Source organism: Stegodyphus dumicola, chromosome 2 (assembly GCF_044657685.1).
Source record: "Stegodyphus dumicola isolate Sdum_Otavi_A_Nest chromosome 2, ASM4465768v1".
Lineage (NCBI taxonomy): Eukaryota > Metazoa > Arthropoda > Arachnida > Araneae > Eresidae > Stegodyphus > Stegodyphus dumicola.
In genome coordinates, this window is record NC_140769.1 from 1,736,031 (window position 1) to 2,024,388 (window position 288,358).

At 34.8% G+C, this 288,358-nt stretch overlaps 3 protein-coding genes across 5 annotated transcripts; 1 reads left to right on the forward strand and 2 right to left on the reverse strand.

Annotated features, from left to right (window-relative positions):
- Positions 1-13,242: 13,242 nt before the first annotated feature.
- LOC118189920 (peroxiredoxin-2-like) lies at positions 13,243-24,377 on the reverse strand. Its single transcript, XM_085810387.1, is given in 6 exon segments — positions 13,243-14,522; positions 14,524-14,578; positions 20,570-20,692; positions 23,583-23,699; positions 23,829-23,961; positions 24,218-24,377. Coding segments are annotated over 5 exon segments (561 nt in total). The 5' UTR covers positions 23,960-23,961; positions 24,218-24,377; the 3' UTR covers positions 13,243-14,387.
- Positions 24,378-29,997: 5,620 nt separating this feature from the next.
- On the reverse strand, positions 29,998-85,208 carry LOC118189917 (uncharacterized). 3 transcript variants are annotated; one of them, XM_085810388.1, is made up of 11 exons: positions 85,075-85,208; positions 76,870-76,998; positions 74,977-75,180; positions 56,123-56,336; positions 49,671-49,905; positions 44,583-44,706; positions 41,544-41,714; positions 41,390-41,405; positions 39,338-39,538; positions 31,312-31,359; positions 29,998-30,495 (listed from the first exon to the last, which is right to left on the reverse strand). In XM_085810388.1, the coding sequence occupies exons 2-11, from the start codon at positions 76,981-76,983 to the stop codon at positions 30,182-30,184; spliced, it is 1,641 nt and encodes a 546-aa protein (XP_085666514.1). In that variant the 5' UTR covers positions 76,984-76,998; positions 85,075-85,208; the 3' UTR covers positions 29,998-30,181. The 3 variants fall into 3 exon arrangements, with proteins under 3 accessions (XP_085666514.1, XP_085666516.1, XP_085666515.1); XM_085810390.1 differs by lacking the exon at positions 74,977-75,180; XM_085810389.1 differs by lacking the exon at positions 31,312-31,359.
- A 14,484-nt stretch (positions 85,209-99,692) lies between these two features.
- LOC118185880 (uncharacterized) lies at positions 99,693-165,049 on the forward strand. Its single transcript, XM_035355804.2, has 7 exons — positions 99,693-99,886; positions 110,503-110,667; positions 132,984-133,140; positions 138,982-139,290; positions 143,952-144,141; positions 159,335-159,441; positions 164,745-165,049. Exons 1-7 carry the CDS (start codon positions 99,813-99,815, stop codon positions 164,937-164,939), a joined length of 1,197 nt encoding a protein of 398 aa, XP_035211695.1. The 5' UTR covers positions 99,693-99,812; the 3' UTR covers positions 164,940-165,049.
- The last annotated feature ends 123,309 nt before the right edge of the window (positions 165,050-288,358 follow it).

Consider the following 288,358-nt stretch of genomic DNA (forward strand, 5'->3'; position numbering starts at 1 on the left):
ACTTGGAAAACTTGGTGATCTTCAAATTGCTTTAAACAATGGTAAACCGGTTGAAGATGAACGACAGCTTGCTTTCGACAAATTCAAAAAGATGTTAAAAAATAAAGGTCTAGACCTCGTTCAGCTGACGGATACAGATAATAAGAAAATGGAAAGTTCTAATTCTTTGGAAAGTAACGCTACTGAAGTTTCTTCTTCCAGAAAAGGAAAGAAGCACAAGAAATCTCATAAGCCTGCAACCTCAGCGGTCACAAATTGCAATGATTCCAAAGATGAAAATAGTTGGGCTACTAAATGCGCTAAAAAGACTGTTTCTCACACTATTTCTGAGTCTAAGACGAGAGATGAATTCTATCTCTTCTCAGAGAAGAAATTCTGCTTCTTCGCCGAATAAATTCGAAGTTTTGAATTCTATTCCAGACACAGAAGATAATATGGATTGCCGTGAAGCTCCACCTCCGATGGATAACCACATTCCGGATTCTCCTTTGGATTCAGATGCTGACTGTAAAAAGAAACGACTGCTACCGACCATTTGGCCTAGAAAAACCGGAGGTTACCTGGAAAGCAGTTAAAGAAATGTTTTTTAGAAAGGTGTCAAATATTTTACTGGTACTCTCCCCAGAGATAAAATTATCATTACTTTTGATTCTGCTCACTATTACATCTGCACACCCTTTGATTAGCGACAGTTTTTTTTTTTAAATTTTGGCGATGAAACCTCACTTCTGGTTACCATGATAATTATAACTTTGTTTTAACTTCCTGATTTTATTTAAATGAAAATAGATTGATGTGTACATGGACAAATTTAAGGCAGTGCGCAATGGCTAGTTTGTGCAATTCTAGGATGTTTTTTTAAGTGAAAACAGATCGATATGTACATGGACACAGAGTTTTGCAATTCTTTGACTTCTTATTTTGGTTTTGCGTAGCGGCCATCTTGAAATTGTGCCTTCCTGGCGTCAAAAAAGAATTGCCAAAAAACAAGGGGCACCCAATTGTAAACTTTTACCAGTACTTCTCGCGCAAAAGCCGATACTCCAATCAAAGTGGTGATTAGAGGATTAACTGAAGATTCCAATATTGACGAAATAAAAACTGAACTGTGTGAAGCCGGATATCCTGTTTTGAAGGTTGCCCAATTCACTAAAAAATCTGATGGTGTTGTACGAAGCTACCTTTCTTTGAGCAGGTAAACCTAATCGATTAAATTGCATATAAATAATTTACGAATTTTATCAATTTAGAAGAAGTTATCTATATAAATGCGGTATTCTGTCAACTCTCTAGATAGAAGAAGGTGAATTTTGTTGTCACGAAACGGGTCTTTTATGGTCCCGTGACTATGAGCCTGCCGAATGATTCGTAAAAACAGAAATCGACAAATGGCTAATTGGATAAACCGCTAAAAACCAGCAGCTTGACGTGGATTTCAGTTTAGTGGAATGGGCTGCCTGTATGGATATTTTTGTAAGTTTTTTACATGTGTGTCACGTTAATGCCAGCCCATTTCCCTTAAAAGTCTTACACGCAGACATTCCTTCTTTGTCAGATAGCTGTCGTGATTTTTGCTCTATTTATGTCTATGAAACGACCCAAATATAGATATAATTTTTACAGGGCATTGCTACAATGCGTTGTGATTGATCGCTGGTTTGGAAACTTCAAATCATCTGGCACGTCGATCAAACCCGTTAACACAGCTTTATGCAGTCTGGGGAATAGGGCCCTTTCCTAAGATTTCCGCCTCCCAAATTAAAAAAAAAAAAAAAAAAAAAAAAAAAAAAAAAAAAAAAAAAAGGTGCTTAAGGATAAATAAAATTTTTATTTCATACTTCACTAAGTACTTGCATATGACAAAGACAAATTGTATTAAAAGTACTTTATATATGACAAGTATTTACAATGAATTTAATGCATTAAAAATATTTAGGCGTGGTATCGCGGGAGTCCGGCCGTGCCTGATTTTCGCCAGCGTAACGTTTACCGCTGCACCCCCGCTAAGAACGGCTCTGCTAGGGAATGTTATGGAACTGCCAACAGGACCTGACTTTATTTGCTGTTTATGAAGAAGTAAATTTTGAAGCGCTCTTATCATGTTAAGCGACCAGTTTGAAGAATCGCTCACTTGCTAATTTAAGTAATGAGATATAGTGGCATTACTTCGCAGGAAGGATATTAAATCATTGTAGTTCGCGGTGTTAAAATTGTTATTTCTTAAATATCAACTACTGATGTTAATTTAGAAATAAAATAAGCACCGCCTCTTTGATTTCAGGAGTACGTGTTGTTTGTCCCAGATTTATGCAATTTCTTCCGAAGGAATTTTTTTTATTCAATCTCTGACTCAGTTGTGCAAACATCCGATGATTCGGAATATGATTCATTAGGTAGCGGTAATGGTAACGGTACAGGGAGCAGAACGATTTACTCGTTACAGTCAGCGGCTCCACATGCTAAATCAGAGGTTACTATATAAGGTACTTCTTCCGCCTTCTTGGCATGCCTTCGTGGTGTAATGGTCTGCACGCTGGGCGCATATTCCAGATGCCCGCGGTTCGATTCCCAGCGAAGGCGTTGCTAATTTTTCATCTTGCCTGTTTTCAAAAAATACCTAATGTCTCTATAGTTGTCCCCGAACTAAAAGGGTGGTGGATTGTGAATCTCAAAACCCAAGATTTGGCGATTGGGTTCCCTAAAAACACCAGTCGCCCTTTAAAAGGGGGAGTATATAAGGTATTTCTCCCGCCTTCTTGGCATGCCTTCGTGGTGTGGTGGTCTGCACGCTGCGCGTATTCCAGAGGTCCGCGGTTCGATTCCCAACGAAGGCGTTGCTAATTTTTCATCTTGCCTGCTTCCAAAATATCTAATGTCTCTACGACTAACAGTGTCGGTACTGACCACCTAGAGCTCGATGGAATTTTAAAGTGATGAGTGATGGGTGATGATGAAGGGGTCGATAGCCGAATATGCATCGGTAACTGATTGGCATAATCAGCATTCCACTAATAACCCCCTCCAAAAAAATAATTTATTGATTAAAGCTGTATCATGTAGTAAGAAAGAAATCACATAAAATAAATATAAGCACTAAAATTATTTAATATATTTTTAAATCAATGCTATTTAAAAAAAAAAAAAAACATGTAAATTTTTTAGGCAGTAAGTGCAACTTAAAAAAGTAAAACCCAAGAATACAATTTAAAAAATAAGAAAAACGCAAAACTAAAATGGAAAACAAGAAACGGGTTGAATATTTTCGAAATAGGTTATTTAAAAATTAAATTTAGCAGTTTTATGCCACATAATAAAAAAATTACATCAATAAATCAAACGCAGCTAGAACATTAATTTAAATTCAACTTTTTTTCTATTAGGATCTGCGGTTTTGTTTTTAAAAAACTTGATAAATTTGCAAAGTTTTAAAATTATAATAATACATAAAATAATTAAACTGTAAGGTATATCCGAATTTTATAACAGTTATTTTAAGTTTATGAACCTTTCCTAACTCTCCTAACTTCAGTTTACAATTTTTTACCAGAATGAGTTTTAGAGTCGCGTTAAATGCAAGTGAGAAGTAGAAAGTATTTAAGTCAAAGTTCCACTGACTCCGAGAGAGAGAAAGAGTGTGTTAGGATTCCTAAATAGTGCGCATTTGCCTTTTAGCTACGTCTCTAACTATTACTGCGCTCGGCCGTATTACGTGCCTTTTGATAGCCTCTCTGCCTAGTTTAATATTGCGGGCCAACTAGGTTAGAATTTGTGTTAGCTTCGGCGAAATCTCTTTAGTTAGTCATTAATTCTCATTTCTTACATTTTAAGTACAGCCCAAGTGGAGGGTGGAGGCTTTGCTGTACGCCCTGAGAAAGAGGTCGTCTGTACGTCTTTATTTGGAGCAAATAAAGTAGAGAATAACCCTTTTGGAGTTTACGTTTCTGTTTTTGGACTTGAGCGATTATTCGCTTAGTAAGTAGTTCACTAGATTCCTCAGCTCTTAGTTTAGTAGAATAAAAGGGAGGAACACTACGAAACAAAAATCTAATTAACTAGTTTTAGAACATTTTTATTCATATTCTTAATTAATTATCTTTAAATTATTTACGTGGAATTATTTCCATTATGCTTATGTTGTATACTGTATATTATTGAGGAAATTGTAAGGGCATCAATGAAGAAAACCATTGTTTTAAAAGGGGTTGATGCAAGAAAAAGTCTTTGAATCCCTGTGCTAGATACATATTTGCTAATTCCGTCTTACTATTGCTGCGGGCGGTAGTCAAATGTCAAAGGGATGTCCACTTTCCTGGGCGGAAATTTTGCGGACCTGCGAAACGCGATACTTTAATTGTCTCCATTTAATCTGTCCAACGTGAGAATTACAATTATACGCGGTACGCTGCAGAACGTCGGCCGCATTGCTATAGTCCATTTTAATGACTGGTTTGAAAATTCATTCACTGAAATAGTTAAATATCACTTATTAAAGTGGCAACAATTTAGTAGTGTAAACATTACTTAGAGTGGCGCACTTTGCAAAATATGGGCACACATTAAATGTATGAGAGAAAACAATCTATCATTTGTTTGTGTTAACAGCAGTTTTGTCGAAGACTAACCGTTATATTGATTGATTAAATAATTTTATTTCTGTTTTACTATCAACCACTTGATATTATTCAGTGTCATTGTATCAAGTAACACCAAATGTTTTTTAAATGTTGTTGCTTTCATCGTTACTATTGCAACAGACGAATAGTTTTGGTGCGTATTTCATAATGGCAAAGCACTCGAGGGCTATCTGCCTAAGGGGACGGATACCTTCGTGGAGGACTTTCTTAGGGGAACTGGCTACACATGGGAAAAAACATGAAAACGCTTATGCAGCCAGTCTATTCGCGGGATTCGAACCTCGGACCGCGCTATCAGTGTTTAGCGACTTTACCGCTCGGCCTAATAGTTTAGGTAAAATACTTTTTGTACTAAAGTGAATAAAATTGCCGAATGTTTGTTGTTTTGAGAATATGATGAAGGGATAATTATGCTATAAAACACAGCAGTTATAATCAAGGAATCATAAATACATTTAAAATATTGATACTTTTTTAAAAAAATTGTTAAGACTAGCCTATAGCTTCCCTGCCGACTTTTTAGGCGGTAACAGAAATCCTTTCAATTAGCATTTGTTTCAATTTTCCCCTTTTAATTACAATAGCATTTAAGTTTGTATAAATTACACACACTTTCTAAAACTGAACTTTATCTAAGCTGTTTTTTTTTCATAGAAGGTTAAATTTCCAGAACTCGGCTTTGCCGTACGCGCAGTGTGTTAATGACGTAACCCACGTGTACGGCAAAGCTTTACAGTACATGCAAATTTTTGCAGTGAAAAAAAAAAGGGAAAGCTTTCAGATTTTACAATTACGCCCAAAGGGGCGGTTTTTTTTTTTTTTTTTTACGCTTTGTATGTTACCTTTTATTAAATATCATGTTCTTCGCACTTAAACCATAAAATTGAGTTCAACAGCAATATGGCAAAATAATTTTAAAATGTTAGCATTAGCATATGTTTAGAATTTCCGATCATCTCGCGCGCTGGAGATAAAAATATATTTTTTTCTCCCGTACAGTGTTGCCACTGCTTGCTTTGGAATTGCTGAGCTCGTCAATTAAAAATTCGTTAAAGTGTTATAAATTATGAAATAGATAATAAAAAAAATTCCAAATTAGGGCTTCTGGATGCCCATATTCGGTGGAGGATTACGTTATTAAAAATCTGATGGCTCTAGGTACCTTTTTTTTATCACAATGTGAGAAACATGTATACATTTATGCAGATTCTTCATTATTTAATTTCTTTAACAAAGGACGATAATATCTGGTGGCAACAATTTGTGAAACGGACATTTGAAGTTTTCTACGCAAAATACCAAAACGAAATTAATAGCTCTTATAGGCTAATATCCTTTGCACTAAAAAAGGTGGAGGCAAAAAGCTTCACCTACTTATTCTGATGGGCTGTGGTTCTAGTTAATTTGCGTATTTCGAATTTTACTGTACTGGTTAAATATTCATTCAAGGTTATTTATTTTAATCGTCGTGAAACTAAGGTTGAATTTCTGCCAGTTTAATCTTTACATCTACATGCTCCGCTTCCGTCTATAATAATAAAAGGTGTCGAAATTCAAGAAGGAAACTTAAATCTCATCTACACCCGCGATTGGTTTTATTGTTTTTCTAACTGCATTCAGAACGGAGAAATTACCCTCGATTTCGTGATGCAATCCTTGTGGAATCATTATCCTATCCAGCGGAAGGACATACTAAAAGCATAGAAAGCAGGAACCAGATTTTGAGGTGATGACATACGATGATGCAAGTGAAGTAGGAAATATGAGCTGTTTCAAGGAAATCTTTTCGATCCGAGGAACATGTTTTACGAAATAAATATGCAATGGTATATCATGCGGCTAGACACGGAGGGGGGGGGGGGAGGGAAGAGGCGATTCATTTTCCGGTTTCGAAATTCAGGTAGAAGACGAGAGAGATGTTGCCTACTTTCACATTTACCTTTCCCTAATCGAAATTCTGTTTTACATATGGATTATAACTGGCTCTTTCAAAAGATAATTACACATATTCTGTCCAGGTAGCTGCGTGTAATCCTATTAAATCTCCGTTTACATAACTATCAAATAAACAAAATCATATTTCATCACATAATTACCATATTGTTCAAATACAGGAAATGTTTTCCCTTTAGAAAGCCCTTCTGGTAACGCCTAATATAAATTAAATATAAAGGCAACGTCTAATATAAATTAAATAAATAGCACTTTCTACCTAGGAACGACTGAGGATGGTTATATCATATTATTATATTCCCAGCTGTTTTATTTTTTAATGGCAACACATATAAATTAAATATGAATTGCACTTTCTTTCTAAGGAAGACTGATGAAGGTTATACCACTTTACCGTTTTTTAAATTTTTTTTCTCTTTAACCAACTGACATTTTTAAGAAATTTTTTACAGAATTATTGGTGACTTTTCTTCATTTAATATAACATTTTTAATCAACAGTAAATAAATATGTTTTAATAAATTAGAAGTTTCAGTCTTAGAAAAAAGGATGCATTGCTAAATGAAGAAATACATTTCGGTCAAAAATTAAAAAGAAAAAAGTAAATATTTCTACTATAATAAACAATGATCATCACAGTTTTTGTTTCTTTGAAAAAAATGTATAAATATCTTCTTTACTTTAAAACTTAGCCTTCAAGATCTACATAAAATTATGAACAAAACTTTATAAATAATGTTAAAATTAAAATTATGCAAAATATAACATTTTATTTTTTTAAAATAAAAATAGAACAACAAAATTGGTTTAATAAAAATAATGATATTAACATGACACTATATGATGGATACTGAGCCCAAAATTCAACAAATCCAGCTAAATTACTTTGCAAAGCCCCAGGAGTACCTCACATAATTGAGTCTTGAATGTAGTTCCCAAGAGGAATGAAGGACAGCAAACAAAAGACAGATATTTTCAAAATATCAAACACATCCGCAGTAGATCTGAGGCTACAATAAGCTGGAATGCAAATAGTAATGTTTGAAGTTTGGGTGTGAGAATACTTGCCATACGAGAAATCTGCACAAAAATTTCAGCTCATAAATGGAAGGTAAAATAAAATGGATGAAATGCGAATACAAACTAAATATACTTAATAAAAATGATCAAGGGAACACAATTTACCACTATATTAACCCTCAGAGGGGTAAAGGTATGTACAATAGAAGATTGAGAAAGTTTGGCTAATACTTTGTAGAGATCCTCACTTTGAAATGCTGAATTACTGTTGAACGTGAAGAATCTTAAGAACTGATAAGCAAATAATCGCTTGAGTTCGTGTGATAGGAAACAAGATGGAAGGGTAAATAACCCTTTATTATTCCAATAAGATTTAACAGAACTCCATCTTGGAGTGTACAATAAAAGGCGACACTTGGGCTTGAACTTAAGAGACTAATCTAAACTAAAGAGATATAGCCAAAGCTATCAAGATTCTAACAGAGTTGGCCGCTTAACGCTAATTGACTGTGAAGCTATCGAGGGCCTAAAGTACGGCCGAGCGTAATAATAGCTTATGAGAGCTACTATTAGGCTAAAAAAAGCGGACACATTCAGACAGGATACCTGGTAACTCTCTCCCTAAGACCGAAGAACTTCGCGGTTAAATACCGCTCTTCCTCATTAAGTACTCAGACATGATTCTACGTTCTGGCCGGAAGTAGTAAGTTGAATTTAAAAATCGACAGGAACTTGAAATTTAGCTGTTAATAAAATTAACATAATCCTTAGAAGTTTAAAAATTTTCTTAACTTAGAGCTAAAAACTTGGGGGTTAAAAAGAAATAAGATATATAAAATTCATTTCATGTAAAATTTAATTTGTTAAAATATATATATAACAAAATAAAATAGTTCTAGCTTTGTAACATGGAACTTGAACCTTTTTAGATAATTCATACCCAGCACAAATTGGCCTTACAAGTGACCAAAGGTTAAAGTTCTGTCTCAGGTGAATGGGCTAGCTGCATATTGGTTTTCCTCAAAGTCCTCCATGAATGCATACTTTGCCTTGGGCAGCCGTCATGTGTTTTTCCATATTCAAAGAGCGAAACCTAACCAAAGCTGACTTAACATGAAAATTACGTATTAAAATAAAATTCTATATTTTAATATAATATAGAATGCAAATTTTTAAGTTGGAAAAAATAGAAAATTCTGCCATCGGTGAATTTAAAGAGAATTAAACTAGTTGTATTTGAAAAGTCATTTTCCATGTTAAGACAAGATTGCTAATAATGAATATGCGTTCTGATTTTTGCTAACAGAGACAGCATATGTTGTACTAAATTTCCAAATGATTAATTTTTATGAATTTTTTGCTCAATGATCAAATATCTTTTAATTGAGAAGTATTTTGCAGAAAATCTAAAAACTACTTCACACAAAATCACAATCATTTTTAATGTACATAATTGTGTCATATTTGATAGGCAGTAAAATATTAATGTTTTTTTTTTAAATGTATGGACATAGCAAAATCTATTAATAGTGACAGTAATTCAAGACTATATCTAAAAAAATGTTGGTGCTGCTGAATATCCAAATGATGAAAAACCCAATATTGAAATGAATTATTACTGGCAAGGAAAATAGATATGGGGATTCCAATGTTAATTTACAAAGATTTCATTTTTAATTGAGTACAATTAATAAAATATTTAATCATCTGCAAAAATGAAAACTACAACTGAGAAAAAACTATGAAAATCAGAAAATATATTGTTACATCTTGGCATGTACAAGACACATGGAAATTACACTGTAAAATATATAATGTTTATTTCATTAATTACAGTAAAGACTTTGAAGGCTACTGGCCTTTGTAGAGGATTTCCCGACAGAAATTGATTTTTCTTCCTGCTACACACGAGAGAAAACTCTAAATTGCCAAAGCCTATTTGCCCAGTGCCAAACTTCCCAACTTCAGTGGTCATATCCACTGCTAAGTAATATTAAAATACTCTGGTCCAACTTACTGATAGATATTGCTCTAAAAAAGGTGTCCACCACTGAAAAAAATTAGTATTAAATCCAGTATGGTTTAACCCTATCAGTTGCTAAAGACTGTCGACCGAGGTTGATTGCATGATTGGTTTTCTCATGTGTAATGTACACTGGTGTGCAAAAACTAAGGACGAAACGGTTTTTTCAATATAACTTTATACAAAAGCTATTCAAATCAACACATTTAATACTGTAAGATCCCCAATACGTAAGGACATGAGTAATGTAAGCAACACTTACTAAAAGAGAAATCAGAGGGATAAAAAGAAGTTTTATTGAAAAAGTAGCATGGAGCGCAATGAGACTGAAGGCCGAAACATCCCTGTGACGGGTGTCCAGCAAGAAACATCCGGTCTTTAATAGGGAATATGATCTCCCCTGACTGCTAGGCAGGTTTCACAGCATCTGCCTAGAAAATCCCATACATGCTCGATGGGATTGAGATCCGGAGATCGTGCCGGCCAATCCATACGTTCAATATCCTCACTCTCCAAGAGCTGTTCGGCAGCTACCGTGCGATGACATGGTGCATTGTCGTCCATGAAAAAGGAACTGTAGACCCATAGCACCTCTAAAAAGACGCACGTATGGAAGAAGAATCTCGTTACAATAACGGGTCCCGTTGACTGAACCTGCGTCGAAGATGTGAAGATCTGTACGACTGCCAAGCATGATGCCTCCGCAAACGAGAACACCGCCACCTCCATACCTATCCCTTTCAATGATGTTCGAGGGATGATTGCGGTTTCCCCGCTCTCTCCAGATGAGTATGCGATCAGAATCGCTACTCAGACTGAATCTGCTCTCATTTGTAAAGAGTACTCGTCCCCAGTCATTGTCTCTCCAATTCCGGTGTTCCCGGCACCACACAGAACGCCTTATACGATGGGCAGGCGTTAGAGGTACACACCGTACAGGGCATCGTGCAAACAGACCACCACCGTGCAGTCTTCTGGCCACGGTAATACGCGATATCGGTCGTCCAGTCGCCTGTTTCTTCTGGCCTGTAAGGCAATATACCGGTCATCTGCTGGTGTGGTTCCTCGTGGACGACCACTACTAAACCCCGGATAGCTGTTCCTGTAGTTTGAAATTGTCTCCAAAGTCGTGAAACGATGCTGTGAGCATTCCGAACTCTGCAGCCACACTTGTCACACTGCAGCCTTCCTCCAACTTCCCAATGATTCGACCTCGGGTAAAAGCATCCAGATGTCGTCTAACAGATTGATTATTCGCCATTTCTCGCTGAGGCAGCAACTTGGTGTGATTTTAACTGCTATACGGCGTGCAATCTCTTTGCCAGAAATACTGATCTTACACCGACAATATGCTTTATACTACTCAGACACTCCCCCATTACGTCTACTTGCATATCTGCGCATGTGCTACCGTACATCACCTTACTTAATCTCCTGTCTTTCTGTCCGCTCTGCCTCTTCGTTCAGCTGATATGCTAATTTTTCAACTTTGTCCTTAATTTTTGCACACCAGTGTAAATATGAGCCAGTTTTTCACAGACACATAGACTCTCAGGCAGACAGCCCTTGTGACTTTGCCATATTAGAATAGTCTAACCAATATGTTTCAACATACATTTATAATTACTATAAAAATAAAGATGAATTTATATTTAGAATGTTAATTCTCCAGATTTCATGGTAAATTCATTTAACTGATTACGGCGAAACACGAGATGCCTTCATGGAGGATTTTTTGAAGAAAACTTAACAGTGAAAGTAACCATGGAAATATCTATTCAGGTTAGCCCACTCGCAGAGATTCTATCCATTAGGATCCACCACTCATGGATTTCACAGTTGGTAACAATAGCATACAATAGATTAATAAAAACCCAAAACTTGCTATTCTCTAGATAACTTTCAAACGCACTCATGCAGAGAATGTTTTTCAACTTTCTTCCATCTGGATAAACCCTTTAAAACACAGACTCCCAACACTTTTATAAGAATGCTCCCCCTTCTTACATTTGTCTCTAGACTATACAGCATGCAAACACTATCATAGTACAAATAATTGCACATAAATAACAAAAGATAACAATTAGACTAAGGACATGAATAAAAGTTGATTTTAATAATGCCCAATGTTTTAATATTTGGCAGAAACTTGCAATTTGCTTTTGGTAATAAATAATTGACCTTCTGCTAGATAAGAAGAGGTAAAAATGATTGTTAGTTTGGTAACAACTTTTATTTCGGGATATTTCTCTTGGTTGATTTTTAAAACAGTGCACCCTTGTGTTTTGTTCGAGACCTGTGCTTCAACATTCTCCTTCAATGAAACAGACTCTTCTTAAATCATATCAAGTTGCGATAGATAAAAGATCAGCTGTTCTATGAAACCTTGGAAGCAAATATTAAAATCTTTCAATGGCTTTCACATTTAATTTATCAAGGAGTTTCTCAATACAAGTAAGCCATTTCTAGAATGGAAAATGAAAATCATCATTCCAGCTTCAATAAGACTTAAAGTGTCTTCCTTAAAGTCTCAGTAAAACAAATTGAAAACAAAACTTAAAAAAATTATGTATTTAATACACGAATGGCTGCAAGCAATTGCGGTACATTTTACTTTTTGTATTCTATTTATTACATAAATTTTATATATTTAAAAGAAATATGAAGTTAAAAAACATTAAATAAATTTTGTGAATATTTCATGCAATTTCTTTACTACTCTATATAATTTTGTATAAAAACAGCTAATTATCCATTTTATTAATAAAATTTTTTGGAATCGATGGGATCTTGATTACACCATTTGAATCCTTGAATTTTTGGGCTATCAACCCCTTGATCATATTATTTACCACCACAAACTCCCTGCTTTTTTAAATCTTAACTAAAAAAAGCATTATTACATAAATACCATAATCAAAATTAATGTAGTCAGTAAGTTGCATATATAATCATGTCATCTGGAAAGTTAGAGCCCAATTTCAATAATATCTTAATTACCGCAAAACCATTTATCATTTCTATGCAGGTGGTTAAGATACTAAATATATCTTAGAAAAAATCTAGGTTAGGTTTTTGGGCTAATTTACCCAAAGAGTAAACCCTATATCATTTGGAGAGCTCTGGAAAATAACATTAGAAGAATATGTTAGGTAATGCAGGATACTTTACTTAAAACCCCAGTAATTTATCATGTTTGCAAACAAACAGTTTTATTAAAACAATAATGACCATGGCTGGTCATTGAAATCAGCCAACTTGCTTTGCTGCAAAGAGAGTATATTGTCATGAACAGGAGTTCAAAGATGGATAAGGAAATAAAAAAAAAAAAAAAAAAAAAAAAAAAAAAAAAAAAAAAAAGAATTCTTCACTTGTTTCCGAAATATGGCACAATACTCTTATTTTACTGAAGCAGAAGTAAATTTTCCATAAAAAGGTATACTAGCAAAATGTTACCATAAGCTAACATTTTAGTATTTACAGTAAAACTAAATTTTTAAACAACAGCAATATATCAGTTTTCTTGTTAAGCTGCTGTGAATGTTTATTTTTGCAAATGCTGTTAAAGAGCCGTGGTTGAGACATCTTCATATTCATCAGTGACACACAAAATAAATGCAACAGATATTTTTATTGCATACAACTCAAAAAATTACAAATATCAGCTTCCTGGTAGATATGGCAGTTTCTTCCTTTACAAAAATTAAATCTAATGGAGCTAACAGTTAATCTTATAACCAAGTTATACAATATACATTCAAAATATGTTACTGCATTGTAATTTTTCTATTATATGCAAACAGCAAAAATTATTAAACATGTTATTAGTGACGTTTGAAGTATTCTTTGCTTCCCTCGGGATCAGGCTTCATTGTATCATCACCAGGTTTCCAACCAGCAGGGACAGACTATAATAAATTTAAGAATGTAAATATTCAGTATTTGTACTATAATAGAACTGCCGACTTTATTTGATAGAAAAAGACATAATACAGTACAAAGTCCGGACATCCATTATCCGGAACTCAAAGCCATAAACTTACGCATGTGTGTAATGCGTTTAATGCACGTCCGCTACGCATGCGCATGAAGCGTTTACTCATGCACGCTTCCGATAGTGAAGAGAGTGACAGAGAGGTTATTGAAAAAGGAAAAAATTTCGATTGACAAGTTAGTCTGTATTGAGACAGCAATTACAGGACTTGAACAATGGAACTTTGTAACTGAACAAGAAATTATGTCTGTTTACAGAATTAAAGAGAAAGTATTAGCACAAAAAACGAAACAACTTAAAGAACTTACATTGAAAGAAATGTTTAATAAAGTAAACAAATATTTAGCTTTTTTTGTAAATTTCGATACCCTTTAGATCATAATTGCTCTTTATTTCATAAATTACGGTTTCCTATTTTTACAATTTCTGCATGCCATCTTACCAGATTTAAATTGATGATCTATAATCCGGAAAAACCCCTAATCCGGAATCGCCGAAGTCCTGACGAGTCCAGATTACAGACTTTGTACTGGAGTACAATCTAATAGCTTTCAGTACTAAACTTTTAATTTTAGCAAATTATGCTTTATATTAGTTTTACTATTCTAAGAGGCTTAAAAAAGAAGTTACGAAAATAGAAAAATTATAATATTATATATCATAAAAATTATACATACTGCTTAACATTAAAAACTAAATTATAAATATAAACCTCTTAAAAATGGGGGTATAAAATTTGTAGTATTAATTAAAAGAAATTAATCTATAAAGAAATTAATCTATCACAAATAAATAAAAATAGAAAAGATCTTTCTAACAAACCTTCTCCATGTTTGTCTGTATATTGGAAAGCCTGTACAAGACGCAAAGTTTCATCTACTGATCTGCCAACAGGTAAAATCATTAATGGTTATCTGTCGTAATTTCCCTTCACCATCAATGATAAACAGCCCCCTAAAAATAAAAAAGTTAAGGCAATGCAATTTTTTAAGCCAAAGTACGAAAATATATACTTAACTTGGTTAGTGCAGCTTTAAGCTCCGAAATATTTTAGCAATAAAAATAATACAGCAAAAGTCGACATTTTTTTTTTATATAAAATATGTCATGAAATAAGTTTTAGAAAATTCCTACTGAAACTCAACTTTTAATTTCCTTGATTGTACAGAATCAACTAGTCAGATTAAATATCAGTAACTGAATTTACTACACAGGAAACAAACAAACAAACAAAAAAAAAAAAAAAAAAAAAAAAAAAAAAAACAATAAACCTTAAACCATTAAATAGAAATACCAAGTGCTCACACTTTGGACTAGAAGGAAGGACATTAATTCTCAACAAGAAATTTATAACAGTATCTCATTCATTACAAATACGAGGCACGTCCAGAAAGTAAATTCAGTTTCAATTTATTTCCGCTGCAGCTCTGCGATCACAGTTCAGCACATGCACAGTAGACACTCTATATCAAGGAGAAGAAATGGGCGCCATTTGAAGATCGCTGTCAGTCAGGTATGCTTTGTTGTGCTTGTTTACAATGTCGGTGTTGATTGAAAATCCCGCCGCTTGTGAAATCAGATATGTGATTCGTTTTCTGAATGCGAGGAAAGTGAAACCTAGTGAAATTTATCGGCAAATTTGCGATGTTTACAGACCAAAAGCGATGAGTGATTCAATGGTGAGAAGATGGGTCCGAAAGTTCAATGACGGATGTAGTGATGTGCACGATGAAGAACGAAGTGGGCGTACATCTTTGGTTACAGAAGAACTGGTTCACGTGATTGATGACAAGATCCATGAAAACCGAAGGTTTACAATTAGTGCTCTCGCTATGGAATTTCCCCAAATTTCACGACCACTAACGTATGAAATTGTTACCGAAAAACTGAAATTTCGTAAACTTTGCTCACGTTGGGTACCAAAGATTCTTACTGAGCAACACAAAACAAAACGGATGGGTAGTGCACTTCAGTTTTTGACCCGTTATGCTGAAAGCGGCGAAGAATTTCTGACACAGATAATCACAGGAGATGAAACTTGGGTTTCTTACGACACCCCTGAAAGTAAGCGGCAATCAATGAAATGGAGGCACAATTCATCCCCAGCAAAGGTTAAGCCAAAGCAAATCTTGACACCTCGAAAAATGATGTGCACAGCGTTATGGGACTGGAAAGGCATCTTACTCATTGATTTCTTACCGCGTGGTCAAACAATCAGAGCAGATGCTTATCGCGAGACACTTCGGAAATTGCGCCGCGCAATACAGAATAAGCGCCGAGGATTGCTGTCAAAAGGTGTTGTTTTTCTTCACGACAGCGCACGACCACCCACTGCAAATGTGACGAAAAACCTCCTACAGGGATTTGGCTGGGATGTGTTTGACCATCCTCCGTACAGTCCTGACCTCGCTCCTAGCAACTTTCATCTGTTCTTACATCTTAAGTCTTTCCTTGGCGGTCAACACTTCAACAATGACAAGTTGAAAGAAACTGTTTCCAACTGGTTGAAGACACAGGTGGCAAATTTCTATGAAGAAGGTTTACAAAAACTTGTGCCACGCTATGAGAAATGCCTGCAATATTTCGGCAGTTATGTGGAAAAGTAGTTTAAAAGTTGTTGAATTTTGTGCAATAAATAACTTTTCTGTAGCTGTACACAATTAACTTTTATTACCAAACAGAACTTACTTTCTGGACGTACATTGTATTATTCCTACGATATTTAAAATTTTTAAACTTCACTACTTCTGAATGACAATGACACTTAAAAGCACTACAAAACTGCATCTGTAAGTAAAACAGCGAATAGTTCACTAAAAAGAAAAACAGCTATTTTTTTAAAAACTTAATCCAAGGTTGGTAAAAACACTCCGAAAAATAACAAACATGCTAACCCTCTGCCTTAAAAGCAGCAATTTTTATTCATTTACTGTTACCTAAAATTTATTACTTGAGATAATTTGTACTTTACCATTTCCTTAACGCTTTAAGAAATAACTAAATGCTGAAATATAAATTAGCATCAAATAAAACCAATTTAATAATTTTTATTATATAAAATTAAGACTGTTGTTCTTTAATTTCCAGATTTAGTCATTTAACACCAAAGCGTAATGGAGATTTTACCATCCAATTAATAATAGATAATTATGCCACAATAACACGCCGAATAAATACTAATTCAGAAGTCAAACAACAAAAATCAGCGTTAATTTACAAAATTTTCACAGGACTAGTTTCGATGGTTTTACCGAACCATCATCTTCAGCTGCAAAACCGCAAATGAACAAGATAGGAAATAATGTTTAGATAAGATAAGAAAAAGCAAGTGGCGCCATCTGTTGGCGAAACCAAAACTAAAACATAATTTCTCTAAAAGCCAAAGGCAAATTTGGATTGGAATTAGGATCGTTAACTAGAACAGAAAGATTTTTATGAATGTGAAATGCCTCTAGAAAATCCAGTTCTCCAATGGAAGATGTTTTTTGAATAATTTTGGCAGCAGAAAAATTGAAAGTGTTATTTTCGGACCAACAATGTTGAGCAACAGAAGACTTCTGCGTTTCCTTTTTTCTAACATATGCCTCATGTTCTTTGACGCGAAATTTTAAGGCTCTCTTAGTTTGGCCAATGTAAATTAAACCGCACTGGCAAGGAATCCTATAAATACCCCAGGAATTCATATCCGGAATGGGGTCCTTGAGTATAGAAGTTGGAATTTTATTGATGGGAGAGTAAACAAACCGAAAGTTAAATTTCTGCAAAATGTGTGCAACTTTATAGCTAATTGATGGAAAGAAGGGAATGACAACAGAATTTTTATAATTTCCTAAAATAAGAGTGTGGCTTTTAATGTGTTGAGATGAGAATTTTTTAACTGCTTGATTAATAATGTTGGGTGAAAAGCCCCTGTCAATAGCTATTGCTTTTAAATAATTTAGTTCTTCATCAAGGGCTAGTTTGGAGGAGCAAACTTGAAGAGCACGGAAAACATAGGAATAAAATGAAGCTAACTTTTGTTTAGTCGGATGACATGATTTAAAGTGTGGTGGAAGGCAAACCGATGAAGGTTTACGGTAAACTGTAGTACTGAAGTTGGATGTGTTACGTGTGACCAGAATGTCGAGAAACGGAAGAGAATTGCAAGTCTCAAGTTCAAAAGTGAACTGAATAGCAGGATCAATAGAATTCATTGTTGAAAGAACTCTATTTAAATCATCTTTATTACCTTCAAACAGGGTAAAAGTATCGTCTATGTAGCGGAACCATGCCGGGAAGTTTAAAGTTTCAAACAATTTTGATTCATAATAATGCATGTAGATATCAGCCAGGATGGGACTGAGGGGGCTTCCCATGGCTAATCCCTCAGTTTGCTTGTAATATTTATTTTGGAAAACAAAATGTGTTTGTTTCAAACACAGTTGAGTGAGAGAAATTAGCTCATCAATTTCGATGCAAGAGAAATGAAATTCGCGAAGTCTGGTTTCTAGACATCTTAATGCACCCTCCACTGGGACATTGGTGAATAATGATTTTACATCAAAAGAAACCATGAGTAAATTACAAGGAGAAATGTTTTTAACCTTTTTTACAAAATCTATTGAATTTTTTATGGTGTAAATGTTATTGTCTAATAGAGTGGAAAATCTAGAAACTAAATATTTAGCTAATGGATACGAGGCAGTACCTAAATTTGATACAATAGGGCGGAAAGGAATACCACTTTTATGAATTTTGGGAAGAGCATATAATCTGGCACAATTCGCAACAGATGGGATAAGCGAATGTTTTAAGTTGCTTGAAATGATTTGCCGATCAAATCTTCGCAAATCATTTCAAGCAACTTCCCGGCATGGTTCCGCTACGTAGACGATACTTTTACCCTATTTGAAGGTAATAAAGATGATTTAAATAGAGTTCTTTCAACAATGAATTCTATTGATCCTGCTATTCAGTTCACTTTTGAACTTGAGACTTGCAATTCTCTTCCGTTTCTCGACATTCTGGTCACACGTAACACATCCAACTTCAGTACTACAGTTTACCGTAAACCTTCATCGGTTTGCCTTCCACCACACTTTAAATCATGTCATCCGACTAAACAAAAGTTAGCTTCATTTTATTCCTATGTTTTCCGTGCTCTTCAAGTTTGCTCCTCCAAACTAGCCCTTGATGAAGAACTAAATTATTTAAAAGCAATAGCTATTGACAGGGGCTTTTCACCCAACATTATTAATCAAGCAGTTAAAAAATTCTCATCTCAACACACTAAAAGCCACACTCTTATTTTAGGAAATTATAAAAATTCTGTTGTCATTCCCTTCTTTCCATCAATTAGCTATAAAGTTGCACACATTTTGCAGAAATTTAACTTTCGGGTTGTTTACTCTCCCATCAATAAAATTCCAACTTCTATACTCAAGGACCCCATTCCGGATATGAATTCCTGGGGTATTTATAGGATTCCTTGCCAGTGCGGTTTAATTTACATTGGCCAAACTAAGACAGCCTTAAAATTTCGCGTCAAAGAACATGAGGCATATGTTAGAAAAAAGGAAACACAGAAGTCTTCTGTTGCTCAACATTGTTGGTCCAAAAATCACAATTTCAATTTTTCTGCTGCCAAAATTATTCAAAAAACATCTTCCATTGGAGAACTGGATTTTCTAGAGGCATTTCACATTCATAAAAATCTTTGTTCTAGTTAACGATCCTAATTCCAATCCAAATTTGCCTTCGGCTTTTAGAGAAATTATGTTTTAGTTCTGGTTTTGCCAACAGATGGCGCCACTTGCTTTTTCTTATCTTATCTAGACATTATTTCCTATCTTGTTCATTTGCGGTTTTGCAGCTGAAGATGATGGTTCGGTAAAACCATCGAAACTAGTCCTGTGAAAATTTTGTAAATTAATGCTAATTTTTGTTGTTTGACTTCTGAATTAGATAATTATGCATATACTAATTATTCAGACAATACAGAAATTTACCCGTCTTCTCTTAATAGTTACAGCACAAGAATTTTTAGTTCTTCAAAATTAATGGTACATTGCACAGCCATTTATTTATTATGAATTTAACATTTATTTTGAGGTTTTATTATTCAAACCACTGGTTTCAACTAAAGTACCCTATTTTTGAGGATACATGACAAATACACACACACATTTCGGTACATGCAAATTTATACTTTATTTAACTGTCATTTTATTAAACAGCAACCAACAACAGTAAAAATGTTAATGTAAATTATTTTGCCATAAAATGCTTTTATTATTTATAAACAGAACAAACAGTACTTAAAAGAAGTAAAGATAATCAGGCCAATTCAGTTACAAATGAACTTTTCAAGGGGTGGGGACAACTGGAAAGTAGTCCCCCATATTCAACATATATATTTAAATTAGCAATTGGAAATAAGCATAAATTAACAGCTTTCTGCCTAAGAGAAAGGATGCACCTCTAGATGATTAAGAAACACTGGCTCATATTTACATTGTATGGAAATAAAAACGATATTTTCTGCCTTCAACCAGGTTTGCCCCAACTGAAAATTGAGGGCAAAATACCATATTATTGGCCTTACCCACCAACAGACCAAACTTTATCCATAATATGCAAAAGTATAATAAAGTATAGCAAAAGTTCCTAACTAGGCAATCATAAACACTGGGAGAAACAGACAAATTCTATACCTCTAGTTTTATGAACTATTTATTTTTTAAATTTAGGGTACTTTGTAGCCATATTATGTGTATCTATAAATACAAACTGAATTATTTAAATCCCTGCAGTAGTTTATTATTCAATTTTAATGAAAACACGGATGTATTATACATGAAAATACCAAACTATTCAATTGCATGATCAAAAATTTAAGGTGAACTACTTCCAAAATTTTATATAAATAAGAACTTCAAATTAAAAGAGTATTTCAAAAAATTTTACCTGAATGACAATCCGGCATCTTCTTTGTAAACACCATAATCCTTTGATATCTTAGCATTTTTATCAGCTAAGAGAGGAATGTTCATTTTGCCAAGACCACCGTCTTTACGAGGGGTGTTTATCCTACACAAAATAAATACTCTTATCAACTATTTCACATACTTTTTTTTTTTTTTTTTTTTCTTTTTGACACAATGTGCAGGAATTTAGGGAGGGAGAAAACCTTTCAGATCTTAGATAATGAAAATATTTTTATGTATTTTAAATTGGTGTTACTTATTAAACACTTAACTGGTACTACTTTATGAATACAACTGTATAAAAAACTGTTCATTTTAGTGAAGAATAAAATGTTAATTTGACAAAATACATAAAGGAATTTTTCTTGATTTTTATCTTGAAGCATGCCGCTGGCATATAGCAAAAACATTTTGTTTTTATTTTGCATTTTAAAATTTAAATTCTCCTTTTCCCCCAAAAAAGAATAAGTTGTACTGATTACATTATTACGACATCAAGGAGTATTCAATTTTTTTACCTTTTTCCCTCCGATTACTTTCATTTTACTTATGATAAATAAACAAACATTCAGAAAAACTGTAAAACTGCACTGAAACTTTTGTAAGTATGAAGGCAAAATGATTACAAGGTTTGGCAAGTTGGGGGAAAAAAAAGCCAATTCTTAACTGAGATTAAAGATTAGGTTTCATTTGAATTACTACAATCTTAAAACCCAATAACATAGTAGCATTTTCTTTTAAAAGATTTGCATGTCTCAGAAGATTATAGAATATTTTTTTCTGCCAAGTCTTATTTCGAGAAGTCAGCTTCACATTCTATATTTATGGACGATTTGAGAATTAAGGTGCAACACAGACCTCAATAAGATTAAGTTACAAGCAAGAAGAAAGAGAGAAGGTTATCTTGGATATTGCAATATTACTATGCATTCTTACTGGAAAGTACTTTTAAAGAAATAATATTACGAGTTACCTGTAGTTTATGCTCAAACTTTTATTTTATAACAGTCATGTTTTTCAGAAACCATAATTTTCCTCTATCGAATTTCAAATAAAATTAGGGGGTAGAAAAGTGAGGAATTAATACTGTATTTTTTTTGTTAACAGAAAAAAATATATTACTTTTACCTGTTGGACAGAAAGAATGCCTTTTACAAAGGACATTCTAAAAAAACTGGTCTGTGCCATTACACTTAACAAATATGCCTTCAAAACAGCCAACACTAGGTTTATTATTATCCAGTGCAAATTCCAAATTCTGCTACCTAGTTTATTCCTCAATTTTGCTGTTCCTAAATTCTAATATTCGGTGCAACTGCACCCATTGCATTGGCTTCTGTAAAAACCAAAGGCCCTGGGAAACAGCTTTTACCAATGTTTACTTGTCTCATCACTTTGGTTACTATTGAATGAATAAATTTAATACAGCAAATATTAAGCTTTAAATGCTCTGAAAACTGAATTTAACAATGTAATTTTATTGTGGGATAAGAAACAAGCTAGTTTTCACACTCAAAGAAAGGGGCTTAAATTACATTATTTCCCAATATGGATTCACAGGATAAAAAATTATAAATTATGCACTGACTCATGAGCTGTATTATCTTTCTGAAATTTGTTTAGGTTTGGGTATTTGAAAATAAGGAAATATACAAGGGTATAAGGAAATGGATGCCTTTCCCTTATGCCCTTGTATATTTCCTTATAACTTTCTGAAGAAAATTGCCTCATATCGACATCATATGTAGAAAACTATATATATATATATAAATCTCCACAGATAGCCCATTTATCCAAGTTGAACTGTTAATATTCAGTAATAGGACATTACCTCGAGTTAAAAAGTACCAAGTAATTTTCAAACTTGCCAATTAGATATTAATTTTTTCTAGGAATATAACTGATCATGTTATTATTCGAGAGGCTTAATTAACATTTGAGAAAAAAAAAAAAAAAAAAAAAAAAAAAAAAAAAAATCAAATCTGATTTTATTCAATGTTATTTTTTTATATTTAATTTTACATATTAGAATTTTCAAGTTAACTTATGGCATGACTTCTTCCTACATAATAAAATTAGAAATATGCAAAATTATTCTGTGCTAAGAACAATTCTAAAGTTACTATAACAATTTCGAGGGAAGAATAAACTGTATTAAAATTTAAATAAAGAGCTACTGTTGTAAAGAACTTTCAGTAACAAAATTCAAAATCCCTGAGATAATATTAGCAATCCCCAGAAAATCAAAAAAAGTTACAAAGAGCAGATCTACATTAACAAATTTTGAAGAGAAACAGTTTTACAATCAGACCTACTTCCCAAATTTCCTTTAGAGAAATTAATACATTAAACTAATTAGACAAAATATTAACTCATCAGAAATTCAAAAAGATAGTTAAATACTAAATTTGATATTTATAGCTTTAAAATTTAAATGAACACAGTTAAATATACACATATATATTTTTATAATTACTTAACCAGCCAATTTCTCATAGTTCCTTAAAGAACGACTTCAGAAAAAAAAGTTAATGCCCAACTAATTCATGAACTTAAATTACCCATTTTGTAAAAGTGAGGTACACATAAAAAAATAATGTAAATTCTATTACTATAATCTTCGCAACAAAACTTGCATAATTACAGGATCTCTTAACTTTTGATGAGCAGAATTCCCCTCTCCCTGCACTAACCAGACTTGTAGAAAGTTAAATACACAGATATATTAATAAATAACCATTATATAGTTTTTAGACTAATATGAAATATATTTCGACTTTATCAGAACTAACATACAGTGTATCTAACCATATGATTTATTTTACTGTCACGATTTTTTTTCCCTTAAAATTTATATTAACTTGTGACTTTACATGCATTTCATTTACATTGCCATAACTGGTAAATCAGCAGCACTCAAAACTTTTAAGACAACTTCTCACTACACCTAAAAGAAAAAACAACATTAATTTTCATTAACGATGTACACTTACCAGGCTAAATGTGAAAAGTGGCTATCAGTTGAACATGCAATAACTTCACAATTTATTTTACGGAATTCATCTGCTCGGTCTGAAAATGCGATGATCTCAGTGGGGCAGACAAATGTGCTAGAAAAAGACAAAAGTTGGAATTATGTTAAACAACTAATTAAAACAAAGCATAAAACAAAAGTTGGAATTATGTTAAATAACTAATTAAGACAAAGCCTAAAATGAAATTTCATTCTTGATACTTACAAATCCAAAGGATAGAAAAATAAAACAACATATTTGCCCTTGTAATCTTGCAATTTTAAGGTTTTAAAAGCTCCGTTGACGACAGCAGTTCCTTCGAAATTTGGTGCAGGTTTAGTCAGATCGGGAGCCATAGCTAGTAAAAAAAAAATTATTTTACTGCAATACAGTATTAAAAAGATTCAATACACAAATTAAAGAATTATTTAAACAAAAGCAATTCGTTGCATTCTAATGGTAAATTTCGCTATACTACTTCCAGCAGGTTAAAAATTCCTAGTCGCCGGCCGGTCTTCCACAAGAAAGCAATTCACTTAACATTTAAATTCTAACTAAATATATATGTTGCAAAATTAAAATAGTAGTACAGCAAAGTATTAAGAAAAACTTACTTATTCAGATGAAATATTTGATGATATAAGTAACTACTTTTAACGAGTACGCGAAGCTAACTGGAACGCACGCAACAAAGGAATGAGAAGTAGTAACACCGGTTTTTCCGCCGGATATTATATAAAACCGACAAACAACTGGTTGACACGTGACTTCTAGGTAATTGGTTGAATTACCTAGAAGAATGGTATATAAAATAAATGATTTTAGGCTTTTTAGCCCTATTAGAATATTTAACACAAGCAAATTACGAATTCGAAGAATTATGGTAAAACAATTGATGAAATGAAAACTTTGCCTTATAGGGATATGTTCAGAAATATTTGCAATGAAAGAATTTTCACATGTTATATACAGTACTGACGATCTCTCAACTGAACAAGTTACAAAAAAGAATTTCCAACTTTAAGAACGTGCGAAAGCAATCTGAGAAAATTGGTCGAATGTTTGCGGAATTATAGATACATTATAAATACAGGTTTTTAGCTAATATCATAATGAAACCAAACCACCAACAAATAATAATGAAAGAATTACCAAGAAAGTTTTTTTTTTTATTATTATTTAAGAATATTTGCTCTTATTTGATTAAAACAAACCACTGCTGCTTTTACCCTCCTTTTTCATTGTTGTTATCCCTACTTTAACGAAAACAGTATAATATTGTTCTGCGCATTCTGATTAAGACATTTTAAGACGTAGAGAAAGCAGGAAAAACTGAAATGTTTCTGTATTGCTATTTTAAGTTACTTCCGTACGCAGATTTCACATTTTTGTGTCAGCAAAGATAAACAAACAACTTTGCTTCAACTAATCCTTACTTTTTGTCGTAATATCTTTGAGAATCGTATTACTGCTTTGAGATTCTAGGATTTAGAAAGATAGACATTATTTTAAATGTAGAAACTAATTCTTTGAAGAAGTGGTTTAATTTCAGCTCAGTTCTAGAAGACGCCGCATAAATTAAGCTGCTGTTTACTTGTCTTAAATTGACTCGCCTTTTTATGACGTAATATTGGGTAGGCCTCCTTGTAGAAACAAAAGATAGTTATGTTTCTGATTTGAAGAAAATTAAAATTATATTTTAACTGAGTTGAAATGTCAGGTTTATAACATTACTGCGCGAGATTTTTTTTATTATAAATCTACTTTATTGTGTGTTTTATGTTATTGTTAACATTTAGTATGTGGGGCTACCTTCCTCCCCCCACATTTCTTCAATGCCTCCAGTTCTCCTCCTCGCGTATGCGCGATAAGAATCTCATCTCTACGTGACTGCAAAAAGAGAACTTTTGCCTTCTGTTTTTACGAGTCCGTGTACACTATCCATCGCTGAGATTTATGTTATCCTAGCGCTATGTATATACAAGGTGTGGCTATTAATTTCCAGGACTGCTCTAAAAACATCAGAAGAGATAATGTGAAAAACATAATCTTTTAATATGTTTCGAAGTAATCCTCATCTGCAGTAATACAGTTCTGTTCTCGGCTGTATAAGTTGTGGAAACAACGTTTAAAGTCCTCTTTCGAAAGGCTCTTTAATGTCAACGTCACGTTCTTCTTGATGTCTTCGACATCCACGAAGCGTGTTCCTTTGATCACAGTTTTGAGTTTGGAAAACGAAAAAAAGTATGGCGGATGATGCAGCTCCAGGGACCTCCAGGTTACGCTCACAGAGGCTTTTAAGACTTTTGCCTTTGACCCCACAACATCGGCGGAGTAGTTTAGAGTGGTGTCGCAGCCGATCATCATGGCTGCCGTCCGACTGGTATCGTACAGTGTTCAGCGATGAATCCCGCTTCACTCTTGAAGCAGATGACCACCGCATTCGTGTCTGGAGAGGACGGGGCCAGCCTTTGTTTTACAAAGATTTACAGTCATAACCCCAGGTGTGCTGGTCTGGCGCGTTATTTCTTATGACAGCAGGTCATCTTTTGTCATCTTCAACAGCTCAACGATATGTTGATATCACCCTGCGGCCGGTTGCATTACCCTTCATGGTACGTCCCCCTGGGTCCATTTTCCAACAACATAATGCCAGGCCACATACCACTCGCATATCTCTGGACTGTCTCCTTGCAGTTAATACTCTTCCTTGGCCAGCAAGGCCACCAGACCTTTCACCAATCGAGCATGTTTGGGACATGGTAGGCTGCCAGATTCGGGAACCACAAAATATCGCAGACCTGGAGCGATAACTGATGATGCCTTTGAAGGCTGGAAAGGACCAAAGAAAGGCAGCAGAGGCAAGCTGCAACTTTAAAATGTACGTGCAAATTTTGAACGTGTCGCCTTTCACATCTTGGGACCTCTGCCACGAATAGGTGATGGCAACAATTACATCCTTGTTGTCATTGATTACTTCACAAAGTTGCCTGAAGCGTATCCTATTTCTGATCAAGAAACTGTCACAGTAGCAGAGGTCCCCCGGCATTGAATTTTCAAGTTCGGAGTGCCTCTTCAGTTACATTCCGATCAAGGGAGAAATTTTACCTCGTATTTAATAAAAGAACTCTGCAAGTTACCCGGCATTGACAATATCCAAACGGCGCTTTTAAGTCATCAATCAGACTACATGGTAGGGAGGTTTATCGAATTATTGTTAATAACCTATCGTTAGTGGTTTCCAGAAACCAACAGGGCTAGGACAAGAAGTTACCTCTATTTTTCTGGGTTATCGTAGTGCTGTTTACGATATCATATTTTTTACGATATCTGTTTACGATATGTTTACGATATATTCCTCATCTCAGATGCTCTTCAGTCGTGATCTTCGTCTGCCTTGCTATCGCCCTCTAGATGCAACTTGATCGTCTGAGAAGTATATCTAAGATCTTTAGGCCCCGTTTGAAGTGATGCACAATTTTGCACGAGAGCTAGTGAACTTGGCGAAGGAGAAGATGAAGACACGATACGACACGAGAGCTACTGGACATCGATTCAACGAAGGAGACAAGGTGTGGTTGTAGAATCCTACTCGACAGGAAAGAGTCTGTCTTAAACTGCAGTCACCTTGGAATGGTCCTTACATAGTCCTAAGCAGGCTGAACACCATCGTGGTTCGGATCCGTAAGTCATCGAATTCTAAGACCAAAGTCGTTCATTACGACAGACTAGCTCCTTACCATGGCCTTAGTACGTTGCATATATTATGTAAATAGTATAAGACCATGGTGCTTTTTGTTTCTAAATTTGTAAATTTATGCCCTCATTTATTGATTTTTATTTGATTTATTTTAAGTTATTTATTGCAACTATTGTTTATGTTGTTAGTTATTGTATTGTAATGTTAATTATTGCATTGATGCTTTAGTTATAAGTATACCTTCCTGTCAAGGGATTGTACTACCTGGGAGGTACAGTTCTTGGGGAGGGAATAAGAATGTTACGAATTTTGTGTTTAGATATTTTTAGTAGAATTGTAATTAAAGTTGTTTTATTTTTCCCGCCCAATGCAACAGAGACATATTTTAAAAGAAAGCTACGGCGGAAAATTAAAAATACCGGAGCACGTACATTTATAAATAGATATCTTGTAATTTTTATTTAAATTAAATAAATGTAATTGACTAATATGTTAACTGTAACCATAGTTCTACTCTTTTGCTTTCCAGAAATCTCGAGTAGTTGAAATTACTAGAATTTCATGCTACCGATTGAAAGATATTGTTACGGATTTCGTATTTAAATAGCCAATGTTAGTTGAATTATAAATTAAATTGTTTTATTCCCCGTGCAGTGCAGCGCGTGACGAATATTATGAAAAAGCTAAGCCGGAAAAATTAAACATGCAAGAAAACGTGCATTTAACCTTTAATAAATAAATAAATATCTCTTTTTGATTTCGAGAAAGTGCTAGAAAATTCTCAGGCATTTAAAAAGGTTATATAAGCGGCATGAAAACCTCTCAATTCGTAGTTGTTATTTAGTTAGTTTGTTGTTGTTTTAAGAGTTTGTTTAGAAAACTGCTCTTGTTCACTGTAGCGAATTCTCGGATTAGCTTTCTTTAGCTGTTTTGAATTAAGTTCTGTTGAACGTTTGAGTAGTTAAAAGATAACTACTGTGAGATATTGTAATACTGTACGAATATCTGAGAAAATTTCAGTATTTTGTTTTATTTATTTGTGATAATAATAAATCTTACTCATTTTTCATCGGACTTGTGCATTCAATTCCTAACGAACCCGTACGCACGCAACAGTATATAAGCAATTTTGTGTAGGTATGAAATCATTTGTGAAAACGGTAAAATTGAAGAGTCTATGATGTAAATTTAAATTAAAAAAAAAAACCCTCTGCAGCTATCTCAGAGAAAGGCAACTACTAGAATTCACAAACAGTGGAATAATTACTAAGCCAGAGGTCCGATGATGCCTACAAGGTCACGCTCGTGCCCTGACCTGGGGAGTCTTGCTTTCAATTCTATTCTGTTTCATTTTCAGATCCCGCTGTATTTATCATTATGAAGAGCACGCGGGCTGAACTTGAGGCTAGCGGCAAAGAGATCTGCAATATCTTCGCAAAAAAGTGCAGCACTATCAGACTCATCTCAAACTCCGAGTCGAAAGCTCCGCTGATCCTCAAGAAGAGCACAAATCCAAAGAGGAAGCCATGCTCCTCGCTAAATGGCCAAGAATGTCAAATCATAGAACAGGTGAAGCACCTCGGTTTCATTTGGGACAGAGGTCTCACCTGGCACCCTCACGTAGCGTAGGTACCTTATAGTCGTAGGTGTAGCGTATGTGGATTTGTAATTCTATTGATCTTTTTTTTATATATTGTATTTTTTTGTATTTATGAAATCATGTTCTATCACAAGTCACATTGTCTCTATGACCCTGTCTGGTCACGTAGTCAGTGTTGTTAAATTTACAAGAAACTCCTCAGGTAGTTTTCTTCGACTTCAGAGAATTGGTACTTTTGGATAAGTGGAAGGCGAAAGGAGAATATCTGTTTTACCTACGGTAGTCACCAGGTGTCCCCACCCTCCGTCTCTACTTGTCTTAGTATTGGTATTGTTTCTCACCTAAAATTCGAAACGAACAGTGGATTTCTAATTCAATCCCAGTGATATATTGTTGCCGGCATTGGACTTCATTTACGTATTAATTTCGTAGTGACATTTATATTTGGCAATTGTAACCAATTTTTGCAGGAGAATGCTGTTTTGGATTTATTATAGCAATGTTAGCCGATAGATAGCACCAATAAAGATCTGCTAGTGCCTTTGTAGATCCGCTAGTGCCAAGACCCGAAGTGAAAACTTATTGAACCGAGGCTTGATGACTGAAATAAGCAGGACAAAAGTGCATTTTGGTCTCAAACATTAAGAAGCCATCTCTTTTGTACGGGGCGAATGAATCCACCACATCACTTAATTAATAACTAAATGGTAATAAAAAGCAGCAGACGTTAAGATTAAGCTATTCATGATTGCATTTTGAATTGAATTCTGGACACTGGAATGGAATATCTGTGCATATTGATTTTACCACTATATATTGCTAAGCCAACATAGTTTTCTTTGATCTGCTCTAAGTTAGTTGATTTTGCTTCAGCTCTTAATATCTAGCATTATTTGACGGTGTTTGTTTTCATCCTGGGTAATAAATGCGATGCTCGCAATTCACTTTTAAGTCAATGTGTAAGTGGATATTTTTACACTATTATTTTATGCATCTATCATCATGAAGCCCTTGCAAATCTTTACTAATATCCCCTTATATATTTTAGGGGGAAAAGTTGCACATATCACATTAAACAGAAACGAAGCTTTAAGTATGTTTTATAAACGAATTTAATACTTGCAAAATATGCATTTCACTAAACAGAATCTAACAATTCAGTTTCAATAACGAGGAATTTCAGCAAGTAAAAAAAGGATGCTCTTACAACAGAAATATAATTTTGTTGATCTGAAATACAAAGGTGGTAATTTCTAAAATTCTTCAACATCTTTTTTCTCATTTAGTGCAAACCACGCAAGAGAATAGCAGTTTCTTTTTGGCTTGATCATCTGTGCTCGTTGCCCAGTCTGGAACTAACGGACTGGAGGACGTTGTATCCCTGTCGATGACAGGATCCTTGTCTAAGCAAATAAAAATTGTCGAGATGCTGTCCTGAGATCCACTCATAAGTATTCCTTCGTATATCAGTTCCCAGTCATTGGGACACACAGATGTTCCAACGAATGTCTGCACTGTTCCTCTTGCTCCCAGTCGACAAGTGGAACAATAGAAGCGAGATCTCTGCTCCTTGGGAAACTCAAAAGAAGTATCTGGGGATGAAACGGATTCTTAAGTTTCATTTTTTTAAAAAAAATCTTTTACAATAGTGATAAATATGCCCGTAAAATATAGATTAAGATTTCATAAGGTTTAATAAAAAATTATGGCCAAGAAGCCATCTTCGGAGGAACGTTTCATGCAACCTTACAATTAAGTACAAGAAATACTATTTAAAATTCATTTCTTACCTCAGCTGTTTGCTGTTTGATCTGTTTGAGAGAGTGAGATGTAATGCTTTATGTAGACATATACGATATAGTTTGAAATTTCTATTCAGATAGTGGAAAGCGAATGATCCCTGACTCAGCATAAATTTGAAATTTTCATGCTTTTAAAACATGACAGAATGTAAAGAAAGGTCCCTTTTCTCTTGAAATCGCAATGCCAGACTTAGCGTAGTTGCGCTGTAGGAGGGAATATTTTTTGCCTTAGTAGCTGATCATTGAGTTTTTGCATTTTTATAAGATATTCCCGGGTGAATACTTTTCTGCTATTCCTTTGAGGGGAAAAACAGTCATGTGGAGATATGCGCCAAAATTAAGGAGCCGAAACTTGATTGCGCCACGAGCTATGATGTATGGAACTGGAACGAGACAAGGAAAAAGGTTACGTACTACTGAGCAGAGTTAAAAATACAACTGAAAAGAACAAAATGTAAAGGGTCATTAATGACCAAACCAAGCCTGGTACGCTTTTTGTGAAATGTATTGAAGCCCTCTGGCTGGGATGGGGTACTTCAGTTTGGCGTGATTTTGAATACAGAGACTTATTTAGAATGTAAATAAAAATGCTATGGTGAATATTACCTGTCAAAATGGAAAGAAATGGCAACTGATACAGCGTATAGTCTTCAGCTGAAAGAGAAAAACGATAGTAGACAAATAAACACACCAAAGCAATTTACAATAAACACGTTGCAGAGGAAAGGATTCAGTCACCCGCACGCTCAACGACTGAAGCTTGAATGTGCTGCATGCAGGCAACGTCCTCGTTAGGGGCTAAATGACATATGTTTTCGATCATTCCTGAACAATTCCTAACAAGTATACGGTCAATGAGTGTATATGTAAGGGGAGATTATATCATTTGGTAAAACTGTGGCAGTTGTGAAGAATGAATTAAACTACTTACATCTGTGCATTCTGTAAGAATGCCATCAAAAACGTTAGGATAAAAAGAAATATATTCATAGCAAGAATTAAAGTAAAGATAAAAAATAAAAATAAATTCACGGAGAAAATAAACTAATCCCAAAAAGTGTTTTCTAGTGTACTGAGCAAATTTGATTTTTCAGCGCAAGGATCTCTGCATTCGGCGCCTTATGCTTTACTTCGGCTCCTTAAGCCAATAGTGCTTAATCGGTTACCAAAATTACAGAAACACGTGCTACAAAATTACAGAGCTTTATTAACTGATGAAATTCTGGAAGAAGATTCTTTGGACAACGAACAGTTTGTATCTATTTTTAAACGCCTGGTAAAAAGGTAAACATCTTGAGCACAGCATGTTTGCATAAAATACACTACTCAATATTTAAATGGCAACCACCAAGAAGGAAAGATCGTAGAAATTTGAAATTTACAAGATATATAAATATGTCAAACATATGCAGATTGAAAATTGGAAACACAATATACGGATCATCATTTCGATTTATTCAGCATGGAATATGACCAATAGGTGTGGAACTATATGCACTTAGACGTCTTCGTATGCTATTAAAGACGTCATTAACACTTATCTGAAAAAATGTTTTCCCCGCTGAAAACACTTAGGCACGTAAAATGGCTTCCCGACCAATCAGCATAACACTGACCAATCAGTATAACACTGACCAATCAGCATAACACTAAGTACTGAATGTACCAGGAACGAAGACTAGAAGAGTCCACCTACCATGCATTATGCCTCCCACAGCATTATTTCACAAGCAGACCGGTACAATGTTGTTCCACGAAAACGTAGTAACTGTTTTTGTTTAGTTCTTTTTAGATTAATTCTCTATTACTGCTTTACAGTCAGAAGGTAAGCTTATCGTTAAAGAGGAATGTAAGATATATTTTAATTTTCAAATAGTTATTTTAATTTAGTTAATTTTTCCTATCACTCCTTCCTTAACTTAAAACTCGCTACCAGAATGAATTTTTAGAATCGCGTTGAATTCACATGAATAAGAGATAGTAATTATAGGCAAGTTCAACTTACTTCGAGAGAGAGACAGACAGCTAGGAATCCCGACTACCGCGCGTTTGCCTTTGGGCTAAGTCTCTCGAACTGCTATTACGTTCGGCCATATATTACGTGCCTTTTGATAGTTCGCCGGCTAGTTTAGATTACGGGCCAACTACGTTAGAATTGTTAGCTTTGACTAAATCTCTTAGTTAGATATATCTAGTTCTTATTTCTTATTTTTGAGTTAAAGCCCGAGTGGAGGTTTGTTGTAAGCCCGAAGAAAGGGACCGACTGTTCATCTTATTTTGATTGAAATAAAGGGTAAGTAATCCTTCTTGAGTTTATGATTCCTGTTATTTTGAACTAAGCGCTAATTCGCTTAACACTTAATTAGGTTCCTCAATATTTAATTTAGCAGAATAAAAGTGAGTAACTCTACAAGGATAATCATCCATTTAAGCTTTGACTGTCGCCTCGATGTACAGCATGATACCTTTGAAATAGTGGTTCAATGAAATCGCTGTCGCCGACAGTGGTAATTAATTAATAATTAGCAATGTCTTTGGTAATTCTTAATTAATTGTACCTCAATATCCTGCAATAGTCTTCGATTACTCAGCCTCCTGAATTTAGTATGCGATACCTAAATTCATCCAATCTTTATTTGCCATTTTGTAATCCAATAATTAGCCTGGGAAGAAGTTCATTTCAAGCTACCACTCGCTCTTATCCGACTTTGTTGTTTTCTCGCAAACACTGGGTTATACAACAATTGAACAATGGTGACATTTCAACCTAGACACGTAGCGATCTACCGGAATGATGAACCAACAACTCTGGATTAAAGAATTCTGCCTTTCTCCGTTTACATTAGGAAATGATAAAATGGCATACCGTCATTATTTGAGGGTTTTATTTCACAAAATAGTAACTTTGCGCAACAATGAATAAACGAACAATATAAATGAACTCATGAAATTAAGGAAAAACTTCACTGCACACAATGTTTAGGGTAAAAGCCATTGTTGAACATCGTTAAGCTTTGATCAGCTAAGTGCGTCTACTCCACATAGCACATACTATTTTTTTTTTCTTTTGCCTCTTTCGGTATACGATGGTGTAGCTAACAAGAATCCACATCGTCCAAAGTTAGGTAAAATATATTGATTTAACTTGAAAATTTAACATAAATGTAGAAATTATTAATGACTTTAAATGGTACTCACAATAATGGATTTTTTTCACATTGCTGTAAAGTAAACAGTGTGCACCATATATATATATATATAATTAACAGATTTCCGTTGACAACAAGCAGTTAATTTTATTTACATTTCAAGCTTTAAATAAAGCCCTTTTCCTCTTGGCTTGCTAATGCAAAGAGAAGCGTTCATGAGACAATTGTAATTTCCTCTTTGCAAAGTCCTTTATTCTAGAGCTTTTATCTAATACATAACTAAAATTAAGTAGATCGAGGGCTATTATTAAAATTTTTGCATTGCTGTGACTGCACAGTTGATGGCAAAGTGTACTAATAATATCGATGGCCTGCGCCAAAATTTAGCAACTTTAAGTACTATGAAAATATCAGTGAATGTTTCAGTATCAGCAAGCTAAATAAACAAATAAAATTAGATTTTCTTTTCTAAAACAAATGAATTTAAGACAGTGGTCTCAAACTGGCAGTTTTATGCGGCCCTCAAATACATTTCAATTATGCATTTTTTGCAAATAACATGCTGCAAAGATTTCAAGATTTTAATTTTTTGAAGTTCGAGTTTGCATTCTTTTCATTCCCATTAAAGAGGAACATGAATAACGCATCAGAAAATCTCTGAATGGAACTAATTAATTTGTAATGCAATATCAATTTTATTAAGAGATGGGAGATATAGGTTTTGTTAACAAAAGTTAAAAAAATCTATATCTACCGGTCCCTCAATAAGACTTATATCACAAGTACGAATAAAAATTCTTACTTGACAAAAAATAAACAAGCTCAGTTACGAATTTTTTTACTAAGAATAATCCCTTTGTTTAAAAATACATTTATATGCAGAGAGTTTTTTTAACAGTTGCAAATTAGTAAGAAAATAACACTATTTATTGACCGATGAGCATTTGCGATCCGCGATGAATATAATTTCTAGCAAACGTTCTCTCAAACAATCAGAACAGAAACGCCCCTCATGTGGCAAGCTATAGTAAAAAATAAAGAAACATATAAATGACGAGCATTTATATGTAAATAATGTTACAATTTTATTTACAGGACTTCCTTATACCAAGTAAAGGAAGTACTGTACTTACAGAAAATTCCGGGTACCGTGTTTCAAAGGAAATATCTATTTTGACCCCTATCGAATGCTATTTAACGACGTTTTTGCCTGATATCTGTACGTACGGACAGAATAAAGGCCTCCTTTTTCGCAAACAAATTAAAAAACTGATTTAAAATGGATTCAGATGAGATATATAGGACTGCTATAATATGTAGTTGTGCACCTCCCGTTTTGGTTGCAATCTACCGCACCAAAAGTATATGTATAATATATATATATATACACCTACTCTGTTATTCTGCTTCGTGAGCTCATTTTTTTATTCTTAAGTGTTGGTAAATTTGCGCATTCTTTTTGCTTTAAGAATGACTGAATTACGTTGTTCTTATCTTTCGGTTAAGGTATTTATGCCTTTTGTTAATCTGCATACAATAGTTGTAGAATTATCAATAATTTAAAAGCTGTTTAAGTGCGGCTAAGCTTAAGTTTTGTTTACCATAGCAACATATTTGTTTACATTTGAAAGTTATTTGAATAGTGAATTCAGTTTCTGCACCTTCAGTGTCTTTTTACCGAGTGGGACCAAAATTAAACTTTCATTTTTGTGCACCAAAAAATCTGCCTTGTTGCCTGCTGGCCGAATTCTTTGTTTTTGTGTAAAAACTCTAAATTTAATTGCTAAAAAATTTTTGTTATTGTTTTAATTGTATTTGGCGTTTTATTTTTACTTCCTTGTACGAAGTAAAAAGGAAGTATTGTAATCTCGAAAAGTTTCAGGCAGCATATTTCAACGAAAATATCTGTTTTGACCGCTATCGAATGCAATTTAACGATGTTTTTGCTCGAAATCTGTACGTAAGTACAGAATAAAAGACTCTTTTCCTCCAAAAGAATTATAAAACTGCTTTAAAATGAATTCTGAAGAGAATTTTTCGTCTTGTCTGTACGTACTTACGTATGTATCTCGCATAACTCCAAAACGAATAGCCTCAGAACGTTGAAATTTTGTATATAGGACTGCTATCATGTAGATGTGCAGCTCGTATTTTGGTTGCAATCGGCCGCAACAAACGTATATAAATTTATTCATATACAGTAGCTCCCAAAAGTGTTCGTACACTTATGATTTTCATTGAAATAGGGCTCTATCCATTAATTAAAAGTAAACTTTCTGAATGAGATTTTAATAACAAGATCTATAATCTATTGTAACAAAATTACACGAAACATTTTTAAATATAGCGAAACTTTATTTTTAAGAAATTAATAATAAAAAAAATGACAAACATTTTATCTGAGAAAAGTCTTCGTACACTTCAGAAAAAATCTTGACATATTAGTAAATATTTTCATTTTTTTTGTTTAAATTAATATTAGTAGGATATACTTTAGCATCCACAACAGCTTTTTAAACGTCTGGGAATAGATTTTACTAGTTTTTTTTTTTTTTTTTTTTTTTTTTTTTTTTTGTAATTTCTGTATCAATGTTCATCCATTCTTCCATCATGGCTGATTTGAATTCGCTTTTCGTTTTGATGTCGTGTTTTCGTACTCTAACCCTCAGCTCTTTCCAAATGTGTTCTATGGCGTTTAAATCTGGCGACTGAGGTAGTATTTTCAAAACCTGTGGACAATTATAGACACTACAGGCGAACGTTGAGAGCCGTATACTTAGGATCGTTATTATGATTAGAGTTCTTTCCAATACCCAAATTTTGGTCTGATAATTTTAAATTGTTTCTTAAAATATTTAAATAAAGAGAATGGTTCATTATGCCATTAATAAATACCAAATTACCTAGTCCTGATGCTGTCATATCCCCCCCCCCACACACACAAGAACACCTCCACCGCCATGCTTAACTGTTCCAACTAAGTTCTTAGAATGAAGTTCCTCATTTTTTCTTCTCCATACAGTTATTCGACAATCGGAACCAAAAATTTTAAATTTGCTTTCGTCAGCAAATAGGACATTATTCCAGTACTTTTCGGGTGTATTTATCATTGATTTTGCGAATGAAAGAATAAGTTTTCTCTTTTTCTCACTAACAAAAATTTTTTTACGGGCAGAACGCCCATGAAATCCAGCTTCTCTGAGAACTCGTCGAACTGTTTATGGCGAAATTGAAGTAGAAAACTTTGCATTAAATTCTGCAGAAACTTTTACAGCACTACGTGGGTTTTTCACAAATTTTCTAATAATAAATCTCTCATCACGTTTAGTTAACTTTCTCGGTCGACCTTTTCTTACCTTGTTTTCAATCCGATTTTCTTCTTTAACGCGTTTTATCACATACTGCACTGTAAAATGGGATAAATTAACTAATTTATCGATATTTCAAATTGATTTACCACTACTATTGGTGTAAAGTTATCAATTTTCGAATGCTGGTTTTAATTTCTTTACGACTGCGACGCATTTTTCAATAATAAATAGAATATTATGAAGTAAACAATAAAAAATTAAAGCACACGATTTTTTAAAAGCCACTACAACGCAAAAATTAAAAAAAAAAAAAAAAAGCGGCAAACGATAATTCTAATTTTGATTTTATCAAAAATTATTTCAGTGTACGAAGACTTTTGTGAAATAAAATGTTTATCATTTTTTGATTATTAATTTCTTAAAAATAAAGTTTCTCTGTATTTAAAAAATATTTCATGTAATTTTATAACGAATAGATTATAGATCTTATTATTAAAATCTCATTCAGAAAGTTTACTTTTAATTAATGGATACAGCCTACACTGTATATACATCCACTCTATTATCCGGCTCAGTGATCTCAGTTTCTTTACTCATGTGTTTGTAAATTGTGAAATTTTCACTTTAAAAATGATTGAATTATGTTGCTCTTATCTTCCGGTTAAGGTTTTTATGCTTTTAGGAAATCTGCAAGCAATATTTGTAGAATTATCAACAATTTAAAAGCTGTTTAAGTGCGGTTAAGCCTAATTTTTAAATAACATGAGGGACATATTTGTTTACATTTGAAACAGCAGAATAGCTAATTTATTACCAATCTAGAGAGACTAAGATTCGCAACAACAAAGATAATACCTTCATTTATTATTGCGAATTAAATCATGTTTAATCCTTTCTGGAAATTTTTTGAGGAAATAAGTGTTTAAGATTTACTTCGTAATTTTTAATACAGATATTTTGAGTTTTTATGTATTTTTGCCTTGACGCGAAGTGAGAACTGAATTAATTGAATGAGAAATACAGAATAGTCTGTGAAAAACTGTTTCTTTTTTTGTTTTGTTTGCTTAATTTCTTTTATACATCGTTCTAGATTTATTATAGTATTTGAATAGAACATGTGGCAACGATTAGATAATTCTTGAAATGATATAAATGTTGTGCATTCTGAGTTATAATATTTTTCACAATGACTTAGAAATTAAACCCACGGATTCTAAAATTCTAAAAGCTTCTCATAACTTTTTTTATGAAATGTGACAGGGACTCTAAGAATATCATAAAAAAACTAGGAAATTATGACTTCGCAAATGAACAACGCCACAAGAGGCCCCGCACTATTCACCATAATAGTCGGTGGTAATGTATATATTTTCGTTTTTTTTTCTTATTTAACCAAGCTTTTACCTCATTTTCTTTACTTATAGTTTTACTTATCAAATTACAAAGCGCTATGGACTTTGCTAAAGGAGGTAGACTTTGTGTGTAAATAGTTTTTACTCTTGTGAAACGTTTCAATGTACTGCAAATTGTGCTTTTCATCATTTTACTTACCAATTACTGCTTATCAAAAGAATAATTTTTATGAAATTTTAAAAATGCCTTGCAATGGTGTAACTAAATATAGTGAATTTTAAAGAGTGCATTTATTCTATTGGGGTTTATGTCTTACCGACGAAGTAGTGTTAATTCAACACGGGAAAAGAGCGTATAATTTAATATTCTGTATTAGGAAGTCCTGTGGTGTACACATCAGATTTTTTTAGTTGTAAAGTAGTTTACACCTTAATTAATAAAGTAATTTATTTAATGATTAATTAAACATGTTAGAATTATTTGGAATAAATGCCACTCTGAATTTAACTGCCAATATATTTGAAGTGCAAAGAGTAACCAACAAACAACCCTGTCTTTCAGTTACCAAAGTTTAGGTTTTAGTCTAAAAATAAATATAAATTTGACTTTTTTTTTCGTGTGTGTTTTTATTATTGTTTATGCATGTTTTAAAAAATACTTAGAGCGACATTTATGTTTATTCGAAATATTTTGTTATTAGTATAATATTTTGTCTGGTGAAACGGTATATCATGCATGCTCGCAATTTGAGTTTGAGACCACTCACGTATGTATGGTATGTAATATCAGTTAAATGCATGGATAAAATTACAAAATTACTTTGAAGGATGGCAGCATTATTCTGGTCAGGTGACGAAGTCCCAGTCTTGGGAAGTTTCGACAAGCATATAAAATTAGAGCCTCCTCCATTCTTCTGTGGGCCTACAACTATGCCGTCTGACATCTTATCTGCTACTTCAATGCAATTCTGTTTACCCCAATGGATGTAAGTTGCACCACGCCCACGGTTCCTAGTCCATTCTGGAAGACAGTATTTTTATTTAAAGGTTTCACTTTGGACAAGGGAGATAAATATTTCAGTATCCCTATTTAGTGGATAATTAAATAAATTTTGGATCATAATGGATACTAAGATAATAGTTTATTAAAACCAAATTAAAAATCAACTAAAGAAGAACTTTAGTTTAAAAATAACTTATTGAACTTTCTTAAGGATTCTTAAGATAATTCCATAAGATCTTTGTTATTCCAATATTTTTAAAATTTTTTATTTTGACAATGATAGAAAAATATAAAAATACTAAAACAATATTTCACATTTTGAATAAAATAAAATCAAAAACTCTGCCTTAAAACGGTGATCGAACTTTCTCTCGCACTCTTCCAGAAAAAGTTTCGCTGTTTTTTTTCTTTCGAATCGGGCGTTCGCTCGCTCAGTAAAGTAAACGAATAGCACATACTTATTTCGGGATACGCTTCCAAAAGAAGCTGTCCGTGAACTGAAAAGGGCTATTCACACTGGGGTTTATCTGAGCCAGCCAATGTTGACATCTGGCACACCCGTTATTGCTCCATGGCGTCGAAAAAACAAGCTTTCCTCAGCTGAAAAATCTGTATTTCATGCATAGCGGAGCTAGTCGACACATGGAACAGACTCCTTAGGTCTGATAAACCCCAATGCAAACGGCTCTTAAAAGAGCCACCACTTGGTTTTCCGGAATCAACTGTTCATTCATTCAGTATCGATTCTTTGAACCAATTCCAAATCATATCGTGCAGTTCTAGTTCGAATCTCAGTATACGAGTTGTCTGCATTAAAGTTTTCGTGTAAAGTATATGCGTAAGAGCCAATTTCCCTTAAAATGTCTCTCTCGAAGGTATTTCCTTTAATCAGGTAGTCCTGGAATGCTTCTTCAGAATCTAAATCATCCTAATCCTGAACATTTCAGATTACAGCCAAAGAAGAGTTTACCATTAAAAATGCTCAAAATTTTGAAAGATATAGAAAAAATTAAAAAATACAAAATTTTCATGCATATTTCGCTTTTCTTCTTAAAAATTGATGTTTGATGTTGCCAATTCAGAAAACTAAATCTTTACTCTTAAATAAATTCAAAAGCCTTAGTTACTAATGTTTCAAAATCTCTAGCGTTTTGTTTCGATACTTTTTTTGGTTACAAAACGTATAATAAAAAATAATATTTTACAAAATTATGTAGAGTTTGAACAAAATTAATAAAATAAATGTATACAGAAACTAGCAATCTGTACTTTGTGACAAAACTATATCACAAATATTAGATTTTGCTTTAGAAAAATTGGATTATTTGACGATGGTAAAGCACACTTGGATTTTCTACATAAAGGAAGGGATGCCTTCGTAGAGGACTTTCTACAGAACATTGTCCAGTAATTAGAGGATGGCGATCCGCTTCGGCAAAATTTTTTGGGCGGCATTTCTTACAATAAACTTAATTTTTATAACTTGCTAATTAGGTGGATCGTTGAGACATGTTCAGAATAATCAATTTCTAAATAGCCATATGAAATTAAATTAAGAAAAAAAAAAAAAAAAAAAAACCTTTTATTCTAGACTAGTGGTCATTAACCTTTTTTCGGCATATGCACCTCCACCACTTCTCGAAGATCATTAGTCCCCTCCTTTCCAAAAGTATCAAAATAAATATAAATAAATATATATATATAGTCTGATAATCGTGGGTCAAATGTTTTGAATTATTTAAATTTAAGTGGAAAAGTGTTTAACTAAAAAATAAATTACTGAAAAAAATTAAATAGAATTTTAAAATTCCTCTTATATTTTATATTACTAGATAAGATTGGACAGCTTAAATGTGAATAAAAACTTACCCCCTTGATCTTTAGCCTAAAAATAAATAAATACATTTATTAGAATAATAATTTTGTAGTACAAAATCTAATGAAAAATCATTCAAGAATCTTAAGAAGAATTTTTATTGCAAAAAAAGATTCAAAACATTTTGAAATGCATGAAGGATCTTACCACAGCTTGCCGTAACAATAAGTATTTCTTGTAGTACATTCCTGGAACGCCACTTCCGTAAGCATCATTGGCAGGTTTCAGCTGTTCACTTCCCTTAGACATGTCAAGATCTCCAATCACCTTGTAAAATGGCTGGATAGTTTTCTGGATTTCTGAGTAAAAATTCCCGATCTGAAAGTCATTTCGGAAACTTTACTTCTTTCTTCAAAAAGAATGACCGAAGCGTACATTTGTATAAATCACTTTTAGGTTAGATAACTGTAATTACATGGTGGTCCTTGAAAAATGAAATTTTAATATTCGTGTCACGAACCTTGGACGAGGTCGTAACCTCTCACTCTCTCTTTACTGACTATTCATCTACTTGGCAACTTGGTGTCACCAAATGAAGTAACATTCAAGCTTTATGTTGCTTTTATACAGTGCCGGGTATAGACTTGATAAGGCCCTAAGCGTTTCGAGATATGAGGCCCATTAAAAGTCGTCCAGATATTATATGTCAGCGCGAAATATGATTTTAGGATATCTAAAGGGTTTTTTGGGAGGCCCTCAAGAAAGCGGGGGCACTGAGCTATAACTTTTCCAGCTTATACGTAAATCTTACACTGCCTTTATATTAGCATCTTCTGCCCACATCACGCCAGAAATAAGGCTGCCAATCTTTTCATATTATGTTTGAAATAGGTACTTTATAGCGGACCGCCTTGCATAAACTAAGCAAAGAGAATTAAAAAATATTGTTACGAAATGTACAGGCGCGGTGAGATAGTTTCCCCGCAAAGAAGGTTTAGGTTTGTCATAAATGGCAAGGGAAGGCAAGGTTGCAACATTTGGCGACATTTGGTGACAAAATTGGCGGTATGCCTTGGACGGACGGAGAATCTTCTGGAACGAATTCTTACCGGTTTAGCTCAGAATGTTCTCGAACACAAGCCGAATGCTATATAAACCCTGCTGGTCCGCAGTCAGAGCGTGTGTGCCTCGTAGAGAGCGAGATAGTTAATCAGTCCGTGAGGAGTCGATCGAGTTGACAGCCGGGCAGCGAGTGCCGAGTGGGTCGTCGAGTGCATCGAAGAGTCTCTTAGTGTATCGCGGTTAGTGCATCGTCGACAGAATGTGTTAAGCTCCGGGAACGACTGAACCGAAGAATCGGGAGCTGTGCTCTGGGTGTCGTCGAGTGCATCGCGAGTTGTAGCGTGGAGAGTCTCGAGAGTATGTGGAGTTCCGAGAACGACCGAGCCGAGTCGGGAGCTGTACTCTGGTGCTTTGCAGTGAAGCTGTCTCCACCGTTATAGCGTGATAGTGTGTAGGCTGTGTCGCTGATTGTGTCAGAGTGTTTATAGTAGATCTTTGACGACTTTGACGACTTTCGAGCTGTCCTGATTAATATTGGCTAAATAAAGTGTGTTTCGATATTTCATCAAGTAGCATCGTCATTATACATTCCAAATCCAAACGAATCCCGTACGAACGTGAAGGAAGAAGATAATGTAACAACTGGTGTCAGGAAAAAAGAGAAACGCAACAATATCTTACCCTAGCTCCATCATTCATATAGCTTCTACAAAACATACAAGATCCTATATAGAAGCTTAAAGTGGTGTCAGACTGTGCTAAAAAGAACTGATCTGTGCTTACTAGAAAAATTAGTCTAGTTCTAACATTTCCTATAGTGAGACTGAACTTACAAGGGCAACCTGTGTTATCATGTTGTCTTTACATGTACACAACTGATCAAGGAGCATACACGTGCCAAATGTGTTGTCATAGTGTCATTACATATACACATACACATGTTACCATTACATATACGCCAATAAATATAGTGTTCTACCGAAATTCAATCTGGATATATCTTTTATTTAAGATATCCGGTAATAAAGTAACCAGCCAAAATATATAGCGCATTAAATCATTGCATCCATAAAAACTGCATCTCAGATTTGAAGCTTAATGGAGCCGAGTAGTTATACATTATTATTCTCATGATTTTACAAATGTGTAACTCACACATGAATCAAATTTCCCTTGAAGGCAGTCACTGCACAGACAGACCGTTCTCATACCCTTAGCATTAATCAATTACCGATTTATCTAGCAAAGGCTTTGCTTGCCTTGCTTACACCTTTTTTGCAAGCTTTAGTTTCATCTTAACAGAATAGCTTCCTGGTCAATAGGATAAGACCGCTGAGCATTCGAATTTAAATCTCGTCAAACGAGCTTCGTTATTTTCCCGCGGGAAGTAAATATGAGACACTTTTTCTTAGAAGTGACTTATTGGTTTATTCAGATTACTGCAACGAGCAATAGGCTTATCTGCATAAGGGAAGGAATGCCTTCGTGGAGGGTTTTCTAAGTGGACTGGCTCGTATAAACGTTATACATAGGAAAACCACGAAAGCGCCCATGAAGCCAACCCGTTCACAGGATTCGAACCTCGAACCGAACTACCAGTGCTTAGCGACTTTACCGCTCGGGCCCCTTTTCCTTAGAAAGAACTCTGAAAGAATCCCTATTTTCAGACAAATCTCTTGTGATTCACCTCTATCAGTTAAACCAGAACAGAGTTTTTCCTAACAGAATTTCGATTTATTAGATTATAATAAAGCAAATTACGGATATCTGGCCAAGGGTAGCGATGCCTCCGTGAAGAACTTTGTAAAGGAAAAAAAGCTTATATTCACATAAAACATGGAGAAAACCCCGGAAACTCTCAACACATTCAACAGAATTCAAACTACCAGCGTTCAGCAGAAAAGAGTGTGAAGAAGATGGAATCTCAAAATGCATAGAATTTTCTGTAAAACTGGCGTAAGTTTGAATTTTCTTGAATCTGAAGTTCAAATATGCACCTTCTTGGGAAACCTTAATTTTTTAAGTCGTACAGAATTTTCTTTAATTAGGTACTGAACTTTGAAATTCTGTCACGGCAGGATCATTTGGATGTTTTGTAAATTAAACTGCATTCTTAAATTTTGTTCGCACATGATAGGCTAAATTGCATTACAAATATTTTATGTGGAACTCTGCTATAATTACCTTCTTCTCCTGCTCTTCACTGAGAGGCTGAGTCATAACTTTCATCCATTCAGAAATGGCTTGCTTCGTATTCAATAGGTCGTCAAATTTTTGTTCGAAGAAATCTAAGTTCGCTTCCAGGGCCCTGTAAAAAGGTTAATTTTAAATTAAATTAAGAACGTCCGGTCCAAGAGATCCTGTATTCATTATTACTGAATAATGTTGAATGACAAGAGGGGGGAATGCGCTTTGCTATCCTTTCAGAGAACTGGAATTAAAATAAATCCCCATGTTGAACTCTGAGTATTAAAAAATAAAAAACAACAATTGATTGTTTTAGATTTTATTTTAACAGCGGTTCAACAGCTTTCATAAATTCAACAATACCGGCTTTCTCAGCTGAAACATGAGTCTAATTGCCTTCGAATTATTGTCAAACCGTAAAATCTGTATCAATCAAAGTTACACTTTCTTACACTCAGTTTTATTTGGCGTGTCGTTCATTCCCATTTCACACAGTAAGATGCCGTTTAATGTGATCACGCTTAATTTTATCATTCTGATATTGTTATCGAATTACCGAAGTCCGTCCCGTTATTTACGATATAAGGTATTTTCTCCCTTCTTCCAGCATGTGTTCGTAGTGTAACAAGAGTACACTCGGCGCGTATTCAAGAGGTCGAGGTTCGAGTCCCGGCGAGGTCATAGCGCATTTTTACATCTCCTGCTTCAAAATAACCTGATGACTCTACAACTGGCGCCCGAACTAAAAGGGTGGTAGACAATAATCCTTCACAGTGATGTGGCGACTAGGTCTTCCTAATCCCCAGTCACTCTTTAAAAGGAGGATTATATAAGGTATTTTCTTCCTCCTTCGAGCATGCCTTCGTTGTGTAATGGTAGCACGCTTGTTCGAGAGGTCCAGTTTCAAGTACCGGGGAGGCATTGCGCATTTTTCACATCGCTTGCTTCAAAATAACCTAACGTGACTCTACTACAAGAACAGGAAAATGCATCGCTTAATGTGATCAACAATTCGGTTAATATGATTAAACTATCAGAAAACGAATCTTTGAAACTATTATATAAATAAAAGATAAATTCATTAGAAACGCAAAAAATAGATTATAAAATTTGCCAGGGGAGGAGAAATGTTGCCAAATAAGAGATTTTGTCGTCAAAAAGCTTGTTTTCAGTTTCAGCCAACTATTTAAAATTACCTAAATTTTAGCCAGTTTTAGCTAGCAGTGATGAAAGAAGAGCATGTGGCAAAAAAGTTTGAGAATTCCTGCTTTAGGGCAGCGATCTTGGTTCCAAATGATTTTGGTCTTCTGTGTAGATGAACATCTCAAGGATATGATGTCCTATACTTATGTTTATGTTTTTAGAAATGGCGGCCACTTACAGACATAATCATCTTAGGTGTAAGCTGTGAGAATTCACTTCATCCCTAAGCTTTTAGAGGTCAATCAGTTTGAGATAATTATGTTTGATTTAAAAGAAATATTTAGACAAATATTTATGCACAGTATAAAGAAGAAATATACCCTTCGTTATTTATCCTTTGTGAAATAAGCTTTTAAGGAATCGATGAACAAGGAATATATACTTTTAACTTTGCTGATTTATTATTGGTTCCTTATACGAAGGAACTACTGTAATCGTGAAAATTTTCGGGTATCATATTTCAAAGAAAATATCCATTTTGACCTCTATCGAATGAAAATCAACAATGTTTTTTGCGTCACATCTGTACGTAAGCACAGAATAAAGTCTCGTGTTTCCCAAACCGGGTTGAAAAAAGGTTTTAAAATGGATTCAGATGAGATTTTTTTCGTAATGTCTGTACATACGTATGCATGTATGTATGTATCTCGCATAACTCAAAAACAAATAGCCTCAAAACATTAAAATATTGTATATAGTAGTGCTACTATAACATGTAGTTGCGCACCTCCCTTTTTAGTTGGAATCGGCCGCACTAAAAGTATTATATATATATATATATATATATATATATATATATACCCACTCTGCTACTCGGCTCCATACGCTCAGTTTTATTAAATTTCATATGGTGGTAAATTGTGCATTTTTGGCTTTAAAAATGATTGAATTATGTTGTTCTTATCTTCCGGTTAAGGTTTTGAGTTAATCTGCCAGCAATAGTTGTAGAATTATCAACAATTTAAAAGCTGTTGCACTGCGGCTAAGTCTAATTTTAATTCATTTTAGGAAGTAAAAAGGAAGTATTGTAATCGCGAAAAATTTCGGATATCTTATTTGAACGAAAATATCCATTCTGACCGCTATCGAATGCAATTTGAGGATATTTTTGCGTGACAACTGTACTTAAGGACAAAATAAAAGACTCTTACCCCCCAAAAAATATAAAACTGATTTAAAATTAATTCTAAAGAGCTTTTTTCGTGGCGTCTGTATGTATGTGCGTATGTACGTATGCACCTCGCTTAACTCAAAAACGAGTAGCTTCAGAAAGTTGAAATTTTGCATATAGGACTTTTATAACATGTGGATGAGCGCCTCCCATTTTGGTTGTAATCGGACGCACCAGAAGTATATAAATATATGCATACATATATATATCCACTCTGTTACTTGACCTAGTAATCTCAGTTTCTTTATTCTTATATGCTTGTAAATTGTGCCCTTTTTGCTTTAAAAATGATTGTATTATGTTGTTCTTACCTTCCGGTTAAGGTTTTTATGCCTTTAGTCAAGGTGCATTCAATAATTGTGTAATTGTCAACAATTTAAAAGTTTTTTTAAGTGCGGCTAAGCCTAATTTTTGTTTAGCATGGCAGCCATATTTGTTTACATTTGAAAATTAGCAGAAATGTGGATTTGTTTCCAATCTAGAGAAACTAAGCTTTGCGACAACAAAGTTATGTCTCCTTTTTTATTGCGAATTAAATTATGCTTAATTTATTCTGGAATTATCATTTAAGTTATTGGCTTCTTTTTGCGTAGAAACTGTAATTTTAATTGTACATATTGTTTTTTTAAAATTCTTTTAACTGTACTTGGTGTTTTATGTTCTTCTATATCTTTCAATTTTTAATGAAAATATTTTGAATTTTTATGTATTTTTGCCTTACCGCGAAGTGAGAACTGAATTAATTGAATGAGAAATATATATAATGAAAATTCGAGGATATTCTGTACAAGGAAGTCATGTGGTGTCGTCGTTAGGTTTTTTGTACTGCTATCCGATTGAAAAACATTTTAAAGAAAACTTAGTTTTAATGCAATCTTTTAAATATGCCTTATACAGTAAAATGCGTACAGACAGTCTTTAATATTTTTTTTCAATGACTTGCCTTTTTCGCCTTTCCCTGGGTCTTTACATAAGGGCAAGATGAATTATGGAAACTAATGATGATGACTACATACGGCGTGTTATCAGTCATCATTTAGTTACAGTGCAGTATCGTCTTGTCGAATCTCTTCTCTGCCCGCTTGTGGAGAAGAAGAGGAAACACCTATTCACTTCCTGGGATGATGTCCGGTGTTTTCTGTCCATAGAAACAAATTCCTTGGGTTTTCCTACATCAGCTTCGATCAGGCCCTTCTATACAAATGGCTGTCTGGCATAATAGGGTTTCTAATGTATACTAAACACCTACAGGTAAGATGGATTTGAAACCACAAGAAACAAGCAAAGAGACGCCCTGTGAGTCCTCCTTTTTGGAGGGGGGTAAAAGTAACTATGCAGGGAATTCCCTCTCACAGCTGTGTTTTGGAATATAAATATAGATATCAAATCTATATACACCACCTGGCCACTTGGCTTAAGAAAGTACCTCTGTCCTCCTCAGTTTAATTTATTTTTCAGACTCACCATCGTACCCTTGTTTGGTCAAGAGCTTGCGTTTGGTGTTTTGGGAAGGATTGAATCGGCTTTTCATACAATTGGGATGCTTTAACGATTTAACCGACCCCCTGAATTTAGAGATCTTTACTAATGCTATATATTTGGTGGCCGTTTGGGATCTTGACTACTTATTTACTATTTACCTTGCACGGGAATAACCATTTAAAATCTTTGTTTTAAATGTTCAAATGGCGGAAGAGCAATGGGCAACATTGCCAAAGCTCTTTTCCTTCTTTTTATAAGAAGGAATCGCCAACATTGTTAATGTTAAATGTACAGTGCAGTCACACTGGGAAGCAAGTCACGGATAGCTGAATAACACGGATAATCCAAACTATCAATTTTCATACATATTCTATGCGTTTATTTCTTAAAAAGTCAGCAATTTAAAACCTTTTTATTTTGAGAAATTTTAATTAGTTGACGAATTTCACTGTGTACTTTTCGAACTGCTGTTTTCTCAACGTATTCTCCTGTTTGGTTAATGAAGTCCAACGGAATTTCAACGGAAGTCACTGCTGTGGCGAGATTAATGAAATTTACAGCATCTTTTTCACTTGTACGATCAGTGCCACTATTTGCCTATTTTATTCTTCCGACATTTGAAAAGATATCCGCATCACACTAGCATTAAAAGCCCAGCTCAGGCGAATCGCCTTCGAAACATTCCTTGATATTATCCCGATCGACATTATGTGCAAATGCGACAGATACGTACGAAACAATAACAACAACAACAAGAAACCCAGAGATTAACCGAAAGGATGCTTTCGACTATGGCAAAATGCAAATGAATAAGAAGAAATTGTTGAAACTAAAACTAAATACGCAATTCAGCCAATTTTTGGAGCATGATTAGACTTGCGCGTTGTTTGTTTTTTTTACACACTTTCACGCGAATTATTTATTCAGTGTGCTGGAGTCTGCCCAGCCATGCACGAATAATTCAAACCGGATAATCTGCACCCTGATAATTGAAGGTATATTTTATTCTTCAAGAAAATATGCAGCAGTATTGCACATTAATATTCCGGACACAAGTACACAAGTCTCCCATTTAATACCCATAGACATATCTGACAGAAGACTTGTTGACTCAAACATCATTCAAGTAATTTTAGCGCAATGAATTTCATTTAGATTTTTAACAAAGAAGCCTCCAAGACAGCAAGTTTTATTACAGTAATTTAATGCTAGAATACACTTGCAAGTACCTGTTTTTGATATAAGCAGGCCTAGTAGAGTCTAAGAAATCGAGAGGCCAAAGCTCTATCTTTAAAGGAATTCCGTTGCCACCATTGAACTTTTTCAAATCTTCCGGGAAATTGTTGAGTGCTGCTTTAAGAGATTTCATGTCGTTAGGAGCTTGGCTCAGAGGTATAGAGCTGAATACTTTAATCTGAGTCTTTTCCACAGATTTCGAAACTTCTTTCAAATATTCTCCTTCAGCTGCAATTGATTATGTTCAGAAAGTAAGAAAGATATATCGAGTTTAATACTCGGTATATCTTGTTTAATATATTAATATTTATTGTTAATTATATATCTTGTTTAATAATATTTTGTTAATATATTACTTGTTTAATAATAGTTAAACACACACCACAGACACACACACACACATATATATATAGATATATACATAAATTAATTTAAATAAACATTTTTTTAATACACAGTTTTAATTAAATGCATTTAAAATTAAAAAAAAAATAAAGCTTAAGCTATCGAACGAATTCTTCCTATCTATCCGATGACGTTATTTACACTGGTGTGCAAAAATTAAGGACGAGACGGTTTTTTCAATATAACTTTGTACAAAAGCTTTCCAAATCAACACATTTAATACCGTAAGATCCCCAATACGTAAGGACACGTGTAATGTAAGCAACACTTACTAAAAGAGAAATCAGAGGGATAAAAAGAAGTTTTATTGAAAAAAGTAGCATGGAGCGCAATGCGACTGAAGGCCGAAACATCCCTGTGATGGGTGTCCAGCAAGAAACATCCGGTCTTTAATAGGGAATATGATCTCCCCTGACTGCTAGGCAGGTTTCACAGCGTCTGCCCATGCTAAGAATGAGGGTGTCAATGTGTTGTTGAGGTATTGCTGCTCATTCGTCTTGCAGCGCCAAACGAAGCTCCGGAATCGTTACTGGTGGTAAGGTACGAGCTGTCAAGCGTCTTCCTAGAAAATCCCATACATGCTCGATGGGATTGAGATCCGGAGATCGTGCCGGCCAATCCATACGTTCAATATCCTCACTCTCTAAGAGCTGTTCGGCAGCTACCGTGCGATGACATGGTGCATTGTCGTCCATGAAAAGGAACTGTGGACCCATAGCGCCTCTAAAAAGACGCACATAAGGAAGAAGAATCTCGTTACAATAACGGGTCCCGTTGACTGAACCTGCGTCGAAGATGTGAAGATCTGTACGACTACCAAGCATGATACCAAGCATGATGCCAAACGAGAACACCGCCACCTCCATACCTGTCCCTTTCAATGATGTTCGAGGAATGATTGAGGCTTTCCCGCTCTCTCCAGATGAGTATGCGATTCTCATCTGTAAAGAGTACTCGTCCCCATTCATTGTCTCTCCAATTCCGGTGTTCCCGGCACAACAGAGAACGCCTTCTCCGATGGGCAGGCGTTAGAGGTACACACCGTACAGGGCGTCGTGCAAACAGACCACCACCGTGCAGTCTTCTGGCCACCGTAAAACGCGATATCGATCGTCCAGTCGCCTGTGTCGTGTGTCTAGCGATTTCTCCCGCTGTCTGCAGCCTGTTTCTTCTGGCCTGTAAGGCAATATACCGGTCATCTGCGGGTGTGGTTTCTCGTGGACGACCACTAATAAACCCCCCAGATAGCTGTTCCTGTAGTTTGAAATTGTCTCCAAAGTCGTGAAACGATGCTGTGAGCAATTCCGAACTCTGCAGCCACACTTGTCACACTGCGGCCTTCCTCCAACTTCCCAATGATTCGACCTCGGGTAAAAGCATCCAGATGTCGTCTAACAGATTGATTATTCGCCATTTCTCGCTGAGGCAGCAACTCGGTGTGATTTTAACTGCTATACGGCGTGCAATCTCTTTGCCAGAACTACTGATCTTACACCGACAACATGCTTTATACTACTCAGACACTCCCCCATTATGTCTACCTGCATATCTGCGCATGTGCTACCGTACATCACCTTACTTAATCTCCTGATTGGTCTTTCTGTCCGCTCTGCCTCTTCGTTCCGCTGATATGCTAATTTTTCAACTTCGTCTTTAATTTTTGCACACCAGTGTACATTTAAACATTTGTTGATTTGTAAATCCAACTTCATCATCGCTTTAAATCATGAAGCTGCACAAAATGAAGGGTTGAATATTCTGATTTCCAAATCCATCATTTCGATCATTATCAAAACGATATTTGAAAAATCAAACAACTTTTGTCTGACCACCTAACTGCGCTAAGATGTTCGAAAAAAATTGAGGAATTTTTTTAAAAAATATATACGACGATATAAAAATAAAATTCCTACTGTGTTAATTTAGTTAGAACAAAGATATGTGAGAAATATTCAACTTCTAAAACTTCTGTTATACCAAATTTGGACAAAATTCGCATAAAATGTTGCATTGTTAACGCAATATATTATTGAATTACTGTAATGCTGCGTGAATTATTATACTTTCATCGCAAATATATGTATCTATACAAAAATAGAATTCGACTTAGAGGAAGAAATTCAAATATTTCTTTTCAAGTTCTGACCCAATCAAATAACGAGTTACATAAAATTCGAAATCGTGTAATTTCTAAAACCGATTTCTTTATAGGTGAATGACATAATAAGATATTATGTATCTTCTCGAAAGTTCAAGTTGTAAAACATAATTAAAGGGGTGATTTTTTGAGTTTTTCATGAAATTTATCCTATGTACATGGTAAAAGAGACGAGGGAAGATGTAAGAATAAATTGGCAATATTCCAAATTATGCGAAGATAAAACGTTATTTAATTTCGATCTAAATATTGTGTGTAAGTATGTAGTAGATTTCGTAATGTTGAATTAGATGAAAATTAGATGTGGATATCAGGCATAAATTATATTTGGACCCATAAATATAAGATGAAGAATAATGTAACAACGTCTGCCAATTTGATTATTTATTGCACATAAATTGCTAACTTTATGTACACTACTATTTATTTTCTATAATCATCAATAAAATGAAAATGCATTGCATAGAACTTGAAGTGTTTGTGCATTATCACAATTACAATTTCGCGTTTTCTTTAAATATGGTTTAATATTTGTGTGTGTGTGTGACTTATCTCATTTGTCGGCTCAGGCAAACTCGATGAGGTTCGCAGAAATGGGTACCTGTGTGAAGTCGCTATCCCGGCGTAATGCTTCCGAATTTCGAATCTTCGTAGTTTCGAACAGTTTATAATACATGTCTATGCAAATGAAAGTTCAGAGCAGTAATAAAAGTCTGGGAAAGTACGTAAATGAGTCCGACAGAAACACCCCTGAGGTGTAGGCCATGACGAAGGTAAGTGCGCATGATAAGCAATTGGCAGGGAGAGAAGAAAAACAGGAAAGTGCCTAAAGCTCACTGAATATGAGAGTTCTCGTGTGTGAAGTTAACATAATAGTAGTAAGTAACATAAAGTAACATTGAATATAAAGCATAGTGAAAAAAATAAAAAATATACAATATATACAGGTCAAATATTTACAACATAAACAGCAACACCAAAAAACAATCAGTATGAGGTAACGTATAGATATATTTAAGTTGTGACAATTAGGTGAATGCGTAATTTAAAAAGACAGTTACTGATCGAGGTACCTGAGGACCGCAAGCGGTCGTTTTATATTTCTTTCAGTGTTATAGTCGTGATTTAGCACTGGAATAGTGCTGTTGTTAATATTTGGAATATTTTTATAGAATTTTTCAGCAAGGTTAGCAAAATGAGACATATGACGTTGGAATCTCAAGCTCTTGGTGAACTACCGAGTTTCTGATGAACCATCGACAGTTCGCCGCTTGTCTGAGTAATATATTTTGTACTATTTGAAGTTTCTTGACATTAGTAATACTAGCATATCCCCAGACAGGATAGGCATATGAGAGTATGGGACGCAAAAGGGTCTTGTAAATGAGCAATTTGTTGTCAATAGAGAGAACTGAGTTCCGGCCAATTAAGGGGGTAAGTGTTCGTTTACGGGCACGGAATTTGGCAATAATCTGTGTAATGTGTGGGGTCCAGGTGAGTCGCCTATCCAAAGTAATTCCAAGGTATCGGGCATGCTTAGTCCACTGAATAGGGGTGTCATACATGTGGATGTAGTCTTCGTTTTCGACGGAAGTCGTTTTGGTGAACCAAATGGCCTCAGATTTGTCGACGTTGATCTTAACTTTCCAGGCGTTGAGCCAGGACTCAAGTGTATGGATGTGTGTTTGGAGTGCTTGTATAACTGGGCCAGGAGATGCATTTTTTGAGAGAATTGCCGTGGTGGTGCATTGCCAGGGTGGTGTGTGGTGATTGTGAGATATCGTTCGTGTAGATATTATAGTAAATGTGCCCAAGGAGGTTCCCTTGCGGGACGTCAGCCTTGATAGCCCGTGGGGTAGAGTGTGAATTGTTTACACAAACGATAAAGTGTCTATCCTTAAGATAGGAGTAGGTGATGGCTGTGATGTACTCTGGGAAACCTAGAGTGATGATTTTGTACATGAGGCCCTCAAGCCAAACCCGATCGAAGGCTTTTAGCTACATCGAGGAAGATGGCACCTGTAGTTTGACGGTCTTGGAGTCCTTGTGATATCATCTCAGTGACTCTGTAGAGCTGGTGAACAGTAGAGTGCTTCTTACGAAACCTATGCTACTGTGGGATGATGATGTTGTTCATATCAGTATAAGCAAGGGTTCTCTGAAGGATGATGTATTCTGCTACCTTGCTTAGCGAGGATAGAAGGCTGATGGGTCTGTAAGAAGTTGGCTTTCCAGGCTTTGAGACTGGGGTAATGATGGCTGTCTTCCATGGCGTAGGATAGTGGCCCAGACGAAGCATGGCGTTGATAATAGCAACAAGTTTTAATAGCATGAGAGTCTCTATGCTTTTGATCATTTTGTTTGAAATTTTGTCCAGTCCAGAACTCTTGTTGACATGAAGTTTCTCGATATAGCCGTGACCTCTGATGCTTTGACAGGAGTAATGTTGTTCGTGCTTGACTTTGAGAGGAATTCTGTTAGTGTACTGTTAACCAAGTGTTCTGTTGGAGGGTGGGAGATGTTGCTTGCGCAGAATTGAGAAGCATAGTGATCAGCTAGTGACTCAGCTTTCTTAATTTCCGTGGTGGCAATTTGTTGTTGACTGTTTAAGGGCGGAATGTTGGTGTAGCATCTCTTTAATTTTGCAGTCGCCTTCCAGACGGAGCTTTTCTCCGCTGGAAGGGAAGAGAGATAGTTGGCCTAGTTGCGTTGTGCGTGTTGGCGTGTAAGAGTCCCGACCTGGTGGTTTAGTCGATTTAATGCAGTCTTATCCTCAGGATATCTGTATCTTTGCCGTTCCTTGCGGGCAGCATTTCTTTTTTGAATGAGCTTTTTAAGTTCAGGGTCTGTGGCTTTTTTCCTGTGAGAGACAGGAGTGCTGTTGGCATCAAGAGCATTTATCAGATCAGTAGTGAAGCTGGTGACCAATGCATCTAACTCATCACCTGTGTGTGCTGTTGGAATGTGTAATGTGGTGTTGTTTAAGGCTTTGGCATATCCTGCCCAATTTGCAATAAAGGCCTTTTTGTGTGGTGACCCCACTTTGATCCCCACTTTGATCATGACCGGGTTGTGGTCAGAGGATAACTCATTACCTTCTTTTTAGTTTTAAACGTTTCAGTTACATAAACGAGGCTTCCCAATTTTTACTTTAAGTGAAAAACGTTCAATTAGGTAAAGGAAATTCCATTCTAACCTCGGCATTCAGATTTTAGTGCAACAGCTCAAAGAATTTTAAGTAGTTGCAATAAGCGTACAAATTTAAGAATTAGTCTCCCCTAATTAATGATATGGAACATAAATTCTTATATTTAAAGGGAGCTACACAAAATGGCAATATCTAATGGTAGAAAAAAAATACTGCGTTATTATTTCATCGCAAATCAATGCCATGGGGAAGCTTGTTCACTTATTGTTAATTATTGAAGTCATAGCTGCGCATTCGTTTAGCGGACTGTTTGCGCACGAAGCTTGCAGACAATATTTTTTGCAAGTGGCAATATTTCTCGTTTCGCCAGAATACGAAATTCGCTTACTGAAGACAATAAATAACGTTTTTAAGTATGTACAAGTAAATAATACAAAATTAAGAAAGTATATCCCAATAAATAAAGAAGTAAAAATGAAAAACTGTTAAAATTAAGGGAACTAAAACAATAAAAAGAATAACAGATGCACAGCTGCTATAGTGTGTGTGTGTGTGGGGTGGTGGTGAAGGAGAATCAATTTAATGAGAAAAATAAAGAAAAAATACCAGTCAAAAATTAGTAAATATGTTTAACTAATAATCATGTAAAAAAACAAAGTGACAGGAACATTCTAAAGACATGCAAATTTGGTACGATTGGTTTTTTAAATGTTACTTTAAGCTTACACACTGACCTTCTACGCCAATGTCAAATATTTCTAATTTCCCTCCTATATCGAAGGCACCTTTTATTCTCTGCTTATCGCGAGTGCTGTTGCATTCCATCCGAACCGAGGCTAGAAGTTCACCTCCGTATGTGATGCTACGGACGAAGTGAGTCCCCAGAGCGCCTCCCAAGGATTTCCATGTGTCGAAGGGTTTTGCATTTGCCGGAAGCTGTTCCGTCACCTATAAGGCAGAGAAATATTTCCTTTGATATCTACGAGAATTTATTGATATTGATTTAGAGTTTGAATAAATTTTCAAATAGAATGACATTTCGGTTCAAGAATTTATTTCCCTCCTAAAGACCGTTCATCAACCGAAATAATTTTCCCCGTAAGAATGAGCGTAAAATGGATTAATTTGTTCCTGGACAACAAACGATTTTTTATTTAAACTTTGCAACAATACTTTTTGCACAAGTTGATAACCCAACAGCAATGGACATCCATAAGTATGAAACGAAAAAAGATGAACACAAACGGTAGCAGTTTTTAACTTATCAATTATTTAACTTATAAAACAGAAGAAAAAATAGTTTAATTTTACGGTACCATGTGCAAAAGAAAGTAGGTGGCATAAGTGGAAAATGATGGGGAAGATAAGATAAAAAATAGATAGGCAATTCTTTTGAATTTTTCTCTTCTTTGGATAGGAGATTCTTTTGCATAAAAGACCTAATAACTGTCTTTAAGAAATACCTTTAATTTAATTTAATTTAATTTTTAATTAAGCTCCGATCGATTCTGCTTGAGACTCAACTGGCCTTTGCTTCACTTTAAATATGTGCAATATGATTTGCTGTTTGCTTACCTTTTAAAATGCTTCTATTATAAGATACTGCATTCTCACTGGAAATGTTTAGGCTGTAATTTGCTACCGTTTTTGATAACACCCTGATGGCGATATAGTGACAAGAAAACTTTGCATTTTACACCCTTTAGTTCAAATTTTGCGGATTTGATTTCTGAAGTTGTAGTTCTTTCTTGCTGAACTCATTTGTATAGCCTTCAAGTAACTTCTGACATCTTCATTGTAGAGACATTAGTTATTTTTTTTTGAAGCAGGAGAAGTAAAAAATGTGCAATGCATTCGCCGGGACTCGAACCTCCGACCTCTCGAATACGTGCCGTGTGTGCTGGCCATTACAGTAGGAAGGTTGGATGGCGGGAGAAATTTCTTATATACTCCCCTTTTATAAAGGGCCTTTGGGATTAGGGGACCCACTCGCCAAATCCTGGTGGTGGAGAATCATCATCCATCACCTTTTTTAGTTCGGGCGCTACTGTAGAGACGTTAGGTTATTTCGAAGCAGGACACATGAAAAATGAGTAATGCCCTCTTCGGGACTCTAACATCGGACCTCTCGAATATGCACTGAGCGTGATGACCACAAAGGCATGCTAAGAAGGCGGGAGAAATACCTTATATACTCCCCCTTTTAAAGGGCGACTGGGGATTAGGGGACCCAATCGTCAAATCATGGTGGTGGAGAATCTTCACCCACCATCTCTTTTAGTTCGGGCGCGCCACTGTAGATATATTAGGTATTTTTGAAGCAGGAGTTTTGAAAAATGAGCAATGCCCTCGCCGGCGCTTGAACCACAACCCTCTCGAATACGTGCCGAGAGTGCTGACCATTACATCACGAAGGCATGCTAAGAAGGAGTTAGAAATGCCTTATATCATTATTAAATTCCCATAAATTAGCCTAGAGAAACAGTATCTTACATAATAATAAAGTCTTAGACTCAAAGGTCTGAAAATATCTGCCTGCACCCTATTCTGGCAGTAATTTCTTCTAAACCGAATTCATAGTCCTGTAAGTCGCTTACTGCAAGGCTTTGGTAATGAGAGCTAAGCAAGAAAAATGTTAAAATGATGTTTTTAGAAGATCCGAGTTTAAATTATGTGGTATACAGTATCTCAAAACGTCTTTGGAAAATCATGTTACGCACTTGAGGTTTCGTAATTCGAGATATCATTTGTCATCAGAGGCTTTTTTTGTTCAGATAATTTGTTCCGGATTGAAGGTTCCGCTTTGCACACAATGCATTTACAGAGTTATAGAAATGTTGACAGATAACTGATCGATATATGTTAGATATCAATGTTTACTAACAAATCTCGAATTGTTCTCTTTCAGATATTATACGTCTACTGAGAGAGCTTTTCATTTGATTTTACGCAGATTAAAGGGAAGATAATTTGAGCTGAATTACCCTGAAGAATATTTTCTGTTCCTAAAATGAAATCTCAGGTTTGAAGGTCATCGTTCTGAAACAAGAATTATAAAGCAGAAAAGAAAAATGTAAAAGAAAATGTTAAAAATTTATTAAAGTTGCGCAACTTATTGCTGAATGAATGAATATAAATAAAATATAAGAGTAAATTGTAAAGGAATTTTTGCGAGAGATTTTTGAATAAATGTAAAAGAATCAGTGGCGCACACAAGGATGCGGGTCCAGGGTTCCGCCCCCCAGTCGCCCTTGATTTTTTTCTGATTGATTATATCCCTACGTACATAGTATTTAAAATAATTCCAAGCAAAGGCAACAAACAATATTTTCATTTCTAATAAATGAGAAAATAAAATTTTTCTCTTTTCTTCCTCTTCAAAACTGAACTACATGTGAACAGAAAACACGGCATGTGACTATTTGTAATCCTATAGAAGTAGGCTGTAAATGAAAACACTGTTATCATCATGTTTTTAGTTTTGTAATTACAGATTAAAGTAAGATTTCTTCTTCTGTGACTTAACGCTTACATAATAATGAATTCGCTTTGTTCTTTTTATTTTTGAATTATGAGAAAAAGTAAATACAAAAATTCTTGCGCTTTTTGCTAATTTATTTAAGTATTCGTTATTAATAATTTATTTTATTAATTAATGCTAATTATTTATTCAATAGCTTATTTTTTACTGTTTTTTTTCCCTCGACAAATGATAAAATTAAAAAAACTATGTTTGGCGGTGTATTGGCGTAAAATACGACAATGGTATACTTTCGACCCTCGGCTCACCCCCCTCCCTCTTGAACCCCTTGAAAAATTCCTGTGTGCGCCACTGAAAAGAGTAAAGTACATATGAATCGTCTGCCAAAAGATAAAAAATTCACTTGACATCCCTCTGGATAACTGTACATGTATCTAGATACAACCTGATATATATATATATATATATATATATAGAGAGAGAGAGAGAGAGAGACAGACGAATATTTGAAAAATATTTTGCAGAGACATTAGGTTATTTTGAACCAGGAGATGTGAAAAAGGAATCTCCCCGGGACTCGAACCTTGACCTTTCGAATACGTGCCGATTGTGCTACCAGTTACACCACGAAGGCATGCTAGAAGGAGGGAGAAAATACCTTATATATTCCCCCTTTTAAAGGGCGACTGGGGATTAGGCGACCCAGTCGCCAAATCCTGATGGTGAAGAATCATCATTCACCACATTTTCGTTCGGGAGCCACCGTAGAGTCATTAGTTTTTTTTTTTTAATAACCTTTACCTCTCAAATACACGCCGTATGTGCTAACCGTCATACCGCGAAGGCATCGTAGAAGGAGGGAGAAAAATACCTTATAATTTAATTAAAAACTATGAACATCACTGAAAATTAACGGTAATAAAAGATAATATATAATGCTTCTAAAAATGGCCAGCTACTTAACAGGAAGAAAATAAAAATGAAACAACTTGAAACATAAACTGGAAATCATTTCTGAAACAGAATGGAAATTGTAACAAAAACATAATTCTTTAATCTTTATCAAGAGGTAAACAAGAGTATTAGACAGAACACGTTCATGAATTACTCATGAGTTGCAACAAAGGACTAGTTAATAAATACAATTAAATTAAAAATTAATTAAATTTTCTTAAACTTAAAAATTAGTGAAAATTTAAAGACATTGTTTAAAGCATTCGATGTAATACGGGCTTTACATTTTATAATTCACTGCAATTTTTAATTACCCTGGTAAGAGGAATAAATATGCGGAGAGAGTCGATTATTCTTAATTCCGAAACAAAGTTAAGCTTTTTTTATAATCTTTTTTTAAAAGTTTTTATAGAATATCTTATATTTTTGCGACTTAAGTGTTTGTCGCCGATAGTTTATTGGTTGCTTGCGTAACTGTAAATCGTTTTATTACCCGTGCAGTGCAGCGCGTGACGAATATTATGAGAAAGCTAAGTCGGAAAAATTAAAAATACAAGAGCACGTGCATTTAACATTTAATAAATAAATTTAACATCTATATATAAAATAGAATTCAGAAATATGCAACCGGCAACGATGAAGAAACAAATAAAATGATATAAATAAATATCTTCAATTATATGCGGCTCAAGTGTCTGTTTGTTTCTACTATGACCATCAATAAGTCTCAGGGACAAACGCTTAAGCGTTTTGGCATTTTTTTACCTGCATTTGGACAGGGTCAACTTAATGCTGCCTGTTCAAGAGTTCGTAAAAGAACGGACGTAAAGTTAAAAATAATGGATGGTCCTCTGCAAGGCGACCTTAAAAATGATGGAAAGATCTACACAAGAAATGTTGTGCACAAAGAGATCTTTGACATGTGTGTGTGTGTGATTATGACAAAGCCTCGAGGGCTATCTGCCTAAGGGAAGGAATGTCTTCGTGGAGGACTTTCTAAGGGAAACCAGCTCGTATACACGTTACACATGGAGAAAAGCACGAAAGCGCCCATGCAGCCGGCCCGTTCGCGGGATTCGAACCTCTGACCGGACTACCAGTATTCAGCAACTTTACCGCTCGGCCGCTGGCGGGCCCCTCTTTGACATGTGAATTAACATTTTATTATTTAAATCCCCTTTACTTATTGAACTAGCGGTGGCTCTTAAGAAATGTACCGAAAGTGGTTTCCTTCATTGCACTCTACTTTAAGCAATTAAGCAAGTATAAGGGGGAAACCCCGTGGAGCAGTAAGCAAAGGGGAGTCCTCGCCGCCTGCCCTGGGTAATTCAGTTGTATTTTATAGAATATAGTTTTATATGTGAATTTACTAAGTCTGATTTGCACACCCCAGGACTTCCTTGGATGGCTCTTAAATTATACACATTTCTTTGCTGCACTTCATTTAATTTTATTTCTTCGAATTATTCTACCTTAATTAACCGAACCCTCAAAAGAAGTTGAAAATCTACATAAAAATTGCAAATAGGAACCGGGAGCCCTCACTCAAGTTAGATTTCATTATTTGTACAAAATGATTTTTTTTTTTTTTTTTTAAATTTTGAGATTGCCAAAACATGAGTGTTTTTGTCATATAAAACACCACTGTAGTTACAGTATACGTCTACGACCAATAATTGCGAAAACAAAGGCCGAGTAAGGTGTGTAGGTGTTTGCATATACACACATAACGTACAGACGTGACGAAAAAAATCTATTGTGAAGCTATTTTACAATCTGTTTTGGACTTCATTCTGTCCGTACGTACACACTGCGCCTGGGAAAAAAAAGGACATTTTTATATCTCGAGTTCTACTGGGCCGATTGACGAAATTCAACTCGCATTTTTCATGTCTCGAAAGCGCGACTTAGGCATGCATTACATTTATATATAACTTTGTGTTAATGCAGGTATTTTGACACAAAAATCGGACCTTTTCTGAAAATGACATGCGAACTGTTTTTCATATTTCGATTCTACGACTCAAATTATGCCAAATTGCTAAGTTTTGTAAAAATCGCACGAAGAGTTTTTAAAAAATTAGCTCTCAAAATTTCAGCCTCTCGATATTAATTGAATTTGATATACAGGGTGGTTATAATTAAAGTTCCACTTTGAAATGGTCATAAAAGAAAACTACAGGATCAAATGTTATCAAATTTGGTAATCGTGTAAAGGAGGTCACGGGAATTTATTTTTTGCGAAAAGAAAGAAGTTAAAAAACTCTCCACCGGGGGAGGGGGGAAGGAACAGCGCTGTGCGCAATGTTGTTAAAGCAAATAAGGGTCAGAATCTAACTTTACCTTTTATTACACGAGTTTAGCATGTTGGATACACTTAAGAAACATCGACCTAAACAAACCTACCGTTTAAAGTCGAGTGCGCCATCCGAGTAACGGAGAAATCTGTCCGTGAAAACCACAAATTAAAGATTAAAAAATGTAAGATCGCAAATCACTCGCAAAAGTGTGCGCATTCCGGCAATCGTTTTCTTACAAATCGCTCATGTTATCTACGTAGTTCCATTGTATTCTAACAAAGATATCATTTGGTGTGGTATGACAGCTAGTTTCATAACTGGACCTTATTTTTCTTTTGAAAAGCAGTCTACAGCTGGGCCTGTTACATGCACTGTAACTGCAGCTCGCTTAACGTCAATGTTAAGACATTTCATGATACCTGAACTGTAATAACGTGGCATCTTAGACACCACAATTTTTATGCACAACAGGACACCACCGCACATTGGTACATGTGTCACAGAGCTATTTAGGCAACATTTCACGAATCAACGGATTATAGGCCCACATCTCCCAACATCTTGGTCTCCTCGGTCACTAGACCTCGTCCAGTTGTTTGATCCTTTCAAAGTGGAACTTTAACTATAACGATTTTGTATATTTATTAATATCTCCTTTTTTTTTATTAAACTTACATGATTTCTTCTTCCAGAATTTGAAAGTTAGGCTTAATCCAAATATAATTCGGCCATTTTTTTGTGATTTCTTTTTAAAATTTATATTTTTAAATATTTTTTATAAATTTTTCGAAAACATTTTTATTTTACAACCGATAAAAATTTTTAAAGATTTTTTTAAAGATTTTTTAACATCGTCTTAAAGTAGATGTATTTCTAAGTATATAGAGAAAAATTAGAGTTTTTTATTTAAAATTTCGTAAGATATACGTGAATATATATTTTGGCGCGTTTTGAAATTTGTCGTATTTAATATAAGCGTTAACAGCGAAAATGTGGTTTACGCACTTTGTTATATTTGAAAGAATGAACAATGGAACTTTTTTGTTCTCTCGTGCATCAATGGGAAAAAAAAGAAAAGTAAATAGGTTACTAGAAATTAAGAACTCCGCCAAGTGAATTATTCTCGGCGTAAATTGAAAAAAGTGCGCCAAGATAAATTTTTAAATTTCTTCATAAATTTCTCAACCAATATTACAAAAATTAATTTCTAGGCATAATTTGAGTCATAGAATGAAAATATGGAATAAAATTGATATGATATTTCAGGAAAAGTACGATTTTTTGTCAAAATACCTAAGTAATGCTATATATAAATCTAATATATATCCAAAGTCGCACTTTCGAGACATGGAAAACGCAATTTGAATTTCGTCAATCGGCCCAGTAGAACGGGATGTATAAAACTGTCTCTTTTTTTTTCGCAATGTATCTTCGTGCAAATAAATAGTTATAATAGATTCGGGAACGGTAAAAATAGATAATTCCGTTGAAATCGGAAACTTGAAAATTTTCGCTGTTACAATATCTCCTTTACTTCGTGCAAGGAAGTAAAAATAGAACATGGAACACCAACAACATTCTAGGGAATTAGGAATTAATTAACAACATTCTAGGGAATTAGGAATTAATTAACAACATTCTAGGGAAGAGACAACATTCTAGGAAATTAAGCATGTAGTTAAGAAGAAAGCCAGTTGTATACATAAAAAGCTTCCGGAAAAGTGCCAAAAATAGTGCCAAAAAAGTGCCAAAACATTACTAATATACAAAAAATTGCTATAGAACAAGATAAACTAATGTAAGAAATTTTTTGTGGCAAATAGTAAGTTATTATATTATTCGTCAGTCTATATACAGTGGAGAAAAACTGAAGTAAAACGCAAAAAAAAAACGAAATGTGTAAAAAGTAACCAGGTACCTGTGAAACATTAAATTTTTGTAGGAAAATGCTGATGGCCTATTCCTAGTGACCTGATGCACTAAATTAAAAAATAATTGCGCATTTTAAACAACAGGATATATAAAAACGGGCAGCAGGGAACTCTATAGAATAAATAGATTCATAAAAGCATCCAAAACCGGTTATAAAACTGAAAGTGGAAACAGAACGAAAAGAATCAGTAGAAAAAGAAATGACTTTTACCGATTCATCCAGACATAATTCAGAAACATGGCTTTGCTGATAATTATCTTGGCTGCTCCCTGGTAAAAAAACCAAAGAGTTATCGACCGTTGTTGTTCAATCATTTTGGATTTATTTTAATTTACCTTCTGCTTCAGGGTTGATTTCCAGGTTTGTTCATGTTGTTTGCTTTTTCTGATTTCTATATTGTTAGGTAGTTTACCACTTTTAGCATAACAATCTATTTAATGCCACGCTCTATGCAGAGAGAAAGACAGTATTCGTCTCTTATTAAAATCACTTCCTTTCTAAATATAATTTGAGTTTTTTAAGCAGCTGAGTTTAATATATGGCGGTTTGTGCATTACAAATAATGATACCAGTTTTAATTTTCCAAGCAAAATAATAGCTAACTAAACTAATTCAATAATTAATTCTAAAATACTAATAAAAAGTTAATTCTAAAACTCAACAATTTACGCATGGAAAATGTGTTTAAAGCAATCTTTTTTATTCTAATATTTTTAACTATTATTTCTTTTCCCTTTAATTTAATTTAATTATTTGTAAAAAAGTTTCATGGTTTGAAAATTAACGGACTAACCATTTATTAATTGTGTCATTTAAAGGTATTTTTTAAAAATTTATACATCAATTTATAAGGTATTTCTTTTCTCCTTCCATCATGCCTTCGTGGTGTAACGGTAGAACACTCGGCGCGTAGTTTCAGGTTCGAGTTCCGACGAAGGCATTGCTCATTTTTCACGTCTTCTGCTTCAAAATAAACTATGGCTGTACAGTGGCTTCCGAACTAAAAGGGGGTGGACGATAATTCGTCACCTGCGGGATTTGGCGATTGAGTCCCCTTATCTCCAGTCGCTCATTAAAAGGGGGCATATGAGGTATTTTCTCCCGCCTTTCCAGCATGCCTTCTATTGTAATGGTAGCACACTCGCTGCGTACTAGAGAGGTTCAGGTTCGAATTTCGGCGAAGGCACTGCTCATTTTTCACATTTCTTGTATTAAAAAAAACCTAATGACTCAACAGATTTTTAGTGGAAGCTTTAAAGATTTAAAAAACATTTCCGTTATATATAAACTACAAAATACGTAAAAAAAATTATAACTTAAATTAGCAACGCCCCGTAATTCTTCATTTTAATTTGCGCATCTCCTCTCTCTATTTTAAGCAAGTAGAAATTGTTTATAATAATTCCATTGTCTAAAGATGTGATGAGCTACACAATGTTGTGGTGCGCATATATCACTATATCATCATTATATCCATATATCTACGCGAAAAGCCTCTCCAATTCTATTACAGCCAATCATCAAGATATTTACATAGATAATACACACACACACACATATATATATGTCAGTATTTTTACGTAATAATATAAATTTTTGCATTTATGAAATAAAGAAATTTACATAAAAATATTGTAGAGTCATTAGGTTATTTTAAGCAGGAGTGATGGAAAATGAGCAATACTTTCACCGGAACTCAAACCTCTACCTCTCGAATACGCGCCGAGTGTGCTAACCATTACACCACGAAGGCATGCAGAAAGGAGGGAGAAAATACCTTTATAATATAATCAGTGATAAATTTGTTACATTCACTTCTCGCCATTTTATGAATTCAGTCTAAAACTTAGAGGATACACAGCATATATATATAATGTTTATTTTAAACTTGCATGTGATTTTTATGGGAATTTTTCATTATCTTTTAGTTACTTGGTTAGCCATTAGAATGCAAATTAGTTTTAGTAATATAAAGAGTGAGCGAAAATAGTTAGCTTTTGTAAAATTAAAGTTGTAATAGAACATGTTATGTAATAACTGATTTTATGTAAATCCTTGAGGCCTTTTGAAATTTCTTTTAAGCAGTAGTCAATATTTCCTAATAATATAGTAAATAGATCGATGATTACCAGATTTTCTCGCGTATTTCCCTCCTTTTTTTTTAACTAATTTTATCGTCCGAAAATCGACAGGGAAAAATATGCGAATCATTTTATTTCCAAAGAATGCGGTTACAGTAAAAACATAACAAACGAAAAGTAGTCGGTATAAACTACTGGTAAAACTATCATAATGTTAGTTCTTTAAAACAAACAGACATTCTAACGGTAATACACAATGATATTAAAATTACAACATCTGACTGATATTGAGGCAATATCCGACAGTAACTGATCCGGACACTTCACATGTAAAGTTTCTTAAGAAAATAAAATGGATGATATGCTAATACAAAAATGGAAATATAGATTCAATACACCGAATAAAGATACTACAAAAGTACAGTTTCCTTCCGGAAAATATATGTGCAATAGAGGAAGTGGAAAATGATGAGAATATTTTAAAAATTTTCAGAACCTAGCGCTAAAAAGCTAGGGGAAAATATACGAGGAAGTACGTTGCATCAGGATGTAAAATAACGCAGGTAGTTTCATTTCCTGCCTTACCATAATTCTTTTAGTATAATTTCTTCAGAATTTCATTCTACTTAAACGAGATTTATTTTTTATGTATTTGTCATATTTCAAGCTTATTTACCCTCAGGTCAATATAGAATTGTGGGTAATAGAAAGAGATACCTCTAACGGTAGTCATAAACCTTGGGAACCGGTTGTAATAGTAATTAACACTTCGTCGGGCGCAATATGTTTCTGAAGAGGTTCGGGCACATTGAGCCGGAGAGGCACTTCTTGATTTATTAAACTTTTTTGATACGCAAAAAGTTTTTTTTTCTTGCGAAAATCAAATTGTATCCGTTATTATTAAACTTCCTCACATTATAAAACAATTCAAGGGACAATAAAACAATATTTATATTTATAAAAGGAAACTATTTATATAAAACAAATTTTGCAAAATAACTTTTATAAAGTTGTTGTACAAAACTAATTACAGATTTAAGTTTAATTAAAATTATACCATAAGTATAATCTCTCATTCATCTCATTCATTAGGAGATATCTGTCCTTCTCTTTTATAGCACGAAGGACACATGAAAACAACATATGAGAGGCAAGTTGCTGTGTGACATTATTTGCACTCGTATTAGCTTAATCTTCTTTTACGTGACTCCAAATAACATGTTTCACATTTGCGTTTTTTGGGGGGTATCTGTGGCTCATGTAGTTTTGAGCTTGTTGTTCGTGGCTGGGAGCGTATCTCTTTAATTTTTGTTGAAAATGTACTGGCATCCCAATAGATTTCAGACTTCGTTGAGCAAGTTGTCTAACCACAAGTTCATTAGAGAGTTGTTTTATGAACAACCTTCTTTTAAGAGCTTTACTTCCATGTATGTTCAGAGAATTGATTGAAGTGTTTAAAATTGTAAAAAAAAGATTACCATGGGCCACCGTTTTACATTTCGAGACACATTATACGAACCGCAATGTTTGTCTGCAATATTTACTCCTAACTTGGTTTCATTGTATAAACAGATCATTTATGATTTCTGTCTTTCGCAGTAGAAAGATCAATAGCTTGGTCATCATGCACTGATGATACAAGAAGGATATTTCTGTTTTTTCTTGGAACGTAGGAGACCAAAACATTACATCAATACTGAAGCTAAAATTACTGGGGTGTTGTGGTCTGGCTTTATCCCAAATAAAAGTCAGTATTTTCTTCAATGTCGTCTTCTTCCTTTCCCTCTTGTTCTGTCTCTAATTCCTGTTCATATTCTTCTACACCATCTTTATAATCAATAAAGCTTTCGACATCAAAATCTTCATCTTTGATATCCTTATTTTCTTTATCTGATTCAATAAACAGTTAATTTCTTCAAGGTCTTGAGGGTTTCTCAAATCGAAAACTTTTTTGGGGACATTTTGAAGCCTGAATCAAACAAATATTTATAGTGTCGTTAGGTAAATGTCTTTGTCAAATTTTGCAATAAGCAATATTTAAAATTTTTAAAACATTTTACAATTCCTGACATGATCAGGCGCAATATGGCTGAAAAGCCAGAGACCAAAAACATACTCAGTTTTATAGATAATCATAAAATACAGTATTAAAAAATCACAGGAAACTTACTTGTCGGATTACAACGTAATCGGGCGCAATGAATTTATTAAATTATTTCATCTGTCAACTGGAAATGAAATATATTCATTGACTGACCTTATGACTGCCAGCGCCACTAGAAGATGAGAAGGTAACTTGAAGGAGTGACGACATTTGAAGGAGGCAGAGCAAGTGAAAGTGCTCGAGGTGTGCCTAGCAGATCAAATGCTCCCGACGGAGTGTTAAAAAGAGTTGGTCTTGGACAAAATAAGTCTCGCACTCTGGCCCTGATGGATTTTGCATTGAGTATTAAAATTTCGATTTGAAAAATGCTGCCCTTTAGATAATCTGCAGTTATCCTGATGAGTGAAGAGTGATAGCCAGCATCTACAACTTAATGATTCAATTCCAGATACCAGACTTAGTCAAACTTTCTGCAACCTTTTCGTCTATCGTTTCACCATCAGCAGCGGTCTGAAATGAAGGTCCGCGGGCAGAATGCAGCTTTCGGAGGAATTTTATGTTAACCTGCGAACACATTTCAATTGTGTATTCAATAAAAATATGGTGTTACAAAGATTTCAGAATTTTCGTTATTTGGAGTTTTTCCATGAAAAACGAACATGAAAAACGCACCAGAAAATGTAAATGGAGTTAACTAATTTGCGATGTCATATAAATCTTACTCAAAGATTTGAAGATTTATAAATTTTTGCATTAAGAATTAGTGCTTTGATTTCTTTGATTGTTTGAGAATACATTTATATACGAACAGCTTTTTTTATCCAGGTGGAAATTAATAAGAAAAGACCCCGATTCATCGATGAACGTCTACAACCCGTGATGAAGGTAATTTCAAGTAATTTCTTTATAAGGATGCAAACTTTATCAGAATCGGAATGTCCTAAATTGTCCAGCTCTAGTAAGAAGTAATGAAGTTTATAATATTAACATACAAAAATATGATTTTTATCGACGCACCGAAGAAAAATTTAATAATAAGAGGAGATTCGGTTGCCATTATTTATTCTCAAGATTTGTTCCACTTGGGTAGTCTTCTCTAGGAATTTTTAAAAGTTTCTCAATTTGTTTATTTTTTGATTAAATTAAATTGATTTTTTAAAATAATTGATTAAAACAAATGAGATTTTTTTAAAGTAAATATCATTCGGAAAATACAATATTTAGTTATCAGTATGCTTGAATCACAAAGTATAACGAAAAAAAAAATATCATACAAGTACCGAACTATAGATTTCAAAAAGAAAGTAAATATAAATTTGAATTTTTTTAAATACTATTACTATTGTTTATGTATATTTTGATAATTGCTTACTAAACACATTACGGTTTTAGGACATTGTTACTTTCGACAAAGTCATTAAATAAGAAGAATTACAACTCCTTCGGAAACTTTGTTTACGTTTGTCGATAAGATTATTAATCAATCATGTCCCGCTTCAGCCTTTCCCATTTGAAGCTGTTTTAAAATTCGTCAGCCTCTAATGACGGTATTTTCATTCACTGCCAACGTTAATTACGAAAGCGGGAGAGAAGGTAACGTGCATAAAAAAAAGATGTTTTTAAAATTTGATTACAATTCATTATTATTATCATCTTGAAGCATCGATTTCCGAAGACTAATTGATTTCCTCTACTTGGGAGGGGGGAGCTTTTCTAAAAGTTTATAAAAGTTTCTTCACCCTTTGTATCTTTTGATAAGGTTAAAAATAATAATAAAAGAAAGGATTAAAAAAATAAAATCTGAAAAGATTCAGATTTTAAATTACGACCAAAAGGACGTTTTTTAACATTTTGTGTGTTACCTTTATGTATTAAATATTACGTTCTTCGCACTTAAACCACAAATTCAGTTCAAGAGCCATACCGCAAAATAGTTTTCAATTGAGTATATCTTTAAAATTTCCGATACACAGTCTCGCGCGCAGGAGATAAAAAATATTTTTTCTTTACAACGTTGCCATTGCTCACTTTGAAATTCTTGAGTTTGTTAATTAAAAATTGGTTAAAGTTTTACAAAATATCAAATCGAAAATAAAACAAATTCCAAATTTCAAATTCGGGCTTTCAGATGCCTTGCATTCGCAGTAGGATTACGTCATTCAAAACTGGATGGCTCTAGGTACCGTTGTTTTATCACAATGCGAGAAACATATATACATTTATGAAGATTCTTTATTATTTAATTTCTTAAAATATAATACAGAGCTGTTGTATTATACTTTTCAAACTCTTGCCATATTTGGGTGGCAACGGTTTGAAAAGTGAAACGAACATTTAGAGTCTCAAAACGAAAACAGTAGTCCCTCAGGGTCAAAGCTCCTTAGGACTAAAACCCTGAAAGCTTTCAGAATTTATAATCAAAGAGGCGTTCAAACGCTCAAAGCGGCGTTTTCTCAACATTTTGTGTGTTATCTTTATTTATTAAATACCATGTTCTTCGCGCTTAAACCATAAAATTCAATTCAACAGCAATATCACAAAAGATTTAAAATAGTATATTTTTAGAGTTTCCGATACACAGTCTCGCGAGTAGGAGATAAAAAATTTTTTTATTCCCCTGTACGATTTTACCTTTGAAACCGTTGAGTTTCTAAATCGAAAAACTCATAAATGCTTTACGAAATAGGAAACAGATAATAAAACAAATTCAAAATTCAAAATTTGGGCTTCCAGATACCCATATTCGGGTGGAGTCGTACGTTATTCAAAGTTGGATGGCTGTAGATAAAGTTTTTTTTATCACAATGCGAGAAACATACATATATTTATGCAGATACTTCATTATTTAATTTCTTTAAATATAATACAGGGCTCTAATATTTGGTGGCACCAATTTAAAAAGTGATTCGCCGTTGATAGTGAATCAACGCAATACGCCAAAACGAAATTAATAGCCCTTCTGGGCTAACACCCGTGGGGCTAAAAAAAAAAAAATCAGGACTCATGGCTCAACCATTAAAATGCCTCCTTTCTTCGGCTTTCTTTGTTTCGCTTACATTATACTTGGGAGCAATTTAAAATTCGCGAACTTTACCTTAGAATTTTACTCCTGCAAAGTCTTTTCCTAACTATAATGAAAGATTAAAAATTGAAAGACTAAAAATGTGCAATTTTTGAAGAAGGCGAAGAATAAGCCTAAAATGACACAATTATACTTGCCATCTCCAGAAAGCCTGAAATGGGACAGCCTGAAATGACACTTATTAGTCACGTATTAGTCAATTAATGACACGTATTAGTCAGTAGCAACTCTGATAGAATACGATCAACTATTTAATATTTTTCCTCATAATCAGAATCGATTTGCTAAGAAATATCATAATAATATCATAATCGTTGCTTTTCATTCTTTGGGGCAGTAGTTTCAGTCTTAGACAATCACTAAATACTATTTAGCAGTGGATTGTATGATGCATTTAAGTGGCAGATAAGTATTTGCTGAATACTTTGATATATTATTTAATTACATGAATGGACACTTAAAATATAAAGCCGTAATTAAAACAATAGCAGATGAATCTAAATTTTGAATCTCACGTGCGCAGTTTTAAAGTGAAGAATCTCAGAGAAGAAAGGCACAGTTGTAGCAGTTATGTTTGAGTTTCAGTAACCAAATGTTACACAAGGCCATTTATACATTTTTAGGCCGATTTTGGAGCAGTTTAATTCATGTTTAAAATGTAAAGAGGATTTTTTTTTAAATGTTCGATCTGATAGTCATTTTTTCTGGATTATAAGTTTTTTTACGTTTTCGGTTTTTTTACGACTGAGAGGCTTTTCGTAAAATTTTTAAGAGCACTGATTCTTCTTCCACTACTTTCTAGAGGCCATGCGTCGTGGCGGGTTTGCGCTTAGAAGGAGTTTTTTTCAAGAGACTAGTGGCACAATAATCCATAGATGGAACTTCAGACTTCACAGAAATAATTGAAAAGGCATATATACAATACTTGTATCAGTCTTCCTTTTTTCAAGGAATGCAGTGATACTTTTCGAAGTATGACTTGTTGCTTTGTCTTGACTCTCTGAAGTTTCACTCTCTGAAAATCACTGGGATAAAGAAATGGAATTTTTCTCTAAATTTCAGACATAAGACTTTCAGTTTATTTAAAATTTTTTCTCACGCTTCCATTTTAATTTCTCGTTTAAGCGAACCCTGCAATAATCATAAATCCCTTACTGAAACGTTTGCATTGACAGAACCAGATTTTTGTATTTTTTCTATTTGTTTTATATTTTTATTTATATCCCGCTAAATAGTTTCCATATAGAGTTCTACAAACTGTTCTGCGTTGAATCACTTACCTCGGCGAAAGCTGGTGAGCTTTACGTTTTCCCTTTTTTAACTTGTAAATCTTGGTTTATTATTTTATTCATTGTTGCTACAGATGTGTTTACAGACTTTGCAACTGATTTCTACGTCTGCGGATTTTCTCTCGTTACCAATGATTTAACTTTAGAAACAATATAAACAGTACATACATTTTTCGAGTATTCGTTTGGAATCTGCTTTCTATGTAGAAGTGATAACTGACAGTTTTCCCCTCTCCGGTGAATACCGTTGCTTATTTTGAACCTAGAAATTTTAATACCATGCCCTTCAGAACGTTTCTGAATTCTGGAACAGGGATATTCATCTTTGGAAAGCCCAATGACATATTCTTCAATCCACAGCTTTCTCTCCCATGCGGCATTTTGAAAGTAGAGCAAATTTAAAAGAAGTGGATGATATTTCTGATTTCAAGTAATAAACTGTTGGCAGAAATTTTTATTCTAAAACATTTCCTTTAAAAAAAAAATTGTATCGAAATCATTCTAAAATGCGTAAAAACCCTTTAATTAAATCTTCCTATTTGCCCCGTTTCGCAAAGAGGTTTGCTCACACTAGTAGCCCTTAATGCACCTATAAAAATTCTAATGTTGGTCTTTTTTCAGCCAATTTTCTTTTTCTTTACCTCAATCTCTTTTAACCTCTTTGTTTAACATAACTCAAGACTATAGTGGGTACATTATATTGTACTGATATCTGTTTATTTATTCATTTTTTTTGGTAAATTCTTGAACGGTACTTACGTATTATACTGTCGACAAAAATCTGTCGCATGGCAGCACGATTTATTGCCAGTTATGGCTAAGCACGAAGAAACAACGCACTCATAATATCTAGGTTTCATTCAAAGTAACACCGAGTGATTCTCGATAAGCCACCTTTCGTTTTTATGAACAAGCATATAAATTATTATTGCTTTGTAGGGATTTACATTTATTTTGAATGACGAATTAAATTTAATTTTGCGTTCTTTCCTATAAGCCTTCATTCCTCTAATTGTCAATGCCAGAATATTTAAATTTGGCAGCGCGAGGAAAGGAATCCAATTTCTTTGATAAGAAAGCCCACCAGGGGCCGAGCTGTAAAAGTCGCTGAACACTGGTAGTTCGGTCCGAGTTTCGAATTCTGCGAACGGGCTGGCTGCATGGGCGTTTTCGCGGTTTTCCCCATGTGTAACGTGTATACGAGCCAGTTCCCCTTAGAAAGTCCTCCACGAAGGCATCCCTTCCCTTAGGCAGATAGCCCTAGTGTGCTTTGCCATAATTAAATAAGCAAAATTTTGATGAAAAAAGGTTAAAATACTGAATTCTAGAAGGGAAAGTTAGAAACGTTGTACCTTTGTAGCATGAGCCACATTGCCACTAGCTACTTCGACGCGGTTTGAGGTAAGAGGATTATTCAAAGCCCTGTACAGTAATTCTACTATTTGTTAACATCTTTGAATGTTTAGTTTAATTCTTGTTATTTGAGTTGCCGCGTGTGGGCCGTGTGTTAGCGTCAAGCCGATGCATTGTGAATTTTAAAGAGTTTTAATAAAGGGTTCTTTTAACTTTTCTTCTGTCAGGTTCCTGCACGTACTTTAGCTGTCATACCAGAAGCTATACTCGTAGACATTACAGCTTTACTTTTTTCTTCATTTTCAAAATGAACAGATTTTGGGACCTTTATTCTACAGAACTACAAGCAGTGGGTTATTTTCAAAGTTATGGTGTCCTACCATCAAAGAAATGTATATTAATGGACACAATAAGGCCATTTGAGAATGGTCGACAAAGCAGTAATAGATTGAAAACAATTACTTGCGAGAAGTTGTATTGATAGCTTTGCATTGTAGCAGAGCTTCCCGAAAAATCGGAGGACCTAACAAAATAGTCGGAATTTACGATAGCTTTTTTACCAAGCACAAAAACGAAGTGGATGGAATGCCGATTGTTTATTGAATAAACAGACGTCAATCCCTTCAGAATTCCGTAGGAATGATTGCCACAGCTTTCGTTTCATCCCTGCCAGCTTTCAGATGCGTGACGTGTTTCCCTTAGAAAGACCTGCACGAAGGCATCCCTCTCCTTAGATAAATAGCCCTCGAGTACTTTGCAGTAATCAAATAAAGTAAAGCAAACCAAACCGCCAGCGCTCATGGTTCGATGGTCTACGCCATCTTTCACGGTCGACGGGATAATACGTAAGTACCTCTTTAACATATTTACTCGGGTACTTAGAAGTAATTGTGTTATGTGTAACCATAGTTAACTCGATTGAGTGTATTAAGAGGTTCATCAGTGAGGTGAAATGAATAAAATACCAACCGAAGCAATCAAAATTGCTAAAATAGAAAACGAAAGACATACCACTTCATAGCTAGCTTTGATGGCCACATCTACAGTGTTCTCTCGATTGTAAGTGTCCGCAAGATAAGCACCTGAAGCACCGGCTTTGCAGACCCCCGCTTTGACTTTGAGCGAAAAAGAACCTTCTACATCTAGTAGATCGCGAGCTTCTACGGAGTTGTCTATAATTTTGTAATGCGTTTCTGTGATGGGTTTCTGGATAAGCTGAAATTAAGAAACATTTCATGTTTCTACATCAGATAGAGTAATCAGCGATGACAAGAAATTTCAAAAATGTAAAATTACACTTCAGTTGCAGGTTTGTTTCACAAATGGTACAAGGATCAAAATATGCTACAGATTTTAAGAAGTGGAAATATCTTTAGAAATGAGGTTTTGTATCATTAATTAAAAATATTCGTATTATTCGTATTTGAGAGATTTTTGCTTTAGCGACCCAAAGGAATCTTATTCTAAGTGTCTATTTCAAGGACAAAATATGAAATACGCAGGAAGGAGTCTTCCCTATATGAAGTTAAAACTTAAAAATCTGCTAACTTTATTTTGAAGGCGTGGCCCATAATTAGATTTGAGTATTTCCTGTTTATACTTTTATTTTGTCTGTTTCAAAAATTTGCTTTATTTGAGTAATTCTTCCTCTTTCTAGAAGCTAATAATGCGTACAAGCTGGATTAAGAAAAGCATTAATTTTCTGTTATAAATTGCTTTTGACTTTATTTCCTTGCCCAAGTACATTAAAATATTTTGAATTTTAATATTAATGAATTGTAATATATAAGAATATGTATTTTCTTATCAGACTGGAAACAGTTTACTTTAAAATTACCATAGAAACAAAGAACGTAAAAACAAAAGAAAATTTCTTGAAATTAATCTTTTTTTTTTGGTTTATCATAAGAATACACCACTGGCCTAATCATTAAGACAGCTGCATGCTGGTATTTCGGGGCTCTTGAAGCCAAGAGAACGGGCTAGTTAAAAGGTTAGTTCTTGTGGTATTTCCAATGTGTGACATGAGTCAGTTCCCTCAGAAAGTCTCCTACGAAGGTTTCCCTTCCTTTATTCAGATAACACTGATATGCTTTGCCATATTCAAATAAACTAAAATAAACTTGTTTATCATTAATTTTAGAATAATAATCTATGTTTTACTGACTTTCTTAAGCTTAAAAGGCTTAATTACGTTTGGTAAATAATTTGGAAAACGTTATTTCTTTCAATGCATTTCTCATTAAATTCTAGAAAGAGATTTAGCGGATTCTCAAATTTTTTTTCATTCCCCTCTCGACAAAATCCCAGAAATATATTCTATGGATTTTGAATTATTATTATAAGAAGACTTTGAATAAACTCTGAAGTTCTACAAAATCTCAGCTGAATGGAGAGAAGAGAAAGAAATCAGAAATTTAAGATTTAAGGTGACTAAATGCTTCTTTTCTTATGAACCTTTTTCCCCCAATGGCAGATTGTGAACAGTTACAAGTGTAATCTATGCAAGGCCAGATGTGGTAGTCTCTTTATTATGAAGGCACCTAATAGGTGGGCCACCATCGCCTCCTATGAAGGTACGCACAGTTACAACCATGTCTTCTCCGGGATTCGAACCCTGACTGCAAACTCTTCGGCATCGCAGTCAGGCTTTCCTAACCACTATACCAAAAGCGCGGCATTTTCTTTTGAACTAAACTTTTATGTTTAAATATTAAATGAAATGTTATTTACTAGCAGAACTATTTTACTTGGAATGAGGAAAACGATCATTCGGTAGCTATAAAAATTCGAAAATAATATCTTTTTCATGTTAGTCACAAAGAAACATGTCAGTTTTATGCGTAGACAAAATAGTTTTATACATTAGCATTTTCAAAAAGGAAAATTGAGTTTCATGCTTACCACAGGCTTCGAAATTACTTCCTTAGGAAATATATCGACACCAACTTGCATTTTGTCTAAATCAAACGTTCTACCCAACAGCAAGGGTAGAATATATGGTATCATCTGTACCATGTCTGGATGGGAATTCTAAAAATAAATAAATTAGTTAAAATGCATTAATTATTAAAAAGGACATGCAAGCGTTTTAAAACAATTTAACAAAATTTGTTCTGAGATGACAATAATAATCTAGAATACAAACAAAGAAATACGTCTACAAACTAAAACATTTATCCTCCATGCTTAGTATAAAGCTGGATAAAGATGTGTAAAACACAATATAAAGTTGCAGCTGCGTTGAGTTAAAATAGAATACAACATTATGGTTACGATAAATTTAATCAAAAACTGCAAATGTATTTTTACAAAACAAATATTACTTCATGAATTTATTGCAGTAAAAGGATTTGAAAAAATGTGTGTCATGCATACCTTTAATTTTTCTTATTATCTATAACGATATTCAATTATCTACAGAGGGATGCATACTAATATAAATAAAGAATTAGATATTACGTTATACACAAGCAAATTTGAAGCGAATCACACATGCTAACTGATAAATTAGCATGCCTTAAAATTAGCATGTTAGCCACACATGCTAATTGATAAATTAGCATCTACATATGATAAATTAGCATAAGTAAGCTTATCGAAGTAGGAATTTAAATAGATAATTTGCAAAATGCCGGTATTACAGACTTTGGTAAAGAGTGACCTAGGTGTATTTTGATGGAATTCTTTAAGTTGGAGCTGAGGCTCTTGCTTTTAGAACAATATTGTTGTGTTTTTCTTTTCTTCTGACACCAGTTGTTACGTTATTTTCTTCCTTCACGTTCCTACGGGGTTCGTGTGGATTTGGAGTGAATAACGACGACACTTGATGAAGTATCGAAACACACTTTTTTAGCCAGTATTGTCAGGACAGCTCCAAAACACGTTTTACAGTCGTCGATGAACTATTATAAACACGCTGACACGATCAGTGACACAACCTTCAGGTTATCAGGCTATCACGGTGGAGAGAGCTTCCTGCAAAGCACCCGACTCTGCTTTCCGGAGTAGAGCTCCCGACTCTGCTTGGTCGTTCTCGAAACTCCACGTACTCTCGAGACTCTCCAGGCTACAACTCGCGATGTACTCGACGACACACGAGCACAGCTCCCTACTCTTCGGTTCAGTCGTTCCCGGAGCTCAACACGCTCTCTCGACGATGCAGTAACCGCGATGCACTAACAGATCCCTTCGGTGCACTCGACAACCCACTCGGCACTCGCTGCCCGGCTGTCAACTCGATCGACTCCGCAGGGATTGACTCGCTAGACGAGACACACTCGATACTAAAGGCCAGTTTACATCTGTCAAAGCTGCTCGTAGCGAGCCGCTCGTCCGGGCGTTTCGAACCGAGAGTACGGACCTGTACTCTGATAGATGGTTTACACCAATCAGAGTGGACTGACAACTCGCCTCCGTTTGTTTACGAAATGGATACCGACGTCGCAGCTGCAGGAAAGAATATGCATTGAACATACATAGATGTTCTTAGGCTGCAGTGCTTGAAGTCTGCGAAGCAGTTTCAAACGAATTAATTTCTGCTCTTGGGAGGGGAGGAAAAAAAAAAAAAAATGGGTAGCTTGCCGCGATGAATTAGGAGTATCAAATGAACTATTAAATGAATTTCGGACGAGAATGTCCAAAGTTACAAAAACGTTATTGCATATCAGATACAAGAATTTAAAAGAAACTCAGTTTGAGAGAAGTTATTTAGTCAACTGTGGTTACTGAAAGTCAAATTAACAAAGTTCTTCTACTATATACAACTGTTTATTTACACCTAATTAATCATTTACAAAATAATGTAAAAGTGATAATGTGTTTTATTATTTATTAATAGAAAGAATATATTTATTCATCCAGAATCGACAGAATCAGTAGCTCTTTGTGCATGAATTAATTATGCAGAGTTCTGACTGGAACTGTGTGTTATTTCTAGAGAAGAATGCAAAATTAACACATTGAATATTTATTCAAAGCTACCATTAACACGACAGAAGTAAACTGTATGATATCTACCTAATTATTCAGAAAATCTTAAATAAATAAGAAGTAGCAAAAACTTGGGAGCATTACATATATTACCACAGGTAAAAGAATATATATATTATGACATAGTTCCAAGAGGAAGTTATTTATCGCAAATTGTTACTTTTGGATCCTACTGAAACTGTGTTTCTGAACAACACACAAAGTGATATCAACAAGATTAATAATGCGTAAATATAGTGATTATACTTTTAAAATGCTAAAACGGATAGTTTAAGGAGATTAGAATTCATCTAGTATAATTTGTATAAACCTTAATACACCTTCAGTGCTTGCACTCACACATCCAAGCTGAATTGTAACGAATTATAGCCCAGAATGTTTTTATACAAAGCAAGAAATTTAAATATCCCCAATAAAACAGATCTACATATCTTTTTCATAATTTTTTTATATTTTTTATTTTTATAGTTTATCATATATTTATTGCATCCTCATGTAGGGATGCTTGTAGAAAAATGAATGTAAGCTCACATAATTATAGAAGTAAAACACTTCATAAGATGCGTATGCATTAAAAAATGCCATGGTTTGGCTATCGTTTAATCTCGGATTATAGAACTCGCTGTCACGACGTCCCTGCGAACGCTGCTCGGAGTAACTGCCCGGAGAGATTTTTCAACAGGTTCAAAGTAGAAACGGAAGCGCTGACTCATCTCCCCTACGTTTGTACTCCGTCGAAGTGAGCGTTTACATTGTCAAAGTAATCGTAAGGAGCGACTCGCTCCGAGCCGCTCTGACAGGTGTAAACTGACCTTAACTAACTCGCACTCTAGACGAGGCACACACACACTCACTGACTGCGAACTAGCAGGGTTTATATAGCTTTTGGCTTGTGTTCGAGAACATTCTGGCTAAAGCGGTAAGAATTCGTTCCAGAAGGTTCTCCATCCGTCCATGGTAAATCGCCAATTTTTGTCTCCAAATATCGCCAAATGGGTGATTTCTCGCCAAATGTGGCAACTCTGCCTTCCCTTGCCATTTTATGGCAACCCTAAAACTGCTTTGCGAGGAAGCTATCTTACCGCGCCTGTACATTTCGTAACAATATTTTTTGGGGAACTACTACTTCCTTTTTTTTAACCACAGCTATATTTAACGCCCCGCTAACTTTTTGTTTCGTGTCTTTACACGAAAACGATAGCGAAGGAGATTTATAGGAACGCAGCTACTCATCTTTGATTTATTACTATGGCAGTATAGTAATATAAACTCTTTGTCCAGAGGCAACGCCTCCTTTCTTTCCATCGATTCCAACATAGATTTTTGTCGTCAGGATTGGAATCTTCAGATTAGGCCATTGTTATCATGTCTTATTCTCTAGTTTGGTAACTTTTTCTAAAGCTTTGCATTAAAAAAATTGCGTTAAGTAATATTTAAAATAAAAAAATAATTCTGGTCAGGTCAGGTTAAAATACAGTAGACTCACAATGCTCAACCATAGATAAGTGGGTATAATCGTCACCACCGGAAGAATTATAAGGTATTTCTCCCACTTTCTTGGCATGTGGGGGTCTGCAGGCTGGGCGCGGATTCCAGAGGTCCGCGGTTCGATGGTTCGATTCCCGGCGAAGGCGTTGCATATTTTTCACCTTTCCTGCTTCTAAAATACCTAATATTTCTACAGAATAAGACCCCGCTTCTGCTGCGAGTGACATCACTAGCAGGAGAATTAGTAGGCATAACAAATCTACTTCGTGATTCCACGTGCTTGTAGTTAGCTTGTAGTTATATTGTGATATTTTTTTTTATAATGCATGCATATTTATTAAAGACTGATAAGTATTTTATTTATTCTACAGGACATTGTTGGAAAATGGTTTATACTTGTTGCGTACCTAATTGCGCTGAATTACCAAAATTCTGAAAAAGTGAATTTATTTTCTTTCCAAAATAGGCTTTTATATACAAGTAATGATTATTTATTATTCACCACCAGAATTTCAGTCCCTCAAAACATTGTAAGATATGTAAGACATTTTTATAAAAATCTCAGTTTTTTATACTTTATAAACGTTTAATTGAAAAAGATACTAGAATAGATACTGTAATTTGTGTATTTTGAAATATTATATATTTCTCGATAATTCAAAAATTAGGTCTTATTTCACGTTTTATACAGTTAAGCTTCTATAACATTTGGAATTCAATATACTCTGAAATTAATTGTGTGCTAACAAACAACATTGCAGTTAGTCGTCACTGTAAAAACATTTAATTAAATCTGTAATTATATATGTTATTAATTAAAATATCACATTTTGAATAATAACATACTGTAAGAAGGAACATACAAATCTTCCTCGAATACTCGCAGGCTTTTCGGAATATCAGGATGATAAGTATATTTCCTGGAATTCAGCTATATAGAATTTTCCTTAAATTTATACCTTAATGGAAACCCAAGGTCTTGCTTGAAAATTCATTTTTCTTTTATGCAATCTATTTATGAGCTTTCCTAGTGAAGCTGGGCCCACCAGCAGCCGAGCGGTAAAGTCGCTGAACACTGGTATTTCGGTCCGAGGTTCGAATCCCGCGAACGGGCTGGCTGCATGGGTGTTTTCGTGGTTTTCCCTATGTGTAACGTGTATACGAGCCAGTTTCCCTTAGAGCGTCCTCCACAAAAGCATCCCTCCCTTAGGCAGATAGCCCTCGAGGCTTTGCCACAATCATACACACACCTAGTGAAGCTACAGTGGTAGTCGATAACAAATTTGTTTTCAGTCTTAATTTGGTAAAAATATTGCCTTCAACCAGATATTCAAAGAGTAATCGAGAATTTTGATGAGAATAAAAGGAACTTCTATAAAAACAAATTTGTTTCGTCCGAGGTTTTAAAAGGATGCTTTATCTTCACATTTGCCTTACTGTAAAAATATTTATCGTTTAAATCTTCAACTTCTAAAGAAAGTGCTGATATGAGCAAAGACAGAATTGATAGAAACAATTTACAGTTTCCACTTGTCTTACCGGTAAAACTATTTATGATAACAAAAAGTGTTTTTACATGTTTTCAATTTCTATTACGCATACAAATCTGAGAAATTTCCTAACACATGGGCAATTATTTTTAAAGAAGGGTGTACTATGATTCTTAACTAATGAATGGACTGTATAGCAAAAGAACTAACTAATTTATTGACAGTAATTAACTCCATTCAGATCTATTACATGTTCTGGCATGTTGCTTAGTCGAATCCAGATGGCCAAGTGCCAGTTTTCTTTTCATATCTAATAAGTGGCTCTGTATTTTAACTTAACAAAGGGTAAAGTCCTATTTTCATTTTTGATACTCCCGCTCCGTTGATTGCCAAAGCTTCTGTAGTGTTGTAACATAAAATAATAGTATTATAAAATCTAAAGTGTAGTGTTCTTATTCGCAACTTAGGATTAAAAATAATATATAAGCAATTGGCCTAAAGCAATAAAGAATGTAAATAGTTTTTATAAAATTTTTGATGTTTTACTAAATGTTTCTAAGCCACAAAACGAAGATTTGTTTTTAAATGTTATATACTAAAAGCAATTATTTCTGTATTCAAATATGTTAATAATGATAACATAGATGAGCAGAAAACTGTAGCATTCGTTTATATACTATCTATCGATAAGTATTTGGACATCATTGTGAATGCCAGTATGTGCAGTCCTGATATACGTCACACCCTTCACCATTGAATACCGTTCAGGAAACAACATTGCAAGAGTGGTGCAGAGATATTTGATTTTGAGAAATCGTGCAATCGGCAGGTATCACAAGAAAGGCCGATCGTTAAGGGGAATATCTAGTGAGCGGAATCACCCCAATTCGACAGTAACTTATGTGATTCAGACTCTGGTTAACAGTCTCTGGTTAACAGTGAAAGGTGAGCGGTTATTATCGGAATATGTTTCGAGTCGGCAGACCCACGAAACGGGGAGATAGGGACCCACGGGTGCTGTCCAGAGAAATTAGGAAGAATCGCATCCAACCGATGTCACACATACTTCAGGAGTTTCAACAGGCAATCGGAAGTATTTTTCGATGAATACCATCCTTAAAAAAGCACATCTGCTTGGTTTTCGTGGTCGCGTTGCTGCCCATAAGACTTTAATCACAAAGTTCAGCGCGCTTCTCGGTTAATCTGGTATAAAGCACGCCATCATTGGAAACGAGTTCTCTAGACCAGCGAATCAAGATTCACCCTATACCATAGGGATGGCAGGGTCTGGGTCTAGTGTCTGTCTGGAGAACGCCTCCTACCAGAAAGCATTGGGACCACAGTAAAGTTCGGCGGAGATGGAATTATGATCTGGGGATGTTTCTCCTGGTATGGACAGAGCCCTTGGTCCAAATTCATGGTCAACTGAACACCGACACCTACTGCACTATTTTGGATAGCAGTGTGCTTCCTACGTTGTGGCAGTTTTACGAGTTGGACCCATGTTACTTTCAAAATGACATCGCCAGCTGTCATGTTGCGAGGTACACCGTGGAATGGTATGATGAAAACGGGGTTAAGCGAATAGACTGGCCAAATTAAAGGGTTCAACAACCGTCCAATATCAGTGCAGGAATGACATGTCTTCTCCAAGCCAAGTGGAAGAAAACTCCAATAGCCGTCATACAAGGACTTGTGGAAAGCATGTCCAGGAGGATTGAGGCTGTAATTGCCGCTCGTGGAGGCTCTACCAACCATTCAATTTGGATAAATTTTGTTTTTCTTTTCTCTCACAGTTGTCCAAATATTTATTGGTAGATAGTGTAGAATAAATATGAAACCTTATTTGTGAAAAGGAAATTTTTTTTTGTTTTTCATCACATAATTATATTTTCTCGCCATTTTATATTCTATTTTCCCCTATGTATTTTTCCTTATGTAATTTAAAAGTAAAACAGGTTGCGAATGATTCTGAAACACCTAAAAATTTGGAAAGTAATTTTGCAGTACTTTTTATAGTGTATGATCAGGTATTATTCTTGACAAGCAAAACTGTTGCTTGTTGCAATGCAAGCTTCATTTAACATGCCAGATCATCGCATGTGGTTCTCGAACGATATTTTGGCTATGCCTGGGTTAAAACGCTGACAAATCGGGACAAAGAGAGCTAGCTGTAATATAAAATTCAGGTATTTTTTATTTGAGAAAGCTTTTTAAAATTCCCTTCTGAGGCTTGTAGGGTTTATTTTAATTTTGTGATAGTTATTTTTATTTTGGAACAAGCCTTTCCTTTAACTTTTAATTTTCCACCTACGCCTTCCTGCCTGAATGAGCTTTCAGGATTATATATTTTTTACTAATGGCTAGCTAATATTAATTACATATGTATGTAATTGAAAATAATGATATAAACCAACAATATATTTATTCTTTTAAACCTCTTGAGTATTTAATAATTATAATTAGAATTTGAAAGTTAAAGATATTATGGAACATCGAATGGCACCACTCTGAGAATAGGTTATTTTGCCAGATAGCATAACTGATGAACTGAAGTAATACATACCAGGTCGTATTAATTAGGAATACCTGATAGTAGAAAGTAACGCAACCAAACGTGGCACGACCAAAAGTAAAAATTACCAGCAGGAGTAAAAAGCCGTATGAAAAACTGACCTCTTTCTGTCAAATTGTCTTAACTAAAATTTGCCACTGAAACTTTTTCAATAGTAATTCGCAGGACACGGACTTCAAACACCGGACAAATTGAACGTGTGAAAACACAGATTAAACACAAATTAACACGGATTAACTTCAGATTAAAAAAAAAAGTTAGTGCAAAAAAATAAAAGAAAATTTAGATATATGAAATAAAAGTAAAAAAATGTAAATAAAATACACATTTCAAGTCTAAAATTTTGAACAATTACAATTTAGTATGAGCGGTAGTATATTTCAAAAAGGAACGGATTAATAAACTCGTAGAGCATATTAAAAAATCATTTTCTAGACATTCATAATTGTTTAAAAGACAGAAATAGCTGCGAAAATATTTTGGTAATGACAAGTATTTACAAAGCATTTAATATAAGACTCTCAAAATTGGTGCTAAAAAGTAATATGCAATGCAAATACTCACTCAAAACTCGTTTAAAAATGTTCCAGTTTACAATATGTATCCATAAATATGTTTAACATGTTTTTACTAGATGATTCAAAATGTCAATGTGTCTTCTACTATGAGTGGTGCTAGATTATTTCTATGTATCACAAAATACACTGATAAGACGAGATGTTAAAGTAGACCTATCGGGGGAAAAATCGCTTTTCTTAACAGATGTTACTTTCTCATAGAGAAATAGTTGACAAGCGGTTATCTATGTTTCATTATTCTCATAAGAAAATACAAAGGCAAGGACTGAAGAAAATAATCTTGATTACAAAAGTATAACATTTGAATACAATGACAACATTTATAACTAGAGTCTGCAGGTACGGTTAGAAGCTAAGCCAGAACCTCCGTAGTACCACAGGTGAATGAAATATTGCTGAACACAACTAACTTTTAAGCTTCCTCCCCAATGTTGAGGGAGAGAACACCGGGGGGAGGCGAGAGTCTCATACCCCTCTTTCCCTACCCTGAACCTTTCGAGAGGATGTACGGCTCGCCATGCATTTTGAGTGCCCCTTAGCCGCATGGATATTATACGCTTACAAACATCCCTGCCTTATTAGGGATTCGAACCCGGGCCCACTGGTACAGCGGACAGTGTCACTGACCTCTATACCAGCTGCGCGACTAATGCTCATTCAACATCCGATTATCCTGAAGCGAATTATTCGAGTTTTACGTTAACTGTACCCTGTCTAAGAAAACTCTTTACATTTGTCGTTTGATAAGGTTGAAAAATTGCAACCCAAAACCAACAGCGTAAAACAAAACTGCACCTGAAAAGTGTTAAAAAAAGAAGTGCGAATGCGCCAGCTAATACCATTGATAGGGAATGCTGTCACAGTATTATTTGTTTTTATCCGCGGCAGTATTTAATTGTATGTATTCTAGAATACATGATTCCTATCGAAACATAAGAGTGACGTGAGAAGAAACAAACAGCATGTGCATCGTGGAATGAGGACGAAACAGAGAGAGAGAAAAAGGGTGCGTGCTTGCTCTGTCGAGATAACTTTGAACGCTGTTTTATCTTATGGAACAAAATGAATACTGTATTCGTAATTTTATGGTCCGAAAATGGAAAGGGGAAAAATATGCGAGTCATTTAATTTCCGAAGGACACGGTTACGGTAAGAATATAATAAATGAAAAGTAGTCATGGATAAACTACTGGCAACTATCACAGTATTGAGAAACATATATTCCAATAAGAATACAATACCAGCGGCTAATAAAATGCCTTCATTTCTGCTTCCCTGTCACTCGAATCCCGCCCGTTCTTATCGTTCTCTCCGCTACTCCTTAGGCCTGAAAACATCCATAGATTATTAGAGAAGGGGAATATGTACGCTACTTGCGAAATTGGTGGATTGACTGCACCTCATGTTTTCTTCGTTTTTTTGTACGAGGCTGTCTAAAGTTCGGCAGTTAGAAGGGGAGCTAAAGTTCGGCGTGACCTTCGTGGGTAGTTCGCAAGGGTTTATCTTTGTTAGTAAGACGAAAACAATGACTACGTGGGCGAATTTTTTTTATAATTTAGAGGAGCTCATTCTCTGAAAGCATTGACGAAGGGGACAATAATGAGACTATGTTTAATATTTTCACAGCCTGGTACTTAATGCTAGGCGGAAACTACGCGAGGAAGTACAGTAAGAAGTTGTCATAAATTTAAAGTGTTAGTTAGCCACCGCTATCTTCACGCTAGCCTCCATAAAGAACAGGACTTTGTATATACAAAAGTAAAGTTAAATAATGTACCTCTTACTTTCTTCCACTAATGCCATTGAGCAAGTAAGACCACAGAAAGGTGTTATTTCGATTCAGGCTCATTTCTGTGCTAAATGGCTGTCTACTAAAAGTATTTTTATTGAAGAAGGATCTCAAACTTTTTTTTTCTTTCTAACAAATTTGAAGCTTTTATGGTTTTATTTTAAGAACAGTTTGGAATTGTAGAATTACGATATAGTATTATAAATACATATTTGCATATTGCGCCAGAAATAAAAACTGCTTTAAGATGCGAATGAAGGGTTCAGTTTTCTTTTGAGTAAGCTTCAATGCATTGAGTGGTAACATGCTATGTAACATGATATGTAACATGCTATGTAAGTAAGAATAAACTTTACTTTGACAAGTACTCTAAAACTAGATTCGTATGTACTATATTTATTTCTGTAAGAAATGATTTTAAAAGAATATTGAAAACGAATGCTCGTTTGGGAAGACAAGATCTGCAATGAATCTGCAAATAACTTCTTCTCGATTCGTGTGCTGAAAACCGTTCTTGTATCACTTTAAAATTTCGAGGCTTTGATGCAGTTAGTGCAGGAAATGTGATAAATTATGATTTAGTTAGAGTTGGAATCAATCCAGGGTATCAGTGAAGGAAAATATAAAACAACTCTACAACGAACATGTACATTAAAGAGAGATAAAAGGTCAAAAACCATTATAATGCATTGACGTAACGGATTTAGTTTCAGTGTAAGAGAATAGCCGTTACATGTAAGGAATTCTGTACCGAGAGATCTGGCTTAAAGTGTCATATAAATGCCAAAACAGCAGCTGAAGACATATAATGAGGATGAGATAAACATAATCTTGGACATAAACGTAATTACATTAAATGATTATTCATAAATTTTTCATAATATAAAGACAATTAATATTTATATTCCTCTTTTATGTTTGTTATCTATTGAAAGAATCGCTTAAAATTTTTATAATATATTTGCTTCACAACGCTGAGCATTTTAACCTAGAGATCTGATGATTCACCGATAAATGTTTATTTTGGAATTATTAAATATTGGGAAAAATTCGAGCTAACGTAACTCTCAGTTAAAAGAATGATTTAATTAAGCTTTTATTTAAAAAAGAAAAATAAGCTGCGTAATAGTTTTAAAATATTACTACTTACATTATTACATGAATGTATTACTACAATTGTCGAGAATTATTAAGGTAGGTTGCTGGAATACGGCAAAGCATGCGAAAGTTATCTTCTTGAAAGAAGGGATGCTTTCGTGGAATCCTTTCTAAGGAAAAACGGCTGGTATTCACATTGTAGATGGGGGAAAAACACGAAATCAATCATACAGGCAATCCATTCGTCTGGATTCCAACCTGGATCGAATTACCAGCATTTAGCGGTCTTAATCACTAGGCTACTGGTGGAAATATTTTCCAAGGAAAAAGTACATAAAAATTTGAAATTTAATGTTGATAAAAAGTGATTTCCCTTTTCTTTTTAAATACACGTTACAATTCTACACCAATAAAGCTTAAAGTCATTATCGCGAGAGACTCGGGGGATTCTAGCCCACCAGCGGCCAAACGGTTAAGTTGCTTAACACTGGTAGTTCGGTCCGAGTACGAATCCTGAGAACGAGCTTGGCTTGTATGGGCGTTTTCTTGTTTTTCCTCATGTGTAACGAGTCAGTTTTCCTTAGAATGTCCTCCACGACGGCATTCCTCCCCTTAGGCAGAGAGCCCTCGAGTGCTTTGTCATAATCAAATGAAATGGAAAGAGTCCCAAGTTCTTAATTAATTAAAAAAAATAGTAAATATATTCCGCATATTAAGATAAGGGTGCGCAAAACTGCAGATGAAAGAGGTTTCTCATTTCGTAAATCAGGCGCTGGTTAAGACATCTAATTCGACAATGTCATAGGCAACCTCAACATTTTCCATAAAACGTGCTTTTGCTAGAAACCAATGTGAAAGATAGGTTCTCACCCGCAAAGTTTCTACTCGAAGACCGTACATGTTGCTTCAAATTGCGTACTTTGACTAGTTCGAACAATAGAAAGAAATACGAAAAATCGTACGAAACGATGCCAACGATAATGGATTTTTACCTCGTGTTCCAGTCAAGCTACCCTTTGAAGACAGTAAACTAGCTACGTAAGCAAACTTTTTGGAAATGTTGAGATGCTGTAAATTTGCGAATTTTTTTCTAAATTTCGCAGTGTAAATGAATAACTAATATTGAATGTCTTGAAAAATAATAGAAATCATAGAAAATGGTACGATACATGAATAGTTTAAAAAAAAAAAAAAAAAGAAAAAAAAGAAAAAATAGATCTTACGAAAGGGTGGTTTATTTATCGGGTATAAACAACAGTATCTCAGCAGAACTCAAAATGATAAATTGTTTCCAGTGATAAATTCAAAGCAATAAATTATTTCTAACGTTTGAAGTATTATTCCCAGAACTTTATTTCTAATACAATCGTAAAAATAATTGAATTTGGTTATTTTAGTAATTGTTCTGCTAGCACTCTTAGTCAAACTGTCGGAAATTTATTTAATAGTGTTAAATCGAATGAAGAATGCTGCTGTGGTCGTGTTTCTGCACGGTAATAGATTGGGTGAGAAAATATCTTATATAAGGTATTTCTCCCGCCTTCTTGGCATGCCTTCGTGGTATTGCGGTGTGCACGCCCAGCGCGTAATTGCGAGATCCGCGGTTCGATTCCGAGGGAAGGTGTTGCTAATTTTTCATCTTGCCTGCTTCCAAAAATACCCAATGTCTCTACAATTTATCAAGATAAACAGGTAGTTTCAATAAGAACAATCAACTGATTTTTTTTTCAATACACATATATGAATTAGAAGTACACTGCGCACGGGAAAAAAAGTGACAGTTTTATATCTTCCGTTCTATCGGGCCGATTGACGAAATTCAAATTGCGTTTTTCATGTCTCGAAAGCGCGACTTAGGATATGTAGTAGCGCTGTTTCGTCCACTGCCTTGCCTCACCGATTCTCTTCCCCGTTTCATCAGCTTTTCGAAAAGTCACTTTGCGATAAAATGAACATCTGTTCTCGTCAATTAAAACGATTTCAACGAGATGACCCTTACTTCTTTACCCTGAGTTAGCTTTTAATATTCAATATTTATTAAATGTTTCCTTCAGATAAATTATTCCGAAAAGAATAATGAATTTGAGGCATGTTCACAAGATGTTTATCAGAATCTAGTTATGTTTTTGTTATATAGCGTCCATTTTTTTTTTAAAATGTCATGTACTTCTAAAGTAAGAGATCCACGATTCGACTGCTTTGAAAGGAAATAAAAATTAACAATCGTGCAATAAAGATTTGGCGAACTAAGACTAGCAAAGGAGGGTACTTCCATGACTCAGGTTTATGCTGAACATCTGACCTTGAATGTACTCGAGAATAAAGGCTTTAATTAACAATTCTTGGATACTCATGGTATCGTGGTAAAGATTATAAAACTGCTATTGCTTTCAAGGATAACAGGGAGGACGAAACGGTTCTGGGTCGATTGACTTCAGGACATTTAAGGACCCTCAGATATTTCCTTGGTGCTAAAACTTTTCCCACCATCGCCAAATGTTAAAACTATGAAGCCATCGCGCATCATCTAATTGGCTGCGTTGCCCTGGTGCGCGAAGATCTGCTGAAGGGACGCAATTTCGTATTGACAGTTATGAAGACGAATGAACTTACGGATCTGATCTGATATAGATCTGAGGGATTAGTAAGAAGAAGGAGGTTATTAAGATTAATGTATATGCTTTATTAAAAGTACACGAAATCTCTTTAAACGTGACCATTCACGATTTTAGAAGATTTTGGAGCTCTGCTGATGGGGTGATCTTAGAAAGGTGACGTTCATTGCCAGTGTTTGTTTTTACTCTCAAACATACAGCTCTTAGAGAAGTCGAAACTCTTAGAGCTCTTAGAGACCTCTTAGAGACGTCGCAAACAGAGGTTTCAATGAAATTATTTTTTAATAGGTAATAGAGTTAATTTAATCTAATGCCAACTAATTTTATACCAAGTGATATTTTTATACCAAGTGATATTTGAGAGCAATATAACTGAAATTTTTCTTCCTCATTCAGTTTTTATATAAACCTAACGATTTTCTGTATATTTTTCATTGTATTGTTGCGTGCGTACGGGTTCATAATAAATTGAATGCACAAGTCCGATGAAAAGTGAATAAAATGTATTCTTATCACAGCAAATAAAAGCAAAATGCTTAAATTTCCTTAAAGATATTCGTACAATATCCCAATATCTCACAGTAATTATATTGTAAACTACTAAAACGTTCAACAGAACTTAATTCAAAACAAAGAAAGCTAACCCGATTTCACCTCGAATTTGCTACAAATAGAGTAACAAATAGAGTTTTCTAGATAACTCATAAAACAACTACTGAATTGAGATGTTTTGATCCAGCTTTTATAATCTTTTTAAATGCACGAGAAGCTTCTCTTAATTTCTCGAGCTTTCTGGAAAACAAAAGAATACAATTACACGGTATCTATTTATTAAATGCGCGTGCTCCTGTATCGTTAATTTTTCGGTGTAGATTTCTCTTTAAATAAGTCTCCTGCTGCATTGCACAAGAATGTAAAACAATTTTAATAACAATTCTATTAAAAATAGCAAACTAAATAAATGCAAAAACTAAATAAAACTAAATAAATGCAAAAACGCATTTATTTATTTTGTATTTAGTAAAAAATAGCAAAACTAAATAAATGCAAAAACGTAACAGTATGATTCCTTTTATGATGTATGTTTATGCATATTCGAAAAATACACAGCAAATGCAAGCCAAATTATTAAAAAGTTAAAATTTCGCCATTAACAATAATTTTTTTTATTATTGTATATAATACTATTAATAAATTATGGATTTATATAATATTATATATGTTTAGAATCTAAAAAAAGATGAACTTTGAAATTTATAACTCATATAATTGTAAATATATATTAATACAGTTACCCAATTTTAGTCAAAATTGTAGTTATTTGTAATCTTTAAAGACTGCATTAACATGATGTATATTTATTACTGTATTCCATTGTGGACCAAGAAAATATATTTTATATTCTTACAAATATATATAATAGGTTTTATTGTTTCTTAGTGCATAAATTTAAGTTTTTAAAAGACAAGAAAGCAATTTAAGGAGATTTCGTCGCATTACGAAAGAAGTCGTAGAAGCAGTTTCTTTTGTTACTCACTTCTTCCGTTTTTGAAGCGCTGAGAATCAAAATGTTTCAATGACTACCAAGCCGTAGTGCAAATTTTCCATTTCCTGTAAGTGTCTTACAGGAACAGTGCCATTTCCTGTAAGACAAAATAAATAAATAGAAAAGATTCCTTAGTTTCTTTATCTGACTTGGAGCCATAAATTCTTCTCTGTTAGCTCTTGTCACATAATTTGTTGTTTTGTTACATTCTAGAAAATTTGCTTTTCAAAATAGTAGAATTAATTCATTCTATTCAGAACAGAAATTAGACGCTTCAAATGTTACATCTAATATATTGTTACGGATTTTTGTATTTAAATAGATAATTTTAGTAGAATTATAATTAAAATTGTTTTATTTCCCCGTGCAACGCAGCGCGTGATAAATTTTAAGAGAAAGCTACGCCAAAAAAGTAAAATTCTAATATCATGTGCATTTTAATATTGAATAAATTATCTCTTTAATTTGTATTGAAATTGAAGAAATGTAATTGACTACTGTGTTAGCTGTAACCTTAATTCCATCGTCTTGTTGGTTTCCAGAAATCTAGAGGGGCAAAGAAATTACCAGAAATATCCCGCGACAGATTAAAAGCCATAAAAAGCCAGAGAACTATCTGAACATATCTGAACTAGCTTTCTCTTTCTCTTTGAACTACGTTTTATTTTAACGTTTTTATTACTTTAATGTATAGCTACTGGTTGTATTGCATTCTATTAAACGTATTTGTGTTCTACTGGCTACTAGTGCCTGATACTGTGAACATTTGTAAGAATATCTAAAATGTTAAATAGAATTTAGTTCAAAACACAGAAGGCTAATCCGATCTCACCACGAATTTGCTGCAATCAATAACAGCACTAAGAAAACAATTCATAAACAACTGAATTGAGATGTTTTGATCCGGCTTTTATAAGCTTTTTAATCATGCGCGTAAACATTCTGGTAATTTTTATTTCTCGAGTTTTCTGGAAAACAAATGCAATTACGAGATATCTATTTATTATATGCTCGTGCTCCTGTATTTTAACTTTTCCGGAGTGGCTTTCACCTTAAATAAGTCTCGTGCTGCACTGCAGGGGGATATAAAACAATCTTAATTAATTCTACTAAAATAGCTTAATAAATACAAAATCCGTAACACTACCCCCTTCCAAAGGAGTGCACGTCCCGGGCAGTATAATCCCCGGACAGGAAGCCAAACCTACAACTAAGGCAAAACTGCAATAATAAACATTACATTACAAACAACATAAACAATAATTGCAATAAGTAACAAATCAAATTCTATCAGATACTAAATGAAAATCAAATCAAATACAAATCAAATACAAATCAAATGAGTACATAAATTTTACAAAGTTAGAAACAAAGAAGACCATGGTCTTTTATTACTTACAATTATATACATTACATACTATGGCCATAGTATGATCTATGTAATCTCTGGTATAGTATATCTCTATCTCTGGTATAGTATCTGGTATATATTGTATAGTATATCTCTGGTAATGAACGACTTTAGGGTTGGAGTTCGATGACTTACGGATTCGAACCACGACGTCGTTCAGTCTGTTTAGGACTGTGTACGGGCCATTCCAAGGTGACTCTAGTTTCGGACAGAGTCCTTTTCGTCGAGTCGGATTCCACAACCACTCCTTCGTGGAATTGATGTTCAGTAGCTCTTGAGTCGTATCGGGTCTTCATCTTCTCCGTCGCCAAGTTGACTCACTTTCGTGCGGAACGGTGCATCACTTGGCCTGGACATCTTGGATGTATTCCTCAGGCGATGAAGGCGTGTTATGTTAAAAGAAAGTTTCGCCATCTTGTATCAGAATGTTATGAAGAAAAAGTTTCGTGACAATGGTTAAATAGTTTTACTTCTAGGTACCATGTTATATCTGAAATTCCTATATTGTTAAATGTTAAATATGAAACTACTTGCCGTTAAAGGGAGTGATCGTATAGTGAAACGTGTACAGCATTTTTGCGTTGTGAAAAAAATGCATTCCGGGACCGCGCCGTGAGAGGATCGAAAACATAAAACATATACAAGATATAAAGGAAAAGTTCATATTAAATATATAAAGAAAACATACTGCAAGAGGTTCCAGATTAAATATCAGTTTATTCAATTACAACACAATAAGAAAAATCTTAACCTCATCTGAGAGTCTGTTCATTTAAATTCATAAAAAAAACTTAAGGTTTGACTGGTGATTTAAAAGAAAGGGAAGGGAAACAATTTATGGCCTGAGAGTTAAATTTTAGATTCGACGTTGTTTTTACTGCTAAGGACGTTTTTGGAAAAACTTGCCTAAAGTTCCAACACACCAAAAAAAAAAATAATACTTATCTTGAGTGGACATCTTGAAGTGGAGGAGAGCTCATATCTTAGCTCTATCCTTACGTCACTTGGCAAATCCGCAAGACAGAGACTCGAACGGCACGACAATAAATTACATCAGCTATACCGTCAAATCTTACGCCTGCTACTGTTTTCCATAGAAGAAAATTATTCCCACTGGAAGCAAGAGAACAGCTTACACCGCACGGCTGTCTGCCTAGACTCTCAGCTCCACCAAGGAAAACGTAGACAATTAAGCTAGGCATTTTAGAGAAAGGCTAACGCAGGCTTCCAGTTGACTAAGGTGACATAATTCCTTCTGTTTTCAAGTCGGAGTTCAGAGGACATCGTCCTGACTTTTGCCGATACAGATAGAGACCCAAGTCTCTGTTAATTTTTTTGTTATTCGCTCAACAGTTTTTTTTTCTTCACATTTTTGAGAAAACCCGCGGCCAGGGAGCATAATTGCCGCTCCCCGCCGAAAACACAGCTCGATGCCGACTAAATCTTTTCCTTTCTCCTTCGCAACACCCACAAGTTTTTTCTCAGTCTCCGTCAACAAGTCCATCAAGCCCGAAAGTCAGCGAATCCAAGCAGTGAGTGCCTAAGCGAGTCAAGAGTAAGTGTGTCTCGCCTCTTAACCAAACGCGGCCGGGGAGCATATTTGCCGCTCCCCGCCGGAAAACATCCCGCTTCGTAATTACATTTTGTCCAGCAAGCCCGAAAATCAGCGAGTCAGTCAGAGAGTGCCTAAGCGAGTCCAGAGTAAGTCAGTCTCGCCTCTTAACCAAACGCGGCCGGGGAGCATATTTGCCGCTCCCCGCCGGAAAACATCCCGCTTCGTAATTACATTTTGTCCAGCAAGCCCGAAAATCAGCGAGTCAGTCAGACAGTGCCTAAGCGAGTCCAGAGTAAGTGTGTCTCGCCTCTTAACCAAACGCGGCCGGGGAGCATATTTGCCGCTCCCCGCCGGAAAACATTTCTCGTCGTAATTACATTTTGTCCAGCAAGCCCGAAAATCAGCGAGTCAGTCAGAGAGTGCCTAAGCGAGTCCAGAGTAAGTGTGTAAGAGAGTCTCGCCTCTTAACCAAAACGCGGCCGGGGAGCATATTTGCCGCTCCCCGCCGGAAAACACCTCTCGGAGTCACTTACATTTTGTCCAGCAAGCCCAAAAATCAGCAAGTCAGTCCGAGAGTCAGCCAAAAGTAAGTGTGTATCCAACTCGAATTTCCTTCGTCTCCTTCACAAAAACGGGCTCCCACTATGGCTTCACTTATCGCCCCCTTAATTATGGCAAAATCTTCGTTTTCAACTCCAGAATGCGGAAATAAGGGTGATCGCGCATGCGCGCCCTTCTTCACTTAGCCAACAACCGGACCCTCAATCGCCAAAACCTGAATGACTTACATTGAAAGACAACCTTTGACCTTTCCGTCACGTACTTTCCTCTCTTAAGGTCAACTAACAATGAAAATTCTTTCTCGAACATTCTAAAGCGCGCGAAATCATGACTTGGCGAAAATTGCCTCCCTTTCCCTGCTTCTTTCACAATGAATAAAAGTTTGTACAAGATTTACAAATAGAGGAAAATAAATAATACTCTTTTAAACTAAATAATATTCCCAGAAGCATCTGTCTTTCCCCAAAATTAAAGCCTTAAAATAAATAATTCATAATCAAATAAAAATTAAGATTTCCATAAATCATAAAATCATTCACCTAATTTTTATAACGCTATCAGATAATTTCTCTACATAACAGGCGCATCTAGATGGAGATCAAACAGGCAGTCACAAGGCAGACGAAGGTCTCGACCGAAGAGCATCTGAGATGGAGAATAGCTGGTAGTCTGGTGTTTCTCTCCGACCCTAGTATAATTTCGGCAGCTTTCTGAGTAGGGTCTTTCACATGAGACGTGGGCATTTCCAGGCGATGAACCCTTTTGAAGATGGATCGTCCTGTCTTCAGATGCTGAAAACAGCTTATTGTTTTTGAAGTCCAAAGAAAAATTGCATTTCCTTAAAAAGTCCAATTTGAATATGCAAGGATCTGTAATCTCTGCCACATATGCCGTGGGATGGCAGGCGGCTCCAAACGTGATGCTCCCGTTTAACTTCCCATCTACGTCCATTTTATCACCAAACACAGTGTGGAGGGTAACACAAGATAGCGTCCAAATGAGTTTATCCTTCAGTTGTTGAGCTAAAGTTTTCCGAATGATGGTAACATTAGCTCCTGCGTCAATGATCATATTGCAAGGAACTCCATCGATATTCCTATTAATGGGCAAACCGTTACTGTTGCCACTCACTGTAAAAATCTTGAGCGTTTAAAACAGGGTCTTTCATTATCTGGTAACGTTCGCTCCTCGATATGGTCATTAATTTGTTTCCTGCGTCTTTGCTTGGAAATGGTCTTATTTTCCATGCCCTGGAGTTTTTACGGTTCCTTCGTACGTGGCCTTCATCTCCACAGTTCCAATATTTTGTTTTCTGGTCACTCCTTTTCCGTGTCATGGCATTTAATTGTCTGTTTAAATCTTCTGTCTCATTATCCGTGCTCTGGGGTGTTCTGAATTTCCCTCGTATGTTGCCTTCTACAATGAGTTCTAGCACTTTAGAATTGGTTTCATTTCTCTCCTGTTCCGTCTCAAAGCATTGACTTGTCTGACGACGTCATTTGTTTTATTTTCCTTGGCTTGGGATGATCTGCAATGCCGTCGTATATGGTCTTCAGCACCAAATCACCAACACTTTAGAGCTAGTCCGCTCTGACTCCTACTTCGTATCAAAGCATGTGTGACATGTGTGACATTCATGATATTCGTGTGACAGCATGTATGTTTTTCACAAATATCATTATAAAGCAATATAGAATGATTGTTATATTATATGCATTTTAAATACATAAGAAATTCTCCCAGATTCAGATTATTATCACTTATCATCTTAAGTCGGATATGTTATCTTCAGAAAATAGTCTGAATTACAAGATTCCAATTATTAAACTTGGGTTTACTTTGTAAATCGCCTTCATTGTATTATTTCGAATATCAAATTTGTGTTTATTGCTTGAAAACACAGTTAATTTATTATGTTTGTTGTGTTTTCAAGTATAGAATTAAAATTTGAATTTGTGCATTAATACAATTTAAATTAATTTCAGAAATTACATTTATTTGGCTGCCTGTATCAATTATGACGGGTAAATTTTGGTGGCGACATTGCAGATTTCCTTTAAAATACTTTCACTTTTTAGGTACAGCTTTTCGAGAAGATTCGTGATAATAAATGAAAGAAGAAAAAGTCTGATTGGGATATAGAATTAGTTGTGGCCGGATAATCCTCCAGGCCAGATTTTCCATACTGCCTAGGGTAGAATTTAAGAAAAGGAATGATGTAATTGCTCGGGAAGCAATATGCAGCTAAGCTGCGATTGGTTAATTTTAGGTGTTCGTTCTCTTTGCAAGCAGCGTTATGTAACAGTCATATGATCTTGGAAAGATCTCGAATTTGGGAGAAACGATGAACTAAGAGGGGAACATCAAATTTAGAACAGTCAATTTTGAGATCGCCAATTATTTCTTAGCGTAACCATCGTATTTTATTACATCTTACATATCTCGAAAAGAGCTCTTTCTAAGCGCAAACCCACCACGATTGATGATCTCTGGAAAGTAGTGAAGAGGAATAAAAATCAATACCTTGAAAATTTCACGAGAAGCTCTTCTTGTGATGGAAATCACGATGAGGACATAGTCCAGAAAAAATGATATCAGACTGAACATTTAAAAAATGCTCTTTACAATTTAAATGTTAATTAAACGGCCACGATATCGTACTAAAAATGTGTAACCACCTTCCGTATTAGTGCCGTAAACCTCGAGTTCGGCTATGGTTTATTTTAATTTCATAGCTATCTCAAATCCAGTTGTGAACTGATTAGCTTGCCCCAACGAAAGCCACTCACATTTAAATTCTCATTGCAGTTATAAGAACACAGGATGGTAAACCTGCCAAAAGAGAACTGGAGCTAATATCATTCGTTTCAACTTTATCACTTTGCCGCTATTTATTCAATAATATATCACCGTCGGTTTCCCCTCTCCCAACAAACATGCTTGATGGCGGCAAACTTTTACGAACTCCATAAATTATCCAATATCGAAGTAACATTGTAATGGATGATGGAAGCTTTCGTTAATTGTTCCTGTGGCGCTCATAAAATAAATTTCTCATTAGGAACGTTTTCTTCTTCCCCTCTTGGAGGAAAGGTTCACTTTTCTTGTTGCCGAAAGACGCACCGTCTGCAAAGAAGGTGATAAAACTCGTTCGATTGTCGCTTTATTGCTTAGAGAACTATCTTTATTACCAAGATTTGAAAACAATTGAAGCTCAAGATTATCATTCGCAGAACTGGTAGTAATTCTGGCCATTATGTGCTATATTCGTGTTAGGAACGTTTTTTTATTGGAGGTTTTTAGGGTTTAATTTATGACAGTTTGCTTAAATGTAACCAATCACATAAGAGCAGTAAAATTCCAAAGCTTAGTGTTGATTAGCTTTATTATTATTATTAACTTTACAGGACATAACTTATTATTAACTTTACATATATTCATATATTATTATTAACTTTACATATATTCATTCACTAGTGCCACTGAAAACACACTTCAAGGAAGAGATACCAACCTCACAGATGCTTCTTCTGTTTTCGTTTTAAAATTTCCTTGTTTGTGTAGACGCTGAATCTGTGGTGTAGCTAGAAATTTTGCCACGCATGGCAATTCTGAATTTGTCACCAAGGGTAACCAATGAATTGGCCGCCCCTCTTGATATAAAGACAAATAACTACGTCATTTTAATGCTAGTTTTAAAATTTTATTAAAAAAAATCCCGAATTTCTACAACTTTATTTGAAATGAAGGACATTTAAAAAGTTATTTCAAATAAAATGATACCTTTTAAAATTTTTTTGAAAGTTAATAATAAATGTTGTAATAATAGTTTAATGCGTCAGTTCAAGATAAATTTTCTTCTTACTTTTATTAGCCTCACAGAAAATTAATCTCAGAAGCATATATTCATACAGCAAAAATTAGTTTTCGCTTTTTAAGAAGATAGCATGAGAAGCACCATATGGCATTTGCACAGATACGAGAATCGGAATGCTTTACTGTTGTCTTAACGCATTTTCCTGCGTTATCTGACATGAAATGTAATGTAGATGTCAGAGAACACAAACGCGGTAACTACATTTTTGAAGGATAAACTTTCATGCGAAATTTTCTGACCCAATACAGAAGAAAACGGTATTCACCGCCAAAATGTCAGCGGTTGGGATAGCAGCAGTTTTTACTTTGGCCAGTCTTCTGTCAGTAATGGCTGAAAATTTCAAATCGTAAGTTAACCTGTTTACTTATTGTTTAATTGCCTGTTTTTTAGATTACCTTAAAAGAAAAATAAGCTGTCACTATCACGTAGTGGAGTAGCTGACCACCCCGGGAGGCACATTTTTAGGAGCGGCAATTTTTGCATGAGACGTTATTTTATAAAGGTTAGTCAGGTGGATCGTCGAGGCAGGTGAAGAATAATTAGATTCAAAATTACTATATGGTATTAAATTGAGAAGAAAAAGATAAGGTATTCAAAGAAATTACAGGGTGATTTCAATTAGCTACACGCTTTTCTTAGACCTCTTTTTATTCCATTGAAATATGTTCTGTACTAGTGTCATGGCACCAAAAAAAAATGTTATGGTTTCCTAAAGGTCTGGTACCTAAAAGGTTTCCTACTCTGTTGACATAACACTTAAAATTTTTCTAACAACAGTAATATACTAATATCAATAAGCCCTGTACATTTGCGTTGTGTTTTCGGATTAACCCTGAAATCAATTTGAGAATGAGACGGGTGAAAATCATGAGCATACACACAAAAAGAAATAAATAAACATTGATTGATCTCGAAAAGTGAGCCTATTTATTAAATTCTTCAAGAATTACTTAATCCATAATTTGTAGGCCATTTATATTCAATCAGAACTGTAACATATTGATGATTACACAATGCAGAATTAACTTAGTAAGCAATTATATTCAAGCTGAACTGTAAAATATTGCTTTCTACAAATGCATACCCCTACAGAGTAATACTACTTCTATCTTAGACTCAATAATATCAAACTATTATTTCTATTACATTCAGGTAAACATGATCAGATAAATCTTTGGATAAATTAACAATACCCTCCCCGGGGAGAAAAAAAATAATTAACAAGTTATACTTTTTTAAAAAACATTTCACACAGAGTAATCAATACCAATGAAATTCAGGTTATTGCACATAGTAACTTTCTATTTTCAAAAGAATGATTTAACCGGGTGATATGTTAATTTAAATCAGGCTATTACATCCTACAAGCAATTTAACACAGAATAATCAATACCAATGTAATTCAGGTTATTGCACATAGTAACTTTCTATTTTCAAAAGAATGATTTAACCGGGTAATATGTTAATTAAATTCAGGCTATTATATCCTACAAGCAATTTAGTCCCTAAGAGGAGCATAGAAGCTCAAATAATGACACCTTTACCAATCAATCTTCACCATGAAAGAAATTCACAAGTTCAATTAAATAATTTAATGAAGAATATATTTCCTTAACCAATCTAACTAAGTCACATTCACTGTTTCAATTAAATAATTTAATTAAGGATATATTTCCTTAGCCAATCTAATAATTTACTTTATGGACAAACAAAATGATTTCATTAGATTTAGGTTAATTTACTCAACTACAATATTTTAATTCAACTAATTAAGTTATTTCAATCACTATTAACTATTTTAGTTATTAGAATTACTATTAGAAATTACTATTATAATTTACTATTAGAATTTACTATTATATATTTTTTTTTTAACATCAGACCAACAAATAAAAGAAAACAAATAAAAAAAACTTATCTGCGGAATCACAGGCTGCAAGTGAACAGGAGGAGGACAAATGTCCTCATATTTAAAAAAATTATCAAGATGCCAAGGAGGACGGCTGCTGAGCGTAGTAGAAAATGAGAAGAGTTCATAGGTAGATGAATTTTCAATAGAGTCCAGAAGTTACTTATTGATTTAGGATGCACTAAGGAGGTTCTCGTTACTCTGATAGTTGATTTCCAATCCAATATTGAAGTTAGCCGTGGTTTCAGTTAAGTGAAGCATTATGTAGTAGCGACCCCGGAGCTAGAGATGCCGGAGACTCTTGCAGGGCGGAAAATAATTCTTAAAGACGTGAAACATCGAGGCAGATGAAAACTTTATTCATGGAGGAGAGACTAAAATTTCTTCTTAACGGCACCAGTACTAGGCATCACCCTTCGTTGCATTTTTCTATTTTAATTATCTTTGAGTAACTTACATATTAAAGAACTAAAATGATGAGACTATAATTTAGTCGAGGTCATGATGCGTATAACTAAGCCCCTCGTTCAAAACTCAAGGGCAAGAAGCCCGTAGATCCAAAGGCGGAAAAATGCATTTTCCAAAATAAAATTCAGCTGCCAGCGAGTACAGCGTCCGATGGTAAGTCAAAAGTGCAAAAAAGTGACCTTGTCCCTCAAAACACCCCGTTAAAAGGGAGGACGCCGGACTGCCTAGTTGGCAAAACCCACTCTTCGCCGAAAGTCAAAATAGTTGCAACAACAGCATACCCTCATGTTATCAAACTCGCCAAATCCTCTACTTTGAAACCTCAACGGAAAATCTATGTCGCCAAACCCTTGCCAAAAAAAAAAAAAAAACCCACCTGTGACAGGGGAAATTAGGAATTTCAACAACCCTGCAAGGGTCCCAACGAAAGAACGCTGAAAACTCGCAGAAAGTGACTTTTCAACCGGAAAGAAGGCATTTCATCCCCCTTTAACTAAATCACAAGCAAACGAGGAAAAAACTACTAATTAAAGCTCATAACTGAAATGCAATTAAAGTTAGAAAAACGAAAGTTATGCCAAATTAAAGAGCTAATTTTTCTGCAACTAATGATATTAAATACTAAGAAATCAAATTAATTTTTGACATGAAAAACTGAGTTTATTATGTAGAAAGAAATACTTATCCATTGTTTGCATGTACAAGATTGAAAACGCAGTTCGCGTAAACTCGGAAAGCCAAAATATATTACACTAGAATTAATAGGCCCAAAAAGAGTATAACCAAACTTGTATAGCTCAAATTTTGAATAATTACAAATTAAAATTTTGATTTTTATGAATCACTTAATTAAATTAAATTCGCTACACAACAAATATTTGAATGCAAATGACGAATATCAGCTAAATTCTGATCGCGCTAACACCAATGAGGAAGAAGTATTTCTTATTTCCATTATTGCTACGGAATCAAAACATGGAAGGGGCAGTCATTTTTGAATAATAAATTTTTGTAGTATTTATATTATTTTAGAATATACTGCAAAATTTTGAATTTTTGCACTATACTATAGTAAAATACAATCTCTAGAACAAAATTTTAAGTATTGTAATGTTAGTGCAAGCTTCAGTTTTTATTACTGGTTCAACAACGGTTGAGCGGTCAAGTCACTGAACGCTAGTAGTTCGTTCCGGGTTTCGCACCCCGCCGATGGGGTTGATTGCATGAGCGTTTTCGTGTTTTTCCACATGTTTAATGTGAATGAGAGCCAATTTACCTTTAGAAAAACCTCCACGAAGGCACCCTCCACTTAAATAAAATAGCCTAGAGCACATAAAATAGCCCTAGAGTGTTTTGCCTTAATGAAATAAAACGCAGCCGAAACAAAACTTTACTATCACCCTTTCCGTTTCCTTTTATTCGTTTTTCTGCCAGAAGGCAAATTATTATATCTTGTGTATTCAGGTGACTAGAAAGATATAAAAGATACTATATTATAGGTATAATTTATATTAGTCTTTTAGCGTCAGTTAATTATTTTATTAGTGGATATTATGGATAAGTACGCGCTACTTATATATGACACGACTGAGCAAAAATGTAAAAATTAATTAAAGCAAAATTCCTGTAATATTAAAGGAAAATATAGTAAAAGAAAAATGTAAATATAATAATGCAATACTAAAATTTTTTTAAATGGTTGATTAGGCTTAACGTAATGTTATGGATAGGTTTTGAAACAAAATTAGAAAAATTTCAGCTCTTTCTCTCTATATATATTTAACATAAAAGATACTGTTTTATTAATATATAGAAAAATGCAGTAATTTTTAAGTCCCTTTTACAAATGTGCGTGTGTGTGTGTATGTATGCTTTTATGTATGTAGTATATATATTACGGTGAAACACCGAAATCTGGAGAATGTCGACTTTCACCAGCGAATGTCAACATTCAAATAGTCGCTTGGTGTATATCCGAAATATTTTCCAAATACTCTTATTTCTGACTTACACCGGTAAATGTCGACATTTACCATGTACTAATGGTGAATGTTGAACATATAAAAATATTATATTTTCTTCTCCGTAATTCAGTCGCGAATAAACGCACTTGAAACTAAAAATAAGAACTTAAGAACATAGGAACTTAAAACACACAGTACATTCAAAATGAGAAAGGAAAATAGTAGGAGTTAAAAACTTATTTTATTATACAGTACGTTCTAAATGAGAGAACAAAATAATAGTAACAAAAAACTTACTAAATTATGTGATTCAGATCTTATTTATTGCAACAACTTAAACTATTATGGCACTTTGAATTGCGCAAGAGGCCTTTGCTTTTACAACTGCATTTATTTGTGGAACACTTCCTTTTGTAATGACAGAGTGTATAGCCTTGCCCACCGCTTCTCGAATCAGCTGCAGCTGCCTCTCTCAGCGACATTTCTTGAAAATAAATCTCATCTATGGAAAGTAACTTTTCTTTATAAATTATAAACTGATTACGTGTGTAAACCTGCTTGAGGGTACCATTTTCGTTTGCAAGTTTATAGAAGTCGGAGTCTTCTATTCCAACAACAACCGCTAACACATTTCGGTTATCTGTACGACCACGGTCGACATTAGGGACTTGTATTCGTACAGTATCACCAATTTGAGTCAATCTTTTCGACCTACACCGGAGCATATAGTAAAGAGTATAAAATATTCTATAAAAGTTCTTAAAATCCTAGATTTTTAAAAGCTTTACTATTTCTTAAAGGAATCTCAGTGCTGATTCCATTTCCAAGACATTTCTGCATCTTATTTTTCCAGAACTGAATTATATTATAGCCTTATTTCACATTACTACAGTTGAATGATGAATGAAGAATTTAAGAGAAAAAGAGATTTCCACATTTTTCTAATTGTTCTCGAAGCATTTAAATTAATGCAGATCACTGAACGAAGGTGGATGCAGGACAGATTAATTAGCTAATAAATTTTTATCTTCATTGAGTAAAAAGGGATTCATATATATTCTACAAGAAAGAAAATATTGCAATAAAATCTTTTGAGACTTTCGCATTAATAATTTTTTTCTTTAACAGATTAATGACATTTTATAATAATTAAATAACTTTTTGGTTATTTCTCATGACTATGAGCTAGTTAATTTATTGATTCTGTTACGTGATAGAGAAAATTCAGTTATACTTATCAAATCAAAAGTCAACATACAAATCATACTTAACATACTTAACAAACCATAAATTCTTCTCAGGCTTAAGTGAAATAAGATTCCTGTATTGTGAGCACTTCGCGGCAAGCCAAAAATACATAAAAACTCAAAATACCCTTATTAAAAATTGGAAAATATAGAAAAATATAAAACACTTAATACAGTTAAAATAGTTAAAAAAAATTTTTGCAATTAAAATTACACTCTCTACGCAAAAGTAAACAATTCGGCCAGCAGGCTAGAAGGCAGAATTTTCGGTGTAAAAACTGAAAGTTTACTTTTCGTCCCATTCGGCAAAAAGACACTGAAGGTGCAGAAACTGACTTAATTTACTATTCTGCTAAGTTTCAAAAGTAAACAAATATGGTTGGGTATGGTAAAAATTTACGCTTAGTCGCCCTTGAACGACTTTTAAATTGTTGATAATTCTACAACTGCAGATTGCATACAGATTAACTAAAGGCATAAAACCCTAAACCTGAAGATAAGAACAACATAATTCAATTTTTTTTAAAGCAAAAAATTCACAATTTACCAACATATAAGAATAAAGAAAACTGAGCTCACGGAGCCGAGTAACAGAGTGGGTATATGCATATATATATTTATTTACTTTTGGTGCGGTCGATTACCACCAAAAGGGGAGGTGCACAACTACATCCTATAGCTTTCCTATATATACAAAATTTCAACGTTCTGAGGCTACTCGTTTTTGAGTTATGCGAGATACATACATACATACGTGAAGACGCCCCCCCCCCCAAAAAAAACTCTTCTGAATCCATTTAAAATTTCTTTTTGCAACTCGTTGTTCAATAAAAGAGGAATGAAATATGAAACATAACTTTCTCATTTATACTTTGCCGAATTATAACACTTTGCGAATATGTTATGAGCACTGGCGCTGTGAACATAATTAATTAGACAGCTTTTTTTTTTTTCACGCAATGCCAACACACTGCTTAACTCATTCGTTTTTACTGATTAGTATCAGACTGGATAAATATGAAGCATAGATATAAAGACCTTATACTTACCAAACGGTAATACCATGAAAATCAGTTTGACAATGATGTCTTACGTTTAGCGCAATGGTAATATTTGCTTCAAGATTTTTCAATTTATATTTGCAAGATGTTGATCTTGCTTGGAAATTCGAAATATTACATGAGTGGTCTCCCGAAGTAATTTTGTGTGGCTCAAGAATATATTTGAATTATGAATTCGTTGCAAAGATTCCAAAAACTTAATTGTTTGAAGTCCAGTTTAAGCGTGAATAACGCACAAGAAAATGCACATTTAGTTAATTACAATTTTTAATATATTTAATAAATCTTATTCAAAGATCTGAAGACATAGATTTTATTAAAAGTTAATTTTATTCGCACTTTTCAAAAAAAAAATACGCTCAGTGCGAATTTTCGCACTAAGAACAGTACCTTTAATTTGGAATACATATAGTATGTCTTCCATATCTTTTTCTTTGCATTGTTATTTTTACTGTTTACGTATGTTTGGCAAATATTTAGTAAGGGAGATTTAAAAATTTAGTTAATTTTTTTTTTATTTCGTATTTTAATGGTAAAAAAATTCATTTGCTTTAAAAAAAAGAAAAGGAAAGACAAAAAGGACAAGTTCTGACATTCGAGTTCTTGGGATTAACTACATTACACTACCCTCCAGGAGTAAATAAAGCGAATATAGCTTTGGTGATGGTTGGGGAAATTCAGATGTCTTTGGAAAATAAGAAAACAGAGGTAGCAGAAAAAGCGGAAGTTTTCTTTGGATTCCAAATTTTTAACTATGATGTAATTATGAAGTAAAACCGTGTACGTGTAGTTTGTCAAATTTGCTAGATATTAATAAAAGACCACAGTTCCTATAAAATGTTTTTACTTTCGAAGTTGAAATGAAAAAAATATTTAGATTTGTGTTCGATAAATATCGGAAATCGTTTGCTTCAATTATTTAAAGTTACTGAGTTTTGAAATAAACGAATAAAACTCCTTTCTTGTCACTGGAAAACTTCAAACCTTTATTAACAGATGGCAGCACTTACCACAGAGCATTCTCATTAAATTTTGAATACCGTGCTTTGAAGCAAGTTGTTTTTAAATTGCGTTATACCCGGTGTTCTGCGAGTGAAAATATAAACTGGAAAAGGAATTATAAAGGCCTCGCATTAGTTTACTAATGTTTATTAATTTAAAATATGACAATACATTTAGCTGAGATGAGTTTTAAAAACAGCACGTGGTCATCATCAGTCAAAGACAATGATGTGCAATGTTTTGCGGAGCTTAAATAATTTTCTAATGGAAAACTAATTTAAACGACAGTATTAAAAATTATATAACGGAGCCTTTTTTTTTTCAGTCAAAGAAAATATAGATGAATATTTACCATAATAAAAAACTAAGTCTGACTGGATAAAAATCCGTTCGAGTACTACGATAAATCAGAAAACCTGCTAGTGAAGGAACAACCTATCTACATATATATGTACAATTTCGACGTTAAAATCTAACTTTAAGTAAGAGCAGCTCCTAAATGTTTGGATGTAGGTTCATGCAGAATACCTAGAAGTTTATCACACAGCCAGGGGCGTAGCTAGGGTGGGGCAAGGGGGACACCTGTCCTCGGGCGCAGCATCCAAGGGGCGCCAAATTGATGCTACGAAATTTTTTAATGAAATGTTTACCATTCTTAACACACAGAAAGGGGCGCAAATTCTTTAGTTGTCCCCGGGCGTTGGAAACTCTAGCTACGCCCCTGCACACAGCTGTAAACATTTTAATGCCATTCGGAACAACGTACTTCAGTGAAAAATCTCTTTCAACGTATGTGACAACCAAAAACAATTTATACGGGTATATATATATAAAAACAAATTAAATGCAGAATATGAAATGCGATTGCAGATAACATCAGTAGAGATAGTCTTCGACAGCTTGTGCTAAAAAAATGCAAGGAATCCCTCTATCACTGAATATAAGGCAAAAGTAGAGTGACACATGTGGAGCACGAGTTAATGTTATTAATGGGTAAATTACATTAATTTTATGTTAAAATTTGTAAATCCAATGCTTTTCTTTAACTTTTTTTACATAAAGTACCTATAACATATTGATGTACTTTAAAATTTATTTTAAGGTATATTTGTTTGAACCAATTTTCGAAACACTTTTTCCATTCCGATTGAGGTAACTCCAAAACATTTCGAATGCATCAACCGCTTCTTCGGGTGTCGCAGATAGCTGACACGTAATTTATTTTTGATGTGCGGGAATGAGAAAAAGTCACTGGGTGTCAAATCAGGGCTGTACGGCGGATGACGCATCAATTTGATGTTTTGGCCCGACACAAATTCCTTCATTTGCGCCGGTGTGTGAGAGCTTGCATTGTCCATGATGAAGAATGATTCGCCTCTTCTACTTTTTTCGAATTTCTGCGATGACTTCTGGTAAACAACGGTCGTGTACCATTCGGAATTGACCGTCCTGCGCTGCTGTAACGCCACTATAGCCACATGACCGGTATTGCCGAAGAAACAGGCAATCATTTGCTTCGATGTGCTTCTTCCGCGAACAACTTTTGTTGCATTTGGCACGTCTTGGAACCATACAGTCGACTGCTGTTTTGGTTCGGTCTCATGTGAATAGATCCATAATTCGTCACCCGTGTAGATGTTATACACAGCCTTTGATGCACCTTGAACGTATTTTTCCAACATTTCCTTGCGCCCATCGACACGAGCCTTCTTTTCAGCTTTTGTCAGATAATGCGGGATGCAACGCGAACAAATCTTTTTGACGGCCAAATGTTCATACTAATGCCCAGGATGCCTAAATCTCACGGTATTTCACATGCCAATTCTGTTTTATCAGTTCACGCACACCATCGATATTTTCTGTAACATCAACGGATTTGGGACGACCTTCGCGGCATTCGTCCTGGAGCGAACGTCGACCACGACTGAACTCGTTATAACAGTATTTTTACAGTGCTGTAGATGGTGCTTTATCGGTGTATAAAGACAGCGATGAATTGTTATGACGTAGGGTAAATATGGGCAATATTTTAATTCAAGTGTACCGTTTGATGCGGTGTTATGGCCAATAGAGTTACCGGCTCATACTTCTTCGAGAATGAGGATGGAACACCGGAAACGATTTCCGGAGCTTCTTACAGAACAATGATTCAAAACTTTTTGCGGCCAATGGCAGAGCAGAATCCTCTTTTTATGAGGATATTTAAAAGACAAAATGTATGTTAATAATTGTGTTAATGTATTTCGTACTGCTCTCTGTATTAGTAATTCTATATTAACAATTTAATTCCGTATATTTTAAAAATATTATTATATTTCTATATATATAGCAACGCTAAAATACTCCTGTACATTTGCTGAAATAGTATTAGCGCTAATTCTTGATAATTAAATTTATTAATATTTTAACAAATTTAAAATGCGTATACTGCAACTAGTAATGGGGCCTTCAGCAGGCGGAACACACTCTGATTAAACAATCTGAAAACTTTCCTTTAAATACTATCTTTTTCTAACTCATTTGAATAAGCGAGAACTAAAAATTAGCATTCCGGCAGAATAACGGAAAAAGAGAATGACAGTAAAGATACAATAACACGCCGAACAAATATTAATTTAGAAGTCAAACAACAAAAATCAGCGTTATATTTTCAAGTATAGTTATTTAACATAAAAGTGTGTGTGTGTGATTATGGCTAAGCCTCGAGGTCTATCTGCCTAAGGGGAGGGATGCCTTCGTGGAGGACTTTCTAAGGGAAATTGGCTCTATACACGTTACACATGGGGAAAACCGCGAAAACGCACATGCAGCCAAACCGTTCGCGAGATTCGAACCTCGGATCGAACTACCAGTGTTCAGCGACTTTATCGCTCGGCCGCTGGTGAGCTGTTTAACATAAAAAAAAATAGTTAGATAAAAACTTGCAGTTTTCAAATCCTTGCAGCCCACCAGTGGCCGAACGGTAACGTCGCTGAACACTGGTATTTCGGTCCGAGGTTCGAATCCCGCGAACGGGCTGGCTGCATCGGTGTTTTCGTGGTTTTCCCCATGTGTATACGAGCCAGTTTCCCTTAAAAAGTCCTCCACGAAGGCAAATAGCCCTCGAGTGCTTTGCCGCAATCTAATAAACCAAAACCAAACCAAATCCTTGCAATTTTCAAAGCTTTTAATTAATTTATTTAGTACACATCTTTCCTCACCTTATTTTAAGCAAAAAAAGAAAAAAAAAAGTTTCAATTTATAACTGGACTTGTGCAAAAGGATATAAAGTTTTGCTGATAATTATATTATTCAATTATTTCATTTTGTAGCCGGAATGAGACGTACGAAATGTTTCCTAAAATGGAATCCCAGCCTGCAACTGTGGTTGGACGGATCGTCTCTCTGCCAGGCAAAACTTACAGGCAAGCATTTAAGGCTTCCATAAAACTCGGACAGTGCCCACTGGTTATGGAAAGTGGATCTATAAAGACCTGGTAAGCACATGAATGGAGATAAATTTTCTCTTACTACATATCTTTCATACATTTCAACATTAAGCCGCCGTGATCGGTACCACCATAATAGCACTAGTAGGCGTCGTATTATTGGGCGCAGGTTCGAATCTCGGAGAAAACTTGGATGTTTGTAAGTGTTGTGAGGTTTATCCTAAGTTTTTAATAAGTTATTTTTAGTTAAAGCTACTTACCTGTCTATCCTAATTTCAGCTTACAATTTCCTATCAAAAAGTGTTTTTAGAATCGCTTTTAATGCAAATGTATTTAAATCGAAGTTTCACTGAGAGAGAGCTTCAGAGTTTCTGACTAGTGCGCGCTTGTCTTTTGGCCACGACTCTCTAAGCCGGGGGTTCTCAACCGGTGGTACGCGTACTACTGGTGGTCCGCAAGAGAAAAATAGGTGGTACGCAAAGAAGCAAAGTATTTTGAACTATTCAATTCAAAACTTAAAACCCCAACATCCTGATTGAGTTTTTCCTCTAACACTCGTAAATTTATGCGATTTGAGCTTTGTTCAAGTGTGATGGTGGTAGTAGTACTTTGTAGTTGTGGTACTAAAGGTTTTCATTTTTTGTTTAGATGGTACATATTAGTCAAAAGATTGAGAACCGCTGCTCTAAGCTGTTACTACGCTCGGCTGTACAGGCCCTTGACAGCTTCGCTAGCTTATAAGGGATTTGTCCTGTCTTTTTAGCATGCCTTTGTGGTGTAGTGGTCAGCATGCTCGAGGCATATTTGAGAGGTCAGTGGTTCGAGTTCCGGGGAGAACATTGCTCATTATTCAAATCTCCCGCATCAAAATAACACCTAATAACAAGCTAATTCGATATTTAGGGGCCAACTACTTAGAATTTTGATAGCTTCGGGTATATCTTTTTAGTTAAGCTTTAGTTAAGTCTTATTTCTTATTTTGATTTCAAGCCCAAGTGGAGGCTTTGTTGTATGCCCTGAGAAAGGGGCCATCTGTTAACTTTTATTTTGAGCAATAAAGGGTAATTAACCCTTCTCGAGTTTACGTTTCAGTTCTTGAACTAAAGCGATTATTCGCTTTGATGTTCACTAGGTTCCTCCACGTTTAGTTGCTAGATAAAAGGCTGAACGCCACAGTGTTATAGTATCTATGCCGAATGGAAATACTTCTAATACTGGGTAACTGAAAGTTCGCTTGAGAGGCTTAGTGATAGTGGAAAAGAAGTGGCAAGATCTTGGTTGCACTTATTGGTGGGACTTTAAACTGGGACTCAACCGCTGCGGGTACCAAAACATATTTAGTCACATTAAAGCTCTCGCGTAGAATGTCTGCCCGGAATGGGGGGGGGGCTTAATATACTAGCGAGTCGAAAGTGTTTTCGAGAGGACTGATTCTTCAAAAATGCTTGGATATTTAGAAGTCTGCAGTGTCTATGTGGAATGGACGTACATTTGAACTACTGGCGAGTCAAAAATCTTCTCGAGAGACCCTGTGGTAGGGAAAGAGTTATCGGAAATTTTCTCAGATTCGTACCCTAGGGAGTTCTTTATAAAATTGGGATACGAAATGCACCAGGTTAGATGTACTCACTAGAGGGCAAATGTCAGCAGGTCAGGTCACTGAGATTTTGTCATTCAAACATCTTGCATCAGTAGAAATTATCCAACCCGGTATGATTTAGTGAGTAAAATTAACTGAACCATGTGAATGAGCGCATGAAGAATGCGAATCCTCGAAATGTTCATGTCTCAGTTAAAGATGAACCCAATGGAAGAGAAACACCATAGTGTAAGGCAAAAAGGCACCTTTAATCTGGCTTAGATTTTGATTACCATTTCATCGAATTTAGTTAAGGCAATTCCAGTTAGTCTAAAACCTGCAGCCATCTGCCGGTTTAACTAGCTATAAACAGATCGCATTGTCAAGTACGAATCACTCGAGTTTCATTGTGAAACCAAATTTGGGAACCAAAGTTGAGTAACCAAAGTTGGGAGAAGAGAACATAATGGCTTCAAGCTGAAAATTTGCAAGAGATTCAGTTTTATACTTCTGTCAGTTCATGTGGTACAAATGGATTTCTTGTACAGTTTGAGGAAAATTATTGATACAGGAGTCTCCTGTCAGGACTTTTATTCCACACTGCGTTAAGTAAAAGTTATTAAGTCTTTGTCCTCTAGAGTCATTAGGTTATTTTTTGAAGCAGGAGATAAGTGAATAATGTGCAATGCCTTAGCGGGGACCTCGAATCTGGACTTCTCGAGTACGCGCAGAGTATGCCACCGTTGCACTGCGATGGCATGCAGAAAGGAGGGAGAAAATATCTTATATATTTCCCGTTTAAAGGCGACTGGGGATTAGGGGACTCAATCGGCAAATCCTGGTGGTGAAGAATCATCATCCACCACCTTTTAATTCGGGTGCCAATGTAGAGCAATTAGGATTTTTTAATGCAAGAAACACGAAAAATGTGCAATTGTTTTCTCCGGAAATCGAATCTGGACCTCTCGAATACGCGCCCCATGTGCCACCGTTATACCACGAAGGCGTGCGGAAAGGAGGGAAAAATACCTTAGAGTTCAAATTGAAATATATCTTTTAGGAGAAATATTTTACTTTGGTCTTGCTAGATTTACTTATAGTGGAGGCTTTGTGAGTATTTGTGGACCATTAGGTTACGCTATCTGAAATGCACACGACTTGTTAAGTGTTTTTCATTTCAAGAGATGATTTAATATCTCGAGATCTAGTAGGTGGTTCTCAGAGTGTCATCCTTCTTCTTTGTAGCGTAAGATCTTTAATTTATTTGTCAAATTGCTGATTAATATACTGGGAAGTTAAAAAAATAAATGTATGCTTCTTATTAATTTATAATCATTATTTTTTAATGCTACACTTAACATATATAATTTAAAATGCATTAATAAAGTTAAATATTGTAAGCAATTTTCTTAGTCCTTACTACGCACTTCGCGGTGTGGCTGGAAACACGTTCTATTGGTGACGAACTCCAGTGAAGCCCTCGCTGTTTGTTCATATTTCGTACTTCAGCAAACCTAATGTCTCTACAAGTGGCGCCCGAACTAAAATGTGGTGGATGATCATTCGTCACCACCTGGATTTGGCGACAGGATCCACTCCTTACCAATCGTCCTTTAGGTGGTGGTGGTGGTGGGAGATTGTAAAGAATTTCCCTCCTACTTACCGCAAACCTTTCCAGTGTCATTATGAGCACGTTCGGCTAGCAATCCAGTGATCTGTTGTTCGAATCCCGGCGAATACATCCTTGATTTTTTTCATGTTTCATGCTCCGAAATCAAACCGATAATTTCTATGGGCATTTTACCCATTATTACTATTAATATACGATATTTCTAATTTTGTATATAACGTCCTAATGACAGAATAATAATTTGATTTAACTTTTACACGTAATCCAAACCGGTAATCATTTGCGAAGGTAAGCAAAATTTGTTTTGCTTTGAGATACTTGCAGTAAAGACAGTATTGATGATTTTTTATTCTGGTTTTTCACTGCATTAGATATTCCTCAAAGTTACTTTTAGTAATACGTGAAAGAATACTTTGATCTTTTATTTTTAGTTTCTTAAAATTAATTTTACTAATACATGTGTAGAGAGATTAGCTACTTTTTTGGAAGCAGGCAAGATGAAAAATATCCAACACCTTCGCCGGGAATCGAACCACGGACCTCTTGAATACGTGCCCAGCGGGTAGACAACCACACCACGAAGGCATGCTAAGAAGGCGGGAGAAATACCTTATATACTCCTCCTTTTAAAGGGCGACTGGGGTTTTAAGGAAGCCAATCACCATGTCCTGGGTGTGGAGAATCATCATCTAACACCCTTTTAGTTAGGGCGCCACTGTAGAGACATCAGAATTTTTTGGAGCAGGCAAGATGAAAAATGAGCAACGCCTTCGCCGGGAATCGAACCACGGACGTCTGGAATACGCGCCCAGAGGGCAGATCACCACACCCCGAAGGCATGCCAAGAAGGCGAGAGAAATACCTTATACATGAAAGAATGTTTGTAGCTTTTAACTTTTCTTTTAGAATATTTTTTACATTTTTATGAAAGAATATTTTCATTTTTTTACTTTTATTTTTAGAATACTTTTTACTTTCTTAACTTCAAATTAATTTCACTAATACAGGAAAGAATCTTTTTTCTTTTATTTTTAGAACTTTTTTGTACTATTTTATCTCTTTTATCTGAAAATTAATTTTGCTAATACATGAAACGATTTTTTTATCTTTTTCCTTCGCTTTTAGAATACTTTTTACATTTTTATACATGAAAGATAAATTGATGAAATACGTACACGAAAGAATATTTTTAACTTATATTTTTTAAGATGTTCAAATCTTGGAAAACGTCATAAGCCTATGAATAAAAAATGAATTGCAAATACAGTCATGTCCATAAATTAAGGATAATTCGGAGTCACGCGGAAATCGAACTCTAAAATAAATATATCACCTGTAAAATCACTACACACATCTTCAAGAATCATATGCACATTTCAGGAAGTAACCAGATGACACCGATGGTACGTCACAATGACGAGAGTATAAGAGAGTGATATATAAGGAATACAGGCAAAGAAGTAAAATTGTTCGAAGGCGCTTTATAAGCATTTCAGTACAATAACCGAATAGTTATGACACAAAGGACGCATTTGGATAATTTTTTACGTGGTAGAATTATCGGCCGTCTGGAATGTGTGTGTACCCAACTGGAAGTATCAGACGAACTTGGAACTGCCCAGAGTGTCATCTCCAGGCTTTGGCAACGATTCCAAGATGTTGTAGTAATGTGAGTAGACGTTACAGCACAGGTCGCCCCAGAGTTACTACGCCGAATGAGGACCGGTATTTCGCAGTTACTTCCAAAAGAAACAGGCGGAGCACAGCCTCCGACCTGTCTCGTCAGCTCTCTTCAGCCACTGGTACGACAATTTCAAGGCAGACCGTGTACAGAGCTTAGGGGAGATTGGTCTATATGCTCGTAGACCTGTCAGATGCGTTCCACTTACTGCAACTCACTGTCGCCTGTGGTTAGCCTGGAGTAGAGAGCATGCATTGTGGATACCGCAAAAATGGACTTGTGTGATGTTTTCCGATGAGCCCAGGTTTGGTTTGCAGTCTGATTCTCGCAGGACTTTCATATGGAGAGCTCCAGGTACCCGTTACCATCGAGAAAACATCATTGAACGACACCGTTACGGTGGTGCAGGAGTGCTCGTTTGGGATGGAATTATTCTGGGTTCCAGAACTGACCTGCGTGTTCAAATTGGAGCCATGACAAGCCAAATCTATCGGGACGTCATTCTGGAACAACATGTACGTTTGTTTCGGGGCGCCATGGGCACACAATTTGTGTTTATGGATGACAACGTCCATCCTCACCGTGCAAACATCGTAAGCGAATGCCTTCAATCGGAGGATATCACCCGTATGGACTGGCCAGCATTCTCACCGGACCTGAATCCAGTAGAGCACGTGTGGGACATGCTTGGCCGACGAGTTGCAGCCCGTCAACCTCCTCCTACATGTCTACCGGAACTTAGGAGAGCATTGCTTTTGAGTGGTGTAATATCCCCCAAGATCAGATCGATAATTTGATACTCAGCATTCCTAGGCGTTGTACGGACTGTATTGCATCGTCTGGGAGACATACAATGTATTAAAAATCATACCAACCATGTAATATTGGTTTTTTGTAAATAGTTTTTTTTTTGTAATTTGCTCCAGGGAGAAAAAATCGCTAATTTTTTAATAATATCAAACATATAGCATCTTTTTTTGCTCTTTACCTTTTGTTTAATAAATAAGCTTTACAAATAAGTCAAATTTGTTTTGCTTCTAACTCTTCCTTTGCCTGATTTTGCATTATCCTTAATTTATGGACATGAGTGTAATTTCCTGATATAGATGCCTTCTTTTTATATGCGGGCAGAATGAGAAGATTTGATTTATTTGGCAGAAATATAAAAGCAGCATCTTTCAAGATTGCCATCTCAGGTTTCTTTTTGCAAGGGGTGGGACGTATGAGCATATTCTCATTCGGAATATCCAAGCATGAGGAAAGAAGGCGTCTATATCAGTAAATTACACTCATGTCCATAAATTAAGGATAATGCAAAATCAGGCAAAGGAAGAGTTAGAAGCAAAACAAATTTGACTTATTTGTAAAGCTTATTTATTAAACAAAAGGTAAAGAGCAAAAAAAGATGCTATATGTTTGATATTATTAAAAAATTAGCGATTTTTCTCCCTGGAGCAAATTACAAAAAAAAAAAAAAAAAAAAAACTATTTACAAAAAACCAATATTACATGGTTGGTATGATTGTTAATACATTGTATGTCTCCCAGACGATGCTTGATATTAAAAGGACCGTAGTTGTATTCGAGAGACCACTGGATACGAAAGCACTTCCACTTCCCACAAAAGCCACTAGGGTAGATAGACAATCTGTCAACAACATCTTAGATTTCTCGGCATTGTCATTTCCGGCGAATATCGCAAAGCGATTTTCTGCGAAGATGTCTGTTTATTCTTGTCATGGGTACGTTACTAGTAAGACATTTTATGTGGGGTGCCTTACTTGGCTTGGAGTAGATCTTATTTTAGTAACTTTTGCATACTTAAAATTTGATTCCTGGAAATTGAACGGGAAAAGCCTGTGAGATCAAGAAGTTTATAATGAACGTATTCTGTGGCAATTGGATCCGAAGCAAAGTTTGCTCGATTTTGTTTCAAGGTTTATAATGTGTCTTTTCAAGCATTTTTGCTTTTCGTCTAATACAGAAGATAAGATAAATGAAGAAACTTTAAAAACCATGTGTTAAGCTAAGATAGAAAGAGAGAGCTTTGGCAGTCTAGACTCGAAATGTTTTTCCTTCTGCTGATGTTCGTGAAGGTACGTTTGGCTTATTTGCATATGGCACACACGAAGGTACCTTCTTTCGTGGGGGGATTTTCAAAGGAAAACTGGCTCGTTTTTATCTTTCACATGGAAAAAACACGAAAATTAACCATGCAGCGAGGCCGTTCTTCTGGGTTCGAACTCGAATCGAACTACCAGTCTTCAGCATTTTTAACCACTCAACTTGTGAAGCGGCATGTCGGTGGGTGAATTTGGTACTCATAACTAAGAGAAAAGTCGCGCACACTACCTACCGCCAATTTCATGTTTTAGATAGCAATGAGCTTGAAGTAAAATATCACTTCTGGTTGATCGTTTATAAACAATATAACGTTCCTCAATACTTTGTAATAGAATGTCGAGGAACCTAATGAACTAAGTAGCGAGTTGTCGATGAGTTTAAGTAGACAGCGTAGACACGACAAGAGTTAAAATACCCTTACTCACAAAAATGATAACAGATGGCCCCTTTTCGGGCTCACAGGAAAGCCTCCTAGGGCTTTTAAATCAGGATAAGAAAATAAGAAACTAAACTAATATGACTTAGACGAAGCTAGACACAAATATATAACGCAGTTGGCCGTTAGGCTGTGTTCAGACGGCGGCGTAAAGGGCATGAGGCGTAGTCATAAGGGCATAAAATACGGGGATTCCGTTCACACTTGCGAGAACGGGGTGTAAGCCGTGGCCAATCGGATAAGCTAAATTTGCGCATGCGTGGATGTGTCTACAACTTTCCCGCGCTGTTCTCCTGCTCGATTGATTTCCAGCGTTCGCTCTGCTTGTCTTGTGACAGCGAAATCTTCTGTAGAACGCCGCTTCGTTTTAGCTTCGCTCTGATTGGTCGACGCTTATCCCAAACTCGGCGTAAAGTTGAAAACTTTGAACCCTATGCCACGAGCCCTAAACCAGATTTTGTGACGTTGTACAGACTTGCCTTGGCAACGGAGCTCGGCTTTAACCACTTATGCCCTTTACGCCCCCGTCTGAACGAAGCTTTAATTAAGACTAGCCGGCGATGATCAACTGGCATGTACAATGCGGCCAAGCGTAATATATTCAAGAATTTAATAGCCAAAAGGCAAATACGCACCACTGAGAGACTTATAAACACTCTCTGTTTTCGAAGTAAGTAGAATTTCCTATAACTCCTCCTCCTCCTCATTTTCATTCATCGCGATTCTAAAATCCTATTCTGGTAGGGAAACAAGAATTGAAAGGAAAGGGTTTCAAAATTAAAATAACTGTTATAAAATTAAAATACACCTTACACAAAACTTAATTTGTTTTTCCAATAAATAGAAAGGTCTGTAATACAAAATTTCGGATTATACTACAGTGTACAAATTAATTGGGACAAGCGGTTTTTTTTTCTTCTTTTTCTGAGTTGGCTTTTAGATGGCGTCAGCAGGTCCCTCAGAGCAGTTTTATCTGCCTCAATGTCAATTGGTTGTCTTCTTTTGACTGCTTAGAATTGCTTCAAAATTAGCTTAGAACGGGACCATAAATTAAGATTATAGTACGATTTTTAAGCTTGTTTCTGTGAGAAGAAGAGTTAGTTACTTTTGCATACGTTTTTAAGTACGTTTTGCATTCGTTCATTTTAGCATACTAAAATGGATATAAGGACTAGAATGACCGCAAAAATTATCGCAATTAATAATCCCACATCTGTGACTGTAATAACTATTACTTTTGAGGCTGGTGTTGGAAAATCATGCTTTCTCGAATTCTGAGGAGACACAACGAAACTGGATCATTTCCTCCAGAAAAGAATGTTAAATGTGGAGGAAAAGGGAAAACAATTCCAAAATCTGACCCATTCCTGCTCCCAAATGGCATTATTAATACAATAAAAACTAGCAAAGACATCGAAAGGGATTTATTATCTACTGGTATTGATATTCATCTTTCAAATGTACAACTTGCCATATCATTGCTAGTCGGAAGGCGAGGAAGCTTGTTAAAAGACAAATGCTGACAAGTGAAATGCAGCAAAGCGATTACAGTGGAAAGAAAAAAGTACAAATCTTGGACAACAAATGACTGAAAAAAAGGTCATTTTGAGCGATGAGACTCATTTGTTCATCTGCAATTTCACACCTAACGTTGTTAGACGGATTGGATTATTCAATTATGGAAAAGCACACGAGGGCTCTCTGCCTAAAGAGAGGGATGTCTTCGTGGAGGACTTTCTAAGGGAAACTGGCTCGTAAACACGTTACACGTGGGGAAATCCACGAAAACGCCCATGCAGCCAGCCCGATCGTGGGATTCGAACCTCAAACCGAACTACCAGTGTTCAGTGTCTTTACCGCTCGGCCGCTGGTGGGCCTTTCGTTGTTAGACAAAACAAGAGTCAATCGATAAGACCTCAACATATACCACAAACCGTAAAATACTCTCAAAACAAATATTTTGGCGTCTTTTTTTGCGGATGGCACTGGAAATCCAGTTCATTTTGATGGGAGGATGAATTCGTCAAATTATACAGAAATTTTAAAGCATAGGATTGTGCCATTCTCGAAAACCTTTGCAGGGACATGACCTAATTCCATGCCACAGATAACAAATCTGTCAGAAATTTCAGGCTGGAAAATAAAATTATTGGCCTGACAAATTCAATCGGAAATTTTAGCGCATTCTCAAGGGACATCTTAGCAAAATGGATTGTACTACAAAAGCGCGCATGATAAAGAATGTTCTAAAAGTGTGGTTCCATAATAAAGAACTAAAAAATATGTACCAAGACTAGTACAGCCAATGCCTAAGCGTATTTAGAGGTCATGTGTGCTAAAGAAGAACATATTTCCTATAAATTTTATTATTATTGCTATACATGAAGGTATGCACACTGCAGGGGGAAAAAATGAAAATCTGAAAGCTTTCAGATTTTACGTTACGTCCAAAGGGGTGTTTTTTAACTCTTTATGTGCAACCTTTATTTATTAAATATCATGTTCTTCGCCCTTAAATCATAAAATACAATTCAACAGCAATATCGCAAAATAATTTTAAAATGGGCATATCTTTAGAATTTCAGTCTCGTACACCTGGAAATATATATATATTTTGTCCAGTATTGCCATTGCTGGCTTTGAAATCGTTGAGTTTGTAATCAAGAGTTCGTTAAAGTGTTTCAAAATATGAAATCGTTAATAAAACAAATTTCAAATTCCGAATTTGGGCTTCTAGATGCCCATATTCAGTGGAAGATTACATTATTCAAAATTGAACGTTGTTTTATCACAATGGGAGAAAAATGCCTACATTTATGCATATTCTCCATTGTTTAATTTCTTTAAATATAACACAGGGCTCTAATATTAATCGGACCTTTTTCTGAAATGACATTTCAATTTGTTTCCATATTTCGATTCCACGACTCAAATTATGCCTAAATATTAAATTTTGAGAATTTTGCTGCTAAATTTACGGAGAAATTCAAAAATTTATCTTCACGCATTTTTTTCAGTTTTCGCCAAGAATAATTTACTTAGCGAAATTCAATTTACTTAGCGAAATTCTTAACTTATGGGAACCTATTTTTGTTTCCTTTTTTTTCTTTATACAAGAGAGAAAACAGTTATCGTTCATACTTTCAAATAAATTTAGGGCCCACCAGCGGCCGAGCGGTAACGTCGCTGAACACTGGTAGTTCGGTCCGAGGTTCGAATCCCGCGAACGAGCTGGCTGCATGGGCGTTTTTGTGGTTTTCCCCATGTGTAACGTGTATACAAGCCAGTTTCCCTTAGAAAGTCCTTCACGAAGGCATCCCTCTCTTAAGGCAGATAGCCCTCGAGTGTTTTGCCGTAATCTAATAAAACCAAAACCAATCAAATACGTCTAACAAAGTGTTTAAATCACATTTGGCATTATTATTGCTGATAAAAAGTATGCCAAATTTCAAAACGCGCAGTATGTAAATTCATGTATATCTTAGAAAATTTTGAATAAAAAACTCTAATTTTTTGCATGTGTGCCTAGGAATACATGTACTTTAAGATGTTAAAAAAATATATGTTACTGTAGAAAAATTTATAAAAAATATTTAAACATACAAATTTTAAAAATAAATCATAAAAGAAATGTGTGAATTATATTTGGATTAAGCCGAAATTTCGAATTCTGGAAGAAAGAATCAAGTAAGTTTAGTAAAGAAAGATATATTAATAAATATATATCAAATTCAATTAACATTGAGGAGCTAAAGTTTTGAGATAATTATTTACAAACTACCCTGCGATTTTTACAAAACTTGGCATTTTGGCATTATTTGAGTCGTAGAATCGAAATATGGAAAAAGAATTGGCATGTCATTTCAGAAAAAGTCCAATTTTGTGTCAAACTACAGTGGAACAATGCTATATATAACTATAATACACATCATAAGTCGTGCTTTGGAGACATGAAAAAAAGCAAGTTGAATTTAGTCAATCGGCCGAATAGAACGAGAGATATAGAACTGTCCCCCTCTTTTTTTTTTGGCGCAGTGTACATAAAGTACCAAAAAAAATCGCTTTATCCCAATTAACTTGCACGCTATAGTATTTTATTAGATAATACTGGCCATGTGTAGAATTGGCGTTTCTTTTTTTCAACATAATCAAATGTTTGCTCCTTCATTTCGTTTTACTAAAATTTGTATTTTATTGGGCAGTTGAATAACATGTAATTTAACATGTTTTTAATTAAAGAAAATTAAGATTGATATTATATTTAAAATAAACACTTTGAAATGAATACAATAATTTAATTTTCTTCTACGTTATTTCTATAATATCAGCCAATCTAAATTCATTTGGATATGTGTATGTATCCCTCGATATTTAGGTATCAGTCGACAAAGCATTTTGGACAATGCAGTCGACAAAAGCATTTGGAGTGACAGCTGAATAGTGATTACGTGCGTTGCAGCAGGATTAATAAAAAAGAAAGTAGAAGGTTTTTTTCGAATTTGCTGTTTTATTACTTGTGCTTGGCCATCATCAACTGTGCAAAAATTTTGAAGCTCTTCAAATGAAACATTGTTGTAAAGTCATTCTCTTCTACAGTATTATATAGATAAATATCGTGTCTAGATTAACAGAAAAAAGGTTTCTTTCGAAATTTGCTGCTTAATTACTTGTGCTTCGCCATCGTCAACAGTGCAAAAATTTTGAAGCTCTTCAAATGAAACATTGTTGTAAAGTCATTCTCTTCTACAGTATTATATAGATAAATATCGTATCTAGATTAACAGAAAAAAGTTTTTTTTTTTCGAAATTTGCTGCTTTCTTACTTGTGCTTCGCCATCGTCAACAGTGCAAAATTTTGAAGCTCTTCAAATGAAACATTGTTATAAAGTCATTCTCTTCTGCAGTATTACTATATAGATAAATATCGTGTCTAGATTAACAGAAATAGCCGCGATGTGCTCAAACCAACATGAATTACAAACCAAATTTCGATTATTAAATAATGCAGAAACTACGTATATGTACATTCTTCCCATCAAATTCTGAACACACGTGGTTCCCAAATGTATCTCGAAGCTGGGATTTTGAATTTAGTGTTTGTTTTTTTAATTATTTCACATTTTGCTTAAAAACATTAAGAAACTTTTGATTAAAACCTCAGGGACTTAAAAGTGATGTGTTGCCAGTCAGCAATCAACAAATCGAACGATTTAAAGGAGATGTGTTGCCACAGCCAGAAATAAAATATTTTGGTCTTTCACGAGGCTGTATTGTGTGATTCGATAAAGCGCAAGATATTAAGCGTAACATATGTCATTCGATAAAGCGTAAGAGATTTACATTTTCTTTTAAATTTATTCTGTTATTTACAAATCCTGATTTCTATTGTTAATAATTATCAGCTGGACCCATCAGATTACTTTAGTAGATTCATTAAAATCATTATTTATTTATTTTCATATTTATTAGTTTAAAAGGGCTATTAATCACAAAACGGGATTTTGAGTTGCTTCACTTTTAATTGGTTCAGTTTCCATTCAAGTTTGTTGCCTTCGAAATGTAAGTTCCTAATCTGTAAGACAATTTGTCTGTTATAGATTAACAAATTAAACTATTTAAAAGAAATAGATGCAGTTCGGAAGAATATTATTATTATATTTTTTTTTTACTTTTGAATGGATTGAGTTAAATAAAAATGCATTTACTTCACGACATATCTAATTAAAAATATTCCATATCTTTACAGAATTACGTTATATACATACGCTCTTCTGCAAAAAAATGGAAGCACTAAGAAGGACTTTTGCGATCGTGACGAAATTTGGTCTGCAAAATCATCTTGATCGAACATGCAAATGAACAGGAATTGCGATCATAGCACGCATTTCTAGTGCGCAATTCTTAAGGTATAAAACCAGTAAAAGAGACGGAAAATTTCACAGTTCGGCCAAAGCAGTAACAGAGGCGGAAAATTTAACTTTTTTTTTTTGTTGTTGCCATTGTAATTCCGTAAAGAAGCAATGAAAGATGCCATTACGATGATATCGAAAACCTTACAGGTAATTAAATGACTTCAATCGTGGTCCCATTGTAGGGGTGCGTGAAGCTGGGTGGTCATACCGAGCAATAGGCCGCCGCCTGCAGCGTACAGACACTGCTGTGCAAAGATGTTGGCAGGCTGTGCCAACATCTTTTTGCCGACGAAATTTTTTGCCGATTTTTGAAATTGCCGACGAAATGAAGGCTCTAGAAGGTTAATGATCACAAATGCGAGGCAAGATAGGATGATTGTTCGCCAGGCCCGAACCGCCTCAACGGTATCACTACAGCCACGTCTATACCTCCCGTGGCACCGTCCACCATCTCACGGCGCTTATCCGAGGCGGGGTTTACGCTCACAGAGGCCTTAAGACGTTTGCCTTTGACCCCACAACATCGGCGGAGTCGTCTGGAAAGGTGTCGCAGCCGATCATCATGGCTGCCATCAGACTGGCATCGTATAGTGTTCAGCGATGAATCCCGCTTCACTCTTGAAGCAGATGACCATCGTGTTCGTGTCTGGTTCGAATCAGCCTTTGTTTTACAAAGGCATACAACCTGGTGTGATGGTGTGGGGCGCTATTTCCTATGACAGCAGGTCATCTTTAATCATCCTCCTTACATTTGTAACAGCTGAACGATATATTGATAGCATCCTGGGGCCGGTTGCATTACCCTTCATGGCACGTTATCCTGGAGCCATTTTCCAACAAGATAATGCCAGGCTACATAACGCTGGCATATCTCTGGACTGTCTCCGTGCAGTTCATACTCTTCCTTGGCCAGCACGATCACCAGACCTTTCACCCATTGAGCATGTCTGGGACATGGTAGGCCGCCAAATTCGGGCATTACAAAATATCGCAGATCAGGAGCGACAACTGATGAATGCCTGGCAGAATGTGTCGCAGGATGGCATTAGGAACCTCCACCACTCCTTGCCTCGACAAGCATGCATTGCCGCCAGGGGCGGTTCGACCAACTACTAATTTGAACACTCAATGGATGATTGTGAGCCGTGAACAGGTACAATGACCTTGCTTTTTTAATAATTTTATTATCTGTGTGTGAGTCATACACATATTCAATTTCATCAAAAACAACTACTTCCTTCATGGTGCTTCTATTTTTTTGCAAAAGAGTGTATTTTTTCACTTTTCAGGTGTACTCAAGATACATAACGTTCTCATGTTAATATAATTTGTATATTAATCTAATATACTTGATTTATAATAATATCTAATATAATACTAATATATTTACTTGGGCCATCTCTGCCAATAATTTATGCTAATAAATCATACTAAATTTTAAACTAGTTCTTTTGAGCGATTGTAAAACTCTGAAACATTTTTTTTTAAACCGCTAAAGCTATTGGTCACAGAACACGATTTTACGTTTAATTACCTTAAATATCCCCATTATAAATTCGTTTTTCTTTCTTATTTTCAATTCGAGTCTGTTGACATTCGACAAAATGTAAGGTTCCAAATAATCTGCCTGTTATTGAATAACAAACTAAACTATTTAAAAGTAATACCAAAAAAAAAAAAAAAAAAAAAAAAAAAAAATGAAGATAATCAATTGCAGTTCAAAACTATTTGAAATGCGTTTGTATTTTCTTCTGAAATCATCAACCGTATTTCTGTATTTTTAATTTAGCAACTAATGGCAACAGATGTAAAGGAACATAGATATTCTTCCGATAACATTATTCATTAAAAAGCTTTCTTAAGGCAAAGCAAGCACATTCCATTGTATATACTTTCCTATATTGATTACGAACACTTTGTATGACGGGAAAAAATCTTTTATTTCTTGCTTCGAGCAAAGTTTAATGCAACACTTGAGAAATAATTTTATTTTTACGCGTGTTGTTTCTCAGTTGTACCGAAAGCTTCGGAAACTTGATGTCACAAAATCTTCACGAACGCCAGTAAATTGAATTATTTTTAGGAGGCAGAGAAACAAATTTTTATGAAAAAGCTAACACCTTAAGCATGTCATTTTGACCTACGTGAATCATTTGTGTGAAGTGAGATAAAAATCTAAAAAAATTGTTAAAAGGCATACACAAATTTATCGCACTGATAAAAATGGAAATTCGTTTCGAATGTGAAAATATTCCAATAAGAATTTCCATTTCTTAATGCCTTAGGAGAGAATGGTTTAGAATTGTATCGAAAAGTAGAGGGAAAAAACAGAGAATTTCAATTTTAACAGCTGTAGTTTAGTTTATGTTAGGAAAGAAAATAGTAAGAAAAACGGATTTTGGATTTATTTGAATGAATAAGGGATGCAGAAATAATTCTGGCAGTTTTCGAAGTCTCTAAGCACATTTTTGAATTTTTATTCAATTTTAGTTTGAAAAGGTGTTTCTTCTTCTTAAAAAAATGAAAATTTTATGCTGATTATTAGAATTTATTATGCGTTACTACCACAATATTGTTTCTTGTATGAAGTCTCAGTTGAACTGAAAATTTAAAAACCTGCTATAAGTTTCGTACAAAAATTTCCAAAGTTTGAATAATAAATAAAAACTATAATGCTGTATCTCAAACTGGTATTTTAACAAGATTGAACAGTTAAAAGAAAAAGATAGTCTTTACGCTTAGAAAGAGGTATATTATTTTTGGTTTACAGAGTGCATTCATGCATTTTTAGAACGATTTCGGTAAAGAATTAAAGAAAATAAAATGTTTTGCAATTTTGAGATAAAAATTTCTGGCAACAGCTTACTATTTGAAATGAGAAATATTCTCTGCTACTTTAAAGTTTATCGTTCTTTCAAAATGTCGCACGTAAACAAGCTGTGAATTGAAAGACAGGTTTCTGTACTTTCCAAAGAGAAATATTCCTGTTCCGTACTTCAAAAACATTGTGAAATGCCTGTCTTAAAATTTCGAAGTGCAAAATAAATAACATTATTAAACGGAAAAAGAAAATCATAACTTTTACAGGGAAAGAAAACCCCAGACGAACACCCGAAAATCGTACGGACAATAAATCGTAGCAACAATAAATAATAAACCAACGTTTACTACTTAAAAGGGATAAAAAAATAGTTGCTTTATGCCGAAACATATGGCTCAATGCAGAACAATTCGCAGAACCCTGTATGAAAACTTTTTAGCAGGAGATAAATGGAAATACACTGTGACTTTTGATGAAGCATGGGTTCACCTTGTAGAGACATTAGGTTATTTCGAAGCAGGAAAAATGAGCAATGTCCTTGCCGGGATTCGAACCACGAACCTCTCGGATACGCGCCGAGCGTGCTGACTACTACACTACGAAGGCATGCTAAGAAGGCGGGAGAAATACATTATTACCTAAATGAGTGCACCAAAATAAACATCTATTTATAATCGAAAACAAAGAGAAAAAAATTCACATACTTCGTTCCGCCAAATGCAAAGAACAGTAAGAAATTTATGATTGTCTCAGGATTTTTTTCCAGTGGGAAATTAAAAATAAGAAGAGTGGAAAAAATATGAAAATCATCTAAACGTACTGTGAGGCTTTTGCGCCTGATATTTACAAAAGAAATTCTAATTCTTTATACCGATGACTTTCAAAAAATGAAACTTCATTAATACAAAGAAGCAACAAGTATTACTTCGGGAAAAAAAAAAAAATCTACTGCATTTTTTGAAAAAATGAAGCCTGACACAGGTATTGCATATACATCTTTTCAATGTATTTCTGCAAAGTCATTTAACGTTTCACGTATGGACATATAGGTGATCAATTAACACTTTCTCATAGTATTATGATACTTGATATGTCTAATTAACACTCCAAACATTGTCGCAGAGCTATTACCCACCTTGGAAAGAACCTCTTTGGCAAGATGAACTTATAGCTTCACATTATCAGTACCTCCTATTAGTGTTTGTAAGAAATATCAGATCAAACAACTTTGCTCTACTTTATGGAGGTTCAGTTTTGCTGTTTACAGAATCAAGCAAACTGCATTGTTCAGTACGCACAAGTCAATAAGGACACCGCATTAGAATGACGGTTTCTGTACTTAAGGTCTGTAGTATGAGCCATTCTGTAGCTAGCTGGCATGCCTTAGGATACTGATATTCAGTCCGAGTGTTATCTTTCTGAGGTGTATATTATTTTCACAAATAGCTATTTTTATTTTTTAGCCTTTTCTGACATCTCTTGTTTCTCTCACATTTCCTCGCCAAGATGAAAATGAGTTAGGGTGAATGAGAGTACATTCAAACTGAAGTAGCAATAAATGTCATAAGTTAGTCAATAAGTGTTTTGCTACTGAGTGCACATGTTGTTTCTACCAGCTGTTTGAAATCTGAATCTCGGCTTTGCATTCTTACTGCCAAACTTTAATACTGTGCCACCAGTGTAGGTTTCTGAGTCAACTTGCTACACTATTAATCCAAAGGAGCAATTTTTCTTGAAGGACTATCAATTCCGTTTTGGCATCTTGCATTGGTTCACTATAAATGTCTATTCATTTTTCAGATTGTTTCCATCAAATATTATAGACCTGCATATTTAAAGAAATTAAATAATGAAGAATCTGCATAAATATATGTATGTTTCTGGCATTGGGATAAAACTTTACCTAGAGCCATCAAATTTTGAGTAGTGAAATCTTCCATCAAATTCGGAATTTGAAATTTCTTTTATTATCGATTTTATATTTTGTAACACTTTAACGAATTTTTCATTAAAAAACTCAATGATTTTAAAGCGAGCAACGGCAACACTTTAGGGGGTCAAAACATTTTTATATCTCCAGTGTGCGAGACTGTGTATCGTGGAAATTCTAAAGCTTTGCTCATTTAAAAATTACTTTGCGATACTGCTGTTGAATTGAATTTTATGGTTTAAGTGCAAAGAACGTGATATTTAATAAATAAAGGTAACACACAAAACATTAAAAAACTCCCGTTTGGGTGTAATGTAAAATCTGAAAGCTTTCAGAATTTTTTAAAAATTAATTTTTGTAGTTTTGAACTACTAGCTCATCTTTTAATTTAGTTTAGTTTACTTTTATCTTTAGTTTATTGCCACAAGTGGGTGGTGGATTTATAAGCATAAAGAGTGTACCGTTTATAAATAACTGAGTTCAATTAAAGGGTATTTTACATCCTTCCCAACTGCATTCATCTATGCCCGTTGGGAGCAGCCGGGTCGCTGGCCGCCGTCGTTTGTGGTTTGATGGAGGAAGTTCCATAGCCATAGGACAGTAATGTCAGGTGGGCGGGCTTCTTCTCATTTTGTACCCTGTTACTCGGCTTCATGAGATCAGTTTTTTTTTATGCTTTTATGTTGGTATTGTGCATTTTCTGCTTTACAAATGACTGAACTATGTTGTTCCTATCTTCTGGTCAAGTTATTTATATTTAGAATGGTTAAGGTAAAACTGCGTATTTTTACTTAATCTGTATGCAATAGTTTTAGAATTATCAACAATTTAAAAGTTTTTTAAGTGCGGCTGAGCCTAATTTTTTTTACCGTAGCAGCTATATTTGTTTACATTCAAAACTTAGCAGAATAATGAGTTAAGTCAGTTTCTGCACCTTCAGTGTCTTTTTGCTGAGTGGGACCAAAAGTAAACTTTCAGTTTTGTGCATCGGGAAATCTGCTTTTTTTGCCCGCTGGTGCTTGGCTTTGCGTAGGAACTTTAATTTAATAGTATATATTTTTTAAAAAATTTTTTAACTGCATTTGATTTTTTTATATTTTTTTATATTTTTCTATATTTTTAATAAAGATATTTTAAGGTTTTATGTATTTTTGCCTTGCCGCGAAGAACTGAACTGAATTAATTGAATGAGAAATATATCTAATGAAATTCGAGGGAATAAGTTTAAATGAAATGCAGCAAAAACTGCGTATAATTTTATATCCTGTATAAGGATGACATGTGTCCACATCAGGTATTTTAAAATTCTTTCTCGAAATCGTTCTGACAATGTTAATCGAAATGTGTAGTACTATTTAGTGGCTATATAAGTAGTTATTGTAGGTTATCACATGAAATGTCATATACTTTTATGCGCTTGTATGTTAGAATACAATTTCTTCTGAGCAAGTCTAGGGTTTTCCTTATTTTGCATAACAAATTATTTTAAGTTTGATACCTTTCCTGAACTTCTCATTTTCCTCTCGCATTTCGTCGACAGAATGCAAATTTAAAGAAAAGTGAAGTAAGTATTTAAACGGGTGAATGTTGTAGCTTATTCAGTGCGGTTTTCGCTAGCTAACGCACGTTACGAGTCCGTTCTTGCTGTTACGCAGAGCTGCTGATAGTTCTTTTCGGCCATTTAAGTAATTAATTTAATTATCACGCTGAGTAGATTGTCGAGTCAGCCTAGTTAGTCGTAACTTGAATTGTTAGTCCAGCCCTACGCTTTGAATTTATTGTGTAACGATTCTTACGTTGCACCGCAAGGTGTCGGCGTTATTATAAGCACAAAGTAGGTGCCTTTTTCTGTTCAGAGTTTCACGAATAATAACGGATTATTTTTACTCATCTTCGGTGCTGGTATTCTTTACGCCTGTGCGAGAAATCGCCATGTTCCTTAGTGGGATCTAGTAGAATTTATGTTACCAAAGAAAGTACGATCCTACACTGGGATACTCTCGAATTTGTGAAAACTTGTTACAAAAAGCTTCTATTAATCCCTGGAGGAAGGCCTGAATGGCATCTATTGCATTTGCTGGCATGTTGGGGAGGGGAGTAGCTGTGACTGCGTGGCTGCTACGTCTAGGAACGGATATTACAGGGGTGGCCAAGCTCCTTGATAGTCCGAGCCATTTTTCAAAATTTGAATTTTTTCGCGAGCCGCAATTAAATGCGTATTTAAAATGTATGCAAAAAAGGTATTAAAAAATTTTTTTTTACAGAAATTACATTTATCGAAAACATATAAATAAAAGTACAAAATATGTGTATTAAATTTAAATGTTAAAAATTAAGCACATTTATTTTACTTTTCTTGATAATTCTTTAAAATTCGGTGAATAATTGGTGACAGCACTTCTCAGTAATTCCTTGAGATGCTGGTTAGTTAATATTGGTCGGTGTTTGGATTTCACGATATTTTTAAAGAGGAATAAAAGGATTCAAATAAGTATGTTGTTCCGAATATTGAAATAATTCGACAAGCAGCCTTTCATGATACTTCAATTCTGGCACAAATTTTCGAAATTCAGTCATCGGCGTCGATTTATATTTTAATTGTAGAGCTTGATTCTTCTTGCATCTCTATTAATTCTAATTCACCAGATGCTTTTTGGGTCATAATTAAATTGGAAATGGAGAACTTACCTTGAATTATGTTAATTTCAAATGGATTCAGGAAAAAATCAAGAGACGATGGACGGAAATGAAATTTGTTACAACGTTGCACTTAGGCTTTCACATTTGTTGTCTGTAATTTAAAAGACATTTTGAAGCACATAAGGAACGATAGCAATTTTTTTAAATATAATAACACAAAAATGAAAAGGGAACTGGGGTACGTTTATCGAGAGCCACAAGTAATCCTTCAAAGAGCCGCATGTGGCTCGCGAGCCTCAGGTTGGCCACCCCTGGGATATTACATGGACTCCAAAATGTTTTTAAAGAAAATCGAGATATCCGTGTGATGTCCGTTGAATGTCAGAGCAGACGTTTAATTTCCAGTGAGTTAGTAAAAAATTCTGAATTTCCAACATGAACGTTCATAAAACTGAAGCTCTCCTGAGGATAATTATGACAATGATGTTATGCCATCAAAGTGGACAGATTCAATGCATCTTCATGCTTGCAATCGTGCACATTTCAATGAATATTTAAATATGCAATTTCCTGTAATATTCTGTATATTAAAATTTTCAGTACATGACATTGCGGGAGCAGTCTTGTTAGTTTTGCATCTGTTGAGTTTTACATTTCTATTTATTCTCTGAAATTTTACCTCGAGATAGACCTCGCCAATGACCAGAACTTTAGAATAGGACTGAATCATTTGGGAGTAATTCGTTACAATTTTAAGACATTACTTCAATTATGGAGGAAGAAGCATGGAAAATTAGGAATACCCCGGCTGGGATTCGAATTTCGCACCCTCCGACTGGCTAGCCGGACATGCTACCAATTACACGCCGAAAGCCCGCAGTGGTAAAGGAGAATAAAATTTCTTGCACAGTAAATGTACAGAAAACGCTTTCAGTTATTTTGTGTTTCGGTACGGGCTGGAACATTTTGCTGACAGTTGCTTCTGTTAACAATCCTCTGTCTGATTTTTTTTTAGATTACTACGAGACTGAAGCAATACAACAAAACTAAGATATAGTATGTCACGTGGATTTGTTACCTTTACCTTTCCGTAATATCCATCTGTAGAAATAACTGGTGACGATACAGAATTTTAAAACGCATCGGAAGAGAATGTCGAAGTGAATGTAACATCAAATAAAAGTCTGAAAGCTTTCAGATTTTACAGTACGCCCAAAGGGACGTTTATTTTAACTTATCACAATGCGAGAAACATAAATGCATTTATGCAGATTATTCATTATTTAACTTCTTGAAATAAAATACAGGGCACTAATATTTGGTGGCAACAATTTGAAAAGTGAACCGACATGTATAGAGAACCAACGCAAAATGCCAAAACGAAATGAATAGCCCTTCTGGGCTAAAGACCTTTGGGCGAAAAATATTCACGCGTGTTTTGCCGATTGCTAAAACACCCAAACAAATGATCAACGTAAAAAATATGTAGATTTTTAAATGAGTTCCTCTACCTTTAATAGCTTTCTCAGTTCAGTTGTTTTTCTCAATTGTAATAGTACATGAGATGATACAAATTTGTAAATTTGTTATAGCAGCAATTTCCTTTTTCAGCTCTTATCAATTCACCGGGGAAGAAATTTTCATTCCTAAAGCCTCGATGACTGTGGACGTGAGTCGAGTTCAGAGTTCTGAAGACATTCTACTACATACTATGGGAGGCGCAGGAGTGAGCATTGGCGTCCTTGGATTGATTAGCGTCACACCCAAAGTAAATCTTTAATTTGAATTGAAATTTCTTAAAAATTAAAAATAAAATAACGAAATTATTGGCATTGCAGGAAACCAGGGAGATGGAAAAGTGGATCTAGTAAAATTATTTCTTTTAAGCAAACCAAAAAGAATTTTTCTTTTAGACGTACCTAGAATCATTTTCTGCAAAAAGCCTGAGCTCTGTGAGAGTTTTTTGCGGAAGTGTTAATATGATAGAATAACTATGGCAACTGGAATAAGAAGAGTTTCGTTGCTAGACTGCAGGATTTTGTTACAGCAACTAAAGTTATGTGAGGTGTTTCTTTTTAACGTTCCAAGGCCTTTATGCCAAGACTAATCTAGAGAAATCAGCTAAACGCAGAAAACATAAATGATGTCATTTTCAACTTCCGCGAAGCATCGTTCGATATCTATCTATGTTAGACTCACCAAATATATTTGACAGATAAATTTGAAGACATTTGCAGTCCTAGCCAATCGTTGGAAGACAATCGGAATGGCCACTTGCAGTTTTAGTGCATCTGTTGTCATTTACCAAGAACAGTCAGAGTGATTAATACTGGAGCTCAGTGGCAGTAACGCTGAACCTCTCTGAAAGCATTCTGGAACCATCTAAAGACCTCGCTGTGATCGCAGTGCATTAATGTATCGTGCCACTGATAATGGAGAGCGAACATGGAAAAGCGGAAGTTTCGAATTAGCCAAACATTTGAGTGAGATTAAATATGTGTAGGGTTAGCCTTACACGATATCTACGGCTTGACCCGAACTGCCTGAAGTTTTGCAGATGAGAACACAGTTACGATGCTTTGGATTTTTGACAATGATAAATGGGATGTTTAAGTCCGGATATATTTATTTTTTCATAAGGATTTCGGGACTTTTACGCCGGTCAGCCATTGTTCAAAAACAGCGAAGTCTAGTTTAGTTCATGTTCGGATATAAAGTTTACATTCGGATACATATCTTCATATATGAATATAAAGGTGTCGACAGCGTAATGAAGATCGGTTTCTAACTTGAAACAGAAACCACGAAAAGTAGAGTACGTTTGTGCTGTGCCATCATAGCAAGCAGAATTTGTTTTGCAAGTAGAAGTTTTTTAGATATTTGTGGTGGTTCCAAAATTCATCTAACAGCTAAGTGTGTAGGAATCCCGTGAATATAAGCGAATATTCGTTTTAGTTCAGGTACAGATACTTAAAACTCAAGAAGGGTTAATTACCCTTTATTTCTCAAAATAAGAATTGGACAGAGGGCTCCTTACTCAGAGCGTACAGCAAAGCCTATACTTGGGCGTTAACTCAGGAGTAATAAGAAATAAAATGTAACTAATGCTTAACTAAAAAGATATACCAGAAGCTATCAAAATTCTAAGGAGTTGGCTCGTAAATATCACCTAGACTGGCGAAGCTATCAAGGGCCTGAAATACGGCCGAGCGTAGTAATAGCTTAGAAAGAGTGTAGGCACAAGGCAAACTCGCGCTAGTCAGAATCTCTGGCTCTCTGACGAAGTCAGTGGAACTTCGACTTAAGTACCGCTGAATCGTAAGCTGAAATTAGGAGGGATAGGAAAGTAGCTCTAACTAAAGATAACTGTTAAAAACTTAGGATAAACCTCACAGGTTTATATTGGTCCTCCAATATATCCTTACAGGTTTATATAGCACTCTTTTTTAGGGCACTAAATTTCAACATCCAATAATGCAGGGTGTCCAAGAATGTTTACTGTTGTAAGGTTCTTGCGTCAACTAACCAGTTATTATGATTTCGATTTTTACTATAACTTCTTCTTTCCGTGTTAGTCAGCAGAATGCAAATTAACCTGTATATAATCTGAGGGTTTTGAATCTGAGAGAGTATCTGGCATTCGCGTTTATTGTTAATTCCACCAGCATTGTTTAAAAGTGATATTCCAACTTTGGCATTCTCGCTAGCAGATGCTTTAAACTTACGCTCCAGTAAAATAACTAAGCCAACTTAACTATTTCTTATTTCGCGTCAAGGAACATGAGGCATATGTTAGAAAAAAGGAAACAGAGAAGTCTTCTGTTGCTCAACATTGTTGGTCCGAAAATCCCACTTTCCCTTTTTCTGCTGTCAAAATTATTCAAAAAACATCTTCCATTGGAGAACTGGATTTTCTAGAGGCATTTCACATTAAAAAAAATCTTTCTGTTCTAGTTAACGATCCTAATTCCAATCCATCTTTGTCTTCGGCCTTTAAAGAAATTACGTTTTAGTTCTGGTTTCATCGACAGATGGCGCCACTTTCTTATTCTTGTCCAGGCTTTATCTTATCTAATCATTATATCCTATCTCGTTCATTTTCGGTTTTGCAGCTGAGGATGCTGGTTCGGTAAAACCATCGAAACTAGCCCTGTGAAAATTTTGAAAATATAACGCTGATTTTTGTTGTTTGACTTCTGAATTAGTATTTCTTATTCTGTTGAATGTGTAGTCTTAGACCACGTTACCTTCGTCAGAATTTAATTGTCTCTTATTGCTTGTGTTACGGAGCAATACCTGTGTGAGCATATGCGAAGTTCTCGCGCTCCGTCCACTTTTCTATGTCCTGTCTCTTAATGCTTAATTTGAATAGCCACGCGTGGCGGTTTTTCTGTGGCACAAGTTTGTGCCGTTACATTTAATTTTTGACTAAAATAAAAGTTAATTTAAACCTTCTCCTGTGTCTAGTCTAGTAGGATTTGCAGGATTTTAATCTTTAATTCCACTTATCAATAGTAAACCTACACCTTGATTACAAAATATGAAACGCTCAAGATAATGTACAGCTGAAGAATTTGTACTTAGGCAGCTGAAGAGGATTGCTCTCTATTTATATCATCTAAACTAGTCCTGCAAAATTTGCAAACATTATGCTGATTCTTGTTGTTTAACTTGTTGTAAACCTTGTGTACTTGTGTAACTTGTAGTAAATCGTTATTCGGCCTGTTATTTTAATCTAAATCATAGTGAAGATATTTAACCAACTTTCACATGTGCACCCCTGGTAGCACGCAAAATATCCAATGAATAGTCAATTTCGCGCCTCACATTCTTAAACATTTCTGGTGTGATCGCGTGAACGACGTCTGTAATTCGTTTTCGCAAGACCAAGACATCAGGAACTGTTGTGTGTTATATGATGTTCTTAACGTACTCCCAAAGAAATAAATCTGAGAGGGAGGGGGTTATGTCAGGAGAAATATGTGGCGGTAAACTGAATACTCGTTGGATATTCTGCGTACTACTTAGAATGTACACGTGGAAGTTTATTAAATATTTTCAATATGAATATAAACTTTGAAAGTTTGAGGCCATTTGAGGTCAAATATAAGTTTTGTTATGAGCGAGGTTATGAGTTATCATATTTTGTACTCAGAGTAAATATTTATGGATACCCCGTGAGTTTGTAACAGAGTTTGGAAATGTTCACAGGTTACAAAACAAACTCTTAGCCAGCTTTTGAAGCAAAAATAAAGAAAGACTATTAATTAGGCGATTTTTTAGAATTTTCTCTTTAAATAACCGCTTGGGCGACCGCACTGATTCTAAATGGATAAAAATCAACTTATAGGCAACAAAATAGAAACAGCTATTAACAATGAGCAAAAAATATTTTTGTAAACAATCATATTGAAGTCTGGAGTCAAGTAGCAGATTCGGACCTACAATTTTTTAGAGAATGAATATCCTGAAACATGTCATAAGAAGGTGAAAAACAAAACAAGACGATAGCCTTTTTTCCCCCAATGGCGGGCACTTGACTTTAACGGCATTGCCCACTTCTGAAGTCAGAAGGGCTGCTTATTTTATTGTGGATGCACCTAATAGACGACCACCCTAACCTCCTAAGAAGGGACAGACAATTTTACGTCCAAATGCCTTCTCCGGGATTCGAGCCCGTGCCTTTCGGTATCGCAGTCAGGCTTCCCTAGCCACTATACCGTCTGGGCGGCTGCAAGACGATGTCTGAAACAGTTCATCAAATGTCATACAGGCAGAATTTTCAGACCCGGGAAAAATGTATTTTAAACACCTCGATTGTCATCATATAGCTGAGATGCAATGCAGAAATATAACTCAAATAAAATTTTTACACTTAAGCAAATTTCAGATGTTGGGTTGGATTACTTGATCATTAAAAATCATACGAGAGCAATTTGTCCAAGAGAAGGGATGTTTCTTTAGATGTCTTCCTTAGAGAAGATGGCTCATATGCAGTTATACGCAGGGTTGTAGGATCGTGTTCTCTTTAGTAACATAAACTTTACTCGATCCTACTAAGGAACCTGGCGACTTCTCGCACAGGCGTAAAGAAAAGCAACACAGAAGAAGGGTAAAAATAATCCTTTATTATTATTCAAACTCTGAACCGAAATGGCACGTACTTTGTGCTTAGAATAACCCGATAACTTGCGGTGGAACTTCAAAATCGTTACACAATTAATTCAAAGCTAAAAGTAGGGGTAGACTAACACTTTAAGTTGAGGCTAACTAGGTTGACCCGACAATATACCCGGCTTGATATTTATTTAAATGGCCGAACAGGCGTGTTAGTTACTCCACGTAACAGAAAGGACAGACTCGTAACGTGTGCTGGCTAGCAAACACACGCTTTGAATTAAACTCGCAGATTCATTCATTTAAATACTCACTTCACTTTAAATTAGCATCCTGGCGAGGAAATACGAGGGGAAATTGAGAAGTTTAGAGAAGGTAACGAAAATTTGAATACTTGGTTAATTAAACTAAGGGGAACCCTACAGGGTAAACTAAGAAAATGCTCATGAGCTAGCTCGTCCACCAATATACAGCAGATTTACTTCTCAAACACTGATGACGACCACTGATGGGCATTTTTTATAAAGTTGTATCTTTCGCAACCATATGGAGTCACACCAGATGCAGAGATATTATTTCGAATTTGTAGCTATTGAAAATTTACAATTGTAGAGTTATTTATAAAATTATTACAGGTGAAAATACTTCTATCAATCAAAAGGACATAATTTCCAAAATCAGTTCCGCTTATAATAAGCATGGTTAATTTTTCTAGGAGATTTTAAAATCGAACAGGGTTTCGGCATAATGGTCAACTTGGAACCAAACTGAAAATTAGTTCAGCCTATTTTCCAGTTAATGTCTAAAATAGTTCGTTTTGATATCCCCACCTTTCATGACAATGGTCAAAGAAAATGTATGGGTTCATCATTGTAAGGATCGTCAGTTATAAATAAAAGAAAGTTGTGCTTTTCCAGAATGGCAACATCAGAAGAGAAAATGACGGTGATTTAAAAAATAGAGAGACAGTACTGTCAATAATTTACGGAAGCAGAAATGAACGCTGCTTACCGTATTTGTAGTCAATCTCCTTCCATCTTTATAACTCTTTGTAAATAGTAAAAATTGTTGTGCTAAAGGTGTTTGTTAAATTAAAAGCCAAACGACTGGATTTATAAGTTCATGTGACGGAATCCTTCCGTCAGGCGTCCACCGCGAAGAAAGTTCTACTATCATGTCACGACCCGCACTGCAACATCTCAGTCAAGGGTACGGCTGTGTAGAAAATTATAAAGAGAAAAGAATGCAGATGTTTTTCAATTTTAGTTACATTGATGTTAAATCTCCTGTGGAGCCACCGATTTTTATGTTTTGCTTTGTATTTTTTTTAATGTTTTTTTTTTTTGGTTGAATAAATTTGCAATGTTCAAGAAGATGAATGATTTTTAACGTGATTCTTGATGAATGTTCCTTGAGGTATTTCATGAATGCTTAAATCTTGCTTTCTAAATCACACATAATGCAGAATATTTAATCCTTGATAACTTTACAGGTTAAAGTAGCCGTTACTACGAATACTAATCGAAAGACGCTTAATCTCATCAGCAGCTACGAGATGACAAAGGGAGTCATAACTCTGCAGAATGCCAAACCGAAGACTGTGGTAAGCGACGACAGCGCCCTTTTCCTCAGCGAAATCGAAATAGGTGGCAACGAGCTTCTTCTTGTCTCACTCGAGTTCGAAAGTGAGAAGAAGAAAGTAGAAGTGGAAGTATCGGTCACCTTCAAGATCCTGTTCATAACCATATCGGCTAAACTGAAGCACGTGCATCAAAATTTTAAATCCAAGGCCAAAGTCAGGGTAAGTATCTACATCTAAGTAATAATAAAATAGAAAAGTAATAATATTCTAGAATTTTACGAAGTATATTTTACGCATTTTCAGACGCTGTTTCGAAAGGTACGAGACGACGATGCATAATAAGAAAAAATTTGTATTGTTAGATGAACGATTTATATTACCACATTGAAATACAACTTAAGCGTCATTGCTTAGCAGTGGGACCTGTTGAGATCTAGGGCACCTTTATTTGTCCTTCAGCACTGAAAAGAAGATGGACAACAAGTACACAGCAAGAAAATTTGGTTGCTTTAACACTTTTGAAACAAACATTCATTTGACTGAGCGAATATTACAACCATGCACCTCTACAAGAATTATATCAAATCATCGAAGAATTAAAGTGAATCCAAATTTAACGAACGTTACTCCAAGTTTCATTTTTCTGTTCCGAGGGATCGGAAACTACGAGTATAATTCGAATATGCTATAAACAGGACACCAAATTTATACTTTCAGTGTTATTGGAAACGACCAAGTAGGATGTTTTTTCAGTATATATCAAAATTTGATCCCACTGTGACAGGAGCTGCATGTTCTGCAGGTTGATTTGTATTTAATGTTTTGAAAAATCTCTAATAGTTACTATGCTGTTTATGTACTGTGTGTCGGGTTTTCAATTAATCACTTGATTCAGTACAAGTGCAACAACTACAACTTTTGATGTTTTCAACCGATGCCTGCAGACTACATTCAGAGGAAATCTTAAGCATCATTGTTGAGAGGATAAGAGGTCGTAAGCAAACTCCAAATAACTTCTGAGTAAAATAAAACTCGAAACGGGAGCAGAGAATTAAGAACGCTTGGGAAAGGATGATGCTTGGTTGCAAACTACAGTACTTGGCTGTATGGGAACTACAGTGGCTGCGTGGGGTTGGGAAACTTGAGGCTTCAATTAAACCAATATGCTGAATATGTTGCTTATATTAATTTAGAAGACATACTATTCCAAATCTATTTGCGAATTTGACAGAGCGTCAAGCAAGGTGTTTGACGACGCGGTATATTTGCAATGCAGTTCATCAAAAGTGTCGTGCAAAGATGCTACATAACATTTGATTCTTTGGAAAGCAATCAAGAGGTATAAAGCTTTCATTTTATCTTTTAAGTGCTTTAATATTGTACTTCAATCAAGTTATACTATTTAAATAGTAAGAGGTTTCGTTACATTATGATAGTCACTCTTTTTTAGCGTTTTTCGAGTAGTTCTGAGTTCTTCTTGGATTGTTTTACACCAGCTTTTGAAACATTGTTATAGAGCTAGTCAGAAAGAGTTTTACACCAGCTTTTGAAACACTGTTATAGAGATAATCAGAACCAGTTTTACACCAGCTTTTGAAACACTGTTGTAGAGTGATTAGGATTTTTTTTTAGGAGAGGTGAAAAGTGAGCAATGTCCTCGTCTGGACTCGAACCTGGATCTCTAGAATATGCGCCGAGTGTGCTACCGTTACACCACGAAGGCATGCAGAAAGGAGGGAGAAAATACATTATACTGCTAAAAAGAAAGCCTAGATATTATACAATTTATCAACCATAAACTATCTTTTTCAACGTATAACTTTTCAAAGCTGTTTCGTCACTTCCCAGTGATGATGATCGCAGAGTTCCGTAAAATATTATGAATGCAGAATTTCTTGAAGTTTGGCAATGATAAATGCAATTGAGAATTTCGCCTGATAAATAATAAAAATGATCTAAAGAGGTGACTTCGTTTACAAAACTTCTGTAAAAAATAGTAAAAAATGATACTATGGCAATACGAAAAAAGATGAGAACATTTTTCCTTTTTAGGGAATACTGCAAATCTTCTGCTATTTTATTTGATGAGGCGAAACGGAATCTAAAAATTTCAGAGGGCGGGAAATTCCAAATTTCTGCGAAGTTGAAATCTTACTCCTTAAATGAAAATTGTATATTAAGGAAATAAGAAATAAAATGTACTTATGACGCTATAAAAATTTTTATAATATTCCTCTTTGTTCTGTAGTAAGCATTATATAGAATGAGCAGTGTAATAAAACAAAAATCAGAAATAATAGAAGAGTCTAATCCAATTAGATCTGAAGAAAAGTGTGAAAGAATTTGTTAATGCTATTTATGATAGAAGTTTAAATTTTAACTTAGATCAGAAAAAAGAAAAAAGAATTGCCGTTAATTAATTAACAGAAATTCTTTGCGAGACTACAGGTTTTAACTAGACTTTAATGCAATTAATTATCTTCTTAAAATGAGTTTTATTCTTAACGCTAAAGTACGTTAAAGAAGGTAATTTATACAAGAAACAAAGCTGAAAAATCAGCAAAGTGAAGAACTCATTTCGCAAATAACTGAAAAAAAAGCAATTCGAGCTAAAGTGTATTGCAAACGTAATCATCCTAAAAGGCGAAAAAAGAAGAATGTTTTAAACTATTACTAATTAGTTTAATATATTTTTAATTAATAGTTCTTTATAAATGCAATATTAAATAAAAATTTTTCTGAATAAAGAAATGTTTTTCGTTTAGTGAAAAGAAATAAAAGTAAACACATTAATGTGGTAGCAGAAAATAAGAAAATTATATTGAAATATAGGAAAATTGCATGTGCGGGGAATAACATTGTTATATCGACTATTAATTAAACATTATATAAGTTAAGCCAGAAGTATTAATTTAGAATTCAAACAACAAAAATCAGCGTTATATTTGCAAATTTTCACAGTAACGCTGATTTTTGTAGTTTGAATTCTAAATTAATCTTTGTTCGACGTGTTCTTTTATCTTAAGCCAGAAGTGTTTGGCTTGTGTAAACCTAAGTTGGGCAGTTGTTACTTTTTGTGTTCAGATAAAAGGGTCTTATACACCCTTCTTCTGACTCTTATTTTATTTCACAAGACTACAGGGTGTTCGGGATAAATTTGACATATTTATAATTGATTATATTTTTCCATAGGTTGGAGGTTTTGACACACACTACTCGTCATTTAAAAGTTTGGACTCTTCTTCATTCATATACAAGATGTCAGAAAGGATGGATGACTGGAACCCACCTGAATCATGGAAGAGAATAACTTGCATCATGATGATTCGTGCCGGCCATCAAAATAAGGATATTATGACTGCTGCCCAATGCTCCCTGAACACAGTAAAAACAATCAGGCATGAACTACAGACTTGCAATGGTGACTACGGGGATGTAGCAAGAAGAAACTTCCCTAGCAGACGATCTGATTGCGTTCGTACAGCAGAATTTCTCGCAAATCTGCAGGAACAGGTGTTGAAGAAGCCCGGCATCAGAATTCGGGCTTTGTCACGTGAAATGAATGTTGCAGCCTCTACTATGAAGCTTGCACTCAATGAAGACCTTCGCTACTACTCATACAAGCGGATTTTCTTTTTCCTTACGAAACTTTCAAATTTATCCCGAACACCCTGTAATTCTTTCAGAGTCTTTTTATAGTCGATATTGTATGCTTCCTAAGAATACAGGACTTTACAAAGCTATCATCGGTTCTTCGTGCATTCAATCTATTTTGAACCTGTAAGAATTGGAGGCTCCCTTCAGCCCACCTGGACACGAGTGTCCCCATAGCTCAAAAGAAGGGGCCCCGTATCTCCACAAACGAGGGCAGCCAGTAACCCAGCCACCCCCGAACAACAAACAAAAATACCAAATCAAAAATAAGTAAGCACATCTAACACAAAATCACAGACCAACAAACAAACAAACAAAAAAAAAAAAATCCATAAACACAAATTCACAACATAGAACACCACAGATATCCAAAATCCATACAAACACAAAATTCAATTTTAACAGAAGATTCCTACCAGGGCCCTATTTTCATTCATAAACTTCATTAGAGCAATAGAATATGATTTAAAAACTTTAAAATTAATGACACTTACATTAAAATCAGTAATGTTAAAAATCTGTTTAATGGGGGCTGTTAAACTAAAATCAACCACGAAATGCCTAGCATCACCATCAACCTGAAAACTATTACTTAATTTATTTTCTTGCAGATTAAATCGGTTGAAATAGAACGAAAACCTACCATGTCCAGTTATCTCGAACCTGTATGCATATCACACCACGATAAAATTCGTGGCCTTATTCTGATTACGTCAGACAAATGAGATTTCATGTCAACAACACTGTAAGTCACGAGTCACATTATAAGTCATTTCAAGGTTTTAAATGAACAGATTCTGAGGTTTTTGATTTGAAATTCCATTTCTAGCGATGTCTCCTAAGATTTTTAGCCTATTCATGTATCCATGTGGATCATTTGTTACTCATATGCCCATGATCCACATATATGCACAGCATATTACTAAGTCTTCTGTGCTTCGAAACGTTTTTTCAGCAGAGTATCGCATAATGGAACTATTAATAAAGTGCACAATTTTTATAACAGCCTAAAATATAAAGCTCTGGCATTTTTAAATAATTCTTTTAATAATGAGTGAATTTGATTACAACTTAATAAAAGCAATCATAATTATACGAGATTTCATTATTGTCTATAAATTACAATCGCTGATATAATGACACTTGCTGGAATAAATATGTTACGTATTCTTCTCATAATCTATACACATCAATTAATCTTATATTTGAATTTTTTTATTGTTTAGGTTCAATTCAAATCGTCATGGCGCAAGGAGTTGGATGAAACATTCTCCAGGCTAGAGGATGCCATACCAAGAGTTGAGCAGATCGAAGCTATGTATATGAAAGGACCTGAAGAACTGAGGAAGCTGAGTAATGAAGATGAAAACGCTCACAACATGTACTACTTTTCTTCCTGGAAGCAAAGTCCTTATGGTAAATCACATTTATAGCTGTAGTCATAGAAAAATATTTTTCCCGGTCGCAGTGCATTTTTATTCATTGTTTGTATCTTTACTAGCCTGAAAATTCCATGTGATAAGAATAGGAAATAACCGTATAGCTGCTCTTCTATTCACAGACTTTCTGTGCGACGGTCTGGAGGAAAAGAGGGTTTGGTTTATGTGATTACGGCAAAGCAATCAAGGGCTATCTGCCTCAGGAAAGGGATGTCTTCGCGGAGGAATTTCTGAGGAAAACTGATTTTTATACACATTACACATGGAGAAAACCATTAAAACGTCCATGCAGCTAGCCCGTTCGCGGGATTCGAACTATCCGTGTTCAACGACTTATTGATTAGTCGCTGTTCAGCGGTAGCCGCTCGGTTGTTGGATGCCACCCGAGGAAAGAAGGGAGAAAGTACTTTATGAAGTAGTTTACAAGGTGTTACATTAGAAGTTCTTGGTGGCCAACATGCCACAGTCATGCTTTAGTCTGTTAAATTGCTAATCCAACGCAGAGGAAGATTTTTACCCAGGCCAAGTTCTGAAGCGACTCTGTATAACAGTAATAAAATTTGGTTTTGTACGCCTGAGTGCACAAAAAACAGTTTTTACCTCATTGGCGACTATATTGTTCGATTGAGGTTGAAATGTTCACGTGGTGTTGACGTTACGAAAACAAACGAAAGTAGAAGGTCGTTTTACAAAGGAACACCATTTTAAAAAGGAAGTTGAAGACTTCTTTTGTAAAATGGTGTGTTAAAGAGACATAAGTAATAATTGAATCTCGTAATTCTTTGTGTCGAAATAAAATAACACATTCTAAATTCTTTGAATAATGAGTAATTTACGAATTCTTACCTTTTTAATAAAATTATGGGGAAAGTTTGTGAAACGATTTCAAGAAACTCATTCAGATTTTTTCTTCATTGCATCATTTCTTTTTAATCTTTTTTTTTATTAAGAAAACTTTGAATTCCCTCGACAGTTCAGTTATTTTATGTTGATGACCGAAGCTTTCTTCATTTTCTCTTGACGATGAAGATGCCTTTTTACCTTAAGTCATTTTTCCCCCTTTCTTTATGGATGTCTGAGACCTTTTATTTTCTTTTCATTGACTGCATTATCTTTTCATCTTCTTTAGTCTTAGATACGAATTTTTTCCCTTATTTTAGGTATAATAGCTTTTTTTCATCTCCTTTGGTATTTCAGCTTGAAATAATATTTTTCATTGGTTTCTTTTTCTGAAGATATCTCAAGGATCAACGAATTAAAGTGAAAGAAAAAATTTTAGTGAAAATAATAAATATGTCTTGATGATTTAACTTTCTTTAATTCAGTGAAGCTGATTGACTGTGATGATGATGAACAAATATTAAATAATGGGATGGAAAAATACAGAGATCTATAAAAAGTACTGGACCCTCCAGTGGCCTAGCGATAAAGTCGCTGAAAATGTTAGTTAGACCCGGGTTCAAATCCCAGCGGCTGCCCAACAGGTACAGTGGTTAGCGTCGCTGACTGCCTTGCCGAAGTGCTCAGATTCGAATACACGAGAAGGCACATGGATGTCTATAAATGCATAGTGTCCCTGCAGCATGGGGGCACTCTCAATATGCGGCGAGCCGAAAGTTCTCTCGAGAGGTTGCGGTAGGGAAAGAGGGATGGGAAACCCTCAGACCCGTCCCTCCGCGGTGTTTATCCATCAAAATTGGGGGCGGAATTGAACTAAATCGCACTGTCATCTGTAAGGTGCTCCAGGTTGTTGCCAACGGAAGGCAAGTTCTTTGCCACGAAGGCAAGGTCCTTGCCCTTTTCACCGGCTTGGGCTGGCTATAGGTCAGACAAGTGAGCATTAGTCAACAACAACAACAACAAATCAAATCCCAGCAAGAGAATCCTTCATAACGGCGCCCTTGCTTTTAAGCTGATAGCTTTCGCGTGCTTTGGCATAATCAATGAAACCAAAGCAAACATCAGAAAAAAATTTTGCTTACTTTGTATTTTGATACTTGCTAATATGTAAATTTATTTGTATTTCAGGAAGCAGCTGCTAGAATTATTAGCTTTCGCTAAATGGTAACTTTTCGTTCTGAATCGGCGTTCGCACCCAAATCATATAAATTTAGTATACGCAGTTTGTACGCTTGGAGAACTGCCAGTTTGGCTTGGAAGTGCGTCACTGATATTTTGTTTGCTTTCATATATGTAAAAAGGTACATTGTTAATTATTATTTTTATTTCCCGATTTTCTGATCAGTATTTAGTTAATTAAAAGCACATTTAACAAGATCCTAATGAAAATTCAGTACGGAACTTATTAACTGATTCAAAGCATTCTTCTATCTACACCTGATAGTGACAAATTTAGCCATAACAACATCTTTTGATTTCTAGTATTTATTACATAAATTACATAATACGCATTTACAAAATTTGCATGCAAAGATCTTCAACAAGTCTTTCGTTGCATTATATTACGTCTGATGTTACTTAACTTCAGCTCTTCGTCTCATAGATTTTATTTTTTCACCACTAGAGTGCGGTACGTACTTTAATAGTTCTACCTATTAAAGTACGTACCGCACTCTAGTGGTACGTACTATTTTATTAAACTAGTCGGCAATGCATGAAACGAATCATATTTCGCACATTTCCTAGGCATTCTATAGAATTCCAAATGACAAACCAACAAAGTGTGAAATACATTTCCGACTCGTTTCGAAGAACCGAAACTACTTACCAGAAGTTAATAAATGATGTAAGAAAGCCAAAATGACTACTGAGAAGGGACCACGGGAGTACTGGGCTGCTGAATCGCTAGGATAGGATATTTGTATTAATTTTTTTATTTGTCGAATGCCAGTTACATTGGCCGTTAGGCCATTAAACTCTTTGCTTGTCAATAGCGCTGAAATCTACAAGAAAAATTTGTCAGTGCTTCACACTCGTCCAAATGTTCCACCGTCATTAACCGCTCACTATTACATAAAACACACAACGGCGAATCAGCTAGTCCAATGCGAAATAAATGATTCTGAAGGCAGTCAAAAGATGCAACCGCAACTGTTCGCGGGTGATGAGAAACAAAAGCTGGGTTTGTTGAGAGAATACTTCAAGGCTTGCCCTCACAAGCCCGAGTGGTAAAACCTTGGTGAAAATTTTCAGGTTTCTCGGGAAAGATCTTTACGTGTTGTATGAAAACGCTTTAACACTTTGCGGCACAGTAACACGATGCGGACACACCTAAAAGTTTCCTTCTGTACGCACAGAAAAATTCAATGAAAAAGAATTGATAGGTTACTATAGTTACTCTGAACCTTCTTTATTTATAGTAGATGGCAGCTCAACACAAACCAGTGCATTATTTTAGCCATGTTTAGTTTTTTAAGACACTCATTTTCCAAAGAAATCTTCCAGATCTTTTTTTAGTGTATAAAATGAATTGTTTGAAATGAAATTTCTGTGTTATTTTTTTGGCTGTATGCTAATCGCCTTATTCTATATTAGTTTCAAATTTTTACCTTGAAATCTTGCCTAAAATTAAACGGCGAACCCTACGTGTGCCCAGACCGTGCTCACCGATCATCTAGGACAACTGAGAGTCTGTATTCTTTGTTTCTCCGCATCTCATCGGTCAGTTCATTGACAACAATGCTCGTTTCAGCACTCTTTTCGAAGCTCTATTCAATCAGTGTGCCACTTTGGGCACACCCACAGAATTAAAACGATCAGTGCTATCTTCACAAAATTTTACTTGTGTACTCCTCTAGGCGTAATTAGACTGCCTACCTTTTTCTAAAGTCTTTTGATATGTTAGCGATGGCAGAAGCTTAATAGAGGCTTTTTAGAGCCTTTTAGGCTTTAATAGAGGATAACCGTAACCCCCTTTTTTGCAAGCATATCAGCCATCTCATTCCCATAAATACTGCAGAGTGAAGGTACCCATTGAAAAGATATCTTGTGAGAAAGTTCTTTTATGACTTTTATGATATTTGAATTAAACAAAAGTACATTCATTTATCTCGTTAGAGAAAGGGTCAGTACTATACAGTATTACGTCACTGACCCTGAGGTATTTCCCGCACTTCATGAAAACTCATTTGAGTAATGCGGATATGAACGACGTGACAGAATATAGAAAGAACACTCATCCAAACACAAAATATTATGCGTAATGATATTGATCTGTACAAACACCTTCGAGAGCTAGGCCAGGAAAAGCAAATGGTATTCAAAAGGGCATTGTTGTGAAACTTATGATTGTTTCTGAAGTTAATTTCCGTTGTGAGGTAGATCTTACTGATTCCCAGTCTCAGACATATAGAAAATACAAATTTATTATGTTTTATCAAGATCAACTCACTATTTTTATATATATTTCGAATAACAGTTTTTTAATGGCACTTTTTCATTCATTTTTCAAAATAACATTTGTATTTTTGAGGAATTATCATCTTTTAAATAATAGCCTTATCATAACATCATTATCAAATTAACAGGATAACTGAATATTTGTCTATTAATAACATAAATGATCAGTCTGATGAGAGAAGCAGTTTTCTGCTGTGCAATCGCTAATGCAAAACATAATGCCTCGTCAGTTATGCGTGCGTGGAAGCAGTGGGTTTAAGAAAACGTCACAACTCGCATACCTGACAATCGACCACGAGATGTTGCATCAGCAGTGGTTACAGGCATGTCATCCGCATAACAGTGACAGACCATGCATTTTCATCTTTGCAGTTATCACAACGTCGGAACACTTCTATGGGTGCATCATTATCAAATTCAACAGCTCGGCAACGTGTGGCTGCTCTGCGGATTACGTGTATGCATGCGTTCCTTTCCGCAGGATTTCTCTGAGTCAAAGCCATTAGCATGTACGACAGCTAGTGCGAGTAGGCGCTAAGCTACTGTTTCAATTCTAAAAGTGATAAAAAACTGTGTTTATATCTAACAAGCCCAAGAAGGCGCAACAGCACTTGTATTTAATTCAGTGGGTACCTTTTCTGTTATTTTTATTAAATATTCTGTGGTGTGGAAAACGTTAGACTTATTATTGACCCTAGGCTATTCATCTTCAACTCTCCTATCACATATATTTATTTAGATTATTTTTAATGCGTTTTATAAATGAAACAAAAAAAGTCTAGAAAATATTGATAAATGCCAAATCTTGAATAAAATTATTTTTTATAATCATAAACTAAAGTCAAATACTTAATAAGCAAATAAAAAAAACTAACCACATTCCCCCTTGCTGAAATTATGTGATTCCACCCCTTCCACGGTTGAGAATCGCTGCTCAGAAATAATCTTTAGAGAGCTCTATCATCCTTTATAACAGTGGTTTTAAAGCTCCATTACCTCTCTCCATTATTAGAAGATCATCTCACCCTCTCCCACCAAAACTCGAAGAATACATGAATACATTTATTAAATTATGTTTAACGTGCTTTGTAAATTAAACAAAAAAAAGTATAGGATGTGTTGATACATATCAAACCTTGAATAAAAGTAGTTTATTATATTCAAAGACGTAACAGCTAAAAGGCTGATCTCATTGTCTACGAAATTCCCCCCTTGTTGAGAACCCCTGTTTTATAACAAAAAACATGTAAGGAAAGTACAAACAACGTATTTCACGTTGGCAAATAGACAATGACTATCGTATGTATCTTTTTATAGCAAATAGTTTGTAACGTGTTGTTCTATAACAAAAATTATTCAACAGTTTTCATATCTACAACTAGCACAGAAAACATCACTTACAACTTTTGTACACAATTACAGACGTGTACTCTACTTCAGTAGAATAACTTTAATCAAGCATCAAACGTTATTCATACGTTAAACGAAAACGCGTTATTTAACTCAAATCTTTCGCTGCTTTTCTATGCCTATAAACTGATTCCTATTTAATACAGATTGTTTAGAAATTCCTTTTAAATAAAATGCTAAAATCGAGTTCATTCGTTGGCGTACAATGGTCCCGGACGCACCAAATACACTGGATTCTCGTTTCAAGCGGTTCCTTTGTATTAGAATGCCTTTGACGGTAAGTGGTATGCCTCGATGCATATGTATCAACATGTATCATCCGGCTTATTTCCAATACCATTAACAAACTATAAAGGAATCTTGAATGTGTACCTGTTTGATGGTTTTGCAAACATCATTTTAAATTCTTATTCCAAGGATCAAGAATTTAAAATGGATTGGAGGAAATACTTTTCAGTAAATTTTTAGAGTAAAATAGGGGTTTATTCAGTTGAAAAATCGTCGTGTATACTTTGAAATAAAGAGGATATATTTCTCAAACATAAAAGGAGAAAGATTAGTAACTAATTGTAATACTAAAATATTTGTCCTGACTACTTCCTAAATCATTGCTCTGCAAATGGAGACTTTCGCACTTGAGGATGAAGGAGGAAAATATATTCCGATTACTAAAATTGATTGCGTTAATAACCCTTAAATGGATTTTATATTGAGGAATAAATTCATTTGTCTTGGTGGCATTAGTAACCGTTAAGTGGAATTTACATTAGGAATAAACGAATAATCTTTATTGATATTTCAAAACATGTAATTAACCTATTTTCCGTATTTGAAACATTTTGGTCAACTTTCATCACGTAGTAAAACTCTGGCCGCCATAAACATTGATTTTATTTTCGTAAAGGCACATGTGTGTGTTGTGGACGTAGTCAGCTGTTCAAAGTCAAACGGATTCTCTTTTCACTACTTTCCTCCGACAATGTAATCACGTGAATGAATTTTTACCTGCCTGAAGAAAAATGCGAGTACTCGTTGTTTAACCCTTTGCGGCACAGTGTGTCCGATGTGGACACACCTAAAAATTTCCTTCTATACGCACAGAAAAATTGAATGAAAAAGGATTTATAGCTTACTATAGGTTACTCTGAACCTTCCTTATTTATAGTAGATGGCAGCTCAACACAAACCGTCCATATATTTTAGCCATGATTAGTTTTTTTAAGAGCCTGATTTTTCAAAGAAATCTTCCAGATTTTTTTAGTGTATAAAATGAACTGTTTGAAATGAAATTTCTATGTTATTTTTTTGGCTGTATGCTAATCTCTCTATTCTATATTAGATTCAAATTTTTACCTCGAAATCTTGCCTAAAATCAAACGGCGAACCCTACGTGTGTCCAGACTGTGCTCACCGATCATCTAGGAGAACTGAGAGTCTGTCTTCTTTGTTTCTCCGCATCTCATCGGTCAGTTCATTGACAACAATGCTCGTTTCAGCACTCTTTTGAAGCTCTATTCAATCAGTGTGCCACTTTGGGCATATGCTGTGTAATGTCCCTGTGCGACGGGCAGCCCGAGCGACTGGCAGGTAGCAAATCAGTCAACGACCGGGTGTCGCTAAAAGGTGATGCGTCCTTCTCTCGAAGGTGCGAGGGCGGAGGTTGAACCTCCGTGCCGTGTTCTTAGGCTGCGTTCAGACGGCTGCGTAAGGGCACCGAGGCATAGTCATAAGGGCATAAAATACGGGAGTTCCGTTCACACCTGCGAGAACGGTGTGTAAGCCGTGGACAATGAGAGAAGCTAAATTTGCGCATGCATGGATGTGTCTACAACTTTCCCGCGCTGTTCTCCTGCTCGATTGATTTCTCGCGTTTGCTCTGCTTGTTTTGAAACAGCGAAATCTTCTGCAGAACGCCGCTTCGTTTTAGCTTCGCTCTGATTGGTCGACGCTTATCCCAAACTCGGCGTAAAGTGGAAAACTTTGAACCCTATGCCACGAGCCCTAAACCAGATTTTGTGACGTAGCACAGACTGGCTGCCTTGGCTACGGAGCTCGGCTTTAACCACTTATGCCCTTTACGCCCCCGTCTAAACGTAGCTTTAAGGGACGAAGGATCTCATAATGCGGTTCAGTCTCGCGAGGTGAGGAATTCCAAATTCATAGTTACCTTGTCTATGACCGATAGCTTGATATGTATCCCGTATTTGACTACTTGAATCAACAGTGAATGTCAAAGGTTCCTTTGGGGAAGCAAATGTTACACTTTGACTAGATTTTTAAACATATCCCTGTAATTGTGTTGTTCCACACTTGGGAGATTGTTGGATCGTCATCAGGGCTGATACACAATTGCTTTGCGTTTTCCCTATCGTTTGTAGAAATAGTATTAGATATAATTATATATTAGAAAGGATTCACGGAAGGCTTGATAATATTTAACAAACATCTTTGTACTGCTTGCTTTTAACAAAGAGATCATTAGTGTGAAGTGGAATGGATGCATTTGTTGCTTCGATTAAGAAACGCATCGTATCTTTTTAAACAAAGTTAGTATTATCGATTATGATGATGAAAGATTTAGTTTGGAAACAATAAAATTCTATTCATTCTGGGAATTATTTTAAAATGCTCAAAGGAAGTATACCGAAGATACATCGATGTCGTCAGTGTGTGCGCTTTCTTTAAAGAATATGAAACTGTTAGAAATGTTCATCGATATTGGAAAATTCTTTCTTGCTACACAATCTTACAAACCTGAGTCAAATAAACTCCAATAAAAGAAATCTGGAGTGCGTTACGAAAATGAGTAAAATTTTATTCCCCGATATTCAATACCTATATGAACGTCTTGCATTGGATTCTGAAATTGTTGTTATTATTGTATATCCAGAGCCATTTGGTGAAGACAAAAAGAATGCATATAATAAATGCTTTAAAAAATGCTCCCATAATTTTTCTACGCTTTGGCGTTGACTGCATTATTGTGCCTTGAAAATTCATTTAAGTACAAGTTTTTCCAATGTTTGTTGGACGATCGGATTATCTTATATCATGGTGAAACGTAAATAGTAATTTTCACTATTTTCTTTCGCTCAAGAAAGTAAAAATTCAAACCTTTTCAACCAACTAATAGTCTTCCCGCTGCCTGTGAAGAATATTTGGAATAAAGAATAGACGAAGAGCTTATTTAAAGGCATTAAGAACTTTGCTTTAATATTTTGGTCTGTTATCGATTATTTTCAACAGTCTGATAAGCAGCTGATGGTGAAGAGATAAAAACATCTTAAAAGAAGAATATTGTCTTGTCCTTCCTGAAGATAGGACTGACATCTTCATTTCTATCCAAAGCTTATTTTAGAGCACCTAGTTTTCCTCCATCATTCTTCATTATGGTGTGACAAAGAGTTGACGAATTTATTGTTTTTCTAAGTTTGCATAGTTTATCGTTCCATCATTTTATTCTGGAAATATTTTGTGAATTCCTCCTTCATATTCCATTGGTAATCAAAAAGAATTTCTTAGAATATATATTTTGTATTATTACTTTTCTAGATTGATTAAAATTTAGTAAATTTTTCTTTTATTAGTTGTTAAAATCTAAATTAGTTCTTTATTTAAAATTAAACAGCATCCATTCTTAAACTGACGTTTTGTTTAGAGAAAATGAGCTTAAGAAAATTTTGTCTTTTTAACAGTACTGAAATTTAATGAAACATTATAAAGAAAATTTTATGAATTTTGAGGAAATTATTCTAATGTAGTTTGCAAACGCTATTAAACTAAGTAATGTATTTAAAATTATTATCAAACTATTCAATTGAGATTAATATTTTACTTTTTATATTTACTTTAAAGTATGGATTAATATAACATTTGGCATTACTCTATAGCTCAAAGGAGTTGTTATCGCTGGATCACTCCGGGAGAGATATTTGGCAGGGGAGACGTAAAGTATATTTATAGCCTATACTGCGAACTCTTTTTACCCTTTTCCTAGTATCATGTTTTATCCAAAATATCCATTTTGACCGCTATCGAATGCAATTTAACGATGTTTTTGCGTGACATCTGTACGTAACGACAGAGTAAAGGTATCTTTTTCTCTCAAACGGATTATGAAATTGATTTAAAATTGATTCAGAAGAGATTTTTTCGTGACGTCTGCACGTACATACGTGTGTATGTACATACAAACTCAAAAACGAGTAGCATAACTCAAAAAAGAGTAGCCCCAGAACGCTGAAATTTTGTATGCAGGATTGCTATAACATGCAGTTGTGCACCTCGCTTTTTGGCTGCAATCAGCCGTACCAAAAGTATGTAACTATATATACATACCTATTCTGTTACTAGGCTCGGTGAACTCAATTGATTTTATTCTTATATGTTGGTAAATTGTGCTTTTTTGCTTAAAATATGAAATTCTCATCTTCCGGTTAAGGTTTTTATGCCTTTAGTTAACCTACATGAAATAGTTGTAGAATTATAAACAGTTTAAAAGTTGTTTAAGTGACGCTAACTTAATTCTTGTTTACCATAGCATCCATATTAGTTTACTTTTTTTAACTTAACATAAGAGTGAATTAAGTCAGTTTCTGCACATTCAGAGTCTTTTTGCCGAGTGGGACCAGAAGTTAAACCCACGGAAAAATCTTCCTTCTCGCCTGCTGGACGAATTGCTTGTTTTTGCGTAGAAACTCCAATTTTAATTGTAAAAATTATTTTTTAATTGTTTTAACTGCACTTGGTGTTTTATATTTTTCTATATTTTTAATTTTTTAATAAGATATTTTGAGATTTTATGCATTTTTGTCTTGTTACGAAGTGAACTGAATTAACTGAATGAGAAATATATCTCTAATGAAATTCGAAGTTTTAATGAAATGGAGATAAAAATGCGTATGGTGTAATATTCCGTACAAGGAAGTCATGTGGTGTACACATCAGATTTTTTAGTTTTGTTGTTCTCATTCGTCTGTTCTTGGTCTGTCTACAGTTGTCCTTGTAATCTGCTATTACAAATAAAAAAAAAAAAAAAAAAAAAAAAAAAACATTATGAATGAAGAAATTTTCGTTCTTCAAATTTTGTAAACATTAGTATATTATCAATATTTTTTACATATTTTTTCTTATCTCACAAGAGAACAAACATAGTGTTATAATTTTTAACACTTAGTTCATAAAAATTGAAATGAAGCTCTGCTCTGAGAGAAGCTCCTAGAAAAACATCTGCTTATGAATATGAAAAAAATGGCTCCGATCTCTACTTATTTGTATGATTTTCTCTAAAGAATTTCCCTCGCGTAACAAGCGATTGAAAACTAAAACGGCTCATTCATTCAAAAGCCATCGAACCTCTTGCACTAATGGAATGTTGGCTCTTCAAATGATTGACTAATATTCTGTGACAAAACCTCTATCGAAACACTACTTACTACCAAAACATTCAAAAAATGGTAATCAAAGTTGTTCTTTTAATTCCTCTTCGACACGTGTTCCTCCTTTTTCAAAAATCAAGTTTATGCTTTAAAGATGAATGTCATACTTCTTAAAATAACGTGTCTTTTTTCTTTTCTTTCCAAGCCATTCATTTCTTTCAACTGTCTTTTCTTTTCCTTCAAAGGATGATGTTCTCCAGGGATCTTTCAGGTCGTTAAAAGTTTTCTCAAGCTCCTAGATGTGACGCTTAATGTAGCGAAGCGATAATGAAGCGCATCGAAGACTCAGGCTTCGATTTATTTTTTTGCAAGGCGTTCGAGTGCCCATTAAAATGCTAATTTAAGGACAAAGTGTACGCCGTAAGGCTTTGTTGATAATGACGTGTGACGGGAAACATCTACCCTTGAAAGCTCTTCTCAGCTAAATGGCTTAATACTTACAAAAATGTCTCTGATTTTTAATTCTACGAGCACCGCATGTGGTGCTAGGCGAGTTAGATATAATAAGCATCTGCAACAAAGCTGCAAAGGAAAGGATAACAAGCAACGAAAGTACGAAGGTCTGTTAGTTTATATAGAGAAAAACCTATCTGCTCGTCAAAGAAATCTTAGACAAAAGCGTTTCATTTAGTATTATTTAGGATGGAAAATTAAGGAAGGGCAGAATTTTGAGATTATTGATTACAAGCGTTCTAATATACGTATTTCTCTTAAGTGCAAAAAATTAATCAATCTAAATTGAAATGATATAATTCCAACTAAGTTTCCTCTTGCTCAAACTTTTCAGGTTTCTCGGGAAAGATCTTTACGTGTCGTATGGAAACGCTTTAATCATAACTGCGGCTAATCACATATTATTGTAGAATGACAACGAACTGGCTTGCATGATATCGTAAAGTCGCTTGTAGAAGTGGCCACTTTCATAGATCACATTTGAAATCGATTAGTATGTCTTAGGGTATTAATCACTTTAGACCAGTGATAGTTTCAGTACAAGACAAAAGCACCTGGATTGGAGTAGTTACTTGAATTATGGTAAAATGCTCTATTGCTATTTGCCTAAGGCAATGGATGTCTTCGTGGAGAACGTTTTAACCCTTTGTGGCACAGTGCGTCCGGTCTGGACACACCTAAAAATTTCCTTCTGTACGCACAGAAAAATTGAATAAAAAGGGATTTATAGGTTACTCTGAACCTTCTTTATTTATAGTAGATGGCAGCTCAACACGAACGAGTCCATATATTTTAGCCATATTTAGTTTTTTAAGACCCTCAGTTTTCAAAGAAATCTTCCAGATTTTTTTAGTGTATAAAAGGAATTGTTTGAAAATAAATTTCTATGTTATTTTTTGGCTGTATGCTGATCTTCTTATTCTATATTAGTTTTAAATTTTTGCCTTGAAATATTGCCTAAAATCAAGCGGCGAACCCTAGGTGGGCCCAGACCGGGCTCACCGATCATCCAGGACAACTGAGAGTCTGTCTTCTTTGTTTCTCCTCATCTCATCGGTCAGTTCATTAACAACAATGCTCGTTTCAATACTCTTTTCGAAGCTCTATTCAATCAGTGTGCCCACTTTGGGCACACTGATTAACCCACAGAATTAAACGATAAGAGCTACGTTCACAAAATTTTACTTCTGTACTCCTCTAGGCCTAATTAGACTGCCTACGTTTTTTTTTTTTTTTTTTTTTTTTTTTTTTTTTTTTTTAATCAAAACTCCAACTTTAAAAGTTAGCGTGCCGGAAAGGGTTAAGGGAAACTGGCTCATATTAATGTTACACAGAGAGAAAATCATGAAAACAATCAGGCAGCCAACCCGATCTCCGGTATTTGAACTCAAATCGAACTACCGTGTTCAGCAATCTGTACTACTCGGCCGTTGGTGCGCAAAGCAACACCTGGAGTTGTGGGTGGTCAGTGTCGGAAACGTTTGCTGTATTTATAAATGCTTCTGATGTCACATGCCTCCGGTTATTGTTTTCATTTACATTTTTTTGTCACAAGAATTGATAGGTGTTTGTGTTTCGAAGACGTACAGGAAATTATGTACGCAAGAAAACTACGAAATGAAATTATTTACTTTACGATGAACGGAATGTTATCCGAAACCCAGTGGTTAGCTAATCTGAACTCATAGATGTGGATTCGAACTTTAGCTTAAGATTTGGTTGTTTGCGTATCCTTCTCTTCCTGTCGTAAATGCAGTAACCGTCTACCTCCTGTGGTGCACATGAAAAACGTTCTCGATAATAAAGCTAATATCAATTAAGTTTGACTATTGCCAACGAAGACAAGTATCTGGCCAGTGGATTCAAAAAGGTTTGGAATCATTTCCTGAAAATCCAAAGTCGCGACTCCATGGCTGCATACACCACGGAGTATTCTGGATATTCTGAGTTGCTGAATGAATGATTCGATAGTAAGAAAGCTTTAAACCAACAAAGTTCTCACTGAAGTGTGGTGTACAGTTTACAGAGGACTAAATGATTTGAGAAAGCCTTCGTAATTCCTGTCTTCCCTGGGCAAAGGTTTCGACCACTCACAATTCCTTTCTTACTCGATACTTCTATTACTCGCCGCTGAGCAGGCTCTCGACCAGGGTGTTCACCATACGGGATTATCACCTGCTCGTCGGACTGAATCTTCCTCCGGTCAAGCCGGGAAGACAGTAGGATGCTCCTTGCAGAACTCCAAATACGTAGCTGGACAATCCTCTCATGTGTGCTTCCCTGACCGGCATGGTGGTTTAGGCTGTCGGTTGCCGTCTTGCTTAGAGTGTTCTTGAAATCAGAATATAAGGCAGAAAATTTTGTATTAGGTCTTTGCGTATGGTGTCGCTACCATGCCACTAAGTCGCCCAGCACGTATATTCGTTACCTACGCTGACATTCGCATCGGTGGGCCCGAGATCGAAAACCCGAATGTTTGTAAGTGGGCATGGACGTTTGCAAGTGGACGTAGTGTGTACGCGGTAATGGGGCACTTAAAACAGAAGGCGAGCCGAAAGTCCTCTCGAGAGGTTGATGGTAGGAGAAAAAGGGGTAGGATATTCTCATACTGCTACCTAGGGCGTTCCTTTTCGAAAGTAGAACAAAACTGCATAGTTAGTGCGGCGGGACTATAGCTGTGCGACCAATGGGAAAATTCTGGGGTTCCTCTCACTTCTAGCTGTGCCATGTCTCTACCGTTGAATCGAAAATCTCATCCAGAGGTTGGTGGTAGGGGGAAAGGCGTAATGTATTTCTGATCATTATCTAACAGCAAAATTTCCGCAACAATGAGCTTTTATAATAATGATGTTCCATCAAAAGAAATGTGAAGTGTATTGTGTCCTGAGATCTGTTTTCTACTTTATGAAACACGTGCAGAATAATCTTATACTTTGCCTTTGTATGACTTTGCCTTATGAATGCCTTGATTTTGGAGTGTAGCTTTAGATAGCTGCGGGATCCGGACGAAACCCGATTAGTCAATGCTAGCCGCCCGGATTTTCGGACCTGCTCTTACCTGTCATCTGTACATCCAGTTTTGAGCTTTTTAGGTGATAGACTGAGGGCGAATCCACATTCTAAACTAAAAATCATCGATAAAATGCGTTCGATAAATTTAGGAGAGTTCGCGAACTTTGTTAGCGGAATTAAGGAAAACACATAGTTTTAAAACAAGAGCATCCAGATGGCAATCTCCATCCAATTGCTTTTCATCCCAGAAAATTAAGATCTTATGAACAAAATTAAGATTGTATGAACCGCCCGGCAAGATTTATATATTTCTTAGCATCTGACTAAATGTCAGTGAAAAACGAAACTTGATTAAAAAATAATGTGTTTTGTAAAGAAATGAAAAAATGTATTAATACTGAAGAAAACTATAAATTTGAAAAGTCACTATTCACTTATAATCTATGTAAATGTTCTCCAAAATAAAATTTAATGAAAAAACATTTTTTTTGTTGCCAGGTTTGAAGTTTAATCAGGCTTTAGTTAACCACGACTTGGATTTTTTAACAGAACAAAACACAGAAATGAAATCTGTCATTAATCGCATCAACAATATCAGAAATCAGGTAAATGATTTTTTTTTACATTACACTTTGCATAATTATAAGATTTTCGTGTCTCTTTTAGGCCCGCCTGATTTTTTACGGTATGTTTGGAGTAAAAATGTATCCAAGCTGAAATGAAATTCATGCTAATTTAAAATTGCTTTAATATAGTAAGGGGTAATTTTTATAGTAGTATTTCATGCACAATGCAATATGTTACACAATGCAATATATTACACATATATTTATGTTGAACTGATATGTCACATTGCTGTGAGATAGGGGCTTGATTGGAAAGATGTCTCTTCCATAGTTATGTCAGATGAGTAGGAAGAAACTGGAAATTTATTATAACAAATAACAACACACAGCAAAGTAAGCAGTTATAAATAGCTCAAGCAGAGTATAGAGATATGTAAAAGTCTCCTTAGCTCAGTAGAAATGTAACAAATAAAACAATATCGCTCATGGAGTAAGAAATTTCTGGCTTCCCTGCCTGGCTAGACGTAACCGCATATGCAGGTCCGCCCCCCTTCAGAACAACTCACAGAGGTTTAATCTCCGCTATTGCCTCTCGGAGAAAGCGAAGCACCGCCTGGCATTCACCAGACGGCACCAGTCGTTAATTTGCTACCTACCAGTCGCTCGGGCTACCTATCGCAGCAGGACATTACCCAGCGAACCCGGGGACGCTAACCCCGGGCTAGGACGTGCCAGATACTCATGCGACGTCACTCATGGAGTAGACTTTAAAGCACAGTTTACAATTAATTCAGATAGCTCCTTGTGTCTAACTCTGAAGTAATCAATTCCCACGACTGAAATACAGCCGTTAAATCATTGCTTCGCATATTGTTTTCTGGAAACTTCTAGAGTATCGCCAAACTGGCTATAAATCCTAAATGTCGTTAACTTCCTGTCGGGGTGAGTTTCTGTGTATATATCGACTTCTGAAGGAGTTATTTTCACAACTGCTCGCATTCATCCATTCAGAATCAAAAGTTCTAGAATTCTATGAGAACGAACAAAATAAACCCCAGAATTCCTACATAAAAGGCAATAAATTAACAAGTAATCAAATAGAAACAATACGTAATAATAAAATATTCATTATTATTTTTTTTTCATACCCAGTCAACAATAACGTTTCTTACCCTTTTATCATAGGGAAAAAGAAACGAGTACTTAAATTAACAGAGACACTTTGTGGTAGTGTCGGAACAGTCATCCAATAAGAACAAACCACAACCACCTAACGAAAATCAACGGTCAATTAACGGCGGTTAAAGTTAAAAAAATACTCCCACACATAACCATTAAAAGAGACCTCCGTTATATACAAGCAGGCCTCGTTTGGCGTGCACTATATTTACTTATAACCTAAGCCTCGACAGCTAAACTAAGAAGATCCTATCAAATTAAACTCAAATAAATTAAATTTAAGAAAACCATAGGTCCCGTGATAAAAAATGGTTGCTGTCACATTGGCGAGATAGCGCTGATTCATGGTTGCCAGAAAACCGGTACCAGGGCCGATATTTGGCACCAGACCATCTCTAGAACCTATTTTTCCCCAAGATGTCAATTCCAGATTCATAACTTTATTTAGCAAATGATTGAAAACAATCTCAGATTCATTAACCGATTCTTATTGAATTTACAAACATAAAATGTTTCATATTTATGAAACATCGTTGCATTACTTGATGACGATATTTTATTGTGAAAGACGTAAATTACGATGTTTTAATGGTATAAAGAGAGAAAAAAAAACCTAGAGAAGATTTTCATTTTTATATACAAAGGAGATTTATCAGATAACTGCAGCATGCGAAAAATTATTCAAAAATTTGTTCAAAAGTGATGCTGGGTTTGTTTCATCTAGCGACACAATAAACGGATGATTTTTGCTCGCGGTTGCTTTGTGCAAGTAATACAAAGGCACACTTATATTGAAGAAAAAATTCAAATTCAACCTACTGGTCATGATAAAGTTGCAAACACTAATACAAACAAAGGTATTTAAATATTAACACAACCAACGTAGTAGAAATCGCGAAGTTTTCAGAAAGTGGCAAACTCTACCAATCATGCGCAAAACCATTCCTCGGACACTTATGCTCATAACAATCCCTCAATCAAGCAACTTTGCCAATTTCGTATGCGTTCTTTTTCTTGGAATCCAAATTTATACGGTTTTTATGGATTGTAGAGTTTTTATAGATTTTGAAGCAGAAGTACACAAAAAATGAACAATGCCATCTCCGGGACTTGAACTTGGCCCTCTCGAATACGCACCGAATGTACCACCTTTACACCACGAAGGCATACTGGAAGGAGGGCGAAAATACCTTATATACCATGATGTGTTTTGAATTAAGGTCCATTTTAAAACATGTGCTTGTGGAATTTATCTGAAGGAAGTCTTCTGGAGTGGTTTGGCTATAAAAGAAGAGAGGTGGAAGGCTATTGGAGCCATCCCTTAGGATTTCCTCCATTTAAAACTTGGGCGAAGCTATACGGTTAGTGAGGTGAGAATGTAGAGATTATAAAGCATTTTATTTACAAGCAGAAGACGTGAAAAATATGCAGTGCCATCACCCGGGATTCGAACTCTGGGGCTCCCGACTGCTAGCCGTACTTGCTCCCAATTACACGTTCAAAAGTTAGGAGGGGGGAATATCTTACTCTCCGGCACTTAAAGGGCGACGGAAGAGGTGGGGAGACAACTACCAAATTCTAGTGGTGACGAATTGTTGCCCAAGCTCTTTTAGTACAGGCGTTACTATAGGTATTAAGTTTATCATAGCAGAAAAAAATGAAAAATGCGCAATGCCCTCCCTGGGATTTCAGTTTCCGACTTCCCGATAGCTAGCCTGAGGCGTTTTCCAATTATACCCCAAAGATACGCTGTAAGGAGGGAGGAAATACCTCACAAGACTTGGGTCAAGAGGCACCTAATTCTACAGTTGGACTTAATCTTCAATGAAAAAATGCCCAAAAAAATCTTAAAAAGAAAATACCTCTCTTACAATAAATAATAATATTCCTAATATTAATCCTCTCAATACCAATCTTGATACTTATATGGTACAATTCTGGCGCCATGCCCCCTTTTACTTCTGCCTGTATCTGATGGACTGCATTCTTAAAGTTATGTCAGGTTGTACTTATTGCTCTGAACAACCGGTGTGTCATCCTACATCTACTGCAATAAAGAAAATTGTTAATGTCACATTCCGCACCTTGTATTAGTGAATATGGAAATTTGAAAACCTAAATTGTTTATAACAAATTTAGTTTTAAAGTATCAGGAAAGGACGAAATGAATCATTTTGTAATGATTTACTTCAAAGCCTCGCATTCAGGACTATTCAAACCAGAAACCGGTTCCTAACTAAGGTCTGCGAAACAACTTTCCTTTCAACCTACATGGCAATCTACAGTAAAAGGCACGCGTACATTGCCAGAGCCATAATGAATAGATATAATTTTAAGAAAAGCTTAGATAAACGAAAAGAAATATACAGCGAGATCAGCGAATAAGCCCTGATTTCAAAATTAAATATCTCTACAACAAAGATCGATAGAATTATGCGGTAAACTTTACGTTTATTAGCAAAGCTGTAAAAATGGTGTACAAAAGTTTATAAAATTTAGTTATGAAAATCGTTAACAGATGGCTCTCTAATCGAAATGGCCTATCAATAGCCTTTAAAATGTGCTTCGAAGTCGAAAGTGATCAGTACAACTGTTGGCTAGTGAAAAGAGGCTAGCGTAGAAAGTGAAATAATGTATTCCACTGAACAATGTGTATTTTGGTTCTGGAATTTCACTTACGGCAACACGTACAGTTTTCAAAACCGATTCAATGTTCCAGTTGGACCCGATGCAAACACCATTCGCATGCTCTTCGCGAAATTCGAATGGACTAGCAGCGTGGCTGATGATCGAAAGGGAAATGTTGGGCCTAAGCAAACTATAGTCACCCCTGAAAATGCAGCCAAAGTTTCTGAATTTGTTCAGCAAAGTCCTGTGAAAAACATCCTTCGGATTGCATCAGAGACAGGTTTGAAGTACACGAGCACACAAAAAAATATTTAAATATAGCCTACGGCTGTTTCCATACTGTTCCCTTGAAAGCTGTGCAACAAAGGGTTGACTTTGAGAATCAGATTCTAACAATGATAGACAACGACAGATTTGATGTGAGCTGCATCTGGTTCACAGATGATGCACATTTTCATTTGAATGGAATCGTTAATAAACAAAACTGGAGATTTTGGGGTACCGAAAATCCTCATTTGTGTGAAGGAAAAGCACTGCATTCGCCTAAAGTTATGGCATGGGCTTCGGTATGCGCCAGAGGCAATATCGGACCCTTTTTTACGAGAAACGATAACTACAGAATGTTACGTTACAATTTTGGAACAATTTGTCAGCACTCAACTAGCGTTGGAGGATCGACTGGTTCCTGCAAGATCTGGCTCGACCACATCGAACAAATAAAGTTTTTCCCTTTCTTCATGAATAATTTGGGAATAGAGCAATTGCGTTAGATTATCCTCAATTTACTGACACAGGAATAGCTTGGCCTCCATATTCTCCCGATCTGAGTCCTTGTGACTTCTTTCTGTAGGGCGCACTGAAAAACGCTGTCTATCGAAACAATCCTGCTACTCTAGATGAGCTTGAATCGTTGATTGGTGTTGCATGTGATTCCATTTTCGTCGAGACATTGCAAGACGTGATGTCAAATTTCATTGTTCGTTTACGCCACCTCATTGTTTCGAACGGTGAACATTTTGAAAAAATTGTATTTTGATTGCAAAGGATGCTTCACTTAATTTTTTTAATTAATTTTTTTACTCCTTTTAGAGAGAGTTTTCAGTGCAGAGCGCCATCTGTTAACGATTTTCGTAACTAAATTTTCTAAACTTTTGTGCACCATTTTTACAGTTTTGCTAATAAATGTACAGTTTACCGCATAATTCTATCTATTTTTGTTGTAGAGATATTTAATTTTGAAATCAGGGCTTATTCGCTGATCACCCTGTAGATTACTATGCTTTATAGAAAGTATAAGAATAAGATAAAACTTTTATGTCACTTACTCTGTCTGTACAGTAAAACTTGTAGAGCGTGAAAAGTATTTTTAAACCAAATTACTGGGCCGATTTGTGTAGTTTAGACTCATAGCTCTAGAATGAGATCTTCCCATCTCTTCTCTTGAGAAGCATAGTTTTTTTACCTATGCTACTGACAACGCAGTTAAAACTTATTATTTAGAATGATATTTTTTGTTTCTTTTTCTTTAATAATAGTTGTGGGATTCCGAAACGCGGAAGAAGATGGTTCAACTTAATGAAACTCTTACTGATAAAACAGAGAAACTGACAACAGGATTGGATGAGTACCACAAACTGTCCCTTGATGAGAGACAGAAGTTGCGAAATATCTACGGCAGTAACAACGCACCTTTGTACTACCAGAGAATGCTAGAAAAGATCATTGCTTGATTTCCTTTTATTTGCCTGTCTTATTTAAGCACTACAGACTGTTTGTCGATGTTTACGATTTGAGGTTCGTGTATGCAAGTTCATGATGAATAAAAAACATTTTGACTCGATTGGATAACAGTCAGAATAAATTTCGATATTACGTATTTTCATTTTAAATTATGCCTTCTACTGTCTAAACCAGGGATACTCAGCCTTTTTCTTGCATCGACCCCTTTTAAAAAATGGTTTACAGCATGCAATATAATCATAATCATAGTAAATAATAAATAATACGAGCGTTTTTCTGTAACGCTTTTTTTAATTTAATGTCTTGATTTCTAATGGTTTTTGTTCTTCAGTCTGTTCTTTTTGCTTTGTAAACTTACTTAATCCGTGCAGTCAAATGAGTTTTGTCTATCTTAAACTGCTTGAATATTACTAATTTTCTTACTAATTTTGTTTAATTTAATATCATTATTGATTAAATTTTATAATTTAATCAATAATTAATTAAATATTATAAACAATAAATATTATCAAATATAATAATTGATTAAATATTATAAACGAATATTATTTAGATGCTTTTATTACAAAGTGTTCTTTGTGTTTTCAAATTCATTTCGTTTAGATAAGCAAATGAATTTATTCTCGAGTTTAAAGCTACTCGAAAATAAATACTCTTTAATTTATTTACAACTTGCAAATTTTGTTATTCAATGCAATTGTAACTATGTAAATAAGCTAAGTAAACTATATAAATACGAGTAATATTCTTTAATTCCACTTGTAACTTAATATCTTGATTTATAACGATGCTTATTCTTCCGTTATTTACTATGTTTTCGTTTTGACCGATTTAATACGTAATCAGATCAATGTGTTTTCCATATTAAAGTGCTTGAAAATATAGATAAGCTGTTTTCTGTGGGTAACTATAATATGAATAACTCCTCTTCATTGTATTTTTAACTGCTATCGGTTTAATCCTGATTTTGAATTAACCACGAACGTCGTCCCTGATATTACCTCGGTTAATTGGGAATTAACTGCATTTAATGTCCTGGTAAATTTTTAATCAAAATTTTAAATGCGAAGACATGGGTATAATTTCATAAATCATTTCTAGAACGAAAATTTTAATTAAATCTAGAGAGATTTGACACTTATTACAAAGTGAAGACTACGTTATACACAAGAATAAAATGCGTCTCTATCATTGTGGCCTGCATCGTTTCTTTTGATACGATAGATGTCAATTTGGCTACAGATTGGGAACTTCAAAATGAGGAAAATATGAGCTGAATAGTGACATTCTCCAGATTTTTCTTGAATTTAATATTAAAACCTACATGCTATGTGATCATTAATCACTTCTTTCTTTGGTAAGCAGGGTGAAAAGTATCTATTTGACCATCAACTCTTATAAAAAATGTTATTTTATACATTTCTCATAAACTGTAACCCTTCTTCTTAAATTTATTCATGAAAGGAAAAACAGGTTTATTAAAAATATTCTATACTTCGGGGGTTTTTTTCCCGGGCGTTTTCTAGCAAGAATATGCGAAAATGCTAGCGCAATTTCATCTTTCATTTTACCAATATTAAATATAGAAAAATAGATATATTTCGTTAAATACGCGCCGTTAACTAATTGAACCAGTTTGAATTTAACCAGTTTAAATATTTTAATTTCAGCGTATGTTATTTTTAATACCTGCAAATGGAAGGTTATTTTAACCTTCCTAGTACTTTGTTGTCTAAATTCAGACGAGAGGGGTAACTCACTTGTCAGCCTACAAGGGTCCAAAAGGTATTCATTTCAATTTCTATATATGTAAACACTACAATATCTGAAACTGTAATCATCTTTTGAAATGAATTCAGAACAGATTATAAGAGAAACATTCGCGGGTATAATTTAAATCTAGGCAAGAAGACAGCTTTAATATTAATTTGTAAAAGCTTGCGTTTAAGTCTTTCAGCCTCTTCTTAGGTCAGGATTTGTTTTCATAGCGTTTGAAACTTTACGTAGCGAGCATTATCTTTCCATCCAGGTATAAAACATATCAACATAATAATAATAGAAATAAAAGATCAAAATAAATTTGTCTGATAGTTAAATGAACTTTAATATTATTTTTACAGTTTTGACTGTCTTTCTTGGTTACTCCTTTATGTACACAAAGATTGTTTTTTCGTAAAATCTGACAACGACAAGCCGTAATTTTCATCTATATTTGTGTTTGTTAGTTAAAAGACAACTAAGACTAACTAAATCCAATTATATTAACATATTCGCATTTAATCAATTAGTCTCTATTAGTTTGCAATTACCACACAATAATTACAATTATTTTACTTCGTTACTACTCGACCTTTACAGAACAGATGGATCCACCAGCGACCGAGTGATAAAGTCTCTGAACACTGGTACTTCCGACTTGGTTTCCATTCCAGACAAACGGACTAGCTGCATGGGCGCTTTCGTGCTTTTCCAATGTGTAACGTGTATGCGAGCCAGTTTCCCTTAGAAAATCCACCACGGAAGCATCCCTTCTCTTATTGCCATAATTAAATAACCAAACTAAACCGTAACAGACGGTAAAGACAATGTGTTGTCAGGACGTCAATGATCGCAGTTGAACATGAGATAACACTAACAAAGTTACGAAACAAAAAGGCATGATTACAAGGAATTCCAGTAAAGGATATAGATATTCCGAAAAGAAATATACATTAAAATACACTTTGAAATATGCACAAAAAACAAAATACAAGATATGCAAGTAATAATATTAAATGAAATACTAATTGAAATATCTAACGATACGAATGCATGTTATAATAAAATAGAAGTAATGAAAAGTTAATGAAACAAGAATTTAGATAATTATCAAATATATGCAAAAAACGTTAACTGTAAATCTTCACGTACTATAACTATTCAATTTTATTGCAGTGAGCAGTCTTTTTGTAAACTGAACAGGACGTCCACTGCGAGTAGTTACTGATTTTAGAACAATTTTTGAGTCTTCATAGACTTTAAAAGGTATAAAACTGAGGAATTATTGGTGTAACTATACGTCCCGACAGCATATACGCTGGTTTTAAGCGATCAAGTGAAACCGAATTATTAACCTCTATAATAAAATATGTGTGCGGTTTTTTTAATACCAGCTTAAGGTCCAGTGTAAGGTGGAGTTAGAGGAGTGGAGAAGCGATCCTTAATGCACAAGAACAGGTTTGGAGTGATGGTTGTTCATAAATTGATGGATGAACATGTTTAGAAGTTGGGATTGGTCTACGTGAATGCATGTCTGATCGAAACTGTGAAACATAGGATTGAGAAGAAAATACGGAATTCGTAACATTCAACACATCTGAGGATAATTCGAATGAGGTATCGTAAACAAGTTCGGCACATGTAGTGTTTGTATCGTTTTTAATGGCCGACCTTATAGCCAATAAACTATAGGCAGAATTTCAGTATATTTTGCATTGTGATGAATCTTTCGATCAGTCCATTGGATTGAGGATGGTAAGCAGCGGTTCGAATGCAGTGTGTACCCAAATCCTTAAATAAGTCGTTATTGATACGAGGCAGCTAGATTTAGCTATCCATTTGTGGCCTAAGGCTGATTTGTGGCCTGATCTGAGCAGACATGACTAATAACTTCTGGCCATCTAATAAAGCGGTCAATAATTGTCATGCAATAAGGGTTACCTTCAGACGCTCGAAGAGGATCTAAAAATGAATGGATACCTGAAAAGTTTGTATCAGGCAAGGAAAAAAGTATTCAAAGACGATTTTGAAGCCGCCCAGCCGGTATGGTGATCAGGGAAGCTGACTGCGATGCCAAAGGGCCTGGGTTCGAATCCCGGAGAAGGCATGGTCGTAGCTGTCCGTCCCTTCATAGGAAAGGCGATAGTGGCCCACCTATTAGGTGCCTCCGTAAAAAAGAGACCACCACATCCGGCCTTGTATAGATTAATGGACTGGGTTATTTGTAATTGTTCACAATCTGCCATTGGATGGAAAAAAAAAAAAAAAAAAAAAAAAAAAAAAAAAAGGACGATTTTGATTGTCTATGAATCTTAGAAGCTTGGCATTGTAGGTAAGACTGAACAGCATTTTAAACAAATTTCTTCATGTTAGGTCAAAAGTATCGCTTAGTGATTAGTTTTGTTGAGGCTGAAAAGCCGGAAAGAGAAAGAAATGAACCTGCTGAAAAGCCTTAGAGCAAAAAGATTCAGGAATGAATGGATGAAGTGTATGCGTATCCATACTGAATTAAAGGAGTAACATCTTCTAAAGGAAAATAATGCGCTTAAAAACTACCGAAGATTGAGAAAGAGGATTTTAAATTTCGGAGTCCTGAAGTGCTTCGGATAATTTCTTATGATCTGTATGCTGATTATCAGAAAGTGCATCTATTTCTACCCTGGATAAGGAGTCAACAATGATGTTGTCACTACCTTTGATACATTAGTGGATAATTGGCCAGTAAAATCAAGATGGCAAAGTTGTTGTGTAGAACTCGGGCTTTTGCTTAAAAGCTTCTATTAGGAGCTTTTGATCTGTGTAGATTGTAAATATCTGTAATGATTGTGTAGATCTACCTTTGACCGTGTGCTAAAATTTCTTGGTTGACAAATATATAGCCATCTCTATCCTACGTCGACCATTTCCATTGACTTTTGTTGAATTTAGCGGATAGATACGCAATGGGTTTCGATACTGAATTACGCAATTACATTAATGAGCTACAAAGGCAGCGTCCGATGCATCAGCAGAGTTCCAAAGTAGCATCAAAAACTGGGTGTCTGAGAAGAGTACCCTCGGCGATTTGCATTGGTGAATGCTTTCTCAGCTTCGTCATCCCATTCGAGAGGGAGTTCTTGTATTTTACTCGGATGTGAAAGGTTTCATTGATTAATGCGGCCTTTCAATAACCTATTTAAGGGAGCTAAAACATATGAAGCTGTTGGGAAGAATTTTCTTAACTGCGTTAAACAGTTCGTCTTACAGAAACTTTGAATGTCTTCTATTCTGTGGGGGTAAAGGTTCCAAAGTAAAGGTTCAAATACGTGGAAACATAAAAAAATGCAAATATGTTACAACAAAGATGCATTTAGATATATTAATTGTTAACCCATGACTACTCCAAATGAGCTTCCAATAGTGCCAAATGTTCAGTTGTGTTCTTTTAAGCAATAAATATATTGTCAACAAACTACCCCTGGAATCTCAGGAGTTACTTCACCAATAAACTGTTAAAAGGTTGCAGCACCGTAGCGCAGCCCATACTGTCTGCTTATGCTCTCAAAAAGGCAGAAAAGAATGGCAAAAGCCTTTTTGTGAGTGTCAAAGGAATTAACTCAAATTTGGCCAAATTGGTTAAAGGCTTTTACCAAGTCTATACGAGAAAATACATTTACTCCATGAAACTCCGTTGCAGTATCACAAATGTTGGGAGTAGGGTACTTATATCTCACTATCGGAGCCTCCTTCGAAAATCTCTCACAGACCTCCATTCGTTTGTGTCTTTCTTTGACACCATGTGTAGAGGACAGGAGCAATTACGTTTGGAGGGTCTCATGTGGCTTAAGCTGATCTTTTTTTAAATTTCATCTGTAACAGTCTTTAATATATTCAGAGCTAATTTCCTAGGCTTAAATTATGCTAGAGGACCTACAGTTTCCTCGAAATACAGAGCATTATGAAATCGGTATATCATTTCAGAAAAGTCCGAATTTTGTCAAAATACCTATGTTAAAACAATGCTGTATATAAATCTAATATATACCCTGAATCGCGCATTTGAGATGTAAAATACGCAAGTCAAATTTCGTCAGTCGGCCCAGTAGAACGAAGACATAGAACTGTACCTTTCTTGTGTGTGTGCAGAGTATACTTTTGTAATCACCATTTTGCACTTAATTGTGAAACAATGGCTTTTGAGCTAGCCCCAGCTGCACTAACGACATTTTGCTTATATAGTTAGTTCCCTTGGTACTATATATCTCGAAAATAGGCTGTGTTGATACATATTAAGGTCAGCAGTTGTCTTTTTTCTCTAGGTTTTCGTTTTCCTTTTTAGCTGTTGTCTTTTATCTCTTTAACGCCGTTCTATTTCCGTGAGTGAGTTTCGTCCTACAGTTGTGTTTCACATATTACGCTTTACCAAAAACCTTTCGGGAGAACCAAATCCATGATAACACAATGTTTCCATTATTTCGGCAGGCTTTGTATATGAACATTAATGTGTATGCCTTTTCTAGTACCACTGTGTTATAAAAATCTCTCATAAATTTAAAATCTGGTATAATTTACAGAGTTTATGTGTTTTTCTTATACATTATTAATGTTATAGTCAACAAAACTAGGTATTGAAACACATTGTCGTGAAAACATTAAGTTATATATCACTAAAATTACACCGAAATTTATTATGACGACTAATACCTCTAAACGCCATTTTAAATATCGACATCAAGAAAGCATTGTATATAAGATTGATGATGAATTACTTATTCTGTAATCTCTTTCTTAATCCTTTGCGGCATAGTATGTTCGCTCTGGACACACCTAAAAATTTCCTTCTGTACACAAAAATTGAATGAAAAAGGATTTATAAGTTACTATAGGTTACTCTGAACCTTCTTTATTTATAGTAGATGGCAGCTCAACACAAACCAGTCCATATATTTTACCCATATTTATTTTTTTAATACCCTCATTTCTCAAAAACATCTTCCAGATTTTTTTAGGGTATAAAAGGAATTGTTTGAAAAATAATTCTATGTTCTTTTTTTGGCTGTATGCTAATCTCCTTATTCTATATTAGTTTTAAATTTTTACCTGAAAATCTTGCCTAAAATCAAACGGCGAACCCTAGGTGTGCCCAGACCGGGCTCACCGATCATCTAGGACAACTGAGAGTCTGTATTCTTTGTTTCTCCGCATGTCATCGGTCAGTTCATTGACGACAATGCTCGTTTCAGAACTCTTTTCGAAGCTCTATTCAATCACTTTGGACACACCCACAGAATTAAACGGTAAGTGCTATCTTCACAAAACTTTACTTGTGTACTCCTCTAGGCCTAATTAGACTGCCTACCTTTTTTTTTTTTTTTTTTTTAATCAAAACTCCGAATTTAAAAGGTAGTGTGCCGGAAAGGTTAAAACTGTCAAAAGATTAAAATAACTGTCTTAGAAAATCGTATTTCAAAGAAGATTGTTCAGCATCTTTAATAACATCTATATTAACTTATTCAACGCTACATGAAAGCTGTTGATGTTCAAGGTGGTCTATAAATTTTTCTTTCCGTTTCTCTCTCCTTTCGTTTCTTTATGGTGTAATTAATGGTGCACCCGGCTAGGAATCGGAAGACCTAGAATTTCAATCCTAGTGAAACCATACCAGATTTCTGCTTTGAAATGCCTAATAGACTCTGTGTGGTATACCAAAATCTGCAGAAACTGATTACAGTGTATTTCGGCGTATAACACGTAGGATCCAAATTAGACTGGCAACTGTTTAGGTCGAGGATTTTGAAACTTAAGCTTTTGCCAGTGACGCCGGCCGTTTACGTTTTATCGCCCAGTGACTAGTGAATATTCCGGTTTAAGCCATTTAAAATATTGAGAAATTATTGAGGCCAATTCCTGTAGTCTTCGGCTATTAAAGCTTGGATCTGTAATATCAACTTACGTTATTTGATGGTAGTGTTTGATTGTAAGCACAGTTTGTCCCTTCCGTTTAAATTCAAGATTTATCAAGAAGGTTATTTGAAAGCTTATTATGACTTTTGTCGTAATACTGCAGACGGAACGATATTTCGCTTGCGAGTATAATAGGATTTGAAGAGCTTGAGTTACTACTGTGGAACTAGGGCGCTATAAATTTCCCTATTGAAAACTCCCATACGTAAATTTTACCCTAATAGTATTGTTACGAATTTTCTGTAATGTACTAATATGAAAAATCTGAAGAGATGAAGTTTTGTCGGAAAAATAAGGTTACAAGGGAAAGTCTATTTAACACTGAAGTAAATAGCTTGGCAAGGATTTTGGCTACTAATTTTTGTCGCCAAATTTAGCAAGATATTGCCAAAGGTTTCCAAATTTGGCTAACATTTGGCAACACATGGGTCAGGTCCCTGTATAACTGTAATTGATACTGTAATCGAATAACTAATTGATTCGTACCTGTAACCGTCACAAAATCTATCTTCACAAAATTTTACTTGTGTACTCCTCTAGGCCTAATTAGACGGCCTACCTTTTTTTTTTTTACTTTTTTTTTCTTTTAAATCAAAACTTCAAATTTAAAAGGTAGCGTGCCGAAAAGGATATGATAGCAAAGCATATGATAGACATCTAAAGTGAGGGATACAGTCTTGAAGAAAGTTTAAAAAAAAACAACTGTTATGATCATCTGAGTGGGGGAAAAGCATAAAATCTCTTTGCAGCCATACCGATTGCTGTTATTATAATCCTGTGTTACTTGTATGCATCGATCTAAACCGACTACCACTGTTTTTTTACAATTCAAAGCGAACTTTCAGTGTTCATTGGAGGCAAATAGGTATAAGTTTGTTTTACTTTATTACCGGCAAAGCACTCTAGGGCTTTCTACCTAAGCAGAAGGATGCCTTCGTGGAGGACTCTCTAAGGTAAACTCACTCGCATACACATTATACATGCCACTGGTGCGCCAAAACAGGTACAGTTTGTAAAGTTTTATCTCCCGCTATTAAGCTGCAACATTGTTTAGATCAGGGATTCCCAACGAGGTCAGTATTGACCCCTTCGGGGTCGATGAAAGTTTAAAGGGGGTCAGTGACGATCAAGGCGTCTACTGGGGGTCGATAGCCGAATATGCACGGTAACGTATCAGCAAAATGAATATACACATGAACACAAAAAATACTAATCAAATTGATAATTAATTGTTTAATGATATCACATAGCAAGGAAGAAAACATATAAAGGCAAATATAAGGAAAAAATAAAATGTAGATTTATTTTTTTTTAGCCCAAAGAAGCGTTAACTCAGATGGGCTATTAATTTCCTTTTGGCATTTTGCATCAATTCACTGTAAATGACCGTATCACTTTTCAAACTGTTGCCACCAAATATTATTGCCCTGTATTATATTCAAAGAAATTGAATAATGAAGAATCCGCATAAATGTATGCATGTTTCTCGCATTGTGATAAAACGACGGTACTCAGAGCCATCCAATTTTTAATAGCGTAATTTTCCTCCGAATATTGGGCATCTGGAAGCCCAAATTTGGAATTTGTTTCATTACCTATTTCATATTCTGTAACACTTAAACGAGCTTCTGATTAAGAAACTCAACGATTTAAAGCGAGCAATGGCAACACTGTACAGAAAAAAATCTTTTATCTCCAATGCGTGAGACTGTGTGTATCGGAAATTCTAAAGACATGCTCATTTTAAAATTATTTTGCGACATTGCTGTTGAATTGAATTTTATGGTTTAAATACGAATAAAATTATACTTAATAAATAAAGCTAACACAGAAAACGTTCAAAAAACGCTCTTTGAGCGTAATGTTAAATATGAAAGCTTTCAGATTATTTTTTTAAACAGGAGACCTGAAAAATGTACAGTTTATTTACATAGTTTTAATTACATTAGAGAAATATTTTTGAAAATTATAAATGGCATTAAAGAACATATATTTTCAAGTAATTTAATATGTAAAATAAAATTCTTGGCTACGTAATTTAAATCAATCTTCAAAACAAAAGAATGACATGTAAATAACGGAACACAGTTTACGACACGGAACACAGTTATTTACATAGTTATAAATGCCTAAAGAAAAGTTTTAACATCTTATAACTGGATTGAAGAATGCAAATTTTAAGGTTCATAAATATGCAAAATTAATTTACTGGGTTAGATAAATTAAACCAGTCTTGAAACTAAAAAGAACATACTGTAGATAAGGAAAGAATAAACATAATTAGAAATGGAAATACTAAGTTATAAATGAAACTAAAAATAATGTTTCTATAGTTTACGTAGTTTATTTACATAATTGTTTTAATAACAATAAAGAAAATTAAAGTAAATAAATTTTGGAAGTTGTAAAATGCATTAGAGGGCATAAACTTTCAAGCAGTGTAATGTGCAGAATATATGCATTGGGCTACATAAATTAAGTCAGGCTGAAAAACAAAAAAGTAAAAGAAAAAGAATGCACTGTAAATAACCGAAGAATAAATATGTATAATTAAAAATCAGAAGCTAAGTGACACTAAAGAACAATATTTACATACTTATGTAGCTTATTTACATAGTTATAAATGTATTTAAGGACAATATTTACAGATCATGAAGTGGCATTAAGGACAACATTTAAAAGTCATAAAATGCCATTAAAGAACAATACAAATCATAAAATAACAGTAAAGAACAATATTTAAAAGTCATAAAATAGTATTAAAGAGAAATATTGTGTCATAAAATGACATTTAAGAACAATATTTACAGAACATAAAATGATATTAAAGAATAATATTTAAAAGACATGAAATGGCATTAAAGAACAGTACTTAAAAGTAAAAGTTATAAAATGGTATCAAGGAAAATATTTACAAGTTATAAAAATTCATTAAAAATTAATACATAAACGTCATAAAATGGCATCCAAGAACAATACTTATAGGTCATATGATATTAGAGAATAGTATTTATAGGTCACAAAATGGCATCAAAGAAAAATTGCAACAGAAATTACGCAGTTATTCATTGCCGGTTTGGCACAGCGCGAGCATGCGCATCGTACATACTTTGCAATTGGGTATTGAGTTTGGACTGGATGCCAAGCTTCAATAATAATAATAATAATAATAATAATAATAATAATAATAATAATAGTAATAATAATAATAATAATAATAATAATAATAATAATAACAATAATAATAATAATAACAATAATAATAATAATAACAATAATAATAAACATAATAATAATAATAATAATAATAATAATAATAATAATAATAATAATAATAAAACTAACAACAACAACAACAACAAACAATAATAATAATAATAATAATAATAATAATAATAATAATAATAACAATAATAATAATAATAATAATAATAATAACAACAACAACAACAACAACAACAACAACAACAATAATAATAATAATAATAATAATAATAATAATAATAACAATAATAATATTAATAATAAGAAAAAGATTAAGAAGAAGAAGAAGAAGAAGTGGAAGAAAAAGAACAAGAAGAACAATAATCATCATAATAATAATAATTTGGACTATGAGTTCTATGTGCTGAGGGAGCTACCGTGATGTTTAAGCTGAAATAAACTTTATCCTACTGTCTATGTTTCCATCGTCAAGTGGACGATGCATGTAAAGAAGGAGAAAGTTCACCTGAAATAAAGAAGTAGTCGGGAGTCGTTTATCTGGAGTCAGATAACATGAGAAAACATTTACTGCAGCGTTGGTGACCAGATGAAAGTGATCTGCGACATGGGAAGCAGTAGCAGTGAAAACTGAAAAGTGGGTGAGTAGACAGCTCTTTATTTTTTTACCAGTAGTAAGACACTGGATTGAATTAGCAGTCTTCGTACATAAATTAAAAGGTGATGTTATTTTAAAATTTACCGTAAGACAGACCTTTATATTTAAACTTTCCTGTATATTTACATTCTCTTTCGTATATATTGCTGCAGTATGATTATCGAGAAATACAATATGTTAAGCTTTTGAAAAATCAGAGAACCCATTGTAAAGATTAAAAGACAAAGAAACGCTAACCAGTTTGCATTTATGTAAATACATGTTCACAGTTCTCCCAAAAATCTGTATCGAGGGTTTGAAAACTGAAAGATAGTCATGAGTCTGCTTTTTTAAATCTCGGTTTTGGCCAATTGTTCGAATAAGCACAGATGTGGTTCAGTTTTCACTGTGTACTATCGTCTGTAGGTTTCAATAAAAATGGAAGGTACTTGATTTCGATTTTTTTTCCTCGAAGATTTAAGCAGTGCTTCAATTAATGCTGAAAAGACATAAATTATAGTTTATAAGTTTGATAAATTTGGTAAGTATTTTTATAAGTTTGATATAGAATTTTATAAGTTAGATGTAGAATTAATTTATTGAGAACCGTGTATATTTTAATTTCAAATTTTTGATCGGAAAACATTACAGATTATTTACAAATTTAATTTTTTATATCAAAGAACATGTACGAAAACACTATTGCTATGCAAAATTTCAAATCTCAACTATCTCTTTAATAGTTAATACAGAATCAGGTCTCTAAGGAAGTTAGTTGACACCACAGCCATAGCGCTTCGAATAATCCGTTGCGATGGCATTTTAATAGAAACGTTCATATAAAAGCTCGAACATGATAGTTGCACGATTTGCGTAAACCAATCGTTATTAATATAACAAACCTTGGATGGCGTTTTGTGAGATCATAATCCTTGAATGAAAGGAGTGAACTCAATTACCTGTCTGTACCACTGAGATGACACATTTCTCTCCACAACCACAGGTCACATAACCCCAAACGAGAACAATGCAAACCACATAGATTCACGTTTCGTATATGCAGTTGCTGCATGGGATTTATTGATATCCCTATCAGGCATTTCTGCCGGATCACAAACCATCCATCATTCTAGGGAGTGCAAAAATGTGCCTACGGAACTCTGGGTCTGGACTTTGCTGGAAAAAAAGGAAGATCCGCCTTTAAAATATGTTCCACAGTGCTATGTGCAGTCTCCACCAGGAATCAAAATTCAGGAATCATTTCTTGAGAGTGTAAATTTACACCCCCCAAAAAACCTGTGTACTTTTCCATTTTGCCGGCGCCAGCGATAAAGTCGCCAAAAATGGTACAACCGAAGCCAAACGGAAGATCCTCGCTGGTAACCTTTTACGCCTCATTTTCAAAACAAGTCGCAGCCATTTCTTATCAGATTAATTGTTTCTTTTAATACTGGCATACAGTTACATAGAATTTTTACCCAGATAGTTCAATTTTATGCCCTAAGGCCATTCGCGGTAATTAGCCAATTAGTATGCAATCACATTGCATATCCGAAGACGAAAATATAGAAAATGCAAAGTCGAGGTTTAAGTTCATCAGTTCTAATGAGAATGCACTAGCCAAGTAAAGCACTGCGATTTTACATAATTTCTGAGTAAGCTATTCGTACAAATTGAAATAATTCTTGCATTTAAATTTGTATTCCAAATTAAGATTTAACTTGAAATTAATGTAGATAATTACTGAGAGAATTAGATTTTTGTAGCGTTAGTTTGTGGGGTAGATGAGATCACTTGGAATCACATGATATGAAATGGCGAATCAGGATGTTGTACCATGAAAGCATCTAGTAAATTCTTAAATTAATGTCTTTTTACAAATTTATCGGCTTTATTTATTGTCTTTTTACAAAATTTTAAACGATATTAAAATGTTTATGCCTTCAAAATAAAAATTTCTTAGAACTAACATTTATTAACATTTTTTATGTGTATACTGTGTGTTGTCGCCAATAAAGTCTGCTTGGCGAGATTTGCACCGGCGAAACGGAAAAGCACCAAAATGGGAAAATTTTGAGATTTTACATTATGCCCAAAGGGGCATTTTTTTAAATATTTTGTGGAGTTATCTTTATTTATCAACTATCATGTTGTTCGCACTTAAGTTATAAAATTCAATTCAACAGCAATATTTCAAATAAATTTTAAAATGACCATATCTTTAGAATTTTCGATACAGTCTCGCGCGCTGGAGATAAAAATGTTTCTTTTTCCCTACAGTTTTGAAACTCCTCGCTTTGAAATCATTGAGTTTGTTAATCAGAAATTCGTTGAAGTGTTACGAAATATGAAATCGATAATGAAACAAATTTCAAATTCCAAATTAGGGCTTCCAGATGCCCATATTCGGTGGAAGATTACTTTATTCAAAATTGGATGACTCTAGCTACCGTCGTTTTATCACAATGCGAGAAACATGTATACATTTGTGTAGATTCTCCGTTATTTAATTTCTTTAAATATAACTCATGGCGATAATATTTGGTGGTAACAATTTGAAAAATGAACCGCCATTTAAAGTTTCCGACGCAAAATGCCAAAACGAAATTAATACCTTTTCTGAGCTGATGCCCTTTGGGCTAATAATCAATGAAACAATCGAAAAATTTTACATTTACTATAAACAGTGCGATAATTTTTTTTTCTTTCTATTAGTTTTTGAAGTCGATCTCAATACTTATATTTGTACATCGTATTCGATGTTGCGGATTTTCGTCAGTTAAGGCCCCTCGTGGTTTGTTCCTTGAACATTGGTAATTTCATTTTCGAAAAAAAAAAAAAAAACGATTAGCAGAAGTACGTTGATCCAAAAGCACACGAAAAGCGCTTGAAATGAGAATGCTTTCAGATAAATCTACTTTTGTGAATCTTTTTCGAAAATAAAATTACCAATATTCAACGGTGCCGCATTTCACAAACTTCGTGATTCCCCTATGTGCCGCGGACTGGACATTGCTGGTGTAAACACAGAGAAAAAAGTCATTAGACGGGGAAAATGGTCCCCTTTGAAATGTGGGATATTCAAGCCAAACAACATTTTTTTTAAAATCTTTCATTTCTAACATAAGCTCATATGCGTATAGGCATTAATCTGCTGTCAACTAAAATTAATGCAATTCCCAAACGAGCAACTTTCTGAATCGTAACTTCCCTATATTTTTTTTAAGTTAAAAGAATAGTATTTAGTATCCACCATTAACTATAGCTATAACGAGAGTTTGGCGAGATTTCGACTCCGTTATGAGTCCTAAAAAAGGAGTAAATCGGAATTCGAATGTTTCAATTTAAAATCTGTATTTTTTCACGCGCAATGTTTGCAAGCCGAAACTGACCATGAACTCTCTTTTATGGCTGAAGAAGAGTATTTACTTCTTCATAGCACATTTCCTCTCTTAATCTACGATAATATACTGAATAACAAATTTTACTGCCTATAAAGCTAAGCTTTTAAAAATATATCTCTAGCGGATACATGCAATGTAAAAAGTTTAAGAATGCAGTAAAAAGAGCGCTGTAAAATTTCGAGGCAACCTTAGCCGAATTCTAGCGAGCTGAATGATAGTCAGAGATTGCATTTTTAAAGCTCTTCCCAAAGAAATGCGAGAAAATGTTCAGAGTTATATATTTTAACGGAAAGGAGGCATTTTTTGGAAAATATTTGTTAGAGAATTATAATAGAAAACTCGTTTCTAACAAAAATTCGAATAATGTATTCATTTTCAGTTTCTTCCTAGAATAATTTGTAAAAAACGTTTCTGTTAATAATCTACCTACCACATGACTTTCATGGTATGGCGTATTAAATTATGCACATTTTCTTGCTGCATTTCATTTAAGCTTATTTCCTCGAATTATTTTAACTTAATTAACGATCCTTCTAGAAAAGTTCAAAATGGCATAAAAAATTACAAATTTTGAAATTAAATATCCGGATCAAATTCTGCCGTTGCGGGGAGTCAAACTTTTGACAATTTTATTTTTTCCCAACGAGTATAAAACTTCCCCAAAATAAATATAGAAAACCGAATTTCATTAAAAGTTAGATTTCCTTATTTATGGAAAATTAATTTCTTTCTTAAGTTTGCCATTTTCAAAACATGTATATTTTTAACATTACTGTAATTGGAAGTACATGATTACGAACAACAATTCTGAATTAATTTTAAGCCTGATAAGGTGTGTGTGTGTGTATGTGTGTATATAACATATGCATGTGTGTATATGTATATAATATATACATACACACATATAATTAGCATTGCCGAAAGGAATAAAAAGGGTAGTTGCACAACTAGATGTCCTAGCAGTCCCGTATGTATTCTCATATGATACACAAAATTTCAACGTTCTACCGCTAGTTGTTTTTGAGTTATGCAGATTATAAAAAATCGCCCAAATAGATTCTGGCAAGGTTAGAATGTTTTTTTTTTCGTTGAAATATTATACCTGAAATTTTTCACTATTACAATACTTTCTTTATTTAGTACAAGAAAGTAAAAATTTAACAATTATGAAATCTAATTAAATATGTAACGTGAATACAAGTCAGTTTCGTTTAAAATTCTCCGACAAAGACGTCCTCGTATTAGGTAAAATCCCTAGAGTTCCATTGCAATAATCTAAACAATCCATTCCAGTTCGAATTAAAAGGTTTTGAAACTTAGTTTATTATTCATAACTAATAGAAGTATAGTCTTTGTTTTGATCTTTTATCAATAGAAAATTTTTAGTAATTTTGAGATGCATAAGCAGAGAGCTTTCTTCTTGAAAGGTTTAATTCTGAATGGCCCAGGGCTGTCCTGTCTTCACTCTAACTCTGAATGACTAACATATTTTCAGTAAAATAAGGATTGCAACAAAACTCTCGATAACTTGCCGAAGGTAAGAAATGCTTTCGTGGATGAGATTTAAAGGCAAACTTGCTCGTATTTTCATTACATTTGGCATAAACCTTCATGCAACTCCCCATTCGCCTTAGTTTAAAACCGAGTCGAGATAACAGTTGCTCGGCAATCTTACCGCTCGACCGCTGGTGGTCTGAGTAAAATAAGAGAAATAGGAAAAGGAAGAGAAATATAAGTAAACTGTTGAAATGTTAGAGAAACTAATTTGCTCGAAATTTCTGCTAGCAATGCCTTGCAAAATTTGACGTCAGTGAAGAGTATGGACAACTGTCTCTCTCTTAAAACGCAGTAAGGGGCTTTTTTTATTCACAACAAAACCACAGCTGGGAAGATTTTAAAAGGCATAATGTATAAGGCATTTATATCTCTCCTTTCAACATAATTAACTGTAACTGGAAGCATGCTCTAAGCGTATTCGGTAGATCCGGAGTTTGAATCCCGGCGAGGGCAATGCACATTTTTTCACGTTTCTACATCCATGTGACCTAATGACTCTACAAATAGCTTATGTCTGAGAAAATTAAAAACATATAGATAGAAAAAAAATGCAAACATTCGACAGTACTATAAATCAGTTACTGATTAAGGCAAATCAGTTTGAGGATTATAAGGAGAAATGCCTTCGCGGAGGAACTTTTAACGGAAACTACCTTGTAATAATACGAAGACATAATAAAACGAGGACAATTTCCATGTAGACAATCCATTCGCCATGATCTGAACCCATGTCAATCTCCCACTGATCAGCGATCTTACCACTCGGCCTCTGGTGGCTTTACTAGGATTCGAACCGATATTGAATCGTCTGGTTCTAAGCATTTTAACCATTAGGACACTGGTGGTCCTCAAAAATGTGAGGACTATATATATTAATGTTACAAAGACTTTAGGTCCAATGAGATTTTAAACTAAGATCTTCTCGCCAGCCATCAAGCGTTAATACAACCGAATTACCGGTAGTTCCACCCGGATCTTTATTTAAGGCAAAACTCTCTTCCTTTCTGTTTGGGGCTGACATACTATATGGGCTCGTATTTGTAACATAAATACAAGCAAATGTTTTCTTAAAAATCCTTCCCTTAGGTAGAAAGCTCTCGAGTGTTTTGCGATAATTTATGTAATACTAATTCTAAACCAGGACCTTTTATTTGAGGAGAACCTGTTCTCTTATTCTGTTTGGGATTTAGGATCCTTATCTCACCAAGAATTCTACTTTAATAAGATAAAAATATTGGCTTTGAATCTTTGATTTTTCTGTTATCGTAGATATGTTGTTCTTATCCCCTGAGCTATCTAGAGTTAATAACTGTTTTAGATATTTTGCATTCAAAGAAGTACTCTTAGCTATGATCCTAACAATGACCGATTTTCATAAGTTTTTTAAAGTCATACTATAGGAAGTTTATGGAGTTAATAAGATTAGGAGTTGCTAGAAAGCCCCGATTCTCTAATGAATCGAAAACCAAACGCGCGAGACTCGCTGCGACACGAAATGCACGGTAATGAGAATCGAAGAATTCAAAAGTAGGGAATAAATCCAAATTTAATATGATATGATTTTTTGCTACTGATATATACTTTTGTATATGATTTTTGCTACTTGGCGATAACATTGAACTAACATTAAATGCAATTAAAGAATAAATAAGTAATATTAAATAAAGATTAAACGGTGGATGAATTGAAATATAACTCAAACTTTGTGCAACAACGAACAGGGAAGTTAACAAAACAAATCAGCTCATGAAATTAATCAAAACCTTTACTGTGTGCAATGTTTCGGGAAATGAAGCAATCAGTGTTAACCCTTTCCGGCACGCTACCTTTAAAAGTTGGAATTTTGATTAAAAAAAGGTAGGCAGTCTAATTAGGCCTAAAGGAATACAAAGTAAAATTTTCTGAAGATAGCACTTATCGTTTTAATTCTGTGGGTGTCCCCAAAGTGACACACTGATTGAATAGAGCTTCGAAAAGAGTGCTGAAACGAGCATTGTTGTCAATGAACTGATCGATGAGATGTGGAGAAACAAAGAATACAGACTCTCAGTTGTCCTAGATGATCGGTGAGCACGGTCTGGGCACACCTAGGGTTCGCCGTTTGATTTTAGGCAAGATTTCAAAGTAAAAATTTGAAACTAATATAGAATAAGGAGAATAGCATACAGCCAAAACAATAACATAGAAACTTCATTTTAAACAATTTATGTTATGCACTAAAAAGAATCTGGAAGACTTCTTTGAAAAAGGAGGGTCTTAATAAACTAAACATGGCTAAAATATATGGACGGTTTGTGTTGAGCTGCCATCTACTATAAATAAGGAAGGTTCAGAGTAACCTATAAATCCTTTTTCATTCAATTTTTCTGTGCGTACAGAAGGAAATTTTTAGGTGTGTCCAGACTGTGCCGCAAAGGGTTAAACAACGAGTACTCGCACTTTTCTTCAGGCTGGGAAAAATTATTTCTCGTGATTACATTGTCGGAGGAAAGTAGTGAAAAGAGAATCCGTTTGACTTTGAAAAGCTGACTGCGTCCACAACACACACATATATGCCTTTTCGAAACTAAAATGAATATTTATGGCGGCCAGAGTTTTACTACTTTAAGTGATGAAAGGTGACCAAAATGTTTCAAATACGGAAAATGGGTTAATTACATGTTTTGAAATATCAATAAAGATTATTCGTTTATTCCTAATGTAAAGTCCACTTAACGGTTACTAATGCCACCAAGACAAATGAATTTATACCTCAATATAAAATCCATTTAAGGGTTATTAACGCAATCAATTTGAGTAATCGGAATATATTTTCCTCCTTCATCCTCAAGTGCGAGAGTCTCCATTTGCAGAGCAATGATTTAGGAAGTCATCAGAACACATATTTTAGTATAACAATTAGTTACTAATCTTTCTCCTTTTATGTTTGACAAATATATCCACTTTATTTCAAAGTATACACGACGATTTTTCAACTGAATAAACCCCTATTTTACTCTAAAAATTTACCGAAAAGTATTTCCTCCAGTCTATTTTAAATTCTTGATCCTTGGAATAAGAATTTAAAATGATGTTTGCAAAACCATCAAACATGTACACATTCAAGATTCCTTTATGGTCTGTTAATGGTATTGGAAATAAGCCGGTTGATACATGTTGATACATATGCATCGAGGCATGCCACTTACGTCAAAGGCATTCTAATTCAAAGGAACCGCTTGAAACGAGAATCCAGTGTATTTGGTGCGTCCGGGACCATTGTACGCCAATGAATGAACTTGATTTTAGCATTTTATTTAAAAGGAATTTCTAAATAATCTGTATTAAATAGAAAAGCAGCGAAAGATTTGAGTTAAATAACGCGTTTTCGTTTAACGTATGAATAACGTTTGATGCTTGATTAAAGTTATTCTACTGAAGTAGAGTACACGTCTGTAATTGTGTATAAAAGTTATAAGTGATGTTTTTTGTGCTAGTTGTAGATATGAAAACTGTTGAATAATTTCTGTTATAGAACAACACCTTACAAACTATTTGCTATAAAAAGATACATGCGACAGTCATTGTCTGTTTGCCAACGTGAAATACGTTGTTTATACTTTCCTTACATGTTTTTTCTTATAAAACAGGGGTTCTCAACAAGGGGGGGATTTCGTAGACCATGAGATCAGCCTTTTAGCTGTTACGTCTTTGAATATAATAAACTACTTTTATTCAAGGTTTGATATGTATCAACACATCCTATACTTTTTCTTGTTTAATTTACAAAGCACGTTAAAAATAATTTAATAAATGTATTCATGTATTCTTCGAGTTTTGGTGGGAGAGTGTGAGATAATATTCTAATAATGGAGAGAGGTAATGGAGCTTTAAAACCACTGTTATAAAGGATGATAGAGCTCTCTAAAGATTATTACTGAGCAGCGATTCTCAACCGTGGAAGGGGTGGAATCACATAATTTCAGCAGGGGGGGATGTGGTTAGTTTTTTTTTTTATTTACTTATTAAGTATTTGACTTAAGTTTATGATTATAAAAAATAATTTTATTCAAGTTTTGGCATTTATAAATATTTTTTTTGTTTCATTTATAAAATGCATTAAAAATAATCTAAATAAATATATGTGGTAGGGGAGTTGAAGATGAATAGCCTAGGGTCAATAATAAGTCCAACGTTTCCCACACCACAGAATATTTAATAAAAATAACAGAAAAGGTACCCACTGAATTAAATACAAGTGCTGTTGCGCCTTCTTGCGCTTGTTAGATATAAAGACAGTTCTTTATAACTTTTAGAATTTAAATAGTATAGCGCCTACTCGCACTAGCTGTCGTATATGCTAATGGCTTTGACTCAGAGAAATCCTGCGGAAAGGAACGCATGCATACACGTAATCCACAGAGCAGCCACACGTTGCCGAACTGTTGAATTTGATAATTATGCACCCATAGAAGTGTTCCGACGTTGTGATAACTGCAGAGATGAAAATGCATGGTCTGTCACTGTTATGCGGATGACATGCCTGTAACCACTGCTGATGCAACATCTCGTGGTCGATTGTCAGGTATGCGAGTTGTGACGTTTTTCTTAAACCCACTGCTTCCACGCACGCATAACTGAAGAGGCATTATGTTTTGCATTAGCGATTGCGCAGCAGAAAACTCCTTCTCTCATCAGGCTGATCATTTATGTTATTAATTGACAAAAATTCAGTTATCGTGTTAATTTGTCCTGTTAAATCTCTCATATTAGGTCTTTTGTTGTTGACAAGGCATAGTGACTTCTGGTAAAACATTTACTAATGGCAGATAACGAAACACTGTTTTATATTTCACTACAGCCTGTACTTAACCCTTTAATGCATGGTGATGCATATATGAATCATACCAATTTTTTCTGAATTTAGCATTAAAAAATTACATAACGAAGTGTTTAGCTGATGAAAGCATTCTTTGTTTGCGAACTGTGAGTAGGAACAGAATTCTAGGTTGCAAGCTTCTTGCAGAAGAGCAACTGAAAAGAGTCGAGGAGAACAAGCGTTGGATACTTTGCAGACTGCGGTGGAACTGAAATATGTAATTTAGTGTGAAAGGACAATAAGAATGTGCTCCTGTTGTCTACATTTGCTAGGAAACACCGCATTGAATAGATATCTAAAAACATATTGGGGGCGGCTATTTATTTGCTGGATAGCAACATAAGGAGATACAGTGATTACACAGAAGTAGAACTGAAGTAGATTGCACAAATACAGAAGTAGAACTGATTCTTATTCAAAGTCCAAGGTCGAAGAGAAGTATCCAGGAATGCATAAACATGCATTGTTCATGTCTTATCTACGGCAATATATGTAAACAATTGTTTATTAAAACGAAGAACATAAAATTAAAAACAAGAACGTGGCTGACATATCAACATTGTTCTATGAATCGAAACAACACAGATTCTATCGAATATAGAAGCTTTAATAAAGAATATAGAAGTTTTTTAATAAAAACAATCCCAAGTTACTCATTAAGACTGAAGTGTCTTCCATCCCTCGAGTAATATGAGTTTTTTAGTCAATAGATTTTGTAACATCGTTATATACTACATATCATGTTTTTCATACTTTAAAAAACTAGAAAGTGTAGCGGTTCGATTTCGACTGAAATAGTTTTTGAACAAAGAGATAAAATATTGGATACTATATAAAAATCGGTAGTCCCATCTGTCTTCTTAAAATTAATTATTAGTCTTGTAAACCTGCCTCTTTTATAAATTTTCTGCCTACGCTGCTTATCTGACAATCGTGTGGCTCACGGATCTCTATGAATTTATTTATGTGCCTCTCGAGCATGAAAGATGAAGATCCCTATCATACTATCCTAGATGTTGCCAATATACGGGCAAGAAAATATAGAAAATAGAAATTTCTGTCGGGTCGTATCTAAACCTATTTGTGTATGACAACCGCGATGGAAGAAAATTCGCATTGCAATTAACAAGGTGGCGATATTTAATTTAATTTCGATTTAATAAAGGCGGCGCATAATTTTATATTTCAGCTGCGAAATTCTCATTGCTGTCTTTTACTAATGGTATCTGAAATATACTAGATGGCCATGCCAGATTCATGCCCTACATTACGTATTTGAGCCTCGAAATTTCTCCTTGCCATCATTCGCATTTGCGAGTAACTAGTTGGCCCGTACCTGGTACATACTTATATATTTTACAAAGGTGGCACACATTTTCTATTTCAGGTGCGGAATTTGTTTCTCTTGCATCTACTACCATTGACATTTTGTACACATACGCAACCATTAGCATCAAAATTATAATCTAACTTTAGCAACGTCTGTAGAACTACATAGATTACAATGATGTATGTGCTTCTTAATTGTTTAATATTTCTTACTATCATTAATTTTATTAAAACGAAGTTGTCTTGAATATACACATCGCAATAATATGTTAACAAATTTTGTTCAAAAGGATTAATTATCTAAATGTGACTTCTTTTTCGCATTAGTTGAGTGAAAATTTGATTCTGGGAGACTGGAATCTGATTCTTTCTTAATGGATATGAATCTCTATGGAATTTTTATCTTGTCTTGCCAGTTCAAATTTGGTTCCCACTTAATAGGTCGATGCGTTTTCCGCTGCTTCGCTCGATGCAACCATAACGTATTCTAGTACTTGTTTGCTATCCGGGTGCAAATGATTCATGCCCTCCTGTTTATTGATATATGTGGCAGATTAAAAAAAATAAAACATTAAAAAATATGTAAAAATATTTTTTTTCCAATGGCAGATTGGGAACAGTTACACAGTCCATTAATCTATACTAGGCCAAATGTTTTTTTTTATTTTTTTTTATTTTTTTTTTTTTTTATGGAAGCACCTAAATAGGTGGGCCACCACTATACCATCTGAGCGGCGATTTTCTAAATATAACAGTGTGAAAAAGTGACAAGATAAAAGGCTTTTATACCATATAAAAAACTGATTACTTACAAAATTTTAAATAAATGTCAATTAAAAGCTTTATATATGGGCAATGGTTCTGACATCGAGCCAAGGGGATAAAGAATAATTTTGAAAATTGAACATTTTTGTGTAGATTCCATGCTTCTCGTCAGTATGGGAAAGAGTTCGAGAGTTTGAAACTTATGGTTCTTTAATGGGTTATTGAAATCAAATTATTTTGAAAAATCATTACTGGTTATTGAAATCAAAGCAGGGTTTAAAGACTACTTTTAAATATAGCAAATGGCACACTGAAAACCTGAAAATAATAAACCGTAATTTAACCGGCACACTAATTGAAAAAGGTCTGAAACTAATCGCAATCCCTGCTCTAGGTCAAGTTACGGAATGAACTTCTAAGATATGAATATTATGCTATTTATCAATTCCCATGTTCAGTATTAGAAGATTATCGACTGGAGGTACCACTGGGCCAGGGTAGAATTGATTGCATTTGATTGAATCCATTGCATATGTATTACTTAAAAAATATCACCAGAACTGTCTAGGACTACCAAATAACCTTTTTAAATTTCGTTTCGGGCCCTCAAAGGTGATCGTCCAGTACGATGTTTCTATCAAAGTGACGAAGAGGGTTTGGGAACCTACGGTTAAATGGGGAGGAACATTGTTCACCACGCTCCATAACCTGCCACCCCCCATTGACTGCTGTAACTGTCGCAATATTTCTCAGAATCGCATCTACGCTTCCTCAGTCTTCCTCTTTCTTTCCCGTGGTCTGTGTTTGATGTATGAGATAATCGGAAATGAAATGACCAGATTTGATCCTGGCCTGTTTGATTTTTAATACAATTGCAATTTTTATATGCCTAATAATTGTTTCTTAAGTATAAGTACAGTCATATTATTTACCGAAATGCTGTATGGAACTAAATACAGAACAGCTTCGAATAAAAGACTACCCTGAGTATTTGAGTGGGTTCTGTAAAAGAAAAGTTTGCATATGGGGTTGTAGAGAGATTAGGTTAATTTGAAGCAGGAGTACATTAAAAATGAGCAACTCCCTCACCGGGACTCGAACCTGCACCTCTCGAATACGCTCCAAGTGTGTTAACCATTAGACCACGAAGACATGCTAAATGAAGGGAGAAATACTTTATATACTCCCCCTTTTAAAGGACGACTGGGGATTAGGGGGAACATGTCGTCACATTCCGGTGGTGAAGAATCATCATCCACCACCTGTTTTTGTTCGGCCGCCACTGTAGATTTATTAGATTTTTTTCAGTGTCATGAAACTGAAGATATCTGCATTTCCTTCATTGAGAATCGAACCCTGGATCTCTCGATTAAGCGCCGAGTGTGCTACCGTTAGACCACGAAGGCATGCAGGAAGGAGGGAGAAAATACATTATAAGGTGTTCTTATTTAAATAAGCTCGGTATTTTGAAGATATTCAACTAAAAACCTGAACGACAGGAATTAAATTTTCTTTCGTTTTAAGAAAACAATATCCTTGTGAGTTCTTTTGTAAATATAAATGATGAAAAGGGAAGAAGCAATTACTGTTACAAGTAAAATTCTTTAATGCTCTTTGCTTTTCAAAAACCTCGTCAAATCTTTCAGAATGGTATAAAATGCACCGTTCAGTATGAAAATCCAACTTTAGGAAAAAAAAGGTCGTAAAAATTTGAAGTTGTAGAATTGATAGACTTGCTCACCATAATAAGGTATCAAAAGATTTCTATTCATTGTGCAAAATATGAGAAGTAAATGTGGAAATAACATCTTTCACGCTCTTCTGTATGCTGTCTTATGAAGTCATTGTCCGAGAAGGGCTTTGTAAGTTGCACTTTAACATGTTTTAAGAGTGGCAGTTGGAAATTCCTCATATAACACATATCTCATTAAGTTGATTCTCCTCTCCCACACACTATACCAGCTGTGCATCTGTTATTCTTTTTATTGTTTTATTTCCCTTAATTTTAACAGTTTCCTTCATTTTTAGTCCAAAGGGGATTTGTCCCTGAAGGGCTATTGTTTTCGTTTTGCGATTTTGCGTTTGAATCACTATAAATGTCTGTTTCATTTTTCAAACTGTTGCCACCCAATGTTACAGTCCTGCATTATATTTGAAGAAAATAAATAATGAAAAATCTGCATCGATATATGTATACTTCTCACATTGTGATAAAACAACGGTACATAGAGCCATCGAATTTTGAATGACATAATTCTACTGAGAATTTGGGTATGTGGAAGCCCACATTCGAAATTTGGAATTTGTCTTATTATCGAGTTTATATTTTGTAAAACTTTAACGAATTTTTGATTAACAAACTCAAGGAATTCAAAGCGAGCCATAGCAACGTTGTGTTACGGATTTGGTATTTAAAAAGCTAATGTTAGTTGAATTGTAAATTAAATGGTTTTATTTCCCGCGCAGCGCAGCGCGTGACGAATATTAAAAGAAAGCTAAGCCGAAAAATTGAAAATACAAGAGCGCGTGCATTTAACATTTAATAAATATCTCTTTTTGATTTCGAGAAAGTTCCAGAAAGTTCTCGCGCGCGGTTTAAAAATCTTATAAAAAGGAGGAAAACCTCTCAATTCAGTTACCTGTGAATTTAAATATAAAAATTAATGATAAAGCCCTAGCAATTGTTTCAAGTACCAAGTATCTAGGAGTGGTCTTCGACACAGCTGTTATTCAAAGAACACACGGAGTATGCCTTGTGCAAAGCCACCGCTGTTAAAATGTCTCTTTACCCTTTGATAAGAAGAAATGCTAAATCAAATATCAGTCTCAAGAAGAAGATCTATACCAGCTTAATAAGACCCACCCTACTTTATGCAGTGCCTATCTGGGCCACTGTGTACAAGACTTATAGACACAAACTACAGGTCTTTCAGAACAAAATACTCAGACAAATTGTTGACTCCCCACGGTTCGTACGTAACCTGCAGATACATAAAGAACTAAAAATAAGACCCATAGCTGATCAAATTCTCACCACGAGCCACAATTTCTATGCTAAAAAAGAATTTTCTCAATATGAACATATCCGTGATCTGATAAATTATGATCCTACTATAGAAATTGCAGCAAAGTGCCCAAGAGGTATCTTCCATAACAGCAAATGGTGAAATGTGTATATATTGTACATAGTACTATTATCTTTATTTTATCTTCATTGTGTCATTTTACCAGTGTTTTTGAAACTTTATAGACTTATGGACATGATCCGTGTACCTGGATCTTCAAAGCACTGATCTTATATTTGTCATTTTCGTAATCTTCTTATTGTTATATCAGAGACTTTGTAATATTGTGGACTTATGGACATAATCAGTGTACCTGGATCTTCAAAGCTCTGATTATTTATTGCTAGTGTAAAATGTTTTTCACCATTTGCTACTTCGCTCAAATACCGCCGTCCCTATATGTACATAGTGTATAGTTTCAGTAACTCATGTGCCTCAGTGGTTGTACAAGAACTTTAGTGTTTAATTTTTCAGACCAAGACTTCACTGAATTGTGATATCTACTATTTCAAGATGCATTGGCTGTGGACAGTTCACGGGAGGGTGACTCCCACGTGACTACCACTGTCCAATCTGTGTTTTACAGCAAGGAGGAATTTGAATATTTTGTTTAGCTAATCTGTTGCACTTAGTTGTGCCATTTGTCTTCATTTAGATCGCGATATTAGTTTAATTATTCCAATCTGGATAACCTGTTTCAAAACTTGATAATTATTAATATATCCAATATTTCTCATTGCACGCGTAAGCAGAGTCTGAACTTGGGTGGGTGACCACCCACGTGACAGGCTCCTGCCAATCATCTCCCTCCACTCCACCTACATTTCACAAAATTTGACAAGTTTCGCCTAGTTGGCGCGGCGTAAATCGCCTTAATTAAAAACTTAAGTACCAACGCCTTAGGGCAATTTACCAACAGAGACGGTTAAAGTAGGTTGGGTACTAATTGCCGCCTAACCATTGACTCGATTTCGATTTCAATTCAGTTAGTTGTTATTTTAGTTAGCTTGTTGTTGTTTTAAGAGTTTGTTTAGAAAACTGCTCTTGTTGATTGTAGCGAACTCGTGGATTAGCTTTCTTTAGCTGTTTTGAATTAACTTCTGTTGAACGTTTTAGTAGTTAAGATAACTACTGTGAGATATTGTAATACTGAAAGAATATCTGAGGAATTTTTTTTTGTTTTGTTGTGATAATAATAAATTTTGTCCATTTTTCACCAGATTTGTGCATTCATTTCATAACGAACCCTTACGCACGCAACAGTTGCATAGAAATTTATCTCCAACTCGGAAGACTCTGTATCGGAAATTCTAAAGACATGCTCAATTTAAAACTATTTTGCGATATTGCTCTTGAACTGAATTTTATAGTTTAAGTGCGAAGAACGTGATATTTAATAAATAAAGGTAACAGACAAAATGTGAAAAAAGGTCCCTTTGGACGTAATTTAAAATCTGAAATCTTTCAGATTTTTATTTTAAATTTTTTAAAAAATATTGTTATTATTTTTTTACGAATAAGTTTAACGGTTAAAACTTTTGCAGAACTATTGTTTGCAATTCTTTTCATTACCCAATGTATTCAATAATGCGTAAAAACCATTTAACGGAGTTATTCAAGTTTAATCCAGCAGTCCCGGCATCCCTCAAATCCTGATCGTGCCAGATTATCGGACTTTTGCTGCAAGCTCCGTTTTGCATTTGTGTGTTGACTGAAGGATCAGTACCTATCTTTAGTTAGATTTCAAAACTGCTTCGACAAAAGTAACATTAGGTAGTGTAAGGGAAGCTAATTAAGTAAGAAACTAATTTAAGTTATTGCTTCAAAGGATAAAGTTTAGTTAGATGTATTCCAAGGCGTTTAGTGCTAGTCTGTTTATAATCTCATGGGTTCCCTGTCTATACCATGTCCATCTGTGACGTATCACGATGCTTCAACGAAACATCCACGACAACGAAGATTTTTTTTTTGGATTAACATCAAGAAAGCTTATGACCTCTAAATGCGGTCTTATTTGTTGTAAAAGGTCCCTCGTTCCTGGAGAAACTAAATTTCTAAGTGCCAGGAAGTAAAAGCACAAGATTTTTCAGCCTCGCTGGTCTGTTCCCTCTCTGAGTGCACTTTAATGATTGACAAACGCTTCGCCTATCCATTTAAACCTCTTCTTCTTCTTTCAGCCGCTTGTTTTTTGTTCCTTCTAATTTTACCTCTAAGCGATATCTTTAAAAGATACTGATAATGGCAACAATCATGCGTCGCAGCCGTTCTTCGTTTGGAACTTTTATGAATGTTCGCACAGAGCGTCGATAACTATTGAAAAAGGCCTGGAATTTGAGTGCTTTGCTATTATGTGAATAGGAAATTATAAAAAAAAAGCAGGGAAAAAAATTATAAGACATTTTAAAATGGAAGTTGAAAATAAAGAAATGCATTCTTATGTTTCTACGCGAGTCGAATTGATTCATGATTGCGGGCTCGTTGAACCATTCCACGTTGTTAAAAAGGAAAAAAAAAAAAAAAGGCTCAACATGAATGCATATCCTTCTTTAACCATTCTAATATCTATACATACATTTATTTATTTTAAGAATACGTTTGTATTTATTAGATCGGTATTTATTTTGCCAGAGGCAATGGCCGGGATATGACTGTGAAGAAAAACACAATGCTATTTGAGATTAGCGTTTTGAATTCTTTCCAAATTAAAGGAAAAAACAATTAATCACGGATGAGTATTAGATTGTTAATTTGAATATAAATACTTTTTAATGGGCTAATATTCTCATAAACACATCGTAAGCCGAAATTGTTGCAAAAATCGGAAATGCATCTAATGCACCTTATCTGCTGAGCATCGTAACTTAATTTAGGCTAAAATAACACTTGGAAAAAATATTAATTTAGAAGTGAAATATATTGGTTCTTGATCGAGAACTAAATTATTTAAAAGCAGTAGCTATTGACAGGGGCTTTTCGCCCAACATTATTAACCAAGCAGTTAAAAAATTCCTATCTCAGCACACCAAAAGACACACTCTTGTTTTAGGAGATTATAAGAATTCTGTTGTCATTCCTTTCTTTCCATCAATTAGCTATAAAATTACACTTATTTTACATAAATTTAACTTTCGGGTAGGTTATTCTCCTATCAATAAAATTCCGAGTTTCATACATAAGGACCTCATTCCGGATATGAATTCCTGGGGTATTTATAGGATTCCTTGCCAGTGTGGTTTAATTTACATTGGCCAAACTAAGAGAGCCTTAAAATTTCGCTTTGAAGAACATGACGCATATGTTAGGAAAAAGAAAGTACAGAAGTCCTCTGGTGGCCAGCATTGTTGATCCGAAAATAACACTTTCCGTTTTTCTGCAGCTAAAATTTTTCAAAAAATTAGTGAATTAGAAAAATTAGTGAATTATTACTGCCATTGGTGAATTAGATTTTCTAGAGTTTCACATTCAAAAGAATTTTCGTTTTACATTAAAAAAAATCTTTCTGTTCTAGTTAACCACCCTAATTCAAATCCACCTTTACCTTCAGCCTTAAGTAAATTATGTTTTAGTTTTCCTGTTTCATCAATGGAAGGCGCCAGTATCTTAACTCTTGCCCAGCCATTCGTATCTTATCTTTTTACTATATCTTATCTCGTTCATTTACAGTTTGACAGTTGAGGGTAATGGTTCGGTAAAACTATCGAAACTAGTCCTGTGAAAATATGCAAATACAACGTAATTCTGATTTTTGTTGTTTGACTTGTAAATTAACATCATAAAGTAGTTTAGTTGAGTACAATAGACTAACTAAACTAAAAACATTAAGCTTGCTGAGCCGTGTAACAAAGTAGGTAGTTGTGTGCATATATATATATTGGTGCAGCCGATTGCAAGCAAAAAGGGAGATGCAAAACTACATGTTATAGCAGTATCATACACATAATTTCAACGCTGTACGTCTACTTGGCTTTGAGTTATGCGAGATACATACATACATACGCACGTTCGTAAGTGCGTAGAAGATTTAAGAAAAAAGTTCTTCTGAATCCGTTTTAGAATCCTCTTTGGCGAAAAGTAGCTTATTTTGCTCTTATGTACAGATGTCACGCAAAAACATTGTTCAAATAGATTCGAGAGAGGTCGAAATGGCTATTGTCGTTGAAATATGCTACCAGAAGTTTTTCGCGAGTACAATACATCCTTTACTTCGTACAAGAAAGTAAAAAAATCTGTTACGGACACCGCATGACTTCCTTGAGCGGAATATTAAATTATACGCGTTACTTGCTGCATTTCATTTAATCTTATTTCCTCGAAATCCATTAGAGATATATTTCTCATTCAATTAATTCAATTCTCACTTCGCGGGAAGGCAAAAATACATAAAACGTCAAAATGTTCATGTGATGCAAGCGTTTTTATATAAACAATTAAGTGTACTGTACTAATTAATATTTTATTTTACAACCGTAATCACATGCGTGCCATCTTTTAAGCTATGACTTACTACTAACAAAAACAGCAATAAAAAACTAAGCGAGCGTTTACAAGGGTTACTGTAATGAACATTTGCGCCATGCAAGGAGCTAAGAAGAGAAAAATGATGTAATTTTAAAACTAAACTGTCCTAATGACTGAACAATCTTCATTAAAAATTGAAGACTATAGAAAAATATAAAACACGAAATACAGTTGAAACAATTAAAAAACAATTTTTGCAATTAAAATTAAAGTTTCTACGCAAAAGCAAGCAATTCCACCCGCAGGCAGGAAGGCAGATTTTTCGGAACACAAAACTGGAAGTTTACTTTTGGACCCACTCGGCAAAAAGACACTGAAGGTGCCGAAACTGACTTAATTCAGTGTTCTACTAAGTTTCAAATGTGCACAAATATGTCTGCTATGGTAAAAAAAATTAGGCTTAGGCGCACTTGAACAAATTAAAACTGTTGATAATTCTACAACTATTGCATGCAGATTTATTAAAAGGCATGAAAACCTTAACCAAAGATAAGATCAACATAATTCAGACATTGCTTAGGCAAGAAATGAACAATTTGACAACACAATGAAAAACGCTGTGGTGGGTATTTTATATTTATATACTTTTGGTGCGGTCAATGTCAACCAAAAAGATAGGTGCACAATTACATGTTATATAGTCCTATATGCAAAATTTCAACGTTCTGAGACAAGGCTATTCGTTTTTGAGTTACGCGAGATACATACGTACGTACAGATGTCACCAAAAAATCTCTTCTGAATCCATTTTCAATCAATTTTACAATCCGTTTGGGGATCATTCTGCGCGTACGTATAGGTGTCATGCAAAAACATCGTTAAATTGCGTTCGATGGCTGTAAAAATGGATATTTTCGTTGAAATATGATACTCGGAATTTGTCGTGATTACAGTATTTCCTTTACTTCGACAAGGAAGTAAAAACAATCAATTCTTTATTAGACTTAAATAACAACCGTAAGATAGTTTTGAGCGTAAAAGAATTATAAAAAGACTAAGTTGAAATGCTAGTATACTTATAAACTGTTACAAGCAATATAATTGTTTTATAAGCTTAACAATATCTTTAGTATTTATTCTCTGGATGCAAAACGCATGTGAATTACGACAGCTTTGAAGAGTACAAACTTGGAAGAAACTAAAAAGATATTGACCGTCTTAACTTGCCGGAAAGCCATCAAAAATGCAATAAAGTATTCAGTGGGGACATTTTTACTGCAGGTCCTTTACGGCTTCTATAGAGAAGCCCATTGCTAAGAGCACCTCTAAAACACAATTTAATGAAAGCCTAAAAAACTAAAGCGTTAAAACTTCTACTCTCGATATTTGAGCTCGCATAATAGTAAAATTAAAAACAAAATTCTCGAGGAAATTTTTCAGTCTCCATATGCATTCTGCCAATTCCATTTTATTTATTTTTATATTATGGTTCTTTCCTAGTAATTCTAGATGAATATGGCAACAGTAGATAAATGTGATAAATATGGAGTCAACTCCCGATTATGCCGTGACGTTAAAAGGAATAAACCATTTTATAACTAACAGGAAAGTGCTTAACGTTTTTACTCTGCATTTTAAAAGGTTAATCTTAATGTATTAAGTTTGTTTCGTTCCATAAATTAAATTAGTGTTCAAAACAAAAGAAAGACGCTATAAGTAAAGACCATTAAATATAAAGGTTTGGTTACTTAAATTTGGCAAAGCAAACGAAATGTATCTGCTTAAGTGAAGGGATGCCTTCGTTTTGGACTTTCTATGAAAAACTCGATCGTATTCATCAAGACATAGAAGGTAAGTCTTTTACCAACGTGACATCATCATGGTGGCCATAGTTAATGATGATGCTCATTTGGGATGTGATTGTTGAAATTCTAGCAATGTGCAATTCGTCAAATGCACTGTGGTGGAACTTCCAGTAGTGAGCAGTCTTAACCTCTCGGCCAGTGGTGGGGCTCGTTAGAAATTTTTGTTTTTTGTTGTCGAACTTTTTTATATATTCCAGACTATGTATAGTTAAATTGTGTACTGCTACCGATGAAAACAATTCTTAAATACTATGATATCTGATATCACTGTTACTATCCTACATATATTTTTATATTTTTTGTATTTTCGGTAGACATTTTTTTTTATGCTGATCTATGAATGAATTTTTTCCATCACTTTTTAATAAAAAAACTTTTTAAAAAAAGAAACCATACTCTGATATAAATCTAATAAATTTACAAAAGGGAGACTCTAATCGCGAAGTAGGGGATTAAGTCGCCAAGCATCTTGATTTTGATTTAAGGTAACATTTAAAATCTCAAACCACGTCTCAATAAAGACACTAAGGAAGTGGTTTAAGTATGCCATGCTTTTAACATACGACAAAGTAAGAGAGAAAAACGTTTAATTAACGTTGAGAATTAAAAACGTTTCAGACTAACATGAATTATGAGGAATTTAACGCTTAGACGGATATTGATGAAAAATATCAGGCTGCAGATACATTGACAGAAAAATATATCTGTCTCTTTCTGAAAACAAAGCAAGCACATCATTTAATAAAATTGATTGATGAAGATGATGACGAAACCGATGAATTTCTTACAAGTTCTGAGGTGAGGGTTGCCTTGCGAGTAATATTAAGGGTACAGCATCAGTGAATTAATTTCCAGAAGCATTATGAATATAAATGAACTGTTGCGCAAGAAATTCCAGACAGTCAATTATTAATGACTTGTTTTACTAATTAAAATGCTGTGAAAATAAATATTTGTTTCTGGTATTTTTGTATTAAATTAATTAAATTCCTTTGATAATTCGAAAAGTATTTCTCATCGCTTAAAGTTATCAAAATAGTCATGAACAAAAACCACATTTAAGCGGCGCCTAGCGTAATTCAAAGAAATTTGACAAATGCCTAGACTTCCTTTAGTTCAATAAGAAATTGCTTCCAAACGTGTTTCGCAACTCGTAATCATAGAATAAATTAATCTTTTCCAGCTTTTATAGCGTTGCTAAGGCAATAGTCAATTGTCTATCGTCGATTGAAGTAATTTTTATTGCCCATTCTCAATCACTGATCGCATTAAATAGTGATTGGATGATTGAAAATTTCCAGTGTAAGACACAAGTTTAAATGTTTAAAATTAAACATAAAAGCCCTTAAAATGGGGGGGGGATTTGGAAAAAAAAAACTTATAGTATTTGAGGGTGTTTAAATATAGGTCTCTCTTCTTCAGAAGCAAAACTGTGTGCAATACATCCAATGAGAAACATGTTTTGTGAACTGAAATAACGATATAAATGTTTATAAAATATCTTAAGTTAGGTATACTATAAATTATAAGAATTAGACGGATTATTAGCTGCAGCTATTAGAAATATTAAAAATAAGTTATAGATATAACATATACTGCTTAGGAATCGCCATTGTTTTCAGAAATATCTAATTTCAATTTTATAAATAAATTACGCCGTGTCGAATAGCAAAACTGTTCAGAAACAGCAAAGTTCGCTTGGTCGTACGTTCAAGAAGATTAAAGATATTATGCTTCATAAAATTGCAACATTTGCAACATCGTTTAGTAGTTAATTAAGCCCCTATAAATGCTGTTTAGATGCTCTATATTCCCATATTTAATTTTGAATCTTTAAATATAAAACAAGATATTATTTTATTACAATCAGGGTATTGTTACGAAAGGTAATTAACATCCTTGCGGAAACGAGAAACACCTTTTTCATGGTATTCATACTTAAGATTTCTTTTTCAAGTAAAGACATGCTGTTATTGTTGCTAATGCTCACTTGTCTGACTTGTAGCAGTCCAAACCCACGGAATTCATCATGGCAAGAAGAGCAAGTTTACGCCTGTCGTTGGCAACGGCCTCGAGCACCCTACAGGTGAGTGCGATTTAGCTTAGTTCCGCCCCCCCCCATGTTTGATGGAGAGCACCCCAAATGTCCGAGGGTCTCCCAACCCTGTTTTCCTACCAGCAACCTCTCGAGAGGACTTTTGGCTTGCCGCATATTTAAAGTGTCCCCTTGTCGCGCGGGCACTATACATTTACAAACATTCATGCCTTCGCCGGGATTCGAACCCGAGCTCTTCGGCACGGCAGTCAGCGACGCTAAACACTATACCGGTTGACATATAGAATATGAATATAGAAACATATAGAAACATATAGAATATGTAAATTAACAGCAAAATATATTAAGGGTAACCGCCTAAATGTAACGAGACCTTTGTGGTGCAATTTTAAAATCTGAATCCCTTTCCATTTTTTTTCAATTACATAAAACCTTTCTAAACTCCAATAAATTCTGTAATACAGTCAGAAAACGAAAGGCTTTAACTCATTTTTAGAAAGAATTTGAGGCTGTTTAATTAATGCTTAAAATTCAAATACTAATTATTTGAAAGCTTTTTCTGTATCGTTTCCGTTTGATAGTTAGGTTCTTTTCTAAAATCTCCCGAGATATTATTTTACGTTCCTCTTTAATTGCTTCCCAGAGACCATAAATTGTGGTAGTTTTATAGGACCCCAATAGTTATCTCAGATGTCCTTCAGACCTTAGTAGACTGTCAAGAGAATTATAGCTCCGTCTAACGTGAATACGACGAAGTCCTATGGAATTTTTAAATAACCTTTATATTTAGTATAAGAATTTGTTATTGGATTTAAATGAAAGGCACCACTTGTGCGTACAAACAAAGCTTCGCTACTTGCGCGTAGTAAAATAACAAAGGAATGGATATTTGTAAATGCATAACGCGGCATGGGGGCACTCAAAATATGCTGGGAGACGCAATCCTCTCGGGAATTTGGTGGCAGGGGAAGAGTGATGGGAAACCCCCAACTGTCACCCGTATGGTAGTCAAGACTCTTGCCAACGACAGGTGCAATTTTGCCTTGCTGCCACGATAAATTTCATGTTCTTGTTGTGATGTCAGAGAAGCGAGATTAGTCGCAGCAAAAAATATTTGAAGCGATGGATACCGTTGCATTCCTAGGCAAAATGAAGACAGAATTCATATGAATGTCTTTTTGGATAAACATTGGAGTATTTGGGAGACAATTATCAAATCGGGACATCGAAGTTAAAACCGAAGAAATATTTATTTTTATATTAAAATACATACGAATACCCACTTACAATAATCATCAAAGAAACATCATCAACACACTGTCTTTCAACTGAAACTTCCAAGAGCTAGTTCTTCACCAGAAAACAGCTTTCTGGAGAAGTGAAAAAATCGATTATCCGGTGTTCATAATACGGTACATATGCTGAGCTCGTGACATTTCACTTGATACGTTGATTTGTCCCTGCGTTTCCAGGGAAGCAGGCATAGTTATGGCAACAACCCCGAATGTTCGCCACTTGGGGCTTGCTAGATATAAGTACAGGCTGCGGCAGCCTTCATAGTGAGATATTGAAAGCCCACCATAAGGCAGTAACTGTAATTTATTTATTACCTCTTATGTCAACTAATAGTTAAAGGTATGCCATTTACTAATGTCATTGCCCATTGCGTGGATTACTTTTTGAACATGATGCCTGTCATATGATGCCCTCCCTGTACAACGCATGCATCTAGGAATCACGGAGCTCGTTGGAAGCTTGCCATTAACTCGGCGTAAAGTATTCCCTGGGACATTGACGACGACAGTTCTGATGCGATCCTTCAACTCAGGAATGGCGGCACACCGTGTTCGGAAAACTTCTTGCTTCAGGTGGCCCCAAAGGAAAAAGATGAAAGATCATGTGAACGAGGCGGCCCAGGAAATGTCACCAAAAAGGGAAATTACTCTACCTGGAAATGTCTGTCGCAATGGTTCGTCCATCTGGAAATTTCCCATGACGTCCCAAGTTGAAATGTTGCCGAAATAGACGCTGGGTAGCAATAACAGAGTAGTTATTCTTGAAATATCTTTCAACAGCAAAGGCACGATGCTGTTCACTCCACCGATCCACATCACTGTCACAATCGAAATGGCAGCTCATTAGTACACGAATGTGGCACAAGCTGGCGCGCATTCAAGAATCAGTGATTTGATACAAGACGAACATTCTGACCTTGAACTACACGTTGCAGCCTTGAAACATACAAGCCTTGCCGAATTGTAACATTAATTTCACGTGTCTTCTGAGACGAAAAGTATCTCGAGAAACGGGTTTCTGGTGGAGGCAGAGTGCTAACTCTTGACGCATTTGTCATTTTCTTCCCTTTTCTCTCTCTAACTTATTCCATAATAAACGTAAATTTCAGATTATTTACATAAATCGTTCAGCTGCATATTGTTTATAGATTCACACAGTCGTACTATCAGAGTTTCATGGTGTTACATAGTCTCTGTCAGATTATTGTATTTTCAAATACAGATGGCGCTACGTTTGCTTTCACGTTTCTCCGCCACTTCCTTCCGATATAAAATACTCGTCGCTTCTTCCATTTTTGCTTCTGAAAAAAAAAAAAAAAAAAAAAAAAAAAAAAACCCTCTATCCCGACTTGTGTTTCTGTGAAGAATGACCTCACATCCAAAACAGATAAGTCTCTATTCAAAATCAACGCAAAGCTAAAGGTTGAATTTTTGCCTACTTTTTAAATTTGTTGTATCAGCTTATTTACATTTTTAGTGCTTTGTTCACTTAAATTGTTGATTTTATTTTAATGCAAATTAGTTAACTAATTTGCATTAAAATAAAATAACTTAATTAACTAAATGAACAACATAAAAGTTTAATTTAATTAAATGAAATTAAACATTTATGTTGTTCATTTAATTAATTAATTAATTTTATTTTAATTTTAATTTTTAAAATAAAACTAAAATAAAATTAATTAATTTTATTTTTAAAATAAACTAAAATAAAATAATTAATTAAATGAACAATATAAATGTTTAATTTAATTAAATGAAATTAAACATTTATGTTGTTCTATTTTGGTTGTAGAAGAAATGGGTTTTGCTTTTAGACAATAAAAAGGCTATTTCATTGTTTAACATTGCCGAAAATGGCTACATTTTACTTCCTTGTACAAAGTAAAGGAAGTACTGTAATCGCGAAAAATTTCTGGTGTCATATTTCAAGAAAAATATTCATGTTGACAGTTTTCGAATCCATTTGAACGATGTTTTTGCGTGACATCTGTACGTATAGACAGATTAAAGGACTTCATTTTCCCCAAAACGGATAGTAAAATGGATTCAGAAAGTTTTTTCGTGATGTCTGTACGTGCATATCTAGCATAAGTTACGAACCAGTAGCCATAGAACGTCGAAATTTTCCACATCGAACTGCTATAACATGGAGTTCTGCACCTCTCTTTTTCTTTACAATGGGCCTCACCCAAACGTGTGTGTATACCCACTCTGTTACCCGGCTCGACGAGGTCAATTCTTTTATTCTTATATGTTGGTAAATTGTGCACTTTTTGCTTGAAAAGTAATATAATTTTAATTATGTTACGGTTGCCTTTAGTTAATCCTCATGCAATAGTTGTAGAATTATCAACAAGTTAAAAGTTGTTTGAGTGGTGCCAAGTCTAACGAGGCTTTATTCGCATTGAAATTATTAGAAGAATAGTGAATAGTCAATCTGTGCACCACTTCAGTGTCTTTTTGCCGAGTGGAACCAAAAGTAAACTTTCAGTTTTATGCACAGAAAAATCTGTCTTTCTGCCTCTAATTTTAATTGCAATTATTTTTAAAACTGTGTTAGGTGTTTTAAGATTTTTCTGTATTTTACAAATTTTAATGAATATGTTTTGAGTTTTTATGCATTTTGGCCTTACCGCGAAGTGAGAACTGAGTTGTTTGAATGTAAAATATCTCTCTAATGAAACTCGAGTAAATAAATTTAAATGTAATGCAGCAAAATATGTGTATAATTTAATAGGCCATATAAGGAACTCATGTGGTGTGCGCATCAGATACTTTTCTTTCGCCTTAAAGAAAGTAAAACTTACTTTTAGAAGTCTTTAGTAATTTTTAATGTACCTATGTAAGATCTGGCTAAGCCATCTAATTTTAACCATTAATCTGAGGGGAATGAAGCAGCTGATAGCCTGGCCAAGCAAGCAGCCACTGATCCAGAAGCTGAAAAAATCACAATCCCAGCCCCTCCTTCCTACCTCAAAGGGCTATTACGGGGTCAAGGCCTAAATCTTTGGCAGGAAGACTGGACGCACTGCACAACTGGAAGACGTACATACAGCTACCTCCCGAAAGTCAGCACTGAACGCAACATTGCAATAGCTCCTCTTACGGCTTATATTACGGGACACCGCCCATTCCCGACCTACTTCAATAGACATGGCATAACAACCACGGACATATGCGCCTGCGGAGCGGAAGGCTCCCCAGACCACTATGTTTTTGAATGCCATCTGACAGCAGGAAATCACCTCCCTCTTCCTATCAACAATAGTGAAGCTTATCACCGCTTCCTTATAAAGCACAAACCGGCAGTAAATACAATTTGCAAAGTTGTTAACAAGCTCAAGAGAATGGGCCAAGATTTGTGCTCTCCTCATTAACCAAAACTCTCAAGACATGATACACTAACTAAGTCAGCATGCAGTTCCACATTTTCAGACACATAAGTCTACTCCTAAAATTTACATAAGTCCCTATTACAGACACCTTTCAAATAATGTACAATCAAATGTATTTAACATTTCCTCTTCTGTATATGCATAATACTTAATTTTTTTTAAAAATTTTTATTTATTTTATTTTATTTTATTTTATTTTTATTTTATTTTATTTTTATTTTTTATTTTTTATTTTTTTTTCCCTATGAGCCTGTAATTTGATCCTATTATTTTGTAACTGTATTTTTGTATCTGTATATTTAATTTGTATTTTTATTAGAATTTTATTGTGAATGTGAAAAATTACCATAGCAAATTGCAACAACAAATGTCAAAACGGTAAAACGAATGCAATCTGCCCTTGTATGGCCATGTAAATGATCTTGTTACATCCTAAAAAGCTCCCGAGGCGGCCTCTTGAGGCCCCAGGGAGTTGTTCCTGGTTAGTGGAGGGCGCGGGACACATGCCTGTTTACCTCTGTTAGACATCAGGCGTCCCCGTCCTCCGTTACCAACCAACCAACCATTAATCTAACACTTTATTTAATAACTTATAAGATCTGCCTTTCTTAGCTATCATGCAATGTGTGTAGATCTCAAAGTTCAAACTGGCAACTTCTCAGGCGGGAAGATGAATGCAACAGGGAAAAGGTGTAAAAAAACCCTTTTTATTTATCATAATTCTTTAACAGAAAGGCACGAACTTCGTGCTTACAAGAGCACCGACTACTTGCATGGAGAACTTAAACGCAATCTAACGATAAATTCAAGATAAGAAGTAGTGCTAGACTACACAATTTAATTTAATCTAACAGGCTGACTCAACAACCTACACCGGCTGTACACTAAATGGTCGGAAGGTGGATCAGTAACTGAGATTAACGGCAGGAAGGGACAAAATAGCAAACGTGCGCTTCACTAGCGAAATCACGCTCTGTCTAACCTTCTCGTTTCACCCGTCTTAAATACTCTCGTTCACCTACTGAATTTGCACCCTGGCGAGGAAATGCGAGGGGAAACAGAGAATTCAGAAAAGATACCAAAATTCAAATAAGTGGTTAGTGAACTAAGGGGTGCCTTACAAACCCTCTAATTAATATAAGATTAACGATCCTGTAATTAACTCAGCATTTTAATAATTAGTTAATAATAGTAACCTTAATCTGACATTTAAATAATGACATAATAATACTAGTCATTAACATATGAGGAATATAGTATTTAAGCAACGGGCTAACATTTCAATAATTAATCTAAAATTTGAAAGTTTATTTCAATATTATTTAGTTAATCTATATTTTAATGATTATCTAATTATTGTTGTAGAGATATTAGGTTATTTAGAAGCAGGCGACATGAAAAGTGAGCAATGCCCTCGCCGGGATTTGAACCCCGGATCTCTCGAATACGCGCCTAGTGTGGTGACCACTACACCACGAAGGCATGCTAAGAAGGCGGGAGAAATACCTTATGGGCTCCCCCTTTTAAAGAGCGACTGGGGACTAGGAGACCCAGTCGCCAAATCCTGGTGGTGGAGAATCATCATCCACCATGTTTTTGGTTCGCGCTCCACTGTAAAGAGATTAGGTTTATTTTGAAGAAGGAGACTTGAAAAATAAGTAATGCCCTCGCCGGGACTCGAACCCCGGACCTCTTGAATACGCCCCGAATGTGCTGACCACTACACCACGAAGGCGGGAGAAATACCTTATGTGCCCCCCTTTCAAAGAGCGACTTGGGACTAGTGGACCCAGTCGCCAAATCCTGGTGGTGGAGAATCATCATCCACCACTTTTTTGTTCGGGCGCCACTGTATAGAGATTAGGTTTAATTTGAAGAAGGAGACTTGAAAAATTAACAATGCCCTCGCCGGGACTCGAACCACGGACCTCTCGAATACGCGCCGAGTGTGCTGACCACTACACTACGAAGGCGTGCTAAGATGGTGGGAGAAATACCTTATAATGTATCTCCTGTAATTTTGACGTATTTTTATGTAAGGTGCACGTATATCGTAGAAAAAAAAATATGATAAACGAAAAAGTAAAAATTCTGCGATTTTCATCCGAGTAAATATACAAAATATAAAAACAGTTGCACAGAAATCGGTGACTGCCAAAATTAAACAAAAAGATTTTTAAGCTGGAAAACATTCTGATTTAAACCATTAAATAAAAGTTCCAGAAGTTATAAAGATGGCTTTTACAAGTAGTGTAAACAAGTATCATCCTCTTAAATTCTTTCTTACAGATGTCTCTTCTAATAAATCAACTAACTACTAAAACATTAAAGAAAGATTTATGTCAATATTAAACGCGTATCTTCAGATGATGAGAACCAGGTAAGAAACGCTACGTATGTTTAATGAATGAAATGAATTTTTCCATGTTTGATGAATTTATTATATGCTGCGTCTTCTTTCAAAATTTCTAAACTCTGTTGACGGAAAACTACCAAAAATACGTTAAGTTCTGGCTTCTCATTTTGATAAGAAAAATTTGAATGCCTTCTTAACAAGCAAGAACCTTATTACTTCATGATATCGAGAAACATCTAATTGCGTAATTTAGTCGTACATAATAAGAAGTGTATCCACAAAGCATAATTCTGCCGAAAATGTGTAACTTCGTATGCAGAAAGATACGTGATGCGTTAGTAAAAGCAATTTCTTTTTCAAGTCTAATAAAGCGTTCGCGTAATAAGTGCATAAATTTGCATTTTTCTGTTTTGCGTGTATCTCGGTTTGTTATCTAAAAAGATTATTTCCTAATTTACCAGCCTTAGCGAATAAGGGGGTTGCTATGTAAGTAAAGAAGAAATCGTGCTCCAGATTACTTTGTTTAGCTCCATTCTTTAGGTTTCCCATCAAGTCATCATATGCATATACTTATCTTAACAGCACACACAATTTTTTAATGTTTTGATTAATATTTAATCTTTCAATCCCGGGGAATATGGACAAAATAATAAGCATTAGGCTCCAATGAGTGCTATATAATTAAATAACTCTGTTTGCTATCTTATATGTATGCATCTCTTAGAGTATATCTTTAGAAATTTTATCTTATATCTCTCTTATCTTATATTTTATCTTATATCTCTCTACATTAGCTTGTAAGGCAGTTTCCGCCCTAAATGCTTGGCTCTGTGGTGTAATTGAAAGTACGTCCGGCTAATAATAGGGAGGTTCGAAACTCGAATCTTGGCAAGGGCCTTGTTGATTTGCCTGGTTTCTTGGCTTCTAAAAATTATAACAGATTTACAAGTTATAATAAATTTATAAGAGATTTCGTGCGAACAAAATGTGGCTCGTCATCTCCAGGATTGGAAAACTGGATTCCTTTGTCTCCCAGTTACCGTTTTAAGTGCAGGAAAAGTGTAAAGAGTTTCTTCTTCCTTACCTTTCGGGGTGCAACTGGAAGCACGTCCAGCAAGTAGCTGGGATGTCCGAAGTTCGAACTCCGGCGAAGGTACTGCTGATTTTTCTTGTTTTCTATGCCTAAATAAACTTAATGACTCTACATTAAAAATAACTGTCGATGCATTTTTGAACAGTAAGATACAGAGTAAAGAGGGTACTATTTAAAATAGATCTTGGATTTCGGATTTGTTAACGGCGAACTAGGTAAAATTCTTTAATGATATACTTTAGCTAAATCATAATAATTAGCTAAATCATAATATTCTGAAATTGTTATACTTTAAGACTATCTTGTCTTCTACTTGATTCGTTTCAAATATGTCGCTCAAACGGATAATTTTCAAATTAAAAGCGCAAGAAAGAGACCTTCAAAGCTAGTTAGGTTAACTACATTTGCAATTATCCTAACTAGCTTTTAAAATGAAAAAACATCGAAGGCTTTGAAATTGAAGTACATTTATTGTGATTAACTGAGGTGTCTTGTAATAAACAGGTGTAACTGAGGTAACAAACAGGTGTCTTGTTTTAGGGGAATTTGGTTTCATTGAAATATTCAAGACAAGTTTTAAAAGCCAAATGAATTTCTTAAATCCTAGACTGATGCGGGTTTTTAATATAAATCTACACATTTCTATGGAATTTTATGTGGGGCCCAACTTTTCTTTAGAATGTAGAGATATTAGGTATTTTGGAAGCAGGAAAAGTGAAAAAAATATGCAACGCCTTCGCCGGGAATCGAACCACGGACCTATGGAATACGCGCTTAGCGTGCAAACCACCACACCCCCAAAGCTCGCTAAGAAGGCAGAAGAAATACCTTAAATACTCCCCCTTTTATAGGGCAACTGGGGCTTTTAGAGGACATAATCGCCAAATTCTGGATGTGGAGAATCATCATACACGACCCTTTTAGTTCGGCGCCTCTGTCGAGACATTAGATGTTTTGGAAGCAGGAAAGATGAAAAAATATACAACGCCTTCCCCGGGAATCGAACCGCGGATCTCTGGAATACGCGCTTAGCGTGCAGACCACCACACAACGAAAGCTCGCTAAGAAATACCTTATAAGAAGAATATATTTTCTGGAATACTTTTGCTCCTTGAAGAAACAAAATCTACAATCGTTATTTTCGAAAACGAATGTCTATCTAATGCTGAATTTTGCGTAAAATTGTCAACTTGTTATTGCATCAACGGTATTTTCCCAAACACTTATTTGTTCCGCTGGTTCTACTCCAAATAATGCTGTAGAATTCATCAGAGAAATAATTATGGAGAAGTTTTGAGCATTTTCATCAAGGTAGGCGGGCATGCAGAAGGACGGCATTTAGAAAGTGGATGTGCTTGAAATGCTTCCATATTACAACATTTAACAACACCGTGTCAGTTCTTTTAAGTTTTAAAAGTTATTATGCTTATTACACCTCTCACAAGGACAGATGGTTTTATACAGCTAATGATAGCAAAACGTTCGAGGGCTATATACCCAAAGGGAAGAAAGGCTTCGAGGAAAAAGTTTCTAAGGGAACCTGGCTCATATCCACGTTACGCACGAGAAAAGCTACAAAAACCTCTATGCAAAGAAGAGCTTATTCGTTCATTCTACCCAGGTTTACCAATTAATGTTGAGCGATTTTACTGTTCTGCCCTCGATGGCAAGATGGTCTATTCTTGTGTTCGTACTGTGCGAACTTTGTAAACGACTCTGCTTGAAATCGATTGACTAAAGCGTCACATCTTCTTCTTTGCCAGCTGTTAGATTTCGTTGGTTTGTTTAATTATGGGAAAGCACTCGAGGGCTCTCTGCCTAAGAGGAGGGATGCCTTCGTCGAGGACATTCTAAGGGAAACTGACTCGTATACATGTTACACATGAAAAAACCACGAGAACGCCCATGCAGCCCGTTGGCTGGATTCAAACCCCGGACTGAGCTACCAGTGTTTAGCGATTTTATCTCTCTGCCGCTGGTGGGACCCCATTCTGGAATAGGATCCATTCTTTTAGGTGGAAATTTTGGTAGTTTACCTTAAAACAAGATTAGAAAAGAAGAGTTCCTCAACAGCAACTTCCTTGTATGCCCTGTAAAGTTCCCTTTCTCTGAAGAACGCTTTGTCACCCGCCCTAAAAGAAGGGAGAGAACCCTCTACTCGCCTCGGCCGGAAGAGGGCAGCGGACTTTTCCCCTGGTCGCAGGCGGGAGCAAGAAGAGATTGAGATGTGGAAGAGAAAAGAGCGGACGCTGGTTTGCGCACTCTACTATAATGAAAATGTATTTGAAAGTTTTTCTGAAATGTAATCTGTACATAGTTGTATATATAAGTATATATAAGTAAATATTTAGCCTAGAACAGGTCTTTTTAATAGATGGAGATACGACTATGGTACAGCCTCAAATATACTGATATGCTTTTTGGTATTTATTCGATAAACTAAACAATTAAGCAATAGGTAATAGCATGTTGATCTGCTTTCAGACTTAGTTCTCAAACTTAGTAGTTTACTGTCCTGAGCGAGAAGAGCACGACAGAACTAGTTAGTTTTTAGCGTATACTTCTTTTAAATCTGGACTCCAGACTTTTTCTCATTATTTCATTTCCAGTGACGTTACAAGACAACTGAACATCAAATAAAATACAAAACAAAGAAGAGAAATGTATTCCACTCGCATTAAAGAAGAAACCTTTTCTTTAAACATAATAAAGCGCTCTAATATTTGGTGGCAACAATTTGAAAAGTGAACCGACATTTCAACGCAAATGCCAAATTCAAATTAATCGTTCTTCTGGAAAAATTGTACCTTTGAAATAATAATAATAAAATTCTGATGAATTTTTTCCAAGCGCGAGCAGCTACCTAAATGATAATGTTAAAATGCGGTCAATGACCAATCATACGGCCCTGACTTCTACCCAACGTTTTAAAGTAGCGTTACCAGTTACGTGATTCATGGCATGGTCTGATTTATGACAGCACAGAACTGTTGTGACATTTTCGACCGCTCTCTCTGTTTCTGGCATCCTCTGGGAAACCTCATAGAGTTGAGTAACAGCCAAGGATTTCAGCATCTGCTTCTAAATCACTAATGTTATCGTCAAGTTATTTAATAGCTCGAAACTGAAATATTGATTAAAGACCTATCGACATTACCATTAATGGTAATGATGGTGACTTGTCACCAGTTTGTCGTAGATGATTAATTATTAAATCTCGTATTCCGATACAGTAAACTCTTCGATATCGAATGTAAATCACTGTTGACTTCCTGATGTGAACAAAAACTAAAGCACACGGCAGTAATATCCGTACAAAAATTTTTAATAGGCTTTGTTAAAGCGTTATGGAAATTCCCATAAAACTTTATAGGCAATACTTCGCAGAAATCCTTCCCTATATAATTCTATAGACATTTTACAGCTTATTGGGATATTTAACTAATGGCAAAGCACTCGAGGGCTATGTGCCTAACAGGAGGGATGCCTTCGTGGAGGACGTATTAAGGCAAACTGGCTCTTATACACGTTACACATTGGGAAAACCATGAGAACGTTCATGCACCCAGACTGTTCTTTGGGATTCGAACTCCGGACCTCCCAAATACGCTTCGAGTGTACTTTCAGTTATACTACGAAGGCGTGCGGGAAGGGGTGAGAAAATAACTTATAATTTTATAAAGCCTTCACAGATCATTATACAGAAATATGTTAAGTAGGGGTTCTCAAACAATGAGGGAATTACTCCGTGGGGTGAATTTCATAATTTCAGGGTGGTCAGTCTTTCATTTACCTGTGAAGTATTTAGTTTTAACTTACGAATATAAAAAACACTTTTATTCAAATTTAGGTATTTAGCAACATTTTCTTTAGGTTTTCTTGCTTATTTTATAATAGATATTTAAAAATAATCTAAATTTAAATAAATGTATTTTTCGAATTTTGGGAAGGAAGGAGGGGGGAGGATGATAGTCCAGCAATGGTGAAAAGAGTGCGCGGGACAGAACAGGTTGAGAACCACTGTTGTAAAATTTTTCAAACTGTAATTACTGTAATTAATCAGAGCAATTTTGAGTTTCTGTAGTTGATGATTTTAAGTTGATGAAGTGTATGGGGTATAGAAGAGAAAAAAAAACTTTTTTATTCATAACTACTGAATTATGTCTGAATGGAAATTTTGGCTTTTTTCCTTTCCAGCTTAAAATTTTTTCGCATTTAAATTATGCAAAGTTTTGAGCAATTTGTGTTTACAGTATTCCTTATATAACATAAAACTCTCATCTTCTAAAATCGTAAAATTAATTTAAATCATAAAATTAGTTAAAAGAATAAATTTACAGTTAATTAATAAAATTTTAATTTTATTCAGTTATCAGAGGTTGCATATAAAATAAATAAAACGTTTATTCCAGAACAAATTAAAAATTAATTCATTCTGAAATTAAATGTTTTTAATTATTGTTCATGTCACTGCTCATATCAAAAATGGCGTCTTCATGCATCAAACTTAAATAGTATTATTTAAAATGTAATACGAATTTTTGTATAAACAGCTTTTAAAATGAAAATAATCTTAAAAAATTTATAAGGAAACATCATGTCAAAAATTATTTTTCTCACATGTCGTAGATCATTTCAAAATTTAGAAGAGGGTAAAAAATTCTAGTAAAATGGAAATTTAATTCATTATATTTAATCTCAAAAGAAAATTTTGATTTTACAAAGGTTTTAAATACCCAGAGTTTGATAGAACATTCATAGAAAACTAAAGCAGGAATCGTGTTTAGAATTCTTTAGAATTATGGCCCATGTTCTTATAATTTGGATCTGATATTTTCAGAAGAATTCTGTTAGATACGACTATAAATGAGATCCTTAAAAATTCTTTGCAAAATTTTATAGAATTTCTGCACAAATCCTTATAGAATATTTATATGTATCGTTATAAAATATCTGTAGGTATCTCTATCGAATATCTATTTTATCTTAAATTTAATAAAATTTTACAGAATATTTCTGACTTAATTTACTGAAAACTAGCCCATAGGTCTAAAGGATTGTAAAGAAATTTACATAAATTATTTTACATGAAATTTTAGAAGACATTTCCGTAAAGTCTGAGGTTATCTTTACAAAATCATTTTATAGAGGCTGATAGAACTGTTTGAAAATTCCCATAGAATTTTATAGATAAGCCTCTCCCAAACTTCTCTAGTACTCTAATCTCTGTAACATTCTAGACACTCTCTAATCTCTGTAACCGCTGTAACATTCTAGACAGTCTCTAATCTGTCTAATCTCTGTAACATTCTAGACAAATTTTAAAAGCTTTTTTAGAACAGAATTCTGTAGCAAATTACTTTGCAAAAGAACATTTTATTGATTTCATAATGGTTTATTAAATACTCAAAAGCTTTTATAAGTTTCTTGTAGAAAATTAAAGCAGGAATCATTTTAAGAATTTTTAGGATCAAGGCTCGATTTTCTATCAACCAGATTTAACATTTTCAGTAAAATTATGTTACGCATGATGTACCCTCTGCAAACAAAAAAACGCGGGGACAATACTGTATTTCCTGCTTTACTGGGACGACTGTGAAATTTTATTTGCATTTTTCATGTCTCGAAAGCGTGACTTACGATAGATATTAGATTTATATACAGCTAACACAGGTATTTTGACACAAAACTGGATTTTTCCTGAAACGACAAACCAAATTTTTTCCCATATTTTGTTTTTAAGATTTAAATTATGCATAAGTATTACAGTTTCTATAATTTTGTGAGAATTTAGCTACAAATTAAAAGATTTATCTTGGCGCACTTTTCTGAGTTTGCGCCAAGAATAAATGGTGAAATTCTTAATTTATGGTAACATATTTTCCTTTCACTTTCATTGAAATGGATCGAAAAAAAAAGTGCATAGTTCATTCTTTCAAATAATTTTAACAAAATGTGTAAAACGCGTTTGGGCGTTTTATTTAATAACAAGTATGCCAAATTTAAAAACGCGCCAGTACATCAAATCCTGTATATCTTAAGAAATTTTGAATAAGAAACTAATATTTGCAGGCATGTTAAGAAATACATCTGCTTCAGGGTGATCGTAAAAATTTTATAATTCAAAAAATTTTTCGAAAAGTTTATAAAAATTACTAAAAAATACAAATTAAAAAAATTATGAAAATTGATCTGACGTAACAGCTCGTAAGGTGCGTCGACATTTGCAGCAGCGTGGACTATCAGCACGGTGACGATTACTTCGGCTTCCCTTGACAACGCAGTATAGAGGGCGAGAGCGACTGTGGTGCACCAAACTACAAATCTGTGTACAGGAGTGGCACAATGTCGTCTTTTTAAACGAGTTCCGGTTCTACGTGCAGTATTCTGATGCCGTATACGTGTCCGGAGTGTCGGAGGAGACCTCACGTCGCCTGCTTGCATTCGATATCAGCATAGGGGCCCTGCACCTGGTGTGATAGTTTGGGCAGCCATTGGGTACACGACATGCACATCTCTAGTTCGGATTGACGGTAATTTGAACGCAGACGAGTACATTTCTGACATTTTACATCCAGTGGTTTTGCCCTCTCGTCGAGGCCTCCAGACGCCATGTTCCAACAAAATAATGCAAGACCACATGTTGCATGTCGAGCTCTGATCTTCCTAGATACACAGGGTATTCAATCGCTTCCCTGGCCTACACAGTCTCTTGATCCGTCACCCATTGAAAACGTCTGGTCATGGGTCGCTGAGAGACTAGTCTGCCACCCCTCTCCAGCTAAAAGGGTTAATGAAGTGTGGCACAGACTTGAAGCAGCATGGAATGAGTTGCCCATTTCTGTCATCCAATCCTAGTTTGATTTTTATGCCTAGTGGAGTAAGGGCCAGGGGTGGCAGCTGTATCTTGTTTATAGTAATTTTGCATCCTTGTAAACCTCCAAAATGCTTACAAATTTAGTCATTTTGCCTTCATGTCATACTGTTTACGTGCAATAAATATCTTTTTTGTACGAGGGCATTTCGAAAAGTAAAGATACAATGGCTCGTATTCCTTAAAAAAACATTTATTTAGATAACGTCAGTTACACAGTCGTACCTTCGTGGAGTACTTTCTAAAAGAAACCTCCTAGCTGAAACTATGACACGTCTAAACAGCCAATTTGTTTCACGTCGAGAATAGAAAATTGGCTGCAAATGTTATTGAAAAGGGAAGCCCATCAGTGAGTAAGAAGGGCGGATAAGACAGCTGAGTCTTAGTAGTTCGTCTCGGGTGGTTTGAAATGAACAGGATAGCTTTATAGGTTTTTCGAGTTTTTCCCATGAGTAATGTGAATATGAGCAAGTTTTTCTTAAAAATATATCACGTATTAGTGGCCGAAAGGATAAGATTGCTGCTGAACAGTCACAGTTTGAGTCCGACTAAAATCTCGTAAATGCTGGATGGGTGCTTTCGTGGCTTTCTCCATGCGTTGCAAAGACACGGAAAAGTTTGCCTTACACGAAGGTATCCATGTGTGCAGATAGCCTTTGTGTATTTTACCAAAATCCATTAAGCTCTTGCCCATTCATCCACGAAGGCATCGCTCCTAAGGAAGATAACACTTGCGTGCTTTCTAATAAATAGTTAATTTGCCAGGATTAATTGTTCAATAAAGGAGCTGGAGATTTTACCTATGACTGTATTGAGAATCTGAGAAAATTACAAAAACTAAAATATAATTGTAGTATATTGAAGAAAATGGATTTTTATCACCATGTATTATGTTCTTTTCCTGTTACGTATGCTTAGTGACAGGTCTGCTTATCCCACCAATTTTTATCATCCGCAGCAATTCCCGACATGCCACTCTGAATAATTTTCTAAAACTTTTCAGAAGTTAAGTGCTTCGGTCTGGATGTTTGAGTCAGGGAACATTTCGCTGTCAGCAAGATTATTTCCCAGTTGTTTCGAAATTTGAGCAGTGCTGTAAAATGGCGAACTTGAAGAAAAAGATAAAGAGCTTCTTAAACTCAATTAAACGAAGAAAAAGATTCTGCAAACTAAAGCTAAATAATTCAACCCTGCAGCATTGCTGGGGAGACAGAAGAACAATCCACTAGTTGGGCTAGGGACCGGTTTTAACAATACAGAACACGCAGTCGACACCCGCTCGTACTGATTGGCTTACGAAATACCCATGGACTCCAGACGCCATATTTGTCTACGTCTTTTTGCTGGATGAGAAACGGAACTAACAATTACAGTTTTACTAATGCAATTAAATTAGACTCCTTAAATTATCTTTCGAAAAGATTAGTTTCTTCATTCTGCAAATAACATAGTTTGTCTTTTGGCCGTTGTTCAGAGTTACAGTAAAAATACACGCTACTTTTTAAATGTGATTTTTACACACAGAACTTGTATAAAACTAATTTTGGAGTGAACAATGTTATAAGTTTCGAATATTTACTGCCATTGAAGATCATTTTAAATTTTACTTTCTTCCTTTGGGAACAACCATAACTGGCCAGATGGATTAGACACCATTAAAATGGTTTCAAAAGGATAACAGAACCGTCACGTAATATGTATGAGTTTTAGAAGTCATGTTGTAAGGTATTTTTTTAATTCTTACCGCATGCCTTCGTGGTGTAACTAGGAAGCACGTCTAGCTGCCAATCGGAAAGTTCCGAATTCCAGTCCTGGCGAAGGCAATGCATACTCTTCGTCTTCTGCTGCGAAACATTCGTTAATAATCTCTACAACTGATGCCCAAACTTAAATGTGAATGACGTCACAACCAAGATTTAGCGATTTGATCCTCCTTTCCTGCTAAGTCGGGGAGTTTGGTTTATGTAATTATTACAAAGCACACTAGGGCTAACTCTCTAAGAGGAGGGATGCCTTCGTGGAGGACTTTCTGAGGGAACCTGGCTCATATACACGTTACACATGGGGAAAACCACGAAAAAGCACATGCAGCAAACCCGTTCGCGGGATTCAAACCTCGGACCGAACTATCAGTGTTCAGCGATTTTACCGCTCGGCCGCTGGTGGGCCCCTAAGTTGGGGAGAGTGCAAAGTATTGTCTACTTTCTTACTGCGTGTCTTTGTGGTTGAGAAGTACGTCCGGCTGGCAGTCGGAAGGTCAGGAGTTCGAATTCTGCGAAGACATTCCATATTTTCATTTTTGCTTCTAAAACATATAACGGTTCTATGATAGAGTATAGATTTGTTCGATGTCAGCTATGTACATGATTTATCGACCTTTGAAAACTGGGGCATAGCTGGCTAGCACAGATAGTGGTTAGAGTGTACCAGATATATGTTAAATGAGGGCAAACATGAGAGACACATGAAAATAATTCCACACAATGTGGTGAAAACCTGGAACGCCTTGCTTATGAAAAGGATGGTGACTACCCCGAAAAAGCGAATCCTGTGTCATGTTAGATCCAAATTTAATGTCAATACCTTCCAAATCATCAGCAAGAATATACAGTATATAGCGCATTACTTGAACTTTGGTATTCAACAGTCAGCCCAAAAGTCATTTTTTTACAATCAAGGCATCGGACAGTATGCTTCACGGGCAGCAGAGAACATTGTCTTTGGAGAACGAATGACTATCCTAGATGGTCTAATTATTCTCAAGTTTTTATTTCCTTCAGATATCTGAATATGCTCCTTTACAAGTATACAGAAGGTTGCAGAGAGCAATTGGTTGCACAATCCCTTCTATCGAGAACGTGCTGCACAAGCAAGCTCATTGAGGTTTCACAATGTGCTGCACAAGCAAGCTCGGGTATTCTATTGAGAATAACCGAGCTCTGTTAGACAATGACCTATTAGATTTTAACACACCATTTACACCATTTATGGTAGTCATTTGTTTTCCCCTCGAGAAAAAAGTGTGCAACTTCCATCATGTACCTCTGATACTGCACATATTACTAGTCTTAAGATATTCTCCTGTTCTCTCTATCTCTTAATATTTAAACCGCTGAACGTTTATGAAATTATATGCCCTTCAAATTGCTGGACACTTGCTCTTTAAACATTGGTCAGAAATAGTCAAACCAATCGATCAATTACTCGTGTTATCCCGAAGAATGTTGATGACGCATCGCAAGGCATATTTTGATAATGCGACTGACAGAAGAAGCTACAGATAACAACAAACATGTATGTTATCTCTGGAATTAGAAGCCGGATCGAACGATTTGGTAACATTGTTGACTGTCAGATATCAAACAGAATGACATGAGACACTATGCAAACCTTGTAAGGTATATTTTAATTTTATAACAATTGTTTTAATTTCAATGTACTTTTCTATCGGTTCTTGTTTCAACTTACAACTCCCTACCAGAATGAGGTTTTAGAATGGCGTTGAATGCGGGTGACAGGTGACGGAGGACGGGGACGCCTGGCGTATAACATAGGTAAACAGGCATATGTCCCACGTCCTCCACTATCTCGAAGAAGCAACTCGCTGGAGCCCCGTGAGGCTGCACCGGGAGTTTACATGGCCATGCAGGTGCTAGATGTCGGGTAGTTTTTACATAGGACGTTGTTAATAACACAAAGTAACTTAAAAAAGAATATAAAGGATAGCATTAAAACACTAAAACACTCATATAAGCTGAAACACATAGATATACAAAATTAAACGTAAAAGCATAAAAACACACTCGTAATTACGTAACATAAAGACATAAAAACACACACGAGAATACATATCATGACACATAGAATACATATGGAAACACGTAGAGCACATAAATGCAAATATTACACACAGAAGAAACATATGAGACATAGTAAGGTGTGCGTAAAGCAGTAGCGCTGTGCGGAAATATGCTCAGTTCACATAATACATAATGTACATACTTTCATTAGGGGCTTCTGTTGCATGAATTACATATTTCGTTGCATACACTACATTTGTGCATTGTACGGATATTATATATTTCGATTTACGATAACACATCATTCCATTGGGGGCGCTGAATGCAAATGAGATAGAAGTAATATTTAAGGAAGGTTCGACTTCCTTCGAGAGAGAGCTTGCAATTCTGAGTAGAGCATGTTTGCCTTCGGGCTGAGTCTCTCTTGAAGCGGTTATACTCGGCCGTGTATCACGTGCCTTTTTGATAGTCGTCGGTTAGTTTAAATTAAGGGCCAACTACGTTAGATACTTGTGTTAGCTTCGGCTAAGCCTCTTTTAGTTAGTTCTAATTTAGTTGCTATTTCTTATTCTGAGTTCAAGCCCGAGTGGAGGCTTTGTGTAAGCCCGCGAAAGGGACCAACTGTTCATCTTATTTTGAGTGAAATAAAAAGGTAGTTAACCCTTCTTGAGTCTACGACTGCATTTATATGAACTCACCGATGAGTCTCTTAACAGTTCAATAGGTTCCTCAATCTTCATTTAAAGCGCCCACCAGCAGCCGAGCGGTAAAGTCGCTGAACACTGGTAGTTCGGTCCGAGGTTCGAATTCCGCGAGCGGGCTGGCTGCATGGGCGTTTCCATGGTTTTCCCCATGTGTAACGTGTATACCAGTCAGTTACCTTAGAAAGTCTTCCACGAAGGCATCCGTCCCTCTAGCCAGACAGCCCTAGTGTGCGTTGCCGTAATTAAATAAACCAAACCAAACCAACCTTCATTTAGTAGAATGAGAGTGAGGAATTCTACAACCTCATTAAGGCACAGTCAATATCTAATGCACAGTGTAGCATAATATATAATCACAGTATCTGTCATTTTTATCTCCAAGACGACTTCAGAATTTCCTTAATATCACAAAGAATAGACGCAGTTATTCTTTCAAGGTTGAACTATAATTTAATAAAATATATAATGCTTTCGAACATCGCTTTATATAGACCATACGACATAGATTTGGCATTTATTTTCAACCTCAAAAATGCTACATTGTTTCCAAGGCAGCGTTTTGTTCTCTATCATTCTGGACTTGGTGTTTTTTGTTATACAAAGAATTTCTTATAAGTTGCAGTTTTATCGCAGTTTAGGATGTTTAATTATAAGCAATTGGATTTTTCATTTACATCTGTGCATAGAGGAAGTTAAATACTCTATGGGTAATTTCCTATTAAATACGTAAGACATTAGTTGCTTTTATTAAATTGTGGTATGTCAAGACCGAAATAATTTGATCTGATTAAGATCTGTCGCATTATCTGAACTTGAATTTTAAAATTTAAAGTGTCAAATACCAGTTAAATGCTTTACAAAACTGAAAGCTGTACATTTAAATCAGTTTTATTGAAACAAACATAAAAGGGTGATAAAAGATGCAAAGACCCAGATTTGATTTCTAGATCCAGATTCGATCCAGAATAGAGTTTTTGGGATTCTTCTATCCAAAAATATTTATTCTCTACATTTCAGCAAGGAATGACAGTATATCGTCAAGTGGTTGACGGTATATCTTCAGTAGATTTACTTAGATTTGTCGACTGAGCGTCACCACCTTTCCCTCTATCTTTACATCCGAGTGGAGAAGAGCAAGGAATAAAATATTTTCTTTGATACTGAGAGTGGTTCACTATGATATTGAGTGTGATTGTGTGGTACTTCAGTTCCATACTCTAATGATATGGATTAGATTCTTGGTAAAGGCATAGCAAATTTTTCAAGGTCATTTTGTTGTCAAAATTCCTGATGTTTTTAGATGTTCTTTGTAATTAATATTTTTATATAAATTATTCTCATATTTTCCGCTTCATTCAGTACCAGTGCACATAATAAAAGTAATAAATGTCTTAAAAACGTGATTAATATTCTTTCTTTGATACTGAGAGTGGTTCACTATGATATTGAGTGTGATTGTGTGGTACTTCAGTTCCATACTCTAATGATATGGATTAGATTCTTGGTAAAGGCATAGCAAATTTTTCAAGGTCATTTTGTTGTCAAAATTCCTGATGTTTTTAGATGTTCTTTGTAATTAATATTTTTATATAAATTATTCTCATATTTTCCGCTTCATTCAGTACCAGTGCACATAATAAAAGTAATAAATGTCTTAAAAACGTGATTAATATTTAAGCGGTCAGTTTATATAATATATTATTACTTGTTTTTTACGAATTATGTGCGCATTCGAACTCATGCGCGCTTCTGAATTGCACACGTAATGAAGTAAGACTACTTTCATTGGCTTTTCTGCGCAGAGCATTACAGATGTTATCAGGAAAATCTTGCACTGAGATTTTTAAAAATATCTTTGACAGTAGTGTTACGTTATATTTTATGGTGTCATATACATATAATTATACAAACTTAAGATCTTTACCTTTTGTGTAGCATCAATATCTGGAGTGATAAATCATAAGACCATTAACTTATTTCCTAATTTTAATCATCTTGCTCATTAGCCTGAGAGATTAAAAACCAGCAAAGCACTTTCTTAATAATTGTAGCTTTTAGTTTTTTAATAATGTATCCAATTACTATAATTTTGAATGCATTTTCTTCACAACTTATTTTAAGGTTCACGTTTATGAATATTGAGAGTTAGGTGTAAAGGTAGGAGGTAAGAAAAAAAAAATAAAAGGTAGGAAAACCTTTGAGCAGAATGTCAAGACAGAGTTCAGGAGAGCGGATTTTTATTTTTATTGATTTTTATTATTAATTATTAATGAAAAATGAAGGATAATAAATTGGAAATGTGGGTGTGGATCGTCACTGACAGCCTCTCTGCCGGCACACAATCGACATGCCAGTTCAAAACTGGTGTCGATATCATGCAGGTGACTTAAATGAAAATTCCAAATTCTTTCTCTGTTCATTATCCACAGATACCAATTATGGGCCTTTTCTATGGTACCCGAATATTAACTGTAGGTCGGAAAAAAGTCGATTTTACCCTCGTATCCACCCTATACCACTGTGGATCTTATGCCGGCGGTGAAGTTCTGGTGTTTTGCCCTCTTCTTCCTGTTCTGTCCCACATCTCTTCTTTGCTGGTGAAATGTGTTCATTACTAAATACTCTTCGTCATTATTATATTACTACCAAAATGTCCTTTCTATTATGTAGATCGTATTGTCTGCTACATGTCGATGCTGATTGTATGCCGCGTCGATGCTGTACTGATGTAGACTCTCTCACAGCGTCGAATTTATGCGCTATTGATTCCATAAAAGCAAGCTAATAAATTAAGACTTAATTACTGGTAATATATGACGTCTAAGGAAAGTAATGAGAATGGTTACCTAATGTGCACACATGACGAGTAAGAGCAGTTGCCCTTCACAGGGTAACAAGGTCAACCGTTTGAGTTCAAACTGCAACTTCACCGAGTTCATTTTATTATGCATTGTGTTTTTCATGAGGTGTGATTTTCGATGATTCGAATGTGGTTTGAGTTTTGAAGAACGATGTTTTGTTTTAAAGTTTGATAACTTTGTTCTCATTACGACTGGGAGAAAAGATATTGAGCAAAACGCACAGCAAAGTCTTGATATATTTGCCAATTGGGCCAGAGCTCATAAACTCAAAATCCCTACTCAGTAAAACTCAGCTTATGCAAACAGGGCGAAAGGGCGAGCTAAATTGCATTGTCACCTGTAAGGTGATCAAGGCTGTTGCCAACGACAGGTGTATCTTGCGCTCCTTGCCAGGAAGAATTTCGAGAGCTTGGGCTGACTACAGGTCAGACAAGTCAGCATTAGTCAACAACAACAACGGATGGAAATATTCTATAGTGAACAAGTTCCGTACCTTGTGAAATTTGTTGCATATATGCTCCCGAAAATTCATGTCACATTGTGTTCTACTATACCATTTGCCTCAAAAACCACAACCCGAATTTTCTGCGATGTCTATAATTTAGAGTAATTGATACTGAAAATTTTCGGGGCTTTTACGGAAAAAACACTCTTATGGAAAGAACTTTTCAGCCTGCGTTAAAACTGTATTATCTGTTGAGTTTTTCTGTCACGAATGTTTAACTTAAGAATTGTAAGCCATTTGATTTTACTTGTACAACGTACAAATTTCTGTCAAAAACTGCTTATTAGGAATCCAGTATACTTGTGCAGTATATCACCTTGTTCAAGCAATTACTATATGACATGCACGCGAATTGCCAGGAATATGCCTTCTCAAGTAACGATGTTATAATTCACAGATAAAGTGTGTTTTCCAGGCCGTAGCTGTAAATATTACTAGAGCGAGCGCTCCGTTCATACACCGTGTTTTGAGGACTACGCACCATTATTAAATGCCCCACTTTGCACTGCCGTTTTGTTCCCAATGCTTGATTATCTCTGAAAGTTTCGTGGTGACTGTCGTTGCGAAGTCCACTAGCTTTCCTTGTGAGTGTTCATGATATATGAGAGAAGCATGGAATTGCTTGTTTAAAGTAGAACTATGATTACCCATCCACCGAAAATTCGAATTTTTGGTTAAGTTGGGATGAATGTGACCTCCTTCTTCAAAGAAGTTTTTTAAAAATTGACATGTTCTCAATTATTGAAACTTCTTTGATTCGGTTATTTGCGGCTCAGTGTGTCCGGTCTGGACACACCTGAAAATTTCCTTCTGTACGCACAGAAAAATTGAGATTTATAGGTTACTCTGAACCTTCTTTATTTATAGTAGATGGCAGCTTAACACCAACCAGTCCATATATTTTAGCCATGTTTAGTTTTTTAAGACCCTGATTTTTCAAAGAAATCTTCCAGATTTTTTTAGGGTATAAAAGGAATTGTTTGAAAAGAAATTTCTCTGTCATTTTTTTTGCTGTATACTAATCTCCTTATTAGTCCAAAGGGACTTGAGTCCCGAAGGACTATTGCTTTCGTTTTGGCATTTTGCGTCGGACTCATAAATGTCGGTTCACTTTTCAAACTGTTGCCACAAAATGTTAGAGTCCTGCATTATATTTGAAGAAATTAAATAATGAAAAATCTGCATAAATGTATGTATATTTCTCGTATTGTGATAAAACAACGGTACATAGAACAATCGAATTTTGAATGACGTAATCCTACTACGAATATGGGCATCTGGAATCCCAAATTTGAAATTTGGAATTTGTTTTATTATCGATTTCATATTTTGTAAAACTTTAACGAATTTTTGAGTAACAAACTCAACTATTTAAAAGCGAGCAATGGCAACGTTGTGCAGAAAAAACATTTATATCTCCAGCGCGTGAGTCTCTGTATCGGAAATTCTAAAGATATGCTCGTTTTAAAACTATTTTGCGATATTGCTGTTGCACTGGATCTTATGGTTTAAGTGCGAAGAACATGATATTTAATAAAGAAAGGTAACACACAAAATGTTAAAAAACGCCCCTTTGGACGTAATTTAAAATATGAAACATTTCAGATTTTGTTTTTCTATATTAATTTTAAATTCTTGGCTTGAAATCTTGCCTAAAATCAAACGGCGAACCCTAGGTGTGCTCAGACAGGACTCAACTATAATCTAGGGCAACTGAGAGTCTGTATTCTTTGTTTCTCTGCATCTCATCGATCAGTTCATTAACAACAATACTCATTTCAGCACTCTTTTCGAAGCTCTATTGAATCAGTGTGCCCAATTTGGGTACGCCCACAGAATTAAAAGATAAGTGCTATCTTCACAAAATTTTACTTATGTACTCCTCTAGGCCTAATTAGACTGTCTACTTTTTTTTTTTTTTTTTTTTGCCAAAACTCCGACTTTAAAAGGTAGCGTGCCGGAAAGGGTTAATCAAGCGTAAATACGAAGTAATGTGTAAGGCACAGCTTTATGGGTTACTCAGGGATCACCCGCTCAGGAAACTATGGAACCTTCTTGTTGAAAACCTTTAAAATATATGCAAAATTTGCTATTTGTTTTTGAAAAGTCGTCGATCTTAATTTTTATTTAGAGCACAACAAAAACTCAGTCCCTGAAAATTAAAATCCGGCATTTTAACATTCTACATTTTAAAGAAATATTAATGGGTGTTTATTATAGGATTATTGAAGAAGGTAATACTACTGGATTGAAAAAATGAAACCATTTTTATTCATTTTCGTTATTACTCAGAAATGGATAATTCCGTCAAGCAATACTTATGATGCTGTGAGTGGTACATGATTTCAGACTACTTTATGCAGCATTTCCCTAAGAGCTTTCAATGGATGAATAGATAAGACTGAAAAACGTTATTTTGATCCAGGTTCGGAATCCGGGAACCGAGTTGTCTGCATGGGCGTTTTCCTGAAGTTTTCCATGTACAACGGGGATACGAGCCAAATTCTTTTAGGTAAGCCTTCTCTATTGATTATCTCTACTCTTAAGCAGAGTCCTCGCGTCCTTTTCCATAATCGGTTAAATAAACAAGTGACTGGAAATTTTGCATTTTTGTATTTTAATCATGTTTTTAAAAGATTTCGCTAGAAATAATGTCATAATTAATGTATACAGTATAATTTCCACCTTGATCTACAGATGTCTAAGTAGAACTCTAGGTGGTTTGAGAGCGTAGTTTTCCTGAAGTGTCGTTAACTCGAACTTTGAATTAACGACTTACGGAATTTTTTGCTGCTTTCTTCAGAATGGGCTTATGGAATTTAGCGATACTCGCTGCGATATTGCTGGATCACACTTTGTATCCGGAAGAAAGCACACATTTTTGTAAAAGGCTTTGTATCATGCAGACACTTACGACAGAGCCTAAAGTTCTTTCGGGAGGCCGGTGGTAGAGAAAAGTAGGAACGAGAACCTTGGCTCTGTGTGCCAAGATATTCTTCATCGTAACGGGATGGAACTGGACAAACTAGTATTATCTCTCATAAGGTGCCCAGGCATTGTCCAATAACAGGCAACATCCTCCGCTTTCCGTGCAGGCACTTACGACAGAGCCTAAAGTTCTTTCGGGAGGCTGATGGTAGTGAAAAGTAGGAACGAGAACCTTGGCTCTGTGCCAAGATATTCTTCATCGTAACGGGATGAAACTGGACAAACTCGTATTATCTCTCATAAGGTGCCCAGGCATTGTCCAATAACAGGCAACATCCTCCGCTTTCAGATCACGATGAATTCATTGAATTGATCTAGATTATGTACAGATTAACTGGATTAGTCGAAAAAACAACAAAACTTTACCTAGTTATTCCCACAAATAATTCTTCCAGTTTTTAGACTTGAATTTCAAAACTTAAACTTGTCGATCACTCTGTATGGCGATTAGAGCAGACAACTGGAATGTTGGCTTTACAAGCTCAAATCACGAATAAGACGAGGATAATTCCAACTGTTAAGTCTACAAGAAGTAGGGGTATATAAAGATTAATGGTTCGCAAGTTAGGTGTTGGTAAGAGGGGAAGAAGTATGCAGTATAAAACCTGTCAGGTACCATCTTCCAAATTGTTTTCATCTAAAATGTTTCAGGCATAAAAATTTATATTCTCACCACTGCTGAGTAAAATTTATATACTTACTACAGTTGAATTCATATTTCCTATGTACTACACTTTGCGGGCTTTTTGATATTGACATCAACTAAGACTAGAGAATATAGATGAAGATACTCTATCTTACCACAGGTTAACAGGTATAGTCCCACTTCAATCCTAATTTAGCGTGGGCTAAGGCAACAACTGTTTATTGCCCATTTAGCCTCCATTAAACAGAAAAATTTCAAATAAACTGTGTAACCCTTTTATGTGGTGAAAAACATTTCGGTGACTAATATTTTGCAACCAGGTCATTCTCGAAATCAAGGATATTACGTAAACATTATCAGCTGTCTACGTAGCATTCACGATTTCAAGAATCGTAGCCAACTCTTTTAAACCCCTGCTGTGAGCCATACTATCTAAAAACAGCTGTTTAAAACTGGTTTAGATATTAAGGGCACTGTCGATTTTATACCTTACTGATATTAGGCAGGATTCGATTCTATGCAGTTACCTGAACGAATCAGTTTCTTCCCTCTGGTATTCTTTCTATCTTCCTACCACGTTCTCACGTTGCAAATTAACAAATTGAATTATGCTGCGCTAATGTCTACTGCATGCTGGTGTCGATCATAAACTTTTCCGATTTATTTGTAGAGCCTTTAGGTTTGATGAAGCAGAAACCATGAAAGATGTGCTATTAAAAATCCTTGCAGAGTCTAATTGTCACACCATGAAGACACGTGATAAGGAAGAAGAGAAATTTTGCTCATTGTTAGAGTCGATTTTACACACTGTGTGAAACTTGGATCTGAGCCTGTGTCTACCTTAAGCAGTGTCGATCCTTAATCAACGTCCACTCTGTGTAGGTGACAGATTTAAATTAATCCTTTTGTTGAATATTACAATATATTCAAAATTTCTTTTCTATAGCGTAAATCGCATACCGATATGAATACTGTGCCAATATCGATTCTATGTTCTACGCGATGTCGATTGTGTGAATTCTTGAAAATTCTTGAAATCTAGATAGGCATGTGGACAAACATGGCGTCTAACGCAACCTCTCCATTGCAGCTGGCTCTCTTCTCAGGAAGAAATGAAATTTCTGAGAGTGGGTCGCGGAGAGGAACAAGCGAAACTGAATTCAACGAGATTCAATTAAAGCTTTTCAGTTTCAACGCACGTCGGAGAGGGTTTTTTAATTAAGGAACTAACTGATTAGGAGCATTAAATTTAGAGAAAAGGGAGTCATACATACGCATTTTGCTTTACTCCCCGATATTTTCTTTTTTTTTTTCACTCCCACTTCCTTGAAGCATAGACGTAAATTGAATTAAGAAATTCCAAATGTGCTAAAGCTGAAAGCGTCTAGTATTTTCTCGCAAAGAGAAATTCTCCTGGGCCACATGATCGTGCGAGAGAATATAGATTTTGCAATATTTATTTCAAATTTAGTATTTAAATGGATCAATTAAGTTTGAGTTTTCTCTGCACAGATTATTTTACCGTTCAGTAATTCATATTATAGGTGTAACGATAATTTGATTTGAGGGCTGATTATTTGTGATAAAGTCTCTGGCTCGAATCTACTTATCATACGAAAAGCGTGCGCTTTTAATAATCAAGAGTATCATAGTAATTTATCTAGTACTCTAGCTTACTTTTTAAATAGAAAATAAGTATCTGTTGTCAGCACCACATGACTTCCTCGTATAGCCTATTAAATTATGTATAATTTTTGCTGGGTGCTAATAAATGCTCATTTAAGCTAAATTTAAATCAAAAATAAATATATTTCTAATGAAAAATAAATATATCTCAAATAATAAAATAATGATGAAAAATAAATATATCATAAACATATCTGTAATGAAATTCCAGGAAATGATTTCTTTGAATTTCATTAGAGATGTATTTCAGTCAGTCAATTCAGTTCTGACTTCGCAGCAGGGCAAAAATACATAAAAACTCGAAGCATCTTCATTAAAACTGGTAACATAAAGAAAAATATAAAACTACGAATACAGTTAAGAACACTTAAGAAACAATTATTTTTACATTTACAGTTAGCGTTCCTACGGTGTGGTGGTGCATTTAATTATGGCAAAGCACACTAGGGCTATCTGCCTAAGGGGAGGGATGCCTTCGTGGAGGACTTTCTAAGGAAAACTGGCTCGTATACACGTTACACATGGAGAAAACCACGAAAACGCCCTTGCAGGCAGCCCGTTCGCGGGATTCGAACCTCGAACCGAACTACTAGTGTTCAGCGACTTTACCGCTCGACCGCTTCTGGGTCCACAGCGTTCCTACGGAGGAGGAGGAAATAAAAAAGGAATTCAGCCAGCAGACAGGAAGATAGTTTACGGTGCACAAAACTAAAAGTTTACTTTTGATCTCCTCTGCAAAAAGACACTGAAGATGGTTCGCAAACTCAGTTAATTCGTTATTCAACTAAGAGTTTCAAATGTAAACAAATGGGGGCCTTGTTAGGCATAGCGCCACAAAAATTGCTAAATCGTTGGGAATTCTACTATAATTGCATATTAACTAAAGGCATAAAAACCTTAACCGAAGCATAAGAATAACATAATTCAATCACTTTTTTATAGCAAAACATGCCCAATTTACCAACATATAAGGACAAAAAACTGAGCTCGCTGAGCCGGGTAATAGAACTAGTTAACAGAACTGGTATATATATATACTATTTAGGTAAAGTTGGCGCAACAGATTGCAACTAAAAAGGGAGGTGCACATGTACATGTTAAAAGAGTGCCATATACAAAATTTCAACATTCTAAGGCTATTCGTTTTTGATTTATGCGAAATATATGCGTACGTAAGTACAGCCGTCACAGAAAAAATCTCTTCGAGATCCAATTTAAATCCATTTTACAATCCGTTTGAAAAAAAAAAAAAAAAAAAAAAAAAAAAGAGTCCTTTATTCTGTCCGTAAGAACAGATGCCATGCGAAACATAGTCCAAATGCATTCGAAAGCGTAACTTGGATATTTTTGTTGAAATATGATATTCGAAATTCTTTACCATTACAATACTTCCTTTGCTTCGGACAAAGAAATAAAAATTAGTCAACGTCAACTCTGAAAAAATAAATTTCTCCAGAGCATAAATCGATGTATCCAAGTTTAAGCTAATACAATATGTGCCGCTGAATCTGATCACGTTTGTCCAAGGCTATTTTGATAACATATAACGATGAAAAAAAAAAAACCCTTTCAAACGGCAATAAAATTTAACTTATTTAATATAAATGTAACCAAAAACATATAACTATTTTTCCCAGCATTTTAATTAGAAAAATGCGAAAACGTATTTATGAAGTGTTCTAATGGTTTTAACGCAAAAATTGATTTAGCAAACTATTTCACCGATTCTGTACCCCTAATCGTAATGCTTGGAATGCATCCTTCATCGAAAGAGAGAATTCTAATGTAAAGTTTTAAATCAAGGAGAAAGGATAGCTCTATAGAAGTTTTTGCTACTGAAGAAGAAAGTCTTGTACCTGATCGCCCTCAAAATCTATAAAACCATTCAGAATCTACATAAACCAAATGCTTTTTTTTGCTTACTTTTAAATGACTGACTGAAATCGTGATCGAGCTGTTTGGCGACTTTCCTCTGTCAGTTGGCAGAATTTATAACCTATTTTGACCATTATTTGGCAAATAGTATAGTATAGTAATTTTACTTCAACTAAACAAAAATGTAATATTTTGATGATATTAACCGAACTGTTGATTACAACAAGTGACGTATTTTCCAAGTTTTCACATTCAAATGAGCAGGACTTCGGTAGATCCATAATATGATATATTAGACAAATCGAGTGATGGATTATATTAGACGTGATCACATTAGGAGGCTTCTATTGTATTTCACATATTCTTCGTGCGATCTGATATAAGCATCATTTAAAAACGTAACATACTGTTCTTGAAACATAACTTAACGAGGACCTTACTTTTACCTTAACGCAAACAGTATATATAAATATAATATTACAAATTTTGCAATTTAAATAGTTAATTTTAGTAGAATTGTAATTAAAATTGTTGTACTTTTCCGTGCAATGCAGCGCGAGACAAATTTTAAGAGAAAGCTAGGCCGGAAAAATAAAAGTACAGGGGCACTTGCATTTAATTTTGAGTAAATGGATATTTCGGTCATTTGTATTAAAATTGAATAAATGTAATTGACCACTATGCTAGCTGTAACCGTAATTCCAACCTCTTATTTACTTTCCAGTAATTTTCAGAAGCAGAAAGTACTAGAAATATCTAGCGACCGGTTGAAATCTATAAAAGGCTGTTATTTCCGCGTGAAATGAGAATTCTGTATTAGCTTTCTCTTCAGATGCGCTTTCATTGTGTTGCATTTAACGTTTTTACTAGTTTTTACTAGTTTACAGCGAAGTATAACTACGCTGATTATATTGCGGGATATTGTGAACAATTGTACGAATGTTTCTGAGGAAATTTCCAGAGTTCTGACATATTTCTTTTAATAAGAATCATTTTATTAACCTATTATCGGACTTGGGTAATCAATCTATTACGAACTCGTACGCATACCACAGTGTGAACAAAAGTTTTGAAAAAAATGGTTTATTGGATTTATGTTGAATTACCTTTTGTGTTGTGATTTTTAATTCTACAAATACTTGTATAAACAGGCTTTCAGAAACAAAATCACACATACTAATTGCACAAAAGTTCGATTTTATGTAATGTGATAGTTACGACTTATATATATACCGATGGAAATTTTTGTAATATCTGAGGAAAAATTGCATAATTTTACTTTTATGGATTCCGAGTGATCTATATGTACCCTACCTCTCCTAGAAGTTTTTTTCTGTAGTTTTGAATCATCCTGTAAGCAATGGTTTTTGTCGCTATGCTACAGAATTAAATTAACAGCTGTTAGAGTACGTACGAATATGAAAAGAAAATTCTCTCCAGGAAACTGGTTTTAATCTAGGCAATACATGATTTTTAATTTATCTTCTCAAAGATAGCAGCAAAATGTTTATTATTGTAGCTCAGTAACCGTTTATAACAAAGGGGAACCGTTTTTCTCAAAATGGTTATTTTCATACTTGCGTGCACTCTTTAAAAGAAAAACTATCATAGTTATTGATCTAAAAATTTCAGGCTAACTACGTGATGATATTGCTGAAAAAAATGCACCTACCGTTTTCTTTGAACAATTATTTTTTAAATATTTATATAATTTTACTTCAAATTTTTCTATCGCTTTTTCTGTTTTCTATGATCTTATTGTAATGGTCTGTTTTCTAAGATCTTATTGTAATGGTGTTAAAATTGTCTGATATTTTAAAATTTAAACAGGTGAAGAATCATACCTAATGATGTTTCATCACAAAATTATAAAAATTATTACTGTCAAATTTCATTAGAGATAGATTTCTCATTCAATGAATTTCTTTCTCACTTCGCGGTAAAACAAAAATACATAAAACCTCAAAATATCTTCCTTAAAAATTGAAAAATTCAGAAAAACATAAAACACCAAATTTCTTACACCAATTTCGGTGCACGAAACTGTAATTTTACTTTTGGTACCAAGCGGCAAAAATACAGTGAAGATGAAGAAACTGAATTCACTATTCTGCCAAGTTTCAAATGTAAACAAATATGGGTGCTATGGTAAAAAAATTAGGCTTAGCCGCATTTAAACAACTTTTAAATTGTTGATAATTCTACAACTGCTGCATGCAGATTAACTAAAGGCATAAATACCTAAACCCTCGGAGAAGAACCACATAATTCAATCATTTTTAAAGCAAAAAAATGCACAATTTACAAGCATATAAGAATAAAAATCTGAGCTAACCGAGCCGAGTGACAGAAAGTATGTATATGTGTGTGTATAATATATACATATATTTATATACTTTTGGTGAAGCCGATTGCAACAAAACGGGAGATGTACATCTACGTGTAACAGCAGCCCTATCCTTACAATATTTCAATATTCTGAGTCTACTCGTTGAGTTATGCGAGATACATACATAGGCACGTACAGACGTCACAAAAAAACCTCTTCTGAATCCATTTTAAATTACTTTTATAATCCGTTTGGTGAAAAGGAGTTCGTTATTCTGTTCTTACATACAAATGTCATGCAAAAACATCGTTAAATTGCATTCAATAGCGGTCAAAATGGATATTTTCGTTGAAATATGATACACGGAATTTTTCATGATTACAATACTTCCTTTACTTCGTGTAAGGAAGTAATAATCTAGATCTTACTGCACTAAAAAAACGCAAAATGAGCTCCAAGAGCTTATTTCATGACCGTATTTTGAAATTATTTAGAAAACGTAAAAATGAACTTGAAACTATTTAGAAAGTTTAAAGGGTTAATAAACAACTTTTGCAAAGACTACAAGTTTTTGCCTTCCACTCAGCGCACAAAAGAATGCACAGAGATCATATAAAAAAGACATTTTAATATCTTCAACATGCAAAAAGGGAAGAAATCGATGTTTGTATTAAAGGAGTTACTTTATAACAAAAAGAACAGGAAAGCTAAAAAACAGAAAAATCATTTTCTTTTAGTGTTTCCTAAGTTTTCTAATAAAGTTCCAAAACTATGAATTTGGCGTCGACCGACGTAAAAGTTTGGTGGAAGTTCAAAAATTCTTCATTTAATCGGAAACTCAGCGATAGATGTTAGCCTCTAAGCATGTCGCTGCAAAAGAGATTTGAAGTTTTCATGCCTTACGAAAGGTTTCTCTAATAATACACGAATGCAATTTACATAATTTTTAAGGATTAAAGTTATTACACAAAATAATTAAATGTTTAATTTAAGTTGTAAGGTGTATTTTAATTTTGTAATTCGATGTGCATTCCTATCGATTCTTGTTTCCACTTACAAGAGTTTTTAGAATCGCGTTAATGCAAAGTTAGAAGTAGTAGTAGTAGTAGTAACGGAGGATGTGGGCACCATTCCCTTTACCATTACGGTTAATCGGTTCTGCCCACCTCCGCCCTTATCTAGCATTTATTAATAAATTAAAGGTTTTTACACTGCCATATAGTGTGCCATATAAAAAATAAATAAAATTAAAAATCTTAAAATAGTACTTTATAGTCCTTCGTGAAGTGTATCTTTGCAAGTAATTCTTTATAAAATGTCGAAATTTGCCCTTAGTAAAAAACGTTTGAAACTTATTCCCTCGTTCTTCTTCAAGTTCTCTTTCGTTCTTCTTCTTTTATTCGTTCTTCTCTTTCCTTTAATCTTCCTTTCATTTAATCTTCGTTAAATCTTCCTTTCTTCTATCTTAATAATTTCTTTCTTCCATTTTACACGTATTTTCTTCCTATATATCCTTTATCTTTTTACTTCATATAGCGAATAAGAAATCCGTCTTTATGAATTACTTGTTAACATATTCTTTCCATCTTCTACAGAAAAATTTCCTTTTTCTTTTTAAAACCTTTATTTAAAATTTTAAACCTTTTCCCTTTAAACCTTTTCCCCTTGAAGCCGCGTTGTTCTACCTTTCATTTGAAACCTTTACTGTAATTTTATACCTTTTCCCTTTAAAATCTTTTCCTTTGAGGCCTCCTTCTTCTGCCTTTCCATAAACGATTAAGTAGTCCTTCATTAGCTATATCATATTGAATACTACTCCTTATTTCCTAAATCTTTAGTTATCCTTTTACTATGGAGTATAATTAAAAGTACTATGGAATATTATTAAAGTTAGAAGTAGTATTTAAGGAAGGTTCAACTTACTTCGCCAGAGAGAGCTAGGAGTCCTGAATTTGGTATTCGCCAGCTAGTTTAAATAAAGAGCCAACTACATTATATAATGGTGTTAGCTCTAAGTCTCTTAGCTAGTTCTAATTTAGTTCTTATTTCTTATTTTGAGTTCAAGCCCGAGTGGAGGCTTTGTTGTAAGCCCGAGAAAGGGGCCGTAGTTAACCCTTCTTCAGTCTGCGTCTTTAGTTGTTTGAACTGAACATAAGTCGCTAACAAGTTCATTAGGTTCTTCGACATTTCCTTCTCATAATAAAAGAGTTAGCATCTTTACAACGTCATTACCAGTATTTCACTGAAATTGCAATTTATAGTTTCTACCCTGTTTGGTATGGTGATTAGCTGAGGTGACTGCCATAGCGCAGATCTCGGGTTCAAACCCCGAAGAAGGTACGGATGTTTGTAATTGATTATCCTCCTACTATAAAATCTAACATCGTTGTTTACTGTAGTGCACCCGAGTCAGTACTGTTGGTTATACTCGTAGTCACATCACCGACAGTACTGACTCGGGTTCATGACCAACGGTTTCGCTTGCTTTCGACCACGATTAAAAAAATTTCATGAATGCATGGTATTAAAATTTCTAAGTACAAAATAAGCAATAGTATCAATCGAAACATAATGTTCACCAGTTTTCGCCGAGGCTTGTGGCTCAACGCAGAAAGTTTTGTTAGAACCCTGTATGAAAATAATTTAGTAGGAGACAAATGGTAAGACATTATGATCCTTGATGAAGAATGGAATTACCTTAACATGTTAATGTCTATTTATTATCGAAAAGGAGGAGAACAAAACCTGACTCCGTCAATACAAAGAAAGTTTCAGTAAGGTGTTTAAGATTGTCATAGAATTCTCTTACAGTGGGAAATTAAAAATAAAAGGAGTGGGGGGGGAGGAATATTAACATGTATTCAACGTACTATGAATAGAGAGGTCTGAAGTCCGATATTTACAGAAGAAATTCGATTTCTTTACTTCAGTGATTTTCAAACAGTGAAACTTCACCGAAACAAATCAACAACCCACACTTCGAAAAGTATCATTGCGTTCCTTGAAAAAATGAAAACAGATACAGGTATTGTATATATCAATACCTTTTCAACGTTTACCTGTGAAGTCTCCTGACGTTTCACCGATAGTATTGTGCTTGTGATGTCTGGGAAAGTATAGCAGATCGAATATTAAAAAAAATATGTTTTAAACATTAGTTAAACGACCTAGAATTCCTTCTAAAAATATGTAAGCAATCTCTGGGGCTCCTAATGAGCAAAACGATCAGCAGCCAAATAAGGCATACATTGAGTCATTAAACATTATGTCGTCAAAGCTAGGTAAGTTCTATGTTCCTCTAACACGCACACATTTTACTTGGTAGGTATTACCCCATTTCTAAATAATTGATGATAATATTTGCTTCAAATATTCTGCACTAAGAAAAACATCCCCCTACTTCGGGTTAGGCACTTATTTATTAAAGATCACTGGGAAAGTGCAAATACACTGGTCATTTAGCCAATTTTATCACAGAGAGCTTTTCCAAGGTGCACCACATGAGGTCACCGCTACTGCATGCGTAGGAGGAGAAAATAAAACCGGGCCGTTCAATGCTACATGGAATCTGAATCTTGAAGGACAAAAAGTAATTCTATGTGGGAAATTTCCGCACTGTTTAAGTACTTACACGTTAAGACCTAAATTAAAGTTACTTTGTTAAGTAGATTTTTACTTGAATAGTGAAGCGACTATTCGCTAAGATGTATCAATGACAAGACGTGAGGAGGGTGAAAAGACACTTTTATTCAACTCAAGAAGGAATTTACGCACGGCACTGCCGGTGCTTGCAAACTGAGCCAATACGTTTGGCTGCAACTCGAAACAGAAACATAAAATAAAACTTAAATATCAAGGTCACGCTGTCTGTTAACACGCTCTACCTGAAGTAACTCGGACACCTTAAATAGTATCTTTCTATACTACTTTCACTAAGCGTGAATCTGAAGTATCATTCTGGAAAGAAATAGAAATGAGAGAAATAGAAAAGGTTAATAATTGAACAAAGCTTGTTTAGTTTAAAACTAAAGTCTTTACAAGACGATTGAGCACGACATTATTATCCATGAAAAGGAGCAAGGTTCTCATCTTATTGCAGGGTTACCACTTAGATAGTCGACTAGTATTATAGCAGAGTGCTTGTACATTATATCTAGACATTCAGAGATCTATGTTGGCTTACATAGAAAGTACATTTGAACTCAATTTTATATAATTCTGATCTAGAATATCACGTCCTTAGAAAATATATTGCTTAAGACGGTCAGAAGCTTTGTATTAAGACTTAAGTATGTTTTAGAAGAGGAAGCAACTTGATTATATAAATTGATTCTTTACGAAAAAACATTTAATAGCTCATCCATATGATGTTCTCTACACAAAATTACAAGATGTATTCTCTGGCCTGCAATTAATGGAATGCACTTGCTGGCTTGAAGGCAAAGATTGTGTTTCCTTAATCATCTTTGCACGGAATGACAGGAAATTGATGCAGGTCATAGCTCAAGAGCCTCTTGGAAATGTCCTGTGATGTATTCGTCTTGTGGCATCTGGCAGGTAGTAACATAAAGCATTATTATTGCAGCATATGACCTGGGTTCATCCTTGTTACGTAGTCGAGAGGCATTTTTATCGTACTAAAGTCGCTATCGATTCGTAGAAATGTTATACTGTGAAGACATTACTCCTCGGATCCTGTATTCACCAACAGATTATCTGTATGGCCACTGAGAATGAGTGGTTCGATATGGTTCAAATTACAGCGACTCATTATGTCGAATATCTCAAAAACTATAGGGTATATTTAACCAGTTCACCGTTTGCCCCGAGAGAGATACGTTCACAGGAAAGGCATCGTAATCCGTTAGCGTCGGCAGACTCTCGTCGGGGTGAAATTTGGGCTGAACCGTAACCCCCGAGACACATACGACGCAGCGACCTTTTTCCAACCCCCACAGAATGAGTCGAAAATCAAAAGGGGTGATTGATGGGTTACTTATCTTCTCAGCGGTGTCGCATTAGGATCACAGTGGGGCTGTTTCAGGAAAGTAAAGGATGGGGACACTTTCTTCGAATAGCTACCCCCTCAACATATCCATGGAGGTAGGAAGTCCTACCTCCATGAACATATCTTATGAGATCCACAACAGCTTTCTCCCTTTCTATTAACGAATAAAGGGATTTGAATTCTATCTTTTCAATTCTTAACGATTCAAATCTTCTCTTTTGTTACAGGCCATCAAAATAATAAAACAAAATTCAAGAACATTTCAAATACTAGCTAATGCCCTTATTTTTACTTTATATAAAGCTTTTTCTGGACAATTAAAAATTACATTTACATTGTAATAGATTGCAATAGATTTGGGGTTGGGTGCAGGAAGTGGAAGTGGAGTTGAGTGCAAAGGGAAAAATATCTGCTCTAAGAACTACACCAGTCTTTGTGTTTTATGTTGCTCCTTAGGGGGTCATTATTCACCATCCTTCAGTGTGACAGGTACGCTGTACAATCTGATTTGAACAGAACTTCTAAATAGGCTTTCACAGGTTGTGAAAGGGGGAAAGAAATACTCTGAGCCCAGTTTTAGACTCAAAAAGTTTACCTTTGGATGCGAAACATGGCACGAAATGTTTGCGATTTCCCTAACGGCAAACTGGTTAAATTAAATTTGATGCAGTACACATTTATAACAAAGAAAAATATGTACCATTCAAAAGTCAATTTACGAACGCATGATTATCAGCTAAGCTCTTAAAGCAGAGATGTCCGAAATCCCCATTGTGATTCTGAACTGAAAATGACTCAAAATGACGATCCCCTCTCACATCCAGAGAAGTCAAGCAGCATGACGGCATACTAGACAGGAGGCACTTCAGGAGTCCCCTGTGGTAGTCGATAACATTCTTCCAGCAAGGCAGTTCTTAAATACGGGATTGTTCTTGGGGAGGGATGAAGGACTGAAATTGCTGTCCTAAAAGTGTCCCAGACATACTTGCTGCATGGTCAAAACATCTGGTTGGCCAATTCATGGGGCGAATAGCATCGTATTTCTAGTAATCATCTACTCGTTGAGCCCTATGTGGACGAGCACTGTCTACCACTAACAGGGACCCAGGACAAACAGCGCCCCTAAAAATCGAACATAGGTCTCTAAAATCCCTCTGCACATCATAAGAGAGAGGGATCCTTAGTCAAACACATGCAGTTCGGCGCGTCCGTACACCTCCAACCCGTAATGATTATTTTTCTTGAGGAGGGAGAAATTGTATCACTTCCCAGGCTCTCTCCAGATACAAGTACGCCGGGAATCAGTGTCCAGGTTGAATCCTAACTAAGCACCGTGCTCCACTGAAGTCTAGTCTAATGTTGCCTGTACCATGCTAACCGCGTTCCCATGTATACTGCAGTGAGCGGGTTGCAAATAGCGAGTCTTCTGCCAGACAGCCTTGCCTTGCGAAGAATTCGGGCAGATGTAGACCGTGAAAATTGTGTTCCAGTTGCAGCATACACGTCACGTAAAAACTGAAAATCTGTAACAGTCCTGTATTGCTGCGCTGGAAAGGAACAAATAACGATTTCCATTCGTCATTGTGGATCTTGGTCGACCGTACCCACGTCTTCGCGATACGGATTCATTGTCCTGAAACTCTTTCCACAAACTGCAGAAAACATTGCGCATTATATCGAGCGCTGTAGCCACCTGTGTTTGTGACTGACCTGCTTCCAATCTACAGATAATTCTCCATCTCATTACGTCCTCCGTAAGTTCGCAGTCCCTCATTTAACGTACTATCTTATAAAACTTACCCAACGCTTGCAAGAAACACGGCGAATGACATGAGAGAGTACGAGCACGCAAATCGACGAAAAACCCTCGTGCACTTATAACACCTCCACAATCACAGGTCCGCAGATACGTACATGTACGCTTACGTACATATTCAATTCTGAATATATGCGTAATTATTCGGCAGCATAAGCAAAGCATTGATCTACTATTATGGATACTTAAGATCTCAGAAGATTATGAAAGCTGCATAGTGAGATTTTCAAGTTGGATTCCTTTGTGTAACACTAAAACTTTGTGCGATTCACAGTACTTCATTCTGTAGAATCACACTTTCGTTAAATGTAAGAACAGGTAAATTTAGAAATTAAACAAGAACTGGTGCGTTTCTCAAGTCTAGAAGTGTGTTTTTTACGTCTGAATAAATAAGGAATATTATTGTTTTCTTTTTAAGAATCTTAAAATATTATAAAGTTGATTTAAATATTTCTATCAAAATGGCCTCAAAACAAACAAAAAGAATAGACTTTTTTTGTTTCTAATATTGGCAACAGTAGTGCAGTTTTAATAAAAAGAAACATTTGTCATCGGCTATAAATCTTTTAGTATCGTCTGTGATTTGATCTAGATATGCTGTGCTTTTGTAGCTATGCTTCTTTTTGTGCTCTTCGTAAGAATTATGAAACTAAAAGTGTTTTGTACAAAAATTAGTCTTGAAGTACTAATTTAGAAATCAAACAACAAAAATCAGCGTTATATTTTCGGTTTTTCACAGGAAAATTTGAAAATATAACGCTGATTTTGGTTAATCTTTGGATTATGGTAACTTGGCGATTTTTTGGCGAAAATTTGCCGACCAACCCTGCTACAGCAACCTGCTAGTTTTTGTTTGGACGCCATTTTGTTTTCACGAAGTAAAGGCATGTTTTTTTTTTTCCCTCATCATTTGTTTCCAACAATCTGCTCTCCGAATTACGCTTATGCTAGAACTTTTATGGAACAAAAGTGCTTAATCATGACGAAGATTAGGTGCGAAATTGGGAGAAAGTGCAGAATCGCAAACTGCTTGCCGCGTTTTTAAGAATTGCACATACACGGTATCCATGTACACGTCGACCTATTTTCACATAAAAAAATCCCAGAGTTGCACAAAAATGGCATTGCGCACACTCTTGACTTTATCCATGTACACTGCTAAAGTCCTAGCTAGTAAACTTTATCGCCTTACCAAAATGTCACCAAACTACCTGTTACCATATTCCAAAGATTAGCCCTGATTTTTGTTGTTTGACTTCTAAATTAATACTTATTCGGCGTATAATTATATCTTCAAATACTGTTTGATGATTTTCTACCTAATAAAGTCTTCCGAAATTTCGATCCTTTGGAAAAAAAGGTAACTGAAACCTTTTTTCTAAATTTTGAGCTTTAGACTGCTTGAATTTTAAAATTTTAGAAATGAAAAATTTAGTTATAAGTTTTCAACAATTGCAGTTATCAGAAAAAACGGTACTTTAATCCATTTAATAATTTATATAAACTAATATATTGTCACCACATGAGAATATTATTTAAATGTATAAAAGTAAAATGAAAATTATATTAAAAATTAATTACATTTAATAAAAACCGCTGCTTCTCTGAATTACACCTTAAAGTATCTAAGAAATATTTAAATATTTTTTCAAAGCAAATGCACTTCGTTACAAATGTTTTTTTTAAGGTTAAAGAAAGACTTTTGTTCTGAATTTTTAATGAATATTAATCCTTGTAAATTATGCATATTTTTATTCGCCGCTAACGTTTCGGTATTTTTTAAAAACCGAAATGTTTTCTTTATCGAATTTCGTTTCTTTTTATTAAGTTTTAAAAAGTTTAATTCTTTTTGAAAGAAAATTTATCTAACATTTCGTTTTTTTTACCTCAAATTTTTCTTTCTTTCATTTTTTTTTACGGGTAAGACCTGCGTCGGTGTTCATTTCCCCAAATACTTTCTGCCATTTATATAATTTTTAACCATTTCGAAATCACAAAACATGAAAAATATTTTGGAAAATTAGTTTGGAAAAAATTCTATTTTGGGGATCGTATTGCAATTAAATTTTGGATTTGAATGTGCCTTATTCCTTCTTTATTGTTCTTTATTTCTGTCCTAAACTGAAACTGCACAGTGGCTCACAAAAGTATTCATACACTTACGAGTTTCTGTGAAATATTCCTTTATTCATTAATAAAAAATAATATTTTAAAATGAATTTTGTAATAATAACTATAAATTTCTCTTAGCAAAACTACATTAATTATTTTATGAACATATTAAAACTTTTTTGCAGTATCAATAATAAAAAAGTGACAGAAAAGTTACCTCACAAAAGTCCTCTTACACTTTAGCAGCCCATCAGCGGCCGAGCGGTAAAGACGCTGAACACTGGTAGTTCGGTCCGAGGTTCGAATCCCGCGAACGGGCTGGCTGCATGGGCGTTTTCGTGGTTTTCCCCATGTGTAACGTGTATACGAGCCAGTTTCCCTTAGAAAGTCCTCCACGAAAGGCATCCCTCCCCTTAGGCAGATAGCCCTAGTGTGCTTTGCCATAATTAAATACACCACACCACACCACCTCTTACACTTTAAAGAGAAATGTGCAAATATTAGTAAATATTGTAGTGTTTCCGTCAGTTAGCATTTTGTAGTGTATCCTGCAGTATTTATGACAGCTTTTAAACGTCTGGGCATAGAGTTCACCAGTTTTTTTTTATAATACCGGCGCAATGTTTCTCCATTCTTCTATCGTTACTGTTTATAGTTAGGTTTTCGTATTAATTTTGTGTCTTTATACACTAACTGCTCATTCTCTGTAAATGTGTTCGTTGGTTTTAAATCTGATTACTGAAGGGATGATTTTAGAGTTTGTGAACAATTATAGACAGGTGACAGGTGACGGAGGACGGGGACGCCTGATGTTTAACAGAGATAAACAGGCATATGTCCCGCATCCTTCCCCATCTAGTGACGGCAACTCCCAGGAGCCTCATAAGGCCACCTCGGGAAAGACTTTTACGTAATTGTACATGGCCATACAGAGGCGTCTTAAGAATACACTAGTTTTGATCGATAGGCGAATGATTTGTTACATCTTGGTTGTTAGACACTAATTACAGCATATACAAACACATGCACTTACACTTGCATGTATAAAGACACATAAAAACACGTGTAAAACACATATATAACACATATAAAACATGTAAGCACATTATAGAATAAGAGAATTTAGATATTAGTTTGCACACACTTATACAATTAAAACATATACTTATAATGAAACATAATTAAACTAATATATATTATACACTTACACATTTAAAGACACATATAGGTCACATGTAAAATGCGCATATAAAACATACATAATGCATGCAGACACACTGCAGAATATTAAATTTTGTTATTAGATTGCTTGCACTTGTAACAATTATAGACACCCAAAAGGTGAACATTGAGAGCCGTGTGCTTAGGATCGTTATCTTGTTAAAAAATAAAGTTGTTTTCAATAGATAAATTTTGGGCGGATAATTTAAAATTATCTTTTAAAATATTTAAATAAAAATCATGGTTCATTGCCCCATCAATAAATACTAAATTATTCAGTTCTGATGCTGACATACACCTTCACGCAAGAACACCTCCACGGCCATGCTTTAATGTTCCAACCAAGGTCTTGGGATTAAGCTCTCCAATTTTTTTCTCCATGCAATTATACGCCCATCGGAACCCACAATGTTCACGTTTCTTTCATCTGCAAATAAGACATGATTCCAATACGCTTCAGGCTTCTTTACCATTTATTTGGAGAAGAAAAGCCTAAGCTTTTTATTCTTTGATCTTCCGAAAAATTTTCTTCGAGCAGAGCACCCATGTAATCTACCTGATCTGAGCATTAATCGAACAGTTTTAAGTGAAATCGAAGTAGAAAAAGTTTCAATGAATTCTGCAGAAATCTTTACAACACTCAAACGGGGATTTTTCACAGATTTTCTAACTATAAATCTCTGATCACGTTGAATCCTGTTTGTCGGAGAACCTCTTCTTACACTACTTCCGGCCAGACAGTAGTTTTAGAATCACGTCTGAATACATAATGAGGAAGAGCGGTATTTAACCGCAAAGTTCTTCGGTCTTAGAGAGAGAGAGATACCAGGTATTCTGTCAGCACGCGTCCGCCTTTTTTAGGCTACTCTCTCGTAAACTATTATCACGCTCGGCCGTACTTTAGGCCCTTGATAGCTTCGCAGTCTATTCAGAATAAGAAAACGATTAATTAAGCGGTTTTCTGCATTTAAACAAATGTGTTACAGTCTGACGCGGAAGAGAGAAAAAAGCGTGTCTCGTAGAAAAATTGCTTTTAAGTCAGCCATCATAACGCAATTAATGATGCAGTTTGCCATGTGGTTCCATGACAAATTAGCAATATTCACTTTTAGCTTTAAGTAAAATGTTCCTTGGAACATCTTTATTGTATCAAATTAATGAATTTTAGCATCCAAAAGCCATATTTTTATATGTTTTAATGACGTGTTGTTACTTTTCTTTGTTTAGTTATTTTCTTATAATTATTCTTTATGCTTTTATAATGATTAAAAATTTCATCATTGATAAAGTGCATTTGAGACTAAAGAACTATAAAATCCAGTTTTAATTGGATTTTATTAAATTAAATAAATTTACAATAAATTGGTATTTGTACAATAACATTTTATTTAAAACGGATATGATAATTCATGCTCTAAACAGAGAAAAATTATTTTATCGTATATTTTAATGGAAACAATAGATTAAATAATGCTATTTACAGAATTCATCTACAATTTCATATAGCGAATAATAAAAGCTTGGGCGTCTAAATAACAAAATCTGCTAATTTAATTGCATTGTCAAACTTATAAGCCATTATATTTTTAAATGTTTCAGGGAAGCGCAAGCTTTTATTATTCGCGACATAAAATTAAAGACGAATTCTGTAAAAAGAATAGTTAAACTGTTAATTCCTATCAAACTACATAATAAAATATTTTGCTCCTTTTATTTTGTAAGGATAATGTTAATTTTATTAACAGTTAAATTTTGAGTTAAATTTCCTTTTCTATCGATTCTTACTTCAACTTACCACTTCCGTCCAGAAAGTAGTTTTAGAATCACATCTGAATATTAATATTCCTTATTAACATTCCTTATTAGCATTATAAGTTCTACAATCTTAGTGAAAAAGATACCAGATATTCTGGCTGCACGCGTCTTCCTCTTAGGCTACTCTCTCGTAAGCTATTATTATTTACGCTCGCCCGTACTTTAGTACTTATTTATTATTATTTACGCTCGCCCGTACTTTAGGCCCTTGATAGCTTCGCAGTCAATTAGCGTTAAGGGCCCAACTCTGTTAGAAATTTGATAGCCTCGGCTTATACCTCTTTAATTTAGATTAGTTTATCAAAGCCCAAGTGCCGGCTTTATTGTACACTCCAAGACAGAGTTTTGTTAAACTTTAGCTGGAATAATAAAGGGTTATTTCACCCTTCTATCTTGTTGTTTCTTGTCACACGAACTCAAGCGATTATTCGCTTATCAGTTCTTAAAATTCTTCACTTCTAACAGTAACTTAGGATTACAAAGTGAGGAATTCTACAAAATGTAACGAAGTAAGCAAGCAAAAAATAAAGCCAAACAATTTTTTAAACGTCACCAAAATGAAAGAATGTGGTAGACGATAATTTTATTTATGAAATTTTGCGAAAATATTTTGGTGTATGATCACTTTTGTGGCGTGTGTTGTACGAGTATATGCCTCCTTACATTTTCAATTTTAGAAGAAAAAAATGAGCCAGTGTTAAAAATCACAAAATTTGGTTTCATTCAAACTCCCATGAAGATAATATGAAAAAATATTGGGGTTTATATTCAAATTCAGTTTTGGGTTACGACGCTTTTTTAGCAAATTCTTAAAGTGTGCGGAAACTTTTGAGAGACATTGTAGTTGTGAAAATAATACTCGTATTATTCTGACGCCCATACGCCATTTTCGCTAAAATGGGTGAACTGATCTATAGCCAAAGAAGAAATATTTAAAAAATAGTACCCTCTCTGCCTATGTCATACTTTTCAACTAGAAATGACAACAATTTTCTGGTTAAAAAAACTGCTTAGTTCAATCTAATGAGTAGTATAAATTATTAAGTACTTGCTATTAAGACCTTTTTTGCGTGCGGTATGAAGTTGTCGATAAGTACCTTTAAATGCCAAAGTTTAAATGAATAATATGTGTGCGTTATAGTGAGAACGTGAACATGGAAGAAATAGAAAAATTATTGCTAATTTACGTTTCGTGGTATTAATTTCGGAGTTCATCTTATGTTAGATTCTAGATGACTGATAGGCCCTAAAAATTATTTTCTTTTACGTATTTCCTGAATTCAGCGACATAAGGATAATTCAGTGGCTACAACTTTTGTTCAGTTTTGGTGATGAGTAACTTTGTTTTAACCAAGGAGGTTAGAATAGAAGGAGGGAAGGTTCAACTCAAACGGTGAAGCTTGGCGGCCATGTTACTGTTATCGCTGTGTGCAAGGTAATTGCAACATTTTTTTTTCTTTTCTTTTTGAAGCATGTCAGCTTGTGTTGCATATGGATGCACAAATATGTTTTCGAAAAAGATTCCTGGAATTACTTTTCACTCGTAAGTATTGATTTTCGTTTTCTATGTAATTTGATAAATATCACAATGTCATGTTGTATTCTTTCCAAATGTGAAAAAGAGTACTTAATAATAATCAAACTATATTAAATACGTTTTAATGCTTTTGTTTATAGCTGATATCCTCGTTCCTTAACATACAATGATATATGCTAGGATTTAAACTGTATAATTTGAACGTTTTAAATAATTCATTTTAGAATTTTCATTAAAAATAAGAAATCAATTGTTACTATTTTTATGAATTGTAAATGTGTTAAATAAAATAATGCTTTTATTTATGTATTAATTATTATTCATGTTTAAGTTTTGTGAACTGTTAGGAATATAATTTGTGGATTTGATCAAGATAAACTACCTGTTTTGTTGTTAAAATTTTTTTGCATAAATTTACAAATTTGTGAGCAGTATAGCGATAGAAGTAAAATATTTACACGACTGAACATGTGGTAAAGATGTATCCAAATATTTATATTAGTATATTTCTGTAATTCACCTTAATTCAAGGAAATTTCTTTGAGACTGAAATATGAAACGAGCATAAACTGAAATCATTTAATTCATATAAATCTGTTTTATTTTATTAATATTTATTTTCATGTTGTTATAAGGTTGTTGGTTGTGAAAAGAATCTATTTAAATCTTTCATTAAAAAAATGCAACTTGTGACTATCATTTTAGATAATTATCTGCTATTAATTTCAGATTAAAATAATTTTAAATGATTCTTTAGTAAATTATAATATTGTGAATATATCAGAAATATCACTTGTTAAAGGAAAAATTGCAAAGTACACCCAACAGGCTGCTAATAAAACCTAAACAAATTCTTGAAATATACAGAAACTTCATTTTTAAAGGCTTTAATGTTATGCACTTGCATTTAGATTTCGAACTAGTTCTTAATGATTTTCTGTACGTAGTTAATTAAGAATATTATCTTTATAACTTTAAAACAAAAAACTAACAATAGCGAAGGATTTCATTATAAATTTAACATATTTTTACTGGAAAATACATGCACAGAACAGCTTAAAAACACGTACGTTTCACTGCCGTAATGCAATGTTTTGAAGTTACAAACATGGACGCCGCTTGTTCGGTGGAGTTTCATTCCCCGACAGTGGAGGAAACTGCGAACCTTCCCTCCTTCTATTCTAACCTCCTTGGTTTTAACCTTATCTGACGTCATCAGTTTCCTGACGTTTTCTTTAGTGAAAATAGATCGATGTGTACATGGAGAAAGTCAAGGCAGTCCACAATACCGAGCTTGTGCAATTCTCAGATGTTTTTTCAAGTGAAAATTGATCGATGTGTACATGGACACCGAGGTGTTGCAATTCTTTGACTTGTTATTTTGTTTTTGTGTAGCGACCATCTTGAAATCGGCAAAAGTCGCCAATTTTCCCCAAGGATCACCCTAACATATATTTTTACTATTATGTGATATTATTAGAAGATACTATAAGAAGGTAATGTTACTCGAGCACTGCAATCTCATAACCATTTAATCTATAATTCTGTTTAGATAAAACGTATTCCTTGTCAGTTACCACGTTTGTAACTTTATTTATAGATTTTATCCAAAAAACTCTTGTAATTTTTACTATTATGTGAAAATCATTAAGAACTAGTTCGAAATCTAAATGCAAGTGCATAACATTAAAGCCTTTAAAAATGAAGTAACACCATAGCATGTACAGTAAAAAAGCGCTAATGATACTCTATATGTGGTACTTTGGGTATTACTATTATTCTACGGACGCATTGTTTTTATGTATTGCACTTTAAATAGACTTATTCTCTTTGATTTGGTATTATATGCATACTGAAGCTCTAGTTTGACACACTGCACTGAGAAGACTGGTATTATTAATGCTCTAATTTGAAAGAGGCATATCTGATGTTATAGTGTTTCTGTCTTATTGTATTTATGTAACAGTTTACTAATGTATTTGTACAGTACTGATGCTTTGTGCATTGTAGAGTCATTAGTACATATATCGATTCAAGAACTTGAAAATTACGCAGTACACTTGCCGTGATTCTAACTCCTGATCCCATATTATACGCGTAGAGTTACACCACGCAGACATGCGGAAAGGAGGGAGTAAATAACCTTATATGCTTCTCCTTTTAAAGGGGACTTGGCGATTCGTTGCGTTTTATTTTAGGGAGGGAGAAATTAAGCTCACAGCATGTGAAATAGTAAAGTGCAAATGTATAGTTGCAATAATTTTACGTTTTGCGTCCGTTGCAACTTGTACGGTAGAAAAATCTCTGAATTTAATCTGCATGAGTCATTTTGAGCATCAGTCATATGGTACGAAACATTGCTTTTATGTGTTAAACTTTAATGTTACTTATTATGAAGTATCATGTGAATTGATATTATTTTATATATGTTTTATGCATTACGATTTCGTTTAGATGTACGGCATATTCATTACGTTATCGTGGGGTCTATTTTTGTACGCCGTTTTATTAATTGTGCTGTACTTCTGCACTGGTTTATTTCCATTTTGGTATTGTGTACTGTATTGATATTATTATGAAGCATCACATAAATTGGTAGTACTTTTTGCTACATGTACTGGTATTGCGCAATATACTGACGTTGTTGTATTGCATTGAGTGAACTGGTATTATTAAAGAACTATTTTAAAATGGCATATTATTGATTTTATGGTGTTTCTACTGATTTTTTAATGTATCTATGTGATATTATATACTTTATATGTGTTTTTATGCGACACTGTAGGGATTTTGTACATCACTGAGTGAAAAGGTTTCGTTACTGATTTTATCTTAAAAAAAGATTTTGTTGATTGTAGACTATTACGGATTTTCTGTATTAGCTTTTTACTATATGCAGTATAATGTGTCTAGTAATATTGTATGTGTATAGGTGCATTATTTTGTGTTCTGTAAATTGTATTGCTTTGTACCAACTGGTGCTTATTTAAGCGAATTTAATGCGAACAGAAATACATAAATTCTGCAAGAAACGTTTTGCAGACCGCCTTGAAGCAGAAATCTATTCCAATTTGAAAAGCGTGGACGCCTATCTCTACATTCGCGTTTGAAATGTAAAATAGTATTAACTGAACAGCACCCAAATATGACTTTAGATGATTCTTCATATTATATTAAGTGCTACTGCTATTAAATGAAAAAAATCTAATGTCGATTAGCAACAGCTTAGGTTTTCATTTAAAACGCGAGATTTTCTGGTCCTGCACGTGACCTCAGCGAAATGAAAGCAATAACTTTAATGTTGACAAAGAAATTCGATTTAAGTTACCTTAATTGCCTGAAAAATCGGCTCCCAAATAACGAAGCCAATGAATATGCGCTTGCAATTAATTCCTCCCTATTATTTGAAAGTTAATCTTTATTCTCTTATTATTTAAGAAAGGAGTTAATTCCATTTTTCCGTGGTTTGAGAAGAAACATGTACGGAGATCGATGCAGAAAATTTATTAGCGTCGCAAAGTTTTGTCGTAAAATGTGGCAGCAATTGAAAATCTTCTCAAGCAAGAATCATTAATCGAATCTAAAATTCATTACCAATAGCTTCTAAGACGATAGTAACGCCATCTAGTGAGAAGACTTCGAACTTCATCATTTTTCGGTTGTCAGGGTAATGCTTCAGGCGCAATGAAAATTTAATGTATTCAATAAAATGTCGCACTTGAAATTCGCGGTTCAGGAGTTTACCACTGCATTAATTAATTTTATTGGTTAGGAAATAAATATGGAAGTTTATCTTTTGCTAAATAGCGCGATTTACCAATAATTAAGCTCAGAAAGCGTTACAGAATTTACATGAGCGATAGAATCAATCTATTAGGACAACATATCGCAGTAAGTCCTGCTTGTATTATGCATATTAATTAGTAATACGACATCATGTTCTTGGAAGTTAAGTATAATTAGATTCCTAACCTAGAATTTGTTTCAGTTGGGTGAAAACAATTAGCTTACTAAATACGGATAGCTTATTTTATTTTGGGTTCATTCAGAGCTCATTAGCATGCAAAACGAGAAACCTGGGAATAAAATGAAGTTATTTCTACTTAATTGTCGGCATATGGTTACAAGACGGATTTATACAAGTCAAATTCTTCTTACATACAATGGCTCATATTTGTTTTCAGACACTTGTGCTTTTGAAATTTATTTGCATACTTATTTTGCTAAATATAAAAACATATATTTCAAATATTTTCCTAAGAAAATATATTTTTTTTCTAGTTTAAGCATTGCTTGTTAGAAAATAAATGTCGTCAGAATAATCTTTGGAATAAATATAATTAATTCAAAAAGTGCTAATCAATAACCCATATAATTATTCGGACATTCGAGAGTTTGGCTGAGAAATCAAGACAGAAATGTCTTAGAAATAATTTTTAATTTAAATGAAAGTACTACATCACAAGAATTATTATCTGCATTTCGAAAATTTTTACGTATTTGTCAAAACATATTAACTGTTCGACACCCGAAGTAAACTTGGCGATTCGTTGCAAATGAACCGTTGGAAATTGCGTAACAGTGGTAAAACTGAACTGGAGTCTGGAACAGATTTCAAGCTAAGATCAAGGAATCGGAGGAAAATCACACAGGGCCCCAAAAATTAATGCTGTAAAACTTGCATTAGAGTTAGAAGATGGGTTGCAAAAACATTGACACTAAAATTGATAGAAGAGTTTTTAGGACACATAGATAAAATGGACCATCAACAAGAAAGAACTTCTTCACCACGAAAATGAAGAATATAGGGCAAAATCTATGGTAGGCAAAAGTTTTATCACATTGAAAAAATGTTATACTTGCAGCCGAGTTAAAATTTAATATATTTGGGTCCAAGAATATATCACTGTATGGCGAAAGCCGAATGAAAATTTGAATCCAAAAGAATCCGTTGCCCATTGCTAAGCTTGGGATGAAGGCGCATCATTTGGAGTATTTTTACTATATCTTAAATGGGAAGTGTATTTTGATAAGTCTAGATGGGCAAGAATAGAGTTTATAAATTGGAAACTCGTGGAGGACGTTCCAGAATCCAATGTGAAAAATACAAATTATTGCTTGGTGTAATAAAAAATAAAAATTCTTTAAAAATGTTCCCACGGGCTACAAATGTTAGTGTCATTATAATATATTACACCTGTATTTATTTATTTATTTATTTATTTTCGAGCGTCTAAAAATACAGGGATGAAAGTATTACAATGTTTCAATTCTTACGATTTTCGCGTAAGAATTACACTGGTGTGCAAAAATTAAGGACGAAGTCGAAAAATTAGCATATCAGCTGAACGAAGAGGCAGAGCGGACAGAAAGACCAATCAGGAGATTAAGTAAGGTGATGTACGGTAGCACATGCGCAGACATGCAGGTAGACGTAATGGGGGAGTGTCTGAGTAGTATAAAGCATGTTGTCGGTGTAAGATCAGTATTTCTGGCAAAGAGATTGCACGCCGTATAGCAGTTAAAATCACACCGAGTTGCTGCCTCAGCGAGAAATGGCGAATAATCAATCTGTTAGACGACATCTGGATGCTTTTACCCGAGGTCGAATCATTGGGAAGTTGGAGAAAGGTTGCAGTGTGACAAGTGTGGCTGCAGAGTTCGGAATTGCTCACAGCATCGTTTCACGACTTTGGAGACAATTTCCAACTACAGGTACAGCTATCCGGGGATTTAGTAGTGGTCGTCCACGAGGAACCACACCCGCAGATGACCGGCATATTGCCTTACAGGCCTGAAGAAACAGGTGGCAGACAGCGGGAGAAATCGCTAGAAACACAACACAGGCGACTGGATGACCGATATCGCGTTTTACTGTGGCCAGAAGACTGCACGGTGGTGGTCTGTTTGCACGACGCCCTGTACGGTGTGTACCTCTAACGCCTGCCCATCGGAGAAGGCGTTCTCTGTGGTGACGGGAACACCGGAATTGCAGAGACAATAAATGGGGACGAGTACTCTTTACAGATGAGAACAGAAACAGTCTGAGTAGCGATTCTCATCGCATACTCATCTGGAGAGAGCGGGGAAGCCGCAATCATCCCTCGAACATCATCGAAAGGGACAAGTATGGAGGTGGCGGTGTTCTCGTTTGGATATTGAAGTTCTTGTGAGGATATTGAACGTATGGATTGGCCGGCACGATCTCCGGATCTCAGTCCCATTGAGCATGTATGGGATTTTCTAGGCAGACGCTTGGCAGCTCGTACCTCACCACCAGTAACGATTCCGGAGCTTCAATTGGCGCTGCAAGACGAAAGGGCAGCAATACCTCAACAATTCATTGACACTCTCATTCTCAGCATGGGCAGACGCTGTGAAACCTGCCTAGCAGTCAGGGGAGATCATATCCCCTATTAAAGACCGGATGTTTCTTGCTGGACACCCATCACAGGGATGGTCGCATTGCGCTTCAGTCGCATTGCGCTCCATGCTACTTTTTCAATAAAGCTTCTTTTTATCCCTCTGATTTCTCTTTTAGTAAGTGTTGCTTACATTACTCATGTCCTTACGTTTTGGGGATCTTACGGTATTAAATGTGTTGATTTGGAAAGCTTTTGTACAAAGTTATATTGAAAAAACCGGTTCGTCCTTAATTTTTGCACACCAGTGTATTTAGAGACCCTCCAGTGGCGAAAGTCGCTGAACTGCGGTAGTTCATTCCGAGGTTCAAATCCAGCGAATACATTGGCTGCATGTGTTTTCGTGGTTTTACCGCCCCCATGTGTAACGTGAACGCCAGGGAGTTCCCTTAGAAAGTCCTCCACAGAGGCATCTTTCTTCTTAGGCAGATAGCCCCCGAGTGCTTTGCCATAATCAAATAAACTAAACCAAAGGTAACGTTAATTTAATCATACAATATGCTGTAGGTTTCGAGTGCTACCGCGAAATTTGTTTCTTTTCATAAGTGAGTCTTATAATGTTATTGCACTAATTCGTGATTCCTGTAAATCTAGTGACACAGTAAATGTGGAAATGTGATAGATGAAGGCGAAGCAGGTACTACATTTTTTGGTTATTGCAGTGTATTTGATATTTGAAATAGCTTTGTTTGTAATGCAACCCATTGTCCAGACTAGCATTTCGCAGCTTCATGTAAATAAGTTTCAAGAGGATCAGTTCAAAAAACACTAATACACAGATCAACTCAAAATTTTGCTGTCATACAAAATTTCGTATCGACGTTTTAAAGAGAGCTTATGTGATTAAAAAGCAAATGGTTCACTGCTATACGTTATTAGTATTTCGAATCTCGAACATATGTAAATAATTTTAGTGAAATTATATGTGAAATTGTAGAATGTTTCGCATAATGTAACATAAAAATCTTGAAAGAGAAGATACGCTGCTGAAAAAGTACGAATACAGGGGCAAGTCTCGCTAAACTGGCGAGATATCACAAAGCTGGCAATGGTTTAAGTGATTAATTTTTATTGCGAAATTTGGCGAGGCATCACCAAACGTCGCCACACTTGGCGATCATCTGGGTCTGGTCCTTGTATTACAGTAACGAGCATTGTAGCAGAATAACGGTAATGGATCATATATGTAACTGTAACCGTATCCGGTCCTCATGTGCCTTCCAGTAATTTCGAAAAGTGGAGGATAGTAGAGATTTCTTGGCGGTCAGTGAAAACTATATATGATCGTTGAAAGCATCAGATTCTTGAGTAGTAGTTGTTTAGTTCAGCGCGAGTTTGGAGCATTGAGATATGACCGTGTTAGTTTCGCTCTTTAGATGCACTTTGCACTGTCCTGTGTTGACCGTTCTTCTGAAGTGCAGCGCCTGGTATTTCTGTGTTGATACTCTGAAGTGCCGAACGAGTATTTTTGTAGTAAGTTCTAGAAGGCAAGGTGTTTCTTTTGATGAAATAAATTTTATCAATCTATAATGTTGGTTCTATGTGCATGCAATCTATATTGCAAGGAACAATACTTAAACACGGATTTTTTTCAGGTAGGAGTTATTAAATGCAGGTGGTTTGGATAGAATTAAAATATGGCTGTTGTTTTCTGAGTTATGGTGTAGAGACTCTAGGATTTTGTTGGAGGCCGGAGAGATGAAAAAATAGCAACCGCCTTTCCCGGGAATCGAACCACGGACCTCCGGAAATACTGGCCCAGCGTGCTTTACGAAGGCACGCTAGGGAAGTGGGAGAAATACCTTATATACTCCCCTTTTAAAGGGCGACTAGGGTTTTAGGGGATTTAGTCGCCAAATCCTGGGTGCGGAGAATCATCGTCCAGAACCCTTTTAGTTCGGGCGCCTCTTGTAGAGACACTAGGATTTTGTTGGAGGCCGGAGAGATGAAAAAATAGCAACCGCCTTCCCCGGGAATCGAACCACGGACATCTGGAAATACCGGCCCAGTGTGCTACCGTTACACCACGAAGGCACGCTAGGAAAGTGGGAGAAATACCTTATAATGGTATTAATGTCTATATGTCTCTTTAAGAAGACTCTTCGTAAAAGTTTTAAACTGTTACTCTTGTTACTCAACCACGCGTTTATCATTCAAGATTTGCGCTGAGTAAATAAATGGCTAATAAATCTGGGAAGTGGTGTTACGACTGCGTAACAGACATCTTTATCGCATCTTCCGTGCAAGTTTGCAGAGAGCCGGTTTTCAGAGTGTTACCATTGCAAAGATTGAGATATTTAATTTACCTTTCAAATTTAATTAACCAGAAACTGTTTAAAACAGCGAATGATTGAAAAGCAATAAGTGCATTTCTCTCCAATTTAAATATTTGTTTTAATTTTTAATAACATAACTAACGGTGCGCTTTAAAATGCATTTTAGACTGTAATATGTTCTGTTAATTACTTTTATAAATATTTGCAACATTGTGGCAAGCAAAGAAAGACATTTCTAATACCATATATTGCATTACGTACTTATAGAGAAAACTTAATAGAAGAAGGAAATTTTAAATGAAACTGAAATGCAATGAAAAGTTAAAAAGTTGACCACACTTTCCGAAAATGTAAGAAAAAAATTACATATTAATACCAAGCGATTTCATAAAAATAATACTGCATTTACAACGGCTTCGACTTCTGGGAATTTGAAAAAGTGTAATTCCCAATCCGTGAGCTATTTCATTCTGTCTTTCATGTAACTGTATAATAGCTGATTTTTATACTCTCTTCCACCCGTGCCACTTTAAGCAACCTTATTTTCTCGAGCATGTGGCCAGTAACGACCGCTTGTGGCTTCGATAATCGATAGTAAGACGACCATTCCTTGTCTTATCTGTCTGTCTGATCGGTTTTCACCTAAAGATAACAAGGTTCTCGTATTGCGTGTTCTTTTCTTTTTTTTAGACCGCCAATCAGTAGATATCAGAAAATGACGTTAGTCCTGTCGTTTTGTCTGTAAAAGTTTTGATCCAGAAGTAGTACTTTTTTGTATTGTTGATTATGGAAGTAATTTTATAGAAGCGGTTTTTTTTAAGTGGAATATAATGACATATGGTGGAATATTCGCATCAGCCTTAAAGCCGATTAAAAATGGAATGACTTCGCATCGGCATTGTGACAATTCATTTTGATTTGAAAGATTTTTCTTACCGGAGTTGAGACTTATGCTAGAGAAGGGGGTGGGAAAATACTTTAAACACAGGTCGAAAAGGTCTTTTTTTTTTCTTTCTTTTTTTTTTTAATACATCATGCGGGTAGAGCCGTCGTAATTCGATGGTACTTGTGAGACGATATTTTGCAGTTCCTTTATTGTTTACCAGACTACCACGAAGACAGAGAGGGGAATAATGGCCTTCTAGGCAGAAAATTAAAAAAAAAATTAATTTAAAATGTTTACATGGATTTTTGTTCTTATTAAGGACATTGCCATGTGAAAAATCTTATTAATAAATATATATTTAATGCGAGACGTACGTTTGCAATTACCTCATCCAAATTTGGAAATATAGTTAAATACTGTTGCGTCCGTAGGTGTTCGTAATACATTGAATGCACACAGAGTCCACGACAGCTTCATAAAAGTTATTTTACCAAAAGAAATACTTTACAGTTCTGGAACTTTCTGCAAAAATACTCTTATATCTCTTTTCAGTATGACAGAGCACAATCAGTTAGCTACTCTTAGAACTACTAAGAACGTTAAACACAACGCGTTGCTAAGCGCATCTAACGACCGAAGCTAACATGCATTTCTCGATACTCCGAAGTCGCTCTCTGCTGCTGAGAAGCCTCGGTCTTATATAGTTTTCCCGCGACCACCAATAAATCTCTAACACCTTCCACCATGTCTGTAGTTAATCTGCAAGCGATAGTTGTAGAATTATCAACAATTTAAAAATTTAAATGGTTTAATGTCTAAATAGGTCGCCATTTGTTTACATTTGAAATTCTAAGTAGAAGAGTGAATTAAGTCTTGGTGCACCAACTTCGGTGTCTCTTTGACAGCGAGACCGAAAGTTAACTTTAAATTCTGCGCACTGAAAATTTGGTCTTCCTGCCCGTTGTTCGAATTGCTTGTTATGGCGTATAAACTTTAAATTTTATTATAAAATTGCTTTTGTACTTGGTTTTTTAACTTCTGTATTTTACAATTTTTAGTAGTGATGGTTAAGGTTTTATGTATTTTTGCCACGAAATGAGAATTGAACTTGATTGAATGAGAAATACATCGCTAATGAAATTCAAAGACATGAGTTTAAAATGAAGTGCAGCAAAAATATATTTAATTTAATAGGCCGTACAAGGAAGTCATGCATCGTCCACGTCAGATATTTTTTAGGTTAATCTTCGGATTATGGTAACTTGGCGAAAATTTGGCGACCAACCTTGCTACAGGAACCTGCTAGTTTTTATTGGACGACATTTTGTTTTCACGAAAAGAGGGCATGTTTTTTTTTTTTTTTTTTTTTTTTTTTTTTAAACTCAGCATTTTTTTCCAACAATCTGCTAGCCGAATTACGCTTATGCTAGAACTTTTATAGAACAAAAGTGCTTATTCATGACGAAGATTAGGTGCGAAATTGGGAGAAAGTGCAGAATCGTCCACTGCTTGCCGCGTTTTTAAGAATTGCACATACACGGTATCATCCATGTACATGTCGACCTGTTTTCACTTAAAAAAATCCCAGAGTTGCACAAAAATGGCATTGAGCACAGTCTTGACTTTATCCATGTACACTACTAAAGTCATCCTAGCTAGTAACTTTTATCTCCTTGTCAAAATGTCGCCAAACTACCTGTTACAATATTCCAAAGATTAGCCATTTTTTATTGTATCCTAACATTAATAAATTAGGAACTACTCTTATATGTGCCCTCAGGTCGCCAAACATTTTTGGCGAGAAACTCCACGGTGCCATACTACTATCTAAATTATTTGTTTACATTTTCGAACTTTAAGCCTAAAAGGTCTCCAAAAACGCGGTTTTTGCACATGCAAAAACCCCGTTTTGAACGCACAATTGCTGGATGTCAGCAGGTTTTGCTTAACCCTTTGTTGCATCATGTCCACTCTACTAGACTAAAGTTTAAATTAGTTTAATCTTCTGTAAATGCCTTAGATTAATAACAGATATGCCTTAGATAACAGATTCCATTCCTGCATTTATTCATTCCATATTATTAGAACTTTCAACTGCCGATTATAGATGGCTGTACAGCATCACTAAGTAAAGCATTGCTATTTGGAAAATGGCTGCTACTTCTGTTTCCAAGTTAGTACAATTTCTCATAGCAAACATTATATAATATTGCTTACATTTTCTTATACTGCCATTTTTTATTCATAATTAGTCATTTTAGACATTTTATTTTCAATGACAGTTTGAGAAAATTGTGGAGTGGGTAGATCTAACGAAAAGAGTGATTTGAAACCCAAATGGACCGCTTATCGAGCCAAAACACCACTGGAAATGTTTGTTGGGCAAGGACTTTCTAGAACATTTGACATTTGAATCCAATAGGTACCGGATACAAAATCGTAGCAAAATGAATTCAATCACAATCGACGAAATGAAGTTATTTTGGCGGATCTGTATGTACGTGTCAGTTGTAGATTTACCGTTTAGAAGATGGTAATGATCACTGCAAACAAGGCAGGAAAGGATTTCCAATGCAATGCCCGTAAATCGTTGGGAAGAGATTAATTAGTATGAACGTACGTATATGCATGCTGTCCACTGTAGTGAACAAACTGTAGCATTTATTTAAGACAAAATTTGAATAAAATTAACTTTTTTATTATTACTAAGGTTATTTTAAGTAGAAAAAATACAAAAAGTTTCGTTTAACTTTTCTAGATTATTTGTATGCAACAAAGGGTTAAACCTCGAACCGAAGACTGGTCCCATAATAATTTTTTGGGGGGCTCCATTAAAAGCTTAGAGCATGAAATTCTTCTGACTAAGACATGGAATCCTAGGGCATAGATCTAGTATCACGCTTCGTTGTTAATAACTGTGGCATGCATCCCCACGGAAAGGCCATTGATAATTTATATAATCTATGTGCAGTAACCACGTTATGTGATAGGTATGCATAATAGCATAACAGTTTAGTAACGTCTGATCATTGTGCATAATTCTGAGGAATAATTCTACGGAAATACTCACGAAGTCACGATGATAATTTTCTAGAACTTTGGACTCTCCACTTTTACTATGACTATAGACTCATTTAGTGATTAAAACACCAAGGTATATTTTTGCCAAAAGTAATTCCTGCCACGAAAAATCATAGTAGCATTTCTAGGCTTCTAGGCAAGGTGACTAACCAACAATAATCTATCTTGTCCATGAAACTCTTCAGTGACAACGAATAAAGCTACGTCTGTCGGTCCTACACTGAGATTCTTCCACCGAACAGTCATCATTCCGCATGGTTCTCTGGGACGGAATGCCTGCTCCGTGGCGTTTAGTAGCACGGTTCAATGCTGCAAGTGGTGTCGTTGCTGATATGCCAGGCATTCTTGCAAATTTGGTCGATCGATGCGTCGCCGTTTCGTGGCGTTCTTAAACATTAATTTTATACATTTTCACATTAATTATACAATCACGAATCTGTATTAATTACACAATTTCGCAATTTGCATCTGCAGGGCTCAGTCACGAGCACCTGTTTTAAGAGTTTCATTTCAAGCAAGACTGTTCTGTATATTCTTCTTTATCTAATAAATTACATTATCTGCCATAGCCTGTAATAATAATAATAATATATTGCATATATTATTATTATTGTGGCCTATCTTGAGCCTTTTAGTTTCTGTCATGTGTGTATAGTGCGTCGGAGGTGCGCATGAGACCTTATATTCCTATACGATTATTGCCTGCTAATAGTGTTTCGGATCTCTTATGACAAATTCTGAACAATAGTTCAGAAACATCCTGTATATTTTTTCTTTTATACTGACCTTACTCAGTGAGTCACCTTGAGTGAGTGAGCTGAACGAAAAAGGACTGAATGAAAAGGCCAGAGCAATTTTAACTAGTAAATAAAAGTTAAAATTAGAATTTGAAATATTTTTCGTCGTTTTATCTCTAACAAATGTTCTGATAATATGTTACCGACATTATAATACGAGATGCTTTAGATAAAATATTTAGCTCAAAGGGAGTTAGCCCAGAAGAGCTATCAGTTTCGTTTTGAAATTTTGTGGCGTTTTACTGTAAAAGGCGTTTCACTTATCAAATTGATGCCACCAAATATTATCGCCCTGTATTATATTATACTTAAAGAAATTAAATCATGAAGAATCTGAAAAATGAATATATGTTAAAAAACATCCCTTTGAGCGTAATGTAAAATCTAAAAGCTTTCACATTTTCTTAATCCGAGGAAACTTGTTCTACAGTAGGTAGTTTGACACAAAATCGGAATTTTCCTGAAATAACATGCCAATTGTTTTCCACATTTCGATTCTACTACTCAAATAATGCCAAACTGCCAAGTTTTGTAAAAATGCTACTATGATTGAGTAGTTTGCAAATAACTATCTCAAAATTTTAGCTCCTCACTGTTAATTGAATTTGATATATGGTTACTAATATCTCGTTTTTTACTTAACTTGCTTGATTCTTCCTTCCAGAATTGGAAATTTCGGCTTAATCCAAATATAATTATTCGCACATTTCTTTCATGATTTATTTTTAAAATTTGTATGTTTAAATATTTTTTATAAATTTTTCTACAGTAACATATAATTTTTTTAACATCTTAAAGTACATGTATTTCTAGGCACATCTGCAAAAAATTAGAGTTTTTTATTCAAAATTTGTTAAGATATACATGAATTTACATATTGCGCGTTTTGAATTTTGGCATATTTGTTATCAGCCATAATAATGCCAAATGTAGTTTACATATTTTGTTAAATTTATTTGAAAGTATGAACGATGACTTTTTCCTCTCGCGTACAAGGAAAAAAAGGAAAGAAAAATAGGTTTCCATAAATTAAGAAGTTCTCCAAGTAAATTATTCTTGGCGAAAACAAAAAATGCGCGAAGATAAATTTTGAATTTCTCCGTCAATTTTGCAGCAAATTTCACAAAATTTAATATTTAGGCATAATTTGAGTTGTGGAATCGAAATATGGAAACCAATTGGAATATCATTTCAGAAAAAGGTCCAATTTTGTGTCAAAATACCGGTATAGAACTGTCCTTTTTTGGGGAGGGGGCAAAGGGCGTTGGTCCAGAAGGGCTGTCGTTTTGGCATTTTGCGTTGTTACACTATAATTCACTTTTCAAACTGTTGCCCCAAATATTATCCCCCTGTGTTATATTTAAAGAATTTAAAAAATGTAGAATCTGCATAAATGTATGTATGTTTTTCGTATTGTGATAAAACAATGGTACCTAAAGCTATCCAATTTTAAATAACGTAATCCTCAACCCGAATATGGGCTTCTGGAAACCCAAATTTGGAATTTGCTTTATTATCTGTTTCCTATTTCGTCAAACATTTATGAGTTTTTTTATTAAGAAACTCGATGATTCCAAAGCGAGCAAAAAATTTTTTTTTCTCTCCTGCGTGCGGAAATTCTAAAGATATGCTCTTTTTAAACTGTTTTGGGATATTGCTGTTGAACTGAATTTTATGGTTTTAGTGCGAAGAACGTGGTATTTAATAAATAAAGGTAATACACAAAACACTAAATTAAAGCCCCTTTGAGCGTAATATAAATTATGTATATATAGTAATATAAAAAAATTTAAGATTTCAAAATACATTTAAAAAATCTGTAAACTTTCAAATTTTTTAAATGTATTTTGAAATATTAAATTTTTATTTAAAACAATGCTCATTTGTTACTAATTGTTATAATTTAATCCCTTGCATGCAAAATCACAGAAATTTCGAAAGTGAAAAAAATAATCATAATTTGCACAATTTGCGATGCACATTTTATTAAAAGAAGAAAATAAGCGGAGTATACAGAGGGAAAAATTCCCCTGTTTTTAAGTTTAATTGAAAAGAAATTATTCCAGTTGCCCCCTTTTTTCCCCACTTACCTCGGGATCTAAGAAATTAATTAGGTTTCGTGGAAAGTTTTCCCAGATATCTTAAGTTCAAACATTTCAAAACAAAGTATTTTTTTTGTTCACCCTAATTTAGGATTTTTTCCATTTACCTTTTTGCTTTTATTTTGAATTCATTAATTCCGTTCTTCTTCTGGTAGCTCTGAAATATTTACTTTTTCGTTAAATTTTTTATGAGCTGTTTTTGTTTGTTTGAGAAAAGCTGAAATATTTTTCAAAGTATAGTGATAATATAATTAATTTATTATGTTACTCACTAACTTTCGAATCTTTATTATGTGTGAAATTTGTTGATTCAGAATTATATATATATTTTTTGTTTGTTAATTACGAATTATTTCTTAACTATGTTTTCTTTTTAAGGGCTTTACATTTTATTTCTTTTTGTTTATGTTACCGATAAACGAATCCCATTAAAAGCTTTCGATCGTACATGTTTTGCTCAATTTTATTTATGCTTTTAGGTTTCTTTCTTTGATGATGATATACCCGCAATAGGCAAACGTAAATCAGCAATATTCAACTTAAAATGATTCAAATATACGGTATACAACTATTCTTGATGACGAAATAAAATTTAAATATATGTTATATATTTAAATACATGTTTGTTGGTTATAATAGCCAGTTCTGTAATATTTACTACATATATTACAGAATTAAATTTCATTCGCTTTAAGAGGTTATCTGTATATTGAATCGTATTTGTCATGGGGTGTAATAAATGTTCAATATACTTTCTAGAGGTTACTTTATCTTTCTAACAGTTATTTTAAGTTTAAACATGCTTTATTTGCTATTCTCATTTTCCTATACTATTCTCTACCAGAATGAGTTTTTAGTATTGCGTTGTCAGCAAATGAGTTAGAAAGAGTATTTAACCTTCCAGCACGCGCGTATGCGCAAAATTTACGACAAATTCAGTTTTTAATGCACATTTTTCGCATATCGAAGCTGAGATGTCTGAAAGTCATTTCTATTCCTCCTTTCTACCCTTTCCCACATCATGGAATGTGCCAAGAGGAAGTCATTTGACTTTTTTTTTTAAACTGGGCTTTTGTGCTACGTGGCAGCTTTTTCATAAAAGTTACGACACGCGCTTGGTCGTGTTTTAAAATTTGGAAAATATTTTTCTTCTCAAATATTTTGTAATTTTTGTGTTATTAATTGCCGTGTATTATTTTAATTTGAATACATTTGGCTCTGAAAATTTTATATCGGTTTTCATGGTAAAAAAGTATTATTTCTTAGAAATAAATAAAAACATTAAAGTTAGTTTAAAGTGCGTTTTTGTAACCAGTAAGAAGTAAATTTTTTTTTTTTTTTTTTTTTTTTTTTTTTTTTTTTTTTTTTTGCAGAAGTAAGTAATGCTAAACTTATACTTTTTTTTCTACCAAGGTGTTTTCCTTTTTTATTGTCTCTACTTGCTTTGATGGATATTAAAATTAGCTTCGATTTTAAAATATAATTATTAAATGATAAATTAAAATTTTTCTATAATGAAATACATCGTTGCATTTCCATCTCACTAACATAAGAACTTAAAAATAATTTACTTATATTTCAATGTGATATCATTTGTATTTTGCAATAATAAGATTAATATTTTATTTTTTAACAAATTTATTATCAATATTCACTCATTTCTGTCGTTTTTCATGCGAAAAATGGTAAAATAACGGATGTCGTAAAAAATACGACGCGCGCGTGCTCATGTAAAATTGCGAAGTGCGCGTGCTGGAAGGTTAAGAAAAGTTCAACTTACTTCAAGCAGAGAGAGCTTATGAATCTTTACTGACGCGTGTTTGCCGCGAGACTACGCTCCGCCGTCTTGTACGTGTCTTTTGATAATCGCCAACAATGTTAGGTATTTGTGTCTAGATTCGGCTTAGTTTAGTTTAGTACTAGTTTAGTTTCTTATCTTGATATAAAGCCCTAGTGGAGGCTTTCCTGTACATCCGAGAAAGGGAATCTGCTATTTATTTCTTTGAATGAATAAAAGGGTATTTTAATCCTTCTCTAGACATTGTTTTTATACACGTGATCTCGACGATAAGTCGTTGCACAGTTCATTAGGTTCCTCCATAGTCAACATAGACGAAAATTGAGGAACATTCTAACTTTTTATTGCATTTAACACAAGACGTTTCTCAAGGGTTTTCATTTCCTTTCTAATCAGATAACAGATTTTTTTTTTAAATATACAAAAGTACTGTAGCTATCTCAAAATTCACGACCTTTAAAAAACGATAGAAAATTCTTTGAATTGTTCTGGAGAATTCGTCTTCCTGAGGCGTTGTGCACATTCTTTCAACTCCAATACAAATAATTACGTCTTTACAATTCTAATTTAATCTAAGAGAAAGAAAGGGAAGTCTGGGTTGATCTTTACATTATGGTAACTTGGCGTTTTTTTGGCGAAAATTTGGCGACCAACTCTCTTACAGCAACCTTCTATTTTTTTTTTTTCCCGCTGCCATTTTGTCTTCACGAAGTAAAGACATGTTTCTTTTCTTTTTATCTACTGAACACTTCTTCCAACAATCTACTAGCCGAATTACACTTATGCTAGAAATTTTATCTAACAAAACTGCTTAATCATGACAAATATTCACTGCAAAATTGGGAAAAAGTGCACAATACCATACTCCTTACGCATTTTTCAAAATAGCACATACACATAAACCATGTACACGCCAACTTATTTTTACTTAAAAAAACATCCCAGAATTGCACAAAAATGGCATTGCGCACACTCTTCACTATATCCATGTACACTGCTTTTTTCTCATAAATTAGAAAAATTTCACGAAAATAGATGACAATTTTCTCAATCTTTAAACTCGGTAAAAAGAACATATATGAAATTACCTGATCGCGAAAAAGTATTTACCCTTTCCAAATATGAACATTTCCACATATAAAATAAATAAAATATCCAAAAACTTTTACCTCTAAATCATCTATTACATTATACACGTCACCAACGAATTCATACCGCAAGCATTACAAATACTTAGTATCAAATATTTAAATTATTTCCATGCACGTTTACTTCAACTTAAACGTATACCAAATTCCTACAAACATAAAATTCACAAAATAACTATCATTTAATTAAAATATCACTAAACCATGTACACGTCGACTTATTTTTACTTAAAAAAACCTCCCAGAATTGCACAAAAATGGCATTGCGCACACTGTTCACTATATCCATGTACACTGCTTTTTTCTCATAAATTAGAAAAATTTCACGAAAAGACATGACAATTTTCTCAATCTTTAAACCCGGTAAAAAGAACATATATGAAATTACCTGATCGCGAAAAAGTGTTTACCCTTTCCAAATATGAACATTTCCACATATAAAATAAATAAAATATCCAAAAACTTTTACCTCTAAATCATCTATTATATTATAAACGTCACCAACGAATTCATACCGCAACCATTACAAATACTTAGTGTCAGATATTTAAATTATTTCCATGCACGTTTACTTCAACTGAAACGTATACCAAATTCCTACAAACATAAAATTCACAAAATAACTATCATTTAATTAAAATATAATTAAATTCAAAAACACTACTTAAAATATAAATGAGCACATACATTAAATTAATAAAAATTACCTTACAATCCTAATTACTTTAAACTAAATCATTGCTAATAACAATTTTTCCAATAATACCAAATTCCTTTACTTCCACCTTACATTTAGAACAATGCATAAAAATAATATCCTCAAATAATTAAAAATACTAACTTGCCTAATCTTCTTCAGAATCTTGATTACGTGTCCGATAAACGTTTCTTTAGTTACGGCCATGGGATCCAAAAATTCACGAACACTGTTTCACACAACACAGAATAAACCAAATACAAATTTTCCCGATTTCCCCCCTTTTCCGATTCAAGAACCGTAATTCGTCCATTAATATCACATGACATATCCCATGATCTCTCATTTCCCTCACACAAAATAATGCGTAATCGGAACTGAGTACTGCTCACACTATTACCAAAGTCCCAGGTAGTACCTTTATCGCCTCCAAAATGTCGCCAAACTACCAGTTACCATATTGTAAAGATCAACCGAAGTCTGCAGTGTTTTGTTTCCAGAAACATAAATGGATTCAATATTGGTATTACAAAATATGGAAGCGGCCTTTAAAATGGGACAGTGAGCTTCAGCTGCACAATAAGCTCACGTGATGTCTCAAGGAGAAACAAGAATTCATTTTCTGAAGTTAGAGTATTTAATAATCTGCAAGGTACTTCTCCCGCCTTCTTAGCGTACCTACGTGGTGTAGTGGTCAGCACACTGAGCCGGTATTCAGAAGTCCGTGGTTCGATTCCCGGCGAAGGCTTTGCTAATTTTTCATCTCTTCTGCTTCCAAAAATTATCTAATGTCTCCACAAAGCACAAAGCTACACTTTAAGTTCCATTAATCAGATACTGAAATCTTGTTCTATACCATTGCAATTTTAATTACACTCATGTTAAAAAATAAGCAACAAAGCCAAAACACGGAATAAAAGAAAAACTAGTTAATGGATATGCTTGAAATTTTCCCAAGAAGTTTGTCTGTATTATTAGACCACATAGCAAGCAATAAATACACCAGAGTCAAACAAAAACACATATTTTTCGATCACCACATCGCGAAAGACCAAATGGGTCGGAAGAATGTGCAGTGGCAACAACATCATGCTAATAACGGGACCCTATGGTTTAAGAGCATGTTTGACAACGGCGAGTCAAGCTGGCAATAGTGTCTTTGATCGCTTGTTGAGGGAGTAGCGACCAATCCTGCATGTCGAGGCTCGTGGAAGGTGCCTGGCGAAAGATTGCGACCTGTTATCTGTCGTCGCAACGTGCCCCACTCATGCTATATGGGATTCAGATCCGGGGATCCAGCAGGCCACGGCAGATGTGGAATGGTTCCACTCTCCAAATAACTCCGCAGCGCTCGAGTCTTACGCGAGTTGGCGTTATCCTCCATAAATATCGCGCTAGTACACACTGCAGCGATAAAAAGACGCACAAGAGGGTGTAGAATTTTGTGACTATATCGGATGGCTGTGAAGAAACCACTGGGAATCACGTAAAATTGGTGCGGCCGTTCGTTGCTATCCCAGCTCATAGCAAGTCAAGCCTTCTCCTCTGCAATGATCTCTTTCGACGGGGTTTGGCGCCCGATAGCGTGCCCCTGGCTTTTGCTATATCATTGCAATTCGGGAATCGTTCTGGATGTTAAATGGAGACGTAAAACGTACGTGGCCCAACTGCTCTGGTGTCCCGAAATGCCAGAAAAGGTTAGTGCAGTGGGGCATTTTTGTCTATGACGATGTTGTGGTGCCCCCTGTACTTTTTCCTCTCCTGTCCTGCTCTGGTGTCCAAATGCGGTATTCAAGGGGCCCAGTTTAACCACGTTCTGACATGCTATGGGGACAAAGGAATGCAAACACAGGTCATCGGTTGTACATTCCAACTTAATGCAGTTGACGCGACACAATCAGGCGGGATATGAGTTGTTCTGCAGTAGCGGAGAAATGCAGCTGTCGCACTATTAGTGATCTTCGGCAGTCTTGCATATACTAGCAGGAAGAATAGTTTGGCCGCTGTAGTAATCCTTTCGCGTTCAGACCTACATATTTGACAAGGATTTTGATCCCTCTTGCAACGTTTCCACAGCCTACTGATGAAAATACGATACACATTCAGCTATCTCGCAACAGCGGATTGTCTTGCACCAGCTTGCAACATTACGACAGCATTCCAACGCATTTCATCATGTAAATGATATCTTCGGCTGACGCTTTCCTCTTTGTCTATCTTGGATTGCACGGGACTATCGCTGTTTGCAAACTGACGCATAGGTCCGTCATGTCTATTCTTAAGGTGTTGTGATGTGATTGCGGGATTGCATTTTTTGCTAATTGTGGTTGCTTATTTGCATTTGGGGAGGCATCGTATTCCTCATTTGTAAACTGTATGTTTTCCTTTCACTTTTTACATTCGTGCTTTTTCTTTTAGCGTTTGTTGCTTATTTTTTAAGCACGAGTGTATTTCGAAAACAAAAAGAAAACTTTTCTCATCGGTTAAAAATTCTTACAAAACAACAAAATTCGTCAGTGTATTCTTTGAGATAACTACTGTGAACTCATTGAATCCGCGGGAGAGGCCCCTTTGACGGTTGCGATAACAGTGTTCAGTTAAGAAATTCGGGCACCTTTGGTTGCTTTAATCGTCAGTTAGCTTATATATAAAATGATTCCTGTATTAAAAATTAAATTAAATTAGAAACATTTGTATCCGAAAAAGAATTAAGTAAACTTGAGTCAAATCTCCATTCAATTGGTTAGTTTTCAAAACTTTGAACATTTTGATCGCCAAAAGTTGAAAAGTTGAATTTCACCATTTAAATTAAAAGCGGTATGAATGATGGACGATACGTTTCTGATTTTCTTATACATTTTGGTACATTCGCTCATTTAAGTAAATGTTTGTGAAACCTATTGCGCAAAATAATGATACGAAAGGGAAGCAATGTTCATTCTTTCGCTTCTGGCTAGTACTGATGAATCGCGAAAAACGCTTTTTTTGAATGAATTTGCATAATTTATGCAAAGTCACGGATTATGTTTTTAAAAGAAGCATTTAGTGGCATACATTCATATGGAGAAGAATTGCAAAATCCGTTTTTTTTCTTCTTTTGGTCTTCATGAAGTGCAGCCGAAGAAAAGAATGGTTTACGTGACGAAGAGTAAAATGAGCCAATTTTACATTTCAGCCGTGCAATAATTTCAGAAAAATTTTTCTTTTTTATTTTATCATATGCGAATGTTAAGAAGATGGGTAGTTTTGAATAAAAGCTGCTAGCAAAATAGTTTGAATAGTTCTTGAAGAATGGGTTTCTTTCAGCTAAGATCTTTATTTTTACTAGTTGAGTTCAGTATATCATGAAAGGAAAGTATTTCTAAATTTTCTCTACTTTCAAACAAAAGCATATACTTTTGTTTTGATTTCAATTAAATGCAATCAGGAACTGTTTTCGCAGCACGCATTTTGAATTTACGAATGAGGTGTTTTGAGGTTTAGTTCCTAAAGTAAGCTGAGGTTGAGTGCTTGTTCACCCTGCAGCAGCTTTTGGTAAATGAAATTATTAATTGTCAAGAGGAAAGTTATTAATATACAAGGAGATTTACCGTGTCGACGTCCTCCTCAAGGTGACTACTAAGCACCGAGACTGAATATAACTTTTCTAAGACAACCATGTATACAGAATATAAAAATAATTTTGAACCGTAAAAGGCATCTTGAAGAAGTTTCATTGTATCATGTGTGCCACTTTCATATCCCATGAACTAAATTTTAAAGGGACTAATAATCAGAAAACTTTGAGGCTTAAAGTTTGATTTTAAGTTAATTTGTTGACGTTATTACTTATGCCCAAGAAATTTCTCATGGCAAGAACCGCAAGATACGCCTCCTGCCGTTGGCAACAGCCTTGAGTACCTCACAAGTGACAGTGCGATTTAGCTCCGTTCCGCCCCCAATTTTGATGGACAGCACCCAAGTCGAAAGAGTCTCAGGACTCCTCTCCCCTTCCACCAAACCACACCAGAGGACTTTCGGCTCTCCGCTAATTTACTGCCGTCATGCCGCACCGACACTATAGATTTTTACAACTTTCTCCCACATTCCCAAGATCTCCTTTATATCTCTTGTAGAGCTGACCTCCTCCATCTCTGGCGCCTCTTCAAAACAAATTTTTCGTTGAACCATCGTATGCTGCTGCGAATGTAGATCGTGTAACTAAGGTGGGAGAAACTGTTAGACGCTGCACACGACACCAACATGCGCGCGCATGTTGCGGTCGTGTGCAGCGGTGTAGTGTGCGATTCTTCGTATCTCAAATCTTGCTCTCATCTCAAAGCAAAATATCGCTCGCTCGGCGGCTCATAACTACAAAAACACTCATATATTATGGCACTCGTACATCGAGGTACCACTGTATTTAATTTAAGATTTCGTTTTGCTTTCTTCATGTTTACGGGCGAAGTAATTATAGAAAATTCTCAGTATACGAAGTTTGATGGAAATGTAATTGTTTATAAAATGTCTATACCCTCTAACCACAAGATTATTATTACAATAACGTGCATTCATATTCTTTCGTTTCTTGTATGTCACTATTTATTAAATGTTGTTAGTTAACTTCTATGTATCGAACTCGAATTAAAACATATCTTTGGCTTAATAATTATTTTATTTTGCTAACGAAAGTTGAGCAAAGAGTTGCAGTTTAATGCATTATCAAAACTTCCATATTTTTTTATTTAAACCTTTAAAGCGTTCTTCCGGTAGGTGAATCAGTTTAATATTCAAACTCATACTGCATAGCCGGAAGCATACAAGAAACGGTCGATTTTCCTCAACCGGTATTCCCCACATGTAATTAATTTTCATTTTCTAAATTTAAAAGCTTCCCTTGTCACCAAACGGCAGTAAACGCCTAGAGGACTAATCAGCATTCGCACCAAGAAAGAGACCCAAATATTAGAAATAAACTCGCAAACACTGTTTTGCATTGGCAGTATGCTATTTGATCTCATTTCGACAGTAGACCTCATTTTGACACCCAAAGTCATTTACTACCTTGCAAGGATACTGAGTCACACATAGCACTGCGTTTTCCGAACTTAACAGATGATACCACGAGACGCTAACGAGCTAACCCTGAGGATCGCTGTATTGCAAAAACCAACTTTAGGCTCTGGATATAAGAGTTATAGGATGGTGCTCTCTTTGGCCACATAAACTGCGAGATTCTGCTAAGCAACCTGGCGACTTCTGGCACACGTTTAAAGGAAAAAACCACAGAAGGAGGTTAAAAAAGTAACACTTTATTATTATTAATTGAATAGAAAGGCACGTACTTCGTACTTTACAATAATATCGACAAATTGCGGTGGAACTTAAGAATCGTTACAGAATAAAGGAGCAGTGCTGGATTAGCACTTTAAGTTAAGGCTAACTACGTTGACTCAAAAACCTACGCGGCGTTATACTTATTTAAATGGCCAAAAATCGCGTATCAGCAACTCCGCGTAACAGCAAGGACAGATCCGTAACGTGCGCTGGCTAGCGAAAACACGCTGTGAATAAATTCCAAGATTCAACAGTTTAAATACTCACTTGACTTAATTTTAAATTTTCATCCTGGCGAGGAAATTCGATAGGAAGTTGAGGAGTTCAGAAAAGATAACAAAAATTTGAATAATTATTTAAATGAAATAAGAGACACCCCCACAGAATAATGAGATTGTTCAAAATAGATCACATAACACTATTAGGTGCCGTGAATATTTAAGGGTATGGAGAAGGAATCCGAGACTAACACATTTTAAACTCTTGTTTCTTAAGAAAATGAATTTCGTCTAAAATTTCTGCACTGAAATAGCATTTAACACTATTCATAAATCCATTAATAAATAACATAACATTAATTAAGACACAATAACACGCCGAATAAATACTAATTCAGAATTCAAACAACAAAAATCAGCGTTAATTTACAAAATTTTCACAGGACTAGTTTCGATGGTTTTACCGAACCATCATCTTCAGCTGCAAAACCGCAAATGAACAAGATAGGAAATAATGTTTAGATAATGTTAGATTTGCGGTTTTGCAGCTGAAGATGATGGTTCGGTAAAACCATCGAAACTAGTCCTGTGAAAATTTTGTAAATTAACGCTGATTTTTGTTGTTTGAATTCTGAATTAACATAACATTAATAAATAACTAAACATAAATTCATTAATAAATTCCTTAAAAAGAAAAATTAAATGCGGTCTGTCTATTGTCACAGAGATCTACGAAGAAGATATTATTGAAGAAAATAACAAAGTATGACCGGGTCTCCTACTTTCCGAATAATGTGTAGAGTCGTTAGTTACAATACGAAAAAAAAAGGGGGGGGGGAGACATTTCTATATCTTTCGTTCTACTGAGCCGATTGACGAAATTCAAATTGCCTTTTTCATGTCTCGAAAGCACGACTTAGGATATACATTAGATTTATCTATAGCATTGTTTTAATATACGTATTTTGACATAAAAGCGGACTTTTTTCTGAAAGGACATGCCATTTTTTTCATACTTCGATTCTAAGACTCAAATATAATTATGTATGAAATATGAAATAAATAGTATGAAATATCATAAAATTTGGTGCGAAATTTACGGATAAATTCAAAAATTTATTTTGGCGAATTTTTTTTTTCAATTTGCGCCAAGAATTGCGCCACTTAGCGAAAATGTTAATTTTAGTAACATGTTTTCCTTTCCTTCTCGTATATCTTGGGAAATTTTGAATAGAAAGGTCTAATGTTTTACAGGTATGCTTAGAAATGCATCTTCTTTAAGAAGCTGGTAAAAATTTTATAGATAATAATTGAATTTTTTAAAAAAAATTTATAAAATTATATAAAAATACAAATCTTAAAAAATTAATCCTAAAAAATGTGTGAATTATATTTGGATTAAGCCTAAATTTCGAATTCTGGAAAAAGGAATTAAGTAAGATTAATAAAAAAAGAGCTATTAATAAATATATATATCAAATTCAAAGATTGATGAGCAAATTAGCATTGATGAGCTAAAATTTTGACAGCTAATTTTTTAAAACCTGCACTTGCGATTTTTACAAAACTTGTTAGTTTGGCCTTAATTTGAGCCTTAGAATGGAATTATGGAAACAAACTGGCATGTCGTTTCAGAAAAAATCCGATTTTGTGTCAAAATACCTATATTTTTACAATGTTAGATATGAATCTAATACATATCCTGAATCGCGCTTTTGGGACACGAAAAACGCAAGTTGAATTTCGTCAATCGACCCAGTAGAACGGTAACTTTTATTAATGAAGTATTAAATGAAACAGACAGTTTTTAATGATTAAAAACAGCTGATAAATGAATTGGAAAATGAAATAATTGAAACAAATTTAGGACCTCATACAAGATTTCCTTTTCAAATACACATTTAGTGCTAAAAATAATTTTTTGAAATATCCATTATTATTCTCCACGTTTAATCTTTAATTTTTCCATCTTTATGCATTTTACAGAGATTTCCATGGTAGGCTAGTGTAATTTTATGTCTTATAGCATGTATGCACGTCTATTTTAAACATATAAATACACTATGAGACATAAAATATATCTATATTAGTAAAAATTCATGTTCTGATTTACGAAATAATACGCAAAAAAGTGCATTTTATCTTTGATCCCCGGATCTTAGTTAAGCCGCATTCCACCGTGTATCTCCCTGCACAAACATCGACGGATGAAAAGTGGGCAAAACATGATTGAAAATAATTTGAATGGTAATGAGAGTAAGAATAATTTATTTAATAAATATGAATTCATGTTACTTGATTGATGATTACAGAAAATGATTTGACTTCATGTTAATTAATTGATAATTACAGTGGGATGATTTCTGAAAATAATTTGTACAGATCTTTCATAAAAAACAAACGAATAATCGATTTCCTTTAATTGATATAATAAGCAAATCTTGACATGCCTAGAATTTTTTTGTTCACGTTCAAAACGTGTTTCTTCAAACTGAAAAATCACCATCTGTCATTTCGGTATGATGTTGCTGCTATGGCAGTGCAAGTTTGGCTGCTATAGCAGTGTGCCTGAATTTAATCTCAGAGGTGTTTGTAATTGTATATGCCGCCTATTGCACATATATTATAGATTACTCTATGTAGTACACCTTAGGCAAGATTCTCGACGATGAAGGTGCCAAATGATTCATGGATTCGCTCATTTCTCACGTTGTCTAAAGAGCTTAGACAAACCAACGGCCAAGCTCTGAAAGCACTGAACGCCAATATCTCGTCTCAGACTCAAATCTCTGCAAACGGACTAGCTAAATAGAAGTTTTCATAATTTTCCTGACGTGTCACGTAGGTAGGTTTCCTATGTACAGTCAGATCGCTCTTCGGTGCTTTGACATAATTTAAATAATCCAGTAGAATCATGCAGAACTTAGTATTTGCTATAGAAGGAGGGATAGAGGGAAAATGGTATTTCTTTCAAAATATGAGGCGAAACATTTAAGTTTCATTTTTTAAACTGTAAGACATAGTCTCAGGCCTGTCTAATTCTATAAAATAATTTCTACAATGACCCGATACTCTTTTAGAGACAGTTTTTTACCTTTTCGAAATTAAACTCTGTAGTTTTACTTGCCGGCCGCCCGGATATAGTAGTTAGCGTCGCTGACTGCCGTGCCAAAGAACCCGGGTTCGAATCCCGAAGAAGGAGTGTATAGTGTCGGTTCGGCATGGTGGCACTCTAAATATGCGGCTAGCCGAAAGTCCTCTCGTTTGATTTGGTGAAAGGGAAGACCCTCGGAACCTTTCCCCGGGGAGTGCTCTCCATCAAAACTGGGGGCTAAGAACTGAGCCAAATCGCACTGCCATCTATTAGGTGCTAATTATATTAGGTGCCGTTGCTAGCGACAGGCGTAATCTTGAGCTCCTTGCCACGAGGAATTTCGTAGGCTTGGGTGTACTACGTCAGATAAGTGAGCACAAGCATCAACAAAAACAATTTTACTTACCGAGTTTGATTGGCTATGCATTAAGTAATGTAGCAGAGCGACTGAGCTATAAAAGTAGCTAATCATTTTCTATGAAATAGCAATAAAATTTCCACACACCCAAAATCGATTTTTCTGTTTCGTGCAGACAATGTCATGAGATATTCTTGTCACAAAGATAGCTGTGAGCTATCAAAATTAGCACACGAAAGCACTTCGTAACTGATGATTCTACCTCTTTTGATATGACAGGTAATTTGTTTATTTCGTCGAGTAAACGCGTAATTTGTTTATGGAAATACATGTATTGAGTGGCAGGTGCAACAAAGCGTGAAAGCTAATAAGTCTTACCACGCTTTAAAGGAACTATTTGCTCTAATGTTAATTTTAGAAAACTATTGATAATGTCTGTTGATGATTTATGAATTTATCGATAATTAAGATGTTAATTATCGATAATTAACTTCTTAATTAAATCTAAAATCTACATCTTTTCTGCAAACAGCATTGCTTGATTGAGTATTTCTGTCAAAATTTAATTTTAAAACAAAAGCTACTAGGTACACCGATGCAAAGAAATGCTAAACCTCCCAGGAACACGTGGAATGCAGCAGTAATCTACTACCTGGAATTTACAAGTCTCTAATATTCCAAAAAGAAATCTTGCTGATTCTGAAACGCTCATCTTTTCAATCCTGCTTAAAAGGAAGATTCATCTATGCCGTAGCCGTTAAGTAATGAAATCATTCATTAGACTTTAAATTCGAAGTTTAATGTTTTCAAAGCATCGCAATAATTTTTAATAGAAAAAGCTCCTATAAACCAGGGTTCGGCAACATTTTCTACTGAAAAGGCATATTTCAGAAATGCAAAAATTTGGCGGGATACGCTCGAATGTCTGAAATTTTGCATTTATGAAATATGTGAATAGTGAACGTTCGGCAGGCTCTGTAGGAGTGATGAAACGTTTCTCAACGTCTCCTTTTTTAGCGATCTCTACAGTGGAATTGCACAATAAGCGTATACGTTTTCTTTATAATAAATGAAGTAAAACTGTTCTTCCCACTCAACATTAAAATTATGTGTCTTCTGCTTCTTATTCTTTTTTTCATGGCGATTCCATAATAATAATAATAAAAAAAAATATGAAAGTTTCAGATTTTAAATTACGTCCAAAGGGGCGGTTTTTAAACGTTTCGCGTGTTATACCTTTCTTTATTAAATATCACGTTCTTTTAACTTAAACCATAAAATTCATTTCAATAGCAAACTCGCGAAATAATTTTAAAATGTACAGATCTTTAGAATTTCCGATACACAGTTTCGCGCGCTGGAGATAAAAAGGTTTTTTCCCCTCGTAGAGTGTCGTCATTGCTCGCTTTGAAATCGTTGAGTTTGTTACTCAAAAACAAAATATGAAATCGATAATAAAACAAATTCCAAATTTCACTATGTACTACCGTTGTTTTAATATACATACCAGATTTTTTATTATTTGATTTCTTCAAATATAATGCAGGACTCTAACATTTGGCGGCAACAATTTAAAAAGTGAAACGGACATTTACAGTGATTCAACGCAAAATCTCAAAACGAAAACAATAATCCTTCAAAGACAATTATCTACTTAGATTATTATATTCCAATATACTTCTTATTGTAATAAGGGTTATTGTATTTCCGCACTAGATGCATTCTGTATAGATTTGCATAATTATTATTAGGTCGCTAATTCTCGAAGCATTAAGCTGGGCTATTGTTCTAAGATAGTTGATTAATCACAATAGGTTTGACAAACACTGTAAACCCGTAGAGGAGGAGGACTACGTATGCGTAACTGATCTATTATAATATACGTTTGCAAATTCATGTGTAGGATAACGTGCAAGCGTTAACGCATACCGATGAAATGTGTAAATTATCGATGAATTGTATTGAAGCAAATAATTCGAAATATAGGATTTAAGAGATTAGATAAAAAAACGGGGGATCGAAAAGTTGCTCACTTCACAGTAAACAAGTAAAATTTGCTGGTATGATGAACAGACTACAAGAAATACAACACTTACTACCAACGTTTATTGCCTCAGAATATAAAACCACGCCATTCCAACATATTATTACGTTTTTCTCTTTCTGACACCATTAGTTACGTTGTTTTCTTCCTTCACGTTCGTACGGATTCGTAGATTTGCAGTGAATAACGACACTTGATGAAGTCATAATAGTCACAATACAGGGAAGACCCAATCCTCCTAGTCCCACTGGACCATATGATTATAAAGGGTTGACCCCCTCAAAACCACAAAAATAAAGAAGAGAGAAAAAGAAGCTAATTAACTAAAAATAATTGGAGGTTAATTAATGAACTAAAATTAAGGAAGAGACAACACCAAACATTCACAATCCAAAAACAATTAAAAACCCCACGGGCAAACAGAGTGGCGGAAACTCTCAAGAAACATTCATTCCCATGAATTTTCGGAACAGGCACAGGCGGTCCAAAGCCATCGAGGAATTCCCAATTTAAATAACCTGCAGAAGGTCAAACCGAATTCCCTACAATATTACTTTAATAGCATATTATTTGTATAATCATAATTCTATTTAAATTATTAATTTATTTTAAAAATTTACTTTAATAGTCCTACCACTATCCGAATTCAAATGTATTAATTATCTTTAATAATCATAGAAAAGAAGCTCCAGGACTGCCAATAACCGAAAGTGGAAAAATTTAAGATTGCCATGTATCATATTAAAACTTTAGTAATTACTCCATTAAGAACAGAATATAAGAAAAATTTTAAACTTTAATATTTCAGAACATTTTAAAATAAAAAACTACAATTAAAAATTTAAGAAAAAATATAAAAATTCCATAAAATTTAAAATATAAAAATCAAAATCCTAAAAACTCAAAACCACCATTAATTTCGATAATTTAAATCTGGTAATGCATCAGAATTCTTAACATTTGCAAAGCCATATCTATGTAAGAATTAACTGTATTTCCTCGAAATATTGTATGTATAAAACATCTACAATGCATTAAATAAAACAGTACACAGAAAACACTTGATGAAGTATTCGAAACACACTTTATTTAACCAATATTAATCAGGACAGCTCCAATAACACTTTTTACAGTCGTCGAAAATCTACTATAAACACGCTGGAACAATCAGTGACACAGCTTTCACACTGTCAGGCAATAACGGTGGAGACAGCTTCCTGCAAAGCACCAGAGTACAGCTCCTGACTCTGCTTGGTCGTTCTCGGAACTCCACGTACTCTCGAGACTCTCTAAGCTACAACTTGCGATGCATTCGACTACAAACGAGCACAGCCGACTCTTCGGTTCAGTCGTTCCCGGAGCTCAACGCGCTCTCTCGACGATGCACTAACCGCGATACACTAAGAGACTCCTTCGGTGCACTCGACGACCCACTCGGCACTCGTTGTCCGGCTGTCAACTCGATCGACTCCTCACCCTCGATAGAAGAGGCACACTCTCTGAGAGACACTAACTGACTACGGGCCAGCAGGGTTTATATAGCTTCTGGCTTGTGTTCAAGAACATTCTGGGCTAAACCGGTAAGAATTCTTTCCAAAAGTTTCTCCAACCGTCCATGGCATATCGCCAATTTTGTCACCAAATGTGGCAACTTTGCCTTCCCTTGCCTTTTTATGGCAACCCTAAAACTGCTTTGCGGGGAAGCCATCTCACTGCGCCTGTACATTTCGCAACAATATACTAAAACTGGTAGCTATTTTCGGTGATACAGCTCTGTTCAAGTAATGATCTTTTTGCTATGTCTACGGCCACTTTGTCGAATACGTGTTCACTGATGTTCATGATGTCCCTCTTTAGGCCTCCAGTGTATGCAGAATACTTCTATAGACCTCTTCTTGAAATATTTTCTCGGAAGAAAAATTTGAGGGGGAAAAATAGGGTGACAGCCAGGTTACACATTCAATGAAACTTTTTTTTTTTTTTTTTTCCCAATGGTGGGCCCAAACCGTCCACAGACGTTGGACACTACTAAGACCAGAAGCTATGGTCAGTTTATTATGGAGACACCTAATAGGTGGACCACCTTTGCCTTCTATGAGGGGGACGGACAAATACACCCATACCTTCTCCGGGATTCGAATCCGGGCCCTTTGGTATTGCAGTCGGCTGCCCTAACGACTATACCTTCTGGGCAGCTCAATGGAACTATGAAGTTCTGGCTGTCAAATAATCTCAAGGAACTTCACGGTTTTGCTGAATATGTAACAATGTAACAAGTGGCTATGCTGCGGTAGAACCAACAGTCACGTTCATCGAATTTATGAACCTAAATATACTGTGTAAAAGATGTCTTGGCATATTATATTTCAGTGTAGCTTCAAGTACTGTTCAACAATGAAAACAGCAACAAAATGCTTTTCAAAAATGAAAACTTGCTTTTTGGGGAAAACGACGTGTGCCTTGAACAATTCAAACGGAGCTCTAATGCAGGCGTCATAAGACAGTTAGCCATCAAACTCATTAAGCCCTGCAGTGTATACGGATTTTTTTTTTGTATAAATATTTCCTTCAAAGAAATATCTCATGCGAGAATTAAATAACTTCCGCGTACTATCTTTTTGATGTATTTCATTTAAACTTGCTTCCTCGAATTCTGTTAGATACATTTTTCATTCAATGAAATGAATTCTCATTTCATGGCGAGTCAAAAAATACATAAAATCTTAAAATATCTTCGTCAAAATTGTCAAATACAAGGAACAAAAAACAGCAAATACTGTGAAAAACAGCCTAAAACAATTTTGACAATTGAAATTAGATTCTCTTCTAAAACGAGCTATTCGCCCATTGGAAAACCAAATTTTCGATGCAAAAAATCAGTGCCACTGGAGAAAAAGACTTTGAAGTTAGTAAACCAACTGACGTAATTCACTATTCTACTAACAATTTCAAATATAAACAAGTGGCGGCCTCATTAGACCTAACGCCACTTGAGCCTTTAAATTGTTGATAATTCTACAACTATCTCATGCAGATTAACTAAAGACATAAACATAGAATTACATTATAAACCATAGCAAGTAATTATACTTGTAACTTTAAGCTTTAATATATATTTGTTATATATTTATTACCATATTATTGTATTTAAAAAGTTATTTTCTTTCTCCTTCCGTGTATCTTCGAGGTGTAACTGAAATCAGTACGGCTAGCGATCCGTAGGTTTGGAGTTTGACTCTTGCGAGGACAGTACACATTTTTTTTTGTCTCCTGTTTCGACATACCTAATGACTTCACAGTTTGAATGTGAACATATGACTTATTGTTTAAGACTTATTGAATTTTAGAATATGATCATACTATTCATAAAGCGTGACTGTCTCTTTTTTCCTTGAGGATATATTATTGGTAGATTTTACTGTAGTTTCAGTAGGAAAAGTATGGTTAAGACTACTAAATACTGTTAGTTCGACCTGAGCTCGAACCAAGGCGAACGGACTGGCTGCATGATTGCCTTTTATGATTTTCCCTGAGTGTTGCATGAAAACGACCAAGGTTTCCTTAGAAATTCCGCCCCGAAGGATTTTCTTTCTTTAGAGAATTAGCCTTCGTGTGCTTTGCTGTATTCGAATAACTATCACCTAACTTTTGTTGTCATTCCTAAATACATTATCGTTAATAATGCGGCTAACTGACCAAGGAGAGGGTCAATAATTCTTGGCGAATGCTTAATCGCCAAGTGCTCAACAGAGGGAAATGCATTGTCTACTTATTGTTCAGTTTTAAAATTAATTCCATATTAGATCGCAAGAACGTCTCGGTGATAATTTGTTGTGATATATTACCTTTCAATACATACATATATCCATTTATAAGGATCGGAAAACAATAAAATTTGGTTTAAAAAAGAGATGCAATACCAGTACCTTTCGAACTATATCCTATGCTCTAAGTTTCAATTACATTGCCATCAATTTTCCAAATTCTCTCTTCTTATTTCCAGCTTATGCTAAGTTTAATATCTCTAATTTTCAAAAGAAAGCTAAGCTGTATTAAATAATATAGCTCTTATTAACTGAGAATTTCTTCAATGAGTTATAAACTCAATTAATAAATGTCAAATATCTGTACATTTGTTCTGATTTCAAAATTTGATTAAAATAGTTGGCAGCATTCTCAAAATGAATATAACTTCTCAAAATGAAATTTGAATAATAGTATGGTGAATTTTTAATAAGGAAGAAACGAATATTCGTTTGTATTAGAAGTTTATTTGAATTTTAGTAAGAAATATTAAATAAATAATACTTAATGTACATTTCTGAAAATTCTATTTTGGAATATATTTAAAACTATTTTTATTAAAATAGCTGTGCTCCACACATCGATATCAAAACGGATGGGAATGAAAGTGGTACAAGTAACAAAACGTGAAAGTGTACTTTTAAGTACTGCCATACGTATCAACACATGCAATTTTATGCCTGTAGTATCTGTTGTCGAAGAGCATGCAAAAATAAATGCGTACATGCCTATTAACAAAAATATGACTATCACAGCATTATATGATTGCGTTTTCTCAGAAATGATTATTACAAGCAAGCAGCAATATTCTATATCTGCTAAATTCAAGAATTCAATGGTGAAAAGAATTTGTATTTATTGAGCCACGACTTAAAAAAGCAACATGTTAAAAACCACTCAGTACTGGTAGTTCGTTCGGGTGTGCTCTTTAGGGAAGAATTGGCTGCATAGAGGTTTTTCTAAATGTAAAACGAATATTGTAAATTTCTGTAAATATTTAAATACATTCAATTGCATTATTGGTTTTTATATTGTCGTAACAATGTGTATTGCTGTATATATTTGTTTTATATATTGGTACTTTTCCGTTTTGCCGGAGCAGGCGATAAAATCGCCAGTAATGGTGCAACTGATGCCAAACGGAATATCCTTGCTGGTAATCTTTTACTCCTCATTTCAAAACAAGTTGCAGCCATTTTTTATCAGATATAAGTTTCTTTCAATACTAGCATTTACATAGACTTTTTACTAGACAGTTCAATTTTATACCCTAAGGCCATTCGCGGTAATTAAGTCAATTAGGATGCAATCACACCGCTCACCCCGAAGGCGAAAATATAGAAATTGCAAAGTCAATGGTTAAATTCGCCAATTCTAATACAATACACTAACGAAGTAAAGCACTGGGGTTTTACTTAATTTCTGAGTAAGCTATTCGTACGAAGTGAAATAATTCTTGCATTTAAATTTGTATTCCAAACTAAGATTTAACTTGAAATTAATGTAAATAACTACTGAGAGAATTTTTGTAGCGTAGTTTACGTGAGATGAGATCATTTTGGGTCACGTGATACGAACCGGCGAATTAAATTAATGTGTTTAGAAATTTATTGGTTTTCTACAAAATTTTAAACGCTATTAAAATGTTTATGCCTTAAAAATAAAAAATTCTTAGAACTAACATTTGTTAACATTTTTTATGTGTATAATGTATGTTGTCGCCAATAAAGTCTTGTTGGCGAGATTTGCGCCGGCGAAACGGAAAAGTACCTATATATTTATATAATAATATATATTTGTTTAAATTTTATATTTAGATAATAAGTTTTAGGATAAATTTTTGTATAACTGAATTTATGACAGTTATTTTGTATATAACTGCTTATTACAAACACAGAATTGTAGATATTTTGATTTTGGATCCAACAATGTTTAAATTGTAAAAATAATTTATTTCGAACGTTAGATATGGGTTAAGGAATCGCAGGGGAATGGAAGTCGACTTGAGCAAAATTTGGTGATTTCTTGCCGATTTGGCGAATTTTTGGAAGTTTTTAGAAATCTGATTTCTGAACTTCCAGGAGCAATTTTTCTGAAGATTACAGTCAACTTAGCAACATTAAATAAATACACTTTCGCAAGCCTGTAGTTAGTTCTGAGTGATCACAAACAGACTACGGTTCAAAAAGAGTTACCTGAATTGCGTCGTAGACTTTACTCTGGTATCAGTAATTTACGATACTTCTTGCGCGTTCAGGAAAATTGTCTATTATTTGCGTTCTTCTTGAGTTATTTTCAGATATTTATTTTGCTGTCTATTCGTAGTAATTATAATTAGTTAAGAGAAAATATTCTGCTTTCTTTCGCTCTCGATGAAGAGAGAAACGTGTACCTGATCGCCCTGGAAATATTAAAAATCTCTGGCAAACATAAGGTTTTGACTAATTTTTAGTTGTAATTTGGGGCCTTTTTCTCTATCTGTTAATAGTACTACTAGAGGGCTGAAGGAAAAATTTCAGAAAAATCAATAGATTTCCTACGTAAGATACATTTATTCGATCTGTACAATTGTCGAGAAATAAACGTCACATTTCGTTCTACGTAAGAAATTACAGACGTAGTTTATGAAAACAGAAAATAGTTTGCTCGGATTCACTTCTATGCTTGGATATTATCTACTTCTTTTGTTTATGCTTAGACACGAAACTCGGTCGCTTAATTGTACAAAATTGTCCATATGGCGATTGTTCGGGAGCACTTTAAAGATCTGCAACAATATTAAGCATATAAAAAGTTAATTTTGAATAACCTCCTTATCTTATTTGCGGAAAAGTCGAAGATTCTTTAATGCTCTCGATACCAACAAAACCTTGTTAGAAATGAAGTGTTTGCACTTGATGCATTTTTGCTTTAACGACTCTCATTGTATTATCTAGCACTTGAAGTCCAAGCACGTCGCAAGAAACGTTCTGGACGGCCATTCAAGTTCTGTTACTTATTTAATGAATGATTTTCTTTCTGTGGCGAATCTTCATTTAGCAGAAAGCACTGAAATCTCTTTGAAGCGTCACGATTCTGTTACGGAAGATAAACGGATTCATGAACAAAATTGCTCTTTCTTTTAGCATCTATTCCCTCATTTTTGAGAGAGCTGGGTGTTTCGAGGAAGTCGTTTCCTCATTCTTTCAAAACTGCATTTTGTTTGATATGTAAATAAAAAACTCACGAGATATATCTAATTTATTTGCTTATGTCTTTCGAAAACTGTGTACAGATTCGAAAGCTTAAACAGTGAACAGTGGTTCTTAAACTAAATCAAATTTTCCTTTTACGCGATAGATAAGTTTCTGAAGAATCCGTGTGAAAGAAGCCTTTGTATAAAAATGAGGCAAAACTTTTGAGGGCTATCTGCTAAAGAGAGAGATACCTTCGTGGAGGACTTTCGAAGGGAGACGAGCTCATATACACGTTACACGTAGAGAAAACTACGAAAACGTCCATGCAGTCAGTCTTCGAAGAATTCGAACTTCGAATCGAGCTACTGGTGTTCAGCGACTTTACCGCTCCGTCGCTGGCGTGCCCTATTAAAGAAACGAAAATTGGTTCCCGAACTAAAAATTCATCAAAAATGATTTTAAGAACATATGAAAATATTCGTTTTAAGCTTATTACTTTATTTTCAACATAATACACAAATAAATAATGTTTAAAATGCAAATTAAAATAAATTAAGCTTTTGAAATGAAAAATATTCTTCATGAAAATCTAATCTGTTTTACACGTAACAAGATTTCATTCGTTTTCATTACATGATAATAAAAGGAGCATGCGTTTACATACGACTGGAATATCACAGCAGTCACTAGAAATGTTGTAGAAATCCTTTTCATCTATTAATAAAATTCTTTCCGTGATCTCTTAAGCACAATCAGCAGGATTCTGCTCCTGCAGTTATGCTCACTCGTTTTACGAACGAATTCGTTATCAATCATTGTACTTGTGTCTTTGTTTAGGCCGTTAATAATTCTCCGCACGAGACTGTCAACAAATTCACTTCGCACTAAAGCTTCCGAGCGTGTTCCGTATTAGGCTCATACACGATAAAATGATTATTGAATGTCCCGGGCAGTTGCAGGTCTTCTTTCACCAAATCTGCATTTAAAAAGGGTTATTTCTTCATCATACCTACTTTTTTTGAGATTAGGAGCTTAAAGGATAATCTCTAATATTTTTATCCTTGCTCAGGATCTGATCGACTAACAATTCATCATGATCGAATCCTTCTCCTTGTGTTTCGCGTCGCAATGATGCGCGGAAATTCGGTCTTATTAGAGACTAGCGGAAGTTTCCAATGCCAGTTACGTTAGATTGAGAGTAATGTATCTAACAGCAGAGAGAACGATACCGCTCTAATCCTTCTGTAATGACGATGCGTAAACTCGCATAAAAAATTTTCGTAGAAAAATAAACTAATTATATCGGAAACAATGGTATGTAATTTTTAATAATTTTCGTCTTTCTAATGAAATGGTCGTAAAAGCTCAAGTTCCATCCAATATTTCACCTATATTCAATTTTAGTCAATTAAATGTGGCAAAATATTGATCATAATTGATCAGAAATCAAGAGGCTTGAAATGAATAATCCGACTTATAGAAAATTCGATAATTTAATGAAACATAAAAAGTTGCTACAAATTACAAAATGATTACATGTGTAGAAGGAAATGAGATTGTTTACATATGAAGAGAATTAACCATCTTTTACATGCAAACATCTTTCAGTCGTATTATCGTCTTAATATGGCGGAATCGTCTGAATTCTATCATCGGAAAAGTAAAAGATTTATTTTCACAGCTTGTCGCGTCATCCAATTATAATGGACGATGCCATCCTACATATATACAGATTTTGTAAAACTTACAATTTTTTCTTAACAAACTCTACGATTTGAAAGCGAGAAGTGGCAACGCTTCCCGAAATAAAGCATATTTTTATCTCCAGCCTGGGAGACTGTAGCCACTTGGAAAAATGAGGGCAAACATTTAGCGTTTTCAGAGTTTTTAATTAATATCTCTGATTTTAGATATGGGTTTGGGCAAAAAGTGGACTTCGACATTTTTCAGCATCCAGAAAAGAATTATAGAAAGTTTGGTAACCATAGTAGTGACCGAGTTAATCGCGAACAAACACACATACATTCTTCTTTACATATATAGATGATGGGACCTTTGGCTTTCTACATATTGTGGTAAATCATTTTCGAACATGCATTCAGTTACTGGTTTTTAATTAACTCTGATGCAGCCCATTTGGTTTGGTTTATTTGATTAAGGCAAAGATAACTAAGGATCTCAGGCGTGAGGGAGCCTTTGGGGAAACTTTTCTTTCTTGAAACTGGCTCGTATCTATGTTACACACAGGGAAAACCACGGAAACGCCCATGCAGCCCAGCCGTTAGCCTATTCGTGCTTGCTTGTACTGTTATGTCTGAAATAAAAAGTCTTCCTCTTAGAATTTAGTCAAAGTTGCTTTGGAATTTTCGCGTTAAATCAAAATAACAAGTATAAAGGATAGTGAAATATTTATTTAGAATTCGTGTTAAGTCAAATTCGTGTAAGAAAGGTACGTGATACAAAAAAAGTATTTTGGTAATTCTGGTAAAAAATGTAGCTATGACTTCTTTATGTGTCTTCATAGCGACAATGTAGCGAATGCATCGTAAGCAGAAATGAAGCAGAACAGTAGATAAACAAAAGCGGAGTATTTTTGGAACATAAGCGGATCCCTTTAAAAACCTAAAGGTAAGATTGTATTGAAAAAAGTAGTCAAAAACCAAAATCCTGTATATAAATCAAATTTCAAATCTCCTAAAAAGCCAGCTACTCATATGGCGAAAACTGCGAATAATTGGTCGTGCAATTTGGGTAAATCTGATAAATGAGCTAAAGACAATTCACATTTAGTCTGCCGCTCGAAAACTAAGGATGAAAGCATTTGAGTTGTAGTTTTCATATTTTTTTGTCCCATGTACCCATTTTACCATTGCTAGACACCCATTCTTGACTCCATTTTCAAACCCTAAAAGTACATATACATTTATTTAAATTTAGATGATTTTTTAATGATGTTGTTTTATAAATTAAATAAGAAAAAGTATAGAAAATGATAATATATACAAAAAATAAACCTGAAAAAAAGTAGCTTTCTGTATATATAAACTAAACCTGAATAATTAACAGGTAAATAAAAGGCTGAACGCATTCCATCCTGAAACTGAAAAATCGCTTTAAGGGGGGGGGGATTCCTCCCTTGGTTGAGAATTAGAGAATGAAAGGACACCTTTGGCGCTAATAGTTTCTCTTTTTCAATATTCCCAACTTAAAGTATGTACATCATTTGGCGCTTCGTTAAAAGAATAGTGAATTCTACTCAACTATGGAAACCATTCTCGAGTGATCGCAAGAAGATCACTCGAGAATTCCCTCTCCATTTATATATTCACTTTTACGAGTAAAATGTAATCCTTCCTTTCCATTGTACAGTAAAGAATGGCCAAATGGAAAAGGTTACATACTCTACTAATTTTAAATTCCCCGTTGAAGCTTTTGTTGAACAGTGCTAAATGGGTGATGCGACATTAATGGCCAAATTGTGGACGATGCCTTCACTCTGATTTGTATGTGGTACACAGAGAAAAAGTTCTTTGAGAGTTTCTGAAAAATCGAGAAAAGATTTATTGAACACATTTATTGTATTACGCGTACACACATGAAAAATACATGAAAAGAACCACAAACTCACCAAGTTTGTTTTCATTATTTCACAGAGTTTCACGGATAAGTGAAATGTTGCGTCATCCCTGAATATATCAACTTGGTGGCGAAATATTAGTTCTCCAAAGCTCCTGCAATATTGACTCAAAAGTCTAGTCGACAGGCGTAATCCTCCGGCTTTAATTTTTGCAGGAACTTAACGTGGTATTGTTTGAAATGCAGCCGTTGACGCAAAATCTTCCATACAGTTTTTTGTGGAATTAAGAACAATTGGTAAATTGACAAGACGAACTTCTGGAGAACAATGCTACAAAACATATGGAATAAGTTCGATTATCGTCCGGACGTATGTCATGTCACCAAAGGGGCACATACTGAATATATGTACAGGGTGTATAAACTTGGTGAGTTTGTGGTTCTTTTCACATAACTTTCATGTGAGTATGTTACGGTGAAACACCGAAATCTGGAAAATATCGACTTTCACCGGTGAATGTCAACATTCACATAGTCGCTTGGTGTATATCCGAAATATTTCTGTAATTTCTTTTCTGTAATTCAGTCAAGAAAAAAACGCATTTGAGACTTAAAATAAGAACTTTACGCTCCGAGCGTTAGGGGTTTAGCCCTGAAATTTCAAAGCTCCTCAAAATGTCATGAATAAGTGTTATTTTCTTGATTTTAATTAAAAAATGACTCTTCGATTTTGTACCTTGATTCCTTTTTTTCCAATATACATCGAAACCGAAATCAGATACATAAAAACTAGCAGAAAGTTTCATGTATAATGAATATAGAAGACAGCCTTCTATGCGGAATTTTCCGGCCGTAACGCTGAGAGGGGAACTTAAAACACACAGTACATTCAAAATGAGAAAGGAAAATAATAGAAGTTAAAAACTTACTAAATTATGTGATTCAAATACTATTTATTGCAACAACTTATGCTATTATGACACTTTGAATTGCACAAGAGGCCCTTGCTTTTACAATTGCATTTATTTAAGGAACACTTCCTTTTGCAATGATAGCATGTACGTATACTCCTCTCTTTTCGATCTACACTAGAGCATATCTGTGATTGTCAACATACACCGGTTAGGGTCCGAATGTCCAACAATGTAATGCAACATTCGATCTTTCACCGACGTATTTGGTGAATGTTGACATTCTCCGGTGAAAGTCGACATTCTCCAATTTCGGTCTTTCACGGTAACAAGTACTTGAAATACTTTTGAAAATATAGCTTTTCCAAAGCTAATGAATCATTTATACTAGCCCCATATATTAGCATTAATTAAATTAAAAATAATATTCTTCCTTTGCTTAACCTATAATATCCATTTTTGTAACCAACTAACTTACTTTTACATTTTACCACTCTTGCTCTCGTGTATAAGCAGTTATCCAAACATGAATAGAGGACTGCAGAGAAATATGGAATAGATTGACACACATATTGAAAACCACCTTTTGTTTTAAAAATTTAAGTATTTCTAATGGAGTAAGATGCTATTCATAAAACATCTGAAGGCAAATACAAGCGTGTGAAACAAGCTTTGAAATGGTATTGAAAGAATGCGTTGATATTACGTCGAAACCGTATTCAGAATTTAACCTTAAGGAACTTTGTGGCGCCTACAGTGGCCGAGTAATAAATGTATTTGAACGTCGGAATTTCGTCCTCGGTCAAACTCCATGTGAGCAGATGCCTTGAAAAAGCCTCTACGAAGGCATCTCTCTCTTCAGGCCGAGA

Excerpts from the sequence above, each read along its gene's own strand:
- LOC118189917 (XM_085810388.1), bottom strand. The coding sequence starts at position 76,983 with ATGGTACAGATGATACCATATATTCTACCCTTGCTGTTGGGTAGAACG. Across the intron at positions 44,707-49,670 it reads CCTGCTTATATCAAAAACAG|GGCCCTGGAAGCGAACTTAG; the intron begins GTACTTGCAAGT and ends ACCTTTTTACAG. Across the intron at positions 30,496-31,311 it reads ATTTCTTTCCATTTTGACAG|ATACTTCTTTTGAGTTTCCC; the intron begins GTAATATTCACC and ends TTTCATCCCCAG.
- LOC118185880 (XM_035355804.2), top strand. The coding sequence starts at position 99,813 with ATGTCAGCGGTTGGGATAGCAGCAGTTTTTACTTTGGCCAGTCTTCTG. Across the intron at positions 99,887-110,502 it reads ATGGCTGAAAATTTCAAATC|CCGGAATGAGACGTACGAAA; the intron begins GTAAGTTAACCT and ends TTCATTTTGTAG. Across the intron at positions 159,442-164,744 it reads TCAACAATATCAGAAATCAG|TTGTGGGATTCCGAAACGCG; the intron begins GTAAATGATTTT and ends CTTTAATAATAG.